This window comes from Pholis gunnellus, assembly GCF_910591455.1.
Source record: "Pholis gunnellus genome assembly, chromosome: 24".
Classification (NCBI taxonomy): Eukaryota; Metazoa; Chordata; class Actinopteri; order Perciformes; family Pholidae; genus Pholis; species Pholis gunnellus.
In genome coordinates, this window is record NC_136551.1 from 1,920,981 (window position 1) to 2,186,154 (window position 265,174).

The following is a 265,174-nucleotide window of genomic DNA, read 5'->3' on the forward strand; positions in this document are numbered from 1 at the left end:
GGATTATGTCTGTGAGTATTTCCCCAAATATGATTTATTCGACTACATTATTAGATCTATTTAATTTGTCCTCCACTGATGTGCATTTTAAAAAATATGGGCAAAATTGACTGAGCACAGACCGAAATTACCAGACATCAGCCCCTTTTTATATGCCATGCTCTCTTCATTCCTACATTTCCCATAATGCAACTGTCTTTTTGCGCTTCACCCTTCTCTTCCCGCGCCTTTGAAGCTCCATGACCCCGGTTAGTCATGCAACCTTTCAGTTATACATATGTATATATATATTATACAGCAATGGAAGAAGTATTCCTATATGTTACACAAGTAAAAGTAGCAATACACTATGTAGAGGTACTATGTAGTATTGTTGTCGAGAAATATTGTATTAAACTTCTCTTTTGATGCAAACATTTCAGTCTGTCTCGCTTAAATATTAGTGCTTCTTTTATTCTGAAAAGGCCTAGCAGGAAGCAGTATCTCAGTCTGCAGCTGTTACAGGCTCCTCCCCTTCCTGTTCCGCCTCCTCCCTCTGCAGTAGCTATAAAGCAGTGTGCGTCACACAGAGATAGGACTTCACTCACAGAGATCTCATTATAGGTGACCTGTGAGAGCCTGCAAGTTTGATTTTTTCTTCTTCCTGAAAGGACAATCAGAACAGCACAATGGTGAGTATTATTATTACTATTATTATGGAAAGCAACACATGCAGTGTTCTATCGGATTCATGTCGCAGGAAACATGTAATCGTAGTTTTCCTGTTGCATCTGCGTACTTTCCCTCCAAAAACTTCCCTCAAGCTTCAGCTTTTGTAGTTTTGTTCCTACTCTAGAGGCCTCAGGCTTCTAACGCCACATTTTGGTATTTATACAGCACATAAAAACCGATTATAAGTGTTAAATGTTGAAAAAAAAACCATAAAGCGAACGAGTGGAAACTGGCTACCATGCATGGTGACGGTTAACCGTTTCCATATGTGTGTCTGTCTGTCAGTAGGGCGTGCTGTGGGAGTGCTGATGTGGCTTCTAGAGGCCGCTTGTGTATTTAACATTTCTATTTCTGCCGTTCTGCGCCATCGTGCTGATAAGCTGCTGCTGCATTCCTGCAGCGGCAGCGCTGAAAGCGGCATAGTAGTCAACTGAGGCCTATTTTTCCATGTTAAACATGAGGTCAGACACGCGATGATTAAACCCCCGTAGCCACGGATCAACATTTTTAAGAGCTTACATTAATTCTTCAGACGCCGACCTTCCCCTTTTCACATTTGTTGCGTCGTCAGAGCAAACGGGGAGTGTGTCGCAACGGGTGCAGGCCTTTTGAAAAGACGACAGAGGAGCCGAGGACCAGAAGAGTCTGGTTTTTGGTCCGCGGACACTTCCTGTTGGGCCATTTGTGATTTACCATGAGAGGAGACGTGGAGAGCCACCCTGCGTTAAGAGTTGCTGTTCCTCTTATATATTTTGACTTCTTGTGTCCAGGATTTATTTTCACAACGTCACATGTATATTCAGGCCTCCAGGGTGTATAAAAACACACAATAGAGCTCTGAAACGTCCCTACAGTTCATTTACAGTTGGGGAAACTACACAAGAAAACTAAAACACAAAGCTCCTCTGTGTGGGCAGTCTCATGTTTAGGCTGTGACGTACTTTCAGGACAAGATACAGGAAGTAGATAAGTCACTCTCTCTGCCGCCATTGCCAGGAAGTGTAGCTTGCACAGTAGCATGCACCAGTGTGGCATGTTGCAACAGCACCACGCCCACAACGGCTCGCATCCTGTTTGCAGCTCCTCTGAGTCAACAAGGAAACGCAGAATAGAGGCATTCTGCATCATTTTTTATCCTGCAGTCGCAGCACATGCGTCAGGTCGGTGGGGCAGCTGTCTGCGTGGAGCTGCACCCAAAATAGATGGCTGCCATAGTTGGCAGCTCCCATGAGGCCCCATCACATGTTCCAGGGGGGAGGGGGAGGACAAGGGAGCTGAATTCAAAACAAAGGGCCACAAGGAAACAAAAAAAGGTCACCATTTAGGCTGAAGGGTGACGTACGCTATTGGTGGCAGAAGCCTGGCGGCTATTAACAACAATTTCCACTATAAAATACTGCAGAGTCATTTAGAAAACTATATAAACGTTTAAAATAATATCTCTAATGATGCAGAACGCCAATAAATAGCCTTTTAGATGATGGGATTGTGTCTTGAGCGACCTTCTTCCGCGTGGTGAGGCTTGACCTGTTTGCGTCGTCAGCAGGCAGCCATTGCTCCACCTTCCACACACATCGTTTACGAGTCACTAGAAATACTTCAGGAGGGTGTGGAGGCACTTAGTCCTCCGCAAGTACTCTGACAGGAACATGCTAATGACCCAGACGTGTTTATTTAGATCGGTGACGCCTGATCGGATGAGTCATCACACTCGCGAATGTTATGAAAATGTAACATGTTTTTACAAAAATCTCTCCTCCACAGCGCGAATGTATCTCTATCCACGTCGGCCAGGCTGGTGTCCAGATGGGCAACACCTGCTGGGAGCTGTACTGTCTGGAGCACGGCATCCAGCCCGACGGCCAAATGCCCAGCGAGAAGCCTAAAGGAGGCTACGATGATTCCTTCACCACCTTCTTCAGCGAGACCGGCAACGGGAAGTACGTCCCCAGAGCCATCTTTGTGGACCTGGAGCCCACGGTGATCGGTGAGGATCGTCTTTTTAGATTTAAGGAGTTGGCGAGAACGAAGCTATAAAGATAAAACTAGCTGATCATTAATAAAACTAGCTGATCATTAATAAATCCAAGTGATTGTCATTCATATGAATTGATATTTCAACCAAAGTTCATTTCAAACAATTTAAGTTTGCAAGTCGGCAGACTAGTTTTATTTTGGCCACGCCCTCTTCAGTTTGAATCAGCCAATCGGCTCTCGAAGGCTCACTTTTCACCAAAGGTTTGAGAACTGCTCAACGTGGTCTTATTTTTAAATCCAGTGTTTGAATATGTTGCTGTGACGCCGTTAACATGGCCCTCTTCTCTCCCTCCAGATGAGGTTCGTACCGGAACGTACCGACAGCTCTTCCACCCTGAGCAGCTGATCTCAGGGAAGGAGGACGCCGCCAACAACTACGCCCGCGGTCACTACACTGTCGGAAAGGAGCACATCGACAACGTACTGGACAGGATCCGCAAACTGGTACGACAGAATCTTTAAGTCATTACAGAGGGGAGGATGTCTCTCAGCAGTGTAGTCTTTGATTTTCGTCATATAACTCGTGTTTTAAAAACCGTTCTCTCTCTCGTCCAGTCGGACCAGTGCACGGGACTACAAGGGTTCCTCATCTTCCACTCCTTCGGAGGAGGAACCGGCTCTGGCTTCACCTCCCTCCTGATGGAGCGCCTCTCAGTAGACTTTGGCAAGAAGTCCAAGCTTGAGTTTGCCATCTACCCGGCGCCCCAGGTGTCCACAGCTGTGGTGGAGCCCTACAACTCCATCCTGACCACCCACACCACCCTGGAGCACTCTGACTGCGCCTTCATGGTGGACAACGAGGCCATCTACGACATCTGTCGCAGGAACCTGGACATCGAGCGCCCGTCCTACACCAACCTGAACAGGCTCATCAGCCAGATCGTCTCCTCCATCACCGCCTCCCTGCGCTTCGACGGCGCCCTGAACGTGGACCTGACGGAGTTCCAGACCAATCTGGTGCCCTACCCTCGTATCCACTTCCCTCTGGCCACCTACGCCCCAGTTATCTCAGCAGAGAGGGCCTATCACGAGCAAATCACAGTGGCCGAAATCACCAACGCCTGCTTCGAGCCAGCCAATCAGATGGTGAAGTGTGACCCTCGCCACGGCAAATACATGGCCTGCTGTCTTCTGTACCGTGGAGACGTGGTGCCCAAAGACGTCAACTCTGCCATTAGCAACATCAAAACGAAGCGCAGCATCCAGTTTGTGGACTGGTGCCCCACCGGCTTCAAGGTCGGCATCAACTACCAGCCTCCCACCGTGGTTCCTGGAGGAGACCTGGCCAAGGTGCAGAGGGCCGTGTGCATGCTGAGCAACACCACCGCCATCGCCGAGGCCTGGGCTCGCCTGGACCACAAGTTCGACCTGATGTATGCCAAGAGGGCCTTCGTCCACTGGTACGTAGGAGAGGGGATGGAGGAGGGGGAGTTCTCAGAGGCCAGAGAGGACATGGCCGCCCTGGAGAAGGATTACGAGGAGGTGGGCATGGACTCATTTGAAGAAGATGAAGAAGGGGAGGAGTATTAAACACAGATGTATATCATTTATAAGTAGAGCCGTTTTAAAGAAAGGGTAAAGTTCTCGCTCAAACAGTTTATGATTTTAAATCTCCTCCAGAAGCATGCTGAGTGTCACTGTTCAATGACCTGTATGTAGACATCTAATAAACACTAATGTTACTGCTGAGCAGCGATTTGTCTGAGCTCTCAATCCCATGGTGTTTGGTTTAAACTGACTCTCCAGTGGGAGAGAATGTGCCTTTACATCCTTTTCTAAATAAAGCTGTTAAGACCAACTTCTCATGACTCCCAAGATGCACATCTGTATTGATTTATTTTAATCCATATTTTATTCATCACCCTGTTGATTTTGATGTCATTTTGTTCAATAAAACATTTACAATGATATAGTGTGGGCTGAAACCAGCTCAAATGATTTAACCTCAATCAACTAACACACCTACAGTTAAATCAGCATTTTAACAATGTTGGTGGACTTCATGACTGAAGTCTTGGACAGATGTTTCAAATTGAGTTCAACGGGCCGTCATTAACGATGGAAATATAAATGTTTAAGGTCAATAAAAACCTCCACGTCCAAGATGTTCACATCCCTCCTTGTTTTCTGTCTACACAATAAATAAAGCAATTAAATCAAGATATCTAGATGCACAAACTCAATCATGACCTGATATTTTCACTGGTTTCTGTCAGACAAATTTCAGGATGGAACATATTTCTCAAACGGTAAGTGTGCCCTTCATTCATAACTACCGTCCAGTGAAAACCATGAATGCTGAATGTCTGAACTAAAGGATGAAGTGTTCCTTTGAGAAAATCCTCCTTCGGCTAAATAAACTCTTGATTCAGCTGGAAAAAGCCTCACAAAGCAGTTTTTCTTTTGACTGCACAAAGACTACTTTAACTCTTACTGGTGTGCTTTAACTTAAGGAACGCGTTGAATGCAGGACTTCACCTCCTGCTGGAGTATTTTCAGTGTGCTTAGTGCTTCTTGGGTGAGCTGCGGGTGTTTCACCACCAGATGGCAGTGTAGCTTCACTGAGACAAAGCTCCAGAGCTGAGGAAACAAGTGAGGAATCTCAAGGCCACCAGTTTAGCACTGAGGTAGATCACATGCACAATATTTAGAAACACTCACTCATGCACTAAATTGACAACCCTGGCTAAATCAATGATCTTATTTATGTATTTTCTGTGTACTTACAGTTAAATAATAGTCTGTAGTGCTGACTAATTACTGTGAAAGCTCATTTAAATCTAATGCAGATTTCTCTTTTGCTACAGTAGAAAACATTCTCTCTATAGATTGTCTGTGCCGGTACACCAGACTCTTATTTCCTTGCTCAGATCTTAACTCATCGTTTCTGAAGTTTTGCTTTTGGACTTTTTTCCTTCCTTTCCTCAGAGGATGAGGCCTTCATATTGGCTCTGTAATTGCTTTGATGTAATTAAGGCTGAATCTGAGCAGAGACTAAGCAGCGTGGGCAGGGGATATAGAAAGGTCAAGGAGGACAGAGGGAAAGAGAAATGGTTTTTGTTTCCCATTTCATGACATTTTCTTCAGTGTATGGGTTTAAAAAGAATGAATGTGAGGAGCTTTCAGACTGCGTGCTGCCACACAAACACAGCCACGGCTACTCATTGTGACAAAAGGAAATGAAAAGGTGCTGATATCATCGTGTGACCATGACCAGGGTCAGGACGGATGGTGTACAGCTGTACTTGTCATGGAGTATTTTTAGATTGAGGTATTACTACTTATACTACAGTAAAGGATCGGAGTACTTCCTCCACCTCTGCAAGACACAAATTAAAACTCAAAACACGTCTCATTCATTGTTCTTTAATATTAAAAACAGCAACAAAAAAATACAATAAGCTTTTTTTCTATTCAACCCTCGCCAACAATGGACCCAGAAAAAATAAATAAATAAAAGTCAAAGTCACAGTACAAACCCAGATAGAAACAATGACTTCACACTGTTTCCTTAAATTGGACTCTATGGCGTCAAATGTTACAAAGCACAGACAGCAGGTGGGTTTCTTCACCGTGAAGCGAACACACAGACACGGATGTTGGCTCAACAGCACCGAGGACATTCATCACTGCGATTAATGGCCGACAGTTATTCTCTGTACATAATCACAGTGACGACCGCACGCTTGTTATGCAACACTTATGATGCCTTAAGCAGCTGGAAATGCATTAGAGAAATAACACTTTATATAGTTCATCCAGAACACATTTTAATTAATAAATTAAGACAAGTTTCAAATCAATTTCACAAAAACAAATATTATTTTGTAAGCTAGGGATTTAAAAAGGAATATTAAGCAGTTTAAAACCATTTTGGCGACCAGTAGAAAGTATAGAATAAAAAAAGAGCAAATAGGACCCTGCAACTACTAAAAAATGAACTGGCATTTGCACGAGACACGGCTACATTACAGCCGAAATTCAATGCAAACTCTTTGTGATAAGGTTACACAGTATATCATGTAAAAAGTGCAATAAACTGTGTGAGCATTCATCATCTCACGAAGCTACTGCAGACAGAAAGTGGCTTTTTTTTGCTGTGGGACAACATTTCACTTATCGCCCCTTTAAGCTAAATCTTTAAAAAAAAAGAAAAGTAAACTAATAGAATAAATAAAAATAACAAATCTCATGTAATAAATAGGTACATCTGTTTAGCGCTATTGCGGTCTAATTAAAAGCTTAATTACTCTGTAACCAGATTTGTAAAACAGCTCAGCTGCCAACACATAAATATACTTTACTGACAAACTGGTTAGAGACTCTCTCGTGGTTTCTGCTTTTCAGTTGATAACAAATGTTTCCCTGTGAAAGTTAATCACCTTCAGATAAGAAGTCTCTTTCTCTCTCAGGAAGCTTTGGAGGATCAATGATCGGTTCAATTAACATGAAAACTGAAAATGCTTAATGTTTAGAGAAAGAGCTTGGTACATAATAGATATAAAAACCTTTACTAGGAAACAGAAGAAAATACTGGAGAGAAGGAGAATTATAAAATATACATGTTGGAGGGTTTTGTCCAATCTAAAACTTTGAATTTAGCTTATTTAGGAAGGACTATACTTGTTAAAACCTGCTGTTATCCCACCTTTACATGGCAATAAGATAGCATATAATAAGGACAGAATTTGTGCTAATTTCAGAAGAGTTATGCTTCAGAGAGTGTGTTGGCTTCAAAAGGACACGTTTTAACACCGCCTCCACCAAACATCCCACACATTTCAAAACAGAAATGTAACATGTTCTCTGCTCCATCAGTGAAAGAGATGCAATATTTCAGGTACTGACCTCTATTTATATCATGATACTTGCTGACTGCAGGCGCTTTATTCTACAGAGGCGATAGAAAGTATGTCTGATATGTTGAGGAGAAGCTTGTTTTGTCCATCACACGTTGTGCTACAAGTATAAAACACACACGCTCAAGTCTACCAGGGGCACATACACTCATAAAACACACAAGGTCCAGCAATAATAACCACGTCGCCTCTCACTTGTCGTCGCTTTTGTGTTGGTCGAGTAATGACATGTCCATCAGACATCCTCTAAAATAACCAAGTAGGGACTGAGTCAGCTGAATCCGGCTACGCGTTGACAGGAAGTGTCCCTCGTCCGGGTAGATCTGTCCCAAAGATATGAAAACAAACAAAGTCACCCAAAACTCATAGAGCGCACGTTAAAAGGGATGTGTTCTACATATATGATGAGTATTGAAACAGTGTTACAGACATTACTGGACCCAAGCTGTTGTGTACTCTTTTAGTACTGACCTGCATGGTATAGTTGGCTCCAATCTTTATCAAGTGTTTGATGAGCTCTGCCGAGTGCTGAAAGTGAACGTTTGCTGTGGACAAAAACAAACAACACATGCAAATAAGTGTCAACGGGGTTAATTTACTGGATACAAAAGCTCTGGCTCTCATCCATCCAGTTTCAAAGCGCTGCATCATGTAGAGAGGCTCATTTCAAAGAGGAAACAACCTCCAGTGTACCTTTAACAACACACAGTACAGTCAATGAGAGAAGGAAGATGTCCGTACCGTCCGCTGTGCCGTGAGCCAGAAACAGAGTTCCTCCCTGCAGACCTTTCATGTTGGTCAGGACTTTGGATGCCTGGAAGACAAATTCTTTATCAATACATTGCATTTCATAATGTCATCGTATGTTAACGTCTCACCGGGATGGTTTTACATTTCGGGAAATATTCTCTTTCTTGCAAAGAGTTAAATAAGATTGATACCACTCAGAAAGTCTCTTGTTGTTAGAGCCAGGCTAGCGGTTTCCATTCTTTATGCTAAGCTAACTGGCTGGATCCTCATATTTATTGCGCAAACACGAGCGCTTCCTAAAATGTTAAACTGGTAATCGGCAAAGTAACTACAGCTGTGAAATGTAGTGGAGTAGAAGTATAAAGCAGCATAAAATGGAAACGCTCAAAGTACTTCCTGTTGTGATAATGAACAACAGAAGATTGGCCTTTGAAAGGTCATGGAGGGATGTCTTGGCCTTTCTGGTGGAGCAGTCTGACTAGTAATTGTACATTCCATGCACACATTTGCAGAGAAACTGGTCGGTCTTGTATTATTATTTTTTCCCTCTGCAACAAGAAGCCAGATTGAATTTTATTGCTCAGGGGAGTGTGGACGGTAGCTGTTATATTAGAGGATATCTCGACCTCATCATTCACTTTCTTTCCCCTGGTGGGATTCAAATGAGGGAGATTCTCTGCCGCCATTCAGCGGCTGCACATCCACAAGCGGACATTTAATAACCCGTCTGCGTCTCTTTCAGTCTCAGAGGATGAGTGACGATGTCCCGCTGATTATTGTCTGATCAGATCGTGCCACATTTCTTCCTCTTTGGAAGATTTAAAAGCAGACCACCCCCCCCTGCTGAGAGAGTCACAAAAATAGCCGCCCCAGTTATAACGCAACCCACTTACTGACTGCAACCTTCACGTAGAGGACAATTGTGTGATTTCTTTTTAGCCAACACCTCTGGCATTTTTCTGTTTTTCACATTTGTGTGTTTTTCCCGTCGGTGTTGCAAAAGGACATGATTTGAACCCTGAGATGCTCGTGGCCACATGTTCTTTATTCTTTAACGGTCTTGTTTGTGAAGTGAACCAAAGCAGAGTGTGTTTTCATTTAGAGAGCTGTGGGACCTTTGCCTCGCCATTAAAAAAAAAAAAAAGAAAAAAAAGAGAGATTTGGTGGAATAAAAGTAAGGAATTTGAAATTGTATTTGGAATAAAGTGTATTTTAGTTGTAACATTGTTAGTAACCTTTCACTTGTGGCTCCATTAAAGTTTAGAAGTGAAATTGATTTATAACTAATTTCTCTAAAGCAGTGGTACAAATAAACCTGAGGGGTCTCAAGAAGATTTACAGCTTAAAAGGAGACAAATCAGACTTTTAAAAAAAATGACTTTTTGCTTATTTCCTGCATAAACAACTGTATTTTACATGCATGGTGGCGACAGTGAGAGAACAAATGATGTCATAATGCTAAATTCACAGTCATCATTCAACCATTATTACTAGCTAAGCCAGTGCACTGTGTCAGATGAATTGATTTGATTAAGTTAAATTAGTCAGTAAAGGTGATTAAGTTTAAACGTGACGTAGAGGACCGAGAGCCGAGGATCGTGGAGGAGATCCGTTTATAATGTTTTTATGTTTTTGGTGCAACAGAGCAGACAAGTCCACGTCAGATTTTATTTACAAACCAATATATTTGGTTGATTTTTCAGTTGTGTTGGTTTGCTGATGTGTCAGATTAGAGGATTTATTGCTGCCTCAGCAACCTCTTTTTTCAAATTTATGCGTCTGGCTGCAGGAAAAGATAAGATTTTTAACAAAAAATTAAAAAAAACAAGCCCAGCAACAGATGCATGATGGGTAAAAGCAGCTCACTTGGTAGGAGTTCTCCTCAGTTGAAGGTGATCCGAGGTATCGCTCCGAAAAAGCAGACGCTGGAAAACAAAAGGTTGCAGTGTGTTGTTTTTAGAAAGATGTGAACTTTACGGAAGAAAAACAAATATTGGAGCTGTGGTTAATCTCATCACTGCTTCAATAAAACAGAACCGGTCTTTAAAAGAGACGTTACATGACAGAAGGTGTGCGTTTGGAGCATCCAGGATGCAGCCTCTGTTAGAAACAGTCTATGAAACTATAATCACATACAGCAGTATCTCCCTTCAGCTGTACAGTACCTCTAATACTCGGTCCAATGAAGAAAGCTTTTCATCCTAAAAACTCAATAAGCCTGAATTCCCAAGAGCAGAACCTAAGGATAATTAAAGTCACATTACCCAGACAATACACCACGTAGGATAAAGACGTCAGCGCTGCTGCAGCAGAAGAAATTCATAACTCCACGTCCCTGCAGTGTGTATCAAAGAAGAAGAGATATGAGATTTAAATTTGCTCACCGTAAATGGACCAGTCGGTGACGGGAGCCTGAGCTGCTGCACATCCGATCAGCTTCTCAGTCGACTTCAGCATCGTCAGTGTGAGGAAGCCGCCGTAGTCCTGTTCAAGAACGGAAAACAAGCTCTTTTTGACACCTGGATGCATTTAAAAAACTGAATACTGCACACATTTATGTTCATGTCTTTACTCAACTATTTGACCTACTCAGGCCTCTGCATATCATCCAAGTAAAACAACCCTCGCAAGTAAATATTCCTTCATTTCTAGCCCCCCAGATGATTGGGAGCCGCTCTTCTAAGAGATTTAAAGACGACACCGACAATATTTCTTATGCAGGCGTGTTCAGTTTCCAGGTTCCTGCATATTCGTCTCACAGTGAGTTTAATTATTTAACAAATTGAATATGGACCTTTATCAGCACATCAAGCATTTCTAGAAATTGGTTTTAGCACCTCCTGTCTCAGCTGAACGCACTTATTTTATTAAGAAGAGGTGGCAGTTTCCTGTGTTATATAGAGGCAAGAAACCTGAATATATTAAGCTGGAAATGTGGACTGGAGGATTGTAGTGTCGCTATCATCCATTATTGAAGATTAAATAAAAATAATTTAACAGATTATATAAGGATTCTGGATATTCTTAGATTTCTGCACGTTTCATGTTCGTTTCATGAACGAGGATACTAGTGATGATGTGAAATATCTGCATTAATGTACACATGTTTTACCATTAGTAATCTTTCATTTCAAGCTCATGACTGGCCTCATAACTTATCCTTTTAATAACGTTTTCAAACAGTTAGAGACAGATTCATCCCTCGGGGAGAAAATAGACGAACCTCTCCGTAAACTCCCACACGAGCGCGATCGATGAACGGCAGCTTCGTCAGGTATCTGAGGCACACAGAGGAAAACGTTTTGACTTAACAAGTGGACTCAGAAGTTTGTTTCAATGCGCAGAAGTCCAACAGCAAGGAGGCCACGGGTACATGTGAGAGAGAGTTGCTGGGAAAAGCAATGAGAAAACCAGGAAGAGAGCTTCAACTACTGTGTTTTATATTTGAAAGACAGCACGTTGTGCGTGTGTTTTGCAGCTGAATTCATACCGTCATGATGTGGAAGACTATACAATGAGCTTTAAGGTCACCGTGACGCTGATAATCTGAAGGCCTCTCATCTGTACAGACTAAATTCATTTTCAATACTCACTTCAATTTGAACCTGAATCAAAGACTTCTTTGTTGTGTGTTAAAATCTTAATGTGTGACAACTAGAGGAAGTAATACAATATAATAGCAGTGAAGCGAGTCAGATTCTTTTGCTTTTCAAAGTAGTTTTGCTGTGAAAACTTCTTAACATCCAGAGGAAACTATTTGGTCTCGCTACAGAACGTGAAAATATTCATTTTACTGACAAGAATAAAAAAAATTAGCAAATTCACATCATACGTCCTGTAATGATTAAACAAATATCAAAGATGACGCAGTTTTCTGTCACATATAGGAGTGTGCTTTAGATAAAAGGCAGAAGTGTCTTTTGTTTTTTCTTTTGGCACAATCAGGATCTTAAAAGTTAAAAGCATGAATTCAATTGAAGGAAACAGCAAACCTACAATTATTCAAAAATCATGCCAAGCGCTCCGGGTTTTAAAGTTGTTTTTATCCTTTCATGATTAGTCGCTCAGGCACAGGATGTTGCATTATTTAAAACCCTCCATAAAATCCTAAATATTAGAAAAGCACCTTAACATAGTGCAACACAAGGTAACGTGATGCATCCAGACTGGACAGAATGTGTTACTTACTCAAGAGCTGCCATCTGGTCCTCTGCGTCCACCGAGCCGAGCCTCCGATGGACCTGCTGTAAAACCCTGAGGAGTGACAAAGAAGAGGATCAGAGATATACACTACTGGTGCATGTTGGGTAATCCACGAGGACGTTCAGTACCTTTGACCACTGAAGCCTGACCCTCTGCCGTCCAGTTGCGCTACGATGACCTGCTCTGACCCCACCAGCACCGTGTCCCAGTCCAGCCTGAACTCCTCCGTCACCGCCTGCTCGCCCGGAGAACTAACGCTGTGAGGATGGACACAATAATGAACACGTTGTTTTATTGACATTTACAAAAACAGACTTGTTTGAATCGTTTTTTATGACGTAGTTACAACGAGCTCCACCTCGAGCAGCTACACCGTTAAAATGGATGCATCAGTGTTAATCTAATAATGTAATGTGCATTTTACTGATAGTGCTTCTGTACTAAAGTAGGATTTAAATGCATTTTTTGAGTATTTTTACCTCGTTTTATTGGTACTTTTACTTAAGTGAAGGATCGTAGTACTTGATCCACCAACAACTTTGAGACTGATATTTATTGAACCTACTCTGCATCCAAAAAGGATTATAGGACATTAAAATTGTGGCTACATTTACATTTCCTCATCATTATGTTTATTTATAACGGCTGCTGATGTGTAAATTGTGTTTTAACTGTACAGCCTGCAGGTGAGGAGACGAGAAGCGTCCTCTGAAGCTCACAGTGCGGCAGTAAATGTAAATGGTGAAAAGATGTAAATGTTATAAAGTGTTATGGCTCACACAATAAGGAGAAGGCCGTAGAGGTAGGACTCAGAGAAGCCGGCGGGATAGATGAGCTTCAGAGGCAGCTCTGTGAGGACGACACGGAGACATTAGCTGAAGGACAGACAGAAGACAGAAGACAGATGCAAACACACTCATCCATTAGTGCAGATCATTTTCTACCAAAGTCCTCATTAGTGATCATCCGGATTTCAGTCTGAATCCTCTTTTTAGTCTCCAGAGCCGACCGCAGAGGGAGGTTGTTCTCCAAGATGAAATACGCTGTGAAAATAAATGTAAAAATATATTCATCTGCTAAAGTAAATGAAACTAAAATGCATCAGCATGTATAGTTTATGTGAAGTAGCACTTTTCTAAAATATAGAAGAAGCCTAAAACCCTCTCATATATTCATGTTTGCTCTTGTTATAGAAGCAATAAATAAAGACAATACAGACAACAGTTCACATGAAATATTCAGCGCTTCATCCAGAGGCTGCAGCAGTAGAAGAGCACGACTCCATCTTTATTTTATCACCACTAATCCACACAGAAGGCAGGTTTTCTCTCCACACGAATGTGGAGATGAATATTGAAGAATATTTCAAATGTGATACAAAAAATCATTTAAATGGACAAATTGCCGGAGCAGTTTGGCAGGGAGTCCAATCCAACAGCTGCTGATGTTTTCATAAACATAACGTGATGATGCTTAATTGCTACAAACTAGTTTCCATTTCAGAGAAAAAGCACATCTGCCCGCCCAAACAAAGATCGCATAAACACAAACCGATTTCATTTTAAAAAGGAGAATAAAAACAACTTACAGTCCACGTCGTCCAGACTTAGAAGCAGCACAGCGGGAACTCCAGGACCTGCGATGAAAGGAATCAAATATTTATTGTTGTTAGGAGATGCTGATAAATCTACTTCCTGTTTTGGACATTTGCTATCTAAATCTACATTTCGGACTTGTTTGGGCATTTTTCTAAACGTTCATGCTATTACATTCAATTCTTTGACTCTGTCTGACCTTTGCAGTGCAGGACGGCGTGCTGTGCTTCGGGGTTGACGTCAGCGTCAAAGAACGAACAGTCCTCCTTCAGTCCACAGGTGAGGCAGCGTCGTGGAAACAGGCCGAGGGTGGACACACTGTCAGAGCACAGAGACAACAATGTGCATCACATTCAACAGAGGAAAAGTCATCGAGAAACGATGAACAAAAGGTATGTTACCTGTATACATGTCTTTGTTGTGCAGCGTCCTCCGTGCTCAGAAAGTATCTGTGTGGACGGAAAGCAGAGCAGCTAAAGTAGGACGAGGTCAGAGATCCACTTCACATGATGAGCCTCCACGAGTCACTGTGTATCGTGGCTGACCAACCAGAAACAGACTTATACAGTCATGAGCCCTGCGGCTCCTAAAGTCCGCTTTAAAACATGTTCTCCCTCTGCAGAATCCAGCTCATTTTGCAGTAGTGGTAGTATTTTACTGGGGGAGAAACTGCACAAAGACTCAGCTAGAGAATCACAAACAATAGTTTCTTGCTTTTATCAGGATGAAAATTAAGCTTCTCGCTAAAGTGTTCTCTTCTTTCATCAGTGGGGACACACTATTATTCCCCACAGAAGACAATATTGAATTATTTCCCGAGAGCACCGAGCCTGCAGATCAACAATCGGTTCATATGGGCAGTCAAAAGATGAAACTCAGGGCCAAATAGAAGCAAATAATAATTGAAAGGGACCCAGATTAATGTACAGCAACAACATTTAGACCGCTGGACAACATTTTAGAGAATTATTTCAGAGTAAATCAAACTGAAACTGTTAAAATTCAGGCAGAGGAAGGTGTTTTGTCTGTATTTGATGTGAGAATTAAAACTTACATGATCTGGTTGTTTTCATCGTAAGCTAAGATCTTTGTCACCTCCCAGTCTCCTGACGTCAAGTGTCGAACTTCGTCCTGGTCACTTCGTAACTGAAATCGGAAACAGGAGGAAATACACCAGCCATCCTTTGGAAGATTTTAACATGCAGAACGGGACTTCTATTTTCTGCCGTTACCTTTTTGGAGAACATGGTGATGTGGTGGAAGTCTCCCTGACCTCCTTGTTTCACGGGCAGAGAAAGAAAAAACCTGCTCCTGTCCTTGGAGAACAGCGGCTCCTGTCTCTGCAGAGACAAACAGAGGTGACACTTTACGCACGAATGCTTCCCGCTGTACTCGTCCTTCTACAATGGCACACATATTGCTGTGAGGATAATACAGTACATTAAATCGGCACCTTATTGTTGTGAGATATGAGAAATGAGGTTTACCTGCATGGAGAGCCACGTCGCTGAAGAGTCCCCATGTCTCTGAATTAAACAGAAGAAAATGAAATTCACTTTGATTATATGACGGATATGATCGTGAGAAGTTGTTATTGTTGTCGTCAGCGACACCCACCTGCAGGCAGACTCCGATGGTGGTGTCACACACCGTCAGCAGTGATGCATTCTGGGGCCGGTTGATCCACCGCACTGCCAGGTGAGTATTACTGATCCACTTCACCATGGTGACGTAGAAATCCCTGCACAGGAGACAAAGAGAGGACAGTCATTCTGTGTGTGTGTGTGTGCGTGTGCGTGTGCGTGTGCGTGTGCGTGTGTGCGTGCGCGCGTGCGTGCGTGCGTGTGTGTCACCTGAGCCTGAGCTGATCAGGAGGCTGCAGTTCTTGAGTGTGTGTCGCTCCGAACAGGTTGACCACCGACAACTTGACGGAAGGGTTTTTCTGACCGGCCTGAAGGTGTCAAACAAAGGCGGACGAGTTATTATTACATATGTGGAGATCAAGAAAGAAGCAGCTCAAATGTTGCAGCAGATGTTATTTTTTAATAAAATCTTAAATCTACTGAGCACAGTAAAAGGGTCACAGAGCATATATTAGTTTTTTTCTTATTAATTAAAGCAGAGGCACTTCATTTGACACGTAAAATGTAATTACATTTCTAAATGTATTCCTTATTTTGCTTTGAACTTTCCGGAGAAATAGTCATTTGGTACAATTTATCAGGATAAAATGTTTCTCTTTGAAAGTAAAAAAATCTATTTATACCGAAATAAATTGGAAGTAAATCAATTGAACACTGTCTCCCTTTTAACAAATTGATTTTTCTAGGGAATGTTTTAAGAAAAAGGAAATTATTCAGAAACTACTACTTTATTTCCCACAATCCCCTGCAGCAGACTGACCATAGGATATGGGTACTGTAGTCCTCTGGGGTAGGCGTTACCGGTGAACTGGGGCAGGACCATGTTGGGAACCAGGGAGTCGTTGATGGTGAGGAACGCCAGTCGCTCTCCGTCAGGCGACCACCAGTGAGCCAAGTGAGAACGCAGAATCTCCTCTGAAAGTACAGCAACAATCAACATTTGTTTGTCTGACTCTATAGAGCTCAGAGGCACTATAATGGATTTATATATTTTTATTTTGTTATTACAGATGTGCTGGTTTTCTGCACCTGTAGTTCTGTTTGATAGTTTTATTTTGCTTTTTTTGTAGGATGTTATAGGAAACTGGTCAAATGCTTCTTCGTAGGACACAAAACAATGCTTCAAACAGATCATTTGAAGGGAAAAAACATCTGGTTGCTCATTTTATTGATGAACTAGAGTTCTAAACACTTATTCAGCTCTTTCCTTCATCAGTCTAAAGTAAATGCAAATCAAAAACGAAAAAGCACAAACGCAGCAGACAACGTTCCCCAGTCTGTTTGTGCAGAGACCATCAGCACATTACTGAGTTTGTTTGCACAGCGACTTAATGCATCGCAGAGCCTTGTTGCTGATTTGCCCAGTTTTGTCTCGTCTGCATTTCGTTTAAAGCAAAAGACAAATCTGTCAAACATTTTACACAGAGGAGGCACAGTGTCTCAAAAGTACATCCTCAACCTCTAAATCACACAAAGCCTGACCTGGAGTACAATAATGTTTCATGTGAAGTATTCAGTCGGTTAAATTGTACTTAAGTACAAAAAGCGGCAGTAAGAAATATTGGATTTACATTCCCAGTAGTTTAAATGTAAATATATCAGGGTTAAACTGGAAAACGGTAAATCCATTTATGCTTAAAATCAATAAGGTTTTCAGGTATTGAGTCAAATAATGTGCCTGGAAACCCCCAATTCTTAGTTGTTAAACCCCCAAATACAGATACACACACGCACACACACCTTCGTACAACCAGTCAGCCAGTCCGTTGAAGACGACTCCCTCCATCCCAGAGGAGGTGATCCTCAGAGAGTTACTCTTCACATCTGACTGGTAGTAGATGTTATTCTCAAAGATGTAGACCTAAAGAGAAAGAGGAGATAATGAAAGTAATTACTTTTTGATTTCCTCTTCTTTTCATATTAAAGCTGCTGCTTTTATCTCACCGCGCAGCAAAACGTGTGTGTTTGTTCTTTCTCCTCCATCAGTGTTTGAATATTTGCATTTGCAAGTACAAACAGGATCAGCTTGCAGGTTCACCAATATCCTGAGGAGTTATTTATTTTCCCCAGCTCTGCTCTGAATATGCATTAGTCACTCAGCGGCCATTTGGAGTTGGAAAACTTTACCTGGAGCAACTCCGCTCTGCCGCACTGCTGCATCACACAAAGGCTGGTGGCATCAAATAAAACATTTAGTTTAAAAGGTATCCTGGACTAGCAGAAAGAAAAGTGCAACACCGACTTACAGGAAGAGACTTAATCAGAAACAGACAGCCTCTACAGCTGCAGCCCAAACATAGAAATACAAACAGTCTGTTGGGCTTAACTGCTAATGAAGCACAGAAATTACAAAGCTCTATTTTATGAAAAACAGCTCATTTAAAAACTGAAAAAAGGATGCAATCTTTTGAGATTTACTATAGGTTCATTAATGCTCTAGAAGTAATGGAATGTTATTGAAAACAAAACCTCTTGGTAAGATTTAGGCAAAAAAGTATTTGATTAAGTTTAAGAAAAGATCATGTTTGGGTTTAAATAAGTTAAAGAAAGATGAAGCAATAGAAAGAATGGATCACATTTAAAACGTACCAGCTGTTGTCCTTGTCTTCCCCAAGCTGCATGTTGGAGCACCGCGTTGTGAACCTCCGGAGGGTTTAGCTCCCAGACCTCCCTGTTACACACACACACACACACACACACACACACACACACACACACATAAAAATACAGTAACAGCCACCATCTGTTTCTGAATCAGGTAGAGAAAACTATCTGCTCACCTGGTGTAGATGTTGTAAACGATGTACGACGCCGTGTACGAATATCTGTACATCTGCAACGACAGTTCAGCTCATCACGTAACGCAAACAATCATCGGTCATGACTCACATCTCAAGTCAAGAAAACAACGAGAAATATAACTGAAGACATCGACAAGAGGAAACAAAGTCACTGGAGCAGCTAAGAACTAACAAAAGTAGGAAAATAAGAAAGACACAGAACATTCTTTGTGTTATTTATTATAAAACATGACTTTATTCATACATAACTGGACATTTTCACATATTTATATGGTCTAATTGCTGTGGCACAATACATTTTAATCACATTTGTGTTTGTCTGTAGTGTCGAGTCATTTCTTCAGTTATAACAATGTCGTAGTGAACTTCCATAAGGTTGCATGAGACAGAATAAATTAAAGAAACATAAATGAATGCAGCAGAGGTCACGATATCCTCCTCTGGCCTACACTTCCCACAATGCAACTCGATAAGTTCCAGTTTGTAACGCAGAATTTCGATTATGCGTTTTTGAGTACCTTCATGTACTATTGTTCCCTTCTCTTTATTGATCGGTATAAACTCTTCATGCACGTTTCTTCATAACAGCTTGCAGAAACGCACAATGCCTCGTGGTTAACGTTGTGGATCCATTAGTTAGGATTAGTCAACAAAACCTCTTGGTTCAGATAGAAACAAAGATCAGAACGTAACAACGTTACGATGTAACTAACAGACCTTAGTGGACTTTCTCGCTTGTTAGACTACGACACTTACTCTGATCAAATGCAAACACGTTGACATTCAACAGATCTGTGATTCCTTGCAAATTGTCTGTTGCATACTAAAGAAGATCCAACTGGTCTGCAGTGTGCTGTCCGTTCTTGCATGAAGTTGTGAGAAAGAGGGTTTATTCCTCAAACGGATAATGACTCTAAGCCGGCACTGAAGCGGACACAAACATCCAGTGTTGCTTTTTCATTTCCCCAGAAGAAGCTTTGAGATTGAAAAAGATGTAACTATTTTGTTCCTGCTCTGTTTGAAAGCTGCAAACACAGAATGCAATATTCAGACTGCATTACATCAAATGAAAACATGTGTTGTGAATTTTTTTTGAACACATTTCCACAATTTAACTTGAGGAAGTCCACTCTGATTTTAAATCAGGTTTTTGGGGCCCATAAATCCCAAAAAGTCTTTTCTTTCAACTACTCTTCGTCACAGCCGAGTTCCCTTCACCCATAATAGAGCACGGAATTAAGAAATTCAATTGCGAGCCGCTGAAAATCTCAGCAGGTTGTGTTAATCGTACCTCGAGGGGATTTCACGTTGCCCTGGCAACTAATAAAACTGGAATGCAATCAATTAAGCCGCGCAGGAGAGGAGTGAGATGTGCAGACAATAAGGCAGGAGAAACCGATGTGTCTATGAATAGAGAAGACGTGGTGTTGATATTACAGAGAATACTGAAGGACACAGACGTGCTCCTCTGCTTTCTAAACCTCAGCCTGGATACATCTGTTTGCAAACAAATCTAAAAATCAATGAAAGAGACCTCGACTGTGAGGAGAGAAGAAAGCCTCTCTGTGGATGACTGAGTGTTAACACACAGAAACATGAGAATGCACAAAACCACACACGCGTAAGGCATAACAAAACAGAAGCACAACTCATGAACCCACACCAGCTTCTCCCGACCGATGGAGCGCGCTCGGTCCAGCCTCCGAATCCGAATTCTCCAACAGCATCAGAGATAATCTTTTTTAATTCAAGTCAATTCCAATTTTAAGAAACAGAGCAGCAAAGTGCTCTTCAGACAACAAAAGAGCATAAATAAGCTTGAGTGGGCGGGTTAGTTTGTGCATGCTAAGTGAGTGACAGCTCCCCTGGGTATTGTATAGAAGTATTATGTAAATTACAGCCTGCCAGGAAATAAAGAAAAAGCGAAAAGGACACAACTCCAATCACAGCGTGTCTGGTCACTAATCAAAACACAACAAAGCTTTTGTGATTTTTAACAGAGATTGTTGTTTGCATGATATATTTTGAATTATTAACTCGTTTTGCAGCAGGAAGCCGAGGCTTCTCTTTCGCATCGTCAACAAAACTAAAGCGCCACGATCCGCTCATAAAGATTTCATCTCAAAAGAAAAGGTCAAATACCTTTTGGAGTGTTGCATTTGGATCAATATGTGTTGTGTGTTTATTAAGTGGATGTCAGATTTTTGTATTTTCTAATACTTTTATTCATTTTGATGCTTTACTGACTTGCATAACCTTTTTGCTGAGGTTGTAAAGATGTTAAGGATATAAAGCATATGAAGATACTCTAAGAAATGACATCACAATGAGCCAAACTAAAATGTGGCGACTCTACTGCAGAGTTCGTGCAAAGTTGTTGATTTTGATTCAAGGACGCATTTCAATTTGAAACTCACCCGTTTGACATCGTAAGCGAAGAGCGCATACTTGAGATCTGCAGAGAGCGAGTACTTCACCACCTTGAAGGCCACCTAACAAAGAAGAGACAGATTTAGCTGAACCACTGAGGACTTTAAACTTCTCTTTTTAGATTTTTTAACCCCTTGATGACGTTTGTTGATGAAGTTACACAAACAAAAATTATATAATGCGTGAAAAACATGAATGTTTGTTACCAAATTTCATCGCAATCCATCCAATAGTTCTAAATATCAAATCTAAAATATCAACCAGCTGGTGGCGCTAGAGGAAAGGTCAACATGAAGATTCAAACTATAGAAATGTTTGCTTCTAGCAAACAAATGAATCAAATACTTTCTGAATAGAAAAGAAGAAAACATGAACTGATTCATACGATTGCTCTTTTTGTTTAAAGGCCATAAAACCACGAGGGAGCCACAGCAGGTTTTGACATTTCTGGAGACGACGAGGTGGACAGATATTTTATGGACAACGTTCATACAAATATTAGTTCTTGCAAAATCATAAATAGTGCAATAATACTTTTTAAAAAGTTCTTGATTCAGCTGAGTTCTAGTCCTGGATCTCACTGATGAAAGCTGTGCAGCCCGGCGGTCCTGTGCTCAGCTGGGGGCGTTTGAAATGTTTTTGGGGGGTCAAATCAGTGACTTCCTCACTACGAGGCCACCTCTGCTTTTTGATGTTGTTGCAAAGTTTGACAAGCTCACCGGAGGACCAAAAATCCTCATCAAATCCCCTTATGCAACCAAAATAGTTCTGCTGAATTCCTGCAAAAGGAAAACAGCCAAACCCTTGTGTTTATGAAAGAAGATGCTTTAAAACGCTAAAAATGTGTTTTTAACAAACAGTCCTGTGGATTGCACTAAAATGAAAAGAACTGAAAACATAAATCGGATTACAAATACTGACATATTGGTTCACATCAAGGTGATCTAAAAGAAAATGTGATCACTTCTCTGACTGTTCAGTGATTTGATTGCATAACAAACAGGAATAATATTTCAAACTGAGCCGCTCTCTTCCTGGTGATTGAGGTAAATTGAGGCGAGGCGAGCACATGTAGCGACCTTAAAGCCAGAGCTCTCAGCAGGATATCATCATACTGTGAGTCTGCCGGCAGAGAGAGACACGTTGCCTCTCTTTACTGTGGATCCAATCACGCCAACACAAGAACAGGATCTCTGTTTTTAAAGTTCAGAGGCCCATTCTCACATAAATGAGTAATAAAGAATATAAGATATCTTTAGGAGCATGTGCGGTACATTTTAGTACAGGTATTACTTCTTTTTATTAAGTGTTTTATATACTGTAATGGACGTTAAAGCCTGTGTGAACTCTATTTCACACCTGACTGCAAGAGAAAAAGTTGAACTTAAAGTTGAAACGACAGTAACCAAACTTTTCACTTTGTCCTATGAAATAAGAAAAATAAGTTAAAACCACAGAGACTGTTTAAAATATGGAAGTAGTCTCCATAACTCTAAAGATGGTGAAAGAGGCGGATCGTTGGTGGAGCTGACGACACCCACCTGTCAGTCAAAGTGACCGCGCCCTTAAATATAATAATATTCTGAAAAACAGAAATAACAGAAAAGCTTTAAAAAGGAGTACAAAAACATACAAACGTGCTGTTGGTCAGAATGACCTCCGTCTCGTTGGAGGCGAAGTTGAACTTGATGACATGACCGTCTCGGTTCCTGTACACCACCTCTGAATCTGAGCGAGCAAACAGAATCATTTAGAAGATAAACACAGTTTAAACAAGTTACTGCATGTGTAAATAAAGCATTTAGAACCTAAATATGATGCCGTGTGAGATTGCAGTCGAGCTGCGACAGGTGGAACCAGTTGTGCTCGTTAGGACTTGAGCTCGTTAGGCACACTTGTGTGTTTCTCAGTTTTTACGGACTTAGACATGCACATTTAAAATGAGATCAATCAGCAGGTGAGGCATATGATAATGAATGTTATTTATTTGGGTATTATGCTTTTTTGTCTGAACAGGAAGCAGCTGCGGCTTCTACAGAAGAACTCTCCTCTGTGATTTCCATTACACAGGGGAGTCTGTCGTTTCATCGGACATCGCTCTGAACTCCACCGTTTTGGGAATTCAAAGCAACACAGAAATGTAACCACACACACACACACACACACACTCTTGGTGTCCTGGATTTCTCTTATACGTACTAGGTCATAGTTACACCTTCCAGACAGACCTGCTGTCACATTAATGCAACAACAAACATCTGTCAAAAACACACACATAAAATATATGGTGCATCTCCTTTACCTCCAAGCTCTTTCTGTAAGTATGTAATGTGTTCCTTAAAATATCTTGAATCCCGTTCCTAAGCTCCTCATCAAACTGAACCAGAAGCAGCTGTGCCTCCTCCCTCTCCCCCTGGTGAACTCCTGAAACTCATTTGGAGTGAATCTGTGGCTGATTGCAGAAGAGGAAATCACTCACTGCTGCAGCAGAAACAGGCAGCTTTCAGCCTGAAATGTGCATCAAAAAAGAAGTGTAAAAAAAGTAAATATGCATGAAATTATTAATTTGTTCAATTTTCTTTGAATAAACATCCAGTAGCATCACTCTCAACACTGGAAAATAAACTAAAACGTGGTTTTAGAAAGAGTTGTGATGTTCAGTCATAGAAACGCTGCTCGAGTTACTTTGCATCTCGTCTCCACGTATCTTACACATCATCACAATGAATGCATTATTCATGTGTTACTTGTATGGGTCACTAAAGGTGTAACCTATTGTTTGTGCAAACCTCATCAGCAATCACGGATGACAAGCCAAGCAGCGTGAAGCACTCATCCATGCCCCGCTCTGATTGGACACACACACACACACACACACACACACACACACGCTGTATTTCTCTCTTGTGTAAGTACCTGCATGTTTTCTTCATCTGATATAAAGAAGCTCTGCTTACGTTAACGGTACATTAGGAATACAGAATGGCTCCATGAATAATTCACTGTACAACCTTGACCCTGTGAATACGCAGCATATAGGGACGTTGAAAGAGAACTAAGCAATGAAACCATCTCCACTGAAATATGTTTGTGGGGTTGAAAAGTCAGAGTAGCATCAATAATGCTGAAGATCATAAATAATAAAGCAGTATAAAATACTGATGGTACTGCTTCATGCTTCTGCACTGCCCTACACCGAAGCATGCAGAGTGTTGATGTTGGTCTTCATAGTTTAATTCAGCATAATGTGTATATTTCAATCTCGCCTTTAAGAAACATAAAAGCTTTAGATTAAGAAAAATATAAATAACATAAATATTAAGTTTTTCAAAAAGCTACTGTCGTTATCCAAACATATGAAGCGAACCAGAGGACATACTGTTGAGAGGCTCTTCTTCTCTGGAAAAGAGATTTGTTGTTGATTTATTGTGTTATCTAAACGGGTTTGGATGAGAAATCATCTTCATGATGTTCAACGCCTGTTTCAGCTTCAATCTTACGTCGAAATTATTTCTTATAGTGTTTAGCTTTTCTAAGTGTTTTGGAACTCAAGCTTCTGTAAGTGTCTCTTGAGCTTTTAAATTAGAGCCGGGCAGCTTTTGAAGCCGGAGTCGGATGTTAAGAGGAGAGAAGAGGAAATGAGTTGGAGGTTGTCAGGGGAGATTTCCATCACAGACATGTTTGAGTTACATCCACGACACCTCAGAAGAGGCCCAGCAGTAAATTCAGGCCCAGACCACGTTTCGTCTACTCGGGGCTCTCGGCTCTAATCTCCCGCCCTACGTTAGATTTACACCTCGCAACATGTCAGCCGGTAATTTCCCAACTTCATCATCAATCTCAATAAAACAGGTAACAATGGGACAGCTGACCCTGTTGGGTTGAAAAATTCATTATTGTGCTAGAAAACAACTTACTTCTTTTTCTCCCAGGTGATGTAAGCCTTCAGCTATCAGCTCGCTAACAATATATAGTCTATCGTTCATTTCATTACTGATCCATCGATCTGATCTGATTGTCTCAAAAGCATCTGATTTGCACACAAAACATAGAACCCAAACAAAGAGCTCAAAGACGAACGAAGCCTCATCAAACTGTGAGAAACTGCAGAGTTGGGTGATGACTCGTGATCTGAAATCCTGTTGAGATCAAATGTGTGTCCCCGCTTTTAGGAATAAAAATAAGGTCCTCACAAGCACACTTACAGTATACGTGTGTGTGTGTGTGTGTGTGTGAGAGATAGGGGCCGTCCCAACCAGAGCACATAATGAGAAGCCACAGGCCACAGGACTAGTCATTAGTATTATCTCCCGGTGGAAGCGAAGGACACAGCAGGAGGTGGATCTCTGTTTCATATCCAGAGCAGGAAGACCATCTCTCACTGTCCCACTCCACCGCTGTCCCTCCGTCCCTCCTTGCACGTCTCCAGAAATGTGTTGTGGATATATATTCAGTCATCTTCTCCCCTGAATTAACCATTAAAGCTATAACGTGGGTGTCATGTTCAGCCCCTCCAGCTACAGCTGCAATTTTCCTTCTCATTCTGCCTGAATCTTTTTTCTTTTCTTTTCCGAGCTCGAATGCAAACACAATCTGTCGCCGCTGTCAAGCCGCCAGTTAAATGACATTTGAGATTCTACCACATTTGGACGCGCATATGAGCGAGAACACCGAGGAGGAACGACGCTTCCGTGCACGGTGACAGAATAAAGTCCTCAGTAACAGATCAAGGCTTGAGCTGCAACACCTCCATCTTATTTAACGTGTGAAGAAAATGTAATGAGGTGTTGGCGATGTGGCCTGGAGGAAGATTGGGGGAGAAGAAAGGTCAGTGGACTCAAGTGGAAGCAACATTTCTCCCGCTGTGAGGGGGGAAAACATCGGCAGAGCTGTGAATTTATTGTTAACGTTACATTACAATTATTTGACACTTTTGCTTCAAGTGCAAATGTCCGACATCTTTTATTTTTGCTGGAGCTACCTCGAGCTCTGAAGCACAACATTTGCTTGTGGATGCGCTAATACTGAAATCTGACATTTCAACATTATTCTAACAGCACTTTAGTTAAAGTCAGAGAAAATATTGTGGTTTTGGTTTAATATTAATACAATAAACACTTCCTGTCTCATGCTTCAAGTTACTTTTGACTTGCCTGATATTAAATCACAACCACAATCTTCCCCTGACCTCAACAGAGTGTGTTAAATGCCTGAATATAAAATGTACAAACAAGCACAAGCAAGAGCAGAGATGTAACTATACTACGTCTACTATTTGAATGCAGTATTCTAACTCCTCTGGCTTCCAGTAAAACGTAGACATGATTAAAATATTTTATTGAGTACTTGTTCATGCTTGCTGGTTTGCCTCTGCAGGAGCTGAAGACTCAGGAATAATTTACCAGAAAAGATCAGATTATCCAGCTCATTCTCATTCAACTCTCTTTTATGAATGTATCTTCACTGGCCTGCTTTTATTATTCTAATGGCTGAGGCTTAGTATTACATTTAATCTAGGCCTAGCAATAAGCACAGGATCAAGTTTAAAGCTCGGGTCTTCTTCCTGTGCCCGTTGCACACCAATAAACACTGTGTTGCTATTATTATTATTATTTTTATGGTTTATTTAATATGGTGTATCCCAGGGTGGGAGGATGTACGACCCTGAGTCACTGCAGGCTGTTGATGCTACTGTCTACTGTGAAGCCATCTGTGTTTAAAAATACAGGTCAGCGGGAGTTTATGTGTTTATGCGAACAAGTGCAGCGATAAATAACAGAGAGAGATTAAAAAATTAAACTGAATTCAACATCCTCGGAGCTAAAAGAAGCTCTTAACTGCTCACTTAATATTTTATTTTGTGTACGGGACACTATAACAAAACATCTAATAAACTGTATTAATTAAATATTTATATTCTATCTACATTTTTTTGATCTTACAGGAAGTACAACTGAAACATTGCAATAATAAATTAAATGTACTTATTATGAATTGCAAACTCAATCCCTCAGTATTTCTAAAAACCTGCATGTGACCTCTGATGCATAATGGATTCTTAAAAGTGTCCCAGCTCGACTTATGATGAGCTTCTTTTGGACGAGGACAAAGCGAGTGTTTTACCTTCTATATGAGATCTTTTTATAGACTATGGTCTTGGTGAATAAATGGTTGTAATTTACAGTATATGGAGTCTGACTGTCTGTCTGTAACAAACCTCAGAGGAGAGATTTTCATTTTCTGCTCATTTCCCACAGGGCTCTAAACTCTACTTGTTTTTCCTGACCTGGTAGGAGAACCGTGGCCTTCCAGGGGTTTGATGAATTTATCTGGACAATATTTGGCTTTTTATTAAACTAATATGTTAGTCGAAAGTCAGCGCTGTCTAGCGCTGAAAAGAAGATTTAGTGGAATTAGTTTAACCTGTGTAATCATAAAGAGTAAAAAGTGTTAAAACCCCACTGACTTCAAACCGTCCAACCTGACACTGTTTTACATTGATATAACCAGCTGTTCCCTCCAACACCTGACAAAACTGAACAGATATTTCATTTTGAGAAGATAAAAATACCAAACCGTGTCTCTCAGACGTGACCTCTTTACTTTATTCTCAATGTAAGTGTTTTGTTCTCTGTTACATCACCATCACTCTTTCCTCACAATGTGATGCTGCCTTCACCTCTTGATTCTCATGAGCGCCATCACCTCCATGTCTCTGACTCTGTGCAGACATGCAACACAACACAGCAGAGGAGTTTCTGCACGACGTGACACCGCTGGATTTATCTGGCACGTTAAAGCCTTAATTTACAACTTATCTTCACTTGTACATCATCATCAGTTCTATAATCTGAAGCTACACTATACCCATTTGAGAGAAGAATGAAAACATTCACATTCATGAGACAATTTGTCTAATTTCAAATGAGATTTTAGAGGAAATGGTGCATTGTTACAAAATAATTTCACAACAGGCTTATAGCAGACCACCTCAATTTAAGCTGGGGGCATGGCCAAGCACAGGATACGGGTTAGGTTTGGGTGGGGACGTGGCACGGGCACAAGGGGAACATTTATCTAAAAGAGATCTATGAGTGTTCTTTGATTGCTAAAAATCCCCCCATAATAAACAATCTTCTAAAAGGAATACAAGTTTAAAATAGGATAGTGCATTGTTACAAAATCATTTCACGAACCAGGACATTCTGATCGGAATGAAAGCCCTTCAAAATCTCATGAATGAGCTAACTTCAAATCACATTCTAATTATAAATGAAAAGTTGATTTCACGAGCAACAAAATGCACTGCTGCTTAATTTACGCAGCCCAAAATCACCCAGAATGCACTGCAGCTAAAACACAATCCGTGGATTTGGTTACTCCTCTTGTTTTCTTGCTATCTTCGCAGTACTCACCACTGATCCACTTGGCCTCTGGGTCGTGGACGCTGAACTCTGGTTTGTACAGATCCGCCACAGTCAGCCTGGACTGGCCGCTGCTGGGGAGCTCCGCTGGGAGAAAACACAAAGTTAAATCCAGTCTAACAGCTTCATTCCTGAAGAAACAATTAGCTCACATACACCTGACGGCATACCAGGTGTGAGGACGACCACCGACATGGTGATGAGCGAGCAGACCACCACGATCACCAGCAGAGAGATGGCGATGCCCTTCCAGTTCCTCTGTGGGGGGCTGACGTCCACAAACTCCTGCAGACACACGAAAAAACAAAGTTAGCATTGGTGCATGCTGCTGATTGGACCTTGTATCATGTAGCCTACAACTGCAAGTTATAAAATACACACATGGGCAATATGTGGACACCCAGACATTGTACTCATGTGTGAATGCTGTCATCTTAAAACAAAGGGCATTCATCTTCCACTCTTCTAGTTTTCAGGCTTTCCACCAGATGTACTAATTAGCAAATGTTAGCATGCTTAAAACAGGACATATATATATGCTAAACATCAGCATGTTAGCATTGCCAATAATTACCTCAAAAAGATAAATCCAAGGAGACATTTGCATGTGTCATTTTGTTATAAATGCATAACTTTTTTTAATTTAATTTATTTGTTGACAGATTACTGTAATCCTGTATTAAGCTCCTATCTGAACCAAAGACACTTGGGATGTTTTAATCTGTAACTTCTTAAATGATGACATCTCTGACCCGGCTGTCGAGAAGCTACTGGGTTACATCATTTCTCTGCACTCATCTTTTCACTCGCTTCAGGCTAGAATGAGGAAAGTTACCTGTAGACTTTAAAAAGAGAGAAATGACGCAAGGAGGGTTTTTAGTTCAACCCCGGATTTGGCGTGAAGCCGGGCGTGGACGAGCTTTCCAGCAGCGACACTGCAGGCAACTGTAATAGGTAGCTGTCATACGGTGTTTAATTCACCATTCTTCAGAGCTTGAGAAAAGACACAGTGGTACATCAAAGAAGACAGTGTGAAGCCTCTTCCTCACATCAAACGTGTCAAATTTAATGTTGACTCTTTTCCAGAAGCCCTGCCTGTTTCCTCCGTAGAACTTCCATGTAGACAAGTGAGCAAGAAACACGTGTTGCTTTCAAGGTATGGGATTTGTTTTTGGAGGAAAAATGTTTGAGATGAGATGGTTTTCACAAAATCTTGGCCGTTAGAAAATAGCTGGATAAAAAAGTCACTGTAATTAAAATCCTATATTATGCAATTGTACAAAACGTAATAACTAAATATTTTGCACGAACCTGACAGCACTCATTTGAGTGTAAGTGTGCCAAATAAGATGTCAGATAATGGTTCAAACTGCGTACTGTAAGTAGGTTTTAGGAAGAAATTTCTTCTGAAGAACGGTTGGTGAATGAGGCCCAAAGTCTGCACACTAAATATGAAGTCATCCAGCAGCTGGTTAGGTTAGCTTAGCTTAGCACAAAGACTGGAAACAGGGGGAAACTGCTAGCCTGGCTCTTAAATTAAAGCTCACTGTTATGCCCTTTGTTTAATCTGCACAAAAACTGCAGTAACTGTAATATGAATAAGTCTTTTGAAACCACCCGAATTCTTTTGGCTATTGAAGAACATCATATATACAGTAGAGTACACTATACTATTCCTACTAATACTACTATATAGTACTGACTTCAGTGACACTGAAGGATTATAATCATCAAGATAAAAGGCACAAATGTGTTCAGAACAATCTGTATAAAATGTTCTGTTGGGTGAGGAGGAAACTGTTTAATTAATGAAGCAAGAGAAACTGATTCACTCACACACACACACACACACACACACACACACACACACACACACACACACACACACACACACACAGAGCCAGCATGCAGAGAATTAGCTCCGAGATGTTGAACTAATAATCAGAGAGCAGTCGATGGCCCAGTGGTGTGCAAAGAAGGTTCTACCCACTGCTGATTGTGTGTCTGTGTGTGTGTGCGCACGTGTGTGTGCGTGTGTGTGTGCGAGTGTGTGTGCGAGTGTGTGTGCGTGTGTGTGTGTGTGTGTGTGCGTGTGTGTGCCTAACAACAAGCTTTAGCAGACACAGTTCACTGTGATCAGACTCACTTCAATGGAATGTAAAGCAAGCAAGGAAATCAAGTACGTGTGTCGGTGTTTGTGTTTACAAGTGTGTGTGTGTGTGTGTGTGTGTGTGTGTATTGAGTTAAAGGGATAAAGACACAATGGACAGAAATGGATGAAACAGGTTTTTACCTGAACAAACACATAAATACAGCATATCTAGGACTAAAAATGACTTGGACATGCTGTTTGAATTTAGATGTCAACATCTCCAAACCTGCTTTTACTGAGCAAACCCTCGTTAGAAAATTATACTCACAATCACTATTTAACCAGTTTTTATTAAACAATAGCTCAGACTTTGACAAATGGGATAAAACAAACACAACAAACAATGGATTCAAAAAGCTGCTGAACTTAAATGCAGACATTGAAACTGGACACTGTCCGTTTGTCTGCCAAAATAAAAGTCAAATACAAAGTGTTTACGTACTGTAATGTCTTAACTGTAGAAGACTTGATTCTGGTATCTTGCACTGTAACTTTTATTCCCCTGCTTTATTACATTTTAGATTATTTCAATACTGTTTTATTTATTTGTGTCTGTTATTTGGCTTGTGCTTCTTCAATCTCTCGTCTTAATCCATTTTATGTAACACAACTGCTTGGTTGCTCATTTGAAAGAACTCCAACACTACTTGTTAAAGACTCTCATTCATTTGAAAATAGTATTTCCTCGCAAATATTTTTGCAAGACTTCCTCAACCTAGAAACAAAACAATAATACAAATGGACATGTCTTTGGCTCTCCCCATCAATATAATAAACTATTTAATAGTCAAACTATATAAAAATCTTATTCCATAACAGTATCTGTTTTGTGTGCTGTAAACACTTTCCTGTAAGCCTCATATTGTCTGTGCATTAATTGCATTAATACATCTACACCTTAAATCAATCAATGTTTACATGATGACGCACAACACATGAGAGAGAAAAATCCTTAATGGCCTTACTGTACTTTATTGCATTTTTGCAGGATATTTCAATAATCCTCCCGTAATATCGCAATCATTCTAAGCGCGCAGCAGCACCATAGAAGCGCATCTAGTGACCACCGTTTCCCCGTGATGTCCTTCATAGGATGACTGTCCACACAGAGGTTTGGCGCCTCACAGATGAATGAAAATGAGTGCATCTCTCCGTTTGTCTGTGGGTACCTCATCCTGCTGCGCCTCTTTGGGCTTCTTCTTGGTCGGATCTTTGGACGCCGTCATTGTACCGAAGCCACGGTGCTTCTGCTTCAGCCTCAATCCAGCGGCTCTCCCGGTAATAACATCCGAACCTGTCGGCGCGTCAATTTAGCGGCACGAGAGGCAAGCTGGACCGAAGGACGACAAGGAGGACTTCCGGGTGTGACTTTCAAAATAATCACAGAGTTTCGCTTTCTGGTGACAGACAGTTGTTTTTATAAGGAGAATACACATTTATTATATTAGAAGAATAGTACCAGACCTCTTTTATATTCAGTCTTTAGTAGTTAAAATTCAATTTTGATATAATGTTTTTGTCATATGCTTTTATTTTGGTAATGTATGCAAACATCCGTTGTTACAGTCTAGATATCTTCGAGAATGTCTATTTATTTTGTGCTGTACAAATCTATCTATCTATCCATACATAATATTATATATATATATATATATATATATATATATATATATATATATATATAATAAACAGTGTATTCGTTTTAGCTACCTGTTTCAATACAATTAGTTCTGATGTGTCCTAAATAATAATAAAGTTATTTCTAATGCATGATCTGACTTTATAGCTATGTAAGTTTGGGCTGTAGCAATGTCCGCGGTGCAGAAACCTAGAATATGTTTCTGTGGTGAAAAATGCTAAAAAATCGAATCTGTCAGTTAACATTTATTGGTAAATAAGATAAGTAAGAAACAGTGGTGGAAGTACTACTGTCGTTAAGTAAAAGTATAGCGATAGCTCAGTGTAGAAACAACAAGTCCTGCATTAAATATCTTATGTAAAGATACAAAAGTATTGGCATCAAACTATACTTTGAATCTGCAAAGTAACTAGTAACTAAAGGTATTCAATTAATATAGTGGAGTAAAAAGTACAATATTCCTCAAAACTGTAGTTGAGTACATGTTTTTCCCCCCACTGGTAATGAAGACAAATTGCAAAAGGTAACCAACCATATTCAGAGACGGACTAATTGATTAAAGCTGCAACAGGAGCTAAAAGCATTTAAAAAGTAATTATCTTAGTAATTAATTAAACTAAAATTCACGTCTGTGGTTTAATGAATCTGTTTCACCTACACATGATGTTGCACAAGTCTTCATTTAATTAAAATGACTAAATCATCCCATCACATGTATTTCTATCTATAGTTTTCCTGTGAGTCAGTATTTGTATAGCAGTGTAATATTCCCATAGGGACTCGGTCTTGCACTTTGTGGTATTTTTACCCCTGATGATGTCACTCTACTACTCCTACAGTATCACTTCAGGGACTAGTAACAGGATTATAGCTGTGCGCGTCATTGGAGAATGAACCGAGGCGTCATGTGAAATCTCCTCAGAGGGGAAACGAAGCGAGACAATCGAGCAGATCAGTAACCAGCTGGCCTTCCCTGCTGCTGAGTGACTGAATGCAAACTGATAGGTGTCACACAGAAAGCCCAAAAGACACAAACTCCAGCCAACACACACTATCCAAAAATATCGAGGATACCAGGAGCTGGGGAAATAAATAAAGATGGATGACACTAGACGAACCAGCCTGCAGATATTAGTCTCTTTGTGTGCATTGTCTCTATACTTCTGAGGACCCAATGCTGCCACAAGGGACATAAAAATAGTTGCAAAAGTAAAGTGACTCCTACTGCAGGCTCATGGGATTATATCATCCTTCTCAAGCCGAACGCACACATTTTGAAGGCTTGAAGGGTTGAGGAGGGCTACTAGTGATGTGCAGTAATGTGAGTGTGTGTAGCTCGGTGGAAACTGAAATAGCGAGTGTTTATGCTCGAGTGAAAACTGGAGCAAAGTGGCAGCAGATCAAAAATTCTGGAGGAAAGCAGAGAAATAACGAGCGTATTAAAGGATTGGAGGGAGAATGGAGGGAGGTTGAGGATGATGGACGCCGTGGAGGAGGGAGGTAGTAGGAAAAGAGAGGGAGGATAGCATCCTTAAAGCTTGTGCATGGACTCTCTTCTTTTCTTCATTAAATATTGAACAAGGGGAATCAGAGAGCACATAGAAATGATCTCTCTCTCTCCGACCTCTGCTGGTGTTTGGGAAGTTCACTAACGTCCCCGAGGCGGAAATCTTCAGACAACAACCTAATGTGTGCATTTGTTCTAATTCTAGCATTTGTGCATGTTTGCTCTGCACATATAGTTTTGTGCACCAGCCTTCATGCCTTTTTCTGTCAGAGTTTAAACTTGTGCACACACACATACTCATGTTGATTCATGAGTGTGCGTTTGCTTTGTAACAGCTATTAATATGGAGGCTGCCGAACCAAATGATTTAATTGATTTGATTTATTGGAGAAGTTTAGAACATATTGAACATTTAAATCACACTTTTATCTGTTTGGTACTTTTACAGTTTTCTTTATCATCTTTTTCTTGTAAAATATTAGTAGAAGGAAATCAAACACAACACCCTGAGGATGTTATCTTTCCTCGGCTGTGTCAAGACCCTCTAACACCAGTTTTAATGAACCTTATTTTTATTTTTTGCCAGCAATGTGCAGCCTGCACAAGAGGCAGCAAGCAGGCATGCACTTTGTTTTTATGCGTCACACGCCAAAACAGTTGAGAGTCCTCTTCCTCAGGTCTCCAAACCACTTCCGCTGCCTAATCAGGGACTAACTTACACCTGGGACTCCAGGTGAATGTAATTAACCCGCTGTCTGGATGGAAACCTGCAGGGCTCTGAGTCTGCAACCACTGACGTTTGGTTTAATAGTGTGTTTTAGATAAGGAAAGCTCCTAAGTGGGTTAATTGACCCAGAAGGATCTGGGGTGAAGTCCTGATAAGAGCCGGTTAAAGTCTGGAAATACTGAGGAAAGTGCTTCACGGCATTGTTGCTTAATTACGCAGCCTGATGCTACTTAGTTGAATGTGATTGTCTTCTTAAGATTTCTTCAGACCGATGCTGCATTCATGCAGTGAAAACCACAATTATTCTGACTTTATTCCAAAACAGTAAGCTTTGTAATAAAAGCATTGTTTCTCCATTGGCTAATCTGTGCACCATGCAATCTCATGGAAGCACATTCAACACTCAGTGAACACACACAACAGGCTGACACACTTTAAATCCCAGAGGATGTGTTTCTGTTTCTCTGAGCCTCGACTCTCCCAGGAGGCAGCAGACACTCCTGGGACTTTATGATAAAACACACGCGCGTCACTCTTCTCCGTTGATTCTCCAGCTATGGAAGGAAACTTTAGGATGTTTTTTTGTTTAAAATATTCTGCCACTGCTGAAGGCCCCACATGCCAAAACACTCACTCAACACCTTCCTTAAGAAGCACAGTGTTGTGGTTTCTATAAATATAAGCGTACTGACACCTCACCTCTGGGTACCTGAGCTCTGGGTCCATTATGCAGACGTCTCTCCAGTCAAAGCAACGAAATGTGAAGCATCACACTCAGGCCGCAGCGAGACGCTCAGCCTCAAAAGGGGCAATGTTGTCCAAAAACAATAGGAAATGCATTCCTCCTGCAAAACTACAACAAGCCAGTAAAAGATAGCCTCCCCTCCTGCTCTTGCCAGCAGCTCTTTTCTGTCTGACTTTTCTCTTCAGAGTAAACAGACGACTGACACACATGCACACACTCACAAAACCCCTCTGTTCTGATTTTACCACTTAAAAAATGGTGTCATTAATATAAGTAAAAAAATCAGCCAACCCAGTTTCACTTGGCGTCGTTACTCTGATAATCTAATTCTGGGTCAGGGGGAATTTGAGGCTCATTGAACTGAATTCATCCGTTTTCTGTGTTGAAAGGACAATCGGGTTAAAGTGGGTTTAAAAAAGGATTAGAATTTTTATAAATCTAATAATATTTTAGTGAATGTGTTTGCCAAAAAAAACCCAGTTGTATAATCACCTCTTTGTTGTATGGAATCGGTAAAAAACAGCCAACAACAAAAGAAAATGTCAAATTCCTTTGAGGATAACTCCGTTAGATTTCAGGTCCAATTAAGGTTTGAGGGTGCGGATTAAAAATGACTTTCTCACAGTAAGAGCTCATCACATTCATTCTTTTCTTACCTCACATATTACCACCTGGAGGCAAGCCATGGATCACAGAGTTCATTACTGATTAAGAGGAAAGATTTTATTAGTCAGAGGCTTTATGAAGCTGCTCAGCCCTCCCTTATCTCTGTCTCAGTGCTTTTTATTCAGCTCCATACTGGACCGACTGTGACTGGCAACCATTAACTGAACATCTGCTTGTTCATTTTCTGCCTTCACATCTTTACTGACGAATACTGACTGTGAAGAAAAACCCAGAAACAGTCATTTGAAGTGTTTTTTTGGGTGTAAATCTGATTATCGTACCATCTTTGTTGTTGTTATACTGGCGAAGTGATTCATTGTCTGAAGCATGTCGTGAGTTTAGGGTCAAGTTTTTATGGTTCAGTCCAAGTTCTTCTCTCGGTAGATAACAAAAGCAACCCTGACCTTGAACACTACTTATCTGAGACCTGATCTTTTTTTAAATGTCAGAGTGTCGCAGCTGTTTCTGAATACAGAGAAACACAGAAGTTGTCTTCTTGTGCCGTGATGTGACAGCCTCTGGGCTGCTGCCTTCACAGCAGTGACCTTGGTTTGGGAAATTGTATTTCAAAGCAGTCTAACCTGAGATGATTCTTGTTGCTTTGAGATAAAAACACATCAAAAGTAAGAACCAGCTGATGCATTTAAAAAGCCTAAATGCTGCACACAGTAATATTAATCGTATATATACAACAGTACAACACTCACAGGGACCATTCTTCTGCAGAATGAGTACTTTTACCTTTGATTAATGGACGTTTTTAATAATGTAATACTTGATGCAGGACTTTTACTTGTAGTGGTGTATTTTCACAGTGTGGTACTATACTTTTACTGAAGTAAAGCATCTGAATACTTCTTCCAACACTGTCATGTGCAAGTCAGGAACTTGGCAGCAAGACTTCTCTTCTCGCACACAGCCTGGCTTTCACACCATAACAGTGTAGGATGTGCAAAATGCAACCAGCTCAAGTCTGCATTTAGGATTCCTACAACAAATCTTTTAAAGTGGCAAGACTCATTGAAGTATTCAATATATGGAATATCATCATATTATTTAGGCTTTAGTGAGTGCTAAGGGGTTAAATTAGCAGATGATGCAGATGCTTGCTGAAAGGCTAACATGCTAATAGTCCTTTACTGCATGTCCGTCTCCACAGTAACAGATGACAGTGATGACACAGGGCTGATAATAATATTCAGTGAATTTTTGACTGCGATCAGGAACTGAACGGGCTGTTATGAAGACAATCTGTTCAGTTTCACGGGTTTTAGGGTCGAGAGTTCAGTTGTTGCTTTGAAATAAAAACACAAAAGATAAGAACCAGCGGATGCATTTAAAATACTGAATAAAGGATTTAATGCAGTTGGTCTAAAATAATATGTGTGTTTTGGTTTTTATGTGAATGGTTGCTTTATTTCAGTAGTAAGTACATTTACTCAAGTAATGTATTCAATTACAGTTTAAGGTACTCGTATTTATATTTTATAATACTTTCGACCTCTACTCCATCACATCCTTTCTACCTGACTAACGTTTCCCAGGACTTGGATTATAAAAACATTGATCACTGATCGTTCAGGAGGTTCTCACTCCATTCATCATGATGAACAGATGTAGTTACTTTACAGATTTGAAGAGCACACATTCCTCCTTTCATAAGCCTTGACAGTAGTGCGTACTACAGCCTTTTGCAAGACCGCTCTCTAGTGACAAAAAAAGATATTGCATATATATATATATATATATATATATATATATATATATATATATATATATATATATATATATATATATATATATATTTGCGGTATTACAAACTGTGGTGACATTCACGGATAAAACATGTCGTTTTTCCCCCATGTATACCAGATTTTCCTGTGTCAGATCTGTAAATAGCATGCATTAAATCAGCCCTAATGTCTCTTTAAATTCAAGATCAGACTTAAGATGTCAACAGATCACCAGGACGTAAACACTATAGCTCTAAGGATGAAAGAAGAAGTGTCTGGTCATTTAACAATGATGCTGGAAACTCTGGAAACTCTGTTTTCTGCAAGAATTGAAACACGTGATGAGTTATCGATACACAAATGGTCATTTTGTGGGTGAAGTATTCAGTGAAGCACTGTTTCAGAGTAAAAGGGTGTTAACAATGCATATCTACTGCCTCCATTTGAATGTCAATCAGTTTATATTTCTTGTTTCTACTTTGGCGATGACTATGTTTAGATTTCACGCCTCCAGAGCACCTTTTGGTTTGTGTTGCGATCGAGATGATTGACGTGCTGTAAATGCTGTTTTGGGGCTGTTCTATGGAGGGTCACTAGCTCGGCTCGCTCTTCAACCCCAGCAGGCCCCCGTGTGGGCGGACAGCCCAACACAACCCAAACGGACACTTTTATATTGCTTTTAAATGCTTTTCACTTCACTTTCTTTTACTTTATTCCTCATCAGTGATGTTTCCAAGGTTTTACGTGTCTTGAAGCATGTCTGGAGGGGATATGTAATGTTAAAAAATGTGTTTTACACCTTGCAAGAATACCAAATGTGGGGAAATCCAGGCCTCATCAGACTGAATTCGTGGTGGTGATTAAATGTCTCAGACCATAGGCTGATCCTGAATACTTGAAATGGTCTGAAAGGGGTCATGTTAGCAGATTGAGCCATGGAAATACTGAAGATAAAATATGAAGATGTCCTCATTAGCAGCAGCAGCCTTGTGGTGGGTAAATTGTCCAATACAGCTAATGTATCTCAAGAGGCAGCAGCTTATTTATGAAGCAGCTGAAACCAGACGGTAGTTTACTGAGCTGTGATTTATGACACAATTAAAACCACCCAGGCTAAATAATGCACATGAAAAGCATCAAAGCATCCCTGTTCATTTTACAGCATCTATTGCTGTTTTTGATGCCCTTTCAGTTCTTCAAAAGGCAATGAATGAAATCAAAAAGTGCAACAAAGTGTAATGTTTTTTCTTTGCATAAATTAACCTCCTTCCTGCCAGATTATTTCCATGCTGAGGCACAGGATTGTACAGGATCACACTTTGGCTCTTCATCTTTCTGTCTCGCAGCTTTGCAGGAACTGTGAGCAATAACGAAGCTCTTGAACGTCTGAGCCTTCGTTCTGCTCGCAGCTGTCACTGCGTCTCTGCATTTTACTGTTAATATCGTCCACAAAACCAGAGCTCACCAATACATGACTGCACTTTGATCTGGTTGATGTATAGAAGATCCACTTTGACTGAGTGGCTTTATTTTTTGGCGAATAAAGACAGAAATCAATGTTTTGTATTAGAAAACATTCATGTTGTTCTTAATTGTTATGTCATCGGTCAGCTTTCCAGTGGGATAACCAACAACAGATCAATATATTACTGTGAGATTATCTCTGCCAGGCTTAAACCTGGAGATTAGGTCTGACTTCTTGTGGTTTCAGTGATTCAAACTTTTGAAAAACACATTTTATTGACTGTTTAATAGTGTCATCGACTCCTCTTAACCGGCCTGTCGAGGCCTCAAGTGATCAACAACTGCTTCAGTCTGGAGAAGGAGAAGTGAGGTTTAAGAAGTACGAGTTTTAGATACATTTTGATCAAATCTGTCCTTCCTGTCAGCTGTTTTATGAAAGCATCTGCATGTATAATAAAGCCTTGTATGATAAAGGCAATCAAACTTGACATAACTTTCATCTAAAACATATACAGCTTTTGAAGAAGGTTATATTACAATTTGAAATATGATGTATAATCATAGCTTGGTCAAAAACTATTATTATAAAGAGTGTGACAAAGGAAGCGCAACATGAACAAATGCATCTTACCTTGGAATCCTTGATTGGCTGACAATCGATCTGATGAGAGACGGACGCAGTTTGGTTCATCTTTGTGTCTCAGTTTCTCTGAAATCCTCCTTTAATCTGATCAAATAAAATCCCTAAAGCTGCGTAAAGTTGTCCTCCGACTGACCAAAGCAGAAAGTGATGCTGATGATGCTGAAGGCTGCAGAGCTGCTCTTCCTCGTTGTTATTGAAGCTTCGAGAAGATACATTTAAATCATCTTGTTTTCCTTCCTTTGTCTCTCTCTCTCTGGCAATAAATGCTCACTCCTCTTCCCTCTCTTCTTCTTCTTCTTCTTCTTCTTCTTCTTCTTCTTCCCCACTAAAGCGATAGTGTGCTGCTTCATATGCAGCTGACAGACTGTTCATAAACCAGGATGTTTGCCAGTGCCTCCCACATACCAAGACGTTTCTTCATCAGCATGCAAATGCGCTCGAGGCAAAGATATTTGCAGGCGTTTGGTTTGAGCCTTTTTGCATCTGAAGCTGACGTTCTTGTTGAAAAGCGTCTCACAGAAGAAGGTTTAGTGTTCGGATGAAAAGACGTTTTGACAGGATGTTCACACTGATGTTGAGCTCAAACTGAAGGAACCTGCTGCTGTTTGTTTCATTAAAAAAAGCATCAAGTGCAGAATTCACTGTCAGAGAGTAGATGTAGAACAGGAGACAGATGTTAGATATACAGAATACATTGTTGAAGTATTTAGTGCACAGTGGTGGGAGAAGTACTCAGATCTTTCACTTATAAAGTAGCAATACAACAGTGTACAAATACTTTACTTTTATGTTGTTTTTAGCCATCCTGACCAGGACCCCCTTGTAAGAATCTTATTGGGATTATCCGGGATAAATAAAGGTTAAACGTGTATTCAAAATGTTTCTTATGTAAGAGTACAGAAGTAGTGGCATCACAACATACGTAGAGTACCAGAATGAATTGCTAATTAGGCATAACGGTCTATTTCAGAATAATATTTATTATATTGTCGGATTATAATTGATGCATGAATGTATATTTCACTTTAATGTTGCAGCTGGTAAAAGTGGAGCTCATTTTAATTACTTTATGTACTGCTAGCTTGTGAATTTACCCCCAGGGATCAATAAAGTCTCATCTCAACCTCTAATAATGCATCATAATTTATCTGTGGACTATATTTTGCATTATTAATCTAAATCTGCAAGTTAAATAAACGCAGTGGAGACATATAAAGCAGCAGAAAATGGAAATATTTAACGACGATTTAACAATGTTCACATGACTTAACACAACTTAATTCGTAATGCCATCATTGATTGAGTAAGAATAAATGTGTTGTGACTGTGCTTCATGCGCACATCCATATGTGTGCATGCATGTTAAGTCTTCAGCCCTCTTCCCAGAATCAGAGTTATCTGTTACAGTAAAATGTTGTCTCCATTAAAAATGTATGGCGGTGATTTATATTTGATGAGCTGGCTATATTTCCCATGCCACTAATCATATTTATTGTGCAGTATGATTGCTTTTATTCAGCACTTTCGACATTAGAGACTCTTTCTATTGGATTTTATTTATTGATTTGTATCGAGCTGATTGATTGGTCATTTTGTATTTCTCTCAAACTGTCTCTGCTCTGAGCTCTGGTTTTAAGGGAATTGTGTTGCTAGGCAACAGGTCGGTTCCATGTTTACTTCCTGTCAAGCTGACGTCATTCACGAACACTGCGACAGGAAGTGAACTGGGACACTTGTCCCAAACTTGTGTGTTTGCTCTCATGTAAAGTTGTGTTCCTGCTTTAAGAAGTGATTATTCAATGTGTCTATTATAAGTCGTGTGTTTACTGTACTTCATCTTTTTTTAATTTGTTATGTGTGGAACAAGCGACTTCTTCAAATAAAGGCATTCATTATGATTCTCTGATCTTTACATCAGGAGTTATTAATTAGAGTTAATGTATAAAAACTGGCAGGAAATGAGCCCAAAGTTGCTGATACAGCATTTACAGTAATTTAATTCCTTCTTGGAATGAGTCTGATGAATGACTGGCCTTTACATTTCTAAGTACTACTTCTGTGTTAAGAGCTCATTTATTCATCCTTTAAAACTGCAGAACTTTACATGAAACTCTGCATGATTCGTTCCTCTCAAATAGAAGGAGAAATGTAAAAGAGTGGATATTTAGTTGAAACATTGTTAAGATGAACCTTGAGAAATCTGACTGTGGAAAAATGAACAGATGGAAGGAAAATGTCTGTACACAGGAAATAGAAATAAACACTCGCCTCCCGTTTATCTGACATATTTATCTACATAAGTTCCACTAATCAGGATATTTCAGATTTGTGCATTTATCACGAGTTATTTTTTTCATACTGTGGTGATTTTCAGTAAATAATGAAATGCAACTAATCACAGTGGAACGTCTTTGATCAGAGCGACTGTGCAGGAAGCAGAGTGAGTGAGAGTAACGAGGCTACAGGCCACTGGGGAGAGTTTACACTTAAATGAATGTACTTTTGTTCCTTGTTAGCTAATGTACACACTTTACACAATCAATGACAAGACATATATAATGTTTTAATTTCCTGCAATCATGAGTACACTGTAAAAATGTCTTTATCAAGACATTTCTTAACTCAAAGTTAATATTTTCAAATTTGTTTTATTTTCGTGCAGCACCCTGCCGTATTTTTTTTATTGTTCAAGATACAGAGACTAATATTCATAAACAGGTTTGTCACACAGCACTGTATGCAGAATAATTCATTTGACATCTTTCGCTCTCTGTGCCTGATATAAAGATTTAAAGATGTAAACTTTGAAAGATGATGCTGGGTGTGGACGGCCGTCAGAGAGTCGGACGGAACAATAAAAGAAGACATTAAAGCAAACGAGGGGAGAGAGTGCTCTGTGTCTCTCCTGAGTTTCAAATGTACTGGTTCAATAGAATACAATACTGAAATATAACTCCACGTCCATATGCATCAGGTTCTCACTGGATCCATATCCTGAAGGAGATCTCTGTTGTTTAATGTAACACTGAAGGTTAAGCAAATACAACACAATGATAAGATACGTAGAGTACTAAAAGTACTAAAAGAGCACTCACATGCAGAATAATTTCATAATAATATATATTATATCACTGCAGTAATTACTGCAGCTTAAGCATGAATAACACATCATCATGTATTAGTTGATTTAGGAGGTAGAAATAATGTCACTGCTTGAGGTAAACAACAGAAAAGATGATGCTTTGTTACTAACTAATAAAATGCAACGTAAACAGAAATACTACTCAAAAATATTTATTTTTCAAAATATATACAAAAATAATTTGACCTTTGTGTTTTTAGTTTTTATCTCAACTATTAAGAATAGTTCGTGCTCCTCTTTGGAAAAGTCCGTCACGATCTCCCTGAGCCTCGAGGCCCCTGTGACGAGTCCCTAAGTAGTGTCTCGTTTTCTCTGGGCTCCGGGTTCTCAGGTTCCCAGTCACGTGGTGGAGGTAGCAGCGGTGGTCGCACTGCTTCTCCGGCACGTTCAGAGTCAACGAGGTCTTCCTCTCTGTCTATCCGATCCGAAAGATGCCTCTTAGGTGCAGGAACTGGTGCCTTCCTGCCTCTGAAGATTGAACCCTCCAGACTTCCAGGACCCCTCATGTCCAAAGCATCCACAGGAGGTGGTGAGTGTGGCTGGGAGGAAGCGGCTGGCTGCTCCCCTGCATTTCCAGTCTCGTTGATGGTGTTCAACCTCCTCATGGGGACGAGAGAGTGGGATGAGGAGCGCGGCGTCAGGGCTGAGAGATGGTCCATGTCTTCACTTCCACCTAACACAAATATGTTATCTACTGTTTCACTTAGTTTTCTTTTGAACCAGGTCATTTAAACAAGTCCTCACCATGATTTCGTCTTCTAAGAGGGAAGGCGGTCTCCAGATTGCCACCAGGTTGGAGAGAGTAGTACTTCTGAGACCTGGGGAGGTTTTGTGAAGGCTGGAAGCGGAGGAAAAGTGAAGGTCAGGCAGGTGGGGGTGAAAGTAATGTATACTTAATGTTCTCTAAAACAGAAACCCACCAGCTCACGGAAACTTTCAGCACGGAGGCTGCGTCTGATGCTCGCGTGGCGGCGGATCAGAATCTCCCTGGTTCGGCTCTCGTCGGGCAGATTGTATTTGTTGGTGTAAGACATCGTCTGGAAATCATAACATTCTTATTAAAAACACATCAATGAGCGGGACCGGTAAATGGTTATGGTTAAATGGTATTAAGTCGTATTAAAAAGCACACAGAGGTAATATAATTCACCACATTCCCTCTTCAGAAAGGTTTCTCTGCAGGTGTTTGTTACCTGTCGGATCTTGTACATGTTCTTTGCCAGGATGTTGTGCATTTTCCTCACGTCAGCAGCCAGGAACTTCTTCTTGGGTCGAGACGCGTCATTCCTCTCGTCCCTGACAGGAGGAGGTGAGAGCAGCAGACAGATGTAAATGTGAATGTTCTGTTATTGCTATCGACATAAAGATGAGAGAAACAGCATCATCAGCTGGAGACACATTAGATGCAGTTTCATGCATTTAGCTGATGCACTCGTGCAGTTAAGGGGCAGATACAGTTTCAGAGTCACTACATCACTTTTATAATGCAATAATAAGTACAACTTTTGGGTTGCCAGGTTGTGAGGTTGGTCTCACAGATAGACATGAAGTATTGTTTAGTAATAAGGACATGTTGATGAACATACTGCAGAGAAACGATAGACGGCGCCGCGCTGAGGTCTCCCAGAGGCGAGTCCAGTAACCCGATGGCGTTCTGCAGCTCCAGTTTCTTGTACAGAGACAAGATGCTGGACTCGGCCTTGTTGTCTCGGATCAGGATGCGCCTCAAAACACGATCGTTGAACTTCTTGAACCTGACGGAAAGACAAACCAATAGAGACTCATTGTCAACTGATCTAGATGAATGTTAGTTAGTCTAAATCTGCAGGAAATTGCACAATTCAATACGTGGTGTCAATTGAAAGAACATTGATAGACAGGTCCTACTTGTCTTTCCAGTAATAGTGGCTCCATTGTCCACACAAGTCCTCAATACCACTGAGGACATGCTCCATCATCTGCACAAAACATCAACAATGAGTATCATTCACAAATGAACTATTTGACAAAACTAAAAAGAAGAAAGAAGAAGGAAGATACTTGCCCTGGTGTGAACCTCCATGTTGATGGTGTTTGTGTCTTTGTTGGTTTTCCTGATGTTCATATATTCTACTATCGGACGGATGCTGATGCCCTGAAAAGACCAATTATTAAAAATGAGCTCAACTGTCCAAGTTATCAAAGGCCAAAGCTGAATAAATGTCCCTTTCACATTATTAAATGCACACATACAGGGGAAATGTATTTAATCATATATGTTGAGCGCATTTTAAATCTGCTAGAATAATATTATAAAGCAGCCGAAGGTCTCACCTGTATGAAAACGGTAAATATAATAACGGCGACTGAAGCCGTGACAAACAGGTTCTTCCTGTTGATGGTATCGGGTAAGGTGAAGACCAGGGCGAAGCAGATTGCCCCTCGCAGGCCCCCGTAGGCGAGGCCAAACTGGTCCTTGAAGTTGAGCGGGATGGTACGGAACGGATTGATGATCTGGGTCAGGACCAGGATGCCTGCAAGACATTTGGATTAAAGAACGGGACCACTTAAGGGGAAGGGACAGACAACTCTTTGACATTTAAATTAAGACTCCCACCAATCCCTCTCCAGATGAAGGTAAACAGCAGCGTAAACAGGATGTAGGCCCAGTTCCACTCGTGCTCGGTGGTTATGGTAACGACGCCCAGGAAGAAGAAGATGAGGGTTTCGGAGATGGTGGCCAGCATCTTGACAACATGGCGGATTGTGGTGCAGGATCTCTGGGAAACGTTCTCCTCCACATAGTGCTTCATGGTGATGGCACATGTTATAAGGCTGCGGGAAGGAAAATATATGATAAGCAGATATATTAAATGTCATTAACGTATTTGTCAGCAATAATGACGTTTATGATGACATATCTTATGTAACTGCTATCTATTTATACACTGGCCTCCATGTATTAGTGCCCACTGGACAAGTTATATTTGTTGACAAATGAATTGAAACTGCCCTACTTCTTGCTCTAAATAAGCCAAATTGAGCGAGCAGCTTTTAAACCTTCACGAAAGTGAGTCACACATTTGTCACATGACGCCACCTGACTTTGAATTTGCATCACAATCAGAGGGTTTGGAGAAGTGGAGGAGCCGGTTTGTTCAAGTTGCACAAACACCAGCCGTGAGTCAAACAGGATGGAAAAGATTTATATCCTAGTAGAGTGTTGGCCACATTATCAACCGTTTTCTTGGCTTGAAGAGAATCTGATCTTTCAATAAAAGTTATCTGGTCTGAATATTTCTACCACCACCTCTTGTGTAGACGTGTGTTGGGCCGACACTTACGCCATCACGCTGGAGATGGCAAAACACTCGGCCACCAGGTACGCCAGGTAGCTGTACATGAAGACGAAGAGGGGCTCGATCTGACGGACATTGTGGGTGAAACGCGTGGTGAACGCCGCCACGAATCCAAACAGGAGGCCAAAGAGGACGCCTCCGGCCGCCACCACGAAGAACCGGGCCGTTCCCAGAATCACGTCAGTGGATTCAACGACGGGCATGGCGGCCAGAAAGGTGAACATGTTGTAAAGTACCTGGAGGGACACACACAGATAAAGAAATGAGTAGAACCTACCAGGTTTAGATCAGGGTTCCTGCTGTTCACACACACTTGTTGTCAAACAGGCTCAACCACTCATGAATCTGAACCAGTTAAACTAATGTTGAAACTGTCTTCATGCTTGTATATGCCAACATAAGTGTTGTCAATGGACTGGAAACACTGACACTTTTAATCCACACTTCTCTTTTGGAGACATGATGCAACTGAAGACAATCAGTGCCAGCAGACGTTAAAGGCAACTTGGCTCCCAAATCTGTGCACACAAAACTCTGAGAGAAAGACTATATGTACCTGTGTCATGGTATTAGAATATCCACAACACCCATCTTATTAGTGTTCTATTTGTATCCTGTACTCACCACAGTGACAGCGTCGTTGAAGAGTCCCTCTCCAAATATGATTATGTATGTCTGCTCATTGACTCCGATGTCGTCAAACACATTCAGAGCAGCCACGGGGTCCACGGTCGAGATGATGGAGGCAAACAGCAAGTTCTCCTGCAGTGAAGAAGAGTGAAAAACAAAAGGAGAAGAAGACTTCATCCGTCACTTCACATTTACAGTGCATGCACCATCATTTTCTGAGACATTAAGGAAGCTTTTGATCACATGACATGGCCTTAATGAGCAGATGAGTTCAAATAAAAGCTAAACGACATATATAAATATCGCACACACTGCATTAAATACAGACAAACTTGCTCGTCACCTTTGACCTTTCCTGTGGATTTAACTGACCTGCAGGTTGATATCTTGAACTCCAAACACCTCAAACTGGCAGATGGCAAAGAGGGAAATCCCGATGCCGACACTGTTCCACACGGTTCCCACCACGGCGTACCACAGCACCGTGCCGGCGTTTTCAAAGAACGGCCTCGTGGGCATGAAGTAGCCGTTGTCGAGTACGATGAGCGGGAGCATGTAGAGGAAGAAGACGTTAGAGTTGAGGACAGCGGGGGGCTCCTCTTTGACCGAGTGCATGATGGCGCCCACGATGAGGCCGATGGAAATCAGGAGGCAGGACTCTGGGATCCAGATGGTGATTTTATTGTAAATGTGGAAACCTGCAGAGAAGACAATGAGAAGATTGGACTCATGTTCTGGACTTTTAAGGCTGCTGTGATGCAAAGCAACATCTGCTGTACTCAGACACCTTAGTGTAGAAATACTGTATTCAAAGTACAAATGTATTAGGATCAAAGTATACTTAAAGTACCAAAAGTGAAAGTATATAATCATGATCAGGATCAATAAAGTTTTATCTTCATCAATAATGTTACATCATAATTCATTAGTTGATTGTATATTGTATTATTGATCAGAATCTACAGAGTAAATCTATAGAAAATGTAAATAAATATTGTATAAGTACTTCAAAAATGTACTTAAGTACAGTATTTTAATTGTTCCTTTCTACCAGAAAGTCATACAAACCAAAGTGATTCATCCACACTTACCAATTTTGGCAAAAGAGGCCAGCAGTACCCACAGTGTAAACTCAAAGGGGAGCTGGATCCGAGGGTAGTCCATGGTGAACATCGGGAGGTGGGCCCTCTCCTCATCGGGGAAGGCCTGGGGCTCATCGAAATCGTTGTGGAAAGGTTCGACACCCGGGAAGTCTGTCTGTGCTGAGGGTTTTGATTCCTGGAGCTCACATTTTCCTCCAAAGCAGCAGAGCACGAGGAGTAGAAGCATGTAGAACGCTCCTCTCTCGGTCCCGGCTTCAAACAAAACAGAGGCCCCCATTTCCACTGGTCAACACAGATCTTAAGTAGTTCCAGTGTGTCTTACAGATGTCCCATGACATTAAAAATAAGTCTATCGTGCAGTTTCAGTAGGCTGTTGCCATGAAAAAAACTCCTTTACTGCAGTCCATGCCCAGAGCAGTTAAATAGCAAAGTCTCAATTGAAAAAGGAGACATGTTGAAGTATTATTTAGATGAAACGAAAGTCCTTCTTGAAGTAATCTGAACGTGATCCTGTTTGAGGTGCAACTCTATTCTGGTTTCAACTGTTGCAGAACCTGCTTGATATTCCACTGAATGTGCCCTTCCTTGTGGGTGTAACCCAACAGGCCTACATGTCCCCAGTGACACAATTAGAAAACAGCTGGGCAATACTGCTGATATTACAAAAATCCAAATATTTTAATTTACAGTGAATCAGTGTTTAAATGAACCATAACGAACATGGACACAGCAGGTTTATGCGCCAGTATTGAAACGTGTAATAGCACATTAATTCCACATGATGGCGATAGAAGTCAACTCTACTTTGCAACAGTTATGGACATCAAATTATTTATATCATTATATCAAATTCACTATCATCTTTACTGTATCATCTTTCAACAGTAGTTGAGTAAACCGTTTTCTGTATTTATTTGTCTTTTGTTTTGAAAAAAATATCTACGTGCGTGCGAGCCTGCGTGATGACGTCACCGACGCGACGTGCAGGGGGGGCGTCACCAACGCGACTGCGACTGCATCCAGAAAGGAGAGAGCAGTGCGGAAATTTCCCCACCACGCACAACCGGACCGGTACGTAGCGGCTTATTACGGTTCATTTGTAACTCAGAATACGTTGCATGATGTTGGCTTTGTTCGTGTTCATACGTGTTCAGTAAGTTTGGCAACGGAAGCTTTAGCTAGGTATTGTTGCTACGCATGTTGGTAAACAACAGATATTGTTCTCGTATTGTTTGGCATGTAACTTAAACATCGGAAATGTTGAGAACAGCAGACAAACAGGGCAGGACACCTAAACAGGTCTGAGTACGTGTTGTAATTAGGGTTAAGTGCCACTTAATGTGCAGAATGTGCTCTGGCATGACATATTTGACCGTTATTGTGTAATTATAAGTGCTTCCTTTAGGGTTAGGCTATTATTACGCAACTTGACGTTGTAGGAAAGGTCTGCATTTCACCCCAAATGTGTGCATTTATTGCCATGTCATGATTGGACGTCCTTATTTCAGGATATGGCAGGGATGTGGCTGCTCGTAGCCTGTAAGCCTACAAATCATCACACACACACACACACACACTGGATGCTGACTGTGGGTGCACACACACACACACACACACACACACACGTGCTGAGTCTGTTTGCATGTTTGTCCACACATTTCACTGCAGTCTCTGCAGAGTGGTTTTGAGTTTCGCTGTGCAAGAGTTAAGGTCATCTGGACATCGATCTCCACGAGCTGATGATGCTCTTTGAAGAGGAGAGGGAGCTTCAGGGGAGAGTTTCGTGAAGCTTTTCCTCAAAGAATGTCATCGTTTGAGAGTTAAATGTAACCTTTGGCAGCCCTATTTCCCTGCCTTTGTTCAGAGAGTAGAGCTGCCTCAGGTGTCATCACATGACTTGATTTAAAGTCATATGTTTGGGGATTATACGTACTTATGGTGCCTATATGCTCTCTCTTTCCTTTCTCTCAATACAACATGGCAGTCTCTCTATATGATCCACTGAATCACTGTGTTTTCTGCAGTCAGTTTGCATCTTTGCTTTGCACCATCCAACTGAACCTTTTCTGCGTCTGTTTTGTAGTCCCTGTAGTTCTGGAAAACCCCACTGTTGGCATCTCCACATAAATCCTTCTCTTCGTCACGCAGAACCAGGAAATGTTTACTTTTTGTTTCATCTCTACTGACTTCTGTTAATTGGCTTGATTGAGCAGGTTTCAGGTGGGAGGTGAAGCATATTTGATCGTTTATCACCAGTCGGACCGGTATTGATGAAGTGTGAGTTGATTTGAAATCACATAGTTAGTCTCCATCATATCTTCCATTGTGTGCGTTTGTGGTGACTCATCAAACCCACTCGGCTCAAGAGACGCCTGTTGATTCACCCTCATCTGTGTCTCCCTCTGTATTTGCCTTTTCTTGCGCTCGTCACACACATATGCAGACATTTTTCAGCGAGCGTGCGTCAGCCGTTGGTCTCGTTTCCCGTCTGGTTTGAAAAGATGGAGGCAGAGAAAGCACATAACTGACACCTGAGCCGGTTCAGGTGGAAGACACTGATGAGCCCATCAGTCTCATCCTCCATGTTTGAGCAGGAAGCAGCAAAACATCTGTCAAAATGTAGATACGAAGTCAGAAACACATGAAAATAAAGTTATTAATCACAGTATACACAAGGAGGACAACAGATTGTTCCATCACCACAAATACAACAACAAAAATCAAAGTATTTTTGTCATTTGTTCCAAAAGAAATGTCCTAAATTGCGAGAAATACATAAATGTGCAAGACTCAAATTAGGAAGACATTTTTTCATGCAATTTGGCAACTTTATGCTTAATTATTTAAACATAAGATGGATGCAATGTGGATGTCTCCAAAAGCGTACAGTGGAGATGGTTTAGCCATCAGTTCACAGATAGACACACTGCTCTGCTGATGCTCACATGCAATAGTCACATTAATTATTGATGAGCTTTGGGGGAAAATAGAGCGGCATCAAAAGGGTGTGTGTGTGTGTGTGTGTGTTGCAAAGATAGGACCACCAAATGGATGGCACAGCAAGAACTTGTCCATTAAGTATCTGTTAAATACCAAGAAGGTGGCATCAAATGTCACGTCAGGTTTGTAATCTTGTTTACTGATTTGATGATTACATAACTCCTGATTTACATCAATGTTTTTCCAGTTTTAGAGTTGCCTATAAGATCTGGAATGTCTTCTTGTATTTTACGCGAACTTGGTACCAAAACTCAGGTGTTATTTTGTCAACCAGCAAATACACTCAGCTGCCAGTTTATTGGGCACAGCTGGCTCAAACTAGTGCCGTCCAATATGACAGTCCTGCAATAAATCCTCCCTCCATGAAGGTTATAATGTTCAGTGTTTGGTGAATCCCTGGTAGAAGAGATGATCGCTGCAGATCAGGCAGAGAAAGAGTTAATTGCCTCGAATGTTTGTGAAGCAGCGAGAGAGAGAGAGTAAAGAGTGAGGGAGAGCGAGAGATGGAAAGCCGGAGGAAGAGGAGAGAGAGACGGCTGGCTGCAGTCTCTGCCTCGTGACGCCGTCTGCAGCGTCGGTTTGTTTACATCCATCGGCAGCAGACGTCCTCGGGTATGTGTGTGTAAACTCAAGCTGCCATCTGGTTAAGGCACAGTTGACCACCACCAGGATTTGAACTGTGACTCTGGTTTCATGTCTTGAGAATGACTTATGAGCTGTGTGTGGGCATTTGGGAGAAAATGCACAATCATGCTGGATGCTAATGGGTTGTCTTTTAACCAATTGCAGAATTTCTTGCTGAGATGAATTGCAAAGCGGTGCGGTGCTAGTTTGACCAACAAGTCGCTGCTGCTGCTGTGTTATTTCAGTAACTTGCACCTTGTTTGACTACAGCGTGTCAGCGCAGTGCACAGGAAGGTGTGCTGTGGTTTCTACTTTCTGATGAAAAGGCTGCCTGGTAAATATATGAGCGTGTGCCCGTTTGTGTGACACATTACGCTTTGTTTCTTTGTTTTTTCCTGTGACGTTAAACAGATGCTCTTATGATGGCATCTCATGCAAACCAGAGACATGAAGCAGACCTGTTTGAATGCTTTCATTCTAAGAAGCTTCATTTTTGTAAAAGCATTTACAGTCCAGAATGAGACAGGCAGCCTCTTCTGAATTATGTGATGCATTAATGACGTTTTACAAGAAGCATTTCAAACTTTCTACCATTCTACCTGTCTTTTCTAAAGAAACTCTGTGACTTAATTGCGGTGACTCATTGGTTGGAGTCACCCCATTTTGTTTATTCTGTGTTTGTCTCCTCATGATGATTCATTAGCTGATCCGTCCTCAGACCAGACGAGGTCACTCACAACAAACTAAATCTGGCATATTGTCGAGCCATAAAATCTTATTTTAACAAAGAGAAAATACCGATTCTAGTTGGGTTTAATAGTTTCACTTTTCACTTGTTTGACTCAAGTAACACCTTGAAATACAGCAAATATCACTTTGTTCCAGAGCAGAGTGAAATGTTTCAATTGTTTGCGATGATTATTGATTACAGGCATTCGTGTTCCTTTAGGATCAATTTTTAAATCCTCTGACTTTTCATCTTGAGGTAAAAATTTTGTGTAAAGACCAAATACCTGCAAATTGAATGACATTCGCTGGGCAACAATCAATATCATTGATTACTTCCCTCGTGTTGTGGGAAGTGGTGCTTGCAGTTTTCTCTCAGAGCGAGTCGAAGAGAGACTCTTAACTGGACCCTGAATGTCAGCTCACTTCTGCTTTCGCCGCGTCTCTTTGAACAGATTCAGACAGTTTATCTTCTGATCAGTTTTGTTTCCAGGTATGGTCAGTGGCAGGAATCCCCCAGCAGCAGCAGTGAGTTACAGTTCTGTGTTTAGTGGCTTTTCATGGCATTTAAAGCTGCCAGTACTGTCGCGAATCCAACAATTGGTTGAAATAATGTATTCCTCTTCAGTTTCACTTTCACTCTTTACATGAGGTTGATAATAGTGCTGCTAGTATCAAGTAAATGTCTAATGATGCTAAATACTCTAAACAATATGATCTATATTGCAAACAAGTCAAATTATCCAAAGAAGGTTGGAAGTGGTTTGGACCTGCGTACGGTTGCGGCTGAGTTTCTCCTCATCTTTGAGGTTTAGACTTTGAGAGCGGTCCTCACGTCTTTACACGACTGTTTGGAAGTTAAGACTGGGTGTTAGGCTTAAAGTTTAAGTCCGATTAAAAGATTTTAAACCTGTATGTACTGTCCAGAGATATACAATATGTGTAGCTCAAAGTAGACAGACGGTACAGATATTTCTGAATGTGTCGATGCAGCAGCCATATATAATAATGCAGCCAGGTGTTTGTGCAACAGTCTAAAAACAGACTGAAGGTTACTGCTGTCGGCAGGCCGACTCGCTCAAGACACTTCCTGAAACAACAGAAGGAAGTGAGAAGAGCAAGAAGCAGTTTCACACACACTGAGTGAAGCTTTTACTCTCCTTTTGTACTAGACTCTTCACTGAAGTAAGAACATTTAATACTATGGCAGTGTGACTTTATTGCAGGGTGTGATTAGCGGTAAGAACGTTTTCATTCACTTAAGCTGGTCAGAAAGAGACACTGATAACTTAATCAAACTCATTTATTAGAGTGAATGCTAACAATGTAAACTGGGGAGATTTAAGAGCTATATACATTTATCTTGCTTGGTGTAAATGTATCTGAGAAAGATGTAGTTAAGATATGAGCTACATTGATATTACAATAACTGAATTAATTCAAAATATTGATTTATTGCAGCTCTACAGTGTATTTAAAGTCCAAGAAGTTAGATAGTTGGTGATGTGGCTGAAAGTGAGGGGGTGAAACTGTGTGTGTGTGTGTGTGTGTGTGTGTGTGTGTGTGTGTGTGTGTGTGTGTGTGTGTGTGTGTGTGTGTGTGTGTGTGTGTGTGTGTGTGTGTGTGTGTGTGTGTGTGTGTGTGTGTGTCGGAGGCTGTGGGCGATGCTAATTTTCATGTGAAAGGGCTTCAGCTGCTGCGTCCCTCTAAAGAAATTATTCATGCTTTATTCTAATGCCGATCCCACAGGGTACACACACACACACAGGGACAGACAACACCTCTGTTATTGGCTCTATAGAGACCCACGGGGTCGAATCTGTTTCTGAAAGAACCACGCCTCCGTCTTTATTTTTAGTTGTGTTACTGTGGTAGAAAGTAAGCGATAATGGTCAACCAACAAATGTCCCACTTCTATTCATTCAACGATAAAATGATGTGGACAAACAGACAAAAACAAGCATGTAATGCATTTTAGAAAGCGTGATTAACTTTTGGTTCAAATCTCAACCTTCTTGTATGGATTGTGGCAGAAACACACAAGATGTACTTTCAGAAGTAAAACCTGCCGTTTCGTGTTTCTTTTCAGATTGTGAACTTCTGCTAGCCGGTCCTCACTGAACCTGGATCAGCTCACTTCCTCTTCTCCTTCATCCAATAGACTGTGAGTAGATAAAGAAAATGATCATTGAGCCCAACTAACAAAAAAACTGCTTAATATAATATTTAAAAATAGTGAGAAATGCCCATCACAGTTTCCCAAATTATTCTCCTCATCTCCTTCTCAACTTGTTTTGTTTTGGGGTTTTCCTTTTGTTGCATATTGCATGAAAAGCCTCAAGGAAGAACCACATTTAGAAGAAGTCCTGAGAGGAGATGCGACCCGAGACACACACACACACACACACACACACACACACACACGTGTGGTGTGATGCCTTCTCTTGAAGGAGAAGCTGTAAAAGGTGGTTTCACCATGTATGGTCAACCAGTCTCTCACTCTCACGCACCTCCTTCACCCAGTCCGTCTTGAATCTAAGACAGAAGCTTCAAACACACCCACATACATCACAAGATACACTTCAGGTCATTTCCATCACAAACTACGACATCCTTTCACTGCTTACATGTAATGGCCTTACATGCAGGGTCTTGTCTGTGCTATTAATGGCTCACCTTCGTAAAGCTTGTCTTGTCTTCTAGATTCTCTAAACTTTAGAATGCTAAATATGTAAAACAAGAAGATTTCTAATGCAATTATCCAGATTAGGGTACTTCAGGTCCTTTTGGTGACTGAATTCTTTATATTTTAGAGTGTTTTTTGTCGTGGAATTTTAGGATAAAACTTGTCAAATTCACCTTTTTAAGCCCTCCATAAGTGCTGTTGTTAATGGATCTTTAAGCCTGTTTATTCTCCTAATAATAAGCCAGAATCCACTTTGTGAATCCTGGATTTGGGTTTTATGTGTCAGGAGCTCTGGACCAGATTCACTGTGACCTACACAATGTGTGTGTGTGTGCGCCCCAATTCATGTGACTCACAGACCTACACACACACATTCACTGACATGCCAGGCTAAATTTGGAGCTCCCTTATATGGCGGCTTTTCCCCCTCAGTGAGGTTTCTGTGCTGCTCAGTTTAACTTCCTCGCGTTTGCTGCTCGTGCTATTTTATTTTCTGGCACCACTGGACTGTTATGGAGACAGAGTAAATACCCCAGGCCTGCCAAATGACTGAATTCATTTGAGGTGTTACGTCTGTCATCTGTTGCCGGTCAGGATAGAAACATGATGGTGTTATTGTGATTTCTCAGGGTTAGCAGGAAAAATATGTTTTATCGATTTCAGAATAATACATGATGCGCAAATAAGTCAAATTCCTCCTTTATTGCACCGACAACATTAAATAGTCAGGACGTCGGCGTGATGCGCAGAAACCCACCTTTGATAAGGAAACTTGGAAGCAAGAGCTCGTCTTAAGCCCCTCTTAAACCGAGGTGTTTTTTTGGCTTTGCTAGTGGAAAATGTAGCTCCAGTTGGCTGAGACGCTGGAAAGTTCTTTCTAGGTTCGGGAACAAAGACCAGAGACGCATCCAGTCTGCTCATTTTTGAGGTAGACACACAGGTACAAAACAACTCCTGTAAGTACTCGAAAGGGAGAAGAACTGTGGGTTTGAACCTGTCTTAGGTTTTAGTAGCTGTCTCTGCCTGCTGCAGGTCTTTGCATTAGGAATCCTATTTTAGCAGGAGCTTATATATCAACATTAGAGGAACCAGAGCCACGAATGCCATAAATGTGCACGTGTTTACCTCTAGTTCCATTCCTGCTGTAGCTCTCTTTGCCTCTCTGCTCATCAGCACAACACTCAGGCAGCTCAGCTAAAAGGCCCCACAGGCTGATGACTGAGTGTCTCACGTTGTTACATGAATATTGAATAACCGCACTAACGACTCCCTCCCGCCTGCTCAAGACATTCTTTGTGCTGTCTTGCAGTCTTTTCGTTGTTTCCATACCTGAGTCACGTGCAGAGAGAAGACTTAACTTAATCTTTCGCCGTTCGTTTGTTTGCTGCTGTAGTGGGAATGAGATGTTTGGGTATGACAGAAAGTTGTGTGATCCGTGTTTGCAGAGGTTTGAGCTGTGTTGAAACAGTGCAAAGTGTTTGTGTGATGCATGAAACACAATCCAGGAAGTCCAGTTGGGGTGACACATTAACGTGTTTTTAAGGCTTTGCACCCGTCTGCACAACACTTTGTAATACAATCTCTCTCTATCCCTCTTTAAATATATAAACATGTCAATGATGAAACGTAGTGAAGGAGTCTACCACTTAACATATGTATTGAAAATAAAGGCAGAGACAAACAAATTAAGTGTAATTCTCATGTTAATCCGGTAGATTCTCCTCCATCCAGAAAGGACTTCAGGTTTGCATCGACAGATGTAGGGCAGATGTAAGTGGTGTGGACCACATATCAGGAAGCAGGCCACCAACTATTAACCCAGAACCACAATTCAGATAAGATCACTCTGTTTGTAAAAGATACATCATTTAGAGTCAAAACAGGAATACAAGAATCAGGAAGTAAGCTGCGGTTCAATACAAATGACCGAGTAACTATGACCTAAACCTGAATTATTGATACACATTTATCTCTAGTAAATCTACCAGAATAGACTCCAGCATATTGTCGAACTAGACCACAGCCAGCTCCTGTCCCTTGCGTTTGCTGCCTTGCTGCAAATGGGCTAATTGCTCTTCACCAAAATGGGACAGAGGGAGCGATAGAGTGAAGAGTGGAAGAAGAGCTTCTCCACCGGCTAAAGAAGACTTCAGGGGAAAAGATTCCTAAAGATTCAGGTGGCCGGGCAACAATTAGGGGATAGATTTGGGGGAGCAACACCTAAAACAAGGAGGAGGATGTAGAGGAGAGAGAAAGACAAAGAAAACGAGGAGGAAGAAATACAATAAAATGTGGAGGACCGAAAGACAAACCTTCAGTCTCTTAGCAACATCGTCATATGGTGAGAATAAATAGGCACATAAAATGCTAATTTATAAGTTTCTATGTGGGATGACGCACACTGATGCAAATCTGCACACTGCTGAAGCAAGCAACTGTTTTCCAGTTCCACAGATACACACTTTACATCTATGTATGTATGTGTATATATATATATATAAACCATAGATATGTGTTTGCACCTCTGGACAATGGATTTTAAAACTTTATTTTGACGTTTATGTTCTCCAAAACATTCATTCTAATTGTTGTAAAATGTCTTTCATTTGAGATGCGACAGTAAGATGGTACTTTATTATTCTAGCAAAGCAATAGTTTAACAGAACTTTAAATATAAGATGTAAAATAAGGAATCAAGTGGTCGGAATATGAAGAAAATGCTGCAGACTGTGTAGGAGGTGAATGTGAATACAGATTATTTGACTTTGTGCGTTGCAGTTGAAGCTTAGTTTTATACCCGGTCTCACTTTCTGATCTTTGTTCCTTATTTCTCTTTTACTCATACTTTCATTTTCACACATTCACATGCCACATGAATTCATAAGAATTAATACATGCAAGTTTTTGTGTTTTTTGCCTTTTTCAGCCGCGACATTTCCTCTTTTTTTTTTGTAGCACTTGGTGAACATCGTCCGTTTTGTGTCACAAATTGCCATACACGAGGCTTTCCACCTCTTTGACTACTATAACTAGCACTACTGCTTACTGATACTGGATTTTTCACACCAATATTGACTACTGTACACAAATATGCTGCCAGTAAAGCTTCCTTTGTGCATTCATGCAACAGATATTTGCAATATCTGAAATTTTGGGCTCTTGAATGAACACAGAAGATGAAAAGGAATCCTAGAAAATTGGTTTCCTCCTCACTAAAAGCTTGTAGCTCCACGTTTGTACTGTTTAGCTTCACTTGATGCATTTCAGAACAATTAGTGGATAAAGCAACGTTTGCACATTTTCAGGTGCAGATGAAGATCGTTTTACTTCACTTCGTTTTAATCCAACCTGTCATTTGTCATCCAGAGAGGACGAACGACTTTCTGGAGCAGCCGTGGATCTACGCAGAAAGAGGGTCACCTCACATGGGAGTGTGTGACCACGTGTGTGAGGGTGTGTGTTCAGGCCTCCTGCCGTCGCCCGCTCGTCCCGGACAGGCATGGCGGGGGTCCGAGAGCGCGGCGAGCGCGGCTCCCGCATACAGAGGCCGTGGTCGGTGTACCGGGCCAGCACATTCGAGCTGTCCAGCGAGATGATCGGCTTGGCTCTCGCAGGTGAGGAGCATCTTATTCTTTATGTAAATGAGATGTTTCCCATGTGAATACCATTTTAGAAGCTTTGAGCACCAAGTAATTCTGATACAACTGCCTTGTGGTATTTTGAAATGTGAATGTTGGATTTTATTTGTAGTTATTTGTGTGTATCAGAAGCTCCGTGTGCAGGGCGTTTTGTCCACCACAGCACGCTGCAGTTGTTTTCTTTTGCATCTCATGTTGTTGTGACTTGTTGGTTGCTTTCCAGGAAACAGTCAGGACCCAGACGAGCCTGTGCTTGAGTTCAGTGTGGGTGAGTAACACAGTTTAGTCTTTTAGCTAATGAGAGACTCATTGATTATTGTTATTATCACCAGTTCATCATTTATTGTCTTTGAAATACTGCACATATAATCTTCCGAAAGCATTGGGTATCTGTCATCCCTCTTGGCTCATTTCGTGTTTCTCATCCAGCCTGCACAGACCTGCTGACTCCTGCTCTGGATCGAAAACCCAACAGCTTTGTAGCAGTGAGCTGCACGACACCACCGCAGGCCTTCTGGACCAAACACGCCCAGACCGAAGTCATCGAGGTCAGACTCTCTAGACTCCTAACCCTTAAAGTCACAGCGTTATGGCAGTTAGAGACCCCTCAGCCATCATGTGGCACATATACGATTATTTATCGCGTAATCTGCTGATTGCTTTAGTAATGAACCGATGAATTGTTTGCTTGAAGTAATGCTGGTGTGACCGGTTTGTCCACAGGGCACCAGTAACCCCATCTTCCTCAGCAGCATCGCCTTCTTCCAGGAGTCCAACATCAACCAGCAGACGCAGGTGAAGGTGGCCGTCTACGACGTCAAGGACCGCTCGCAGGGCACGGTACGATTCAGAGGGACGGCTCTTTATTCAGACGGCTTTTAGCTTTTATGTTTAATTATTTCACTCTGAGTTAAGGTGAAACGGTTTGCTTAAGTCTGACTTTTTGTGACGCGAAACACACGTGAATCAAGATTCTGCAGCTCAGCACAGATAAGCACTGACTCGTCTGTGCATCTGTTCTCTGGAGTTCACACCTGATAAGAAGAGATAAGGAAATAGCTGAACGTGAACTAATCGATATTCTCTTTCTGTCTCGTTTTAGATGTATTTGTTGGGCTCGGCACTTTTTCCTGTTAAAGAGTTGTTGCAAGAGAGGAGCCACAGATTACAGCTCGAACTGAGGTAACACACACACTCTCTTCCAGCTTCTTTCTGCTGTATTTTTAAAAGAAAAGGCTTTTTTATTATTTTTAGGTATTGACACATAAAAACTGCTGTAACCCATGTCTTTTAGCTACTTAAAAACTTGGTAAATCATTCTGTTATATTCAGTTTTGTGTAAAACAAGTGTAGGTTGTATCTCTCGTGTATATATTCATATGAAGGAAATCAAGTAAATGTGGCTCAATGGACAGATCAGCAGAGAACCAGCGGGTGGGGAACATCACCATCACTGCCTGGCAGATGGAGGAGAGAGCGGATCAGAGGATGTCGGTCGGCCGCCTGCCAGACAGCATCAACGGACGGGTAAATTTCATTTCTGTATTTAGTTATTTCGCATTTGACAGCCGTCATCTCCTCACTGATAAATGTGTTTCATGTGCGTCTCTGAGACTTCCTGTTTATAATACGTGTGTACGGCTTTATAATCCAACAATAAGTCACTTAACCCTCTTTGTGTCATCATGAACATGTCACACAGCCTCACGTGGCAGCAGAATGACTTATGTTAGTGGATTGGGTTTGTGTAGGAGCACTGTAGAGGTGAGTGTAGGCCTAAATGATTGAACAGGCAGATGGAGGCGGTTTGATGACTGTGTGTGTGTGTGTGTGTGTGTGTGTGTGTGTGTGTGTGTGTGTGTGTGTGTGTGTGTGTGTGTGTGTGTGTGTGTGTGTGTGTGTGTGTGTGTGTGTGTCCTGCAGACGGTGCTGCCTGTTGACGAGAGCCTCACCGAGTCCATGGGAGTCCGGATAAAGTACGCCTCGCTATGCAAAGACACCCTGCTGCGCTCAGGTAGGACAGCTCTTTATTTTCAGATGCATCCATATTGACTTTATGAGTTAATAGCACTTAAGAAATGAGAAATAAAGTGTTTGCAATGTGGTGAGTTTAGTTGTTTATGTTTAGCTAAACATACATAGTTTGTATGTTGCGTTCACATGCCTGAGAGAGCATCCTTGTTCTGTGTATAGATAATATTACAGATGTGATTTTTTACCTTTCTTTCCATCTTCTACCTCTTAAAACCTGCATGGCACCATGTTTACCAATACATCAGACCATAAATCTTATTATCTGGTAGAAATATATTGATCGTCACCAGTGAGTGGGAGGGATCTGATTACCTCTGATCCAAAAATAACACAAATGTTTGAAGCGTATCATTACATTTCTACAACGTTACAATATGCTTTTCACGAGTGTTTCTTTCTTTAGGTGTTCTTTTCATGTAATCATTGTTTCACTCTGTATAGTAAAGTATGTTTAAGTAACTATAACTTACTATACTGGTTACCAAAAACCAACTAAAGTGAATTCAAGCCTAATCCAGGCTAATTACATTGTCTGTGTCGTCAGTGTTCGGAGGCACGATGTCCAGGATGTACCGCTTCCCCACGACTGATGGGAACCACCTACGCGTGCTGGAGCAAATGGCGGAGAGCGTCCTCTCACTAAACATCCCCAGACAGTTCGTCAAACTGCTGCTGGAGGAGGACGCAGCCAGGTACAAACATCTAAAGATGTTTAGAAGCGTGAGTTCTGTTGCATTAACAACATGTGATCTTTAGTCCCCTCTGTGATGCTTAACTCCCATTTCCTCCTAACTACTCTCCAGGGTGTGTGAGCTGGAGGAGCTGGGAGAGTTATCCCCCTGCTGGGAGAATCTCAGGCGACAGATTGTCTCGCAGTACCAGACCATAATACTCGCATACCAGGAAACGCTGTCAGACCTCACTGACTACAGAGGTTAGAGGCTTCTCTGTCGTCTCTTGTTGCGTGAAAAGATAAAAAACATTATTTTTAAAACAAGCTGCAACAATGTTTCCTGTTCCGTTTGTCACATGTGATTATTTCCCCCCCCCCCGCTCCTCCTCCTGTCTTCACGTCAGGTCCATCGTTCAAAGCCAGTAACCTGAAGGCAGAGAGGAAGCTTGAGTTCATGCCAACCAACCTACACGTGCAGAGGATGAGGGCTCAGGACCAGCTGGGCTTCGGTGAGACACGAGAACATGGGCGAACCGATACAAACGTACCGCTTGTCTTCTTATTCACACACGTGGTTTCCTCCTCTCCCCCTCCAGAACACACGTACGACGTGATAACAATCGGAGCTCCGGCGGCTCACTGCCAGGGTTTTAAAAACAGCGGTTTGAGGAAACTTATTCAGAAGTTTGAGGAGGCAAAGAAACAGTAAGTTCAGAGGAGACAGACTTGGAAAACAGATCAACGATGATGATTTAAGAGGAAACAAAATGCATTTGCATGTTTTTTCCCCCTCAACCACAGTGATATCTGCTGTTTTTGTTGATTTATTCATTCTTTTACTTCTGTTGTTTCAAATTGTTTAAACATTTGATCCATATGAAAGATGTATCTCTTTTGATTTGGCTGCGCCGGAGTCATTTTTACATAAATGATGAATGCATTGTTTCTTCAACTATTGCATTAACTCAGTTCTATGGCTTCCTCTTAATTTTATTTTTGTTACTTTTTATCGATCAGCGTTTATGAGGAGGAATGGTGAGTTGCTGCACTGCTTTGCTTGTCTTCATTTGTTTCCGACACTGTTTGTCTCTCACTGCCTTGTACCACCACATCAAAATACTTTCACTGTTTCTCTGAGCCGTACGACAATGTTTAGTGATTTTCAAGCATTTTGGATGAACCTGTGAAGTCGGTTTAAGGCGACTGAATGCGCTTCTGTTAACCGCAAACAAATAATGACACATGACGCATTTGGCATTAACAGTGTTGTGTTTGGAAGTAACTAAAATATATGTCGCACACACAGATATCTAATAACACGGAACACAAAGTGTGTTGAAATACCGCTCATTTTGTAAATTCAGTCAAATCTGTCGTCTTGCAAAAACAAATATCTCCACTTGGAAAACGCGTAAAGATGACATTAAGAACGTTTAAGATCTATTTGAATTTGTAAAGTGAGCGGTATCACTCGTAGTCCTGTTTATTACAGTTTGTTGTTGTGTCTGTGTTTACCTGTAGCATTCTGCGGAGCCACTGAATAGGACCGTTGTTAGGAACAGGCATGTGCATGCAAATGCTATGACGTAGACGTAAAAAGCTTTCTACGGTTTGAGGATATAAGAGAGTGTCCTGCTGAAACCCCGTGTCTCTGCTTTCTGCAGCAGCGCCCTCTCCAGCTCACAGTCCATCGTCTACATACCTCAGGACATCGTCCGAGCCAAAGAGATCATCGCCCACATCAACACGCTGAAGACTCAAGTCAGCTACTACGCAGAAAGGCTTTCCCGAGCCGCCAAGGACCGGTCTGCCAGCGGACTAGAGAGGACGCTCGCTATTCTGGCTGATAAGGTTTTACACCATATATCATTCATAACACTTAAGTTTGGAAGTTTTCCGTGTTATTTTGGCCTGGTGAGATGTACCGGATATCTCCTCTCCCCCTCAGACTCGTCAGTTGGTGACGGTATGCGACTGTAAGCTGCTGGCTTCAGCCATTCAGGCCCTGAACGCAGCACGGCCCGAGTACATCGCCTCCAAAGCGTCTCCCTCCGCCGACTCTGAACAAGTAGTCCTGCGCAACGACCAGGACACGCTGCTCGCCAAGTGGAGCGGTTCCAACAGCCGTACCTCGCTGCACGCGGACTGGCATGAAGAGGAGTGGGTGAGTTAGTTCGTGAGGAATAACCTCAGAATGTCCCCAGACAGCCTGAGGCAAGAGTTTGTGGTTATGTAATGGAGTCGGAGCTCTGCAAAGTTGTGGGGTGCTCTCTGCTTTGCATACTGATGTGATTCAGCTCATCTCTTATGCATCTTCTCTCCCCTCTGGCTCAGGTCTTTTCCCTGCTGTAATTACTCTCATTAGGCCTTTTAGCTTTGAAACATAGATTCACATCGCCTGGTGTCTTATGTCCTTTCAGGAGAAGGTTTGGGTGAATGTGGATAAGTCTCTGGAGTGCATCATCCAGCGTGTGGGCAAGCTGCTTCAGAAGGAGAGGAGGCCCAGCGTCAGCAGTCAGGACAGTACCCCATCTGACCTGCAGGGCGGCGTCTGTAAGAAAGGTAACACACACAACTATAGTGCATGAAATATAATAAATTCTACGTTTAAGAGTATGAATTAACAACGCTGTGTGTGGCTGTGAAAAGATGAAGGAAAAAGACGAGCTTTCTGGATCAACCCAGAAAGTACATCACAGGAATCTCCATCATCATCATCATCATCACCTCCACGATCATCATCACCACCACCACCATCCTCTTCCTCTCTGCCTGCCCTTTCCTCTGCACAGGAATTCTGTAGGTTTACTTGATTCTCATTTTTGTTCTGCTTCTACTTCATGCTTTTAGGTCAGCTTCTGATAATTGTCTTTACTTAAAGGAAAGCTGGTATTTTTCAATTACTCCCCTTTATTGTCTAATGTAAAGCATTTTGTTTAGTGTGCTATCTTTGTTGTTGTGTTTTGGGTCTGTCAACAATGTTCAGAAGAAGGCGGTTGTATTTGATATTTTGTGCTGACTCTGCATGTTGTACTGGACCAGGGTCACGTCGATCCAAACTTTGACTTCAAAATGCTGCAATCAGCTGGCAGTGTGGTGAGGAATAAGCAGGAAAAAAGGACTACTACTACGCACCTTATATTTCAATCACAAGAGCTAAAACAACGCGCTTTATACTCTAAGCTGAATGTTTTTTGGATCGACCTTTGACCCTGGTTTTGTAGTGTTTTCTGTGTGTGTCTCTGCTGCCTTGTGTGGCTTACAGCGCCCGCTAATCATGCACGTTGCACCTCCATCCCCTCTTCCAGATGGAAGCCCCGGTGCTGAGGAGGCGTACCCAGGTAAGAGCTGCTATCCCTCCCATGCTCCAGGACTCTGGTTCAACAGCAGATATTTGAATATCAAGTGAGATTTGGCCACAAAATAAGTCAGTTTTCTTCAACTTGCACATTAAATATAAAAAATATACCTGATTCACATTTTTCGTGTGATTACTGGATAAGTCACTCCTTTATTTTTATGCACATTTTCTGTAATAAAGAGTAACTTAACACACTGTTCTAGCGTGAACAAAACATCACAATATTGGACCAAGAACTGTGATTTTCAGTGGGAAATGGCAATGAACTCGGACTTTAGAGCGTAATAAAGTGTCTGACATATTTAAGTAACTACTAAATGTTTAATTTCTTATTTTTTTTAAATGGTTTATTAGAAGTTGTCGTATTCATGGAAAATGTCCAGTTGGGAAATGTAGGGCATCGTTTATATTTTATTATTTGAATTTAATTCTTGTAAAGAAACTTCAAAATGTCCTGGAGCTTTACCCAGTGGAGTATGATCTCCATCAGCGCTTCTGCTTCTCCTCTTGCTTCTCTGTTCCATCTGTTTTCTGTTTCTGTCTTGACAACTCTTAAAGAAATGATCTAACTTATGAATTCACTTTATGTGGCATTATTCATACTAAAACTCATCGTGCGTTTGGTGTTTAGTCTGACCTCTGTATTGTCCCACCTCTTCTATGTCTGCATGTGTGTTTCCAGGCGAGTGGAGCGAGGCCTTGTTTCCTCTCCTCACCACGCTCACGGAGTGCGTCGCCATGATGAGCGACAAGGCCAAGAAGTCCATGGTGTTCCTGCTGATGCAGGACAGCGCCCCGACGATAGCCATGGACCTGTCGCTGCAGTACCGCCGCGACGTCGTCTTCTGCCAGACGGTCAGAACAAACACGCAGAGTGACGGCATATTTCCTCAGACATGCACGCGCACAGTTCACCTCATCCTCGAATGACTCACAGCGAGGGAATCGATAGAGAGTTCATAAATCTGTAAATATCACAAAACCGGAGGGTGAAAGTCAGACGGAAGAAAGGATTTCTTTCACCTGCAGACCCCTGCACGCCTACTCTCCAGACGTTTAGTTCTTTGGGCCAAAGTTAAAATAAGCATGTGTGCACAGAGGAAGTCCAGGTAGTGCATTCTTGTCTTTGCTCGGTTACAACAACAGTTATATTTACACAGCAGGTTTATTGTCGGTATTTTACAACAGCATTGAGTTTAAACCACATAGTTACAGGTCAAATATACAGTGAAGGTTAAAAAGGATAAGGTAGAGCGTACAAACATTGCAATCAACTAAAAAACAACAAGATTAAACAAATAAATGTAATTAAAAGAGCTGCTGAAGTGATTTAAAAAGTAATTCGAAATTGCAGTCCCAAAATCAAAATGGCTTTTTAATTGAATTTCAGTTTCAAATTTCATCCCCGGGGATTAGCTTCCTCTTCTTCAATGTGCAATAATCAAAGTGCAATACCACACTGAGTATGAAGCAGCCAAAACATCTGAGCATTTCACTCAACAACAACACATAACCAGACAATTCTGACTCCCCGTGCTTCTCTCAGCCCGTTATATAAAACACGTGCGTTTACAGATGAAACCTTCACACATGAATGCACAGAAACCAACAACATGCATCCACTCACATCGTCTCAGAAGCAGCCGAGCTTCACCGTGTCTAAATATAAAACCGTGTGATTTCAATAGACGATGACAAAACGTATCGGATAATTTTACTGAAAATCATTTGCATCAAATGAAGAAAAACATAACTTCAAAAATGATTAAAATAAAAGATTTAAGGATGCATGAATCAGCTGTGATTGACACCTCAACACAAACAGACTATAAACAGCTACAGATGATTAAAAGCAGCATGCCTTGTTATATGAACTGATGTTATTGTGTGTGTGTGTGTGTGTGTGTGTGTGTTGCAGCTCACCGCTCTCATCTGCGGCTTCATTATCAAACTGAGGAACTGTCTGCGTGATAACGGATTCCTCCGACAGCTGTACACCATCGGCCTGCTGGCTGAGTTTGAGTCCCTGCTCAGCACCTACGGTACGAACACACACACACATGGACACAGTTCTTTCACTGTTGAACCCCCAACAGCTAGAGATTAATCAGATTCTCTGTGTTAACCACGTGTGTGCGCTCAGGAGAGGAGCTGGCCATGTTGGAGGACATGAGTGTCGGCATCATGGATCTACGCAACGTCACCTTTAAGGTAGGAAGACGTTTAATTTATGGGGATCCTGCAGCTGCAGAAATACAGTAAAAAGCTTTTAATTGTGGTTTTATTGCTGTTATTTAGTTTATTGTTATTTTTGATTCTGCGTAATTTCACTGGCATGAAAACTTGAGACATTACCTCAAAAAACGTATGTCTGCACATTCATACACTTTCAGGTGACCCAGGCCACTGGCAGCTCCGCCCCCGACATGTTGCCGATCATCACGGGGAACCGGGACGGCTTCAACGTCCGCATCCCGCTCCCGGGAACCATGTTCGACGTTTTGCCGCGGGAGATCCAGAGCGGCATGCTGCTGAGGGTGCAGCCGGTGCACTTCAACGTCGGCATCAACGAGCAGCAGACGCTGGCTGAGAAGTGAGTGAGTTGGAGAGGAAATGAAGAAATGAAGCTTTCGCCAGATGTTGTGCGGTAACGGCTGAAATCACGCTGCTCTACAACGATGTAAGAAAAACTGTGTTTCTCTGTGTTCAGGTTTGGAGACACATCGCTGCAGGAGGTCATCAACTTGGAGAGTCTCTCCAGGCTAAATTCATACTATGAACAGTTCAAAGAAGTCCTGCCTGAGGACTGTAAGTAAAAATAATTACAGTACAACTTTAGTTAGATATCTTCAGTGGTAGAAGTACCTGTATATAAGTACATTTTTGTTTTCTCTGCTCTTTGTTCTTCCCGTTTCGTTATCCAAACATTTTTTCCCTTCACCTACATTCCCCATCTTCCCCTCCTGAACCCCCTCAGGCCTCCCGAGGTCTCGTTCTCAGACTTGTCTCCCTGAGCTGCTGAGGTTTCTGGGGCAGAACGTCCACGCCAGGAAAAACAAGAACGTGGACATCCTCTGGCAGGCAGCCGAGGTGAATCCAGTGTTACTTTACCTATAATAAATCTGTTTGTAGAGGAACTGATTTTAAAGTTAGATATTGAGCAATACAATCTCATATTATTTTAAGGTAATTTACCGATGACTTAAACGTTTCTTCTCTCTCCGTCTCAGATCTGCCGCCGGCTGAACGGGGTTCGTTTCACCAGCTGCAAAAGCGCCAAAGACCGCACGGCCATGTCGGTGACCCTGGAGCAGTGCCTGATCCTGCAGCACGAGCACGGCATGGCGCCGCAGGTCTTCACGCAGGCCCTCGACTGTATGCGCAGGTAGGACGCCCTCACAGTGCCTGAAAGAGAAGCACGCACACCTGAAAATCAAACCTGGGCAAAACACTTCCCTTCCTGTCAGCAAGGGTTCCAAAAAGGGGGTAATAATCGTTCAATGTGTCCGCTGAACACAGATCCAAATCTTTAAAAGCAGTCAAGGGACACAAGTGGATGGAAAAGAATGTTTTGCCCATGTGCGACTTATAACCACTGCCTGCTTCCTCTGTGAAACGAACTGATCTGGAGTTGCCGGTTCATCTCAAAAGGGGATACTTGAATATTTTGATATTCAGTTGGTTGCTTACTTCACCAGACTCTTGTCAAAAAGGTGTCAATTCTGTGACAAGCGTCTAGAGAAGAGAGGTACCCCAAACTGATATTGAAGAGAGAGGATCCTCTTTTGATGGTGTGTTTTGAGTGCTTGTTGGTCTGTTTGTACGTCTTCTTGTCTACGAGTCTGTTCTGTCTGCCCATCTTTGTCTTGTCTTGTCTTGTCTGTCCTTTCTGTAAAGCTGCTTATAGTCTGAGTTACTAACAGGCTTTCTTTTACTGTATTTGTTATGGGAGCACTTGACCCGCCATCTTCGCCACCTTTTCTTTCCCTTCGTCCCTCCTTCTTTTTTCCTTTCCTTCATTCATTTTCAAATTTTGTCTGACGGCACGTGTTAAGAAGGTCTAAAGAAAGATGTAGTTTTCCTCTAAACTGCAGCCAAGTCGGAGAGTTTTAGTCAAATGCTTTGTGGTTTTTCCGCATGGGAGGTTTGGCTTGCAGCATGGCGAACACAAACATGCAAAAACAGACTCCTCCATCAGTCAGAATTAAAATAGGTAACGGTACAGTTTTGGTTTCAGTTATCCAAGTGTTTAAATATACAAAAGCTTCAATTGAATTCCCTTTATGTTGCGACTGACTGACGAAAGGAAACTAACTGAATGCCAGCATCTGAAAACAACACATTTCCAGAAAGCGTCTCATTTAAAATGCTTTCCTAAACATATTTAACACAGTTTGTTGTCTGGAAAAAGACACCTACTCACAGAAATAACCAATATGAAAAGATCTAGTAGACAGTGACAGAAGAATTAAGGTGTACAGGGATTTATATTCCCAAACAGAGCTTTATTGATATTGATCCACAGTGTTACAGCAAATGTGATTTGTTTTGTTCCAGAGGACAGAAAAGGTCTGATTGCTCTCAGACACAACGTGAAAGAACATAAGTTTAAACCCAAGTGTTTGTATCTTTGTGTCAAAAAACTTTTGTGTGTTCAAAGTGGAGTTTTTATGTGACTTTGTTATATTTTGTTGTTAAGCCCATGTAAAAAAAAAAAAACAGATGTAATCACAGCGTTGTACTTGTGCTCAATAAAGTTGCACCGCCGCACAGATACTCGCATGATACCACATCTCTTCCCCTTTTCCTCTCCTCACGTCTCTCTCTTATTCCTGCCTCTCTGCCTCATCAGCCGACGAGCATGAAAACAGCTTTTTGATCATTGGAGCTTAAATTATTGTTCGGAATGGTTTTGAGCTGTGATGCACGTTGGATAAAGCTTAGAGATATTGTACCCTTTTCCTCCATCACACCATTTTTGCACCCGCACTGCACGTTAGCTTCGTTAGCATGTTCCAGTGAAATCGTCCTTTTAATGGCATGCAGGCACGTTGTGTGTAACGCTCCTGATTCAGAGTGCAGATGACTTCAAAAAGTCCCCAAATCTCTTGAATTTAAAGGGTGTTTTTGCTCGTGTTGGTTTTCATTTGTCACAAGTGAGACCAAGACATGTTTCCTCCCTCCTTCCTCGTCCCATGTCTTAGAATATATAAACATGGTGAGCCATTGCTGGTTTTTTTTCTTATCTTCTCTCCTTTTCTGAAAGACGTAGAAACATCGTTCTTAATTTTCTCTATTTTCTCTCTCTCTCTTTTTTTTCCCCCCTCTTCCTCTGTTTTCCCGCGTGTTTGACTTTGTCATGATTTGGCTCATTTTTGCGGGATTCTTTTCTTCTGGTTGAATCATTTCCATTTGTTGTGACCTCCATACGATTTGTATTGTTATGTCACACCACGGGAACCGCTGTCTGTCGTCGTGGCTGTGGCTTCTTTGTGACTTCTCGCCGGTGTCACCCGTTACTTTGCCTGTAAACACATGCCATCTGTTTATTTTGGCTTTGTTGCCACATGCTTTCCTTCCTCTCCTTCTCTTGTTCCTTCTTGCAATCTTTTATTTCCTTTCCTATTTTCTATCCATCTCTTTTTACCCTTATGCTTTTTCCTCATCTGTTCCTCCTCTCTCTTCTTTTCTCCCTCAACCTCTCCTCCACCACCTTCTCCTTCCTCCAACCTTTTTTGCTGCTCCACACCTCCTCTTCCTCCTACCTTCACGTGACTCGGCAGAATTGGGACGAGGGAGGGGGTGATCCAGAAGAACCTGAGCGGCTTGCTGCCGGTGCGTGACTTCCGGCTGGACCCCAGCCTCCTGTACTCGCTGCCCCTGCTGGCCCTCAGCCCGAACCTCCTGGTGGTGTGGATCTTCCTCAGCGTGGCCTATTTCCTCGCCAAACTCCGCTGCAGCTGAACGGCCACGAGCTGCTCTCTCTGCTAGGAGCGACTGGCTGAAAACATAGTCCGACGTTCATGGGGAGGGGTGGGAAAACTCCTCACTGACTCCTGAGAGTGTTTCTGGAACTGTGAGCGTGTATTCATGCACACTGATACTGTACAGCATGTACATACTGTCCCACCCTGACTCGGGGCTTTACACAATGACGCCCCATTTATCAACAGCAAAACCCCGCCTCTTATTTTGGTTTATGGGCATTTCCTGTTTGTTGTTCTTCCTTTGTCGAGCGCAAAGATCTGCATGTTTGGCCTGGAAAGATATCAACACAGATATTCTGATTTGCTTTCTGAGACTCTCGATGTGCACACTGAGCCTGCTAAGTCTGAACACACAGGTTATGTTCGTGTGATCCATGTTAGTGGTTTCAGGACGATGGAAAATACCGAAATCTGTTCCTCTTCTGCTCACATTTACATTCTTTCTGTTCCTGTAGTCAGTCAACAGGCATAACATAGTTTTACTGAAATGCTGTTAAATCTAAATATTAGGATCACAAAGTGGTCTGACAGAATATAGCTTAATGATAGCGCCTGTGTGTTGCCATTTGCTATATGTCCATTTGAAATGAGTGACCAGAGGTTAGAGGTGATTAGATGTTTGAAGTCTTAATTTTACAGTCACACAAACCGCAGCCTCGATTGAGCATCGCCCCAGACTGCGTCATCATTTTCCAAAAGCTGCATTTTCCCTGTTTTTACCCACTCTTGAGACCATTTCGGTCCATATGTGGCTGAGAAAAGCTGCTTGATATTTATGCTGCGTTTTCCCAGACGGTTCTATAACGTAAAGGTGGCGTTTCCAGAGTCACGGCACGGTTCTTAAAAAGTTAGACAAAACTAATTGAGCCGGCTCAGTGTGATCACAGTCAGAGTCATCGCTATAAAACAGCTGCATCTGTTGAACACAAAACAAAATGTCCAGAAATTGAACAGGTACAATTGGTTTATATTTAAGATGTGTGTGGTGGATGGCGCCCTCTAGTGGACGGGTTTATGAACCGTGTGACTGTCAGTGACTGCTCTGCCTTATTCTTCATTCGCTGACAACAAAATACAAAAAACACAAAGTGACAGTTTGCAGATTTCTGAAACCTTGTTGTGATTATGTATAAAAAAAATATGCAGGTTAAATAATATATATCTTGCTTTCAGGAAATAGTTATTCATGATGGTAGCTATTATAATGGAAATCTATTTATCTTCGTTTGTGCAATTTGTTTGGCTTGTTTGATTTATCATTGTCTTCCATGTGCTTTTGCACCTTTTATATAAGCTGTGGAGGAAAAAAGCTTTTATTTTGTGCCAAAATTAAGTATTCTGACAGATACGTTTAAATATATATATATATATATATATATATATATTTGTATGTATTTGCAGGCAGTATTTGCTGATTTTATTCCTTTAGGTCTTCCTGCTTCCTTTAGACAGAAGGAGGTATTTTGCCTCTTCAGCTTGTGCACTTTGCAGCAGATCTGGGTCCGTTACGACTCTGTTTACATGCAGCTTAATATATCCATTTTGACTCAAACGTTACCGTTCATTGGGTTTAAAAAAAGGAATCAATCTACACAGTTAATTGTGTGTTTACTCATATTTCAGAATAGCAGATAAACGGAGCACTGAAGTGTAGTATTAATAGTTTACTCCAAGATAAATGAACTAAACACATGTCAACACATTAACTCGTGAAACGTTTGGTGCACAAACTGTATTTCCTTTCCTCGTGCAGAAAAAAAAGCCTCTTCACCGAAACCCCTCTATTTAATTGGCTCAAATGTTTTAAATACTTTGCATACCTTGTGCATCAGTCTTATGACAGCATGCATGACCCTTTTCCCAAAGATGAGGAGCGGTGTGATTGAAGTATTTTCCTGTGTAGCAAGTTTGTAGCAGAAACAAATCCGCCCTTCCTGTGTCGGCTAACCCACCGAGGAAGGACCTCTTGCACTCTTTAGACAGTATCCATAGACCTGTAGTGAGAGTCGGTGTGCTAGCTGTGGGTTCAGTTCATCTCTAAAAGCACAGACGTGGTTCACGTAGTCTGTGCTTTTATGCTTTCCACTCCCTGAGTTGAGTGTTTTGCTGTCACCTGCCTTAAAGGCCAGCGACGGCTCTTTTTTCAACCCACCAATGCAGCAAAGATCAGCTCTGTCTTGCACGTTTGTGTTTTTAAGAATGCAGTTTCTGATTGGCTGATGTTGGAACGTGTGATTGTAGGATATTCAGGGGAAATGTGCTTGATTATGGAGAGTAGTGCTGTTGGTTCTACACCCTTCAGAGCATGTACGTTCAGATGTTAACTCAAACTGGTACAGATTGCAGCTATAACAGTTAGTATTAGCTTTAAAGAACCCAGTTTTGTCGAGTGATGGAACCGATTTTATTTGTAGTTGAGCTGTGAGATAAACGAACGAGGAATGTATCGTTGTGCCAAATGCTTTATGAGGTTTTTAACCGATTAATTCAGGTTTGTCGAAAGTCATTAATATATTATTATACAGTCAGAAAAGTCTCATTTCCCAACTGCTCCAATACCAGCACCACCCGTGTTTGACCTGATATTGACATATTAAACTACAGAACTGGTTCGGTTGTGACTACAGAAGCCAAGAGTTTCTTTTCACATTGAAAACCTGCTTTGTAAAAAATCGATATCTTCGCCTGTGAAGCTAAACTAAAGCGCCGGCCTCCTCTCCGGAGTTCCGAGGCTCCGTCTCATTAACATCGACCCAGTGAGGAAATGGATCAGACCATAAATAGCCTCCTTTGGGAGCGTTGCCTCCTCTCGTGACCCCTAACAACTCAAATACTACAGTACACTGATCCATGAGGTCTGACGGTAATGACTCGTTTCTTTCCACACTGCTGCTGAGAAGTGAGGGATTAAACATCTCTCCGTATTCTCAAAGCAGTTTGCAGTGCTCGTAGTTATCGCTCTGTAGAAACACACATTTGTCGTAAATTCTCGCTTCGTGTATCTTAAGCGCTTAAACCTAAAAGGAACATTTCCTAAAATGTTAAAACAACTTCTTTAACTTATAATTCATTATCTTTTTCTTGCAGGAAATGTTTAATTTCGTCGCTCCAGTTTAGAACTACCTCTGTGAGACAGAAGTTATGCGTTAAGAGTTTATTTAAAAGAAGTATATATTAATATAGAAATACATCTAATATACAAATGTGTAATTACATAATCACTGAGCAGCAGGGATGTGAAAGAATGGGAACTATTTTATGTAAAATATACGAAACTAGTAATATTTTCACTGATCATTAATTCCCCATACTTACATGTGTAATTACACTAAAGTGCTTCCTTAGAATATTAATTAAGATTATTATTATTGTATCATTGACCTGAAAGAGAAACATCTTTTTCTGTTCTTTGTTTTATTCTTAAGAATGTATCAGAGAATATATTTGTACATAAGTTGTATTTATGTATTGCCAAAACGTTTGCTATATATTGTCTTAAATTATTCCAAAGCAGATTATATATAAATAATCTATATAATGTTGTTATTATGCTTGTGCCATAACCGTCACTTTATACCACAGTTCAGTACGTCTTGTTTAAAATGCAGATTTATTTGTTTTTGTTTATTCTGACTATTGATTTAAATACTTCTCATGCTAAACTGTTGACATAATTACAATTTGCACTTTGCTCTGAGTCCTCCTGTTTACATTATAAATGATATTGTATGAACAGTTAATTTATAATGGTCACATTTAAACTAATGCTGTTATTTCCTTCAGTGCAATGTGAAAATGTAAATCTTTATTTAAAAGAACAGCATTTATTCAGTCTGTCAGATTTGATTTTGAACAGAAAGTGTGGAGGAGAGGTTGTACGGGAATATTTTTAAAGGTGTTTTAATTCTAAAATCAGATCTTTTTGGTGTCAAAAGTAATCAGTTTGATCCCGGGTGAATCAGAAAATGATGTTCGCTTTTCCTCTGAGACTCTGCAGCCGTTACGTGTCCAAACGCTTCAGCCTCGCTGCGTCCCATGTTGCTCTAAATGTACAACAAACCCAATAAAAAGCCTCCAGTCAGCGTGTCCCTGAACGCCACAGCCCTGCAGTAATAAACGTCCTGTGCCTCCTCCTGCAGAACAGAACTGGTGATGTGTTGTGGTCTTTGAGGTTGACTTGTTTTTCCATCCTTTGCCTCTCTTAACTGACTTTAACTCTGCTTTCTTTCCGCTTTTCTTCCATGTTTGTCGATGTGTGTGTGTGAACGGTGCTGCATGTTGTAGTTTTTCCTCATTCACTTTGAAATAGTTTATATAATGAGTCTTCACAAAACAGACTTTATGCATTACATAATCTACTCATTTGTTGAGACTCGACTCCCAGCAGAGTAAGTATCATTTAAGACATTTTAAAACAACATTTCTGCACCGCTCACAGCGCCCATCATCTCCATTACTTTGCCCTCATTCGTGCCCCGTTCTGTCTCCTCAGCGAGGGTTGCAGACGAGAAAACACCGTGAAGAACGTCGGCTGCCGAAAGTACGCGTTTAACTCGCTGCAACTCAAGGCCTTCCCCAAACACTACCGACCACCCGACGGCACGTACGGGAAAGTCGAATCCTGATTGGACCGCTGGGAGCTCTGCGTGGCTATCGGACCGTATGGCTGCTGTGTTTTGGGAAGGCCGAGATCGGACTGGGTGCCATCAAGACGCGTCACCTGGTTTGTGTTTCAGAGGGTTCAGATTTATTTGAAGGTAAACTCGGTGATTCACTAAAAGACAGTTGCACCTTCCTGAAAGAAAAACAGCAGATTCATACCACCTTAGTATAAACTGTTTTTTTATATTGGTTTATTCCATAATATATAACACGGTCATTATAAGAATGTTTATCTCTTGGGTTTTTATTTCTTATTATAAAAACGTCCAAGAACAACACTGCCTCACTCCTCAACAAGCACTGATACAATCAATATCACGCAATCAAGAGATAAATCATTAAGACCACCTGTTTAAATCCAATTATATATAAACAAAACAGACAATTATCTGTTGTCAACCCACAGTATCTGGACTCTTAGGGTGAAATATTTAGGCTATGATTTTTACATTGAGGGGGGGGGACTCTTAGAAATCAAAGGATTGTGTTTTATTATTGTCAACAAATCTCAGCCCCGAGCCCAAGATGGTCATCTTTAAAAACGTATAACAGACGTGTACATTTATTAAAAAAGACAATTTAAGTCAAACAAGAGGGAATAGTTAGTTTGTTGGGGACTATTTTCAGCGGCGGATTAATCCACATTTGGTGCTCTAGTGAGTATTTGTATGTGGGATTGAGTCTCAATAAACTGCAGTGATGGAGGAAGGTGTTTTTAAAGGAGCTTCATGCTCAGAGGAAGACGAGTTATCAGGCTTTGGTTGCATCATTTCATTGTTCCTTTAGGTTTCTTTTACACAGGATTTGTTGACTACAACAAAAATGTAGAATATTGACGTCATTATACTTTTAGGAGTTGTCCCTTCACAGACTGAAATGTTGACAGGTTTCCTGCTCTTTACATTTCCTTTTACACAGCTTGGAAATGTAGCACCGTGAAGTTTCCGTGAGCAAAACATTGAATAGAAAAGAGAAGGAACGTTGTCCGTTGTGAGCAATAAAACATTACAGCTTGTTTAAGGACAATGAGGAAGTGTTACTTGGTATAATGTGAAGAAAACTGAACTGAAACTCACAAAAATGTCAAACTATTCTTTAAAAGTCGGCAAGAGTGTCGAGGACAAGCTCCCAAATGTGAAAAAATAGGATAAATTCAACTTAATTAATCTCATTTGGAGAAATTCAATGATGCATACATCTATAAATATGGAGGGGCTGCACCTCTTCATTCCACGTGTTGTTTCTATGCAATTTGCTTTTGCTGCTTATGATTAAAATCACTTGGCATTTTCATTATTTTTTTAATTTTAAAGAAGCACATGGCATTAACTAAAATATAAAATAAGTTCCACAGCATGAACACAATCTGAAGCAGCTGCAGCGAGTTAAGAAATACAGTTTTCTTCTTGAGTGTTGTGGACAAAGGGCGACATTTTGTTTGCATTTTATCACCTCATTGCCTTCGTTGTGTATTTAACTGCCACTTTTACTTGCAATGCCCAACTGTACCACACGGTGGAGCCACTGCTCCTAGACCCTCTTACATTCAGTCTATGGTCAAACCACGTCACAGCTTATCCTTAATGCATCTTATGATCTTACTTTCACATGAGCCACACTTTCAGACTCACTCCTACTGCAGAAATACATGTTTGTGTTGTGTTCATCAATCGAAGAAGTACTTTTTGTTCTGTCAACATGCTGTGTAGATCATTTGGCATTTTACTTGAGATTACAATACTTTCTGTCAATCTGAGAACATCTGTGAAGGTTTGAATGTTGCTATATATTATAACTTGTCAATATCTGATGCTGAAATAAATATTAAATTGATTTGTTTTGTTTTTTTAAATGTGATAATTACATTTATTTTTGCAGTTTTTCATCTGGTCTTTGCAGTGAAGAGCATGCCTTCACCAAGGACCTGCATGTAGACGTGTCAGAGTAGTTTAAGTTACAACCATTTCCTCATTTCCAACTCATGAAGTGAGGTCTTCTCTGACAGAGGTAAGCTGTAACAGTGCGCATCAATAGTGTTCAATGCAGCTACAACCTAAAGTCTCCAAGGTCTCTGAAACTGAAAACATACAGGAGACTCCGAGAAGGCGATGCCACAAGTCCAAAGAACTCAAGATGAGCCGCTGAGGCAGTTTGCTACCACACCGCACGTGTTCTCAGCAAAGTCATATGAGTACATGTGATAATAATCATAGAATGAGGATAATAAAACACAGCCAAACCGTTTCAAAGACGTGGTTAACGAAAAGCAACACGGTTGGCTTAAAAAACGCTACAAAAGACGTCAATTCGTGCACTGTGGTTGTAATGGCTGTGAATGAGTCGTGGAAAACACCAGAGGGGAGAGCCTCAGCAGGCTTCATGAGGTTGGTGTTAAAGTGTGATGCCATGATAATGTGGGAGGCCAGGCAACAGGAAGTCTGGCATTAGGACCCAAAGAGGCTATAAAATGGGGCGAGAAGCTCACCTGGGCCTTTTCCTGAGGCCAGCCTTTGTCTGGTGTCTGATTTTGTTTTAATAAATATGTTTAAAAGCATGATTTTACTAGTGAAAGTATCGAACCACAATATATTCATTTTAGTTGATCGTATTAAATGTGAGACGATTGTTAAAAATGGGTTATTTGTTAGATTCTTCATTGTTTGGTGAGGAACTCTTCTAACTCTTAAGAGCGACGGGTTGGCACAATAACAACCCCAATGGCAGACCGGTAATGGGAGCCGCTCTCAACTCAACACCTGCAGCTGTAAATGTTGTCCGCGGAATGGAAGTGGATGGACCCGGAGCCTGATGCCTCCCAACCGCAGGCAGCCTCTCTGAACACCACACGGAGTCAGTGAGCAGCTGATTTCTGGTGAAGAGGACGGAGAACATCACCTGATTGTCTGCTCACCACTGATGCCGCTGCGGACGCTTTTATTCATCTGCAAGACGAAGGCGACCGCTGATGCGTGACCACAGAGATATTGAGTTGAGAGGAAGTTCTATTCAACGAACAGCTATTTGTGTTTGTTGGGTTCCGGTAGATTTGCTTCAGGCGCCGGTTGACGGTGACACTATGCATGATGTGTGTTGGGAGTTTCCCTGTGAGCCAATGTTACGAAAGAGTGAAGAAGAATAGAAGCGTAATATCAGAGGCAAGGACTGTTAATCTTGCCGAAAAATATGTTTCTATTTACTTGCAGCATTAAGGGACTTCAAAAGTGCATTCAAAGTAGTACAAAAGCATAAATATATACTTAAATATACGTTAGAAAATAACTAATTATGCGGAAAGGCCCATTTCAGATTCAATGAATTCTAATTAGTGATGCATGTGTACACATTGCTTTAATGTTGCAGCTGGTAAAGGTGATGAAATTGTAATTACTTTATATACTGCTAGATCTTAACGTATATTTATACGTCATCATTTATTGGTTGATCTATATTTTGCAAATCTGCAAAGTACTTTTAGCTAACAAATGCATGTAGTAGAGTAAAAGTACAATATTTACCTCCAACATGAAGTGAAGTATAAAGTAGCGTAAAGTGGAAATACTCAAGTAAAATACCTGAAAACTGTACTTAAAGCTATACGAGAACATTTCAATATGTATTGATTTAGTTGTTCCCTGTTGACATGTAACTACTGACGGGCAACAAAGACTTGTTTCAACACGTGACTTACCAGAACAATCCCCACTGTATGTAGTGTGAATATTAGCCTATGTTTCTCCCCTCGGATACATTCAGACATGTTTTGGAAGTCATAAAGCACTCTTCAGTTGTGCAGCATAATCCTCGGGGAAATAGTTCCAAAACATTGTGTGTGTCATCAATACTTGGGAAAGTCTCGGCCTTTCTAATTGATTAGTTATCAGGATAAAGGTCAGGACATTTCCAGCGATAGAGGTGTCTTTCACATGAAAAGCTGAACAAATTGTTTGGCTCTCACCAAAACAAACCGCCCTCACAATGAACTGCTAGTGTGTGGTGATTGGGAATATATTGTGCAACAGGCAGCTTCCATCAGACACTCTTCAGACACGGTGGTTCACAGACGCTTCATCAACATGTATGCAACTATCTTGATCGGCCAAATCGCCGGCATAGCCACCATCTCCACCATGCTCCTCTTTGCCCTTGCCAAGCTGTTTTCCCGCCGCCGAAGAAGCGGCCACGTGCAGGACGGCGACGGCTACGCTGTGCTGATAACCGGCTGCGACAGCGGCTTCGGACACCAGCTGGCTCAACGTTTGGACCACAAAGGGTTTGTGGTCTTCGCTGGGTGTTTGGCTCCAGAAGGAGCCGGAGCCCAACTTCTGGCCAGACAGAGCTCCAGTAATCTGAAAATCCTCAAACTGGACGTCACCAGTGATGAAGAGGTGCAGCAGGCGAAGAAGATGGTCCAGGAGAACCTGCCAGAGAAAGGTGAGAGTACAAATGTACAAATGAATATGAAAAATAGAAGTCCTAACTTTCTAGACATAAAAGTAAGAAACTCAAAATGTAGACATGACTACTCATGCTTTAGTTACATAACTTACTATCTCATCATTTAATATTCCTCAGCTTTTTATCTTTATTACATCGCATCAGATAATCTTTTACTAATTTACAGTTGGGTTTTCATGCATAATCTCTAGAGGTTTGTTTTCATGTCACTATGTCCTGCAGCGTCTTGAGACAAGATGATATCTGATTAAAATTGCATGATATCATTGTGGTTGACTTGTTGACATAAGTCCCCATTAATGCATTAACACAGCAAATAATTGCAGAATATACATCAATTGTGAGGACTAACTTGTATACTTTGTCAGGGTTGTGGGCCGTTGTGAACAACGCTGGCATCACGGACTGGGCCGAGATCGAGTGGAGCTCCATCGCAGATTTCCACAACGTGGTGGACATCAACCTGTTTGGCTCCATCAGAACCTCTTTTGCATTTCTACCTTTGATTCGTGCCACCAAAGGTTAGCTCAGAAATGTGGTTACATTTCCCAGTATCCTCACATTCTTATTGTGTGTTTAAAGTAAAAAAAACTATGTTTTCATGTTTCAGGTCGGATGGTTTACATGTCGAGCATCTTTGCCTTCTTCAACTGCCTGAACATGGGAGCTTACAGCGTGTCAAAGAGAGGACTGGAGGCCTTTGCAGACTGCCTCCGGGTTGAAATGGCCAGTTTTGGTGTGAAGGTACAGTAATGTGCCGTAATGTTGGCGTAACATTTAGGGGAAGTCTGCGGTGGACAGAATATGACGCATGTGGGAGGTTTGCAGGCTGTTTCATTATCATTCAGTACAAAACCACCATTAGTGAAAGAAATCAGTGTTTTCATTACACTGTGCAAAGTTGACTGAATGAATGAACACACTTTATCTTTTTAGATCTTTTCAGGCACAGAATGCAGCACAAAGTGCTTTTCTATTCAGCAACAAAAACAAGTTTATAAATCATGCACATACGCAGAGGAAGGGAGAAAATGAATGTTTCTATTATCTAAATATTACAAGAAATCATAAAAGGTTAAAAACAGACTGCTGCTAGTTATATAATATAAAAAACATTTTGAGTATTAAAAATGTCCCCTGAGTCAGCAAGTCTAATATTTAAACTGTTCCATATCTTTTTGGTGGTTTAACATTTAGAGCAGCTGTCGAGGATCTTTTTATAATCTTCCACGTGTATTTTCCCAAATAATAAATATAAAGTATCTGGCCATTTGTGTGATGCACTTCACATTAAATATATTATTTTCGCGCCACAACTCGTGGATCTGCTCTCTTCTCATCCGTCTGCCATTTTTCCTTCAGCTCAATGCATAATGGCCCTACACTTCCTGTCGATGACTTTGAGTCCACTATATACAGTTTAATAATTCTCAATATACGTACAATGCAGCAGCACTGCAAAATGGCGAACTCCATTATAGCCTTAGCTTTTTCAAGGCTCTTTTTTGTAACCAGTAGTAGCATGAAACCCTGGTGGAATTAGCCAGCTAGCTCGTACAGTTTTGAGAATATACAGACTAACTCTCTCTATTCATCCATCAGGTCAGCATCGTCCAGCCGGGTAATTTCGGCCAAGCCACCAGCATCGTGAAGATGAAGACGGGTCTGGATATTTGGGAGAAATTAGACGACGAACGTAAGCAAATCTTCAACCGACAGTACATCGATCTGGCCAACGAGTACTTCATGACAACGTGCAGAAGCGGGTTCAAGAACGGCGACATAGTCATCGACGCGATGCTGCACGCCATCACGTCCGCTCGGCCTAAATACAGATACCTGCTGGCCTCGGCGATGGATACCTTTTTCTTCAAGCTCTTCCCGTTTCTCCCCACCGTCCTCACCGACGCTGTGTTCTCATGGAGCTCCATGTATGCCAAGAGAGAAGAAATGCTTTACGCTAAATAGGTAGCGGAGGAATCTGCACGTCTCTGTTAGTGTTTTCTGTCCTTTTATTGCACATTTGTTGTAAGAAAATATGATTATCATAAGTGTTAATATTGCATGAGTCTTGTTCTTTCTACACTGTTTCTCTATTGTAATACAATTTGACTTTTGTCATGATTCATCTTTTGTGTTTATTTCTTATAATTTAGTCACTTATTTAATTTCATTCAAGGATGAATATGAAACAATAGATCCGCTTTTATTTGCTGGTATTTATATGCGTATTCATTTTACAACTTTAGAAAGCAGCTTTTGTTTCATCCATCCCCAAACGTATGGCAACACGTGACTGAACATGTCCCAGGTGCTTAGTGTTGCTCAGCTGCTTCCTGTTGCGTTGAATGTTCAAACATTTAAAAACAACAACCACGCAAATTGGAAGCCAAGAAAAGAAAATCAATTTCAACCATTGCACAAATATTGGGAGCAGAAAATGCAACAATTTGGAGAGTCTTTAAAAAGAAAGAAACCACTGTACTACAACAAGGAGGCCTTGTGTACAGAAATACAGAAGTGAGCTGGAAAAGATCTGTGACAAAGGTTTATGATTGACATCATCATCAATGTCATCATGGATATAAACACTCGATGCACATACAAATAAGACAATCAAGAATAATCCCTACCCACTTAGACTACCCTCCAAAATAATAAGATTAGAACAGTTTGTTTAAAAAAACATTAAACAAAAAGGATAACTGAAAGATCAATAAGTGGGTAGTGAGCACAGTTTGGTGTAGACTTAACAAAATGCCTTTTAGTTTTATAAAACTGGAAATGTATTAACAGGAACCCGAGCTGTTCAACACTGTTCAACGTCCCTATTCCCATGAAATCAGGATTTTGTAAACAGATATTTCTTTTGTAACTAACGTTACTTTCGTTAACTAATTAGTTAATGAATTCGGCCCGTAGTGCAAATTCAAAGCTGTTTTTGTTTTGTTTCAGTTACAAATGAGCTACGACTGCATTTGATTGTGCACCCCTGTGTTAATGACACGTCTGTGCACTAGCTCTCAATGTGTTAGCATGCTAACGCTCTAAACTTCCACCCACTGAGAACAATCAGTGCATTTGTTGTCACAAGTTTTTGATGCTAGTTTGTTTCCAAAGTGTGTGTGATGTGACACGATGAGCAAACACTCACATGATTGATAATGTTGGCCCAAAAAAACAGATGACAGCATGCTGCACACTTTTATTTATTTTCTCTTTCTGCTACTGCGACGCAGGAGAAGTCATCAATAAGTGTAAAGAGAAACTCTGTCGTGCATTCTGGTAGAATCTCTTTTATGTGTTTGGTCCTTTCGGAGAAATTGTGATTAAAGTATTATATACAGCAGCATGTCCAATTTTACATTCATGAGATTCTTCTAACAAGCACTAGACCACACATTAGACTGCTCTGTTTGATTCATTGTAAGGCCAGTGGGTTCATCAGTCACATGTCGGCCTTTTAACACTGAGAGCATGAAGGAAATATTTCTACAAACCTATTATTCTTTTGAAATTCGTTGCTGTGGAGGCCTCTCGCTTTTCTAGATAAAACGCCTGATTATTAATATTCATTGGAAAACACTGGATAAACATCATCTTGTGACTCAGATTTGTGTCTTTGGTTCTTTATTTGTCTACTTTTGGTCTTGAAACATAAAATACCATTTTTCTTAGGCTAGTTAGCAACTTAGCATCAAAACAAAACGAGTGAAAGATATTCCACACATGCAGTGTTGTGCATGTTTTAAGTTTGTTATTGTATTGTTTTGAATTGAGGCCTGTAAAGGAAAGTGCTGTTGAGCTGAATACATCATGTGGATGCTAATGGAGGAGACACAAGAGAAGACAAAGTTTCTTAAGATTGACAGCTTCTTGTGTTCAAGTGTCCTCATTCAGTCAGCAGCTGAAAATGCTTCAGAATTTAGATTTTTCTCCATAAATGTTTTGTTTTCTCGTCGGCGTGAAAATCGTCCGACCTTGCTGTAGTAACACAAGGATCAGTTACATCTGATACGTCTTCCTTTTCAGTCTTCTACACACCTTTTGACAGTTTTCACCTCACTTTTTTCTTCAGTTAATATCGGCCGATTGACTTTGGCGTCATCTTTTTAGCTAAAACTATATTCTGCTGAAATCAAAAGACATACGCAGTATAAAAAAAGAACATAAAAGATTTTTTAATCCACTTGTTTGAAAGAAGTTACATTATTTATTTTTATTTTGTGCTAGAGCTGAAACAACAATTTTGATAATCGCTTAATCGTTTGAGTTCTAGAACATCCCAGAGAGCCACGGAGGCAGGAAGAGTCCGACGGTCCCCAGCAGACACACCATAATGAACATCCAGAGGAAGATCCGGTCCACAACCATGGCGACATACTTCCAGTCCTCCTTCACCTGTAGAGACAGAAAAGAGAGAAAGAAGATTAGACAGGAGTTGAAATAAATCACTTCCTGTCACCACGTCAGCACTCACTGAGAAGTCTGCTTCCTCGGCTCTGAGATGCTCTGCGATGTAGGCGACCCCCTCCAGGGCCGATACCACCGCAGGAGACAGAGCGGAGGCCATAGGGCCCTGGATCGAACCATGCTCCACAGGAGGGGTGTCCCAGTCCAAGCTGAGTGGGGAGAGTCTCTGTGGGAGGAGGATGTAACCCAGAGATGGAGGGAGAGCGGGAGACAGGGGAGAAATCCTCGGCCGGCCAGCAACCTTCACCCCAAACCTCCTCAGATTGTCTGCGTCTGTGTAACCGTGGACATCGCAGTAGTGCGTTTCATCTCTGGCGTCCAAGTAGCCGACGTTGTCGTCCTCCTGGTAATCATAAAGATCGATGTCAGACTCCTGAGTGACCCAGGTGGATGAGCTGTGGGCGGGGCCTGGAGTCCGGAGGGGGAGGGGTTTATCAGTCAGGTGGTGCCGCCTGAGGCAACAAAGCAAACAGCAGGCAGACACAGTTAGAGTCTAGCTGGTGAACATATAGAGCATTTAGCAGCTAAAGAGACAGATGTTTTCGTGGAGTCGGTGGAGACCAGAAACAGAGCTAACAGAGAGAGAATATTTGACCTAAATTCATCAGTTGGACACAAACAAGACTCCTAATGAAGCATAATGTTGCTCTGCTGGATGTGTAAACAAGCATTCACCATATCAACTTAAAGGGTCCTGATGTGTCAGTGTTCACAGCTTGCTTCTGCTGTCCCCAAGAGGCCAAAACCGTTAATGCAGTTTTAGGGTTTAATTTTGGATTACTGCCGTCGCCATCTTGTTTTTTTTTTGCAGCCAATGAACACGGAGTGACGTAGAGACTCTGTCAATCACTGTGTAGCCCCGCCCTAAAGCATACCCTGCTTTATGGTCTGTTTGACTCTAAATGGACCATCATTTACTAAATGAACATCATGCTGTGTTGAAGAAGACTTGAAACTAGAGATTGAGACCATAAACTCATGTTTACAATGTTTACTGAGGTAATAAATCAAGAGAGAAGTAGAGTCATTTTCTCATAGACTTCTATACAACCAGAGGAGTCGCCCCCTGCTGGCCAGGAGAGAGAATCGGCTTCACTCTGCAGAGGCCGAGGCCTTCTCTGTTTGCTCACCTTGCAGGCCTGACCCCGTGTTCTGGACGCTTCATGCACAGCCAGCGAGGCACCGCCGACAGGAAAAGCCCGTGAACCCATCGAGGCATGGTGTGAGTCTCTGACGAGCGGTGGTGCACGTTCAGCACGAACACGGTGATGACGATGGACAGCGTGACGAAGATCATAGTGAAGAGCAGATACTCCCCGATCAGCGGTATGACCAGCGACGTGGACGGGATGATCTCCGTGATGAGCAGCAGGAAGACGGTGAGCGACAGCAGCACGGAGATGCACAGCGTGATCTTCTCGCCGCAGTCCGACGGGAGGTAGAAGACCAGGACGGTGAGGAAGGAGATGAGGAGGCAGGGGATGATGAGGTTGATGGTGTAGAACAGCGGGAGGCGGCGGATGACGAAGTAGTAGGTGATGTCGGGGTAGATCTCGTGGCAGCAGTCGTATTTCTTGGTGTTGTAGGTTCCCACGGCGTTGACGATCGCCCACTCTCCGCTCTCCCAGTAATCCTAGAAGTTAGATTGTTTTTAGCGGCTCTAGGGATGAAAATATTCGATGGATTGCCAAAAGATATTGTTCAGACATTCATGGTCCACAGAGGATGAACCCAACCTGATAATGGCGCTGGCTGAACATGAATGTTTGTACAAATTTCCTGGAAATCATCACCGTCACAATATTTGTCAAGACACATCACTCAAAAGCACAGATGTGAGCCTCGTAGAGGCGCTAGAGAAAAAGCCAAACAATCACAAAAGTCAGTAGGATTCATCCTCTTTAAACCATGAATATCTGCAACAAATTTCATGACAATCCATTCAATTGATGTGAAGAGATGACAAAGTGGTGACTGATGTTTACAATAGGAATGTAAAACACAGATAAGAAAACCTGAGAAATCGCTCCAGGAAAAAATGATTCATGCGTTTTGTTTTCTCCAGAAGTTAATTCTGCAATGCAACACGCTGAAAACTATTTTGTTAATTAAAAAGTAAGCAGCCAGAACATTTAGCTGGCATCCGTCTGCAAAACAAAATGTTGGTAAGGAGCATGTGTGGACCGAAGATAAGAGGAAGTAAAGAGGCAGAGCTGGCGCCAATTGTGTCTAAATGGCACAAACTCAAAATGAAAAGAACCTTCAGGTCCACCGTGTTCTCAAAGGGCGCCAGGTCGATCTTGGCGCGGTCGTACGTCCAGGAGCCGAACTTCATCTTGCAGCTCTGCTGGTCAAAAGGGAAGAAGGTGACGTCGATGGAGCAGGAGGACTTGTAGATGGCCGGGGGAACCCAGCGGACACGACCGGTGTGGAAGAGATGGGCCTTGGTCATGTGGGTGACGGCGAACTCTCCGTCTGCACTGGAAAAAGAAGAGGATGAGGGGAGGAAGCATAGCATTTGAGACACGAAAAACAAGCAAGAAGGTATTGAAAATTGACACCAATACCAAGACAGCAAATGATGATGATTTTTCTGTCGTTTTTTTCTTCAGCAAGGCTCCAAAGTTTCCGTCTTATTGCGTTTCAAACTCCAAATCTGAATAAACAAACCTCGAGCGATGCCCCTTTTACACAAAACTTTTTAAATAATTGATCAACTGAATGTTAACCACGCTGCATTCATGATGCAAGCTCATTTGCACAAATGCTGAAGTGGCAGAAAGTTTCCTCTCCATCCAAACAAATTTAAGGTTTAATACTTCCTCGGGGCCCCGAGGGGAGGAAGCCAGACTTTGACTAAAACTGTGTGACGCAAGATCGCTGCACAGACGCAATTAAATTAGGGTCATTTATTCAACAGGATGATTTGCATTTATCACCAATTGGTGTGCAGGAAAATGCAATCGAGCTGTTTGTCTCCATATAAGTGACCTTCCCTCACTCACACGCTCTTCAGTGGGCGAGGACATTGTTATGGATCAAGTGGGTAATTGATCACTACAGATAATTTCCAGTTCCACCAACAGAAATTCAAAGTCGTGCCTGTTTAAGTGTGTCCTTGGCTCTCTGTGCTTGTGACACAGCCTTCTTTGTATTCAGAAAAAAAATGCATGGGGCAAGAAACAAGACTTTCTTAGAATAAACTGTGCCCTTCACTTGTAAACTTTTTTTAAGTAGTTAACTACTAAACAAAACTTCTTCAACAAACGTCCTTTGAAACTTGTGTTTTTGTCCTTTAACCGTATGAGATACTCTTGTTCTCAGTCCATCTTTCTACTAGATTTGTGAAACTGCAGCTGTTAGCTGCTGAATGTTTTTTACTTGTTGTACAGCACAATGTCCGGCACCCAGATGAGCTCAGAGGGGACTCTGATGGACGTCACATTGTCGAAGTCGGACGGACTCCACTGCAGCTTATAGTCAGTCCATTCCTGCCAAAACCAACATGGTTTTTAAGACAATAAGCAGTTTTTAGTTTCATAGTTTTCATACAGGAAAGGCCGAATCAAAGAGATGAATATTGGTGCAACGTATTGAATCACAGGTCAGCTTCTTCCATACCTGTTTCAGCCACACGTTGGTCGTCATCATCTGATTTTTCTCGTCCTGTTTTGGAGCCAAACATTGACAAAAACAACTGGTTTAGAAGGAATTCTTCTTATTATTAGACTCTTATATGTGAGAATGATTGTTTGTAAACAGCAAAATATTTAGAAAGCAGCAATAAGTGTGATATATCTTTATATTTTTGAAGCGGTGGTCAGTTTGTTTGGGTGTTCCCACCACGTCTATCAGCTGCGCGATCGAGAGGCCGAACTTGACGATGACCACGTCGGTGATGTTTCGAGCCGGACGCGTCCACTTGCTGTAGCTGCCAAACAGGCTCCTGAAGAGCTCGTCCTCAGTGTGGACGCGGGTCCAGTCTTCAGCCAGCGCTGACGGACAGAGACGGAGACGAGAGGCATCACTTATCTGTCCCTGGTTATACTTCAATGTTTAGATTACCATCTAAACTCCTCGTGAGATTCATAATAATGTTGTGTGTGAATGAAAAACAAGATGGCCACTAAAATCCAACAACAGGAGCAAGACACACAGACTTTGTAGTTGTTTAGCCTCTTTTTTGGTGTTGTTTTGTGCCTCTTTGTGGTTGTTTTGTGTCTCTTCCTGGTTGGTACGTACCTCATTGGGTGACATTTTGCAGGTGAAGGGCTGCAGTTTAGTTAGCTGAGCTTCATATTCACCATACAGACATAAGGGTGCGATGGATATTCTCATCTACTTTATTTAATCATCTAAACATTGTAAATAATAAGATCTAATGATCTATTGAGCGAATGATTTAGTGAAGCTTTTAGTTACAACTTGTAAACACAAAGAGAGTTAGTTATTAAAGAGTTTATGAGAGTTTTTAACAATGCAATAAATCCAGACGGTTCTTGGCTCAACTGAAACTTGATTCATTAGACTCATGATTTCATTATTGCAATAAACCTCTTTAATTCTCAGTGTTCGACCTTTTGTGTCAGAGGACATTTGATTTGTCTTCCAGGTTAAATGAACAGTGGTAAGAAATGTACACATCTTCTTCTTTTCCTGTTCACTTCACGAGCCGCTCTTCTTCCCTCTGTCTTCTCTGAACACACAGCTTTGAACTCTCTGGCAAGCAACCTGGCATCACCGACAAGCAATTTAGGATTATCCAGAGCAGGAAACAGCCAGCCAGGAGCACAAACTGTGCAAGCGTGTGTAATGCCAGTTTCTGTGATTATATTGTCTATTTATAACCAACCAAATGATGTTTCAGGTGAGGCTCTGCCAGTGGAGCAGCAACATCTCGTTGCATTACGCTGCAGTTTTAGTTTTTCTGCAGATTGAATTTAAAACAGATTATTCTGATCAATTCTCAGGTGCAGAACAATTCTAAACGTTTGAAAGGAAACTGTGGCAAATAGTTTGAAAAGGTTTTTTATAATCTTCATCATCACGTCAACATCAAGGATCATATCTTGTTTATTATTCAGTTGAACTAAAAAGAATGCGTTGTAAAAAATATTGTTTTAATGTAATTTAAAATGGTTGTAGAGAGTTTTAGAAGGATGAAATTCATAGTAAAATATTTCTTAAATATGGAATACGGAATTTTTGATTTTCGGTAATTTGCTCAGTTTAATAGGTGTTCAAAATAAGTGAAATATACTACTTGTAAAATGATTAATACCTACTGCAAAATAACTAAATCATGGTATGTCTGTAATGTCGAATCTGTGTTGTTATTGTTTTAATGCTTTTATTTTGTGTCATGCTTTTATGCAGAACATCTTATTTTAATTGTGTACTGATTCATTTTTTTACATTTTATATATTTTTTTGTCTTTGTATGTAAAGGTTCCATGTTGAATTAAAGAAAATAGTATTTTGTTTGATTATGTTTAGTACTGGGACATTTTGATGGACACTATTGGACTGATGATGCCTTTAGGTCCTGTATATATCAAATAAAATAGCAAAATCATCCTTATAAGTCCTGATAGAAATATTATACGAACATTGTTCAACATATTTCTAGTTAGTCCTCCAATGGTGGGTTTTATAATAGTACTGCAAACATATGACAGTAAGATTGTTGAAGGAATTTGAAAATTACGCACAGACGTGTCTTTGTGACACAACAGGAGGTTGAATACACAAATATTATAAAGTCCCCAAAAGTATAGGCTAAAGTCGTGATAGGACATCAGCAGTGTTTTACTTTTAACAACATTTGAATGTTACTTTAGTAGCCTGTAGGTTAAATACCAGCATGATTGAAATCACACCATTAAGCTGCGGTTTCTACGTCACACTCACCGGAGTGGATGCAGATCCAGCAGCAGCAAAGCGCTGAAATCAGCGTGAAATCTCTCCTCGGCTCCATTTCAATCAGCAGAAATACATCACAGATTATGTAAAAAATGAAGTTCAGGTTGCCTTTGTTTTCCCATCGTTCGTCTCCATAAACCAGTCTGTGGATGGATCACACCCTCCCTGCATACATTGTGAGTACCTGTCGTCAGTCTCCTGTGATATTCTACCGTAAAGGGGCTGGACTCAGTCTTTCACAGTGTAATGGAGGCGTTATCATTTGTTATGCCTTTACATAAAACAATTTCATTACCAAGATTACTGGAATATTGCACTCAAGTAAAAGTAGTTATTTTAAAAATATTTTAATCAAGTAAAAGTGTAAAAATGTACTAATATAAAACTAAAAAGTAGACAGTTAAGGTGTATAATAAGTAAAACAACCTAAATTGCACATTAATGGAGGTTATTATCTAATCGATCAATTAGTTCAATTTATTTAGAAAGATAGGAGCATGTAAAAAAGAACTTCTGCCTTCTTTTTATTTTTTTATTTTTATTTACATGGACATTGATTTATTTAGAATTTTCCGTATACGTTAACTGTTAATTTTATTGGTTATTCATGTTTTTTTAAATATTATTTGTTATATTTAATCTATTAATCTAATTTGAACTATATGCAGGATGTGCTGCAAGGCTTTCGCCACCAGGTGTCGCTGTTGAGTCGAATCCGTTTTGAAGCAGCAGTACAAGAAGAAGAAGAAGTCCACTCTGTGTCAACATAAGAGATGAACAACAACAACCAACGTTTAGCCGCTAAACTACTGAACGGACGTTTGTCTTTCTTGCCTGTCTGAGTGAACACATCAGCCGGTAAGAAAGAGTGTGTTTTTATTCATTAAGAAAATATAAAAAGAGACACCTGTGGTTTGAGCTAGTTAGCTTATTAGCTAATGCTAGCTAGCCAGATTAACGTTTACCTACTAGCTAATAACAGCTAGCTAGCTTAGCAATAGATGGAAACACCTGCCAGCTTTTGCAGGTAATTAATGGTGTTTTTTGGAGTAAATGTTGCATGTTAGAAATATATTTATTACACATGAAAATGAAACCATAACTGCTTTCATTTTGACATGACTTCATAGTTGTATGGGTTTTCCCCCTATAATCCAGTCATGTTTGCATTGACAGCAACATATCTTTTTATATATATATATTTATAACTATAAAACTAGCAGGATTGTTAGCTCTCAGCTAATGAAGTGTGTTTTGTTTGACAGCAGCAGAGATGGAGACATAAACCCCACTGATGGAGAGGAAGAGGTAACCAAAGTCCTCATAAAGAGGATTATTTTTGCTTAACTGTTGCTTTCACATGGCTGTGATCGCCATGTGACAAAACCGCCTACGGATAGAGTTCACTTCTGCTCCCCCCCCCCCCCCCCCCCCCCCCCCCACACACACACACACACACACACACACACACACACACACACACAAAACAGCTGCAGGAGGGAGGATGAAGTGTTTGTTTGTACTGTCTCTCATGTTCCTTGTCTGCTTTGTTAGATGAAGAACATTATGTTCCTATGATGCTTGTAATTCCTCGAGAAATGTGTGGTTCATTATACAGTTCATTTTGCTTTCTGATCGATTGCTCTCTCAGCTCTGGGGATGATGGTGGTGGAGAGCGAGGCCTGCTCCACACCTGGAAGGGCTACTCCTACAGCGTCACCCCAGAGAAGCTGCTCCTCCGCGGGCCGGTCCTTCAGGTGGCCCTGGGCACACGGCATGGTGTTCTGCTGGTGGAAGGTAACGTCATTGTTTTTTGGCTTATTTTTGGTGTATTTGTATGAGAGTGAACAGGAAATGAGGGATGGTTTGTGATTTTTTTCATAATAGATGTTCCACAACTGAGAAAATTATCCTTAAAACTGCAAAGTTCCTCTTTGATCTTTGTGCTGTTGTTGCTCCCAATTCAGGAGGGCAGGTGTACAGTTTTGGAGAGTTGCCGTGGAAGCAGAGTCATGTGCCCGAGCCGGCGAAACCCACCCTGGAGAGCGCGCTCAGCGGCCAGCGGGTGGTCGCTGTTGCAGCTGGAAGCTTCCACAGTGGGGCCGTGACAGAGGATGGAGGCGTCCACATGTGGGGGGACAACGCCTCGGGCCAGTGCGGCTTGTCGGGCCTCAGCACCGTCCCCAACCCGACTCCGGTCGCTCTGGTGGACACTGACACAACCCCCCCGCAGACTGTCCCGGTGCTGGAGCTGGCCTGTGGGGAGCAGCACACTCTGGCGCTGTCGGCCCAGCGGGAGGTGTGGGCGTGGGGCAGCGGTTGTCAGCTGGGCCTCAACGTCGCCGTCTTCCCTGTCTGGAAACCACAAAAGGTGGAGCACTTGGCGGGCAGGTATGTATTACAGGTGGCCTGCGGGGCCTCTCACAGCCTGGCTCTGGTGCGCTGCTTGGGCCCCCAGGACATTCACCGGCCCCCGGTTGACAAATGCAGACAGTGTAACCAGCTGCTGTTCACCATGACGGACAAAGAGGACCATGTCATCATCTCTGACGCTCACTACTGCCCCCTCAGTGTGGAGCTGACTGAGGATGAGGTCAGGCTGCAGGCACCTGCTCTGACACAAGGCCTCAAAATGTCTCCGTCTGAGCCGGTCCTCCCCTCCCATACCTCCACCTCAAACTCCCCACCACCTACTAGAGGTGTTGACCCCACTCAGGACTCAGAGAAAGAATCAGCCTTGGCCAACGGAGCGCTGACGGCCTGGGACTCTGGGCCCCCGGATCAGTCTGGAGGCGGTGTTGTTTTGGGGGTCAAGAGTTCCCCGTATCCAGATGAGCAGGCTGTCAAAGACTATCTAAAGAAACTGTCAGAGGCTGAGCAGATGGCTAAAGCGACTGCTGGAGGAACGCACACTCTGCTGGTGAGTCGGACTGTATCATAAAATACCATTAGGATCACCCTAACGTTACATTTCGCACTGGCCTCAGCTTCCATTAACATTTCTTGTATTACAACATAAACACAACGTCTGCAGATGATAGTGTATTGAGACTTTACACCTGCTTGTGTTTTAGACAACATTTAGGACTCCAGGCTCCTCTGCCACTCTCATTTAAACATTTTACTTTTTATGATTTGTTTCTCTTCCAGCCCTCAGCAGGAGGGCTGTCCTCCTCCACGCTCAACAGCCTGGTGGCCTCCTGCGCCTCTGCAGTGGGCGAACGGGTCGCCTCCACCTACGAGGCCTTGTCCCTCAAAAAGATGATGAACTACCTGCCCTCAGGAGTGGCGAGGGCCGGCGTGCCGGCGGTGCTGACGAGTGTCGTTGGCGACAACACAACAGAGCGCGTTCGCCTGGAAGACTCCATGCAGGCGAAGAAGAGCTCCAGCACAGGGGACATCCGCGAGGAGGAGGCGGAGGGTCTGCGGCGCCGCCTCTCGCTACCAGGACTCCTCTCTCAGGGTAGATACGCTGTTCACGTCTTATCCACCTCCTATACCCTGCTGCGTAAGTACTTCTTACGCATGTGCAGGTTGATGTGCGTGTGTGTGGTTGTGTGCACGGCGAAGGCTGGTCCTCGTGTCACACCTTGAGTCTTTTATATTCTCTGTATGTCACCTACATCTAGCTGGATAAAGGAAGTGACAAGAAGTCTGTAGTGAGACCTTCTCAGTAGAATTTGAAGGCCTTCACTTGTTATTTTTATTAATGCTGCACGTTTTAACTTAATAAACCAGAGAAAATGCTATTTTTAAAATGCTCCCAAAGGAAATCACCGTGTCCTCAAAGTTGCTCCACGATCAACTGAGTCTAAATTAGTATGAAGCAAAAACACTGTCGTGACTCCTCTGTAGCTCTGTGTTTGTTCTACCTGCTGCCTGTTTGTTTGCTGTGTGTTTGACGTGACCCGCCTGATCGTCTCTGCTGTTTCTGCGAGCGGCCATCTTTTTGTTTTGATCACACACATCGATTTCTTCTGCTGAACTTTGCACCTGCGATACAGAAATATGTCCCCATACACATTGTGTGTGTGTTTGTGTGTGTGTGTGTGTGTGTGTAGTGATAGCCCTGAAGCCCATTTTAAATATCTTGTGGAGGAATAAAAGAAAACATTAAGGAGCACATTTTTTGTGTCTTTTCACCCAAAGTGTCCCCGCGGCTGCTGAGGAAAGCCTGCCGTCCGAGGATGCGTGCAGTGGCCCTCACTCCTCTGGGAGAGCCGGTCCCAGAGGCCCAGGAGGTGTTTCCCACCCTGCAGACGGAGGTGTGGAGTTGGGGCCACGGCGACCATGGACAGCTGGGACACGGAGACAGTCTGGCCAGGTTGGAGGACGTCTCTTTGGCCAGAAAGAATAATAAGCTTGAAACAACAACACAATGAAAAGATATGATGAGAAAGGAAAGAGCTCGTCTATCAGGCTAAACACTTTTTAATACTTAATTTCCAGAAAAGAATTGTCTTATATGAACAGTAATTGTCCTAAAACATGTGTTTTGTGTCTTACATCCTCTTTTTTCTTTCTTCTACGAGACCAAACTTAATACGAAAGCACTCAAATGTGATGATAACACTGGTGTGCTGACGGTAGTGTGACGTGTCTGTCTGCAGAGTACAGCCGCTGTGCATCAAGAGTCTGAACAGTAAGGAGGTGGTGCGTGTGGCGGCCGGCGCTCATCATTCCCTCGCTCTGACTGCTCAGTCTCAGGTGAGTCGGTGCTGCTTTTGACCCGAAAACATTTGACAAGAAACAGTTTTTCATTTACTTTTCTATCCACGTGTGTATTTTCCCAATCCTCCAGGTGTTTTCTTGGGGAAGTAACAGCTTTGGTCAGCTTGGACACATGGAGTCACCCAGCACTGTCCCCCGCCTCGCAAAGGTGAGGAAACCACCACGATGCAAACACACGCAGATACAGAAAGCCTTGAGGCTCACGTTCCCTCTCTGCTTCCTCTCCCAGCTGTCGGAGGGGATCCGGGTCTGGGACATGAGCGCTGGAGAGAGACACACCCTCCTGCTCGCAGACGGAGACTGCTTCCGGCCCATCATTTATTACAGCGGGCAGCAGGTCAAAGAGGAGGCGGAGGAGAGCCCCGCCAAGGAGCTGGGTCAACAGGAAGAAGAGGAGGAAGAGGAGCAGCAAGCGGGGAGCTACACCCAGCAGCCTGTACTGCTTCCCTTCTGCATGGACGTAAGCACACAGTAACCGCAAGCTGTCATGAATTGACTTTATACCCAGCTTTAAGCCACATTTCTATTTTAACTGGATGAAGCGAACGTCTGGATCTTAAGTTATCAGACAGATCGGTTAGAATCCTAATATGAATGCATAACAAATACAGAGTCTGTGTCTTCTCACCTCTCTGTCCTCCAGCTTGGTTATGTGAGCAACGTGTTTGCGGGCGGCCAGCGCTGCGTGGCTCTCTCCGACATGAACGTGATGGGCTTCATCGCCAGCCTCCACGAGCTGGCCTCAGCCGAGAGGAAGTTCTACTGCAAGCTGTGCAACATCAAGACACAGATAATACGCCCCCTGCTGGAGATGGGTAAGATTACCTTCAAGGGAAATCATCTTCTTTCGTGTTTGCCTCGACTGAAATGTTTCTGTTTGGTCGCCGTCCTTCTCCAGAGTCTCTGAGTTCGGCCCTCGGCCAGACGGCCACCGGGCTCCTGCACACTTTGATCGGCCGATTTAGCCTCTTGTGTCATCTGACGGGGCAGCACGCCGCCAGCCTCACCGCCAACCTGCGCCGCGTCCGAGACGTCAACAGTCTGCTCGTCCTGGACCACGCCAGCATCTTCCTCGACTCTTACACCGAGTATGTGATCACTATTCTGATCATTGCAGCGCTTGTAGGTCCTAAAACAATGGATTTCTGACGCTTGTCTTTCTCAACAAAGGTACTGCAGCGCTGTGGGCAACTTCCAGGTGATGGGAGGATTCCAGACGCTGACCAAACCCTCACTGTGAGCACACACGTCTTCATCCTAAAACCCAGCTTTGATAAGATGCTGCGACACAATAATACAACCATAAACACAAATAACACATCACTCTAAATGCTGACAAAACGATTTCCTTTTGAAGCGATTTCTTTGGGAAGAGTCCCGAGCTGCTCAAGAAGCTGTCGGAGTGCAGCGAGGAGAACCCCACCGTGGCCGACCTGCTGGTGGCGCTCTTCTACCTCCCGACCCGCCACCTTCACGAATACGGCCGGCTGCTGCTCAAACTGGTCACCTGCTTTGAAGTGGTGTGTGTGAAACGAGATATTTATTTACTGTTATTGACCACTTAAATGATTCTGGTCTAACCTGTTGGTGAACACAGATTATTAACAAGTATTGGTGTATTTTATCTTCAGTGTTATATTGTTTTTCTTATTGCTTTTGCTGTAATTTCTTGTTTATCTTGAGATGTAATATTAACTTTGTTTTTATGGTAACATTGATTTTTATAGAAATAATTTTCAGGAAGAATTTGCAATCACGTCCTCTTTTAGGGTACTCGTAAAATACATATAATATATAGTATAAATATAATTAGAGCAATATTTTATGTATATTTCTATTGGTGGAATCTACTGATTCTGACTATTATTTTTTATTTTTCACGTTGAATGTGTGTCTGCATGTTGTCAGTGCTCTGATGACTACCAGAAGCTGCAGGACTGCTGCTCCAAGTTCGAGGCTTTGGCTCTCCAGCTGAAGAGAAATAGGAAGGACGCCGACTACACCGTTCATTTCTGGAAGAGCTTCCCCGGCAAAATGACGGTAAACTCGCCGTGTGTATGTGTGTGTTTGTTTGTTTTCATCACCACAACAAGCGTGTCCTTCCCATGGAGTCCTCGAGGTGTCACATGATGTCACGTATGGCTGAATGGTGTCATTGTGTGCCGCCAGGACTCTCTGCGGAAGCCTCGCCGCCGGCTGATCTGTGAGAGCAGCAACAAGGCGCTGACGCTGCAGAACGCCGGGAGGTTCTCCGTCAACTGGTTCATTGTTTTCAACGACGCTTTGGTTCACGCACAGGTCAGCTCCACACACACACACACACACACACACACACACCTTTCATCTCGGTCCATATTTCAGACACTTTAACTTGGTGTGTTTCAAGCGTCTGTATGTGCTTGCCTCCGTGCTGTCAGGGCGTGGCGCCTTGTAAAAATCTTGTAAGTATGCAGCCACAAAAGCAACTGTCAGCACAGCTACATGTCTCCTCTGTCCCCACTTTCCTTATCGTGTGTGTGTGTGTGTGTGTGTGTGTGTGTGTGTGTGTGTGTGTGTGTGTGTGTGTGTGTGTGTGTGTGTGTGTGTGTGTGTGTGTGTGTGTGTGTGTGTGTGTGTGTGTGTGTGTGTGTGTGTGTGTGAAGGGCTTAGGGCTCTGTGTCAAATACAACACAATAAAACTAGTGAAGTCGTACCTGGGTTAGAATGAAGTTGTGTCATCTTCTCTTGTGATGAAGTACCTGGAAAAGATATTTCCAGGTACTTCATCACATTCATTATGAAATAATAATGTAATCAGAGTTTGAAGGACAGGTTCAAATTTACACCTGATTCCTGCATTTGCACAGAAGTAATTTTGAATCTACGACATAAACATGTGCGGTGATACTCAGCCCTATCCCCACCGTCGCCCTCTGCCTGCTCTCCACCTGAGGGAGACTCTGCATGGACGGATGAACGGACTGTAACCAAGGCTCAATACGTTTTAATGCATTCTGGTGCACTGCAACCAGCTCTGAATACACCTGTAAAGATATAATCAAGGAGTATTTGTTTCCTGTTGACGCCTTGGTTCTTACTGTTAACCGATTTGAAAGGTACCAACAGTTTCTGGTTCACTTCTCCAAAGCAGCTTCCTTTCCCGTCTCCTTGTTTGTCTCCTTTTCCTCTCAGTTGTTCGCTTTAAATTTGCGTTTCTGTCCATCGCCCTCATCTCCCCCTGTCTGCACCAGTCCTGTGGTAGTCCTGCACATTCCTACATGTCTGTAATTGTGAACATTAAATGCTGTGAAGGTAAAAACAGAACTCCAAGAAAGAAGTGACAGTAACTGGCAGCAGTAGACTGTGATTGTCTTGTGCCTCCCTTCATATAAAGATTATTCAGGAAATCAGCTCTAATAAACAATATACAAACAAAACTTGAGCAGGGAGAGGTTTGTAATTTGCCCTCTTCGTGTGTGAGTCTCATGTATACGGCATTAAATCTTTCCAAAAGAATGTTCCTCTTGTTTATAGAAGGCTGTAGTTATCCAGTTACTGTCCCTCCATGTGGTCAGACATGTTCATACACTCACCGTTCCCTTTCTTCTCCCCTCGTCCCTCCTTCTCTTCCATTCTCCACGCGTCCAGTTCTCCACCCATCACGTCTTCCCCTTGGCCACGCTTTGGGTGGAGCCCATCCCAGAGGAGAACACTGGCCTGTAAGTCTGCGTAATCACATGTGTAATACTGGAAAAATATTCATTTGTGGATTTCTATAAACCTTTAGAAATGCACATCTTCTCAGTCTTTTACATATTGCAATAATTCTGACTTAATCTTGACATATCTTTTAATACTTGCACTCAGATATCCCTGTCTCAGTATATGACACACTGACACATACTGTATCTTATGTTCTGTATGTATATGACATTATGTGATAACTGTGTGTGTGAACCACTGGTTGTTTCCAGTACAAAACGCTGTGTGTGTGTGTGTGTGTGTGTGTGTGTGTGTGTGTGTTTGCAGACATGGATTGAAGGCGATCACACCAGAGGAGACGTTCACCCTGCTGGCCTCCTCTCCCATGGAGAAGGTTCATCTTTTAATGCGACTGATTGACAAAATGCTCACTTAAAAAACAAACTCAAATGACCCGGACGACTGCGTGTCATCCTTAATAAGTGTGCTTGTATCTGTCCCTATAGACCAAGTGGCTTCGCTCCATCAACCAGGCGGTGGACCAGGCCCTGAGCGCGGCGGCGCAGGACAGCGCGTCAGTCGGCTCGGGTCAAAAGCTGGAGCCTCCCATCTCCAGGACGGCCTCGTACACCTTTTATAAGGACGGGCGGCTGAAAGAGGCGAAGTACGACGGACGCTGGCTCGCCGGGAAGCCCAACGGCAGGTTGGACACACACGCTTCCTGTCTGCAGTTTGGTAGAACGTTGAAATACTGTTGTGTAGTAATGATTGATTGTTTTTCAGAGGCGTGTTGAAATGGCCTGATGGGAGAATATACACGGGGGCGTTCAAGAACGGGCTGGAAGACGGGTGAGCGCTCGTATTGAGTGTACGTGAGCCTCATCGTGAGTCAGGTGATCTGTTTCTTCATGCTTCGTCATGTGTTTCTGTAGCTTTGGGGAATTCTTGGCTCCCAATAAGACGCTCAACAAGAACGATCAGTACCTCGGTCACTGGAAAGACGGCAAGATGCACGGCCTCGGGACATACAGGTGTGTATGAGAATACCGAGGCAGGAACTCTATTGTCCATCAGTCTCTGCGGAGGGTCGTGTTTGTTGAGGTTGTTCAGCAGTACACCACGCTGTCGCTAGGAGGGGGTTTGAACTTCCTCCCGTCTGTCTGCAGGTACGCCAGCGGCGAGGTTTACGACGGATCCTTCCAGGACAGCATGCGACACGGCCACGGCATGCTACGCAGCGGCAAGCTCAACACCTCCTCCCCCAGTGTCTTCATCGGCCAGTGGCTGCAGGACAAGAAGACCGGCTACGGAGTCTTCGATGATATCACAAAGTACGCTCATTACCGAAAAATCATTCGCAACAACAAACACAGTCAGGTTAACAGAGAGGCTGCAGCACACACAGCATTTCTTATGCACAATGAAATTAAAATCAATGTTTTCTTTCTGCACAGAGGGGAGAAGTACATGGGCATGTGGCAGGATCACCTGCGGCAGGGCACCGGCGTCGTCGTCACTCAGTTTGGCCTTTATTATGAAGGAGCCTTCAAAGACAATAAGATGATGGTGAGCACTTCTCTCTTTGATTTTAGTCAAAAATCCTTCTAAATCACTATAAATGTTGCTCCTGTATGTAAAGGAGCTGTTTTATTCTTTATATTTACTCTTTCTGGGCCTGTTCAACGTTAGAAAAGCTTCACTTCCCAGCTCCTAAAACACTGGAGTGCCATTTAAGATACATGTGTCCGAGAGGAAATGAGAGAAATCGGGAGAAAACAAGGAAATGAAGGGAGATTATTGTCTTTTAGGGAACTGGGATCCTCCTGTCAGAGGACGACACCACGTACGAGGGGGAATTCTCTGACGACTGGACCCTCAATGGCAAGGTGACGAACGAAACATATTCAAGTATTATCATCAAGACGTTCGTCAGTGTATCTTAATGTACTGATTGCTCTCCCCTCAGGGAACGCTCACAATGGCAAACGGCGACTACCTGGAGGGCTCCTTCAATGGCGAATGGGGCTCGGGCCTCAAAGTGACGGGGTCCTACTTCAAACCACACCTGTTCGACGCCGACAAGGACAAGACCAGCGCTGTGTAAGCTCACAGGGCGTCTGAAATGAACAGAAAAATTTTTTTATTAGAGTAAATTGACCGTTCCTTGTCGTATACTTGTGTGTGCTGTGGCAGGAAGCTGGGGCGTCTGTGTGTGTGCGCGGAGGACAAGTGGCAGGCGGTGTTCGAGGAGTGTTGGAGTCAGCTGGGCTGCGAGGCGGCGGGTCGAGGAGAGAACCGGAAGGCCTGGGAGAACATCGCCGTGGCCCTCACCGCCAGCCGACAACACATCCAGGACAGGTACACACACACACACACACACACACTTAGCAAGTAATACAATGAGCAAGGTACAGCTAACGCTAAGGGATGATGTAAGTGTTTGTTTCTGTCTGTCCAAGTCCGGAGATGTTGTCTCGAAGTCACAGCAGAACCCTGGAGAGTCTGGAGGTCATCCCGCAGCACGTAGGACCGATCACGATGGAGAGATATCACAGCATCCGCCTCTACCTCCTCAAGGTAAGCCCAGCGACCACGCCGACCACGCCTCACCTCCAACAACAGACTCACGGAGCGCAGTGCGAACTTAAAGTTGTAATTTTGAAATATCTCTGGGAGGCTGACAGTACAAGTATTGTATCTTGTTTTTAGACCAAAACGGTGATTGAACATTTACATTTCATAATGTAATTTTCGTCATTTTAAACTGAAAGTAGCAAGTTCTGGGTTTTTAAGTTTCTTTGACTTGTATTCCCAGGAGCTTCTTTTCCAGGAACTAGAAGGTCCTTTCAGGCTGCTGTGGTCTGTTTTCACCACTGCCAACACCAATTCAAAATGAAATTACTCCGCTAACGGATGTTTTACAAGTTGTGTTTTGTGCATGACTACTGCCGCCAACATTTCCCAAAACTGACCACATATTGGGAAGATAAATGGTTACTTTCTTTCCTGAAATTGTATTAAACTGAATGAAGTCACCCTGTGAAATCAGACACTTTTTCTGAGAAAGCAGCAAGTTGTTTTGGCTTGTGTTACGTGTCTTGTAACGTTACGTGTCTTGTAAACGTAACAGCTTGTAAGAATAATCTTTCTCTACTTCCTCCAGGCGTGTGACACCCCGCTCCACCCGCTGGGCCGGCTGCTGGAAACCCTGGTGGCGGTCTACAGGATGACCTACGTGGGCGTCGGAGCCAATCGTCGGCTGCTGCCTCAGGCTGTCAACGAGATCAAGTCTTACCTCAACCGCATCTTCCAGATTGTCCGGTAACGCGCAGCACTGCTCATAGCTTCATTTAGAATTAGACGGGGATAGATATTTGTTTTATTTATGCGTGTTCTTGAACGCTCTGCAGGTTTCTGTTCCCAGACCTGCCAGAAGAGGGCGGCCTAATTCCCGAGCCGACCACCAGCCTCCAGGACAAGAAGGAGCCGGGCTCCACCGATGCCCCACTAGAGTCACCAAAACCTGGGTAAAGACCAGGCCATGTCCCCTTCCTGAGGCCTTGGCGGCTCACAGATGGATCACATTAAATCCTCTTATGTGTCTCCTCAGTCGTGTGGTGAGCAGCTCGGCTCTGCTGCTTCCCGTCCTGCTTCCTCGTCTCTACCCGCCGCTCTTCACCCTCTACGCGCTGGACAAGGAGAGAGAGGACGACGTCTACTGGGACTGTGTCCTCCGCCTCAACAAGCAGCCCGACCTGGCGTTGCTCGCCTTCCTGGGTGTTCAGCAGTACGTCGCACACTGGCCACTGCAATAGAGGGTCTTCATTTAATGATTTCCGTGTCAATCCTAAACAATTACTTCCTCTCCTCAGGAAGTTTTGGCCCGTTTCCTTTCCCGTCTCCGTGCCTGCACTCGGGGAGAAGCAGCAGGTATTTTGACTTTAAGTACAAGAAAACACAAATGCTGCAATTTTATTTAGAGTCACACAGTTGATTGATTCATGATCGTTCACTAAACATCTTAGTTTGTCGGCTTATCAGACGCCAAATCGCTTGACAGCGGTTTATGATACTACGTGATCGATTTAATCCAGAATATAATCTGCAGAATAAACCATAATGAAAGTAATTGTTGTCTGAACTCCACCTAATGCATCACGTTTGAACTCTTAGCTTATACAGTATTTCTTAGTCACACACGTGTAGTTCAGTACGTGACAGTTTAGCACCATGAGTGTAACGATGTAAACCTGGTTCTGGTCTCCAGGTCCTCTCGAGCACCAAGGACGCCTGCTTCGCCTCTGCAGTGGAGACCCTACAACAGATCAGGTACGGCTCCACTCAACAACTTTAAAACCCATCTCAAGTGCTTTTTGTGTGCTTCTAATCTTAGAAAAGCTGCACTTCGTTTCCTGAATAGCTCTGTCGTCTGTTTGCAGCACAACATTCACACCGTCGGACAAGCTGCAGGTGATCCAGCTCACTTTTGAGGAGATCACGCAGGAGGTCCAGTCGCTGCTGAAGCAGGACTTCCTGTGGTCCATGGACGACCTTTTCCCCGTCTTCCTCTACGTGGTGCTGCGCTCACGGTCAGCCACAAACCAAATGAAATACATCTTGTTTGAACTCGGCCAAGTTGATTGTCTCTTGTTGAGCCCTACATAATATTCAGTGTTGTTCAAAAACAGCAGTTTCAGAATCTCTAAATTGTATGAAACATACAAATATTTTGTTCTCAGAATCAGGAACTTGGGGTCAGAGGTGAGCCTGATTGAAGACCTGATGGACCCCTGCGTGCAGCACGGAGAACATGGAATCATGTTCACCACTCTAAAGGTATCACGCACACATCTCTCACATTTATAAAGGCATTAAACCCACTATGCACTGGTCTTTATGTGCTTTTATTTGTGTCTTTTCCACCTCCAGGCTTGTTACTACCAGATCCAGCATGAGAAGATCACTTAAAGATGAGCGTGGCGTTACTTCCTGCCGTCCCAGCCTACCACCGCAGCCAATCAGAGGGCCGGGATCAGCCAGGCTTCAGGATGACTGATGCGAGCAGCGGCCAATGGGAAGCAGAGGATCATTTGTTGACAGCGCCATCTGCTGCGGGACCTCCTCCTCCTCCACACTCTTTCCCCTTTAATGACCTCTACCAGCCTCTTATCCACTGATGATGAAGGTACACATGTGAATACTGTCCGTGTCTTACTGCCAGAGATGAGCCACTTCATACCGTCCAGTTTAAACTGTCCACAGCGGAAAGACTGACTTCTTGTGGGAAATCCTAATGTATGTTACCTGGGACAAAATTCAAGGTTCATACAAGTGTTTTTTAGTTTTTTTTTAGTGCCAATGGGAGTAGTTTGTTCTCTGGTTTCTCTGCTCCCAGTCAGCATACTGTGAGATACCAAACCTCTTTTCTTCCTGCAGAAGAATCTGTTTTTCTGCACGGAAAACAACCTTTTTTTGGCGAGAAAGCGTTCCTTTTTATCCTGCAGTGTTTCGGACCTCACACCTACATGAAGAAACGGACATAACAAGGAAATAATCTCATGGAAGCACGTCACTTTACTAGAACGACCAACTTTTTATTATTTAGCGTCCCTGTCATCTGAGACAGTAGTATATTTATTTGTAGTTTACCAAGAGAAAAGACTTCAAGGATGAGCACTGACTCCTTGGTTTAACAAATTCACATCGGGTTCATTTTCCCACCTCACAGCTGCTTTTCTTTGGGAACTCTTGGGGCTAGTTCACAGCGATGTTTGATACTGTGTTAGAAATGTAAACTGACTTATATTCTCCTGTTAACACCAGCTGGCAGCAGAATAAAGTCGAGCCCAGTTAGTGGCTAAATCAGCCGGCTGTAACTTCTAAGCACATACGGACTCTTAAAGTTTACATTTAGTTGAACAGAAACTACGACGAAGGTAAATCATGAGGCCTTAATGCAAAAGCAGGCTGAGGAAAAGCTGAAGTGAGAGGAAAGAAAAGAAAAGACAATCTGACAGACATCTGTAACACATACTGACACAGGTCTGCAAAATCTGAAAAAATAGTCAAAAACCAAATCTAAATGTTTTGTTCTTTCTAAACATCGACTGTTCAGTAACATTCATGCATCTCCAAAGTTGGTCATCTGGGATTTTTTTAAGATAAACTGAAAAAGTAATTGTTATTTTTTATAAAATGCAAAATGATTCTCTTCAAGTGAAATAAACCGTTGACAGTAAATGCAACACCAGACGGCTGATTTGGAGATGCATGTTTGTTGTCATCAGAATACATTTGTCTTTTTTTTAACAGTGGGTTCCCCCTTCAGAGATGATCTTTCTATTCTTTGTATTAATTGTATTGTTGTGAATAACAGTGTTCATTGCATGCAGGCAGGGAGAGAAGTCGGCGCGTTCTTCATGAAACTAACCACCATATGAAGGTCTTACTACACCTGTAAAGTAATCACTGTGAAACGTTCCTGCTGCAGGCGTTGTTTTCAGCAGAGAGCCGGGCCGTCGGTTTAATGTAAACTCTGTTTTCATAGATGTGACTTTCAAAGCTGATTCTCTGCGCCATCTGTTAATGCTTACTGTTCTTTTTTAAAACCACTAGCTGTCAGACATCGTCGCTTATTTGTGATTTGCGTCCCACATGCCAGTTTCTAAAGGGCTTAAGAGAGGATTCAGAGGATGACCGAGCCTTTTTTCTCTTTTTTTTAATAACACAGCTTTTGTTTTCTCCGATGGTTTAACAATAGAACAGCCAGTGGATCAGAAGCCTCTTTTAGGTGAGGCTGCTGTTTTTTCCCTGCAGGATTTTGGGAAACCTAGCATCATAAAATGATTGTCAAACGGTTACACATAATTGGAAATGTTGGGTAAAGGTCAGGCGCAGTATTAATACAAACGACTATCATTGGAGCTGTTGTGAAATGCTGTGAAAGTCAACAGATGTTATGTGAGTGTACGAGCCTCTCTCACTTTCATGACTTTAAGAATGATTGTGATGACGCTCCTCAGTCCCTGGTTATGAGCTCTTGTTACTGCTGCCTGACACTCCAGGTATTACATTCTTATGTTTCCTGCTGTTCTTTGAAATAATGGTTGTTTGACTTCCTGTTCAGTGTGTTCTGTTACCATCTCACTAAAGCTCCTTTCAGGTTGCTGCTGCCGCTTAAAACTAAAAGGAAAAGTAGGATTTTCAACCAAAAACTGACTTGCAAACCAAACGGAACAGTAAATGTATTGTAACGGTTGTTCCGTAACTGACTGACTCACTTACATGAAGTGGTATTTTAATTCCAAACTGAAGATAATATTCATAAGCTCATGTTGGGCTCATGAAAACGCCCAACATACTACATACCATTGTGTTAAAATGAGTTTATTTGGTGTTTGTTAGTTCACATTTTGTGTTTCAGCTGGCTGACATGAGTCCCACCTGTGTGTCTTTTACATGATGTCAAATGTATTGTACCTTTAAATAATTGCAGACGGCAATAAACTCATTTGATGGACGTTGCTAACTAATCTGCTCCGACAGTTTGATGTGATTCTTACAGAAATGAACTGGAACGAGGAGTTGCTGCTTCGCTCTGTTTTATATGCTTGTGAACTGAATATATTTGTGTTTTTGGAGTATTTTCTTACATTTCATAGATTAAACGATCAAAAAGAGCCACAGCAGCTAAAACCAGACCAGGTCTTAACGCTACAGGAAGAGTTTCTTGTCTTTGCTTTCTCACATTTCATCACCTGATTCACACGTTTACCCACTTTAGAAGACAACGGTCATCAGAATGAACTGAATACATCAATAAGTGTCGAGGTGGATTTTTTGGTTGTAAATGTTTTGCAGGTCATGAGGAGCTCTGGCCTTTAAATCCTCTCAGCGTTGCTCTTTTTTGAGACTTGGGGTGAGAAGTTATTATTTTCATCAAGTGCAAAGAGATAATCTTAGTGTTTTTGGGTACAATAGGGCATCTTGGGACTTTTCAGATGGTGGGAGGGAATATTTAGTTGTAATCCTTTTGGGAATACGACTACAATCAGGAGATTACCCACATTCCTGTCAGATTTTGGGGTTTGAGGAAGGAGACCAAAAGATGTTTTATCTGATGTCCACTCCATTAACTCCAGCTGTTAAGGCCGCATATCCTTTAATTACTGGAGTCTTAATACAACTTTTACATGACACATCTCCCTAACGTTGTCCCTTTCCAAGAACTTAAAGCATTGCTCTAAACTGTGAATAGTCTTCATCACCTTCTTTGTCAGAGTCGCCTCCTCGCCACACAGCTCCTCCTGCGTGCCGCTGAAAGCTAAGAAGATTTGGCAGCAAGCAGCCAGCCGGTGAGGGAGGAACTGGCTTCCGGTGGCCAGAGGCGGGCGGCTCACTTGCCTGGGATTAAGTGGGATCGGGAGAGATTACAGCCCTCTCTCTCTCGCTCTCTCTCTCTCTCTTTCTCCCCCCCCCCATCGTTCCCTGCAGCTCGATGAAAGTGCAGTGCTCCGGCTAGTCTCCGGGGAATATTATCCCACCGTATATACACTTTCCTGCAAGTGTTGGTGCTAAAACCTGCAGGAGCCGGAGGATAAACGCTGGTGGCATCCTTAAGGATTCAGACATAACGGTAAGATGCTGTTATTGAAGAGCGGAGGGCTTGAAGGAAGGCCACAGGGATCATCCTCTCCTACTTTAGCTAACCTCTTGAGGACCTCCTCCTGTTTTAGTTCTTATAACAGTTTTCGCTTCAACACATCACATGTCTTTCTAATATGGTTGCGATGGTTTATTTAATTAAGGATATAGAGGTTTTATTAACAGTTTATTACCCGGTTTTCTCCGTCAGTGTCCTTGTTATTGGCCTAATGTTGCTTGGAATTACTTTGCAGCTGAGTTTTTTTCCAAAAGAAATAACAGATTGTACTTGATACTGGTCCTTGCTGTCCTCTGATGGTTCACCAGCCGGAGATTAGGGTCTGCACATCTCTGTGTTGACATTGCAGTTGCTCTTCCAAGCTGCCGTAAAGTGTGCCATTAACCCCTGACCCCCATTCACGCTAACCACCTCCCTACCTGATCCGACTGTCTCTCTGCATGTCGGTTGGTTTTTATACACATAAATATAAAACATCCTGAATTATTAGCTCATCTTACAGCCCTATCTATAAGAGGTTTTAATTATTGAGTTGTATATTGTCCGAACACTCAAAACTAACGTTTTCTTCAATTAAATTGGTATTAGTCGTTATCACAAAAGTACTGATTTGTCTCAAATAATGCAGATACAACGTGTAGTTTACTTTGTGTATTTGATAGGAACTTTAGAGGCAACAGGTATAAATACGTAATTTGTTGTCATCATTGATTAATCTGCTGATTATTATTTTGATTTATCTTGTAGTTTATGTCTTCAAATGTCTTGTTTTGTTCAAATCCAGAACCCAAAGGTTCTGGACGGTAAATCCTCCCGTTTTAGACGCTGAAATAAGAAAATATTGGCTTTTTTATTCCACTATTTCTGCTTGAAATATAACTGAAGCAATTAATCGATCATCAAAAAAAGATGCCAATTAATGTCTGTTGAATGACTCGGCATTTAATCTACTGACAGCTCTTGTTTATATGCTATCAAACATTGTATTATATCAAATATCAGCTGAGCTTTAAGGGTTTAGAATGAAGAATCACCACTCGTCTGATCCGAAAATACAAATAACTGACCCTGTTTGTTGCGTTTCCTCCACTTTTCCAGGTGTTTTCTGGTCCTCGTGAGCAGTCGGCGGCTGGTTGGGGTGAAAGGTCGGGGGTCCAGTGACCATGAGGCAGGCCGTGGAGGCTCAGGTGTTGAACCCCCACTGTGAACTCGGAGAACACGGTCAGTAGGCGACTTCACTGGTTTACTACGTTAAGATACCTCTTCAGCTTTCTGGTCACTCTCTGAATGATCCACTGGTGTGTCGCAGGCCTCCGTCAGATCCTGACCGATGTGATCCAGGAGGTGAGGCGCTCTGTGAATCAGGACATCGACGGAGCAGAGATCCTCCACAGTCTGCTGAACGCCTCCTGGCTGCAGTCGCTGCTCAAGGTCTGAAAACACACTTAGTACTAACATCAGTAGTATTCTCGCGATTCTTCTACTATTCTTGATGGCAGAAGACTGAGAGAAATGTAAGAGCTCACTTCTTAAATCCTGATTTTGTAGTTAAAGTTCTAAACATTCTTTTCAGGTTTATGAGTGTCTTCAAAGGTACCTGAGAGATTCTCCTGCACCAGCTCTGGACTACGCTTCAGGACTTTCACTTCAGGTTACATTTCAGATTGTGTTTTATTGATAATTTGTTGCTCATATTCACTGATTTCTGAAATGGTGGACATGTGGTTTGTTGTAGTTGCTGATCGACATCAGAGCGTTGCCGGGCTGCTCTGAAGACGCCAAAGAGCTCTACAGCCTCCTGAGACGCCCGCACCTGCAGGTAAAACCTATTTATAGCAACAGAACTTCCTGTGTCGTGTACGGACAAGCTTTCAAACAGGATATTTTATTATCCACCAGTGCAGCAGATTTTGATCTTCATGTTTTGCAGGCTCTCCTCTCAGCTCATGACACGGTGGCCCAGAAGGACTATGAGCCGGTGCTGCCGCCGATGCCAGACGACCTGCCGGACGACGAGGAGGCCACCAGGATCGTCTGCCTGGTCAAGAACAAACAGCAGCTGGTGAGCTTCAAGGCTCCTCATTGCTCTACTGAAATTGTTGAACTATAATAACGTACATCTTTCATCCGTCTTTGCAAAAACAAGGCCTCAGACCATGAAGTCATGTAAATGGTACAAAGACTCTTCGGCATCTATATTTTATCCCATGGCCTTCCTCAACAAAAACAGGCCTCGGTGCTGCAGAATTGTGTGTTATAATGACAGGTGTTGCTGTTATGACATTCACGAAGGGAGGATTTATCGCAGGACTGTTGCATTACACTGCTTTAGTTTAAGCTACGTGTACCTAATAAACGTGTAATCTTCAACCAGCCATGTCATCACAAACCTGACACATCAGAACATGTTTTCTGTGGTTTGTAGAATGTGGGTTTAAGAGGCGTCCTGATGAAGTCTAGTTTGGAAACGGGTCCTTGTATAGAGCTGGATGCAACTGACCCTTTAGGCTGCTCATGAGAACTGTTTCCTTTACTGACGTGTTTGTATCATGTGTAGAATAACCATGCATACATTTCAGCAGATTAACTGGACCACAATAGAGTCCAAGCAGATGCTCGTGGGTATGTTTTTTTAACATAGGCTAAATATAAATCAACCGGCTCCAACAGAGACCAGATGTTTGAATTTTATAATCTCTCATTTTGGTTGAGAGATTGTCTGTTGATGCTACAGATCTCCGATCAGCAGAAAACACTGAAAAAGAAGGATTTTTGATAAAAACAAAATAGTTTGGAAGCACCTGTGTCTCATTTATAATCAAAGTACTTATATGTGAGTGCTCTGTATGTTATGTGGGTCTTTATGTAAGAGAAGGTATTGATGTCGTGGTGAGAAGGACAAGAGATGATCAATGAAGCTTCAGTCCTAGAGGGAGTTCTCAATCTCTACTTGAATGTTTCCCTCTGCCTTTGAGTGACTCTGTTGTCTCACAGCTCTGCGACCACCAGAGACTCAGGCTGCTCAGTTCATCCTCCCCTGGTGCGAAAAGCTCCAGAGGGGGGATCCACAGTCACTGCGACACCCTGAGGAGTCTGACCGACAGGAGGCTTCACCGAGGCCACAGTCCTGCTGCTGGGAGCCTGGATTCCTTGTGGTGTAGCGTTCGCCGAGGCAGCTACCCGCCAAGTGAGCCTCTGTGTCACGCAGCAGCAGCAGCGCGGCCATACCCTCCACCTCGCTGTAAGCCGAGGAGTAACTGTCAGACGTGCTGTCGCAAGCCGATGAGCCGGTGTAGGGTTTGTTACTCCGACCTGCTCTGGGATCAAAGCCTGAACCGCTCGGCTCCGTCGGTCTACAGCTCGGTTCTGATCGGTAAGAAAAGTCCCGTCATCCGTCTTCCTCCATCATTCATCTCAGCTCCTCGTGGGTTTCCATGGATTAATAATGTCTGGTTTTTTTCATTGGAGACAACATCATCGAAGAGCTAGACAGTGGAGATGAAGATGAAGCAGGAGAGTCCAGCAACGCCCCATCCCCGCGTCCCACAGCCCGGCGGTGGACTATGTCTCCCCCGTGCCTCACCGTACCCTACTACTCCAACGACTACCTCCAGCCAGGCCTTCGCCCCAGGCTTCGAAGCCAAAGCCCTCGCATCCACACCGCTCCCCCGAGCCCCATGCGCCCTCGCCGCGTGGTGGATTTGCCCCCGGTGCCCCCCGTGGAGCTCGCCAAGCAGGAGAGTCTGGACGAGCTGAGGACGACGGTGCAGCTGGCCGCCTCTTCCATGGAGAGCAGCACCAAAGACATCAAGCTCCTCGGGGAGAAGATGGCGGCCGCGACCGTGCGCATGTCTGAGACGGTCCAGGACAACTCCCAGGCCTTGGCCCTCCTCTCTCAGGTGGTGGACCGGCTGCAGACGCTCCTCGTCGCCTCCAAGACTGAGATCAACACCCCGAAACCTGCTGAGCAAGACGGCACACCCAAGAAAACGCCAACGCGTCCATCCTTGATGCACCAGACTGGATGTTCCTTCCCCTCACTTCAATCCTCCTCCTCCAGCTCCCTCAGCAGCTCCCTGGACGCTACCTCCACCTCTCAGGGGACCAGCTGTCTGTCTGTGTCCTGCCGTGGCTCACCCCAAAGTACCCCGAAAACCAAGAACGCCCCGTCGACGCATAGGCAGCATGCCGAGCTTCAAGCGTCCAAGCGCCTTCTGACCAACGGCCTGCTGGATGAGCCCAAGGAGACCTCCCACACTGCGAAAGGAGCGCGCTCAAACCAGCGGAAGAAGAGGAGGAAGAAGGCGACATGAGAGACGCCGAAGAGTGTCCAAAGAGTGGACTTCTTGGGTCCTTTCAAGCCGTCTCCACAGAGTGGCTGACCTGCAAACGCACACGGTGGTAGCTGACATTTATTACGTATTTTCTGTTGCATTTCTCAACGTTTTCTTCCGTCGTGTCGTGGACCATTTCATCCCGGAGCCCTCATTTCAGGATCTTCATCAGCATTCGCTTGTGTCAGTGTTCCTTTGTCATGAATTAAACCTTCCATTCTCCTCTTTCAGTCCTTACATCCTGCCGTGACTCCATCGGTTTTACTTCTCTTCACCTGTGTGTCCTCATCTCCACTTTACAGCAGCTTTATTCATTCTCTGATTTCATCTTTTCTGTTCCAGGGAGCGACTATAAAGAGAAACGAGATCACAGGGCAGATTTTTATCGCTCGGGTGATTCATGGAGGGCTGGCTGATCGTAGTGGTGAGTCTTTTGTCTCGAGGATAATATAGCTTTGTGTAGTTAACTAGAAGAAGAAAGTATTGTATTTTATTATGATATGGCAAAGTAGAAACTGGGAGTTTGAGTTTAGCTCAATCAAGAATGAATTCAATTTAAACAATAAAAGAGTCTGTTTAAAGTTAACTAATGTGAAGTTGACAGCGTTCCTTTAATTACATTTGTATTCATGTCTGTGTGCGTGTGTGTGTGTGTGTGTGTGTGTGTGTGTGTGTGTGTGTGTGTAGGTCTGCTCCATGCAGGGGACAGGATCATAGAGGTGAATGGTTTCCCTGTGGATGGGTTGGAACCTGAGCAGGTCATCCAAGTTGTGGTACGTCATTTTTCGCGGCTACTAAAATAATTAAAGAAGGAAAAAGAGCTATTTAGTCTAGTTATTCTTCTATTTTAATTATGTGATATTGCTAGTTAATCAACAGTCACTTACAACAATCATAGACTCATTTATTTAGAATTAAAAGTCATCACAGCCTCTTAATCGTTTTGATAAATGTGTTAATGCAGATGGTATAACCTTTTGAGTTTCCATCTTTGTTTCTTTGCAACCAATCAGCAAGCGAGGTCGCAGGGCACCATCATGTTCAAGGTCATTCCCATCACAGAAAGGCCGGTCCACAACCAGACGATGGTAAGTCCTCCTCGATACATACATTAAACCTCCTCCACCTGCGTCGTGTTAACTGAACGTCTCCGGTGTTAGCTCTACGTGAGGACCATGGTCGACTACAGCCCCCAGCAGGACACGGCCATCCCCTGCGCCGACGCCGGCATGAGCTTCAGAAAAGGTGACGTCCTGGAGATCGTGGACCAGACGGACGCCCTCTGGTGGCAGGCCAAGAAACTGCCCAGCAACACGGCCTGCGCCGGCCTCATCCCCTCCTCCAACCTGCTGAAACGGTCAGGAGGGTTCACTGCTTCTGCCAAGAGGCTTCTCTTATTTACTGGGATGTAGCTTTTAGAGGAACATTTTCTGACATGTTATAGACGTAATAGACTCGTTCCGCAGCAGCATTGTGACTTCAAAGCTGTTGTTTGTGATGTGGCGTCATTTACACTGTAATCTGTTGTAACAGGAAGCAGAGGGAGGTCTGGTGGTCTCAGCCTTATCATCCACATGCCTGCTCACAGACCTGTAAGTTCACCCACATTTTCTTTAACTCAGAAGTCGAAGCAGCTTCAGAATCACAGCCGCTCCACAACCTGGTTTCACATTTGGGTTTTGTTGTTTCCCCCCCACTCTTACTGAAGTGAGCACTGTAGAGGAAGGTAAGGAGATTACACCTCATTCAGCTCTAAAACTACATGATTTATATGTAGTATTACAGATGTAATTCTCCCTTTTTCACCCACAGAGGAAGACATGATGACCTTTGATGAGAAATGTGTCGAAGCAGGTAAAGCTCCGTATAATCTGTCGCACACAAACTCGCTGCATGTCTTTGCTGCTTTGTGATTAATTTCCTCTCCGTGTGTTGTTTCCCTTCTGTCAGACGAGGATGCATTTGAATCTGGTAGGTGAGTCTTTGTTGACTTCGTGTGGTTTGTGTTCTGTGTCACTCCGTCTCCCGACCTTCATCTGAAACTTTTGTTGTTATTTCTTTTCCAAACTCTCCGGCTGTCTGACGGGGGAATGTCAGAGGAGCTCAGAGAAGGTGAGACGTTTGTCGTTGTATCTGCCTGAGAAGAGTCAACTCACTAAAATGCACAAGTGCTTTCAAACCTGGTCCATTGCATTATGGGAGTTGTAGGATAGACTGTTTAAACTGTTAATTCTTCCTGTTAAAAGACGGTTCAGAAGCTGCTGCAGGTTTTCCTGTAATCAAGAATATGTTCTAGTATCTTATTCATCAATCTGCTCTCACATGTTCCTCTCCGCTTCTCTTCAACCAGAGGAGGACGACTTCTGCAGCAACGTTGAAGGGATCTACTTAGGTAAGTCTCTGCAACAAGGCGACTCTTACCTGCTCTGATATCTGTTATCTGTTATGTACACACATCATGGGTAATTGAGTTTTCTGTCAGTGGGCTTCAGGCGCAGCACCCGTCTGTGTCGGCGGCGGTCTCACAGCACCACCCAGCCGTCCTGCCACACCCGCTGCCCCAGCAGCTGCTCCAACACCCTCAACAGCCCCTACGAGGACGTGGTGCGCTACCAGCGCCACCCGCAGGACGCACACCGCCTCATCGCCCTCTTAGGTACAGTTGTTACGGCCTCATAGTGGACTATCCAACCAGTCTGATAGTTTGACATGACTTGTCTTTCTTACCAAACGTGTTTATATATAAAAAAAAAACAATTTCATTTCTCATCTCAGGTCCGTCCGGTGTGGGTGTGAATGAACTTCGGAGGCGCTTGATTGAAATGAACCCCAACATCTTTCAGGGAGCCGTGCCTCGTACGTACAAATCATTTTCATCCTCCAAATCTAGAATCGACTAAATGATTAAGTGATTGTCCGTCTCAAGCAGTCACATATGTTCCTTCACCAGACACTTCAAGAGCACCCAAAGGATACGAGGAGTCAGGCAGAGAATATTACTTCACCAGCAGAGAAACCTTTGACAACATGATGTACAACAACAGGTACCGCTGCCTCTGCTGCGAGCCATGAATAATGAATGTAGTGGAGACACTGACACACTAAACACAATGTGTTCATGCTCTTTTACTAAATATAACAACGTATTTATGAGCTGTTTTGTTCTTATTCATTCTGTCTGCAACACTACACTTCAACACAATGATGGAAGCTTTAAATAAAGGTCATCATTTCAAAATAAGAGTCATGGAGGTATAGCTCAACTCTGCTGATGCATAAAACGCTCTCACTATATTTATTTAATGTATTCAGGAATGAATGTTTCAGCACCAAGTACTAGTAACTCCTTTGTGTTTGAGTAAAAAGAATGATGTTCTTCAGGTTTCTGGAGTACGGGGAGTACAAAGGGAATCTGTACGGCACCAGCATAGAGTCTGTGAGGCACGTTTTAAACAGCGGGAAGATCTGCATCATGGACATCGATCCAAATGTAAGAGGAGCAGAGACGTCATCGTCCTCTTCAAAACACCACCAACTCGTAGTTTTTGTGCTACTAATCGCTTTAATAAAATGCTGTACACAAAAGCTTTAATTTGAAATGTTTCTTCTCTTCATTTAGGCCATTCAGGCAGTGAGGACCCACGAGCTGAAGGCTTACATCGTCTACGTGAAGCCGCCGTCACAGGAGCGCCTCAAGGAGACGAGACAGGACTCGTACATCACCACCAACTACTACATCAACCGACCTTTCAAAGTAAACTCCCCCAGGCCAGATTATATGATATTCTTCTGTTATAAGTCCGTCTGTTAAGACAAGCTTGACAACGAAAATATTTATTTTAGTTTTGTTACTTATTTGCATATTATGATAAAACATTCAAATCAAAGTTACCGGAGAGGAGACAGAAACTGTTCTAATGGCCTCAAATAAAAAATTTTTAACAGCGTGAATCAAACTTTATTGAATTTTAAAAACAGATAATAGATAACAAGTGTGTTTAAATCAATATAAAACAGATCAAATGAAAGGAAAAATGAATGGGATAAATAAATGATAACATAACACAACCTATTAGAAATGATCACTTTCTTTTCTTCCAACAGGAGGAAGACTTCCAGGAGATGGAAGAAGCCGCTCGGAAGATCGAGTCTCACTTCTCGCAGTTCTTTGATCACGTGATCGTCAACGACGAGCTGCAGGACTCCTGCGTCCAGCTGCTGACCGTGATGAGGAAGGCGCAGGACGAGCCTCAGTGGGTCCCTGCCAGCTGGATACGACCCACAACCACGTAAGAGAGGACGAAGGTGGAGGCGAAGAGGACGAGAGAAATGTAACCCCATATTATCATGGCAGCAATTTTCATTTTACAGATTTCTCACTGTGAAGTGTCAACATGTAAATCAGTGTTCATGGTTTAGGGGGTAGTGCATGAAGGAAATCTAAATATGTCGATCTTGTTGTGACTTGACCTGATTACTGGATAAATATGGAGCTGGAGCTCGAAGGAATACCTGGAATTGTTTACGTTTATTATATATTGTTATTATTATTATAGGCAGATCATTCTTCTTCTCCCTTCTCTTTTACACAGGCCTGCAATAAAGAACATGATATGTTTCCAATTGATGTTTACATGCTAGAAAGCAAAGTGGTTTCTTGTTATGTTTTGTTTTTCATGCTGAATTTGTGTTATTATTTTGTGGTTTGCTACAGCCTAAAATATTTCATTGCATGCCAAAAAAAAAAAAGATTTACTAACTATTAACAAAAACAAATGTTTGGCACAAAAATTACACTTTGTGTCCTTATTACATGAAAAAAAAGTGATGATATGCAAAAGTGCAAGCTAAGCGTTGATAATGTAATATTTGTACCTGTTTGTTACATTAATAAACCGCTTCTGATAGTTATTTATTCATTAATTTACGAAATGTATTCATGTTTGTATGGGAGCTTTTATTTTGAAGATACAGGAAGTCTTGTGTCCTACGCTTAAATGCATCCGGGTAAAACCTGTCTGCTCACAAAGCGTAAACAAAGTATGTAATCTACACTTTGTGTTCTTATTTCCTTAGAAAATGTGATAAAATTGCAAGCAAAGGATAGATAATTTAATATTGGTGCCTGTTTGTTACATTAATACACCACTTCCGATAGTTCATTATTCATTAACTCACGGAGTTTAATTATCTGTTTGGTTGCTTTGAATAGGAGCTTTTATTTTGAAGATACAGGAAGTCTTGTGTCCTTCGCTTAAATGCACCCGGGTAAAACTCTTCCGCTCGCAGAGCATAAACACACCAAATGATTATAATAACTGAGTTTACTCGTTTTTAACGGCTGTAGCCGTTTAAATGTACTTATCAACTAAAGATTATTTAACTGGGTGAATATTTAAAGGCACTTTTGTTGGAGAGATTGAACAGTATGGATACGGGAGGCTCAACGGTAACGTTAACTTATGTTCATATATAACGGTAACTTTGATTTTACATTAATATTAATATCAATTCATGTTTTTCCTTTATAGAAAATGCGACCCAGGGAGCTCCCGCCGCTTCCACAGGTGAGTCATTTAACTCAGGTGTTATTAGCCTTACAGTGTATGATGCTCAATGTTATACTAATGGTAGTTTTACTTAAAAGTTGGAATAAACTGAAGAATATAGTTTTTCCGTTGATTAAACGACTCACTTCATCACGAATTTGATTTCAGATTCACTATTCTCTGTTTTACAGTCAGACAAAACAAGCTATTTCTCTATTTTTATATTTTAAAACTTGATTGAGAAAGTTGGCAACAGATAATCTGATCATTCAACACATATTTAGGGCTAGACCTCTGTGATATCTGATTAAAATCATGTCCCAACTAAAGTAATCAAAACCTGAAATGTAGTTTAAAAAGGTCCTGAGGAGTTGTGTGAGTGCATGTAGGGAGAATAGAGCACAGTGAACACTGTTGGTGTTTATAACGAGCATTGTCAGGAGGATGAACCCAGACAGACGTCTTTAATTCCAGCCACACAAGAGTCAGAAAAGGTTTGCGTCGTCTGACCTCTGCCCTGAGTAATCCTCCGTCCTGGCGGATGAATGATCACAGATTTAGCTGAGGATTTAAGGGGATGTTACGTGGAGCTGCTCGCCACTCTTTACTTGATTCTTGGGTGGAATGGCCAGAAAGATGACGGTAAGGTCTTGTTTTATCTGACTGGACGCTGAACAGCTCACACCATGTTTGTGTACGTTTTAATCTCTTCCTTTGGGGTCCCTGTGTCTGAGGTCAGGTCATTTTGTTAATGTGTTTATAAAATGTTCTTGTATACTTCTGTTCCAGACGTCTCTGACCTCAGATAGTTATTAGTTAAACCTTTCATCCATTTTCTGCTGCTTGATCCAGGTCATGGTTAATGATCTATTAATGATATTATATAAGTCTAAGTCCTATCATGCTTCTCTTTTTGTCTCTCAGCGAGGACGAGCGCTTCCCACAATGCCGAGGTCGGTCAAACTGTTTTTCTGCTTCGATATCACGTCTTAATCTACAGAATTTACGCTGAACAGTTAAACCAAACTACTTTTTCTCTCTTTGTCTCTCTTGTGTGGAAACATGAAGTCAAGACACAGCTGGTGAGACGAATACATCTCGTGTTTTTACTGAAGCTCTTGATTCAATGTAACTTTATTTATTCATCACCTTGAACAGGAGAAGTACCAGCACTAAAACAAAAGAAGAAGAGGGTGAGAAAGGAGACGAATGGAGTCGATGATTTGAGCGGTGCGTAACTCCTAAATGCATCAGTGCAGCATCTTAAGTGGTTGTGTTTGTCCGACACAAAGCTTAAACCTTTCACTTCCCTGGATTTAAAGGGCTAGTGCAGCCCAACATGAAGGATCACACGGTCCATATAATTTGGTTTCCATTGAGAAAAACCTTCAATCTCTTCATAGCATCACGTTAAGAACATGTACTGCTGCAGGGGACTCATTTCAGTTGTACTAAAGTTCCTTCGTTCCTTCTGCTGTTTCCTGTGTAGATCATGGGATGGAGATGGGAGGCCTGGGCAGCCGGAGGGAATCTGAGATTGGAGAGCAACTTACCAATGAACCCACAACGGACGCACCGCCTCAGAGGAGGAGGAAGAAAAAGAAAGCAGCCACTATTGGTGAAGAAAAAAGTCTCCTTAAAACAGCCATTATGGTCCGATCTGTGCTTTGGTAACTAGTGTTTAACTACGATCAGCACAGAGGTTCAACGTGACGTTTACAGATGTGTGAATTCATGGTTTCAGATCTGGACGATGACCAGGCCGACCTGGTGAACGGAGATACAGCGGATCAGACCACTGATGGAGAAGAAGTGGTCAAAAAAAACAAAAAGAGAAGGTAAGAAAAAAACAATCATGATATGTTTTATAAAACCTCAGAAGAACTTATACTGGCATGTGTACTGCAAATGGTGCGTGTTTCTCTTTGACCTTTATTCTTGTACTTTCAGGAAGTCAAAAGTTGTTGAATCGCAGCTTCCCAATGAGTTGGACGTAGAAGAGGACGACATCATCACCGACACCCCTCCTCCGATCCCCCAGCATTCCCTGTTCTCGGCCCCGCCGGGTCAGAGCCAGCCGGTGGGGAAAGTCTTTGTCGAGAGGACCAGTGAGTGACGACAAGAGAAGATGTGGTCGAGCCCGTTGAAAAGATAAAGCGGTAACTCTCGTGTGTGTTCACGTGCAGAGCGTTTCCAGGCTGCTGAGCGCTCAGACTGGAGGAAGACCAGCAACCAGATGGAGAACATGACGGACTTCCAGCACATTGAGCCGCTCTGGACCACCAGAGACGTGTCTCTCAGAGTGCACGGAGGCTTCAGGTGAAGGAGAGGTGTCTCGTACAGTGCCAGGTGTGTCTGATTGTTTGGTCCCCGCTCCCTAAATGTCTGCTCTCCTTTGTATGTGGTGCAGGGTGTTCGGTCTGTATTGCCACGGCTTCCTGGCGGGCTACGCCTTGTGGAACATCGTGGTGGTGTACATGTTAGCCGGGCAGCACCTCACCGCTCTGTCCAACCTGCTGGAGCAGTACCACAGCCTGGCTTACCCCGCCCAGTCCCTGCTCTACATGCTGCTCGCCATCAGCACGGTGGCCGCCTTCGACAGGTGAAGCTCCCCGAGCCAGCCGATTGGTTAACCCACGATCAAAAATATACATCAAGTATTTAAAGAACTTCCACTGTATTTGCCAACATGCTGATAACATGTCACCGTAGACACTTTGCTGCCTTAACTGTGTAGTTAAGTTGAGGCAACACAAATTTAGACTAGACATGCATTAACAACCGACTCCAAGTCTAAATGACTTGCACGTGGAATTGATTCCAGTGAAGCTGCTGAGTAAAATGTATTTGTGTGTAAAAGTATGAACAGAAGCTGAAAAAGATGAACTTTTGTATATTTTCAGAGTGAACCTGGCCAAAAGCTCCATGGCTCTCCATGAGTTCATCACACTGAACCCCGTCGCTCTCGCCTCATTCTGTGAGTGCACACTATTTATTACCACCACGGTACACTTAAACAAGGTGTTTGGTGTCACTTCACACGCTTTGTTTGTCTTCCGTTCAGTGTATTTCTCAGCGTTGGTCCTCTCTCTGAGCCAGCAGATGACCAGCGATCGAATCAACCTGTATCCAGCCCTCAACACCACATTATGGTGAGCTCGCTGGACTCGTTTGATGTCTCTATCTTACGTTGAATATGATACGTGACCCTCTCCCTTTTCTCCTCCAGGCCACCGGGGTTGGAGCACCAGATTCTGCACCCATGGGTGACCGTCAACCTGGTGGTGGCTCTGCTGGTGGGGCTGGCCTGGATCTTCATCGCCACCCGACCAGAAACAGACTACACTCACGGTGAGAAGAGTCTGTGTTGAATACTGCAAATCCAGCTTAAAACATGTTTTAAAGCAAGAACCATGATTTCATTATTGTGTCCTTCCTCTTCAGAGTATCTGGAAACCATGAAGACTGAAGCTCAAAAGCCAGAGGACCAATCAGAGATGACCGCCTGAGGAAAATCTCTCCATCTGCTCTGACACATACTGTACAGCTTTGATGTCATTTTGCACATATTTTTGCACTGTATTTTTGGCAGTGAACTCTGAATGTATTGTAGATTACTTTTGTATTTTTGAAACGTGGTATGTGCTCATCTCTTTATAAATATTTATCCAACAAATCCAACAACACCTCTTTATTACATACTAAAGGAATGATGTGCTTATGCACAATTTTAATTTATAAGGTGAATGTGTTCTTATCATACTTAATAGTATACTTATATCTCCTATGTATTACTCCCATACAGCTTAATTAGATACAATAATTATATGCATAATTGTAGATACGTTTTTATTGTTTTAATATCATTGATTTTTGTTGACAAACCTTTTGAGACTCGATCTCACCCATCGATTCCTTCTGAGTTCAACTAGTTTGCTCTGCCTGCGATCCAGACCTTGCAGTCGAACACAGAGTGGCAATCCTGCTCGCACAGTTTCTGTTGACGTGGTAAAGGAGTCTTGTTATACAGATATTCACGAGCAGAAGTTTGCAAAGTCGTGCCAAATAAAAGCGAGAAGTCATGCTGGACTTTGCCATCTTTGCCGTCACGTTTGTCATCATATTGGTGGGCGCTGTGTTGTACTTGTACCCGGTAAGTCTCTGCAGAAGTTAGTGCTAAGTTAGCATTTGGTACGCCAATACCCTCACAAAAGACTGTTTATTTATCAAAACTTTTCTCATCATTTGCATGCCGAGTTTACCCCCAAACCTTAAGAATGTGTCAGATGACAATGTTGGTGTCATGCAATGTGTGTGTGTGTGTGTGTGACCCTGTAAGTGAGGAAGTATTGAATTAATATATTTCAATGTGATTCTACTGAGTGGAACACGAACCAACCTAAGACGGGAGATGTGCGTGCATGCCTGTGTAGGAAGTACACTACATTGTCTTATCCATATCGTGAAATTAATTAATTAATTAATCATTGTTTTCAGTCATCCAGAAGGGCCTCTGGCATCCCAGGTCTCAATCCTACAGATGAGAAGTAAGTTGTCATCTTCACCTCTGACTTTCTATTCAGTAACAAGAGATTATAAAGTCAATTATATTAAAACAAATGAAATGGTAGGATGACTGTCCTTCAACATAAAGCATGTTTAATTGATTGTAATTTGTAACAGTTTCCCAGATATGTGCAGTTGACACATAGAGGGCAGCATGCAGCACATCATTGGCGATGACATAATACTCAAATCATTGCTCTCTCAGGGATGGGAACCTGCAGGACATCGTGAACAGAGGCAGTCTGCACGAGTTCCTCGTAAGTCTGCATCAGCAGTTTGGGTCCGTGGCGTCGTTCTGGTTCGGCGGACGGCCGGTGGTCAGCCTGGGCTCTGTGCACCAGCTACAGCAACACATCAACCCCAACCACACCAGTACGTGCACCAGCGTCTACCATGCTGCTTTGATTCTACTGGTGCCAAACTGAATGGTGGCATGTCTGTGTAGTAGACAGAAATAAACACGTTTTCTCTTCTTAGCTGACTCCTTTGAGACGATGCTGAAGTCTTTGCTAGGCTACCAGTCTGGAATGGGAGGCGGGGCCACTGAGACGATAATGAGGAAAAAGGTGTACGAGAATGCCATCAACAGCACGCTGAAGAGCAACTTCCCTGTTGTGCTCAAGGTTTGTATCTCTCATGAAAACATTCGTCACACTACTCACTGAAATGAAGCATTCAGACGTATTTCCTCCTCCTCCTCCTCATACGTAGCTGGTGGAGGAGCTGGTGGGGAAGTGGAAGTCATTCCCGGAGTCTCAGCACACCCCGCTGTGTGCCCACCTGCTGGGTCTGGCCATGAAGACCGTCACCCAGCTGGCTCTGGGCGAGAGCTTCGGAGACGACTCTAAGGTCCTTTCCTTCCGCAAGAACCACGACGCGGTGAGAGAACACCCCCTACCTTCAGGACGACACCCACAGTGACAGTGGAGTGTACTTCTTACACAAACCTCAATTAGTTTTGTGCATCCTGGTCTTTTTCTCTCCCCCTGTGGGTGTCAAATGTGGGCTCTTCTTACATATTTGTTGAGTTTAGAAATACTCTGGCTTAATAATCTGGCCTGCTTACGTTCTGCTCGGGTCACTTGATTTTGTTTTTCCTGTTCTTCCAACTCACCAGATCTGGTCAGAAATTGGAAAAGGCTACTTGGACGGCTCCCTGGAGAAGAGCTCCAGCAGAAAAGGACATTATGAGAAGGGTGAGGGAGGTTTGCATCATGAGCTGACGTAATATAGGTTGAGTTGTTGAACTACCTTCTGTCATTTTTTGAGTCTAGTGTCTCTGGTTCTGGTCTTGGATCTCCTGCACCTGCTGTGTGTTAACATGTGAGAGCAGCGTTGGGCTTCATTGTGGTTTCAGCTGTGGAGAAACAGGAGGAAGAGTTTGCAGAGGCTCAGACGTGATCTCTTTGTGTTTGTGGAGCAGCATGACAGATGGAGACTCTTTCAGTATCATCTCCTTGTACAGTGAACACTGTTTAGCTGGACTTTTATTGATTTATCTGCCAAGGACAATTGTTGCGTGCTGGAGTTCACTCTGGAAGCTGCCTGAAGGGCTGGAAAGCGAGATGCATGCTTGAAATGCTGTCTTTTTAACTTGAGTGTCAGTCAGCTGTGTGTTCATGCCAAAAATGTGAAAAAGTAACTGATTGACTGTTTTCTTTTGTTCAGCTCTGTCGGAGATGGAGTCCATGCTGCTGTCAGTGGCGAAGGAGAGGAAAGCCCAGAGGAAGCAGACGGCGTTTGTCGACGCTCTGCTTCAGTCCAGCCTCACAGAACGACAGGTGAATACTGATGCAGTCACCAAGTTCAAACGCCAACTGAAAGATTGCCTCGGTTCCCAAAAAAAAAGCAGTAAAATGATTTGTTTTCTGTTTGTTTGAGATCATGGAGGACTGCATGGTTTTCACTCTGGCCGGCTGCGTCATCGCTGCCAACTGTAAGTGACAACAATCAAACCACCATGTCCATAAATACGTTGTGTGTCTGAGAACAAGAAATCAAACCCCAAAATTCTCCTTTGTTCATGAATCCCTGAGGCTTGAATGTTAAATGTCGTGTTTCGGCAGTGTGTATCTGGGCACTTCACTTCCTGTCCACCTCAGAGGAAGTTCAGGACAAACTGTACAAAGAGCTGGAGGAGGTTTTGGGTTCAGACCCAGTTTCCTTGGACAAAATCCCTCAGCTCAGGTAAGAACTTTGGACCAGGTGTTACGTCTAATACATGAAATGTAAAATCTCGGTGTCTGTGTTGGATAACCTTCACATTTCTGCCTTGGAAAGATACTGCCAGCAGGTCCTCAACGAGACGGTGAGGACCGCCAAGCTGACCCCCGTCGCGGCTCGGCTTCAGGGAGTGGAGGGCAAAGTGGATCAACACGTCATCCCCAAAGAGGTATCTGGTTTCCTGCTGTCTGTGGCTCTCTGTCTGTAAATGTCTCTGCAGCTCATCTCCAGAGAAGCCTTGAGAAGAGTAAAGTTTTCTTTCTTTACATATTTCAGACTTTGGTCATCTACGCTTTGGGAGTGGTTCTGCAGGATTCTGACACCTGGAGCGCCCCATACAGGTCCACTTCGCACCCACACTTTTTTGAGTCCATCTTTCAGGTTTAAAATATTGATTCGTCCGATTTCTGATAAGCGGATTCCTGTGACATCCCTCAGGTTTGACCCAGATCGATTTGAGGAGGAATCAGTCGGGAGGAGCTTCTGTCTGCTCGGGTTCTCAGGGAATCAAACCTGCCCAGAGCTCAGGTAGAGACTGACAAACATCTGTATCCCTCTGAGCGTAGACTGAGCTAATGATGAGAGCATTGACAGTGAAAAGAAGTGATACCGAAGCTTCAAGCTTTCTTGGAGCTGTAAAAAGAAGCTAATTTGACTTTGAAGGTTCTGTTTTAGGGTCAGGAGTCGGATCAAAGGATCAGGATTATCTCTCTGTGTTTGGATGTCCTGAGTACTTCAATGATATTTTAACAATCGATGATATTTGGTCTCTCTCACAGGTTCGCTTACACGGTCGCTACTGTGCTGCTCAGCACGTTGGTGCGCCAGCTGAAGCTTCACCCGTTGAAGGGACAGGTCATGGAGGTCCGATCTGAGCTGGTGTCCACACCGAAGGACGAAACCTGGATCACCGTCGGCAGAAGAAGCTAATCTTTAAAGAAAACCTGCAGGGAGAAGAGCTGATGAGTTTCTAGAGAACAATTTATCTTAATCAAAGGAACTACCAGCAAAGTATTTCTTGACTGCCAGAGAATTTAGTTCTCTCAGTAACTCTTTAACATTATGGTAGATGACACTTTCTGGAATTAAACTGTTAATTTACTTTATTCTTAGATGCTTTTTCCTAACTTGGTAGATTGTTTTTTATGCACACAGTACTCCAGTTGTCTTTTTGGTGTGTTTTTCGTACAATAATCTGAGGCCTTAAGCACGTTGTTTGTTCAACACTTGTTAAAATCTGTTAACGTCGGGGAAACATTGTGGTTTAATACGATGTAGAGGAAAAACAACTTGTGCTGCCAAATGTTTTTCTATAATTCCTGATTCGTACCTTGAGTCAAAATCCCCAATAACAAGGGCTTGTTTGTCCGTTTATATGGCCCATGTGGCATTTAGACATTTCATTCCTTTTTACACACTGTCACATCTCACATATTATTAAATATGTTTGAGGATTTATTGAGTTTTTGTGTCATACCTTTCATTTTATGTGCCCTAACCAGCAAGTTTCCGACATCAAATAAAGAAGTTTTAATTTGTGTCAGCGGGGAATAGGAGCGCCACTCCTCATGAATCCGGTTTCAGCCTGCAGAGGGACATTTTTAATTGACTTAATTATTACAGACGCCCTTTTATCAGCTAGTACGTGTGCTTTTGAAGGGCCCTTGGGCAAGACTTTGTTTCCTCACATGAGCCACGCCTGCTGCTCTGTAACTGAGTCTGTGGAGAGGGATAAAAGAAGGGAGATAAACTGTTTTATTACAAGTATTGTAATCCCTGAGAAAGCATAATGAAAACTGATAAAAAGTGACTGCATTAAATCTTTTTTGCAAACCACATATTCACAAAATCAAGAGTCCTCTCTAAAGCATTTCTGTTTTAAAGAGTATTAATTTCTCCACTAGTTGCTGGAGGGACTCCTGCAGTACCGCTTCCGGCCGCGGTGGCGCAAGAGAGGCGCTCCCCACACACACACACAACGCTCCGCTAAAGATGTGAAAATGGCGGAGCTACAAATGCTTCTGGAAGAGGAGATTCCAGCTGGACGAACCGCACTACTAGACAGTTTTACTAATTTGGAAAGAGTCGCGGAATACTGCGAAAGCAACTATGTCCAGGTAGGCTGAAGAAAAGACGGTGTTAGTCGTGTTTTTTTTCCTCACGGTTGTCACGGTTGAACCGATGCTAGGCTAGCTGTAGCTAACGCTGCCGATGTGATGCAGCCGTGTTAGCTAAGCTAGCTAGCCTAGCATCGGCTAAAGCAAAAACAACCCCCTGTCAAGGCATTTAAATAAATAATTCGCCTTTTTGCTGCCACCTTAATGTCAAGAGGCTTTATATGAAGCACCGAGACTTGCTTTTAACGTTACAGCTCCATAAAACACGTGATTTATGGCTTTTTAACCCATTAAAAACGCCTCATTTAAAGCCTGCATTGCTATGATTCCTCAGCTTCATTCATACATTGCTCTTCAGGTTGGAAAAGCCAGTGTGATGTTGCGTTTTCTGTGCAAGATGTGATGCATTTGCGTGTGTTTTGAGTGTAATCAATCCCATTCAGAGGCTTTTGGCTTTGTAGTATTCTGCAGGTGGGAGCAATTTTGCAGCAGGAGCTTCGTCTCATCCCATCACTTCTCAGGCCTGTTACCACAGGGGATGAAATTTGGGAGCACAGTGTTGGCAGGGAGAGGTTTTGACAAGGTGTGATACTGAAGTGGGACATGTTGAACAGGTCTGACAGGTTGGATGTTTGCAGCTAGCATTAGTCATGTTGGATTGTCACGTTGGACGACAGTTTTTCTGCAGATCTTTGACTTTTCCAGGTGTTTTTCACATGTTACAGGTGTGCAAACTCAAATTCCACCTTTTCATTGTCACAGTGAAGTATTCGTCTGATGCTTAGTGCTTTCCAGGAGTTATATTTTGTTCCCAGAGCTGCTTTCATTAACCACCTGAGGAAGGATGGCTTGTTTCATTCAGATGTGAGGTGTGTTTGCAGAGTGTTTGTGAGAAAAGGTGCCAGATTCAGAGCCTTTATAGACTATTTACAACCACTCTGAGTAAGAAATATGTGGATGGATTTCTCCCCAAGATTTAATGTATTTTGGATTACAGAAAAAAAAAAATTCTGCTCATAAATACACAACATATTTCTCTCAAATCATTTGATTTCTCCTCATTTTAAACATCAGATATGAAGGTAAATACTTCCACGTAGTATTTTCTTACCGTGATATATGATATGATCATCTTTATAATAGGGATGCACCGATATGATCCGCTAGATCAATATACCACTACTGACCTTATTAAGAGGGTCAGCCACATGTGATCAATATTAAATACTGTTCATCAATGAGCTGTAATTCAGGTCACATAAATACGAAGTACATCATCAACCAGGCTCTTTACCCACTAACCTCACTCACATGTACAATATCTCTGTGGTCAGTAGCTTGCTGGTCCATGCATCCATTCTCTCCTTCCCAAATTGTGTCACCAGTCTATTAGCGAGTGTGCCCGGTACATCAACAATGTCTCTTTTCTGCGCCGCAGGCAGCAGCTGCAGCTTCACTCCTGACTTTTGCCACATAACCTGTTTGTCTTCGTGATCTAGATGTGCTGCACCCTCCACACTCCTTTAAAGGATGCTGTGTGTGTGTGTGTGTGTGTGTGTGTGTGTGTGTGTGTGTGTGTGTGTGTGTGTGTGTGTGTGTGTGTGGTGATTTGTCGGATTGGATTGTGTTTCACATAAAAGAGAATAGACATGTCACCACTGATGTTTCAACTAGCGAGGACGACCCTTTGCTTTATTGCGCTGCCTCTCATTATGTTTTATCTTTATTCAGGTTCATAAGTATTTAATGTCACTACAGCCCAAAATAAATCAGATTATTGTGACTTAGTTTGTCTTCTAAAGACACAGAAGATATTCTTCCCATTTCCTGATTTTCCTTTGACGTGTCAATATCGTGGGGTGCAAAGAAATAGGAATATAGGAGGCAGATTTTTCGTAGTTCAGCTGTGATTCTGAATTTAAAAGAGTAGAATAGAATCAATCAACAACTCGATATCCAATCACAAACCAAAGATTGCTGTGGCCTAGAGTTTAAATCAATCTGCTGCTGTGATGCAGTTGTATGGCTCGTTTCCACCGGTCCGGAACCAGAAGATTATCAAATCAACTGTATCTTAAGACGAGCTTAAAGACCAGCCCCAAGATCGTCAGTTACCTATCGCATCAAATGCATAAATACTGCAAATCCTCACATTTCAGAAGTGTGAACAAGCTATTTAATTGGATTTTTGCCATGCATTTATCATAAATAGATGCACTATACTTAAATGATTAAGTTCTTGTGTATTCTGTATCTCCGCCTTGCAAGCTGCGATACATTGAGTGTCAGTAAAGAACCGTTTCCCTGCAGAAACAACATAAGCACATCCATCTGCCTCTTGATGCCCCCGTCGATGCCCACGCTGCCTCAGAAGTCTGCTTCCACACTGGCTGCAGCTCCAGTAAAGTTTCTTGTCACTTAAAATGTTACTTCTTGGCACTGAAACCTTTTGATGCAGCAGTTTCCCTCATTCCTGCTGCCACAAAATGCATTCAGGGTCCGTTTTAATTGTTTAGATGCATAACTTTCTGCTCCAAGGATCCAAGAGCTTGTGGTCAAATGTTGCAGGTTTAATCGCTAAATGTATCTTTTCTTTTATTCAGTCTCCAGACAAGGAGAGAGCGCTGGAGGAGACAAAGAACTACACTACCCAGTCTCTGGCCAGCGTAGCCTACCTGATCAACACGCTGGCCAACAATGTCCTCCAGATGCTCGACATCCAGGCCTCGCAGCTCCGTCGCATGGAGTCCTCCATCAACCACATCTCACAGGTTGGTAACTGATGCACATAAACTACAGACAAAGGCTTTATTTAAACAAACCATTCGTGTTAGTGGCAAAAAAAATAAGATTATACCCCGTCCTCTTGTTCTCAGACGGTGGACATCCACAAAGAGAAGGTGGCCCGGCGGGAGATCGGCATCCTCACCACCAACAAGAACACGTCCCGCACACACAAGATCATCGCCCCGGCCAATCCAGAGAGGCCCGTGCGCTACATCCGCAAGCCCATCGACTACAGCATGCTAGACGACATGGGCCACGGAGTCAAGGTGGTGCTTTTGCTCTTTTCCGTCTTGGTTTGACTCATCTGTGTGGATGAACCACTGCTGCTGCTGCTGGGAATGGAAAAAGTCCCGATTTAAGCTTTTAGTGATGGTACTTAAAGTGAAACGCACTTCAAGCCAGTTCATGAAGTTAATTTGATGAGTCTCAGTCTTTGGAAAGGAGAGTTTTAAGTTCTAGAGATGGTGGTTTGTTTGTTCTAACTTTTCTGTGTGAAGTACTGAGACGTTTTACCTTCTCAGGCTTTCAAAAAGACTTCATATTATTGTTTGAAAACGGTTTGATTTTCCCCTTCAAACTATTTTATGTGTTGGTTCCAGAGTGATTGATGTGGGTTATTCACTGCAGAGAGTCTGATGGTACAGACTTTTAGCGGTCAAACAATCACTATTGACTTTCAGTGACGAGTAATGTAAGAAGAAAATCAATAACTTGTCACCCAGGACATAAATATAACTCTATATCCCTCGTTGTAAACCTGCTAACAGCTTCCTCTACAATGATTGTTTTTTTAGGTTTTTGGGAACCTAGCTTCCCACAGCTTTCCTGAACAAAGAGAAGCTTGTTTTCCAGAAACTCAAATCCGTAGTTTCAACCTTCCAAACGTTTCAAAGAAGGAATTCCTCAGATTTGAACACTGAGCTATTGTTGCCTGAATCTACCCAAGCGTGGCTTTCTGTGCCTCGTGCATGAATAGTTGTTTTCTCTCTTCCTTCACTCACTAATCCTCTGATTTCTTCTTCTTCTCTTTCTGCTTGCCTAATTCTGTCTTTAAAATCAACCGCAGTGGTTGCAAAGGTTTAAGGTAAGACTTTCAAAGTAAGAGCCTCAAACAAAAAGAGGGTGTTTTGTGTTTGAACTGATTAGTTTGTCATTTGTTTTTCTTGTTGAGAGATTGATCCCACTCTCATTTCTGTCAATATGACACTGGAGAGATTTAGCTTAGCTTAGCATAACGACTGGAAACGGAGGGAAACAGCTAGCCTGGGTCTGTTCAAAGGTTACAAAAATGCATCTTATTAAGACGTTTGTTTTGTGGATTAAACAAAGATATAACGTGTGATTTAGTGAGTTATAGAGGTGCTCGTGTTTGGATTTATGTTCCCTTTTGACAGAGCCAGGCTAGCTGTTAGCTCCATCTTGATCAGACGGCTGTGAGAGTGGTATCGACATGAAAGTGAATAAATATATTTCTCAAAAGTGTCAAACAGTTCCAGACCGGCCGATGTTGTGAAGGATTTCATGGTTCCTGTCTCTGAAGTCCTTTGGGTTAACTGACACATTTCCACCCCCATGTTCTCCTCCTGTAGGCCAGCGCTCAGAACATGAAGGCCGAAGGAGGAGGAGGAGGAGGAGGAGGAGGTGCACTCCCTCGCACAAACCCCCCCACACAGAAGCCCCCCAGCCCGCCCATGTCAGGGAAAGGGACCCTTGGGTATGTAGCGGTGCCGCGTGTCCAGATGGAGTTGTTTGTCCGTCAGAGGACTGTAGCTGGAAACCGCGAGCCCTCCAGATGGGCCTGGTTGCTCCCAGTTTCATCACCTCCTCTTTTACCTCCTTGTTTAATTACCGTCCTTTGGGTGCTTTAACATCCACTTCAGCGCCCGTTCTCAGCGCAGCGCTGTTCTTTATTTAATTCCTTTATCCGTGCTGCTGAGAGGGTCGACGGTGTCCCCTTTTTAAAAAGCTTCTCTCCAAACTGCAATCTGACTCTTATAGTTTCTTGCACACACAGAATATATTCAGACATTTTCACCTCAGACTTTGCTTTTTAAAGGCTTGACAGCATTTACAAATCTTTCCTCTCAATGCATCAAATGCTTGCCACAGAAAACGCATGGTTATGATTTGTAGACGCAGGAAGGAGAGAGCTGATGTTTCAATACAAAAAACAAATAATGCTTGTAGATATATTTTAGTTTTTTTCATGAGAAAAGAAGCTGGATGTTAAGTCTTTAAACACAGGCACTCATACGGGAAAACAACATGTTCTTTAATCAAACCGTTTGTCATTTAAATGTGTTTTATTGCACACAAGGACACAGCCGTTCAGCGTTAAAATGCAACCAGTGCATCAAGAGCACTGGTTGCATTTGAATGAACCTTCTTTGAATTCTTGAATAGAAAGGAACGGATTTTAGATGAGATTTTAGCAGCTTTAGATGACAACATTCACAATTTCTGTTTGTGTCCACCTGACTTGCATGTCTTAGGACTGTGGGAGGAAACCAGAGCGATATGCAAAGTCCACTCAGAGAGAACCACACGGCCACCGCGCTGCTTCAGGCTGGAAACACTGAAGTAAAGGGTGCGGGAAACACGAAACCGTCTGATAAAATACAAAGAAGGCTTGTGATTAGTTCTGAAGTGAGGCTTGGGTTTTAGCGGACCGTTGAATCTGTGTCTGCAACCTTCTATTGGCATTTGTGTGATGTCGGGGGGGACACGAGGGGCGTGGCCAGAAAGGTCACCGTCTCTTCACGGCAGGCTTCATCAAGGTGGGAAATAACCCGCAGCTATCACGATGTAACGCTTCACTGTCTTAGTAGAGTCCGACAGACAAACTAATAGCATTCAGGGTAGAATGAAAGGCACAAAAGGTTTGTATTGTGTGTCAGAGCTCATGATCCTGAAGATGGAGATGTTTTCCATGTGACTGCTGAAGGTCTCTCTTGTTCCACAGTTATCTTCTTGTCACTCTTGGGACCTTCTTCGGCGGCAAAGTGCCGTTTGTGTTTCTGTGTGTCCGTCTCTTGAGTTTGTGAGTGTGTCCACACCTTCATGTTGGCCTTCAAAGGTGTGTGTGTGTGTGTGTGTGTGTGTGTGTCCGTCCTTTAAAGAGGCATGCCGATCAACCTCAGCTCCAACCCTCCATGAAGCCCGGTGGCTCCGAGCAGACATCTTACTTTTGATTTGTCTTCTGTCATTCAACTTCCTTTATTTATTTGTTTTTCATAATTTACTTTAAACTGAGTACATCATCAATGCGGCGCTGCTGTCGGGTTATAAAACACTTTCTATGTTTTCCATTAGCAGGTTAAGACCATTAAATTACATTTATACTTATCTACACACATCTAAGTTTACAGAACTGATTTAATCTACCGGTCAACATCTACCAGAAATCTTGGTAATTTGAACCCTTACATCTTCTGGAAGTGTGTTTAGTAGCCGACAGCAGCGACAGTATGTCGTCCTCACTCCGCCTGTGGATCCACCAGCCCCCCCCCCCCCCCAATGTTCCCCACCTGTCATACCCCATTTTTTTAAGTTTGCACTTGTTTGTTTCTTGCTCTCCTCCCCCACTTCTCTATGGGTGCCCCTCCTGTCCTCCTGACCCTCTCGCAGGCGCCACTCCCCCTATAGGACGCTTGAGCCGGTGCGTCCACCCGTTGTCCCTAATGACTACGTCTCGAGCCCGACGCGCAACATGGCGCACCCCCAGCAGAGCCCTTCACGCACTGCATCCGTTAATCAGAGGAGCCGCACGTACAGGTACCCCCTTCCCAGCATGCCTCTCTACACTTAAAGCTCCTCCCCCTTTCTTCTTCTCCTCTCCTACAACTAAAATGCGAGCCAGCTCCTGTGAACATGCCTTTGCCCTTCTTATCTGAAATGGAAATCACTTTTACTCCTTTTTTAATTCTTCCACCTAAAGTTTGGCCAACATTCACCTCTTTAATCAAAGTTCCTTTTATTTTGAAATCCCCCGCCTGTGTGCTCTCCTCGCTGCTCCGATAGGGACGAAGAAAAGAGGGCGAGGTAGAGATTTAAAGCTGTATGAGCTCGGCTAGACGCGGGTTCCTTTGGTAAAGTCGTTACAGAGGCAGCGTCGCCGCCACAGTCCTGTCGGCTCAACTCCCGAGACTCTTTCATCCAAAACCCGGGAGGTATTCATAGATGTCTCCGTCTGCCGTGAGGGAAGTAAAAGCTAAAAAAAAAAACACATTCAAGTTTCGTCATTGCGCTCCATCTGTTGGCCAAATGAAAAAATGTTTTCCCTGACTCTCCTCTCGGCGCCAGGCTTTCTCTGCACCGCTCCATCATCTTCTTCATCTCTCTTCTGTCGTACAACACGTCCGCCTCATGTGTCCCGGTCTTTGTCTTTGTCTTTGTCTTGTGTCGCTACTGCGTCACCCGTGTCATGTGTCCTTGGTGAGGCTCCCAGCTGCTTTTTTAAAATTATTTTCTTTTTTTATCACTGTGACATTTCAAAGGCATAGCGGCTCACACTAACACATCAATGCTCTTGAGGGTGCCATGTTAATAATGTGAGATATTGGGTAAGAAAACACTTGAACTGGATTGTTCCAGGCTCCAGGATTAGAAAGCTGAACGAGGAGTTTTACACCAAGATGAGAGATCCACTGATTTTGTGTAGATTTCCACTGAGCTGCATTTAAAGTAAATTATCTGTGTTTTAGCCACAGAGGCCCAGGAACTATGTCAGGAACTCAGGAACTTTACTTGTGGGACTAAAGGCTCCATATTTCCTGGAACTATGTGGTCGAAAAAGGGGCCATATGTGAAGATTTGAGTTTTTCACAATAAAAGCTTGACAAAGAATTAGGCGAGCACAATGTGGCCACAGAGGTGCACGGTGGGTTTGTGGTCTGACGTGTTTGCTGCCCTACTCACCACCAGCAGTGGCAGCAGCGGAGGCAGCCACCCGAGCAGCAGCCGCAGCAGCAGCCGAGAGAACAGCGGCAGCGGCAGCGTGGGCGTGCCCATCGCGGTGCCCACCCCGGCCCCGCCCAACGCCTTCCCAGGTAACGCCTGCTTCCTGTTTCTTCTCCCAGCAGATGACTGCAGGATCTGTGTGTGTGTGTGTGTGCGAGTGTGTGTGTGTGGGACTAACTATCTTGACTAATATTGTTCAGTATCCAGGATTCCTGCATGCTCTAGTGTGACATTGAATGTAGGAACCCTGGATCTACTGGAATCCTTTACTCCCTTCTCACTCTGATCTTGTCTTGACCTCCCTCACCTGTCTTTTCTCTCCCTCCTTTTTACCTCTTCAATCCCCCTCGGTTCAGTCCCCGTCCCATCCAACCCAGCTAAACCTCCCCCCAACACGGCCACCACTCCTGGACCCCCCACCACGGCCCTAGACGGCCCCCCACAGGCCCCAAACCCCCCTGTAGAGAACCCGCCTGTACCCCCGCCCCCTCCCCAGCTCCCTGCCTCTGCGGCCCCCACTGGCACGGTCCCCGTTGCTTTCGGCAACCCTGCACAAGGTGAGTGTAACCCGGTGGGAGAAGCTTGCACACCCTCCATCCCGCCCCACCTGACCTCACCACCATGCATCCTCGTGCTTGCAAGGCCCAGATGTGTCCTCACCCTGGGTAGGGATGGAAGAAGGTTTCTCTTGGGAAGAACGGTCTGAAATTGAGTTAAAAGTTTATTTATAATTAACAAATCTTAGTCAGGTAATTTCCTTCTAATCTCAGTTTAAAGGTTCTTTCACGCCTCATCTGTTCGGTTTGTTCCGGCTGGTCTAAAAGCTATTAAAGGAGCTCTGATGCAGACTGAGAAGAGGGTTCACGGTCTGCTTTCAGGCACAAAGCCTGATAAACATCAGAGGGGATTGAGGAGATTGAGCTTTAAGATACGTGCACACCTCATACTTTTATTTTGAAAATCCAATCTTGAGTACAGAGAGGAAGGTAAACAAGATAATGTCTCTTATCTGCATTGCAAAGGAAGGCTTTCCATTTAAAGTCTGACTTTGTCACTTACCCGACCTTTTCCCCAAACGATGAAGAGCTCAAACAGAGCTTTAAAGGTCAACGGAGAGCGTTGCTCTTCAGAACATCTATCACACGTCTGGATATTCTGACGGGTGTGCAACTACCTCAGGCTTTTCTTTTTTATTCCACCGCTGCTCTTCATCCCTCACAGCATCTCATCCACTGCGTGTGCGTGTGTCTGTGTGATGATGATGATGTATAATGCATGAGCTGTGTGTTGAAATGCTTTACAGTGAATTGTTCATTTATGTGTATTCTGCTCTTTGTTGTTGTGTGGCTGTATATGGTAATTAGCAGTTAATATGCAGTGAATTTAGAAAATATAAAGTTGATTTTGTGATAGTTTATGCAAATAATTCCCACTGAGCTAAACTCTAAACTATTCTGAACCGAGCCTGTGTCGACTCTCTGCTGCCCTCTGCAGGTACTGCTCAGTTCTACAGCATGAACCGCCCGGCGCAGCCGCCCCAAAACTCGCAGGTCGGAGGCTCGCTGCCGTACCGCCGACCCGCGTCCGTCACCGGGCAGCCCAACATGGCCCAGAGCCAGCTCAACGGGGGGCCGCACTTCGCCCAGAGCCAAGGTACAACTTACGATCATTATGTTCACGTTTATTGTCGTATAATTGTCGTATTAACTCCAGTTCGTACAGAAGATGCTGTGAGTGAGTCCAGCTTCTCTCCCAGCCTTTAGACTTCAGGAGCAGATCACCGGAGCCTGACTCCCTCCTCCTGTTTCTGCATCTTTTATGAAAATATTTCTGTCATTTCTCATCAGCTTCACTTCCTTCACTCGACGTCAGCGTCTCTCTCTGTCGTCGCTGCGATCTCTCGTCTCTCCAGCTGTCTGTCTGTCACGTCTATGAGTGTTTATTACTGTAACATAACATCTATTAGAACTGTAATTTAGGGCTGCAGCTAATCTCTGTTAGCTGGTTTAACATCGGTTCATAAATTGACATTTTTAAATGTCTTGTTTTGTCTGACTAGGGGTTTAAAACAAAGCTAGAACCAATTTATTTTTGGATCATTTTTAACGTAAGTTTTATAGTTCTCTTAAATACTAAGTTTGAAGACATGGTAGATAAACGTATAGTAAATATATAATAGTTTCTTTACCGTTGACGGCTAAGAGAGAAAAGTACGTTTTAGTCCAGATTAATTTAGACTGATTATCAATTAATTGTTTTTTTGACTTTTCTCTCTTTTTATATCATTTGAAATTAACGATATTTTTAAGACGCTACCGTTTGTTTTGGGACAATCTTTAGTTTTTCACGTTTATTCCTATTTTTATGATCCTGTCCTTGATAATTATAGATTTCTTTACTAAACAGATTGTTCACATACCGTAATGTCATTTTTATTCCTGTTCTTTAACTCTCTCCTGTTCTTCTCTTGGTTATTCTAATGTCCTCTTCCTCCTCGTCTTCCTCCATCTCTGTGTAATGATGCTGTTTAGTGATAGCAGGCCCGCTCGCGCCCCCTCCCCCCTCAATGCAGATCACCCCTCAGCTGCCTCTGATGGGCTTTGTGGCCCGGGTTCAGGAGACTAGTAAGTGGCCTTTAGCCCCTCGCTGCCTCTCCTGCATGACTGCCGTTCATTTCAAGTCCTCCCCAACAGCCAGTCAGTGATGAACCTCCAACAGCAGCTGTCAGAGATCTGCTGCCACCACCTTAAGCTTTATGAATTATAAATACATAAATCCCATTTTCTTACTTTTTGCCCTTTTTAATCTGCCAATTCTTACAGTTTTCATATTTGCGTGTATGTCGTAACAAATCAAGGTAGGTCTTCTAAAACGTCTGGTCCCTTTGGCAGCAGATGTTGGTGGTTGATCACGTGTTAACACTTTAATAATATGTGTGAACAAATAGAGCAAATCATATGAAGCATGTTTGCTCATGAGCATGATCCTCAGCTCCCTGATTTCCTTTTTAATGCACGTTGAATCACGTTTGTGCACATGTTAGTTGCTGTCGTGTCACAGTGAGGATGTGAATGTCTACATGCACCCAGCACGGACTCTTTGTTCCTCTCTCCGGTGCGTGATGATGTCGTCTTCGCGCTCCTTTCTTTGCTTCTGATTTGTTCTGTTTCTTTTTTCTTTCCGCCTGCCTGGAAAAACTATTTCTAGTCTCAGACGTGCCGCCTCCGCCTCCGCCCAGCGACGAGCCGGTGTTTGAGGAACCTACACCTCCTCCGCCGCCGGAGGACTACGAGGACGAGGAGGAGGAGGATGAGGAGGAGTCGGCGGTGGTGGAGTACAGTGACCCCTACGCCGAGGAGGACCCGCCCTGGGCTCCACAGACCTACCTGGAGAAAGGTCTGCCTTCACTGGAACGGATGTCTGAGCTGCACCGGTCCCTCGATCACTTTATACATTCAACATGTTTGGAATCGCTGAGATCTCCTCTAGAATTTAATCTAAAGTTCTGTGAAACCTGCATTTAGCTCACATTTGATCTGATTTATTTCTTCTTCTTCGCTCCGTTATGTTCCCGCAGTGGTGGCCATCTACGACTACGCTCGGGACAAGGAGGACGAGCTGTCGTTCCAGGAGGGCGCCATCATCTACGTGATCAAGAAGAACGACGACGGCTGGTACGAGGGCGTGATGAACGAGACCACGGGCCTCTTCCCCGGCAACTACGTCGAGTCTATCATGCACTACGCCGACTGAACAATCCCCCCTCTGAGCGGACGAGGAAGAGGAGCGGGAGGAGCGTTTGATGGGGAGGGGGAAGGGGAGCCAAGGGTTAACGGTCAAAGACTTTGATCAGACAGAGCATGATCACCTCCGGGCGAAGAGAGAACAGAGAGACGGGGAAAGAAGAAGAAGAAGAAGCAGTTTTTAACGAAGCTGCAACATGACAAACTGATGCCCGGTCACTCTCTCGACAGGCGCCATTGTAAAACAACCACTACTCTCGGTATATTCTCCCCTCTGATATTTCTTTCTTTGTTTCTTTATTTGACTGAGGAGGACTGGACGGTGATGGATTTATTGTATTTTGAGAGTTTTGTGTTACATTATGAGGCCACTACATTGATTTTTTGCTTCATTTTTCTTTGTTTTACCAATTTGCCCTTATTTTAAAGACTATTTATTTGGATTTCGTAGTGGGATAAACGGTGAGCAGGTGGACTGCTGAGAGGATTTAGTCGGGGTTTCCACGTCGCAGCCTTCGGAGAAAGGGCTGCAGGAGAATGCCTTCATGTGTCCATTTTCTCCTTAACACTCCAGAGACAGCTACTCCTCCATCTATATATATATATATAAAGTATAATGCAACAATATCCTCGGTGGGAGATAAACTGTAGTTTCCGTACTTGACAAAGTATTTGTTTCGGTACCTCAGCAGAGAGCGTGCCAAAGCTGATAAGCACATCAAATGTCTTAAGGTGACACGCAGCGCTAGAGAAGACGAGTGCTTTAAACCCAAGTCTGCTTCATTTTTAACTGAGTTTAACAATCTGAAATCTAGTCTGAGGTTTGACTTCGTCAAGTCTCCACGTGCTTCACTTTGAACACGAGAGGAAAGAGATCCTCAGTTGCACAATGACCTGGGTGTTGAAGTCTTACTGTGCAGCTCTCATGAACACCAGAAGTTTATTAGCTCCACTGAGGCTAATCGTTTGCATTTGAAACGAAGACTTTTATTTAATCTTTGGCGTTTACCAAGAGGTCCAGAATCCGGTTTTGCTTGCAGCGCGGCAGACTGCATGTTTCGACAAGGAGGAAAAAAAACCAACCGTTTATTTTCTGCTCTACTGATGATTAATGTCTTAATATTTTTAGATATGGTGTGGTTTGGTTTTTGATATTCACCCACGACGACCGCGATGCGTTTAGGTCATTTCTAAGATGCTTGTGCCATATTGAAGTGCGTGTTGCTGTTCAGAGGTTATCACTTCATTTGCAATAAATCGGCCGGAGTGGGGTGAACTCCACACCTCCACTCTTCAGTTAAATCAAAAGCACATACATTTGTCGTAAAAAGGTGTAGAAGAAGAAATAATATAAATGTGAGATGTATTATGTCCTCAAAACAGGACTTATTGAATATGAAAAGATGCCAGCTGTTGTGTTGAAATGGTTTTAACCGTGGGTCACAGGCCCCCCCGACACTCTAACGCCGTCGGTGTAGGCGTCGTTCGTCCTCCGTTGCGTCTCCAATGCGCTTGGCTGTTGGGTGTTTTGCGAGGGCTCAGTGCTTGTACTTATGTCAGAATCTTTATTTTCTATTAAAAAAAAGAAAAAAGAAAAGAAATAATACCAAGTGGGTCTGTATGTGAGTCTTGCATGCCATTGTTCTTATCTGTACTGGTGTCGAGATCACCCATTCTTAAAAAGACAAGCAGCTCTGGCCAGGTACCACCAGCCTCATCCAAAGAGACTGAGGTCCAGGAGTGACCTGTGGGAGGGGAGGGGAGAGAGGGGGGGAGGTAATGACGGCTCCCCCCGGACATTAGCCGTCATTACGTCAGTGGTAAAAAAAAAAATGTGTTTTTTAAGCTGCTAGTGAATCCTGCGGACAAAGACCTCCAGCAGCCCCGAGGTGACGACACTAAAAAAAAGAAATCCAACGAGGCCGCCGGTCTGCAGGATTCACAGCTCCCTGGAGTCACAGACGTCCCTCGGGATGTCGAGTTTAACAGTCCATAATGCCATTGTGTTGCACAGTTAAAGTTGAATTGCAGAAGTATCATATTTGTAAAATCATGAGAACAAAGACAATAAAATTATTAAGATTTATTGGTGCTTGGTTCTTGTTTTTCTATGTTCTAGTTTGTTGGACGGCAGCTCTCTGGGGTACATTAGCCCATAAGAATAGAATCTGTGCACCTGGAAATGCTCACATTAATATGATTTAATATGCAAATGATGCTCCTTCTGAGACGAAGAAGTTGTTGAAGTTGCAACAAATTAACAGGAAAATACAGATTACTTTAATAGACAACGCTCCAAAAGAGTGTTTCATTAAATGGGTTGTAGAGGCCTAAAGAGATCAAACTCTTGACTAGTTCTCTATTTTAAAACGATTAAAGAAAAGTCAAAATATGCTGTATGCAAAATACACATAAGTACAGCATAGTACAGTAACACTAATGCATGACTAACTGTGTTTTTTTGGCTATTGAGTAATGATGGAATTTTCTTTTAAGAAAGGAAAAAGGAGTTCCTTATCTCCTAAAAGTCTTTTAAAGTTCAGACTAATGCTGATGAAAGTTTTTAACTTTATATATATTTTTTTATTAGTGTTCATCAAATAAAATAACATAGTATAATATACATGTAATATAACGACAGGCCTGCTTATAAAGAGTACTTTTACTAAATATACTTTCTTTCTATACTATAAGAACAATATGCTGATATTAATGGATTAAATATGAAATGAACACGTCATCTTGGGTTTTTGTTTTTTTAGCAAACCGCCCAGTTTTGGAGAAAGTAGGTGACGCTGTGGTCCTCACACCAGACTCTGCAGTTGTTCCCAGCGGTGCTTCCATCAAAAGCATCACGTGGAACCATGGAGCAGACGCCGCTGTGGACCAGTCCCACTACCGACACTTTAAAGGTACATTCACTCAGGGCAGGGCAGAAAATGAACGTTAACACTGGTTTCCTTAATATACAAATTCAGTAGATTTAAGGTGGTATGGTTGAATGTTTCTTAATTTTCAGATAAGACTCCTTACTGAACTTCCATGTAACAGTTTGCACAGACACACCCTCACAAATGTCATACTTAGAAACAAATGACACTGGACTTTGTATTGAGCTTGTCCACCAGAGGGCATCACAACACTAACAGTTAAAGCAGCAGCGTTTTAACGTGGCTTTACTTTGTCCATCAGCAGCACTCTCAAAAGTGTGAAAAGTAAAAACTAGATGAGCTTCACCTGTTAATATCAGCTCACGAGTGTATTATAAATATCACCACGTTAACACTTTTGCTGCTCACTGAAAGAACTCTGGGTCAGATTTCGAGGCGGCTCACATGTCGCCCCAGCTCGGTTTATAACGTGACAAGAGTGAAACCACACCTGATGGACAGGTGCTCCATTGTCACAGCGTCACTCAATACACTATCATATAACAGCATGGCTCGTCTCTGACGCCTCTTCTCACTCACAGTAGTAAGATAGTATCTGTTCACAGTGGTACACTCTGAAATCTCCCATGTCTGTTCTCACGTCTTTAAACTTAGTTTAAAGATTAGGCCTGAACCATTGCCTCTTCCTCAGGTGTCTTGAAGTGAGCCCTCTGAGTCCAGATCTAGTTAAAATGTAGATAAATATGTGTTTGCAATCCTGGTGTAAAGCAAAGTGTTGTATCCAGAGTGGTTTATTCACAGCTTCAACATGATGGATCAGGATGTTTGTGACCTGGTGGAATATTTGACTTCACCTGTTAAAGAGACACAGAGCACATTATTCTTCTTCTCAACAGCTCTCGTATTGTGTCCCGCTCAGACAGAAATGACAGTGTTGCACTCATTTACAACATAAGTGCTACCTTTAGAGATGACTCTTCCTGAGCGTTGACAGCTGAGAGCAAAGAGGGAAGACGGATGGAATTTAAATTTGAAGCATGCGAGTGTGTGGACACATGCCCCCCGAGAACACAGCCGATGGCGATTTATCTTTGCGTGTGCTCACAGGATTAACTCTGAGATGGGCAGCCGGGGACCCGGACCACCACAGGGAGAGATGTGTCAGAGGGATTTTCCTATTCAGTCGTATGGTTCAGGAGTTGGGGAGGACATGTTCTGACAAACCCTGTTAAGCTTTCCTTCTGCCTGCTGAGCTGTGGAAAAAAAACGCCAACGCAGCTTCTTGCCTGTTTTTGTCGGGGAATCCTCATGAATAAAACTCAAACGTGTGCTTGATTTCATGCAGAAATGTGCAGCTTTCTCTATAAAAAGGTGGATTTGCGTGTGTTCTGTGTGGAGATTTGGTGTTGGAGCATCTGTCATCATGAGAAGCCTTTCTCTCTTAAGGAATGCAGTGTTCAGTCCGGACCACAGACAGGTGCCACACTGAAGGCCAACATGTCTGAACACATGGAAAACTTACATCAGCCCGAGTCTATGATGCAGATTCTCTCCCTGCCGCTGTTATAAAGGCTGGTTGGACTTCTCATGTGGTAAAGCTTCTGTTCTAGATCACTTTTGAGGATCTCAGGAGTGGATTTACTGATAGAAAGCCCACAAACTCAGTAGCCTTGGCTGGTTTTGTCCACTGACAATTGCAATAAAGTTTATTCAAACTATGGGTCTTAATCCACACAGTGTCTGCCCAGTTTTATTTAAGTAAGATTATTGATACCAAGCAGCAAAACTTACATTTTATTAAAGTCTAAATGTAGAATAACAAGTACAAAGCAGTAGAAAAGGCTGAATCTGTCCTATAGAAGACAGATATAACGTTGCATAACATGGAAGTAACATACTGTACCTCATAACTGTATTAAGCATTGAGTAAATGCACTTTTTGGATTCCTCTATCACACTGCATGTGCACATTACGATCAATATGATACACCATTATAAATAAAATTACTCTGCGGGATTTGTTTTAAAAGAAAAAAGTCTTGATGTGATTGTAAAACAACTGGAAGTGTTAAACATCTGTACCTACAGGAGGTAAGTTCAGCTTTCAGAGTCTCCGTTCATTTAAACACAGTCTTAATTCTCTGGCTTTATTTGTCTGAATAATGTCCCATGTCTCCCTCTCTACTGCGCATGCGTTTCCGAGGTCACAGCTCACACAGGTGTTTGGTGTTAGGCTAATTACACCTGGTGGGTCATTGGAGGGGTTAAAACACACCTAAATGTATTAAAGCACCATTTTTTCAGCTCAAGCGAGCAGACTAAACTTTTCTATCTGTGTCAGCTGCCACTCTACTGCTCACTGATTGGACACAGTGAGTTCAACAGCTCTGTGGAGCCTGAGGGGAAGTTTAGTGGAAATTCATAAAGTCATTTGAAATGTGACGCCTCGAGGCTCAACTGTGAGTTAATTGATGGCAGTCCTGCGAGAATATAGGTTTCAAGATAAAAGCATTTCCTTTATCATTGGGATGAATAAAACCAATTTAATTAGTGCTGACATAGGAATATATACACTTACTATATATTTTCATCGTTTGTAGCATTCAAAACAGGCACAATAGTCATTTTTAATCAAATTAAATGAACTTTAAATAGTCTAATACAACCCCCCAAATAATACATTATATTATACTAATAAAGCAAGAATCCATATAGACTATTTATTTGCCATTTATTACCATTTCGACCTTGTTGCTGCGGAAACTGTTCCCCAGTAGAACCTTTACTTTGAAAAGAACACGCAGGAAGTTCCCTCCAGTTTGGCACCGAGCTCATCCGTACGCTGCTGCGCTTCTGCGCGTAAAGGTGCACTCAGCCTCCAGGTAGACAGGAGGTCGGTGAGAGTTCCCCTCGCAGTGATTTATTTTTCCTCACTAGCTGCAGAAAGTGTCCGCTGGAGATGAGCGCAACTCCGAGCCTCTGAAAGGATTAAAATTGTTTTTCTATTTGTCAAAATCATAAATTACAAACACCTGAAGGATGCGTCGATGCGGCAGGTGGTCGTTATTGACCCTGCGGACCTGCATCCTCCTGCTGGTGGCGGCCCCACAGATGACGTCTCAGCGCAGAGGTGAGTGGAAGCTGCATTATTCTGTTATTCTGGTATTACTGTGCACGTTTGTAAACATCTATTAACTGTGTGTTTTAAAGAAAATGTTGCTGCAAAACGTAAAGCTTCTGCAGGAAGAGTGTAGAAAAGTGGCAGAGAATACAAACTGCTGTCAAACAGCTGCACGTTCGGTATCTTTTTAAGCAGCTTCTGGTTTTAAATTGGCTCTACAGCGCATCTTATCTCAGACAACCCTCATACTGTTCTTATTTCATTTAAATTCATGACATTATCATTCACTTCTGCTGAGTTTCTCTGCATAATGAGTCTGTGTCTGTGCTGACACGTGATCTCAGAGCTTTTCTTCACGCTGGAATGAGGCTGTGGTCGATGTGAATGTCTGGACTTGTCAATAGAGAGTTATGAAGCTCAAAGCATCTCCTACTGTACCTCCCTGTCTGTAGCTGCGTGTGTGCATTTATTGTGTGTACACACATTATGAGACGATGGGCCGCTGGACACAGACCCACCCCCCACATCTCAGCAAGTCTGTCCGATTGAAAGAGACACAATACGAGTACAAGCTTTGTGTCTCTTTGTGGTTGTTTTGTGTCTCTTTGTGGTTATTTTACATTTCTTTGTGTCTGTTTTTGCATCTCATTCTGGTCCTTTTACACCTTGTGGTATTGTGTCTCTTGCTGGGTGTGTTTTTATTGACTTTTCACTTGAACAGAGCATCTGGTCCAGGAACCCCCTGACCCCTCGAGGCCCTGCGGTTGGACCGTTCAGATATCCATCCCTGATATTGTGCTTGTGTGCGTGCTGGTGTTTTATTACAAACGTATTTTACAGATCGTTACTTCTTTAGGATTAATATGTAGGTGTAGAGTATAGAATTAAAGATCAGTGCTGGGAGGAATGCTAGTGCTTTTCAGTGTGTGTGTGTGTGTGTGTGTGTGTGTGTGTGTGTGTGTGTGTGTGTGTGTGTGTGTGTGTGTGTGTGTGTGTGTGTGTGTGTGTGTGTGTGTGTGTGTGTGTGTGTGTGTGGTGGTATTTTGCGGTTTGTTCAGATTTCCCCTTCTTCAGGGCTCTTTGTCGGTAAGCATTTCATCCTCATCGCCAAATGTTACCTGGCTGTGGTTTCCCTCCTCTGTGGGCTGCACACACACACACACACACACTCGACACAAAACACACAAACATTGTGCTGACATTCAAGCCCACACATTCATGTAGAGACACATGCAGAAACCCTCCGACAGACTTCACACAAGAATTCAGGCCGGTGCATTGTCTGTAAGGAGTTGATGTAAAACTCTGCTCTCAGTGATGAAACTAATTCTGTTGCTGTTGTTGCACTTTTCTTATTTCTGAATGAGATGACACAAAGATGTTTGCAGAGCAGATGAAGAAACGTATCCGTCAGATTTTAGTGTCAGTTTGTGAGAATTGAAGTGGTTTTGCTCTGAGAGAAGTTTATCTTATTCCAGTTTGTCCGTTTTGTCAGTTTACACCAACAGCAGCGCTCCAGAAGCCCATTTTACAAGAGCTTTGCACATTTGACATTGTTTCTAAAATTGAGCTAAAGCAATCGTTACGTCATATAAAAGCAGCTGGTTTGAAAGGTCTTCTGGGAAATGTAGGAAGTCAATAACAGTAGAAAAGGATGAGTTGGATTGTGGGGAAGTGACTCCACCTAATAAGGAAAACTCCTGTCACACATTGAGCATCATTAACTGATGATTGACTGTCTTAACGGTGTTGGAAGCAAATCATGAGAGTTTACAACAACGTCTTTGTTTCTCTACGTTTAACGCTTCTCAGATGTACTGTGTTTATGCAACATGTAAGCACTTACCTAAAGCACGCTGTGACACCAGCAGCAGACGTCTGCCCTGGGTGGTCCGTGATATACGACGCTGTATTTGATCAAAGCAGACAACAAATGGTAATGAAAGTCATGTCAACTGAATAGCTGCGTGGTGTGTTCTCAGGACGTAAAGGGAACATAACACATGAGATAATTACATCAGGAGGAAAATGTGCAGTTAAAGACAACGCGTACAAGTAGCATTTTACATTATTAGTATTATTATTGTTTATAATTTAAATAGTCAAATATTTTCCTCTGAAGTCTAATAGAGTAGCAAAATACAAAGTACTTCAAAATTGGACTAAATCAGGTGATTCCTGAAAGAGCCAAATATGAGAACGAGGAGGTTGAGTAAACGGCAGCTTCTCTTTATTTGTCCACGCAGCCTCGAGCACATTGCTTCACCGCGGTTAACTCCCATTTTTATGCGTAATTACAGCTTTTCTCCTGTGTGCGTCTCAAATTCAGCCAGACAAATGAAACATCAAAGCCCTTTTAAAACAGTATGTAAATAATGATACCGTCACTATACAGGACTCTAAAAGCCCCATAAAGGCAGCTGTGGGTGTTTTCTATACCTGCTGCCAGCGGAGGTGTATGATCTCATGCTGAGGGGCGAGAGGATGTTTTTCTTTCCATCTTCCATCTCTCTATCTGCCATCGGAACCGTCGGGTCAGACGCTGCTCTCCGTCACTGGGGAATGCTTTGTTTTCCCAGCTGCAGAGCTGGTGGCTTTGAGGTGGAGATGATGGGGATAATGGTGGCGGTGGTTTGCTTCTCCCACCTGCTCCTGCTCTTTAAGATCTAATCAGCCGGTTACCCACAAACAGCGTGTAAAGATTAAGGTTCATTTCAGCCTAATTTCTAAATGCAGGAGCAAGAATCCGGCTTCTGGTTGGAGCTTTGGATTTGTGTGTCCTGAAACCAAACAAAGCAGCAGAGGTGCCCTTAAGCAAGATATTTAGTTTAACGTCAGCTAAAATCCCTGAAACAAACTGCAAGATTGTTGTTTTCCCTGATTCCAGTGAGTCTTGTGGTGGTGAGACAAAGGCCGGGCGTGTCTGAGCAGCACGCGTTGTTTCTCATGGCTTCATGTTTGTTTTACGGTCTTATTTCTAATCCCAACCGATTGCTGCTTTCAAGAAACTTAAAACAAATCCCTTCTTGCATAAGAGAGGTTTCTGAGTAGAGAAAACTGAGAATATTTGTAATATATAATTATTTAAATCCAGAGTGAAGCAAATCAAACCATCGATGGATTGTTTCAGCTCCAGTGGGTTTAATGGTCTTAATGAGCTTTAAAGAGCAACATTTGTTGCTGCAGGTTCCTGTTGACGTGGGAAACACAGTGAAGTCGCTTCACAGATCTTTTTCTACTCATAAAAGTTTTCCAACTATAAAACATGATGAAAGATATATGTAACTTGTGTGATATAACGGCACAGGGCTGTGCCGGCGTAATAACTGAGTGTTAGCAAGGAGATCAACTTCAGCCTGAAGCCAGTTTCATATAAAAGGGTTTTGCACTTGAACACAAGCCATGATACCTCTCACTGCACCCAACCCTCACGAACAGAAGCGTTTTGTTCACAGCAGACATTAATCGGCAGCTTTATTTACCGGCTCACTTCTTTCTAGTTCACATAAAAAAGGTTTACTGGCTGTGAAGCTGCTCTACAGTGAAACCTTTCTCTGTCGCTTCGCACAAAACTTCAGGCTGAACTGCCCTCGACCCCCGAAACAGAGCCGACTCATCCGTTGTCATCTTTTCCATGTACAGTACATCACGTCAGTTTATTAATCGGTTCCACCGCGGAGAACCAAACCCACTCTGTGTGCTCGTATCACCCAGAGGGGCGACTGGCCAGCTGCCAAGACCCAAGAACCTCTTTAAGAGTGATTCACACAAGAAGCTCGCTGGAGTCTTACAGACATGCAGAGATTAATGAGTTCTTCTTGTTTTTATGGCCTTGTGTTCCAGTTCCAGAGATATAAAGGAAGGTGATGACAGTGTTACTGTTAAAAGCTGCATGAAGAGAGGCTGGTCAGTAGACATGTGGGGGAAATGACCTGAGTCTGGGCGTTCTGCTGTCCAGTGTTTAACACGCATACTCTATTTACTGCAACTTGTTTCTACACTATACTTTAATGGATGCATTTTTGGGCACGGGCCCAAAGGGTCTCCATGGCTTTCACTTACAAAATGTAATTCAAAGAGACGCGTAGTAACCAGGAAGAGACTCAAAATGACCACAAGGAAACGCAAAACAACAAAAACGGGCAAAACAACCACAAAGAGACTTTAGAAGAACGGCAAAAACACACAAAAAGACACAAAACAACCCAAAAAAAGCTGTGTGTCTTGCTCCTATGTGGGAGAGGTGGTGGGACTTTTAGCATGTCAGTGACCGGGGGTCATTTTCTCATAATCCAGCCATGTATACTTTTACTATCTAATACAGGCAAAATGCCCCAAAATAGTCTTAAAAGAAAGGAATAAAAACGCCTGTCTCAAGCTTACAGATGCTAAGAATGCTAAGAATCCTTCAGCTGTGACAGTTTAAAGTCATGCATCACACTCGATAGGATCTTTCCATCGTCTGCATTGTATTTGAATAGCGTCACAATGCCACGGAGGAATGTGGGAGTTCAAAATGCAGTTTGAAGCAGATTTAATTTCTGTGTTGACGTCATATTTTGAATAAAAGTTGAGCGGGTAGTTTTCTGAAGAAGAGCGTCTGTGTTTTTATGGCTCACCGTGAGCATCAGCGGGGTTATGAGCACTACTTGCCCTCGAGTACAGTATCTGAGCTGCAGGAATTTGAACTCACCTGCAGCACTGAGGCCTCAAGTTACGAGGGCCCTGAATGTCACATCTCTTCAGGCTCATGCTGCAAAAATGTACCTCTGACAGCTGAGCAACCTTAATTTACGTCAACACAGAACTAAAAGGACCTTTTTTTATCACGTTAAACGCTCCATAATTGCTTTTAATTGTCTGCTGTCGATCACTCTGGTGTTCATCTCCTCTCTGGAACAAAACATCAGATTTTTTTTCCACCACACTCACCTCCCATTATTCTTCCTATACAACAAACGTCCTCATTCAACAGACTGAGATTCTCACACAAGGAGTCGACTGTCTCGTCTTGGAGCTCCCGTGTTGCTTAATGAATCGTGCATTGAGGCGCGATAAGGGCGACCGTCTCACACCCTCTCGTCTGAAAATGCCCTGCTTTTGTCTGTGCCAAAAACCCACTTCGACATACCGCAGGGTGTACGAGGGGGGGGGGGGGGGGGGGGGGTGTGTGTCATGGGTGTTGATTTCTGCTGTGCTTCTGCCCAGATGCCCCACGGGGGACTTGTTTGCTTCTCTGGTTTGAAGAATCTGAGTTGTTTGATAACTGTAAAGCACAGAGAGAAATCAGTGAGGAGTGTCGGTGACTTACTGCCACGATGAAGAAGTTTCTATGTTTGTTCACGTGATATTTAAACCAAGTTACACAAATATTGGTACAGATTTGGTGCAAAGAGACTCGTTTGTCTCAGTGGAACTCCAGACTTTATACAACAGGTGGCAGCATTTCCTCTTTATTTCTTTGGCATTTACACTTCATACAAAACCTCTTATTTCCACTGTGCAGGAAACAAGAAATACAGTAGTTTTGGAGTTTACAAAGTTCTCTTAGGAAAGTAATTATGTGTATAACCTCCATAGAAAGAGCATCAACACATTAACCAAAACATGTACAAAGGTAAAGGGTTTTGTCTATTTTTGGGGGCTTTTAAAAGTAGCATTTTACATTCAATTGTGGTTTATTTTTGAATGAACCTCACCTGTGCAGTCAGGATTGGATTAAGGCTGATGATTTTCAGATTTTAGTGCTTTTCACAGAAAAATGGCCAGAAATATATAAAAAGATCAGATTAGTTTAAGCAGATTTTCAACCACATTCTGTCAGTCTAAGATTGTGTCTGTAAGCATCTTCCAGCTGCAAAAAAACACAGTTTTATCATAGTTTACAGTTTAATAAGTAATCAGAGCAGGTCAGAAAGTGCTTCTGGTGAAAGAGATCAAAGAGTTACTGGTTGGAAAATGCTTTCAATTATTAATTAGAGCATAAACACAATGACCAAAACTGGAGTTTCTGCAAACGGTGATACTAAAACCGTCAGCCCTCCTATATAACCTTATGTAAGAAGGAAACACAATGATTGACCTGTGTGCTGCTGCCACCTGCTGGTCCATGGAAGTCCTCAATTTGTTAATATCTATAGTTTTGCATTTGTTTCAGGATTCATACACTGTTTCATGAGCTCAATATTTAACTTTCAAAGTTCCAGAAAGCATGAGCTAATTCTTGAGAATGTGTGCGATCCTCACCAGTGTTTTCTGGTTAACATGCATCCGAGCGTGAGAACTGTGTGGCAGAAACATGATACACCATTTAATAACACGGTGAGACGAAGACAAACACCAGCAGAAACATGTTCTGCCATCGTCGTGCATCCTTCTGTTTATTAGATAAAGGGGATGAGAAGCAGAGTGAGAGAGGCTTCATGACTCAACTAAGAGGTTCAATGAGGCAAAGGTTGATGATGAACGCCTCTAAAAGTATGTTAACCTTTAAGTTGGTGGTCTGTGCGATATCTGCGTGTGTGCAACAAGTCGTAAAGACAGAAATGCAACCAATCACTGTGTGATTACATCGTGGAGACAGACTATGAACTCTATGCAACGCCTCCTCACAGTGTCGGACAAATTAATCCCCAAACATGGAGATTTTTAATCAATTAAAACACACCCGCCTCAACCGGAGCCCATTAAACTGAATGCAGAGGGATTCTTTTTGCAGGTCTAAGACCGTTAAACACTCACTCATGAGTCCTAGAACAGTCTTACAGCACCGGGGGGAATCTGGTTGCCATGAAGATTCGCTGAGGTTTGGGATATTTAGGCACTCTGGTAATTTAGCACAGCTGCAATTTATACACCCCCTCATTCTTTAACCTCCTCTCTCTGAGACAAATGTCTTTCAGTGCTCTATGACAAAGTAGCCGTTCTATCTAAACTGCATGGCTACAAGTATGTGGACGCTTATGCATTCATATCGAATCGGCATGTTCAGATGATGCACTTTTTCTAGGGGGTTGCTGCAAGGCATTCTGGGAAGTTTGAGGACTCACTAACTGAGGCGGGCAAACAGAGGATTGATGGGGAAAATGCAGTAAATGTCACAAACTGATGCTATATAACCGTTTAAGGAGTGGACAGAAGCGTCCCACTGGAGCTGTAATGTGCAGCTGCAGCAGTGGACCGTATTGTGTATATAGCTGCATGCATATTTATGTGTGAGTGCGTGTAATACTCCTAATGGAAAGCACCAGGTGCCTTCATAAACTGACATTCACTAACCGGCTGAAGCCGTGGTGTTTACTTACCCTACCAGTGGCCCTGTGCAGGTCAGAGCAGCTGACAGCTGATAGCGGTGAAAAGTGTTGCACACACAGAGGGAGGGATAGCGTGCGCGTGGGAGAGTCCGGAGGGCATTTATGGCGATTTATTGACTGGTTTGTTGAACATGAACATATCACGGTAATGTGATTTAAAGTCCATACATCTACAGCAAGCAAGGTTTAACTTGTTTGTTCTCTCTCCGGTTACAAGAACAATGCTTTTTCATGTGAGAAATATAATAATAAATAAAGGTAATATCATAATTTCTCATGCTTGTGATGCTTTTTACTCTCCTGCTGTGGTGAAGAAAATAAATAAATCTCATGGCACAATCAACAAAAAAAGGAAAACAAGGTAGACGGGAAGTCTGGTTTCTCCCCAAACACACTCTCTGTAATTCCTTTTGGTAATTACTGCAAGACTGAGACATGTGAGCCTTTCTGTTGAGCGTGTTCTATGCTTGCTGCTGCACAGTTTTCATTTGTCTCTCTCGTGCTGTGAGAACGCAGTGAAGGCTCATTGTTTTCACATGTTTCCCCTTTTAACTTAATAATGCCCACATTTTTTAAAAGTAGAGCAGAAAATGATTATAACTGGATTTTGTGCCCTTGCATGCTGTTCATTTACTTTTCCAGTGCTGATCTGCCCCAGATAATAATAATAAGATAATTAACTTAACTCTGCATTAAGTACAGTGTGACGCTTCCTTTTTAAAAGGTTTAACGAGTCAAGATTCACTTGATCAACCTGTTAAGAGGCGGTGAAGGAAAGCTGATCCCCTCATTATTTAGCATTTAGGCTTCAGGGACAGCTGGCTTTCACACACTCCCCCAAAGCATCCAATCTGAAACTTTGCTCCTCTTTTTCCTGCTCAGTGTCCAGCAGATTAGCACATATGCTGACAGCACTACAGCCGCGATGTATGAATGCACAAATTATCAAGATGCAACAGTTTCCAAAGCCTCCACATGTCATCCAGCGTGGGCGTGGGAGGTCTGAGGGCTGGAATGTGTAACAGCTGGATGTCCTAGCTTGGCAGATGAGGCGGGTAGCTGGATGATGGGGGCACACAGGGCTGTGTGGAGGAGGAGGAGGCCTGGGAGAAAAAGGGTGTGTAGGTGGGGGGGGGGGGGGGGGATCCCTCCGTCCCGTATCGCCCATCTGTGAGAACCTGGAAGTGCTGCATTTTCCGAGGATTTTCTCCGATGAGGCAATGGAGCCGGTCCCCCGGGAGAGGAGCTTAAGACATCGATCCAATCGGATACGCCCTCACTTTCTCAGCTGCCGTCTTTCATTCACGCCTCGCTCTCCTGCTGCTCTGCTCTCTTTCCACCCAGCGATATCAGAATACACCAGAGTGTTTAGTTCTGTCACACACAATATCACTTGTGCCTGTTTTGGTTCCCCCCCTCCAAGCCCGTAAATCACACAGACGTGCCCGTATTGTGTTACTTAACACCACGTTTGTTCCCAAAATCATTTCTCTTCTCAACTTCAGCTCTCTGTGTTATCTTAAGCTGTCAGCGGCAGTGTGCATTATTCAACTTTTTACTTGTGTGCCACGTGCACTTGATAACCCCCGTCTCGGGTGAATTTTAGTGTGAAGTATTCCACAAGGGACATGCAAAGACGAGAGAGAATCCAGATAATACTCATAATCGTGAGTATTTCCTCCCCTGATGCTCTGAACTTGATGCCCGTGTCTATACGCTTGGCACAATGTGAACTAAACCTGTCCATTATGGCTTATGTACTTATTTAAAAACTCCATATTTCCCTGAGGTTATTTCCGTGCAGGAACGGGTGTATCGTTGTGGAAACACGAAATGCTTGCATGCTTTTTCTCTGTGCTGCAGAGAAGGTCTTAGGGGACCCACTCATCAACTCGCACAGAGGAGGAGTTTTAGTGAGTTTGGGCAACTTTTGAGTAACCAATGACATCCATCAGCGGTGAAGCAAGCCTGCCTCCACACTTTGGGTCTCCCCCTGCCCATGTAAGTGCTTTCTCATGAGGTTTGCATTTAGTGGGAGGGTCTCTGAGAGTGAGCAGAGTTTTTATGTCTTGGTTTTCATTCAGTGGATGCTAAGTGGCCTCTTAAACTGCTTGGATTTAACTGTTGACCGGCTGGCTAGCAGGTGGCGCTTGAGGAAACAGTGAGACGACTGTGTGGACTGGAGTGCTGCTGCACGCTGAGACACTTGGAGGACTTCTGCAGGAGCCAGCAGCATGTTGAGGATCCAGACGTTGTTGCCTCTCCTGGTTCTCTGTGCTGGGAGCTTGGATGCCTGGTTGTGGTACCCAGCTCGAGAGGACACCACCCAGGTTCCAGTGCTGACAACGCCAGCCGGAACGACGGGTGCCAACACGACAGCCAATGGCACGCTGACGAAGGAAGAAGAGGAGGATGACAACTTATCTGGGGTTGGGGAAGAAATTATCAACGTGGCGACAGGAATCCGTAAGTTTGTGGAGGCGTGGGACGCGACCCCGACCCCGACCGCCAGGACTACTAACAGAGGCCTGACCGAGAAGGTGGAGAGCCCTAGCCCTAACACCACGGGTAATGCAAACCGGTTCAGAGAGGAGAGGGTGGGAAAGGGGTCGGGGATCGGGGTAGAGGATGGGCCAGGATCTGACCTTAGGTCAGATGTAGAAGGTGATAAAGTCCCGGCTCTTAATTTAACCAGGATTATAGTTGACCTAACCCCCGCTGATAGTCGCATCAATGCTTCTGACCAGTCTTGTCTCCCGGTGCCCTCTGATTGGCCCATTTGCTCCGGCAAACGCCCCAAATTTTTCACGCTGCCCAACTTTTTCAACCACACATCTGTGGAGGAGGTGGGCGCGGTCCTACAGGAGTGGGCGTGGCTCACGAGGGCGCGGTGTCACCACGGCGCAGAGTGGTTCCTCTGCCTCCTGCTGGCGCCCAGGTGCCCGGCGCCCCTTTACCTGCCCTGTCGCAGCTTTTGCCAGGTGCTGCAGGACAGCTGCTGGGCGTCTCTGGAGAACGGGCGTCTCCCGGTGGAGTGCCACCTGCTGCCCGAGAGAGCGTGCGCGTCAGTTAGTAACCTAAAAGGTAACCCCGGCGGGTTAGAATGTATCCTGTCTGGTGATACATTTTGAATCCGATGTCACGTCACTTTTTGTCGATGTTTGAGCGTTTCAGTCTCTGTGTGTGTTTGTTTTGGTAACACACGTGTCCAAGCACATGTTGGCTCTCGTGATTCACTTCAAACATGATTTTGCATGTTTTTAATGCAATCACAAATACTTTACATCACAGCTGACCATTTTTCAAACCACGTTTAGTGTTAAAAATGCAAATTTTTAAGCAACCTTTTGCACATTTATTCAACCCGCAGGGACTTGAGTTAGGAGCTCTCGGAAAGGACAAAACCTTTATTATCTGTATATTTAATTCACACATTCTTCTTCCAGGTCCGAACCTGGCACCTACATTACCCTCACTGGGAGATTCAGGTGTGTTATGCTAGTAGCAGCTAATGTAGCCCGGAGCCTTATGCAGAGATGAGCAGCAGGCTGCAGAGGTCCGATAGGCTCCCATCTTTTTAACACCACCCTCCCAGATGTTTATTGTTATTATCTAAATTGCTGTCCCAACCAACTCTGTCTGGTTGAGTTCCCTTTTAAGCCATCCATCACAGTAAACATCATGTCTGCTTCCATTGTTGTCAAAGTTACATTTTTACTGCATTTGTAGGTGCAGATTGATTTGACATGTTTACGGGGATGAATGCTCCAACTCAGGCATGTTTCAAGTCACTGCACGTTGAATCTCCAACACGTGCAGTAAAACTAAATGATGCCTGGAAGGTGGAAAATGGTTGCCAAATATAAAGTATAGATAATCTGCAATGAATGCGTTAAAACATGCAAAACCAGCAGTCGATGTTCACACTGTTGCTCTCCAGAGGATGCCGTCTAGCACATCACTGTCCCAGGCTGCATGCCACCTTCATGTGATTGTCTTGTCAACTGCACAGTGCAGAAGTGCAGCTGCAAAAACACAGTTTTTTTGTGTCAGCAATGGACAGCAACGGTACAGGTTCTTTGTAGCCTTGTATTTAAGTTATATTGAAGACCAAACTGGCTCAAATGCAACTTATTATATGATTATGTCCACTCAGGCTGCATAAATCCACTTAAAATGACTTTCTGCATTGAGTCCAAGGTTCCCCAGTTCATTTACATTAAGATAAACCTAGAAAATACATAAACAGAAGCCTTTCCCCTTAAACCCTTAAGACAGGAAATGCTCCAGAGGCCCGTGTCCAGTCTTTCGGTGGCGTCATAAATTGTGCTGCATAGACTTCATGAACTTTAAAAAACATCTTTATCATGTGTATTCCCACAGGAACATTTAATGTAAATATTCTGGGTTTAAGTGGCAGATAGTTTTGTAATTTTCCACAAGTAGGGTTCTTGTTTGGATAACCTTTAAACTCAGACATAAACCATCCTGTTTAACACAGATACGTGTGTTAAGTCTTTTACTCCTGCATCTACAGTCCTTTACGTGGTGGAGAATTTAGTTATTCTCTGAATTACAATCATCAAATGTAGTGAAAGTGGCTTCTTCAATGGACACTTTTGACATCATGCAGTACAGGATACGAGACATCAATGTTCTTCTCGTTATGCTGTTTTTATTGGGTGTGAAATTCCAAACACCTGCATGGCTACCTCATTGACTGTAACAGTAGTGACTTCTCTCACTTGGTTTAAGGACATTATGTTTTATCAGGGAATACAAGACAGATGTATTCGTCTTTATGCTCTATTCTCTTGGTTTGTGGTTTCCTACAAGCAGCAGTCTGGTCGAACAATAATCATTCCATTGCTCCCGTCACATCCTACTCCTGCATGCCAGGCACCCATTTCTGTCCCGGGTTATCTACTTCATCATATTTATGATCAGCTGGACGAGGAGTTCTGAGTGGATTTAGGGGCGAATGCTGTCGCGTCTTCTCGAGTCACAGAGAGGGAAACAATTGGGCCATCTGTGGTGCGGAGGATGGCATTTATGATGGCGGCTCTGGGTGGGATAACGGTCTGCACCCAGAAGAAAGAGTGTGACGATTGTGTGCTCGGTTTGGGAGAAAGGGCAACGGCGTCGCGGTAAGTAACAAGAGGGCCTTGTGACTGGGATGAGACTCGGTGGCGTCTCTGCCAGAGGTCAGAGGGCACGGCCAGTCGCCTACCCTCTCAAACCAGTAACATCTGATGGCTGGTAATTAAGTGTTCGCTCGAGCATTGGAAGATGAGCAGAGACAGAGTGGGACAAAGTGGGCCAGAGACTGTTATGCGAGCGGGAATTACCCGCTTTCAGAAAAGTGGTTCACAGTCAGTTCTTCAAAAATACTTCAATCGTTGTGCCTGCAGTCCTTCCTGTTTGCCTGAAATTTGCAGTTTTCCAGTTAGTGGAGAGCTGGTTGTTGCTCCTGCGGCCACAGCAACAAATGTGGAAAACATGGGGGGCGTTAAAAAAAGTGTTCCGGAAAAACTAATTTTAACTACAAAAGAAAGTCTATTAGTCTATTAGTCATGGGGAGTCAGCTTGTGAGACTGTTGTATATTGTCTGTGGCTGCAAAACAGAAGTTTAGGCTTCGAGACTAAAATCCTTTTAAGACTCAAAACAGCGGCATGAGCTTCAGATAGAGTTTTACATGTTTTCATTCGTTATGCTAAGCTAACTAGCTGCTGGTTCTAGCTTCATATTTAGTGTGCAGGCATGATGACAGTGGTATAATTCTCGGCACTATGGAGTTGCTTTCAGGGCTCGGCTGCAGGCATCTTCATGGACTGGTCCCATGTTTGGGGGGAAAAAATAAATACATCATTAAAAAGGAAATAAAAGTAAAATATGCACATTTCTCCCCACTGCCTAAATAATATTTAAATTGGACTGCAGCCAAGAAACCAGACTTTTTCAAATCTTAAGTAAAGCTAGATCTGAACTCCTCACTGATCCCCATCAGTCGGCTTTAATTCGCTCTCAGCTCTGTGTGTTCAAACATGGATTAAGGTCCTCCTGGGGAGGGAAGCTGTAGATGTCACAGCTGCGTCGCCTCCGTTTGAAGTGTCAACTGATGCCACTCTGCTTCACATGTGTGAAGTCCAGTTGGTTCGGTCCCAGGAGGGGAGACCTGCAGCTGGCGGTGTTAATGGTGGAATCCACTGGTTTCACTGTTTCACCGCATGTCTGTTGTCTGAAAGAGACACTGAGGCTTTCAGATCGAGAAGCACTGAACTGAATAAATATCTCAGATTCCTCGTAGTGTAATTCAATTATCTTTTTAGTGCAGTGCTTACTTTTCCAAATAAGGACTGCAGCTTTCAGACGGAGGTAGAGGTAAAACACTCATAATTTGATAATGGAGTAATGTTCTTTAACCTTTTGCGCGCAATGTTTTTGTGTAATTATAGACGAGGAATGAGACGGTTTTCATTTTGTACATTCGGTCATTTTAGGTTGCAATGTGCCTTGAAGTCCTCCTCTAAAAATACCAATACTGCAGCAGTGATATATAGCAATCCAGCACTGTTTCTGTTGTTCTTCAGCAAGTTATCTGCCACGTGCTTTGTATTGTGAGATGGTGCTCTCAGCTTTGTTTTGTTGCTGTCTGGATATAATTATATTCCTCTGCTTGATGTTTCTGCAAGTATTTCATCAAGTTTGTGATGTAGAAGATTCAAACGTTCTTTCTGTCCACTGAAACGCTCCTGCACAGTGTGAAGTACTGGCGTGGCATCGCACGGTGTGGTCATACAAGGATTTATTTGCAACCCTGTCTCCGAAAAAATGACTTTTATTTGCAACAGCAACATTGCTTTTGTTGCCTGAACCTTGCCTGAACCTTGGGCCGGGCCACACGGTAAAGCTTGCTGTGAATTAAATACTTTTTGCACAAATCAGATTCAGACAGTAGTTTGATTTCACTGAGTTTGATCAGATTTTCTGATACATTTAAGTTAGTTTGGGATAATTAAAAGAGACTCCAGTGGATACAAAGTCCGGTCTACTGCAGATTAAAAGATTATTATTTGAGCCTCTTCTCTTTGTTTCTTGGCCTCCAGGGAAGCTGTTCCTCTTCCCCCTGAGGAGGCACTTTACACTCCTAAACCTCTGGAGGAGTCCATCAGTGCCTCGATGACATTTCAGCCTGTTTTCACTGACATGTTGTGTGCAGGCTTTTGGGACGGATTCGGTCTGTGCTTCCTCGTCCCTCATGGTCCACTTTCCCATGGACATCTGACACGCATTTCCTCTACATCTGTCTGTCTGAGCCTCTCTTCACTGGCAGCATCTTTTCTTTCTTCACACGGTAAAACAGGCATAGAATTTCTCTGGGGTTACATGTTGTAAAAAAACCAGACATGGCATTTAAGTAACAGAATACATGAGGTCATGTTTTATGCATGTTGTTCCTCCACACAAAGGGCCCTGTTAGCATGAAGAAGCTAGCAGACAGAAGCAGGGTTAACGGATTCAGAGGCAACGCTCACACGTCATGCTAGCTTCCAGCTGTGCTCTTTTGAGAATTGACAGATTAAGAAACAGCTGATCACTGACTTGAAGGTTAATGGTATTTAACACACGCATCACTCCAATATGTTCTGTGGCATTAACTGCTGAACTAAATAGAATATTATTTAGGGGTCTAAATGGTTGGAATACTCCAGAAATGAACCAGAGAAATAGCCTGAAAAGCATAAATCGTGCTTTGTTGGTCATATTGCTTTCGTTGCATTTTGGTTCCCAGGAAAGATGTAAATACATTCAGAGCCTGAGACTGCGATTGCAACTCTGATAAGGAAATTAGAAAAGTGTGTAGCTGGCATGACGGAATAGTTTGCAGACATTGTTCTGGTTCATGGGAGCTGTGACTGGCCTGTTTAGTGGGAGAGCTGTGGTCGGACTGGACAGCTTCCAGATGTGAGAGTGTATGAAGTGTGAAGTGAAACAGGATCTTAAGTTACAATGCTGCTGCAGAAGAGGAAGTTTCCTTCTTGAGATAAAAAAAATAAGTACTCTACATAATCTGACCAGCTGATTTTATGCAACAGCTGCAGCAGCTGTGTCACTGAGATGGACCAATAGCAGGTGCCCTCACACCACTCGGCGTGTCCTCCAATCGGATGAAATCCCACAGAATCCAGGCTTAGCTGTAGTCTGCTGCGCTGTTCGACACCACATAACACCGTTATTCATGCAACTGGTGTTTGTGAGAACAAGTGTTCAGGGTTTTAAGTGGGCGAGTGCAGATGTGCAGTTGGTCATGAGATGTGGAGTGTTGGTCAAAATAATGTGACTTCACTCTCAGCAAGTTTAAAGGTGTGCAAAGACAGAAAACACTTTATCCTGTCGACACCAATTATAAACGTTTAAAGCAAATGTAAGAGTGAAAAATGTCTTTCAATCCTGAAATGAATGTCTCACTTTAAGGCTGAAACAGGAAATGAAGCTGCAACAGTCTTTCAAAATCAATGAATTTAAGTTAAGCTTCTAATTCTCTTTTTCTGCCATGTTTAGCCACAAAATCTGTGTTTCATGCATGACTGAAAGTGTCCCCCGACATTATGATTTTCTCATTTTGCAGGCAGCTGGTCTTTGTCAGAGTGACAGCTTCCTCTACGTTCTTTGACTGAACACTAAACTTAGCTGCATGTAATACTTTCACATCATTATTAAACCTTGGGAAACCCCCACGACCTCTGACCCCCCGTGACCCCTTAATGCACACATTGTACTTTTTTGGTCGTCTCCTCTCATGAATCTGTGATGACAGGCCGCCCTCAAGAGAAGTGTCCGCCGTCCAAGATGCTTTCTCCCCTGTGACGCTGTTTTATGAGAATACAAGCTGTTGGTCTCTTGGGCTGCTTGAATCTATGGGAACTGAAACATCAGCAGTTTTTTTTCCCATTAATTCTCACTGTGGCATAAAAGTAGAACGTTCAATCCAGCATTAGTTAAACCATCTAGTCAGTCAACCCAGTGCACAGCGACCGCTGGTCTGTGGTTTGCAGTTTGACCTAAAGGTTGATGGGTTTGTTGCTCCAGAGGCGCTCGTCATGTCTCAGTGGAGTCGGTGACTCATTTAAAGCCGTTTCCTAACTTGTTGCACTTCCTGCAGTGAAAGTTTTAACACATCCTAACCTGTATTGGGTCAAAAAGATCCCTAAAGCAGAAGAAACGTCTTTAAAAGACGTATTATTTCTCCTGGAATTCTACAATGTCTTATGAAGTAACGACAAAACACGTCTTGTATTGAAAGTAGTTTTTCGTTGGCTGGTGATTTTGTTCATTCTGCATCTGAAGGCAGTTCTCGTCTAACGTTTTTAAAAGTATGTCTTTCGACTTCTTAATTTCCTGTCTCTTTGTTTCCTGCAGAGGAGAGCGGCGTCTCTTTGCTCCAGCTACTCGGAGACCCTCCACCAGATGAGATCACCAAGACATACGGGCCGAGGGGGGAGACCGCCTACGTCTTCACCGCTGCGGCGGTGTCGGGCCAGCCGGCTCTGGCCCACGTCCCCAACCCTTTCCACCGCCACTTCTCCCTCCTCTTCCACATCAAGCCCTCCACTCCCGCCGCCTCCGTACTCTTCTCCATCACCGACGGGCCACAGAAGCTCATGTACATCGGCGTCAAGCTCAGTGCGGTGCAGTCCGGCCGTCAGAGGGTGCAGTTCTTCTACACCGAGCCCGACTCCGAGGCTTCGTACGAGGCAGCCAGCTTTGACGTGCCGAGCCTGGTGGACACCTGGAGCCGCTTCTCGCTGTCTGTCTTTGAGGAGCAGGTGACCTTCTACCAGGGCTGCGACTCTGAGCCGCAGGTGATGAAGTTTGAGCGTTCGCCGGATCCCATGGAGCTCGACGCCGGGGCGGGGATCTTTGTGGGTCAGGCAGGAGGAGCCGACAATGACAAGTTCCAGGTAATATATTGAACCCCAAATAAAGGTACAAACAAGAGGATGTGTGTCACACATTTATGGTATGAGCTGATGAGGTTACACCCGTTGGGTCTTCCAAATTTGGACAAAAGACAGCTGCACAATCATCAAACTTAAAATAAAGAATAGGAACATATTCAACTCTGAAAACAAGGAAAGAAGATGCACAACATTAGAGTACATTATATAGATGAAGCAACACATATTTGTAACAAAATGATCACTTTTACAGACTATAAAATCTTTTTGGAGGAGTAGTCTCATCTTCTGACCATAAACTCCAGGGTACCAGCAGAGGAAATGCTCAAGTGCTGAAGAGATGTTTGCTCATCACATTCATGACAGAAATGAATGAAAATCCAGCCATGAATCCTCCAAATGTCACCCACGGGAGCCGGAGAAGTAATTCACTGTGTGCTAAAAGAGCAGGTGTGTGAGGGTGTTTGTATGTGGAAGTGTGACCTCTTCGTCGGGTCAGATCCCTCTTTAATTTCTCCCTGTGGCTCCTCAGAGCAGGTCTGGGGCACACCAGGCAACAGGCAGACGTAACCCTGCTCGTTCTTGTAAATCTGTTACTTGACCCCTCTCACCTTTTTGGCCTCTGACCTCTCAGCTTGCACCCAGTCAGTGACCCAGGTGACGGTCACATGGCCTTTGAAGTGGAGAGGAAATTGATATGTCCAAACTGCATCTTTGCAGCAACCTTTGCATCTCTGGGCCAAAATCAATGCAAAAAAAAATACATTTTCAGAACACAAACCGGTCTCTAAGGCAGGATGTTGTCACGCATCATAAAATCAACCTTGACTCCAAAAGTCTGCGCCGTGTTAAAGAGCCAGAATAAGATCTCTAACGGATTTAAAATCATTCAAGGACCGTGTTAAAAGCAGCTGACACATTATTCTGCTCTGAGTCATTTCTCTTTGGAGGTTTCAGAGGAAGCTAATGTCATGACTGATCACAAACAATGAGTCATAAATAAATAAGACTGTGTGTGTGTGTGTGTGTGTGTGTGTGTGTGTGTGTGTGTGTGTGTGTGTGTGTGTGTGTGTGTGTGTGTGTGTGTGTGTGTGTGTGTGTGTGTGTGTGTGTGTGTGTGTGTGTGTGTGTGTGTGTTCAGGGGGAGATTGCAGATCTGAAAGTGGTGGGAAACCATCGGGCCGCTGAGCGTATGTGTGACGATGAGGACGACTCTGACGCTGTGAGTATTTAGTTTTAAAAACATATTTCATTCTAAGTGTCTGAATACTTGTGTGTGTAACATCTTTTCTCTCCCGGTCTCGTAGGCCTCTGGAGACTTTGGCAGCGGTGAAGGCGACAGGAGACAGACGGGACACTCGGTGAAGGTTTGTCTTTTCACTTCTTTCATTATTTAAAATGAAAGTGCATGAATGAATATAGAAGTTAGCATGTTACAGCAGCACAGTGGAAAGCTGAATTATCTTTGTTTGAATGTAATTAACTGGTTGATGTGCTGTATTGTGTTTCCAGACCACACCTCCTTCCTTGCGGCCGGTACCTGAACCCCCTCTGATATCCTCAGATAGAACCAGACTCAAAGAAACAGGTAAAAGCTCTTCATCGCCGTCAGTGGAATCGCTTACGACTGCAAATCTTCAGTGTGTGGCTGCCAAGTCGGCCATCACACTGCGGAAAAATGTGTAATGGAAGTTTTTAATCATACAGCAGCCGCTGCCAACAAAACACCTTGTAGACTCACTGTGCTTTTATCCATAAATACGTGCAGAAGGGTGCTTGTCTGGACCTGAAGGTGAGGGGAGTTCTGCTGCAGGGTTTCAACGTGCTGGTGACATGTGAAACTCCTCAGCTCCCTCATGTGGATAGTTACAGAAGTTTTGGTTTTACAATGTCACTTAAGTGCTGAAGAAGCTGCTTTTAAGGAGAAAAGGAAATTCACTTTTGGTTTTAAAATCTGCTTCAGAAACCCGCATACGCAGATTAACACATCCTACAAGTTTCTTTGTCCTTCACCTCGCTCAAAAACCGCAGACAGACTTTAACGAGGCAACGCATTCTCCGCTCTACAAGCCATCACTTGCAGGCCCCGTGCAGCCGGTAAAGTTGTGTTTGTGTTGACTTTAGATGTCAGGCTTCAGCGGCCGGTGGCGGACAACAGCCTGCCCGGATCACCGGGCCCGAGAGGTGGGTCGCTGGGGGGGCAGATTAGGATTATGTCCTGATCAGCATGTGGCCATCCTATCGTAGCATAGAATGAGCAGTGTGTCTCCAGCTGCTGGGCTTTCTCGTGTGTTTGGAGCTGCGAGCATGTTGGTGGAGGTTGACGTGTGGTTTCTTTCCAATCTGTGGCTGATTCAACATGTTCTGCAGTCAGAGTCTACAGTTTGTTCTGCTGAGGCCCTGTGTCAAAGTCTACTTTTAAGACCCTGGTTATTTCAGATATTGTGCTTACATGCTTATTCCTAAATGAATATGTGAGTTTAGACAAATTATCACACCAAACATGCCGCTGCTCACAAAGCATCGGATATTGGATCCAACGAAGCATTAACATATATGTAAAGGAAGTATTACAGATTAGCACTAGCTATAAATAATTCATAGAATAAATCATCATTATTCTAGCTTCAATCAGGTAATTAACCCACAACCTTTGCATTAAATTATCTTTATGAAGCATCGGAATCTACAAGAATACATAATAGATATTTACCAAATTTAATAAAATGTACTTTTAAATCACAAGGTTGTTTTTTGGTTCTGTTTGGAGGAAAACGGACATTAATACAAAACAAATAGTAAATATAGATGTGCAAATGTTCTTGGTATTAATAGAATGAGTTGTGCAGTAGCGCCCTCTGGCGTCACAGCTTCCACTGAGCTCAATGTGTCCACTAGGTGGCGCCAGACTACCGAGAGAAAACCCGTCAATTGTCACAAACACAATGCAAACACATCTGTTCCTTCACGTTAACACTGTCTTTCATTACACACTTGTTTTTTGCATTGTAATAATTGATATTTGACTCTTTATGCTTTCGCGTGACTATGTACTTGTACATTTTGGTGGTGGTTGTGATGATTAAAAATGATCCTTAATATTAGAGACATATCCCGATACAGTACACATGCAGTATATTTCATATTTACATTTTATTTTTGTTTAACTAACTTGATTACTTACAAAGAGCTCAATGAACATGCCAATCATGGCGATCTTGAATAGTTATTTTTACATTTTTCTTTCTCCATGTTATACTTGCTTTGAGGACACACGGTAGTACATGTGACCGTAGTCAAGTTGTCATCCACAAAGTTCCAGTAAAAACATCCAGTAATTCATAATGCTTTCAGCAACATGTGGCGTCCGTCTGTGTGTTTGCGTTTGTTTGGAGCGTTCTCTCTGCACGATGTGTTGAAGTTCTTCCTGACTTTCCTAATGTGACGCGTCCTTCAGGTCCCGGCGGTGCAAAAGGTGAGAAAGGAGACAGAGGAGATAAAGGGTTATCGGGGGACACGGGCCTCCCGGGGCGGAAGGGAGAGTCGGGCTCCAGCTCCGGCTCCTCCGGTTCCTCCTCTCAGGGTGGAGAAGGAGGCCAGAAGGTAGAAACATCACTCTGTGTGCATGAAATGTGAAATCGGCTGCAAATCACACACGCAACTTCATATTTGTCTGTTTTTCTTTATTTCAGGGAGAAAAGGGGGCAAAGGTACGTTAACGTTGTTCACACTGAGGGACGCAACATCTTCATTAGCGAACATGTTTCGCTGAAAACCCTGTTTTCCTTCCTCTCCAGGGTAATTCAGGCTTCGGATACTCCGGCAATAAAGGAGATCCTGGGGCTCAGGGGCCCGCCGGGCTCCCTGGTCCTCCCGGACCTGCAGCTGAGGTGGTTCGACTTGGGGACGGCTCTGTTGTGCAGCAGGTGTCTGGACCCTCCGGACCTCCTGGACCACCGGGGTCAGACGGGGCTGCAGGAGATGATGGAGAACCTGTTAGTACAGAAAGGCTTGTTTTTCACAAATGTAATGATTTACTGTATTAATGTCACTCACTGACTGTTGGTTCTCTTTTAGGGTGATCCAGGAGAAGATGGGAAAGCTGTAAGCGTCTTTGTTTTTGTTGCACAGATTTAGGACTGATGGACTTCTCTAGATAATTAAAACATTAGTGTAACTCTGTTGCTCCTGTTCCCAGGGTCCCGCTGGGCCACAAGGTTTACCAGGAAGTCCCGGAACATCTGGTGCTAACGGCCAGAAGGTTGTAGTGGAATAAGATGGATGCATTGTGTTCATCCTTGCACAGTTATTATACGACAGAAAAAAGGTTTATTTAGCGTTATAATGTGTGATATTTCCAGGGTGAGCTTGGAGAGGGTCAACCAGGACCCAGAGGCCCCCCCGGTCTACCAGGACCTCCTGGACATGGGACCGGTGACCGCCCAGTACGTCCACACTTCAAACCCTCTATTCATTCACTTTTATAGTTTCTAGACTTTTCACTGTATTTTATTTTGTGTTGATAGACGTTTTTCGACATGGAGGGCTCAGGATTCCCAGACTCTGACAAAATCCGGGTGTGTTGACGACCGTTCAAACTAAACACGATTTGTTTTTTTGCACAACATATTGACTGTTTGATTTGTTATCAGGGTGCCCTAGGTCCTCCGGGCCCCCCGGGGCCTCCTGGCCCTCCTGGGGTTTCAGTGGCTCTGGGAGCCAACGGTCCAGTCGCTTTCGGACCCCCTGGACCACCTGGACAGGATGGAGTCCCTGGTCTACCAGTGAGTTTGCTGATTTTTCAGACATGTCAAACTGCTTTAATATATCACTTTTGGGTTTTGTGATAATAATAACTAATAATAATAATAATAATGATTGTGTGCTTTTACAGGGTCCTCCTGGTCCTCCTGGTAGAATAGGTCAAGCGGGATCCGGAGGAGAGAAGGTGACAAAAGCACCGATTGATGTCAACTGCTGAATATTAGTTGTTTTTTTCATTTTGTTTTTCATCACAAACATCTTTCCCCTCCAGGGTCACGGCGGTGAGCTCGGTCTTCCGGGAGCATCTGGAGAAAAGGTGAGTTTAGACGTCAAAGTTAAATCTTAATGTTTGTTCTTGAACTCAAAATCAAAATGCAGAATGTGTGGCGGGCGCATCCAGATAGATTCTGTCCTCCGTGTTTGTTGCCTTCCTCGCAGGACTCCAACTTTTTCACCGGCCTGTTTTCCTACTTTGCTCCATCCGCTACGGTGTGTAATGGGTCGCAGGTACTGGGGGGGTCTCTGCTTTGGTGGTTTCCTTCCTCTCAAGCTTTTATCAGCTTCCATTTCACCTCTTAACATACGTTGCTGTGAGTCTCTGTCCTTCTGAAGCTTCCTCAACCTAACTAGTATGAAGTGTTACCTTCCCTCTCCTGAGTGTGATATCTGGTCTGTTTTTTGTTGAGACTGTCTCTGCACACGTCTCTTGCATGTCCTCTTTTACCTCACCTACATTAAAAGTCTCTTAAACTGCTGATAACAGGAGTCAAACTGTCCTTCCTCACCTCAGGGTGCTCAGGGTGACCTCGGACTGCCAGGTACTTCTGGGCAGTCCGGGCTGGCAGGGCTTCCAGGTCCCATGGGACCAGTTGGACCTGCAGGACCCCCTGGCCCACCAGGACCACCGAGCCGCTTTGGTCATGTGAGTAGAGGTGTTACATACCGTTTTATGAGTACTGTGTCATTCTTTTTATTTACATTTGAGCCATCAAACTTATATTTAAGGGCATTTCTACATCCGTATTTGGTGAACTTGCGCCCGGCTTCACAATGGTTGAGATTTATTAAACAGAATGTGCTCATGTGATGCATTCTCCTGCACAGTTTTAGTCGTGAATCCACACAGCGAATATTTAACGGCTCTTGTCATAATGAATCCATACAAACGTATAGAAAGTAAGCCAGTACGAGAAAGGAAATATCGGATAGAAACCCTCTCCTCTCTCCTTACAGGGTAACCAGGATGGATACGAGACAAACAATGGCTTTCCCGGACTCGATGGCCCACCTGGACCTCAGGTACCCGATCACCTAAACGTTAAAGCGTCTCTTTGCAGACGACGCCCTGCCTCATGTTTCTGTGTTCTGTCTTCCAGGGTCCATCTGGTATCGCAGGTCTACCTGTAAGTACTGCAGAGTCTCTGAATTACAGCAATTATACAGCACAAATCTAGCTGCTGCTGTTGTTGTTAATGGAGGGATGTTCTTGGTGTGAGTAATGTGTCATCATGATTTACAGGGTAGGCCAGGGTTGCCAGGTAATCATGGAGAGAAAGGATCAGATGGAGCAAGAGGAGCTCCTGGGATTCCAGGTCTCGACGGGTTCACAGGACAGCCGGTATGAGGCCAGATGAATTCTGGGAGTTGTTGTTTTTGTGACCAGTGTAACATATTAGACATGATTGCACATATTCTGGTTTTACATGTTGCTTGTTTTCATGGAATTAACATTTTTAGGGTGCAAAGGGAGACAGTGGACAGAGAGGAGAGCCGGTGAGTCGTGTGCAAAATATTTCAAACATGTAGATTGTTTGTATGCTAATATATTTGTTTAGCTGTCATCTTTTGGTCTGCATGCAATGAATATACATATAACCAATGGTGGAATGTCACCAAGTGCTTTACGTAGGTACAAACTTAAGGTACTTCTACTACACTACATCTCTACATCTCTTTTTCATCTTCTCACTATATGTCGATGTCAATATGCTCTTCTTACGGATGATTTTTTGTTTTTGTGGCAGGGTCTGCCTGGGAAAGGTGGGGGGCTTCCTGGACCTCCAGGGCCTCCCGGTACTCCAGGACAAGTCACCTACCAGACAAGCGATGTGAGTCGGAGGTCCATGACGTATGAAGAATGAACTTAACCCCCACATGAAAGCCTGCCATCACTTAATGTTTGAGTTACTCATCTTCACTAACAGTCACTGCCTGCATAGCTGTTTGTTCACCTCCACACTAACTGACCTAACTTTGTCTTGCTGTAGTATAATGACGTTTATTGGAGCGAAGGGTTGCAGGTGAGTTGTTCCCTAACTGACTCACCAGAAAGCTAAACCAAACTAAAGTTGCTTTAACACGTTTGCACATTATTTCTTCTCTTTCTTCATGTCTTATCACTCTCTTTTCTTCAGGGAGGGGATGGTGTTCCTGGTCGAGCAGGATTCCCAGTAAGTATCGTTATCAATATCACACAGATCGGAAAATCAATGACGAAAGGGACGGAAGTCAGTTTATTATGTGTTTTTATTCAGGGACCCTCGGGACCAAAAGGAGACAAGGGAGACTCAGGTCCTCCAGGATATGCACCTAAAGTAAGATAATCTATATTTCATTTATATACGGTCCTCTTTTCAGGAAAGATCTATCTCGTTAAGTTGCAGCGGTGGTTTGAGTTAAACATGTTGTTTTGTTCAGGGGGCGAAAGGAGAACCTGGTCTCATCCTGGGGCCTGATGGGAGACCTCAGTACATCGGGGGTCTGTCAGGACGGCCGGTAAAAACCTTTTTATGAATGACCGGCTATCGAGCCACGAGGATGCATTCACCACATGTCTGCACAATGTTACATCTAGCTTTCTTTCTGTCCTGCTTGTTCTCTTTGAGATCCAGGAATTTAAGCATCTAATTAAGTGATTAATTGCCTGAAATGCCCGTTTTTACAGTGTGTTTACGTATTCATTTACAGGGCGATGAAGGACCCCCTGGCCCAGAGGGACCTACAGTGCGAGCCATATCTTTATTTACCACATTTTGATCGTTTTGCTGATATGACATACAATAACTAACAGCATTGAGTATAATAAACCGGTTCTTTTCTTCTTCTCCAGGGTCCTTCTGGTCCTTCAGGACAGAAGGGAGAGATTGGGATACCAGGTAGACCTGTAAGTAGATTTCCTGCTACATTTTCAAATCAAGTTTAAAAACAGAACAAGCAAGTCCACAGAGTCAGACATGTTTAATTTATACACATAGGGGCTTTAATCTTGTTCATATTTGATGTCAAAATGTGATTTTATATCGTAGGGTCGACCGGGGCTGAACGGCGTCAGAGGAGAGAAGGGAGACTCGAGCACTGGATACGGATCTGGTTACTCTGTGAGTATCACAGATTTGTCTCATTTAAAAGTCCACTGAGCTTGAATTTCAGTCTCATTCGCTTTTGAGCTTTTATCTTCAGGCCATCAGCACACAGTAATCAATATGTTGTTGTGTCCCAGGGTCCTCCAGGTCCACCGGGCCCCCCTGGACCTCCAGGACCTGCTTTTAGCACAGACAGCATCTCAGTGAGGATTTATTTTATTTATTGGTTTGTCTTATTTATGTCCAGTAAATTAAAAACTAAATGCTGATATATTAAAAGTAATACGAAACTTTACGTTACTTAAATAAGATTAGATACTTAAATGTTGCTACTTATGATTATGAACAATCATCTTTGTTTTTATTTTAGGCATTTGAGGATCATTCCAGGCATCACCCAGGTAAACTCACTTCATAAAGGAATAGTGTCTGTCTGTTCAATATAAAGCTACAACCGCTTAGCTTAGCTTAGCATAAAGACTGGAAACAGCTAGCCTGTTAATACTTTGTTGCTGTTCCTCTTGTTTTGTAGCTTTTAAAGGAGAGAAAGGTGATCGAGGACCACCGGGGACACTTGGAATTACAGGTAGCGCCTCTTCGTCTGTGCAAAAATGTGTGCAGGAAAAACTGAAAATGTTTTTAGACAAATTCAAAGCGAAGCATTTTGTTTCTGATCCAGGTGCCGGATCAACCGTTGACATTTACACTTTAAGGGTAAGAGTCCACTCTGACGTCTATGGTTAAATTATTAGCCTTAGTATGATTTTTATTGATAAGTCTTGGATGTTTATGTGTACAGAATGAGTTGAAAGGTGACCCAGGCTTACCGGGCTACAAAGGAGAGAAAGGAGAACCGGCCGGAGGATATTACGACCCCCGCTACGGAGGGAGCGGAGTCGGCGTCCCAGGAGTACCTGGACCTCCTGTAAGATCCCTCTGTCAAAAACATAAAGCTGTCTGCTCAAATAAGTCAAAATCTAAAACACTTTTCTGTCCTTCCACATCAGGGCCCAAGAGGCGAATCCATCATTGGTCCGCCTGGCCCTCAGGGGCCACTTGGTCAACCAGGAAGAGGCTACGATGGGCAACCTGGACCACCAGGGCCGCCCGGACCTCCGGGAGCATCCTTACCTGGAGCACACAGGGGCACACAGAGTGAGTCCTAATCATAAAGTCACTCAGATAGTCACCATTAAAGGCCTTTACACACTGGGGGCGTTTGTTTCGTGCACACGTCGACGGCATAGTTGTAAATGTATCGACCAATCACATGTGTGCAACGGACATATTCAAACAACATGGAGGCTCCAGAGACTTTACTTATTTCAACCTTGACAAACTTCTGTTCTTACCTTTCACAATAAAAGCGCTCGACATATATGCTGCGAAACTGAAATTCACTCTGAACATTTTGCTAAACCCAATAAAATATCTTCCAGTAGCTTTAGGCTGTACAACAGCTTGCCTCAGACAGACTGCTGCTCCTGATAGTTGGTCCTCTCACTACATGAATCTATTCAAACCATTAATTGAAAGAGTGTCACAACTATTGCAAAAGGTCATTTATTAAGGCCTTCAGTCTGATTTCCGTCCTCTTTTTGAATGACAGCCATCAATATTCCTGGACCTCCGGGACCGCCTGGAGTGCCTGGACAACCTGGATACTCATCAGGGGTGAGAGAACTAGTTTTCTGCTTTATTTCCGTATTATCTAACAATATATCATGAAATACAAATGCCACTGTCATCATAGCTGTAGGAGAAAAGCTCGGTTCACTTTTAAGAGTTTGTTTTGCGTTTGTAGGTGACGGTGTTGAGGTCTTATGAGACCATGACAGCCACCGCTAGAAGACAGCCTGAGGGCTCTCTGGTCTACGTCATAGAACAAACAGATCTCTACTTACGGGTCCGAGATGGAGTTCGTCAAGTCCAGGTAATAAAATACCTTTTTAAACCAGCAGGAGAGACATAAAAGTACTTCCCATGTATATTTATGGAGTTGTCTTGTTTATTGTTTCAGCTCGGGAGCTACATTGCTTTGCCCAGTGAGGACGTGAGTGTCTTTTTTTCCTTTTTTCTCTTCTTCAGAACATATAATGTGTCGTGTTTTAATACATATGATGCTCTTTATCTTCAGGGTAATGAGGTATCAGCCGTGCAGCCCCCACCAGTCGTCCCCTATTACCCAGACCACCACTCCAACACCGACAACGTTGCACACGACTCCCAAAGGCCACCTGAGAGTCCGGTCCACGGCGACTCTGGGCAGCAGTCGCACCCAGACCAGCATCACCCGGACCAGCATCACCCGGACCAGCATCACCCGGACCAGCATCACCCGGACCCGCATCACCCAGACCAGCATCACCCGGACCAGCATCACCCGGACCAGCATCACCCAGACCCGCATCACCCGGACCAGCATCACCCTGACCCCAGATACCCGTCAAACCCTGACCCCAGATACCCGTCAAACCCTGACCCCAGATACCCGACCCACTCTGATCCCCAACACCAACCTGACACACGATATCAGCCGGATCCGCGGTTCCCACCTCCAACAGATCCGAGGTTTCCAAGTTACTCCGACCGGATAAATCAACCAGACGGTAGGTTTTCTGTGAATACGGCCCAGGAACGTCCCGCCTACCCGGACACTCGTTACCCAGTCACTCCCCAGCGAAGACCACCACCTCCTGTGCACGAGACTCCGGTCCACCGTCATACCTCAGGTCCAGGGGTGAGAGATGCCACTTTAAAAGCTGCTCTAGGTTTTACTGTAAAATAGAATATTACAATTGATTATATTGGTGTTCCCACAGCTCCACCTCATCGCCCTGAACAGCCCTCAGACCGGCTCCATGCGGAGCATCCGCGGTGCAGACTACATGTGCTTCACTCAGGCTCAGGCCGCCGGGATGAAGGGGACTTTCCGGGCCTTCCTGTCCGCCAAACTCCAGGATCTGCACAGCATCGTCCGCATGGCCGACAGGGACCGTATGCCAATAGTGAACCTGAAGGTGTTTATGCGACCATTTAAAGGAATAGTTCAAAGTGTATATGAAGCTACAACCAGCAGTTGGTTAGCTTAGCTTAGCACAAAATACTGTAAACAGGGGGAAACAGCTAGCCTGGGTCTGTCCAAAGGACACAAAATCTGCCTACAAGGTCTTTGTACTAATTGTCTCCTCTTTGTCAGGACGAGGTTCTGTTTGACAACTGGGACGCCGTCTTCAATGACGGCAGATTAAAGGACAACGTGCCGATCTACTCCTTTGATGGCAAAGATGTTCTTAATGACAGCACATGGTGAGCCAAATGACCTATGAATGTATGACACAATTGCAAGAAAAGTCCCTCAAACTTTTCTAACTTCATGCTACTTTTTCTCTATTAATGCCAGGCCAGAGAAGATGCTGTGGCACGGGTCAACCGGCGCCGGGTTGGGCCACGTCGACAGCTTGTGCGAGATGTGGCGCGTGGGCAACCGGGCGGTAACCGGCATGGCGTCGTCGCTGCAGAGCGGCAGTCTGCTCCAGCAGAGCACCAGCAGCTGCTCCAGCGCCTACGTCGTGCTGTGCATCGAGAACAGCTACGACAGCCACGCCAAGAGATAGACGCACACACACACACACACACACACGACACTGGACGAAGTCATGCTTTTGTCCACACATACTTTTCTATCTTTTGTAAATAAGTATTTTCTTCTCATGAATAAATAGTTTGTGTGTTAGCCCCTCGTATACGGTGCGATACAGGATCATCCCGCTTATTGAACCTAAGTTAAGCTCAGGTGACACCCAGTAACGCTCCGGCAGCCATATTTGTTGTCTGTGAATGTTTCATTTATTTGCTGTTTGTGACTTGTCAGCTAGCAGTCGCTATAACGTTGATATGAATATTAAAATTGGCGTGCTTAGTGCTAGCTAGTAAGGTGTTGAGATTTAGAAACAATGTCCTGATTACTCTGGGTAAGTAACACAACACACTGACTGATTTCATCGGGACTATTTTCTTTGTAGAAAGTAGTTCCAAAGACTGTTTACAGCATGGTGAATGGATTTACAAAGTAACAGGTCACAGGTGCTGGATTCCCCCAGTTTGGGCCTCTCGTTTATGACCATTACATTGACGTCACAGAGCCAACGTGCATGTGCTTTCCCCCCAAAACATCTGAAAAACAGTTCAATTTAAAGTACAATAGACATTAGTCTTTATTATTTTTCCTTTTTATGATCAGGATGAAATTAAACAAAGATGGTAGCTGGAAATGACACGTGTTCTGCCCAATGTCTACGGCAAAATAATCAATTTACATATTCAAACAAAAGTCTTTCAGAATATTTGGAAATATTCTTTCAAAACTGTGTCGTGAAACAACTTTCCCGTTTTTTCAAAGGTTGCAGAGTATTTGATTTTTTTAGAAAATGGTGTGAGAGGTACAAGTCGGGGCTAATCTAGAAAGACATGTTGCTGTTATATCATATTTCAATCCTGTGTTCTCTATCTTATTGTGAATATCTCCATCAAGATTTGTCACAAACAGCAAACCCTCTCATTCGTGTCCATATGTCCAGAAAGTAAATTTATCTCAGAGAGGGATATACCACTGTGATCCTACGTAGAAGTTAGTCTGAACTACCACAAAGAACGTCCCACATTTACAACTCTAGTACCTTTTTATATACAGTATTTGTCGGTGCTGGAGTTGAAAATGGAGCGATTGAAATACTCCGTTGAGTATCGGTGCAGTCGTCAACACATTTCAGCGTCCAAGAGCAACATAAACACTAGTTATTGTCTATGAAATGTATGTTTTTTTTAACTTTTCAACACTGATATCTGTAACCCATAACACTTGAGTAATCGCCTTTTTGTATTTTTGCAACTGTCTTACTTGGGAAGATGTTTTCAAATCTTATTTTTCAGCAGTAAGAAATGGATATTTATTTTTTATAAACCGTGCTCGTACCGTTTCTAGTATAATGTGATGCGAATGCTTTCACAAAGAATAACATTTCCAAATATAGCCAGCAGATGTGCAAACCCTACACAAACATGTGTAACGCTTATTGACAACATTTTCCTCTGATACAAAGTTTGTGCACATAGTCAGCAGACAAATGTATGCACAGATATCTGGATAGGATTCAGCCATAAATGTTTGTCTATGCACTGTTGCTTTTTATTTGTTCTGCAGTAAATGCACTGCAGCTAGCTTACCAACACTGTGGTGAAACATCAGACGTCCTCATTCATAGGTTTCAAAGTGGAGAATACAGTGACCTTGTCATGTGCCATAACCAATGCAGTAAGATTTGTATTCTTTTGTTTTCCTTGTGTGAGCAACATTGTGAATTCTCATTGAATAAACCTGTGTGGAAACTGAGTGTTTGTTCTTAGCATTTAGCTATTCGTCCACACATTCTGCAGCAGCTCTACCCGGGTGACAAACTGAACGAAAGACGCACTATATCTGAACACCATATGTGAATATGAATTAACCTTTTGTATTCACACAGAAATAAAAAGCATCTCCCTCTACGAAATAAACAAGATGTGTGTGAGTTGACATGGATGTTAATTCAGCAGGTAAGCGTCTTCCAAGGGTCGAGGTAGAATTGTGGCGTATTGTTCCTTTCCCTTCAGTCTAACGCTTTGTTTGTGTGAAGGTGATGGCTCTAAACAATGACTCCTCTTGAGGAACGTGACCGCTCCACTAAAGCTCAGAGGTGACACAAGGATCCGGTTCATGACTTTCATCATTTTGCCTTCGTTATTACAGTAAAAACCATTTTAAAAACGAGTTTGCTGCACCCACCCACCCACCCAAGATATCTCCGATGTTTGTCTTGATGCGCCAAACTTTGACTTAAACTGTATATTTATGGTTAAAAAGTAATTAGAAAATTGAAATTGCAGCCAAACATGTTCATACACACACACAACAAAGCATTGAGCGGACAGTGATCACATGTAGTCAGTAACATTTTAATACTTTTAAGTTAACATTGGTAACAGTGACGTTTTTTTTGCATTGATTGCTGTTCTCTTATTGCATTCTTATTGCATTTATTACTATTAACTGCTTTATGTAAACCCCTCATGAACATCAAAGCTTTGCTCATGATTCCAGCATACTATAAATATGAGTGTATATTTCAAAGTAGCATGCAAAGCAAAAGTGTATAAAATTCAAATACATTAGGAAAAACAATATGACAAATAAACAAATAAAATAGTGCAATAAAGATTTTTCTGATTTGTCTTTCTATGTCATCTCTCCAACGCCATCTGCGGGAGACGCTCGCAGCATCCTGCAGACAGGAGGAAGAGGAGGATGAGGAGCAGCAGTGAGCGCGCCGGCTCCACTCAGCGGTTTGTAATTTAGTCCAATCACAAGCGAGCAGAACTGACTGACGGCCACAAAGTCGCAGCAGAGGATGTTGACACCGCCCGCCTCTCGCCCCGGCCGCTGCTCGCCCGCCCAGAGAAGCAGCAGAGACAGAGCCCTCATCGTCATCTTCCTCATGCCCTGGAGGGGATGGAGGAGCACGTAAGGAGCGTCTTCTGTCAGGTTCAGACCGCTGACGTAGAAACCAGCTGGAAAACAAACAAGTAAAGCATCATGCGTTGCTGTACATCTTGGACGACATTAAAGTACCATCAATGTTAATAATCCAGTAAAATGGGCCATGTATGATGACTACTTTTACTTTTGATATTTGAAGTATAGCTTTTATTTTGATAGGTGATTGAATATTTCCTCCACCACTGCGTACCTGGTCTTCCTCTGTGCTTCTGGTCCTCCAGGTAGGCGATCACCTTCTTAGGATCTGGGCTGTCTGCATACCTGGAGTCAGTTTAACGTTTGAATGAGTTATTTGATTTACATCTCACAGTGAAGAGAAGTCCACAGCAAAACGTGGTCAAATCTGCAGCCAGCATTCTGTAGCAGAACTATTAGAGACACAACTTTAAAGCATCCCTGTTGTGTATTTACCAGTAAGGTATTTCAGTCCACAGCTCAGGATGCTGCAGCACCATCTGCTGGTTCCCATAGGAAACAATGACCTGCTGACGTCTAGACCAACAGGAGCGCAGAGTGGGAATGTCCTGCACACAAACACATGCACACAGTATGTTTTTACAATCTGTAAAACTGAAACCTAAATATATTCAGTTCACAATGATATGAAACAGCAAACCCTCACATTTATGAAGCTGGAAGCAGCAAATGTTTCATGTTGGCCTAATAAATAACCTTTTAATGATTATTTTTATCATTAAAATGATTCTCTGACTCACTAGCGGCTCAGCTATACCTGTGAAGGGCAGAGTTTCTTTCCGAACAGCGTGATGATGTACTCCGTGAGGTGGAAGTGATCTTCATCGGTTAGCAATTCAAAATGCGAGCAGGAAATGATTACGATCTCTTTTGGATGAGCGTCCAACCAGGTAGCCAGTTCGTCCAGGGCCTCCTGCAGAAACACAAACACACACACTTTGTGTTGAACTCCTTCCCAGTAACGTCTGGATTGTGTGTCAAACTGTAGACGGAGTGTCTGTGTGTGTATACCTTCACAGTCATCAGTGTGTAGATGCCGTGGGCGAAGAACAGTGTGTTGCCACCGGCTGGCTTCCTGGCGATCCGCAGGTCCAAGAAACGAACACCAAGTTCACACTGATCACTGAGGACGGATTGCTACACACACACACACACACACACACACACACACACACACACACACACACACACACACACACACACACACACACACACACACACACACACACACACACACACACACACACACACACCACACACGCCATAATATTAAAATGCAGTTTACATGTTATTACAAGTAGTGATCAAATAATATCATGCATAGTAATTCCTGCTGCTAAATGAGTACATTTAAGAGTACTTTGATTAAAGCGATGTACTTCTACTGCAGTAAGATTGTGGAATGAGGAATTTTAGTAGTAGCCAAGTATGTTTTCGATGTAACATGCTATATTGTCTGCTCACAGTCTGTGCTTTGTGAAGGCGCATCTCTATTTGCTATATCAGTGACTTTGAGCATCAACTTGGAAATGTTTGACACCAATTGAACGCACCACCAGAGGCCAGATTGACCCACTTCAAACCCTCTTAAAGACGGGCTGTAGTCGCCTAGATTGGGGCTTAATTATATTACAGTACAGTATGTGTGCTCCTCTACCTGTGTGGTGGCCCAGCGGGAGACACAGGGTCGAGTCCAGCAGGGAAACAGCCTGTCGATCGCTCTGAGGAGACAGGGCTGTGATCGCAGGACGGGGGACGAGACATCCAGGCAGAAAGACATGCTGTCATGGCTCCCTGTGGTGAGAAAACATATGCCCAAAAGTATGTCCATATAGTTTTGGTCGTTAGTGTACATACAGAAGATCGTCAACATATCCCCGGTGGTTCTGTTTTACCGGGTATAGCCAGGTTCCACAGCGGAACGTCCAGCAGCTCCTCGGGCAGACGGGACATCCAGTCCGGGTTCCGCTTTTCGTCTTCCATGTTCTTCACCGGAAATATTTAGCCGTTTTATTCCTTCTCTATTCAGCTAAATATTTACTGTTTCCATCGCGAAAGTCTAGCCTCTCTTCCTTTGTTTTGTAATACAAACCCCCGTTTGTTTACAAGCTTTTCCAGATGTCAGAAAAAAACAGCTGTTAAGCTAGCACATCCTGCGACAACCTTCAAAATAAAACCGGAAATGGACCGCAGCGGAAGTTCGTTTTCGAAAAAATAAAACAATACTAAATATTTGTGTGCTTATTTTGCCAAGCTAAACTACAATTTAAATTCTAAATTATATTTAGGCTTGGACCCAAACTTCACATTATGGGACCTTTAACTTAAATACAGAAGTCTATTGAAATATGTACAGCTGGTAACATTGATTTCAAATAAGTAGTTGTTATTTAGCACCACAATCTGGCGAGCAATGCAACGGATGAAGATGTTTTTTAAATCTTTCCTTTTTCCATTACATCTTTAATTCAACAGGGAGCACACTAGCTCTGCCTCCTTCTAAATACAGCCCATTTAAGGCTGTCAAATAAAAGCAGAGCTACATTTTCTGCCATTACAGCTTTAAATTGCTGTTATTTACTTATACATGACATTACAGATGACCTATATAGATTTGTTTATCAGTTTACTGTAAAAAAAAAAATCAAGTAGATAATGGAAGAATTGCAAATAGGAACATTTGATGAACTGCTTTCCTTGTAAAAGCATTTATCTCGTTACCTAATCCTGACTATGTCCTGACTTTTCCTTTTCACAATCCTGTATTTCAATTCAGCAGTGTTTTTCTTCAGGCTGTGGTACATTGGGGTCTTTTGGCAAATAGCTTAATGAGATGTTTACATGATCATTACATGTCAGTGCTTTCTGAGTAAGAGCTCGTGTTTCTTTTACTTCATTTGTAAGTGGCCCTTTTTCCAGTGCACAGGGGTACAAACAAACAGAAAATGTAATTCTACAAGAACTATTTAAATGTCAACTGCAGCACATACCGACACTCATTGGAGTCACACATGGACAGATTATTCCAGTATCATTCACTGCACAAATTAGGCTGAGGACTAACACGTGGCTGCAGTTTAGCTCTGACATGACCCGCTGTTTCTTTGAACCATTAAAAGAAACAAAGATGGCATGTACATTTAGAAACTATTGTATAATGGGGATTTTTTGTTTTATATCATTTATTCTTCATCTCATTAGAGGTTATATTTTGAAAGTTGCAAAAATAGAAACAAGCAAAGCAATCGCAGCACCGCAGTTAATACTTCAGGGACAGAGTGTTAAAATGATTCATCGTTGTATTAAATGTCATCAAATCAAGAGATCAAGGTCCCTTTTTATATGAAATGCTTATTTGATTTGAGCTTATTAATCTCAATGGCTGTTATGATCTCAACTGTCAAAATGAACATAAATCCAGATCAACGGAAACAATTTGGTTTTCTTCTCTTCGACTGCTTGAGTCACGAGAAAGTTTATTCTGATGCTGACATAAGTTCTGTTTTCCTGCCGCTTTAACATAATATGTAATACATTTTGGCTTTAATATATAGCCGTCTAAATATACTCTGACCTGCCCACTCTGGTCACGCCACGACCTCAGCTTCCTGCCCCAGTGTGTGTCAAATAGCCCTAATTTTAAAAGGCAGATGCACGACAGCGCTCAGAAGACACCTCTGGGCTCAGTCTGCACGCCGGCTCTTCCTCTGACAGGTAAGACTTCTTTCTTCACCTTCTTGTCTCGTCTTTGACCCAATGTTTCGTCCCTCTCTGTCTTCCTGCTTTTCTCTGTTAGTTTCTTTTTTATCAGGTATTAGGATTTCAGCTTAAAAACTACATCTTAAAATGAGATCAAGTTGTTTCAGTTGGAGCGATACACATTAGAAATAGAGGGATAAGGCTTCTAGATGGATGACAGGAGAAGCAAGTTAAGCAAAGTATTACAGGAGGTTTATGTTCAGGATCATTAAGAGGTGTATTAAGGTTTCTAGAAGTAATGAGGATTCAGAAACGGATGTATTGTGTTTGTAGAAGAGGTATTTTCAGGGGAGTATATGAGGGGTTTTAGGGTTTTTCATTCAAATAAAATACACATATGTACTGAGCATAGTCCAGGTTTTGTGGAAGCTTATTTGGAGGTCTTTCAAAAAGAGGATGAAGAGTCATTCCTTAATAATATAGTATATTTGTCAAGGATTAAAAAGTGTTATAGTGGCCTTAGAAATATTAGATTGAATAACAATTCAGATGAAAGTCTTTTGAAAACTATCAATGAATAAAATCACTTCAACGACTTCATGACAAATGTAAAAAAGTCAGACTGCTCTTCATCTAATCAATCATCCAATCAATAGCAATTTTGACTTATTAAATTACTTACATTCTGGGGAAAGGACACAGAACTGTGCCAGAGCTCTACCGTCGCTATCCTGAAATCAAATTCCTGTTTGTTGCCTGTGAGTTTGCTTCAGGCAGCCAATCAGTGACAAGACATTGATAATAATAACTAGGAGACATGTATTGATGATATCAAATATGCACTCAACTGACCTAAAGGAGCACGATCATTCCCTTTGAACACCTTCCTGTTGGATTTCCTCCAAGAATTGACTTTCAGAGGCTGTATAAGATTTTATGCAACAATCGTTCTTAGAAAAATCTGCTTCCTCTTAAATATTTATTAAACCCCTAATGATGCTATTTGCCGATTAACGGCTCTCAAAATCATCTTCCAGCTGAATAACGGTTGTAAAAGTCTACAGTAGATGATGATGCAAGCGTTTCTTTCATTTCTTCTTCTTGCATGTTGTGTTTCTTTGAGTTTTTTCTGCTGCTCCTTTACTTTGTCATTGTTTTTCCCCTTTTACCTTTTCCCCTCATTGCTTTGCCCCTCTTCCATCTAACCCTCCTTGTTTTTCTCTTACTCATGATTTCAACTCATTCAATTTTCTCCGGGGAATTTAGAGGACGCCAAGCAAATTAAGACCTCTTAAGGTTTGTATTTAGTCTGTTTTGGAGCAAGTAAACCAAATTTAAAAGTCGCATTATGTCCATCAATGAAGTGGAAGGCATTTGCTCTCCAGTGTGTGTACAATTGGGGGACTGTTTGTCATCAATTAAGTTTATTTTTACCTGGTTTGAGAGGTCATGAAGGCCTGATGTTTAATTTATCGGATTATTTGTCAGCTCATTTAGAGAAATCCAATCCAAGCTTTAAAGTTTAGTTGGTTTATCTTGGCTGCAATTGCATCACATTGAGGACTGCTCTGAAGAGTCTTTGTATTGTATCTTCCAGGACAGAAGACTCAGAGAGGAGATTCAGTCACAATGGCCGAGCGCTACGACTGTACAGAGTGTACAAAGTCTCTTTACGGGCAGAAGTACATCCTGAAGGACGACGAGCCGTTCTGTGTGAAGTGCTTCGAGGATCTTTTCTCCTCCACCTGTGAAGTCTGCCAGAAGCTCATCAGCTGCACCAGCAAGGTGAAATCATTCTGTACAGTCACGCTTTAACTTTCCTCACCCATATCTTACCATTCGTGGCACCCAACGGCAAACGTACATCGCATATCAACCAGCATGAAGGCTTGAACACACTGCTCCTCAGTTTGCATAACTGTCCCTGTTTGGGTCTCGTGTCTCGGTGAAGTTTTACTGATGTTTTAACTTAACAGCTGTTGAAATGTTTCCATCGAGTAGAAAAAGAAGCAAATGCAGAAACACAACAGTCTCCTTCTGGTTTCTAACTAAACCAAACGCTCTCTCCTTTTCGTCGACTCTGCAGGATCTGTCATACAAGGACCGCCACTGGCACAGCGACTGCTTCCTCTGCTTCAAGTGCGACCGATCTCTGGTGGATCGGCCTTTTGCCACCAAGGATGACATGCCGCTGTGCATCGAGTGCTACAGCAGCGAGTACTCTTCCAAGTGCCACACGTGCCTGAAGACTATCATGCCAGGTGGGGAGGCCTTTCGGATTTTCTCTCAGGGTTCTTTGGTAGCCTTTGAATTTGACTGTGCACTCACTTTACAGAGCTCACGCGGCATCAGCAAATTGCCATTAGCTGTAATTGGTTGAGGCTGATCCGAATGCAAGTAGAAGGTCCTACTGTACCTTGTCCTTCTCCCTCCCTCCCTCCCTCCCACCAGGCTCCAAAAAGATGGAGCATAAGGGCAACAGTTGGCATGAGAATTGCTTCACCTGCAACCATTGCCAGCAGCCCATCGGCAGCAGGAGCTTCATCCAGAAGGACGCCAACAACTACTGCCTGCCCTGCTATGAGACGCAGTTTGCCATGCAGTGCATCCACTGCAAGAAGGTAAAACTACACACTGTGAGCCACTTCCACTTCCACTGTATTTCTGTTTTGTAGTCGTCTCTTGCTGCTATAAATTTGTATTTTTACCTTAACAGTAGCTCATACATGAATAGTTTTGTTCAAATGCAACGGATTGTATTGTTGCTTAATGCTCCTGAGGTTGTGGAAAGGTCTCTAATAAGCAATTCTTTCATCCGGCACATCATAACTAAATCAATATTCTGTCTAAGTATACTTTAATCAATAGGTATTCACACTACATGACACAAATCTTTCAGCCCGTCACCACTGGAGGAGTGAACTACCGGGACCAGCCGTGGCACAAGGAGTGCTTCGTTTGCATCGGCTGCAAGCAGCAGCTGGCCGGCCAGAGGTTCACCTCTCGGGACGACTTCGCCTACTGCCTCGACTGCTTCTGCAACCTGTTTGCCAAGAAATGTGTCTCCTGCACCACCCCGATCAGTGGTAAAGTGTGACCCTGCACTTGTGTCAGGAGTGTTTAATGACAAATGCAGGAACATTCTCTCTCATCACTTAATTTAAAGTGAAATCACAACATTTCACTCGCCCTTTTGTTACCAGCCTGTACTGATAAAACCACGGTAAAATCTCATTACATGAGCATTCCCACGTGAACTAGACAGAAGTAACCACAGCCTCTGTGTATCCAATCACCATCAATTACAGGATTATTACATTACAGAGATCCTGGGACTGTTGGTTGGTCACTCATGGCTCCTCTTTGTTGCTTTTCTCTCAGGTCTCGGAGGCAGCAAGTACATCTCGTTTGAGCAGCGGCAGTGGCACAACGACTGCTTCAACTGCAAAAAGTGCTGCGTGTCTCTGGTGGGTCGAGGTTTCCTGACGTGCAAAGAGGACATCCTCTGCCCCGACTGCGTCAAAGACTTCTGAGTGATCGCCGAGCCCAAGCTCCAATCAGAGAGCATTGGCAGTGTTCTCCCGACCTATCATTTATTGATTTCTCACACATTAACCTGAGGTTTTTACTGCATGTGCTGACGACACTGTGTTTGATATAAATGAGTCTTCAAACATTCCCGTTTGAAAAGCAATGTCAACAATCCTAAAAATTTTTGAAAATAACACTTTTGATAGCTATATAAGAGCATATTTAGAGCATGTTAAGTGATTGTTCTTCACAGAGTTAATATAATACTACTATATAATGCTACTAATACTGTTTATTTTAATTGCATACATTCTGTTTAATGGAATTACATCTATCAAGCTTAATAAAGATTCTTTGGATTTGATGAATGCTTATTGGTCAGTAATGCAGCTAGTTATGGAAACGATATTATAACAATATGAGACAGTCCAGTTAATAAAAACAACCAAACACATATATCACAATACGGAATACCACTTTATTAACAATCTTGTTTTTAGAATTGTGCATCAACAAAAGTAAACTAATGAATAGCCCTTAAAGTGTAGTTTAAGGCTTAATAAATGGGGAATAAATTACTAACTGATCAATTATAGATGTGACAATAATACAGTTATAAATATTGTATTTTATTACACATGCATTTTATTTTTTAAGAGGGAAGTTAGTGCTAATAAGCTAATAAACCTGTTAAAATGTTAACACGTAGTTTTTGGTCCAGATTATCCTCTGAAAGGACAAAGATCGTCTCTGTATTAGTAACAACATGAATATCAAGAAGGGCTCTCACTCTGTCCTATTTTGAAGATCCGGTTTGCTGTAAAATCCTCGTGTGGGTGACAAACAATAACTTCACAGCCTACAAAATCACGTCAGCCTTTTGTTGAATATACACGATCTTTGTTTAGCGTACCGGAAGTCGGCAGCAGGTGCCACCGGAAGTGTGTGTGGTCCAGCCTTTTACCGACAGAAAGGGAGGGAGCTAACGGCGTTTAATTGCAACAAGCAAAGCAAAAAAAGAAAAACAGCATACAATGTAAGTAGTGTGTCTGATTTTCTGCCTGTTTTAACGTTAGTTGCATACGTAAAAACTAGCATTGTTGCATAGATAAGTAAGGTTAGCGGTGGGAAGCCACTGCGGCAACTAGCTAGGCGGCTAACTAAATTAGCATGGCTTTGTTAGCTAACGTGCTAAATTAAACTATTCCATTCATAAAAAAGATGCGTGTTGTACGTCCCTAAATATTGTATGTTTTTATATACAGACAATACACTGTCTGTATGGTCAAACGAAACATTTACGCCCGCTTTGCATGTGTGCATCCTCTGCAAAGTGGACTCACTTTTGAATTAAATTAATTTTTTTATTGATATATACTCAAGTGTAATTGGCGGTAGGTGTAATTATTGTAATATACATTGTTTCACATGCAAAAATAAGGGTTATTTCTCCTTAATAATTTTAACGTCATTGCATTTATGTCGATGGAGAAGCGCAGACGGGCCGCTCTGGTAACGTTCAGGGAAGCAGAAGGCCAGGCTGCATTAGAAAAATCGATGATTTAAGATGGTTTTGCTATTAGTTAACGGTACAAACTTCTTTTTTTTAACGACTTGCTGTATTTTTGTTATGTTTTGTCTTTTGGTAAATTCGGCCCACATACTTTTGGAAATTAAATAATATAAAAAAAAGAAAATCTCCATTTCTCCTAATGGGTTTAGGCCACTGTCCCTGTCCGTCCATCTTGGTGGAAGATGAGTAAGGAAAAAATGGACAAGACATCTGTTGTGTGGTAGAAATAGTTTGTGCAACAAGTAGTGCTTTTTGAGTTCAGATTAAAAAAAAGAAATCAGTCACTAATTTAGGTCTTAAGTCATATTTTATATGTTTGCTAACTAATGAGTTTGCCTTGAATTTATGTTGTGTTTTCATTAACAGACGATAAAGAATCCGATTGTGAAATGTCTACAGCTGAAATGAGTTCTGCAGCACCCAACCATCGAAGGACCAAGCCCGGTGGTAAGACATGCAAAGTGTTTCCTGGCTCCATCACCTTTAGCGGTAAAACATTCAACAATTCCTAAGCGCAATGTAACTGAAACACAGTACGTGTGTTTCCCTAAAACATGCAGTACATCATGGCTGCTTTGCATTAATTAGTAGGAGCGGGTGGAGCCTAATTCTCAGGTGGTTGCAGGTATGAAGAGCGTGGTTGTGACCAGCGGTGGTGCGACTGGACCGACCTCCCAGATCCCGGGTCTGTCCCAGATTGCCGACGAAACCTCTCCGGTGGAGAGGAACAGCGGGAGGCGGGTTGGGATCTTTGAGTCAGACTCAGAGTATGTCAAGCTCGCAAAGGGAGGTGGACACAAAGGTAAAGGTTTGACTTTAAAATGTGTCATTTGTAATAAGGCTGTTCACATCCTCACGACTGGAACGCTAACGACATTTATTTGATGGATGTCGACGGATGTCGAAATGCAAATCCTGAAACGGCAGCATAAAAGAAAACATCTTCTGCCTAAAACACTGAAACTGGCTTTGTAGTAGAGTAATCGTAAAGGCTATGAGCTGACTAGACTGGGTTAGGGTTCATAATGGCCGGCAGTGTTTCATTTCCAGCATTGTGTCGTCTCCCCCTCCCCCACCTGCAGGGCTGCTGAGTCATGCTGCTGATGCCGATGGCCAAACCTTGAAGGCCTACAATCCGCCCAACTGGTATGGAGACGATGAGTCAAAGGGGTGAGAGCAAACGCAAATGAGCGAAGAGATGATGGGTTTGTGTGCGTTTCCCAACACACACTTTTTTTTTAAAAACCTGGAGCCTAAAAACAATATTGTTTATGGTAAATATGAAAGCAAAACTCTTTCTCTGGGTTTGACTTGAATCAAAGAGAATCAGATGAAGTGTTTTTATCATCCGACTGGGTTTCTAAATGCTTCTCGGTCCTCCGTATGAAGCGCTCACCAAACGTTCGGGCCACAGCCAACATGTCCCAGAATGTTATCACATCGTATGTCACCGTGGTTTTGTGCTTTACAGCGGAAGCAAACCAACGTCTCCCGACAGCGTGATGAAGGCTGCTCGCCTTCTGGCTGCACCGTTTGGGACTGATAACAGTTCGTCCTGGGAAAGAGATGATATAATTTCCCCTGATAAAGAGAAGGTGAATGGACCAGACTAGTCACCCCCAAACATTTGTCTTCCATCCTTTTTTTTTTTTATTTAATTTATTTTACATTTTTTTACCACCACCTTTCCCCCTTTTTTCACCTAATTTTGCTCCCATCGTCGCATTCGGTTCAAATTCATTTGGGTTTCATTTCCTGCCCGTGCTTTGGCTGTGTGGTAGCTTTGTGGAAATATTTCTAAAAGTTTTCAGGTAAGTACAGAGCGATGTATTGAAAGGATAAAACACACATCAAGTATATTTTAAGCAATGTTCTTGTTCTTTTGTCAAAGTAACTGAAAACGTTTCTTTGTAGTGTTATCAAGGTTTCAGCTAGAGAACAACAGCCTTGTTTCTTTTAACATATACAATATATATATATATATATCCCACATATTTATGTTCATATTGTAGTAAATGCTTGAACCATTTGGTAGTTTTACACAAGGTACGTGTCAGATTGAAATAAGTTTAACTTGTAGGAGAATGGCTTGAGCGAAGTGTATATGAAATATTATTTGCCGTTTTTTGTTCATGCTAGTTCCCTTGATCCTTTTCCATCGCATGATAAATTGCATCCTCCATCACTCCATCCTTCGCTCTGTCACCACCATGTGTTCAACTTGCTCGTCGGCTTGTATATTCATGTATTAGTCTAATAAAGTGGCTGCTACATTCAGCTTGTAACTGTCATTAAGTGCTTCACAAATAACCATAAATCTGGGTAACTTTTCCATCCCACAGATGTCTCCTGATGGATTTGCCAATGAGATGGAAGGTCTGTCCATGACCAACAAATACAAGAGAACGTGAGTATGAATCTTTATTGGGAGACTCCAGTTTATTTTTCTCAGCATCGTGGACGTTCTAATGACGTCTCTCCTTCGTCTTCAGGTGTCATGAGAAGAAGGCTGTCCCGGTCAGCATGTCCAGGCTGCTGAGTCATGGCTATGTTGCGGACAAGAAGAAGTCTTCTAATGACGACGATGATACTTCAAGTACGATATTGTTTTCTTTTTGGGTTTATGAAGTAAGAGCGAGCGTTTCCAGTCTGTTAGCCTCAGAAGCTGGCGTTAGCCTCGGATGCCGGCGTTAGCCAGCCTCGGATGCTAATGTTTGCTTTGTTCTCCAGGTGTGACCTCAGAACAGACCAGCACCATCATGACGGAGGACGTGGAAGACCTGGAGTAGTGCGCTCAGGTTCTGGTTTTGAGGGAAAGGGGGTTCGTTCTAACACTTGTTCATGGTTCCTACAAATCTACGAACACACTACTCCGACGCCCCCTCGGATTCACTTGCATTTATTGTACATCCACTGACTGTTAGGTTTTGTACTCATGTTTATGCAAAGGTACTGTCCTCTATTTATTTGCTTTCATTTGTAAAAAGAGTTCACGCAGATTTTGTTGAGTGTTGTTGCTCGCAGTGTTTTTTTAATTTCTGTATTGACGTTCCTCGATTTGAAAGACGAGTTGTGCGAAGGGCGGGAAACTAACTGATTTTGGGTCCAAAGAAGCTGGTCGAGTGAGAAATCAGTTTGATTTTGAACCCAGAGTGGAGCTAGAGCTTAAAGTCACCTGTTTTTGACTGGTGTCTGGTGTTAGTTTCCCTCCCTGGTTGTATGAAGATCGAGTTAGTGAATTTAAAGTGTTTGTGCTCATGAAATGTGGTGCCAGTGACGTGAAATATTATTTGTTTGGATCAAGGGCTCCTGCTCTCTGAAGGGATGTTGGAAACGATCATTGGTTGAGACGGCTTCCCTGCAGCTGTGACCACATGCCAAAATGCATTCTGATGGTTTGTGTGGTTAAACTGGGCCAAAGATGATTTCTTTAGGTTGCTGCTCTGCAAAAGGTTGCCCTCCTCCACTGCTCCCCCACAAATCTGTTGTTTTTGAGATCTAACATCGAGAAACATGCGTCGTTTGATTGTGCAAGCTGCATTTTTATGCTGCTTTTCGTCCAATGGTCAGAAGAAAATTACCTCATGTTTAAGGAAATCTAAAGTTAGTTTCCAGAAGTTTGGATACTATCCGGTGCTGCAAGTTCAATTTCTTCATTATTAGGAAGCTCAACAGTAAATAAATAACACTGCCATGTGTTGTATGTCAGAAACTTGCTAATGATAGAACTAAATGAGGTCTATTCTCTGTGTTGAAGCCCTCCAGTGTTTATGTTCTTGCTTTCCCATTCAGCCTTATAAACCCAACACTCATGCAACAACAGATAAAGTATTCTGGGAGATATCGGGGCCACCTTCAGCAGACGGCCGAGCTGAAAGTCAAGTCCAGCGTAATTCCCTGTGAAGATTTAAGGCACACGAGTTTTACAAAGTGAGTTCTCAATATGCCAACCAAGCAGTTTGTCCCTGCTAATGCAGTGCGTTTTACTTTGTAGACATCAGTAGGAGAAGTTAGTGTTAGTGCACAGCCTGATCACAACAAACCCTCCATCTCATCACCAGTTTGTCCGTTTGATGACTTCAAACCTGGAAAAGCATTTGCTGCAGGTCGATAGATATTCTCTCTCCTGTCGTCTGTCAATCAGAGACTTCTGCCGTATTGATTCGTTCAAATCTTTACATTTTACTCTAACATAACCTACATTTATTATGAAAGTTCATTTTATTTGTAGCAAACACTGTCAGTGTTGCTCTTCGTTACATAATGTGCATAATATTGATTTTACCGTCAACTTAATTAAGCTTAATTGGTAATCGGTGAATACATCCATCTATTTTCTGCCACGTATCAGCGTCCAGTTTGCATTCATTTAATTGCTTTATGTCTCTATGAATTATTGTTATACTCTGCTGGAAAGTACTGGAAAAATATGATTGGACAGATTTCAAGGCCACGTGGACCCTACTGGTTTCCTCCGTACTTTGACACCTGATCCAGTATGAAACCGGTTTTAAATTCCACTCATGTGGCATCAATAAGGTCTTAAAACGCCTTAGATTTGACTGGTTGAACTCTGCAGAAACACTGTCGACAGAGCTTTTGAAGCACTTTCACACCCGTTTGTTTTGCAAAGTTGCTTTATTTGCCTTAAGTTAAGTGTCGGAGTCTTTTGTTTAGGTGCAGACTGACGATAGGAAAGCTTCATGGACGGAGGAGACGGGAAGTATCTCCACCTCTTCGTCCTCTGCTTGAAGTAGTTTGACTGTCAGGATACCTCGGAATTGAATTTGCTTTTATTTGATAGACGGTTCAGCTTTGTGTCATTTAACAGTGTACTTATTTTTTAATAGCCGTGACCGTGAACCTAGCGGTGACAGTAAAATCCTAATCCTACAGGGACATTTGGCAGGCGGGGAAAAATCTCTTTAAAAATGAAAAGGATAGGAATAATTTATTTGGGTGTTAACAGCAAGATTTAAGCTCCGAGGTTGCCCTCGTAAATCCAACACATTCATCACCTGCGTCTCTAACGTGATGCAGCAGTAGCAGACTGTCATTTGAAACCAACTTGCTGGAAAAACTCTGACAAGAGGCGTGTCATGTTCAACACTACTGTCCCGTTTAGGGCCGTCACCGCAATGATGCATCATCGATCTGTATGTGGTACTAAACTAGACACGCTGGATTTTATTTAGCAGTAGAAGGAATCGCAAATGTATCATGTTTCTGATATTGTTTGCTTTGAAGAACAGGTTTGTTTTTCATGAATTGTTTGCTGTCTAAATCGTTCATTTTTAAATGCAAATGTACCAGAAGAGACTGAAGACGGCAGCTTTTAAACAGAAGATCCCTCAAGTGTTTGAAGACACAACTCAATGTAAGACCCTGCTAATCTTGATGACTGCACACACTCTTAATTATCATTTCAATAAATGGGCATGTGCATGTACTTGTCTACTGTTTTTCTTTAACCAGCTGTCACATTTCAGGAAGACGGGAGTCCACCTGTACTCAAGAATTCATTTATTAGATTTTCGAGGTGGAAGATCGCTGTGACCTCACTGAACACATTTTAATTGTCTCACACAGATAAACAAATGTATTGTCTATTTGATTTTGGGCTATAACCTGGAGGGACAACATATGCAAATTAGCTTAGCAACCTCTGTTCTCTTATGTGCTGTTCTCCTACAATAAAATTATATTCAGTTTGGCTGAAAATGACGTTAAAACATCTAATATCTTGACTTAAAACCAAAAACATGATAGTTTTAATAATACACTTTATCTAATATCAGCTTTTATATACATAAAGCAAATCAAAGTACTTTACAAACCAAAGAATGCAAAAATAGGAAGGATGCAAAATACAATGTAGCATGTTAATTTGTCTTTTATGTTCTGTGCTTCCATGCATTGGATTGCATCATTTCCACTGACGTACTTCATACATACTTGTACTCTTTAATTATCCTTTGTGAGTCCCATAAGGACCAGTCAGGCCTACAGCACTTGCGTAAAGGAGAGAACACACGCGCACATGCATGCACGCACATGCACGCACGGTGTCCGCTGCAGGCTGCATCCCTCCGCTCTCCAGCAGCGCTGTTTGCACAAAGCTGCCGCGCTGCATAGCTCACTTTTTGCAACACGGGGCTTTCTGCAGCCGCAAACAGCAGCAGCCACGCGTGGAACGGCGCATCGGCTCCCGGATCGATTCCCGTATCGGAAACCGATCCACAGCCGCATGGTGACGTCACGCCGCTGATCGGTAATAGTTGCTGGGCGGGTTGGTGGGCGGGTGACTGGGTGCCGCGCGGACGTCAGGGGCAGACGGGTGCATTGGAACCTCACACCGGATAAAAGGAAAGAAGAAGAAAAACAATACACTATATTGCACGAGGAGTGTGTGGACGCGCACGGGACTGTTTTGTTTTTGTTTATTTTGTCGTGACGGCGCGTGGGAAATGTAGTAGCTGTCACGGCCGCCTGCAGGAGGAGGATGGATGCGTAACAGGACGGATTGAGCCAGCTGTGGCCTGCTTCTAACAGCAACATCTGGCCGGTGAGTCGCACTGACAGCCGCAGCCGCTTGCCAGGCGGGCGGGCAGCTCTGCTTGTGTGAAGCCAGGCACGGAGAGGGAGCCTCGGCTTCAGTGCAGGCGCGTTCCCCGCTCTCCGGTCCGGTGAGTCGGTGTGACCTCGTCCTTGGCCCACCGGATGGCGGTTGAGTGATTGATGTGCACGTTTGACAGAGAGGCTGCGTGTAGCATGTGATTAAAAAAAGGCTCATCGAGGATCGCTCTCATGGAGGAGCAAAAAAATATCATGAACGTGACATGCTGTTAAATGCCTTCTGTGCAGCTTGCATGCTCACCTGCACATGCAATGCATAACCTTTTAAGGTGACACTGCTTTGAGGGGAAATATACAATAACATGCGTCAGTGAGGGTTAAATCCCCACTGGAGATTAGAATAAGGGAAAGCATTATGATATTATTATGATGAATCCCGACAGGAATTGATACTATCGCTGCATAAAAAGCAACCACACTGTTAGTTCCCATTGGTGTGTTGTAGGGAATATTATGGTTATACCATGAGGTCACCATAAATTCACTGTGAGTCCCTGCAGGATTATTATAGCAGGTGAAACACAATGATCCCTGTAAACCTGCATGTTGACCCGCTCAGTGGCCCCCGGGGTTCATGACAGGGATTTTCTGTTGACTGTGTATCCTCCTTGTCCACATCCTAACCGGCTTGTAGTCCTTCTGCAGGGTCAGAGAGGGCGCCTCAGCAGCCAGCCGGCTCTGGACTATCGCGGGGAGGTGGAGGAGATGGAGGAGGGGGAAGGGCCCATGGCGGTCAGAGAGGGGCCGAGCGGTCACGGCCTCCCGCTGAATGCCAGCAGCACCACCACCAACCTCCTGGCTTCTGTCAAAGAGCAGGTAGGAGGCAGAAGATGCTGCAGTCACACCCTTGTTGTGTGTGCTTTATTCTCTCACCTCTACTAACAAATTCATTCACTTGTGATTTAGTTTTGTGGCTGATAGCCCTCCTTCTTTTTGTCTGGAGCTCATATCTGGACTCATGATCTTATCTACTCCAGCATGTAACCCATGTGCCCTGTTTTTGTTGGACTAATTGTCCGGAGACCTCACTGCACACACATACTTGTTTGATTTAAGGAACATGTGTTAAATAACTGCACATAATTAATAGTTACAGTATTTAAAATAGTATTAAAAAATAGCTGCTGTTTGTATCTCCAAATAGTCTACAGTCATGGACAGATTATAAGACAACGGGACCCTGAATACAGCCATGTAAAAGGCCCCCAACCCACCTATGTAACAGCAGGACACATGATGAAAGAGACACAAAACGCGGCCACGTTGATTGTGGTCATTTTATGTCTCTTTGCAGTTGCGTTTGCAGTCACTTGCGTCTCTTTTGCCTCTTTGTGGTCATTTTGCATCTCACTATGGTTGCTCTGCTTCTCCTTTCGGGCCGTTTTGTATATCTTTGTGGTCATTTAGCATCTATTTATAGTCACTTCATGCAGAGGCTCTGGTGCATGGACCCTTGGCCTGGACCCAGTAGGCCTGTGTCTAGTGATCCATCCATGATACTGTCACCTTGTTCTGATTCTAGTAGGGGGGAGCACCACCCGTCTGGCCCCGCCCCTGCTCACGGGATAAATGAAGTCTGTGATTCACTCGAATTTACTGAGCAAATCCTGAGGATTATCTCCAGATGAGACTACATTATAATAGGTCTCCATGCTATGCTGAGCCTCCCGAATTTGCACCCCAAATTCTATTAAAACTCTCAATAATAATTTCCCAGGACTCCCATAATTCGGCACCCCAAAAAGAATGAAAGAAGTGTGAGGAAATACAAAACAATATAATAACATTCAATGTTAATATTCATCCTGTGAGAGTGTGTTTTGTACCCGTTCCCTTTCACACATTTCAGTTACAGTTTTGTCTGCTGCTTCTCCAGCATTTCAACTTGTCGTTCGTCGCTATCGCTGCTCGGGCAACGTGCGAGTTTCACCAGTAGTCTCTGGTGAAATGATGTGAAATGTAATTAATGTCTCACTGACATATTTTCAGGGCTGAATGTTGATACGAAGTGACAGTCAGTTCTGTTTCTCCTGCCATTAACTTTTTGACGCCCTTTGAAAAACATCAGAAGCGTGTTACATGTACAGAGACATGCTGCAGCTGCAGTGTGAGCACAGCCGCCGTCTCTCTCCGTCTCCTTTCCCCGCTGTTATTTTTATGCTGCTTCTGTTCCGTCAACATGGGAGCATGTCTGTTCTCCTGCTCTTAATTATGTCTGGACGGTGGCCATGTTGACTCTGAATCAGACTCGCTGCTATTTAAAGGCTGATGATGTCCAAGAAAAGAGAATCTGCTCTTACTTTTAATCTGCAATCTCTTCGGAGCTATCAGGGAAAAAAACGCCATCCTCAGATTGCTCTAAGTCTCAACTGATGTGGAGTTAAGGCTGTTTGGCTTCCTTCATGTTGCTTTGGTTTTCCTTGAGCACAGCAGGAGCTGCTTCGTCACCCCTTGATCATACTTAATGCCTCAAAAGCTCTGCCTGCTGCTGGAAACTCACTCATTTCACACATGAGGATCACTTCCCTGCACATGCATTGCCTTGCAGTGATGGAGATGCATGTGTTGCTCTCTCTGATGCCTTAATGATGAGAACATTCTTTCATTGGTAGTATTCATAGAGAAGCTTAATTCATCACCAGATACAAGCGCTGATTTCTCTAATCAGACGGTGCATGTTGATAACAGGACGGCGAGAAATGGATGAACAGCTGACAACGTACGGCATGATTGCAATTCTTTGCTTCCAAGCTGCGAACAGAAAATATAATCAAGCAGCTTTACCTTTCCTCTGTGCTGCTCAAGCGTCGAATCTTCCGCCTGCAGTTCCGCCACAGAAATGTCAAATTAGACATGCTAAATGGAGCACATCACTTTTGGCCTGCCATTGTGCTCGGGCCCTGACGCTTTGCCGCTTTGCTCTCATTCAGCCCATTAAAAGTGGGAGAGTGATAGACGCGAGCAGGGAAATACCAGAGCCGGAGATATGTGGCGACTTGGAAACCTAAAACCTACGCAGTGACAGTGTTCAGTTTAATTGTGTCACGTCTTGAGGAAACACTGTGAGATTGATTAGATGTAGAAGCAACAGCTCGCAGCAAAGACGCTCCAAAATTAAAGATGAGACGTCTGTCGCTGCTATTTGCTTCGTTCTGTGAAATCAAGAGGGAAACATGTCTCTGATTTCACAATATGGTGTTCTACCATGCCAAAGTACTGTGATAACAGTTTGGGCTTGTTTGGGTTGACATTGAAATCAACCTCTAACTGCATATCAGCATACTTGCTGGGTAGCTTTGTACATTTGTTTTTTGTACGGATTAAATAAACGACATATAACGTGTTAGTTAGTGAGCTTTAGAGGAGGCAGATTTAGTCATCGTTGTGCTAAGCTAACCAGCTGCTGGATGTAGCTTCATATTTAACTGAAAGACATTCAACTTCATATTCCACGCCAACCGCCTGACAGCGGAAAACCCTTTTTTCAATATTTCTTTAAGCAAATTAACAAATATTACAACTGTAAATATTCTAGATGTCTTGTTCCTAGTTTTATACATTTTTCTCTGTAATTCAGTTTAGATATATTTAATAACATTGGAAGTTTTGGTTACTTGACTACAATTCTAAATAAAGCTCAATGCTTGGCTGCACAGCGTGAACTTGCACCGAGGGCCCAAACTCTGGGTGGTCAATGAACAACAATAACATCACTTAAAGAAAAACCAAAGCGAGTTAATCTTTCATTATTTCTAAAGTATATCGAACGTGTCTGCTAAGATGGTATCAGATAATTATCCTCGGACTTGTTTGTCTCCCGTGGCCGACAGCAGCAGACTGGTGTGAGAGCAGGGTCCCTCTAGATGTGACGCATGGTGCTGCTGAAAAAGAATATGCATGCTCAGCAAAACCCCTCCCAGGATGGAGGGAGGGGGAGCTCAATAAAACAACAACAACTGGGCCAAGTCAGCGCTCTCCACACTTGGATTGATTTCGGCTATTAGGGCCAGAAACACCACATGCGTCGGACTAGTAAATCTACCGAATGTCGATGCGGATGATTGATGGAGCTGTGTGGTCGCATGTCCTGTCAGAGGTTCGCCTCTGCAGGGTCACAGTCTGAATCGGAGGGTTAAACCCACTCTGTCAATCCAGTTATGTCACCGCTGCCCGTCCCCGACGATATCTGAGGCACAAAACTGTTGCTGTTTGACATCTGTCCGGATTTGAATGCATGCTCGGAAAAGAGAGAGAGAGAGAGCTCATGATGGTCTGTTGTTGCAGCCTGCCTTGTTGACTCAAGATCACGGACGCTCAAGGTTGCGTGTCATGTTAGCAGCGAAGTCACCGTGGTGGAACAGCACGCTGATTTCTCTTGTGGAAATCAAAGAGGAAAATCCACCCTCTGATAGTTTCAGATCGCATTAACAGAGTTATTTACTCTCTTAGTGAACCAAGTTTGCCTCCACCTGCCTCATCTATTTAGTGACTTCCACCGGCTCCCAGAATGCCTTTTGACAGCCCTCAGAGAACGAGCACTACTTGTTGCTTTCCATTAAAAGTGGGCGTTTAGGGCGCGTAAAGAGACATAGAGTGTTTTAATCCATCTATAGGTTACATGAGCAGGAGAAGAGAGCAAGAGAGATGGCAAAACCAAAGCAGGAAGCATGCTAATCAGGTCTATTGTGGGAGTAGTACTGTAACTGGTATCTCTGCTTTTCCTCTGATGCTTTCTCTCTGTATGATTGTTGAGTGCCTCTGGAAAGAACTAGTAAACCTACGTAATTAATGTTGTGGCTGCAAAGTATTTCTGCTTTGTCAGACGTGTCTCATTGACAGATATTCGGAAACTCCTTGCAGCGTTATCGACCTTGAAAATGTTAAGCTGCCTTTTTTAACAAAGTCTTAAAGTGGGAGTTCACGCTATAAGATGGCGATTTAAAGAGCAGAAATATGTCGCAGCGGCTGAACTAGGCCGAACATTTCACGGATATCACAGATGCAGCCTGGATAAACCAAACTGCCGGCTATGATTAGACACGGCAGGAAGAAATGAGACGCAGAGGTCTGTGGTTGGTGTCGCTTGATAAGAGAGAAACAGTTGGTGACGGCGCACATAAGCCGTGGCGAATCGTCCGGTAGCCCCCCAGCTGGTACCGAGACACGCGTGGCTTTGCATCGACCTGGCAGGGCTGGGCGTGTTTCCAGACATCACGAGGTGACGGGCGCGGGGCCCCCGATGTGGCTCCGCTTGTCCCCCGAGGCGTGCCGTGAACGTGGCGAGGCTGAAACAAGGAGGGCTGTGTGTTCCCGTCCCGTCTCCGGGCTGCTCTGAAGAGATGTGAGGAGATGTCCAGGCGGAGTGAGGCAGAGTCAGCAGTGATGCTGTGACAGCATGCAGCCCCGTGTTGTGTAAAGGGCTCACTGTTGTGTCCTTTAAAGTACTGAATGTGTCAAACTGCATCCAATCAACAGGCGACCTCTTCCTTTTCCCACGTGAAATGCATCCCCAACTTCTCCTTTTTTTATTTAATGCAAGTTAAAGGTATAACATCTATCACACTGAACAATGAAAACATGATTTTGTTTTGTTCTGCATGATCTCAATGGCTTTCTTGTTTCAATACTTTTTATGTATGACTCACCTTAATGCATCATGAAACCAGTAAACCCTGAGAAATGTATTTATTTTAACTACTACTTAGAAATGTATTGGGGGAAATCCTTTACATGGCTTGTAAAATAATTAAATCAGCATTTTGCAATATTTTGGAGCAGTCGCCTCTGAGCTGTGTCAGCCCTGAAAGCGGACAAACACTTCTCCAATTAACTTGGAATAATCGCTGCAGATAAATCAACACTCATTAACACTGCAAAACTAGCTGCGTGTAGCCAATTTCCTGCACGGGGATCATTAAAGTTTCATGCAGTCTGAGCTAAAGTAGTAACGTACGGACGGCCCTCTGTCTGTATATGTGCGGTACACGTGTTTTCAGTGTCAGGTTATGTCTGAAAAAATGAGCTCATGTGAGTACATTCTGATTCCAGACTCTAAAATCAGGCCAGCTTACTTTGTTTTTGCCGTCAGCTTTGTTCGCATGCCAACATTCTATAGTGGCTGAGACGCGAGCAAATAACCCAACATGATGGAACCATTAACTAAATCACTGCACAGCGTCTGACTAAAGAGGCTGCCTGGGCTCTGCGCATCACATGGCCAGAGCTTGACCCAAATACAAAAGAGCTTTTATCAAGAGACCCCGACAGATAAAAAGCTGCACGTCTTTTGTACTTTTTAAAGGATTATCAATTGAAGGGCTTTTCGCCCTACTGTACTAGCACAAAATGAGGGATAGATTGTAACATTGAAACACTGCAACACATTTATTTAGTCAGAGATGACACATAGATAAACAAGCATTCACATCATATATTCCACGGAACTCTCAGCAGAACCCTCAGAATGGAACTGTGATGAAGCTGATACGCTCTTCTGGTACAGTGCTGGTGCTCTGAAGTATTTACCTTCACCTAAACAGTAAAGAAAACATTCATGGACACAAACCCTTTCTCTACAGTTAATGAATGTGCTCGCACCAAAGGCCAATAAAAGTCTACCCTCTAGTGTCTACAGCTATTTTTGCCACCTTACCTTTATTTAACATATATAGTTCCTCAGTGCTTCTGAGATCAAACATAAAATAACACTTCACTACTTAACTGTATATAAAGTAGTTAAAACTAGCTCCACCTGTAAAATGGTGATCTGACATTGATGCATCAGCAATAAAATGTAATAATGTTAAATATAATGACATTGCATAATTTACTTTTGATGCTAATACAACAAACGGATGTCACTAATGTACTTTTACTTACGTAGGACTGTGATTTGAGGACTTTTACTTGTAATGGAGTATTTCTACATTGTGGTGTTGGTACTTTTACTTAAGTAAAGGATCTGAATACTTGTCTCCACCTCTGCTAAAATGCAATGGCCTTTGGTCCAAACTATCCAAACTACAGGTGTGAATGTGACCTTTAAAACTAAAATCTATAGACAAACTGTGTCACAGTAAACACATCGACCTCATCGGACCTTTCACATTGACTGAGTACATTCCCTTTATTACTACACAGCAAGGTTTCCTGGGTAGCAGTGTGTTTTCCAGCCGGGTGGTTTTATATTTAGACGTTATTTGCAGACAGCTAATTCTCCAGCGGACCTCCATGATGACACCAGCTGTGGTTCCTAGAAGATTTATGAAGCAGCTGGGAAGGCTGCGTGTTATGTAACAGAATACAAATGAGGCAGTGCCGAAACTACCGGATACCAGACCACAGTCGGCAAACATCTGCTCTACTTGTATTACCCTTGAGCAAGGCATTGGATCCCTCCCAGCTCGTGGGACTTTTTTATAAGTAGGACATGTTAGTGTTGTGGTGTTTGGGTTGTCAAAATTGCCCAAAAGTGAATTCTAATGGCCACATTTCATGCATATTTTGAGATGTATATTACATTGTTTCTGTGCCTAATCACATTTTGGAAATAAACAAAACACAAATACCGGTTAAAATTATATTCTTAATGCTTTGGGTTTTTGGGAGAAAACGAGAAGACGTTTGGCCCATGTGTCAGTGATTCACTTAAATCACGACGCATTTGATTCACATTAGCATTCAGTACACACACACACACACACACACACTCATCCATCACTTGTTTAGAAGGTGGCACAGCCTGAAGAGTGAGATCAGAAACAGAGAAACAAGCAGGAACAAGAGTCGAGAGTTTAAAATCAAATTATCTTCAAAAATCAGGTGAATCATGGAGGACGGAAGGAAAAATGTGTCTTTGATTTGAACTGCCATCAAAAGTTGGAAAACTTTCAATATGTAATGGCAGAGAGCATTTCTTTATGTTTATTGGTTTGTTTCCCCTCAGTCTTCCTCTAAAAATACAGAACTGACACAATAATAGATGTAAGCTAAGAGTTGTCTTCCTGGAGGATCACAACGAGTAAAACTTCTGTTTCTTCCCTCTGCCGTAAATTGTGGCCTTAAAATCTACATTCCATCATTCTCTGCTCGATGCTCTGTGCTTTGTGCTCAAATTCTGAAATGCATGTTATTAAATTACCTGAACTGAAGGCCATTAAAAAGGTCCTGGACATCGTTTTAGTGTTTCTCTCAGCGAGCTCACAGTCAGTGAGAAGTACAGAATAGGTTTTACGTGTAATTCTAACTGGCTTCAAATAGTTGTTAAAAAGGAGGCTTCAATTTCTGCCTCGGTGGACGTCGAGTTATAATAATCACCGCCGTAAACGTCTTCCCGCAGGAGCTTCAGTTTGAGCGGCTGACTCGGGAGCTGGAGGAGGAGCGGCAGATCGTCGCGAGCCAGCTGGAGAGGTGCATGCTGGGAGCCGAGTCGCCAGCGGGAGACAGTAGCAGGTAAGCATGACGCGTGCATATGCCCTGCAACAACACATGAACAAATGATAGCAAAAAATAAAAAGATTTCTTTGTCATCTTATTTATTTTAAGTGTTTTGCACCAAGTTGCTGCAATAAAAACCTCATCTCAGTTCATAGAAATCAGATCTCAGACTGAAATCGATCCCTTTTGTCCTTTGAGCACTTATTCACAATGTAATCTTCTGACTTAGTCCCACTGGCCCTTCTCTGTGAAACTAAACTGCACTTAAGATGCAGTTAACTTTCTCAACGTCGTCTCAAAATACATCAGAATCATTCGTTTCTGTTTTATGGATTACAGTTGGCTGTAAATCATGCATGATGTTCAGATAGTCCACAGTCACATTGTGTTCTCACAACTTGCATACATCAACCTTCTGATGCACAAAACACTGTATGCATGAAGAAGGACTTCAGTTTTGACCCTCTGTTTGTTTAAGACATGTTTAATAACCAATATCACAATAACCTTTGATTGTGGTCATCATTTTAACAGATAACAGTATTCTTCTGCTGAGGTAAAACTGGTATCTTGCTCCTGTTATCAGCAGAAATGACATTCTTCCACCTGCAGGTGTATTCTCAGCCCAGATAACAGTGCATACTGTGCACTGTGAATATATATATATATATATCTTTCTTCTTCTTCCTGGACTGATTGAATGTAAAGTGTTCGGCCATGATTCTGATTTGATTTTGGTCTCTCTGTGCTTTCTCCTCTCCTCTATTTCCTCCACTTCTCTTCTGCTGAAGCTCATCTGAGAAGTCATTTGCATGGAGGTCTGCAGGTACACATTCCTCCCTTTTAACCTTTAAGGTTTTTTATTTTTTTGAAAGCTACTTTGAAGAAGATAAGGTTACAGAAAGATGACAGCTTCCGAGTTACAAACCACAAGGGATAATTTAAAGTGTTACTATCTTATACTGCAAGCAAAAGCTCCCTAGAGCTTAAAATCAGATCAAATCTAATCATTTAGGCTCTAAAGAAAGCACTTTTCCAGGTTTAGGAAGACAATGCAGCCTCCAAAGGGCTGGAAATTGCCAGAGTGCAGCGCCGGCCGGTGAAGCAAAACAAAACAATGTTTCCGCCAGAATATATGGGCTTTGAAATGGACCCATTTACTATTCTGTCACCGATCCCTCCACTCAGTTTCCTGGGTCATTCTTCACTGTCGGCTTTCCAATAAAACAAAAGCGCTGTTATATAAAATGCTGTGTTTTTGTGGCAAAGAATCGATTCATTTAATTTAAAGTTCTGTACGCTTTTAACTCGACGGTTGATGCCCCTGCAGGTGGAGAGTCGCAGGGCGGAGCCTTGGAGGCGTCTGGACGTCACCTGGAGGCGGAGGAGGGACTCTTCATGCCCGAACCGGACCGAGCATCCCTGCATGACAGTGAGGGTCTGTTACATGTACAAACCACATGGTCTGAACAAAAACCTGAAGTTCATGAAAGCACAAGTCTGGTTGCCACCCACTTCAACTTTGTCATTTTATGATGCAAAGTAGGAGAAACCTGTACCTCGGCAACAAATCCCACAGATCCCTCTTGTAATTACCACTCCGGTAGGAGTCTGACGTGCTTGTTTTTCTTGGCAGTTACTCAGATTTAGATACGAATGTAAGTAAAGTTGTGGTGGCGTTTTCAGATAAAAGCGTCGATTCAGATCAGTTTAAATCAGCCGAAACATGGAAGTCTGTCTCCACTCCGCTGTGTGAGTTTTATGCTTTACTTTTAAGAGTCCTGTCAGGAAAGCCTCACATATATTCATACCTGGGAGCTCTGCAGTACAACCACAGCCTGTCGCTGTTGGACATTAGGCATCTTCACTGGAGCGGATGACACCTCGGTCCATCAGGCTTCCTCCGAGCTCGTGTTAAGACAGGGAGGCTCACACAGCTGCAGTCGGTGCAGCTGTGAGTTCTTATGTGTGCCGTTTTATCTGTTTTTTTAAACAGATGACACAAATGGAAGCAACTGACTTTTTTAAATATTACTATCAAAACTTTGCATGCATCCAAAAGAAGCCTGAAGCAAACCCGGAGAGATCTTTACAAAAGATTGTTCAACTTCTTCTTACAATAGATTACAACATCACCAGCAAACGCTTGGCTTCTGAGTAGCTGTTGTAAATGTTAAAAACACATTTGCCTTTTGGTCTTTTTTTATCTTCCATGCCGTTGGAGTGGTCTGATGAAAATATCCCTCGCATGCTTCCTCTTCCTCTTCCTCATCCTACAGGAGAAAGTAGGCCAGCGTTATTGGAGCTATACGCAGATTGTTCCGGGAGCAGCATAAAGGCTTAATGCGGATCTCCATGTGCATATGTATTCATATGCATAATGCCTTTTAACAAGTTAATATGCAAATCTTTAAGCCAACAACGCCGACTGCTTTACCATTTCACAAGAAGCACCGACTGGTAATAATGAAGACGCAGCGTTTCCTCCTCGCCCTCCCGTCTTCGGTGTTTCCTCACCTTCTCTTCCCTCGTTCCTCTCAGGCTCAGGAGGCCACTCGGCCCACATGACCTCGTATTCAGACAGCGGCTACCAGGACAGCAGCGTTAGTTATTACAGCAACCAGAACGTGGTGCGTTCGGAGCCCCGAGCCTCGATATCGAGAAGCCCGAGAGCTGAGGGTCAAGCCTCCGGACAGGTAGGAGCTCATCTTTTTTTTTTCCGGCTTAAGAGTTGAATTTAAAAGATTATTCTTGACCTTCGACAGCACTTGAGCAAAAGCTTTAATCACAAAGTTGATTTAGTAGCTTTCAACTGAATAAATGAATGAATTCACTTCTGACTTTTGAGCTAACGTGGATGAGAAATCCTTTGACATGAAGCTCCGGCACAGCCGCTTAATTGAACCTTCTCACATGTTTCAGACTGGTGTCACCTGAGATATTTGGTTGTTTTTCTGCTGTGAATAATACTCTTCATCCCCAGAGTAATGGCAGCTGGTAGGGGCTCAATAATCACTGTCATGACTGATGAAGAGCTTCAGCTAAACCCTTCAAATCAACTCAAACTATACCTTCAAATAGTCTCCAACAGAATCATACTATCCTTTCATTGTGGCTGATAATGATATGCTATTTGCATGCCAGCATGAAGCAGGAATGACAGATAATAGTGAGGTGGTTTGAATTTTCTCCTGATTTATTCCAAACCCAGCAGCCTCTCTGGATGGGCTTACATGTCTCGGCTCTTAATTTTCCTCCGAGGCGCTGGAGGCTGATGGATTAAGGCGACACAGATCGGCATCCAGTTGGCTGAGTCTGTAATTGAGCGACATTTTACATTTGGTAATAAGGAGGAGAAAAAAGTAAATATTTGCCAACATAAATATGAAAAATTCGATCAAATCTTCCCTTAAACGTAATGTATTTAAGCTCAGCCTTCACACTAATGAATTCATTCACATTCACTTACTTAGACAAATGAAAAAGATGTAAAGCACCAAGTGTCACATTACCGGTAACTGACAAGTACATTGACAGTGCTGTGTGCACAGTCCAATTTTTCAGAAAACCGAAACGTTGAAGTGATTTATTGTCAACATTAATTGTTGACATTTTTGTTTTTTGGGGCCTGGAGAGAAGAAGGCCAAGAATCAAGTCAATCTTAATTAGAAATGAGTAAAATGTCATTAAATGTCATTTGATAATGAAGTTGGAGGGTTGTTCTGTAACTCCTCTGGTAAAACTTTGCAAGAGTGCTGCACACTACCACAAAACATCAATATGCAGGATGCAAAAAGCAGCTCTTTATATCTTTTCTGGTACAAAATAAGTACAAGAACTCCTAAAAAGCACTTTTTATCAATGAAATTTTTCTTATTTTTCTCGATGATTCTATATGCTATAGTAAATAATACCTCTTAGATTCCTTTTAACATTGATTTTCTATTATGTGTACTGCACAGTCATAACAGCAGGCCTCAAAGCATTTCACCTGACATTAAATGCACTTATGTATAATTTAATGGTATTTACTCAAAGATAATGACCTTAAATAAACAGATGCTTCCTTCTCACACAGTATAGTTTGTATAATTTGTCTCCCATCTTCCTCTCAGGTGTCGGGCAGGGTGTTGCGGAGGATGGCCTCCCTCCCCTCCAGGAGCCAGTCTCCCGGCGGTGGCACCGTCGGCACCGTCTCGCCCTCCCGGATCTCCCTGCGAACATCCCAGGGCAGCACCTACGATTCCCCCATCCTGTCGGAGCCCAAACCTCTAGCCGCCGTGTTCCCCGGCACCTCCATGCCGCCCTCCTGCCCTTCGCCAAACTCCCCGACTGCCGGCACACAGGGTGGCCTGGTGCTCGGAGGAGGGCTTGGCGGGCGTCTGGGCTCCACCCTGTCTCTGGTGGAGGGGAGGTGTTTGACGGGGTCACCGCTGCGTTCGGGCATGACGGCGGTGCCGCAGCACTACGGCTCCACGCTGCCCAGGCAGAGCCAGCCGCTGGCCTACGGCGCGGATCCATACGGGCTGTACCAGAGGAGCGCACTGCCCCGACCCGACAGCCTCATAGGTCAGTCCGACATCCACGTGCTCTCACATTATCTACGACTAGTGACCCGACACATTGAACATCTCACGACCACACAGATGCGTCCTGTGACCCGCTGAAGGGGTGCCGACCCTCAGGTTGGGAATCGCTGCAGTTTGTAACAAAAAGCTTATATTAGATTTATTTCAAGAGCGCAAATTCTGCTTTTCCAAAGCTCATTTAATACTGCAATAATTCATGATTAGGTTATGATAAAACCCAAGAAGAAATCTTTTTAAAGCCGGAAATCATGAAGCCTTTTTTATTTCAGTTCGGTTATTGTTCCTTGCAGCAAGTCGTTAAATTCAATGACATGATAAAACATTAGAATATATGTGCATTAATATCTACATTCAAAGCTCCGGGATCTTTACATCCTTTGTCCTAGACAGTGAATGACTAATGAATGCGTGTCTAGTGAGAGGTGCAGTCCTTCTTACTGGCCTCTCTTCAGCGCTCCATCTTCTATATCAGTGCAGTTAGAGAGGTCACTCTGAGCTCCGGAGGGGTCGGTTAAACCCAGCCAGGTTGTAATCTGGGCCGGAAAATCTCCCAAAATCAGATTTACTGCAGAGCTTCGCCGCTGCAGTCGAAGACGGTTTGAATGTGTGTTTTTCAGCAAACCGTCCTCTTGTAAATAAAAGCCACGCTCCACGGCCTCAACACCATTCCTCCTGTTTATTTAATAACCTTTCCTTTGTCCAGGGAAAGTTGACTGAGCAGCGCTGATTTAATATTGTAGCACACAAAACTTGCTATGCAGAGTTCCCTGTATCTCTGTGAAGCAGTGAGAATCATTAAATAAAGCTGCTTGTCGAACAAAATAACTTCCAGGCGAACTGCAAGCTCGGCAGAGGATTTTATCTCTAACCAGGCTTAGGAAGCTCATTTCATGCAGTTTTTAGTCAAATCATCTTTCAGCACTGGCAGATAACGCTGCTGTGTTTGAGAACATTTCATTTGATGCATGAAAAATAAGGAATGTAATCTTTAAAGGGGAGGAGGATTTCCCTTTTACCAGGTAGATGCTCTGAACTACTCTCGTTGGGTGATTGATGTGCTGCAGTCTGAAGGGAAACGAGACAAAGATCACAATGCAGAGGAAAACATCTGTATAAATGAGCACAATTCAGTGGATCACAGTGGCTTGTTGTGCAGTGCTTCCTCTCGTCTAGAATTTCTCTCTCATGCACCGTTGAGCAAGTGAAATGTGGGAGAACAAACCGTGTTAGTATCTATTGGTCTTCATATGAAGCAGTCGATGAGGAGGCAGCAGGTCATTGAAGTCCAGTTAGACAATACGAGTTTCCTCTCGAATCATGAACCACTTTACCTCATCTGTAAATGTATATGATCCCAATATTATATATTAATACCTCAAAGTATACAGCAGATATTCATGTGATAGGGCGGTTAATGTTCATGAAAGTCTTGTAATACTTGGACATGTAATATAATATTGTGACTTTCTGATAATTACGCTAAAATACCTCATAATTACAAGACCTTATTACTACAAGAAAAGTCCTCATAATTATGTTAAGACCTCATAATTATGTGAAGACCTCCTAATTACATTTCAACCTTAATTATGAGAAAATAATTCATAATTACAGGAACACATGTTGTAATTATGAGAAAAGAGAATAGGCGTGAATATTTGCTGATTGTTCTGTAGTTTCCGACAGTAAATTAAATTTTTAATATTGTTATTTGTCGCGCTAGCCCTCAGAGAAGCTATTACTTAGGTTAAATACTTTTAGAATAGTGAGTAAAATATTTATTTGAAAACGTCTGTTTGTCAGTCAAGCTTTTGCAGATGTTTCCTGACAAGTCGTGCTGCGTTTTCGTTTTTTTTTTATTTCTTCGGTGTGAGTTATTGGTCAGAATAAACATATGCAGCATGGATCTGAGGCAGAGTCGGGTCCTGATTTACTGCAGCTGTGTGAATCCTGAGACTCCAGGTGAGTTGAGTTCACCTAACGAGCTGCCGGGAGCTCAGCGCTCTCTGCAGCACTTCACCGACACAACTTCTACTTTCATACTCAGCTTCAGCCAATGCAGGTACGGGGAGTTTGCAAGTCTTGTGTTGTTATCGATGAATCTGTCAGTTCATAATTTGATGAATCAATGAATCGTCAGGTAGACCTAAAGATGTTCAACGTAAGGTGAGACGAAACGGAGAAAAGCAGGAAGTGTTTCGCCTTTTTGCTCGATGATAAATGTAGTTGTTGCTGGGTCTAAATAAAAATATATAGAATATGAATTATTAATATATTGATATAAATAATAAACCAGTAACAAAATATCACCGTTACACGCACAACCCATTAGAATAACATTAAACCAAACAAATGGAACAATTAACAGTAACATTCAATTAATAATACTCTGTTTGCACACTGCAAAACAAGTTAAAGATGACTTATTTATCTTTAAATAACCACTTTAGTTCTTTCTTAAGATCTATAAATATGTTTTTTATTGTAATGAAAATAATGTTTGTGACATTTACTCATTATTTAGAGTTGTTTATTCTAACAAAGCAGTGAGAATGCTGAGCTTGCTATGCTTAATGATGTCACAGTATGATGATGATGATGATGATGATGATGATGATGATGATGATGATGATGATGAGGAGCTGATTGACTTTCTCTGATTGGTTAAGGCAGCTGAGCTGAGGAGGGATTATTTCTGTGCTGTTCACTAAGTCTGGTGTTCAGACGTCTGTTTGAGGAGCACATTTCAAACCCAAACTGTAGCTTTGAACCAGATGCATTAAACATTGTAAAAAGACCTTTCTTCTGCGAAATGAGATCAGAAACATAAAAAAAATCCATCGCAGCTCCTCCTCTCTCATTAACTGGCCTTTGAAAACTTTCTCCGCACACTTTGCAGTGTAGCAGTTGGAGGATTTACTGTGTTAAAAGTGCTGCTGATGCTGATGCTGCAACACAGATTTATTCCTCCGTCCTGCCCGCTGTCACTTTCCTAAGCCGCTCCCACTGACCCATATAGGGGTGTTTCTATCACAAAGCCCTCGTGGAGCATCAGCGTGTGATTATCAGCTGACAGCACTGGAAGGCTTTTATTCTGCTGCTGTCGTTCTCACAGGATGCTCGTCCATGTGCGCATCAGCGTGTGCGTGGACGTCGGCATATGCACCTTTTGTGTTGTGCTGTTGTGTTTGTGCATGTGTTGGAAAGGAAATGGATTTATTGTGTGTGGGAGGCCGAGTCAGTGAACTAAATAAAATGCCTCTGATTCTCTAGCTGGGTGATTTTCATCCTGCAGTGCTGCTAAGTGGCCTAATACTTCTCCTAAATCCTTATTCCCAGTTATCCTGCAGATCCAACATAATCCCAGATTACACGAGCGAGATAAGCAATAGATGGATATACGAGATTAGGTTATTACTGATCAGTGGCACTCGTAGCTTCGGTAGTGAAACCTGGTGAGCAGCCAGGCGGAAGCTGCGAGATGATCTTTTTTGTGTGGACTTGGTTAAAAAAATTGCATTACAGTGGAAAGATCGATGTAATAGTGCAATGATATGTGGAGGGGCTGCAGAGTAGCTGATTTGACAAAAATTATGATTTGCTATTTAGTTAAAAGTCGTAATAAATGGTTTAAACGTCTTAATTTTGCAACTCCAAGAATGCAAACTTGACCAAAACAGCCTCAATGCAACTGTAAAGATATCCGCTTTCATACAGTTTATAGTGAAGAACATCCAGTTAAAAATCACTCAAGACTCCTCAAAGCATGAGCGAGCTTTAAGCATCCTCTAACCTGGAGGTCACAGTTTCTGTCGGTGTCCTTCGCTGCTGAAGGGCCCTTTAGAAAAAGAAATAAACTGAGTTCCAGATTCAACAAGGCCGTGTCACAATAAGTGCACCTTTTTTGTGATAGATTTTTGCGATAAAAGACCATCTCATGGAAAGAGCGCTGCAGAAGCAAATAGCTCCTTCATCACCAGCTCCAAGTGCAAATTGTGTGCTTCTTCTTGTTGTACTGATCTACCCCCCCCCCCCTCGTGCCCTAAAGCCTCGTTATAATTGGAGCGCTCTTTGAACTGATCTGCTGTGAGATTGGAGGATGGAGAAACCCTCTGCTGCTTGTTTGACTTGCTGATGTCGACGCCTGCAGCTGACTCTGAGTCTTTATTATGCGTTTTATAAGCACAACAACACTCGGGATGAGTCTGCATTATGAAATCCACTGTTTCGGTACACTTTTGATTTGCGTGGCCTCACCTACAGATGACTAGTGTGAGATGAACATATGAGTTATGTATGAGCAGGACGACAGACGGAGGCTTTATTTGGCTCTGAGATATTACGCAGCTCATTTTGCACACAAACAAACATTTTACAATTCAAATTTCTCTTCTTCTTTTCCTTCTTCTCCTGATTCTCCTTTCTTCTTCTTCACAAAATTCTAAGATATTCTTTGTTGTTTAATTTGACCATATGTGTGTGTTTCTCTCCTGATTAGTTCTGTGTTTGTCCACATGGGACATTTTGTGAATTTTACTGAAGCCACCATTTGGCATTGATGTGTTGATGTTTATCAATGCTGCTTATATGAAATATGTTTACGTTTTCTTCAAGACTTGCTTAGAAAAAGCCTTGTTTTATTTTAATGAACATTATTACTACAATAACCACAAACAATCTACAAACATCTAATTAAGATGTAAGCACCTTCCTCGAAATGTCAGAAAAGCCAGATTGTCATCAATAGTTTCCAAATAATAATAGTTTTTTAAATAAAGTAAACGTGCCCATGTTTTTACTCGTGCACCTGCAGGGCTTCACAGCTCGTACGCCGGTCACTCGGGGCAGATAGACCCGGAGCTGAGGGCAGCGTTGTCTCCGGACTGCCACATGACGCCCGTTTTCGATGAGCGCTCCTTCCACAGCCCGCTGTACCACAGCCCCACCCACGACCCCCAGGGCTCCCTCTACAGGACTACCCCAGGTACTGCAGCAAGTCACTTATAAACTCGATCATTCTGCTTATTAGACTCTTTTTAAACATACGAATGGCTGCTGCAAACTGATAACATTGAAATATTCGTATGTAAACTGTAAAAACAGAATTCATTCCAAATAACTCTCATTAAATTACACATCAGCGTCCCCCTCAGGTGCCCCGGTCCCCGGGTTGAGCAGCCGGACTCGGTTTCACATCTGCTTAGAAGATTATTTCTCTAAAGATCTGTGGAGGAAATCAGGGTTTGCAGGCACAGGAACCGTTGTTGTTATCGCTCCCCGAGGTCAGAACTTAATTAGGCTGAAACCTTTCATGTACTCTGCTGCTTCCTAATTGAAGCCGTTGCAGAATGATTTAAAGCTGAAAGCTCTGCGGAGTTTCATCGTGGAGCATCTAAGGAGCCATTTTAGTTTCGTTTAGATTCAAACAAGTTTGGCCTGTGAGACAGCCTGCTGCTTTAAATGCTTGTTTTAAGCACTTACGTAACACGATAATATTATCTCTTTTCTGTGACCGTGGATGTATTTTTGGCCTTCAATCTTGATAAAAACCAAGCCTTTTGTCCAAACCCTGCTCTGTTTGAGTCGCCTCGTTTCCTTCCCTCAGGTATGGGGACCCTCCCTCGGACCACCAGCCAATGCGGCACGCTGCCGTACCAAAGAAGCAGCTACGGGCTGAGCACCGCAGCCCTGTACGTCGACTCCTACAGGGTCTCCGGCGAGCCCATTTTCTCCCACCGGCACTCTGGACTGGTGGATCGGGTGGTCACGCGCACGCCGTCCATCGAGAGCATCCACAAGGACCCCAGGTGCTCGCACACAAACACGCATTCAGACGTGTGTAAAGATACAGTATGCATGTCGAAATTCTACAAGTTATTTGACAAATTTGCTACTGAAATCTATACAGAGCAACCTTTTGCATGAATGCATTATCATCCTTTACAGTCATGTCTGCAAATATCACAGGAGACCAGGGTTTTTACTTATTCATTGATTAAATATATCCTAAATTAGCTAGCTTGTGAATGAAGCCCGCTCTTTGTTTCCCCTCAGGGAGTTTGCTTGGCGTGACCCAGAGCTGCCGGAGGTCATCCACATGCTGCAGCATCACTTCCCCTCCGTCCAGGCCAACGCCGCCGCCTACCTGCAGCACCTGTGTTACGGAGACAACAGGGTCAAGGTGGAGGTAAGGAGACCGGGATGAAGGGCTTCACTCCCTTCACAATGACCTCAGTGGTTATTTACATTGCCTCAGATATCTCCTATTGTATCCCCGTCTCTTAAGAGTTTATTCTCAGCTTACAGGGTTTGAAATCTGACTTGTTTTTGCTGCCAACCTCTGAGCCAAAGCGCCATCTGCTCCAATGAAACTTTAAGTAACGCTGGTGCCAAATGTGCCGCCGCTCGCTCTTCTCTGTGCTCTGCTTCCCGTGCAATAAATAACTCCGTCACGAAGGCGGAGCTTTCGAAGGAGAGCCACTTTAGTGCCGTTTGGTTTGTTTGGTGATGAGCTTTTAATTAGCCTTTGGAGCGGCCCGGAAACGCGCCTGCTCATTTTTGCCAGAAGCAAATGTTTCCAGTGACGGTTTGAACGCAGAATCAGAGAGAAACGCGGAGCGTCTGCTGCTCTCCTGGGACGGGTTTATTTCGAGATGACACAGGAAAGTTTTGAACATCCCACAATGATGCTTCAGACAAAAATATTTCAGAGAATCAGTGCTGCATGAAATGAGTGCAGCGTTTTTCTTTTAAAAGTTATTTGCATTGATTGAATTCCTTCATTCCTACATCACTGCAGCACGGTGAGAAGATAAACATAAAATCATTTTCTCTTTCTAGTTTGTGTTTTAACTTCATGTTTCTCATCCCTCGCTCTGATTGGTCCCTGGTCTGCAGGTTTGTCACCTGGGAGGGATCCAGCACCTGGTGGACCTGCTGGATCACAAGCTGACGGAGGTTCAGAAGAGCGCCTGTGGGGCCCTGAGGAACCTGGTGTACGGGAAGGCCACCGACAACAACAAGGTGGCGCTGAGGAACTGCGGCGGCGTGCCGGCTCTGCTGCGCCTCCTCAGGAAAACAACCGACAACGAAGTTCGGGAGCTGGTCACTGGTACGACTCGTCAGCTTTAATTAAAGGAACTCTGTGGAGTTCCAAAAGGTGCTGTGTCATAGCACAAACACTTACAAAGGTTTTTTAAATGATTTTGAATTGTTTACATACCTTCTTCTTCACTTCTTTTGTTGATGCATTGCTGCGTTTCTTGATGAAAACCAAATGAGGACTCTCTCTAAAAACTAAAAGATTACACAGTTTAACTAAAATCCTCCATGGAGGCCAGGAAATACCCTTTATTAGGAGATTGTTATAACTTAGATTATAAAATGTTTTTAACAGGCTGCACATCTGAGAAAGCCTGCATCAAAGTATACAGTTCTAGGACAAACCTACAATTGGCCATCAGCAAACCTCCCACCATGGTTTTATTTTAAATCCTAAAATAATAACCCAAAATCCAGCAGGTCAGACACCGAATGGGAGCGTCTATCTGTCGACTGAATTCAGTTGAAAGCAGCATCCACATTGACAAAAACATTCAAATCCCGCTCTGATTGGCGTGGGCGTCCGCCTGCTTGTGAGGGCTGTTGGCTACTCGGCTCGCTGGCTGAGCGTCGGTCTGTGTCGCCGTCTGACTGGCTGGCAGTGTATTAATCTGTGTATCGGCTGTTCTGTGGGAGGTGAGAGCGGCAGCGGCTTAAACACTCAGAGCTCGGTGTTGACAGAACAGATCTCGGCACAGTCCTCGGGACAGATGCTAAGATAATGTGCTTTGGAAACAGGATGCTGCTGACAGTTCGGCGGCCCCCTTTCACACACACATACTGTTTAATACCAGGAGGAGGGAAGCTGTTAGACGCCTCACATTCTAGGGAAAGACACGGAGGAGAGTCTTCACTTTGATATAAAGCTTTGGGAAAGTTTCTATTTTTACAGCTCAGGGCAGGTTTTCGACTATTAAAGCAGTACTTTAGTTTTCCCAAGTCACCTAATGTTAAGAAACATATCTGCAAAACACTTTGTGTTTACCTGAAAAGAACACAAATCATCCCTTGGCCAGTGAACGTTTTTCCCACTTCACTTCAGATGTCCCATACTCACTGCTCCTCTCTTCTACATCAACTCGTTGTGATTTTAAGTCGTGACATTCATGTTTTTTGACATTTTTTGTATCTTGCAGCTTGCAGGGGAGAGCGAGGCTCTCAATATTCACCAGACTACTGTGTGAAATCAACTATTTTTAGACGGCAATATGCCAAAACGGCAAATTCAAAAGAAATCTTTATTGGCACCCTGCACCCACAGGCGTCCTGTGGAACCTCTCCTCGTGTGACGCGGTGAAGATGACCATCATCCGTGACGCCCTGTCCACGCTCACCAACACGGTGGTCATCCCCCACTCGGGCTGGAGCGTCTCCCACCGCGACGAACACAAAGTCAAGTTCCAGTCCTCTCTGCTGCTGCGCAACACCACCGGCTGTCTGAGGTGAGGAACGAATCAAGCGCACCCACTGCTGATTGTGTGTAATAGATTTATTGTTTTGTTTGTTCCTACGATGATAAAATGATCCCCGCTTTGATGATGTGATCATAATCTTTGCTGATGATGTTCATGGATATTCATCACCACCGTGTTTTTACATTTACACACTTCTTCACAGTTAAAACTGCCCTAAAAACCTCACAGAGCCATTCTAATGTCTTAATGACAATAGATTTAACAAAGGCCTCCAAAGCCTTTTGAGTCACCAGGCGTGCCGTTCGCTCATTAAATCGATTCTCGAGGTGAAATGCAAGGATGACTTTTGGATTTATTGGTCGTCTGCACTTCGTTTTAATGATTCTGTAAAACCGCAACACATAATCAGAGTCACATAATGGTCAGTGAGAGCCTCTATAATGCACTCTTTAATGCAGGCGTATAGTTTTAAGTATGCATTCAAACCAACTGGCCTGTGTTATATCTGTGTTTTAAACGTCAAAGTCTAGATAAAGGTTTATGTCAATCAATGGCACACCAATAAATGCAGAAGAATAGTGTAACGTACGACTGACGGGACAAAAGAGGAACTTAAAGTCACTAAGCTTTAGCTCATTCAAAAGAATTTGAAGATTAGAAATAGAAGTTCACTGCAGCTCAAGATAATAATTAAGGTTTTCACGTTTTGCCTTCTGAAGTTGTGGAAACGATTGAGCTACACAACCATGTTGTCAGATAAATGCTCACCTGTTGTAAACACGGTGTGACTCTCTCGGCCCCTCGTGACCTGAAGGCTGCCTCAGTGTGTTTGTGTTGGCAGAAGAGTCTCCACACCTGAAACGGGATTTAATTTTAATGAGCGCACGGAGCAAAAGCCGACCTACGACTGCTGTTTCAAAAGATTACAATGAAGCGTTGAAGTGAAATGAGTTAAACCTGCTGAGCGGGGACTTCCCATGCTGCTAACTGCCTGATTGGACGTGTACCGTCATTCTTTAGTGTCAGGATCCAAGTCCAGGTGTGTTTCCTAACTTGCAAGAAGAACACAATAACTTTAAGCTACTCAAACAAAATGAATTGTACTGGCTTCATGAATCATCTTTGATCGTGAGTGTACACAAACTGGTGATTATTTATTCCCTCTAATATCTTTAAGTGCTGCAGGGAAACTACGTCTCCGTCCACAAGAAGCCTCCAGCATCACTCTGCATTGGGGCTGTAGATTGATGGTATAGAAATGCATTGTGGGAGTTATGTGCTGCTGTGCAGTCTTCTCATGTCAGCTCTCCCGTTAGTGGCAGCTGAAGGTTCCTATTGGAGGATCAGCCCCCTCCTTTACTTGTATCCGGGCAGGATTTGAGCCACCCTGTGGGGGATTCCACACACTGCACTTCATTCTGAATTAATGTGTCGGTGTGTGTGTGTGTGTGTGTGTGTGAGAGGAACCTGAGCTCAGCAGGGGAGGAGGCGAGGAGTCAGCTGCGCTGCTGTGAAGGTCTGGTGGACTCGCTGCTTCACGTCCTCAAAGCCTGCGTCAACACCTCCGACTACGACAGCAAGGTGCTGCAAACACACACACACACACACACACTTTTTTTTCTTTTTGTCACAATTTATTCCTTGGAAACTAAATATAACAAGAATCATACATCATAAGAGGAGACACGACATGTGAATAGGGTAAAAAGAAATGCAACCAATAGATATCATCATGAAACTTCCCCAGTTGATTACTTACATTAAGACAATTATCTTTTGTACAACAAGTTTACTAAAATGTTTTTGATTTTAGAATACATTTAGAGACGGAAATAGACACAGTAGTAAAATATTGGTCTCTTGCATTACATGCTCTGTGAGATATTTAGACTTGTGTGTGTGTCAGATCGTGGAGAACAGCGTCTGCACCCTGAGGAACCTCTCGTACCGGCTGGAGGTGGAGATGCCCTCCTCTCGTCTGCTCGGCAACCAGGAGCTGGACACCCTGCTGGGCTTCTCCTCCCAGGCCAAGGAGCTGGACTACCTCTGCTGGGGCAAGAGGAGGCGTGGCAGGAAGAGGGGCGGCTGGTCCGACGACAAGGTACACGGAGGTGTGGGGGGTTTCCCTCAGAGGTGTGGAGGTCCTGCAAGAATCTGCTCCGTTTGAATTGTTTTTAGTCTGATTGGAAAGTTGATTTGTGTGTTTGGTGCAGTGGGACGGCGTCGGGCCGATCCCAGGTTTCTCCCAGCCTCTGAGGGGGGCGGAGCTGCTGTGGCACCCGATAGTGGTGAAGCCGTACCTCAACCTGCTGGCCGAGAGCTCCAACCCTGCCACGCTTGAGGGCGCCGCCGGCTCGCTGCAAAACCTCTCTGCTGGAAACTGGAAGGTAGAAGTCCTCTTTATGATAGCAACACCGCGATATTTAAAGTTAGCTGATTCAAGCAATAACACTGCGTGTGTGTGTGTGTGTCCAGTTCTCAGCCTACATCCGAGCAGCGGTGCGTAAAGAGAAAGGTCTGCCCATCCTGGTGGAGCTGCTGAGGATGGACAACGACCGGGTCGTCTGCTCCGTCGCCACCGCCCTCCGCAACATGGCGCTGGACAGCCGCAACAAGGAGCTGATAGGTGCAAAAACACAGTTTGATCCCAGAAACATCAAACAGCTTGTTCAAACTAAGTTTCTCCATGTTACAGATAGAAAGACAGAAAGTCTGTTCATTCCAGTCGGACTGATTTAGAAAGTGTGATAACACATCGCCCCCTAATGGAGAACAGATGTGTTTAAGGTGAAACAATCCAACTGCCGACGGCAAACATCTGGAGTTACCCACTTGAAGTGAGAGACGGGGCCTTTAATAAAGAGTCCACACCAGTCAGTGTGGGTTAACTGCCAAAACTTTGCCTTATTAAGAGCATCTTCTAGGAGGAAGAGGAGACTCTCCCTCACTGGGAGCATCCTGCCGGTGTAGAAGATAACACCAATTAAAACAACAGCGTCATAATGTTTCAGTCTAAATGAAGTCCACATTCTGTGTCCCCTCGTTCAGGAAAGTACGCCATGCGGGATCTGGTGAACCGGCTGCCCGGCGGCACTCCTCCGGTGCTGTCGGACGAAACGGTGGCGTCGGTCTGCTGCACGCTGCACGAGGTCACCAGCCGCAACATGGAGAACGCCAAAGCTTTGGCCGACAGCGGAGGCATCGAGAAGCTGGTGGACATCAGTAAAGGACGAGGGAAAGGGTACGAAACAGCAGAGACACTGTCTGCACAATAAACAAACAAATCATTATATTTCCATGCATACCATAACTAAGAACAATAAACAAAAGGCACATACATTATTAATGCATCCGCTTCTGAAAGAAAGCATCATTTGTCATACTGCAGCATACTGCCATCACTATTTTGCGATGTGTGACAGTAACTGATGTTGCAGGTACCAGGTGAAGGTTGTGAAGGCAGCAGCTCAGGTGTTGAACACGCTGTGGCAGTACAGAGAGCTGAGGAACCTCTACAAACAGGACGGCTGGAACTACACTCACTTCGTGACTCCCGTCTCCACTCTGGAGCGAGACCGCTACCTTTCGCAGCCGACGCTGCCCACCAGCCCGCTGCAGATGTCCCCCGTCATCCAATCAGGTGAGCGAGGTCTCAAAGAGATTCCGGGAAAATCCTGGAGGAGTATACATCTAAAAACAAACAACTGTCTTTGTTTCCTCAGGTGGTAGTGCAACATCCTCGCCGGCGATGCTCGGGATAAGAAGACACAGTTCAAACTACCAGAGAGCGCAGTCATCTATGCAACTCGACACGTATTATGGAGACAACAGTTTACACAAACGGCAGTACACAGGTCCGTATAAAACCGTCAAAGCTGCTGCAGACTAACACCACATTGTAACTGCTGCACCTGTGTTTAGGCTCATGCTTTTTGAATTTTTCACTTCAGGGTCTGAGAAGAAAACTCCGTATTTCATTGGGACATATTCTTCCCAGTCGGGAGAGGATTTGAGAAGGTCCCAGGTAATGCGTTTGTAAAATTCAGCCGCACTGCTGCACACTCTGCAGTGTTTTACCTTTTTATTGATGCCGGTGTGACCAGACATTTGGCTCATTATAATGCATCCATCGCTCCTCTCCCAGCACACAGAGCCATTTTACGACGAACCCGACAGGAAGAACTACAACAGCTACAGAATGTACCTGTCGTCCCCACAAGGCTACGGGGAGGAGCAGTACGAGGACGAGCCGGTCCACCTGACCCCGTCCTCCCCCGACGGCTACGCCAGCCAGTCGCTCCAGTTCAAAGCCAACACCAACTACGTGGACTTCTACTCCACCACACGGAGGCCTTCAAACAGGGCGAACAAGTTCACCGGCTCCCCCGACTCCTGGGTGTAAAAACAATGTCGACACCGCGTATGTTGAGCTTCTGTTTCTGTGTGGGTGTGTGTGTGTGTGTGTGTGTGGGGGGGGGTGCACATTGGGTGGGTGCGCTGTGTGGCTGTGTGAGAGCGTGAGGATGCATGTGAATGTGTGCGCTGTGTTGAAACTGTACTGAAGGAGCAGGGCTTGGTTTGTTTTCGTGCAGCTTCTGATCAAGTCTCACCATGTGCACGATAATGCAGATAAATATGAATAAATAAAAATGGTCTGTTTCAGATCACAAAGCCCTGTTATGCATCAAGACACAGTGTGCAACATGGGCATCTCATAGGAGTCCTCTAACTTGTCAAAATGAAGTCCTGGCTTGGCTATTGTTTAATTACATCATGGTGTTGTGTCCCTTTCTTGATTTAATTGCAACTAACTGCAGAATTAGCGTCACCTAACTCCTGATATTCCCTTAACAGTTGAGACTGGAAATACAGATTCATTTGTATTTGTCTTAAAAATTGTCAGTACGACAGTGGTGTCGATCCCTGACCCACATGATCTGAAGGAGAGGGTGGATGATAATAATGATAATAAACTTTAATTATATAGCACCTTTCAAAACAAAGATACAAAAATCTAATTTGGAAGAGTTTAAAGGTTATTCAACATTGAGTAAAGGAGCTACAAATATATAACATAATTGAAATAATAAATATACTAAAAGTGAAATTAATGCATTTGTATGAAATTAAGTTAAAGAAGTAACTTTAAAGTGAAATTTAGCCCACAAACCCTATTACTTAGCATGTAACTGCAGTTTAGCGCTTAGAACACGTTTCTATTCAGATTCTTCACGATAGAAAATAGGAAATCTCCAAACATAAAGATTTATCTGCATTACTGTGGACATGGACTACTTTTCCGCGGGCTTAGTCAAAAGGTGCTCTTTGAGAAAAACCTGGTTCTGACCTTGTTGTTCACAGTGTTTGTGACGGTCAGCTGATTTCATTTTTCTCTACAGTAAAAATGTGCAGTTTGTTTGTTAGCCAGCAACATCCTGAATGTGAGAGAAATAGGAACTTATTGAAGCTGATTGATCCTGTAAAAAAAGAAAAGAAACACCCGGCAGAAATACTATTAATAGGGATAAATAAAAGCAGCACTATTTGAGTTTCCTGCTGCGATAAATAAAGCGGACACGCCAACCAGATCATGCTCTAAAAATACTATATTATTTGACCCTCCAGAGGGTTGTAGAAACTCACCGATGAGCGTCGTCACTATACCTTTAAAGACTCAGAGAACCGGGGTTACATCTGTAACCGCCTGTTGGCCAAAAGTGCAGTAATATCAAGTATGTGAATTATGTGGAGAAAAAAAATCTATTTGTACAGATGCAATGGTTTAACCGTCCTGTTACATTGTTGTATTCAATATGTGGAACTTTATGTGATCGTGTGAAGAAGATTTTTCTATTATTTATTATTTGTATTAATTTACTTGTGACCTGACCAAAATACATCTGTCTGTTCTGTCCAAAACTGATGATGATAATGTGCAATGTTACAGAGGGAAATATATGTATAGGGATTAAAGATTATATCATGACAAAATACCTGAAAGACCATCTTTTTTTGACAAAAAAAACAAGATAAATGAAAGTGAAATAGATTTATATTCGCTTTAATAGCATCAGATGTAGGTATATTCAGAGATATGATGCCACAGCCAAAACAAACAACTGAAAAAGCGTTTTGCAAACAAAATGTACATCATTATGAGGTGGTGTATACAAATGGCCTCAGTCCGTCCTCCCTGAGCATGCCTTTAACACAAGCTCCATGCAGTTACATTAATGTATCACCATGTACAGGGTGACTGCAGCTCTCTCAACAGCCACAAACGATTAAACATCAAATAAAGACGCTGATATTCTCTGGCAACCTGACGCTCCGTTGCCTGGAAAGTTGCCCTTTTGTATCATCGCTCTCAGCAACTAAGAATATCATCTTGAGATAATATTGTGCATTCAAAAAACATGCTAAACTGGCAGCAGGAAGACGAAGCGGCACAGACATCTGATACGTCTTTTGATTAAAAGGGTGTCGTCGATTACAATCTTTTGCTTTCAATTTAGGAAGTGGAAGTTATTCTGCAAAACCTGGCAAGTATGTTTTTACCTGTGAAAATAATATAGAAGTTCAGGTGTATCTAAAGGCACAAGGTGTGGCAGAGTGAAAAACAGACGTTTCTAGGATTGGTCGAGGGGGAAATTCATCGATCTGTCGTTGTCTCTTTTGCTTTATCTCTGATTGGCTGATCAGGAGCTTTGCAGAGTGAGTGCAAAACTATACAAGACCATGCCCGCTGTACTCTTCTATGATTACATAACTAACCTGACTGTTGTACTGTTGTGAGTCCCGGGAACGCCTGATTGGCTGGTCAGTGTCCCTGCAGGACTTACAGAAACAGTCAATCACAACAACTAAGAAACAATTGTCAGTCATGAATTCTGGAGGCCTAGAGTCATTAAACAGTTTAATTAGGATTGCTTCATACTTAAATATATATCTCAGCAGGGGACATACCTTATTTTTTAAGCTTTGTAGTGTTTGATTTTTGATTGTCACCTATTGGGAGACAAAAGAAGTAACTGGGAAAATGTAAAAAACAAAAGACAAACACTCCAACAAGACATCAGCATGGGTATTAGTGGGGAAACGCTTTAACACACAATTTAACAAGCTGTGTCGGTATGTTGTCGCAAAGAGTGTTTTTGTCTGCACAAAGTGGCTAAATTATAACTTCATCCAGGTGAGAAACTCAAAGGCTTTAGCTGCAACGGCGCTAACCGTTAGCCCCAAAAACATGTGATTCTTAAAGGAACACTTGGACTTTTTGGGACATATTTGCTTTTTTGCAGCGAGTTAGACGAGAGGACTGATAATCTTCTCATCTTCTCGACAAGATGTTACTAAACGCTCCCAAAATATCAAACTATTCTTTTAAATGAAGGAATGCTGGTTGAAGATGAATTAGTCACAGTCAGAATAATGCAACAAGTCAGCTGGTACACTTCTCCTTTCTGTCTCGATCGGGCCTCACTTATAGATTGTACGCTTGAAGTTAAGCAACAGAATTTATAAATATAAATACAAATGAAAATCAGGAGAATCACAGAAAATTGGTTTGGATCTTCTTTTTTTTTCCTGAAAGCATAATTTGGGACATTTTCTAAACGAGGCCTCTGATATCTACATTCAGCAAATTAAATATGTTTACACCTCATATCAGTATATACACGTGTGGATGTTGCTTCGCTGAGCGGTGACGGTCTGTGGTGATGGCCTCCCATTGGTGCTCCAACAGGAGGGGCGGGGCTTGTGGCTCCAGGTGTGGCGATGGGCATGCTTCAGTTCAGTCTGCAGGAAGAAGCAAAGCTTTAGTTTTAATGAGATTGTGGAACATTTTATGTCCAGTTTCTTGTTTTTAAATCCAAATTTTCAATCTGTCTCCTGGTTATATTTATTATAATGTTTTACTCACAGGGTGAACTTGCTGCGGTGGTTTTAGTTGTGGGCGTAGACGCCACCGGCTCTGATGGAGCTGCTGATGGGGGATGACAGCGGATGATGGCCTGGTCGGATGGGCTTTGCTGAGGCACAAACAAGAAAAGAAAGTGTCTATTCAGTAACATGTTTCATTTTCCCTTCTGTCAAAGTCTTGAATCTTGGCTGTCAGCTCACCGATCTGTGCAGAGAACCCCCTCCTGGCCATGTTCTTGGCCCGGACGGCCTCTTTGATGCGGTCCACTTCCTGCTGGTAGCGCTTGCGGTCCCTCATGGCGTTCTCTTTGGCCTCCTTCAGGGCGTTCTCCAGGGCTTTGACGCGCTCGGCCGTGGCCCTCAGACGCTTCTCCAGCTTGGGCAGCTCGCAGCGAAGGTCTGCGTTGTCTCGAACCAGCTGAGGGCGGCGGTGGAAAGTACAATGTACTTTAGTATTTCCATTAAACTACTTTATACATCATTGAATGCAGAACCTTTACTTTTTTTTACTTGCTAATGTCTTTTTGCATTATTGTATTAAGTAAAAGATCTGAATACTTCCACCACTGGCGGAGGGAAGACAGAAATACTGTCTATCATGGAACATGATCGCTCCACGTTTCTATCTATTCTTCAGTTGGATTATATTACCTGCTTGTGGACCTTGGTGAGCTGTTCCAAGTTGTTCTCCAGGAAGGAGATCTTCTGTTTCTGGGCCACATTTCCAAGTCCCTCCTCACAGTCCAGCTCTGCACTCTTGGGGAGAAAAACAAAACCCCCACAAAGATTTATGTTAAACTGGCAGATGAATGACACCAAATAACCAGAGGAGGGAAGGTTATGTACCTTCTTAACCCGCGTGGTGAGATCCTGAACGAAGAGTTTGCGCAGGTTGTGCAGAGTCTGCAGCTCCTTGGCCTGAAAGAACAAAAACAAAACAATTTATACCCAGCAATGTATATCCCCAACTTGGTGCCACTTGCCCATCTAACTAACTAACTTTAGATCTAACATCTGGAGTGACTATCGGAGCTGGAGATCGGACTGCCTTTCACTTTAAAATGTCACAGCAAGGATTGAACCTATATACCTATTGATCTGACACATGCTACTGTGTGGTAGAAACATTAGTCCAATGTCTATAATATGACTTTATTTTTACATTTTTCGACATGCTATACTATGACTTTATTATAACATTTTTCGACATGCTATACTATGACTTTATTTATTTATTTTTCAACATGCTATACTATGACTTTATTTTTTTATTTTTCAACATGCTATACTATGACTTTATTTTTACATTTTTCAACATGCTATACTATGACTTTATTTTTTTATTTTTCAACAAGCTATACTATGACTTTATTTATTTATTTTTCAACATGCTATACTATGACTTTATTTTTCAACATGCTATACTATAACTTTATTATAACATTTTTCGACATGCTATACTATGACTTTATTTTTCAACATGCTATACTATGACTTTATTATAACATTTTTCGACATGCTATACTATGACTTTATTTATTTATTTTTCAACATGCTATACTATGACTTTATTTTTACATTTTTCGACATGCTATACTATGACTTTATTTTTTTATTTTTCAACATGCTATACTATGACTTTACTTATTTATTTTTCAACATGCTATACTATGACTTTATTTTTTTTATTTTTCAACGTGCTATACTATGACTTTATTTTTACATTTTTCAACATGCTATACTATGACTTTATTTTTTTATTTTTCAACATGCTATACTATGACTTTATTTTTCAACATGCTATACTATGACTTTATTTTTACATTTTTCAACATGCTATACTATGACTTTATTTTTTTATTTTTCAACATGCTATACTATGACTTTATTTTTTTTATTTTTCAACGTGCTATACTATGACTTTATTTTTTTATTTTTCAACATGCTATACTATGACTTTATTTTTTTTATTTTTCAACGTGCTATACTATGACTTTATTTTTTTATTTTTCAACATGCTATACTATGACTTTATTTTTTTATTTTTCAACATGCTATACTATGACTTTATTTTTCAACATGCTATACTATGACTTTATTATAACATTTTTCAACATGCTATACTATGACTTTATTTTTTTTATTTTTCAACGTGCTATACTATGACTTTATTTATTTATTTTTCAACATGCTATACTATGACTTTATTTTTACATTTTTCGACATGCTATACTATGACTTTATTTTTACATTTTTCAACATGCTATACTATGACTTTATTTTTACATTTTTCGACATGCTATACTATGACTTTATTATAACATTTTTCAACATGCTATACTATGACTTTATTTATTTATTTTTCAACATCCTATACTATGACTTTATTTTTAAATTTTTCAACATGCTATACTATGACTTTATTTATTTATTTTTCGACATGCTATACTATGACTTTATTTATTTATTTTTCAACATGCTATACTATGACTTTATTTTTACATTTTTCGACATGCTATACTATGACTTTATTTTTTTATTTTTCAACATGCTATACTATGACTTTATTTTTACATTTTTCAACATGCTATACTATGACTTTATTTTAAGATTTTTCAAAATGCTATACTATGACTTTATTATAACATTTTTCGACATGCTATAATATGACTTTATTTTAAGATTTTTCAACATGCTATACTATGACTTTATTATAAAATTTTTCGACATGCTATACTATGACTTTATTTATTTATTTTTCAACGTGCTATACTATGACTTTATTTTTTTATTTTTCAACATGCTATACTATGACTTTATTTTTTTTATTTTTCAACGTGCTATACTATGACTTTATTTTTACATTTTTCAACATGCTATACTATGACTTTATTTTTACATTTTTCGACATGCTATACTATGACTTTATTTTTTTTATTTTTCAACGTGCTATACTATGACTTTATTTTTTTATTTTTCAACATGCTATACTATGACTTTATTTTTTTTATTTTTCAACGTGCTATACTATGACTTTATTTTTTTATTTTTCAACATGCTATACTATGACTTTATTTTTTTATTTTTCAACATGCTATACTATGACTTTATTTTTCAACATGCTATACTATGACTTTATTATAACATTTTTCAACATGCTATACTATGACTTTATTTTTTTTATTTTTCAACGTGCTATACTATGACTTTATTTATTTATTTTTCAACATGCTATACTATGACTTTATTTTTACATTTTTCGACATGCTATACTATGACTTTATTTTTACATTTTTCAACATGCTATACTATGACTTTATTTTTACATTTTTCGACATGCTATACTATGACTTTATTATAACATTTTTCAACATGCTATACTATGACTTTATTTATTTATTTTTCAACATCCTATACTATGACTTTATTTTTAAATTTTTCAACATGCTATACTATGACTTTATTTATTTATTTTTCGACATGCTATACTATGACTTTATTTATTTATTTTTCAACATGCTATACTATGACTTTATTTTTACATTTTTCGACATGCTATACTATGACTTTATTTTTTTATTTTTCAACATGCTATACTATGACTTTATTTTTACATTTTTCAACATGCTATACTATGACTTTATTTTAAGATTTTTCAAAATGCTATACTATGACTTTATTATAACATTTTTCGACATGCTATAATATGACTTTATTTTAAGATTTTTCAACATGCTATACTATGACTTTATTATAAAATTTTTCGACATGCTATACTATGACTTTATTTATTTATTTTTCAACGTGCTATACTATGACTTTATTTTTTTATTTTTCAACATGCTATACTATGACTTTATTTTTTTTATTTTTCAACGTGCTATACTATGACTTTATTTTTACATTTTTCGACATGCTATACTATGACTTTATTTATTTATTTTTCGACATGCTATACTATGACTTTATTTTTACATTTTTCAACATGCTATACTATGACTTTATTTTTTTATTTTTAAACATGCTATACTATGACTTTATTTTTTTTATTTTTCAACGTGCTATACTATGACTTTATTTTTACATTTTTCGACATGCTATACTATGACTTTATTTATTTATTTTTCAACGTGCTATACTATGACTTTATTTTTTTATTTTTCAACGTGCTATACTATGACTTTATTTTTTTATTTTTCAACATGCTATACTATGACTTTATTTTTACATTTTTCGACATGCTATACTATGACTTTATTTATTTATTTTTCGACATGCTATACTATGACTTTATTTTTACATTTTTCAACATGCTATACTATGACTTTATTTTTACATTTTTCAACATGCTATACTATGACTTTATTTTTACATTTTTCAACATGTTATACTATGACTTTATTTTAAGATTTTTCAACATGCTATACTATGACTTTATTATAAAATTTTTCGACATGCTATACTATGACTTTATTTTAAGATTTTTCGACATGCTATACTATGACTTTATTTTAAGATTTTTCAAAATGCTATACTATGACTTTATTTTTTTATTTTTCAACATGCTATACTATGACTTTATTTTTACATTTTTCAACATGCTATACTATGACTTTATTTTTACATTTTTCAACATGCTATACTATGACTTTATTTATTTATTTTTCAACATGCTATACTATGACTTTATTTTTACATTTTTCAACATGCTATACTATGACTTTATTTATTTATTTTTCAACATGCTATACTATGACTTTATTTTAAGATTTTTCAACATGCTATACTATGACTTTATTCACTTTTTTCAACAATAGCTCAGCTTGATGACAGAAGGGCCGCAACCCGAGAGACTGCGGGTTTGACCCTTATAAGGTGCGACGGTTTTTGAGGGCCGACGCGCAATCGCAGAGTCAAGTAAAACAAAAAAACATCCAAGGGTGTGGCGTCGGATAGCTCAGGTTGATGACCGAAAGGCCGCAACCCGAGAAACTGCGGGTTCGATCCTTATAAGGTGCGACGGTTTTTGAGGGCTGACGCGCAATCGCAGAGTCAAGTACGACAAAAAAACATCCAAGGGTGTGGTGTCGGATAGCTCAGCTTGATGACCAAAGGGCTGCAACCCGAGAGACTGTGGGTTTGACCCTTATAAGGTGCGACGGTTTTTGAGGGCTGACGCGCAATCGCAGAGTCAAGTACAACAAAAAAACATCCAAGGGTGTGGCGTCGAATAGCTCAGCTTGATGACTGAAGGGCCGCAACCCGAGAGACTGAGGGTTCGATCCTTATAAGGTGCGACGGTTTTTGAGGGCTGACGCGCAATCGCAGAGTCAAGTACGACAAAAAAACAACCAAGGGTGTGGCGTTGAATAGCTCAGCTTGATGACCGAAGGGCCGCAACCCGAGAGACTGAGGGTTCGATCCTTATAAGGTGCGACGATTTTTGAGGCCTGATGCCCAATCGCAGATTTAAATACGCGAAGAGAAGCGTTCCAGATGCGAAAAGGGACTGGTAGCGCAGTAATAACTGCCATGGTTTGCTCCTTCAACCAGGCATGGTGTGCAGTGGGTTCAAATCCCGCGGTTGCCAGTGTAGATAACGTCGCAGTGGGGTTCTCCCCTCTGGAGATTTCGGAGAGATGTAGCCAAGGGGTTATGGAGAAATATATATATATATATATATGAAGATTTTTGTTGTTTTGTTTTGATGTTGCCAGGGTAGGACTGTCAGGGAGGCGCTGCTGAACCTTACGCCTCTCCCAAAACTAACCTACTCACAAACAAGAAAAAAAAATCTTCATATATTTCATAACCCCCTGGCTACATCTCGCCGAAATCACCAGTGGGGAGAACCGCACTGCGACGTTATCTACACTGGCAACCGCGGGATTTGAACCCACTGCACACCATGCCTGGTTGAAGGAGCAAACCATGGCAGTTATTACTGCGCTACCAGTCCCTTTTCGCATCTGGAACGCTTCTCTTCGCGTATTTAAATCTGCGATTGGGCATCAGGCCTCAAAAATCGTCGCACCTTATAAGGATCGAACCCTCAGTCTCTCAGGTTGCAGCCCTTCGGTCATCAAGCTGAGCTATTCGACGCCACACCCTTAGATGTTTTTTTGTTTTACTTGACTCTGCGATTGCGCGTCGGCCCTCAAAAACCGTCGCACCTTATAAGGATCGAACCCGCAGTTTCTCGGGTTGCTGCTCTTCGGTCATCAAGCTGAGCTATCCGACGTCACACACTTCATTTGTTGTTTGTCATACTTGACTCTGCAATTGCGCATCAGGCCTCAAAAACCGTCGCACCTTATAAGGATCGAACCCTCAGTCTCTCGGGTTGCGGCCCTTCGGTCATCAAGCTGAGCTATTCGACGCCACACCCTTGGTTGTTTTTTTGTCGTACTTGACTCTGCGATTGCGCGTCAGCCCTCAAAAACCATCGCACCTTATAAGGATCGAACCCGCAGTCTCTCGGGTTGCGGCCCTTCGGTCATCAAGCTGAGCTATTCAACGGCACACACTACATTTGTTGTTTGTCGTACTTGACTCTGCGATTGCGCATCAGGCCTCAAAAACCATCGCACCTTATAAGGATCGAACCCGCAGTCTCTCAGGTTGCGGCCCTTCGGTCATCAAGCTGAGCTATTCGACGCCACACACTTCATTTGTTGTTTGTCGTACTTGACTCTGCGATTGCGCGTCAGCCCTCAAAAATCGTCGCACCTTATAAGGATCGAACCCTCAGTCTCTCGGGTTGCGGCCCTTCGGTCATCAACCTGAGCTATCCGACGCCACACCCTTGGATGTTTTTTTGTTTTACTTGACTCTGCGATTGCGCGTCGGCCCTCAAAAACCATCGCACCTTATAAGTATCGAAACCTCAGTCTCTCGGGTTGCGGCCCTTCGGTCATCAAGCTGAGCTATTCGACGCCACACCCTTGGATGTTTTTTTATTTTACTTGACTCTGCGATTGCGCATCAGGCCTCAAAAACCGTCGCACCTTATAAGGGTCAAACCCGCAGTCTCTCGGGTTGCGGCCCTTCGGTCATCAAGCTGAGCTATTCAACGCCACACCCTTGGACGTTTTTTTGTCGTACTTGACTCTGCGATTGCGCATCAGGCCTCAAAAACGATCGCACCTTATAAGGATCGAACCGTCGGTCTCTCGGGTTGCGGCCCTTCGGTCATCAACCTGAGCTATTCGACGTCACACTCTTGGATGTTTTTTTGTCATACTTGACTCTGCGATTGCACATCAGGCCTCAAAAACCATCACACCTCATCAGGATCGAACCCGCAGTCTCTCGGGTTGCAGCCCTTCGGCCATCAACCTGAGCTATTCAACGTCACACACTTCAATCATTGTTTGTCGTACTTGACTCTGCGATTGCACATCAAGCCTTAAAACTCACTGCACCTTATAAGGATCGAACCCACAGTCTCCTGGCTCCTAACCACTCTTCTATCACCCTAACCCATTTGCCCTGACACCAGCCACAGGTCGCTCTTTGGATGTTGGAACTCTAAACTCACCGCACCTCAGAAGAATCAACCTTCATTTTCAGACATTGGACTAATGTTTCTACCACACAGTAGCATGTGTCAGATCAACAGGTATATAGGTTCAATCCTTGCTGTGACATTTTAAAGTGCAAGGCTCTGCCAAACAGTAGACTATCCTTTCTGATCAAATAACAGAGAGACAGACCTGAGGTACAGAGCTTGTTGACGTCCAACATGACTTTCTTCGACATATGCCTTTTTCAATATTGGGCGACTGAGGCTCAGACTGTGGCTCAACCTGCCAATCTTGTGGTTAAAGGCTCCAACAGCGGGTTGAATAGTTCGATGTACTATGACTGTTTTTTCGATGTATTATTACGTAGTTCCAAGCCTATTTATTAAGTATACAAAGTAGTTTAAATCTGTTCCAGCTTTACCAGCTGCAACAGTAAAGTGATGAAAACATTAATGCATCAATATTTATAATACAATGATGAAGGCCTACCTTTAATATGCATACGCTTTATGGCACACTACCCAGTACGGCCTGCAGGTGCCACAAAACTGTGGAATACAACAACTACTGTACAAAATGTAAACCTTCATAGAGCTTAACTTACCACAGTCTCCTCCAGGCCCTTCAAGTCCTCTCTGGCCAGCTCGCTCTGTTCATTCAGCACTCTGGACACAAAACAGAGACATTAACACCAGCATTTACAAATCAACTTGTACTACATCCGACGCTAATTAACAACGGTGCAGTTAGATGCCTACATGAGTTTCTGTAGCTTTGCATCCTTCTCCTGCTCTTCAGCCTTCAGTTTGTCGTAGTCTGACATAAGTCTCTCCTGCTCCAATAACAGACCCTGGTTTAGACTGTGAGAGAAAGAGCAATAAATCGAGAATCACTGAAGAGAAATCAAGCTCAAGCTAAACCCTGAACCCTGTGCATAAGATGCCATTCATAGAAATACTTCTTCATTCATTCATTTTCATGCAAGATAGATCAAAACCCATGCTGGGTCTAGGGGTCCAAATTGGTACGCAGCATGGATAGCAGCACAAGCATCGCACATTATTCTACAATAATAATACAATAAATACAACCGGAGGTCACCAGTGCTGGTGTGTCCTTACTCTGTGAGTTCGTCCTGCATCCTCTGCTTGTCTTCGATCTCGTCCCGGAGGCGGCTGAGCTGCTTCTGGTGAGCCTCCCTGTGGTTCTCCAGCTGCTCCTCCAGCGTTCTCTGGAGGACGGACGGAGACGGAAATACACATTCGAGATTTAGCATTCAAATAAAAAAAAAAAATGTAAATATTATTTGACTGTTTTTCAGCTGTGCTTTCAGGTCACCTTGATGTCATCGTCTCCATCCGGTCTGCTGATGTCCTCCTTCTCCTTCTCCTCCCCTAACACCTCGTGTCTTTTCTCTGAGACCCAACAAAGAAGATGAAGTGATTCAATCTATCGGTGAGTAAATAACTGGGTTAACAGCGAGAACGGGAAATAGAGACAACGCAGTTTGGTGTGCTGACCCTGCAGTTTGGTGAGCTCCTCGGTCAGAGCGTCCTGACTCTCCTCCAGCTGCCTCTTCTTCTGCTCCATGTTCTGCATGTAGTCAGTCAGAGACTTGATCTTGGCCTGGTGCTGCACACAAGGGGGACAGCACAGACACCATGGACGTTTGAGCAAAAACAGAGCAAGAGAAACGTTCAGTCATTCATTCAAAGTGCCTTTCAGCAGGGAAACAGTGGCAGAGAAGTCTCCTTTTCAGGAGCTGCATCTCTCTGCACAATACAAGGTGATGGGTACCTGGGAGATGAGAAGCTGACAGGACGCCAGCTCCTTCTCATTTGCCTGGATCTTGCGGTGGCCATCGGCCTGAGCGCTCTCCAGCTGCTTGCTGCGGTTCACCAGAGACTTGACCTCGGACTTCATCTTGCTGATGTAGAGGCGAGCCACGGTGAACTCCTCCTCCACCACCGAGCCGTTCCCCTTCGTCTCTGAGGACTGAGCGAGGGGAGGGGGGGGGGACGGGAGGTTAGTGCGTGAGTGCGAGAGAGGATGCGTGAGCGCTTCGTTTGTGTGCGTGTCCGTTCTCACCGCGGCGATCTTCACGTCGCTGGTGCCGATGATGGCGCCGATGTCGCTGAGGTCACGCAGCAGCAGGTTGAGGACCTCGGCGGCTCTCTTCCTCTGCAGGCCGCTCAGCTCCTGCAGCTGACTCAGCTCCCTCTGCACCGCCAACAGCAACGCCTGTCCACAACACACACACACACACACACACACACACGTAAAACACTATTATGCTTCAGTGGCATGCATTTGTTGTCTGTTAGAAAGTAATATAAGATAAAGAAACATTATACACATGTTTGTATGTATTTTTTTCCACTCACCGTCTTGTGCTGCAGCTCCTCGATCAGCTGCACGTTGGTCTGATCCCTCTCCTCCACCTCTTGGCTCTTCTGGTCGTAGTTGACGGCCAGCTCCTCCAGGGCCTGCAGCACCTCCTTCACCTCCTCCTTGGCCAGCTCGTTCTCCGTCTGCAGCCGACACAGCTCCACCTGGATCTTCTCGTAGTCGCGCCTCGTCGATGCCAGCAGCTGGACATACACACGTTTATACCGACATAAACTAACGTGCATATGTAGTTTATAAAACAGAAAATGAAAGTTTCACGGGCTGGGAGATAAACCTCTTCCTGGTCCATCATCTGCTCCTTGAGTTTCTCCGCCAGCTGACTGTGTTGGTTGATCTCATCGTCCTGTAGAAATAATCAGAGGATATTAAGTCAGTAATTAAAGGTCAAGTATTAACAGTGCAGATGTATCATTATATACTGCAAGTTTTTTGTTCTTCTTTCAATGAATCTGTTGTTTTCATGATTACTGTACAAATGTCTTTTTACAATCCTAACTATCCTAACATCAGTGTCACCTTGTCATCCAGCTGTTTGTACAGGTTGCTGATGTCCTCCTCGTATTTGCTCCGCTCGTCACCAGAAACAGAGACGCCGCCTACAGGCGGCAGCAGGTTGTCGATGACGGGAGTGTTGTCGCACGGCTCGACGCTCTTCTGATCTTTAGAGCTCAGCTGCTCCTCCTCAGGGACGTCCTCCCCTGTAACGCGGACTCATCGGTTAGATAGATTCGTATTGTGTTATGTACGCTTGATTTCAAGGGGTGTAGAGTAAAAGCCATGTCACAACACATTGTGTAGCAATACACATATGGCAGTAAAATCATATTTATCTCTGGTTATGTTGACCTCGGCACGCAAAGACTTTTACTGTAATTATTCTTAATTGTGACAAAAGTCATCAGCAAATGAGAAGATGGAGAAAAGAGCTGCTCCGTTTAAAAGGCTCGGCATGGAGCCAGCGGCTGAGTCATGGCAGAAACACTGCATCAGCATAATGTGTGTGTGTTTTACTGTGTGTGTGTGTGTGTGTGTGTTTCGCTACATTTCTGTGTACGGAGCGTAGGCTTTAGAGGCTGCAGCTGATTTGTTGCTACGGAGGGGGAGTGTTATCAGCATGGGAATTAAAAGAATTAAAAAAAGCAATGGCCAGAGAGAGAGAGAGAGGGGGGGGGGGGGGGGGGAATCGAGGGAGAGTGGAGGGGAGAGAGAGAGACGATAAAGCAAAGAGGAGAAGGGAGAGCAGTTACCATGCAACAGAGATGATGAAAAAAAGGGCGAGGATGATGTTAAGGAGTCACTGCAGTCTCAGAAGAGAGGAGGACAGAAACAAAGAAAACAGACAGTATCATAGTGTGTTTATGTACCTACTGTTACATGACGTCTGCAGGATGTTGATAGTGTGGATTAGTGGCCATGCAGACAAAGAGTCATTTCACCTCACAAAACATGGGAGTTGGTGGTCTGAGAGGCTGCTGCCTCGATTGGCTTCGTTTGTTTGTGTTATTGTGTGACTTTGGTGTTTTCCTCTGTGTCTTTGTATCTCACCGTTCCTCCAGCGGTTCAGTTCAGCCTCCAGCCTCTGGATGATGGTTTTCAGGCTCTTGTTCTTGTCCTTCTGCTTCTCATACTTCTTCTTCCACTCTTCAGCCGTCAGCTCCAGGTTCACAGACACCGTGTTCTTGATGGTCTTGGCCCTAAAGTTAGGTTTGTTTGGAAGTTAACAGATATATGTTGAACAGTTTTTTTCATTTAATGCGCTTGATTAGACTCAGTGTAGCTGTTCCCTCACTCTACTGTCTGCTTTGTGGCACCGGTTAGTGTGGGACAATAGTAACTCTATATGTCTTTTTAGTCACATTGTTACGCTGCTCTCATGGATGCTCACTAAAGTGTTGTTGACCAGGTAATAAACAGGGTCTACAGACCAGAAACAAAGCACTATTGTGGATTACAAAGGTGTGGAGAGTTCCATCAGAGGATCTATACATAGAAACAAACCCGGATGCACAGTGGGAAACTAAAAGCCATCTGGTTGCTTGTTTTCAACACTGACGTCAGCCACAGCCCTAATGAGTCACGAGGTTGTTTTTTCCATATGCCACCCGTCACACACACACTAAAAAGATCAAGTGTAGGTACCTCTGTCCAAACATGAGTGTGGACTTGGTCTCGGACTCGTTGTAGACGGACGGCGAGCAGCAGATGATGATGGTGGTGCGACAGTTTCCCCCCAGAGAGTCCTGCAGGATCCGAGTCATCTTACTGTCTCTGTACGGCACGTGGGATTTCTGAAAAGTAAACGCACTTAATTCACATTCTTCAACTACGTGGAGGTGGAGCTAACCGCGGCTGACCTACCGTTCCCTCGGCCAGAGCTGAAATGACGTTTCCCAGCGCCGACAGAGATTTGTTGATGTTCTTCGCCTCATCCAACACGGCTCCCTCTGCTCCCGTCTTACTGACCTGTATCAAACAGATTAGATGTCACATCCACTTTACGTGAACTTTCATCTGCCTGATCTCACTCCCGGGGTTACCTTCTCGCTGCCCGCCAGGTCGACCAGGTAGAGCTTCCCCGACAGCTTCTTCTCCGTCTCCATGTTTTCCTGCTTGATGTTGATGAGGAAGATGCTGTGGCTGCGAGAGCTGTGCTCATTCATGTCTAGAAAAAAGAATCACAGTCAGTCTTATTCACTCCACAACCAGTTTCTCCTCCAGTGTGAAGGTCCCACACCTACTTGTGTACATTAAATATGAAAGATGAGTCGAAACATTGGGAGAAAGATGTCTTTGGTTGATATTTACATACACATTTAAAGATACATACTAGTCACTGCCACATGCCGATTGTTTTTGCCCTCATCGATGACGTCCATGACCTCCTCTGGACTGGACACAAAACGCTCAGTACAACCCTGACAGAGAAAGAGAAACATTCACAGTTCACCGTGTATTTAGATGTTTAACTGGAATCAGGGCACTTAAAGTGAGACCATGTCATTTGATTGGATGTGAAACGTGAAGGCCAGTTTACCAACCTTCACATAGGGAACTCTGTTTTTGTCTTCGTGCACGGCGAGGTTCGTCTTCGACACTTCAAACGGAACAAAGAAAGACTAAATAAAACAAGGTAATCATGCAAAATCCTCCAATCCTCAGTTCAATTCGCCTTAAATGTGACACACTTGAGATGCACAGTGTTACTCACCATCCAGCAGGTCTCTGATCTTATCCATGTAGATTTCAAAGTAGGAAACCTGCACAGAAGAACTCCAAACTTATAATGTCTACTCGTCGAGTCTTTGTACTAATGTCGGTTTCTCCTCATGTAGGTAATTAGATATTTAAGAATGAAGAGTTATATATATATATATATACATATACTGTAAATGTTTCTTGTTATTTTTCACCTTGATGTGGAACTCGAGGTTCTCGTCCATGGAGTAGATGTGGTCAAAGATGTCGTGGGAGATGCGAGGGATGATTCCCATCAGCTGGTGGTCGTGCAGTTTTCCCTGAACACAGCAATGAATATTCATGTTATTAATGCTACTATGTGGAAGCATTCAAATACACCAGGACGACGCTCCGTGGGATGTGACGCTGCAGCTATAAGAAAATACACATCGTCAGGAAAAACGTCCGTTAAACTTTGAAGCTAGCTTTTAATCGGATCATCGGGGTTTGAGATGGAATAAAAAGTTCATTTAAAGACAGTGAAGCAGATGTTTTTCATCACGGACTCACAGATTAGAGTATTACTGCTGTCTTGGTGGATTAGTCTACTAGCTGAAGTAATTTGCACTCAAAATGAATGATGCAGGACGATGATCCACTTTGAGTTCAACCTGTGCAAAGAATTCTACTTTTTCCACTTTAAATCTGTACATTTCACACAGTGAGTTTGGACATCAATGCCTCGCTGAAAAGCTTTGAAGGTTTGCAGGAACTGAAACTTCTATCAGGCTTTTGATTCCTCATCTTTCAGCCATCGTAGGCGAGTGGATTTAGGGTTTGTGCAAAGTCTGTTACACAATGCCGGCTGCGCTCTAATCCTCTGATTGGAGAGGAAAAAATAAAGGTCACTACCGGTCTTTATTCAGTGGCTCTGACTCTGGGGTTTATCCTCTGGTTGACTGATTGTCCATGAAGAAGTGGAGGAACGGCTGACATGACAGTCAGACCTGTGTGTCATGTTTGAGGGTCTCACCTCCATGGTGTGTGTCTTCCCGGAGGACGTCTGTCCGTAGGCGAAGATGGTCCCGTTGTAACCGCCCAGCACATCTGGAGCAACACGAAGACACAGGCATGAAAAACAGCTGTCCATTGTGACTACAATACCATGTGTGTATGATAATAAAACGTACTAATGCTGCTGTTGTTACTACTATAACTGCTTGCTTCATATACAACATCAAGAGCAGCAGATAGTGACATTAAATCCAAATAAGAAGGTAGAATGAGGGTAAAAAGACTTCACTTTACTATTATGTAAAATATGGAATCAGAGATGAGGGGCAGATTGCATTAGAGTTACATAAGAACAACGTGTCACGGTACCTTTGACTATCTGTTTGGCACATTGGTCGTACACTTGCCCCTGTGAGGTGTTGGGAGGCAGCACTCGGTCGAACACGTAGGGTTTACTCTGTTTCAAACCAACACGGGACACATTAATGACACAAATATACTGCAATGCATCAAACAAGACATTTCATCTTCAGTTGTTTGAGCTCTTATCTAAAAAACAATGCCTGTCATGACATCATGATTCCATAAAACAACACAAGAAAACAAGTGAAATGATTATGTTTTTTATAGGTTTTGACTTAAGTGACAGAAGATTAAAGTCAGTTTAAGGGCTCAATAATATATGACTGGCTAAAATGCAGATTTTTGTGGTTGATTTTGGATTTTTATTTGACATAAATTAACATTTTTAGAGAGAGTTTCTTTGTCATTTTTATCATGATTTATTAAAAGCCTGCACCACTGCATGCTTGAGAGTAAATGAGACCATTTCATGAGTAGAAACCACTGACACACTGCAGCTGCAGCTACATGCTGCGTGTTTCTCTGCTGGTGTAAAAGTGTAAATGCTCCAGCAGCTCCCCGTCTGTCTGTCCATCATTCCTGCTGCCCTCGTACAACTACTGTCTCTGTCTCTCAGGGGGTTTAAAAGCCTCGTCGCTGTGATAACGCCGCTCTCAGCACTTGAGAGGCGGCAGAAGCAGCACTCTCGCTCTCTCTGAGCCCCAGAGATGAAGCAGAGAAAACACTGACGCCCACAGTACCAGCGTGTCGGGAATGTGTTTCTGCAGCTTGACTGACGGCACGAGGCGGTGACAGCGGTGTTTCTGGAAGATGTTGCAACAGAATGAATAATGCAGGATGCTGATGGTGAGCAGCTCTGCATGAACACACTGTGGCTGGGTTCACTTCCTGTCTGTCTCTCTGTCTGTCTCTCTCTCTCTGTCTGTCTCTCTCTCTCTCTGTATGTCTCTCTCTGTCTGTCTGTCTCTCTATCTGTCTCTCTCTCTGTCTGTCTGTCTGCTTGCATACAAACGCTGCACTGCAATGTCATTTTTACAGATCACCTTGACATATTTTAGTTGCTCATTCCCGTTTTTTAGACATAACTATTATGTAGTGTTCAAGGACGGCTGGGAAAATACATCATCACGTGTTTTTGGTCAGGGATGACTTTCACAAAATTAAAATTTCTCATAAACAATCTAGTTTAAGTTCTGTCACATATTGTGAGGATGTCTGTGTTAGCTCCACCCACCTGGGCTTCCAGGGAGTAGAAAACAAACATTAGACCAGATGCTCTGAAATAAACCTCAGGCTCAAAAGTAGCCGGTCACTGTGGAGAAACAAGGCACTGAAGCAGCCTTCCCTGAGTTCCACATGTAAAATGGTGAGTCAGTGTGACCTCTGACCTCCAAATGATCACTTCCTTTAATTGTAAATCAATATTCCTCTGCAGCAAATCTGTCCGGGTCAATTTTAAAATAAGCTGAAGCCAAAAAAAGGCCTTACAAGATTATTGTTCTTCTAATTTTTGTGTTAATGTTTGATTTTAAAGCTGTATTCTCGTCGCTTTCTCCACACCTGAGAGGAAACACATCACAGCTGAGCTTAGTCCTGATTGGCTCACTATGATCTGAAATAAACTGCCTTTTTTTAATCCTTTGTGATCCGTTTATCCCTGCTGGTGTTTTTTGGTATTCTAGACTGGTCTGTTTCGAACTCTAAATATTTAATATACATTTAAATGTCAGAATTTGAAGATATGACATCATTCTCAATTTTATTTGTTTATGTTATTGCCTGCACTGGTATATTATTACAATATTTTACAATGTAGATGCCCAATGACATTGTTTTGCATGAATATATTAATGAAATATTTAATTATAATGATTAGTACTGCCTGTCGTAGTAAACATTTAGACATGTATCCCTGCAGAGTAGAACTTACTGATCATACACTGAATACCCTCTGACACATAGGCCTGTCATCAACATCTCTGTGATATAGTGGTAGATGATTATTACACCGCTATAACATCTCCTGCAGGGCTTATTGCGCATTTGGCTTCCCCGGCCTGCCTGCAGAGCTCCAGGTGACTTTGCTCCTCTGAAACACTGCAGTGTTTGTATTTCCAGCTGCACACACACACACACACACACACCACATCAACATCACAGCAAACAGTGAGCGGACAGACTTGCCGTTATGACCACCGTGTCGTCCTCTTTGAATTTGGGGATGTATTTGTCTCCTCTGTTTATTTCGGCCTCGTTCAGGGGCCTGAAGCGGCACATCACCCTCACCCCGCACTCCGCCGCATCCATCATGGCTGCTGCTGGCACTGTTTACACCGCCCCTCCAAATAATGCGGGTGCAAACAAATAAACAAACGGGCTGGGAAACAGCAGTCTATTTTGTTGGTAGGGTGGTGCCCAAACTGAGGCTCAGGGACCACCAGCTGGGGAGCTCAGAATTCACTAAAACAGAGAATCACATAATTATTGTCAAATACCGAATTTCCCAGAGGGGGGTGGGGGCAAAAACGTCTGGCTTCTTGGTTTCCTCACCGCGAGAAAGTTTAGGAATCTTCCGGTTTATCCGATGCGCAACGCGTCCTTCATCCAAGCCGAATACGTCCGGGTATCCTCGGCTGCGCCATGGCCGAACCGGATCAACCGCAGCACCGCGTCCCGCTGAGGAGCTCAGACACCGGCGAGCAGGCCTCCTTCTGCAGCGGCGACACCGAGAAAATCGCGCAGAGAGCGGACTGATGTGCGTCTTAACGTCGGGGTCGCTGCACGGTTTGCAGAGGGAGAGCCGGGGAGGATGCGCAGAGACAGCCGCAGAGTCCTGACTTGCAATAAACGCGCGCTCCAGGCACGCTGCCGCGGCGCGCTCCCGCACCTGCATCAGCACCATTGAGTTGATAGTGTGCACGCGCACAAAAGAAGCTCATTTATGAATTAATCTCTAAATATGTAAATGTATAACCTTTTTTAAGCTACATTTCCTTCTCACATTTCATATTTTGCAGATTCTGATTATTAGAGCAATACTTATATCTTCATTCTTATGACTACAGTTATATATTGACAGACTATTTACTGATATGCAGACCTACATATGTTATACAGATGTTTTATTCTCGTTATCTTGGTTCTGTACTCTTACCTGCACATCTCCTGTGTTCATTCTCATTGCTGTTGCTGTTATGACACCTGAATCTCTCTCCGGAGATCAATGGAGGTTTATCTGATCAAAATAGAGCAAATAAAGATATAAATGATGTATTAATATAAAAATGTCAAGCTGCAACATGAAAGTGATGCTTATTGTATATTTGTTTATTAAATAATATCTATTAGTGTTTATATGTGACATTTCCAGCCATCATCTCATCTTTTTATTCTTTTATTCTGTTTGCTGCTGAATTAAATCCTCCTATCTGCCCGCTAGAGGGCAGTGTGCAACAAGAAACACACCGGCTTGAAAATAACCCTTGTCATCTCCACGCTGTGAAGTTATTCCACTTTTTATTCTACAAACCAGCTGTTTAAACTGAGAAAAAGATTACCGGAGGAACCATAATCAAAACAAGAAACGGGGAACAAATACACGTTACACACCAGATTATTCAAGTAAGAGTGACCATGTTTTTAATATCTTAAACATCTGTGCAACATTGTTCAAAATGTTACATCACTGCATGACCTGTAATGTTTCACAATATTTACAAAAAAATGCTGCTTACATCAAACCATTAAAAAAAGTCCAAACAATCTCAAAATAATGGACTCTGACAAACTATCCCTAGCCCACATTAATGCAAAAAGAGAAATCAACAAGAGCAATCAAGTGCACATCATACTTCACGCAAGTCTATTTTTTGTAAAGTATATATTAGTGAGAAAATATATACTTAATTACAAGTTGACCAAATAAAATACTGACAATGAAAAGGCTGGAAGAGGGAAATGAGATTCAAAGAGCAGGAAAATAAAAATCACACTCACACCTCAGCACACAATCACAGGCGGGAGGAGGAAGAAAAGAAACTGCACAGACCATCTCAAACACAAAGATGCGTTGAACTCTTGACCACAAATAACATGAAACTGATAGAGCAGATCCATAACACATGGGTTCCCAACACGAGACCGGGTTCCTGCATGTCATTGCACAAAAAACAAGGAAGGGGCGCAGAATGAACTTTACCGAAAGAGCTCGTGTGTTTCTCCACACCGAACGTCACATTTTGAAAACGGCCGAAAGATTTCCTCGTCACAGATTACAGTGAAATCTCTGAGGTTCTTAAATGTGTGCACACTGAAAAATAAGGGACATTTAGAAAAGCACGGGTATTATTAGACACAGATATCCTGCGTTGCCATAAAATCTTGAATTGTTTCCTCGATCATGTTGGACAGAAAGATGCCTCCACATGTTTAAATACTGATATTTTCTGACCTCACTAGGCTTGGTTCACCTTTCATTCTTCAGTGTGCACACAAAACATGATCAGTCTCATTAGAAAATACAGTACAACTTAAGTTTAAGGTTGTTAAAAGTGTGCACAAAATGAGAAATGTTTAAATTGTTACTTGGCTGTAATTCATAGTTTGACTTTGAGGCTCCCCGTTTAGAACATTGGGTATAAAACTTAAGCACATTTGTGGGATTCATCGCCACAAATGAAACGTTTTCTGGGGATATAAAAACCACAAGATATGTTTCAACAGTAGTGTGTTCATGTTTTACTGGGTGAGAAAGAAAAGAATCTCTTCAGGATGTAGTGTACTATTTGGTTTTAAGGTTTGTAATAGTTGGGTTCTTTGCAGCAACTTCAAGTAATGTTAGTTTTCTTCGTTAGATCAAATTAAAAGCAACGGGAGTAACAGCTGTGCGCGTGTACATGTTAAACGGTAAAGCTACAAATAAATTACTACTTCACGGCTCTTCGGTGAGACTTTTGGAGCATGCATGTTGAGGGTGAGCACTAAAGAGAAGGTTTCAAACAATCAGAGATGCCGCGTTTCTAAGCCGTTGATCTTTGCCATCGATTGGTATATTGCACTTGATATTTCTGTAGTGATTTCAGGTCGTTTTGATCTGGAGGAGCAGCTGTGTGTGTGTGTGTGTGTGTGTATGTGTGTGTGTGTGTGTGTGTGTGTGTGTCCAGAGTTCCCAATGATGTGCATCACTGTGGCTTTTAAGACTGACCCCGTGATGGTTTTGCTTTGCTAGTTTAAAAACTGCATTTACTGCCAACATTAACGGCGTCTGCCTTTTCAGATGTGCATATTCATAAATAGTATGGTGTCGGAGGCAGACGTAACATTTTCTTCCTTTAACTAAGAAATCCACACGATGCGTAACAGAAACAAACAATCAGAAGCGTGTTATCTGTAACGCTCACTTCTTAAATTAAAGGGAACGGGACCTTTGTAATGGACTCTGAATACATGATCTATTCACTGGTAAAAAACAAAACATACATATACACATATAAGGCTTGAGTTCTCAACTCTTGGTAGTATTATTGCCATCTAGCATATTTGTAAAGCTTAAAATAAATATGGAGTACTGTACATGAATAATTTACATCAAGAAGCAAAAGAAAAGATAAACACAAGGCCTCTAAATGAGAGAAATGCTTTCACTGCTCTTTAAAGCCAGTTAGTGTTCCTTTTGATGATCTAGACTGGAGGTCGGTTACTCTACCTAAAGCTATCGTTGTGGGGAAAAAACGACTACAGTCATGGGAAAAAAAAATAATAAATCACTGTACAAACGAGCACGCGAACATAATCACAACAACCAAATGACATAATTCATCAATGCAGCCTGTGATTTCTTGATTGTAGCTGAAGGAAAAATCCACCCAAAAACACTCATGGTTGTGTCCTTGTGCTGCATTCAGGGACCTTGTTTTAACACAGTTCAATAGGAAATCTCCATATTTAAGAGGCTGAGAAACGTATTTTATGCCACATTTGCATGTAAACAATTAACAGATCATCTAAATAATTGCCTATTATTTTTCTGTCAATCGACTAGTCAATAAAAGGACAAATACTATCAAAAAGTACCCTTAAATTTATCTTCTTAAATACATGACAAACGGTTATCTAGATATCTGCAGCTGTAGCATCAGGCGAACCTGAGCCTTCGTTGGGTTTTTGCAAAACTCCAGAAATGCAATTTGAGGGTGGATCTTTCCTTCTTAAAAACGTCTGGAAACCAACGACACCAGTGGTCGGTAAACCCAAAGAAATCTTCAGCCAACCAGATTGTGTTTTTAAGCACAACACTGGATCTCCAAATGTGATGTTCCCGTCGAGGCGGCTGGAGGAGCAGACGTCCATTTACCAACATTCGTCCGGCCGCTCGTCGTTCCCCGACCTGCTTCAGGGGAACATTGAACACTTTCTGCTGGTAAAGTTCATTCTGTTTTTATCTTTTTTTTTTTACCCCCCCTACCAATACAAATGAACACTGATGTGAAGTGACTTTCATAATGGAGGACTCATATACTCATGCCTGTTCCACTGCTGTTCCCTTACAAAAAAAAACAAAACAAACAGCACGTCGTACAGTTCATCATATAAAAGCTTTAGGCTGTATTCTTATTTATCCTACGCATGCGGCCGTATGCAACCGCACTTCTGAATAGAAACCAAGACATTGGTACACTTCTGCTTTGTTTCTGTACAATAAAAGATAAAATGTGCATTAGGTATGCTTGTACATGACATTGTACAATATTTACATACAATTCGTAATAGCATGAAATTTCAGGATTATCTATATACATATTGAAAATGTATCAGAAATATTTGGACTGTCTATTTTTCTTAAATATGTATGGTAATGCTTGTAGCTTTTTTTTTTGTTTGTTTTACTATCTTATACTAGAAAAAAATAGTTAATTCAGTGAGCTGTAGACAAATCGCAACCAATGTTTTTCTTTATGTTTCCGTGTTTTCTCTCTACAGTTAGAACTGCATCGGTGAATATCCAGCACCTTCTGTGGTCATTAAGTCAAGTTGATATCACGGATGTACCACTGAAAGTCCATGTGTAGCACCTGTTAGAGAGCTCAGATCGCATCAAGGCTGAACGGACCAAGTCTCCGGAGGCTTGGAGGACGTTCTTGGGCCGACACATTCACTGTTATCTGGATATCTTCCTCCTCTTAGGCTTGGGGAGCTTCACCTGACGATCCCTCGATGGCATCTGACGGACAGAAACATTACGGTGATGAAAAACACGAGGAGAAAAATGACTTCTTCGTCTCTCCGGGAGATCGAGAAAGGTGCAAACACTCACTGTGCCCGACATCTTATCCAGCTCACTCATGGCCTCGTGGATAGCAGCTTCCAAGTGATTATTCAGTTTCCCCGGCCTGTTGAACATTGATATTTTACATTATTTACAGTTAAGCTAATGCAGTCAGACAGGGTTTTTCGCTTGCTGCAGGGCCCACACGCAACGACTAGGTGTCAGTGACTGTAACCTTTAACGACAGACAAAGCACGAATCTAATCTTTGAGAAACACGTCTTCTGACGGTTCTGTTTTAATACCGTACTACTATACTCTCACTGACTGCCCTGTAAAAGAAAGGAACTATGTTGTTTTTGTCCTCTAAATGTATCATCAGTTGGTGAGGAGGCTGACAAACGGCTTTGGTCGATGGTCACCTAGGTCGGAGTAAAGGCGCCAAAGCAGTTTGACGTGCGTCGTAACGCTTTGGTGCATGTTCGGCCTCTTAAAAACAAAAAGGCGTCAGACGCCTTTAAAGTCAATTCAGCATGTTAACACCTCATTCAGATCTAAGTAGCAGTCCGGTATGTAACCATTTACTGAAGCAACAATACGGTGGGCAGGTTTACTTACTTCAGGCCTCTTTTGGCGGCTCGGTCAAGTGCCTCCAAGTCGTGCGTCAGTGTTTTTAGCTTCTCTGGCTCTACCTGGATGGAGACCAAACACCAAAACAATGACGGTGAATTCGATTATAGGGCTTGGAGCATTTTGGAATCCATCTGCCCTTGACTTTCTGGCAAGCATCTACCTTACACTGGAGAATAATTTGCGGCAGCCAAACTTTGAATATGGGGACTACGGCTGGTTTGTTTAGCCACTGAAATCAGCCTTCACTCTGCATTTAGTCTGAAAAATTCAAGTTGGCTTGTAAAATACTGACAGGTGTTCACAGGCGGGTTTCTCACCTTGGCCTGCTCCCTCAGCTGCATAGCAGCACTGTGCACTTGTTCGTCCCCGGCCAGCTTGGCAGGCCAAGGTGGGAAGCCCTTCAGCTGGCCCCAGACCAGCTCTCCCATGTTGAAGGTCCTGGACCGGTAGTGAAGCAGCTCTGAAGAGGGAGAGTCCGGTTGCCGCAGGTCCTCCTCGCTGCTTAGGCTCTTAGTGTCCGAGGGGCTGGGCGCCATACCGTTGAAGTGGCCGTTGTAGTGGCTGTAGTCTTTGGCTGTGGCCAGAGGTCCCTCCAGGCTCGTGGAGGAGCTGGGCGACTGGTCGTCCCCCGTCAGCTCCTGCCGCGGGGGGCCCAGCACATCTCCGTAACCCCGGGTGTTGAAGTGGGAAGCGGCGCCGTTGATGTGGACGCAGCGCTCCACCGTCTGCTCCAGACGCTCCTTGTAGTTAGCAGGCGTCCGGTGGCAGTTGTTGAAGCGGTAGCCATCATCGAGAAAGGCCTTATCGTGGGCCATGACCAGGCCGTGGTCGTTGGACCCCTCAGTGGGGCAGGGCGGGGCGGGGGCCAAGCTGGCGGGTCGCTCCATGCAGGGACTACTCCTCACTTGGGTCGAGCACTCCAGAAACTCCTCACCACCCCAGGCGCTGTTGTTGCTGTGAGCGTCGAAGCCTCCCCCGTGCTGCGTCTCCCCGTCCCACTGGCCCCTGGGAGTCCCACGGCCAGGAGAACGGAAATAGTCGTTGGCTTCGGGGCCGTCTGGAGTGATCTTCCCTGGATCCATGTTCTTCTGACCTCGTCCCGGCCTCACCTGCCTCGGTCTGGCTTGCTGCGGTAACACCTCTCCTTCCTGGTGCCTGTGCAGGACTGTGCTAACTGCTTGGGGGAGGTTGACCGGCTCCCCTATAGAGGCAGTGAAGGCACTCATGGCGCTGAGGGCAGGCACCGGACTCGATTGCGTGGTCCCGCTCACTGTGGTGGTTATAGTTACATGCATGCCCTTGCTGGCGGCGTCCACCACGGCTCTGTAGATGGCGTCCACCGACTCCGGGCCTCCACCCGGGCCCCTGTCACCGCCGGGCGCCCCCGCTGGAAGCCCTTCGCCTTGGGGCTGTTGTTCTTCCCTGAACTGTGGGTGAGACAACATCCCCGTCTGTGGACACAACAGCAAGGTCACAACACGATGAAATTATGTGAATTTGAAACGCTGCAGACAATTAAAGTAGAATTCATCATCCCCACCTGGTAGTTCTGGTAGAGGCAGGCCATGGAGCCGGCATTGCCGTTGTTTCTGTCTGAGTAGGGCGGGTTGTCAGAGAAGTGCTGCTGTCCCTGGTAGGCTGGGTGGGAGGCCACCCCCTGCTGCATGCCCTGGTGGACCTGCTGCTGGTACATCTGACCTACACCGGAGTTGACGTGTGGCTGCAGGCCGCCCATACCACAGCCAAGGGATGAGGGGTTTCCTGCAAAACCATTGGGACAATGAAAGTCAAAATTGTCGTGGGACGCACAAAGACAGACGCTGACGGGGATGATCAGTCGCCCAGCTCCTCCACTAGCAATCTCTTCAGTATTTAAACCAAATAGAACAGCAACGTCACTGTTTACGATCCCTTTTTGCAAGATAATTATGCTACAAATCCAGTATTTCCTGACACACATTATGCACAACTTGAGCAGACTTTATTAGCATTAACAATTGCATTTAGGCTTTTGCAAACAATATACTGTATAAAAATACAAGCAGATCTATTTGAGTGGGCGGCCAAAATAATGGCACATGAACGGCAAAGCTGGGCAAGGGTAGAGACTTTCAGAATAAAAGAAAAAGTTGCACATTAACAATCTGTTGCTCCCCAAAAACTAACAGATGGACCCGCTGCGTGGTCCAGACAGACCAGTTAGCAAAGCGTCCAAGGACAGAACATGAACAAAAAAAACATACATCAAGGCCACAGATGTATCAATGAATGAGAGAGCCCGGCAGCAACGTCACGCAGACAAAAGCAGAAGCAAACACAGAACCTCCGAGGCCCAACGCCGTGTTTTGTGGGTGCGAGGATGAGACCGGAGCAGCTGGTGACGCTACGTAGCTGAAGGGCAGCTGTGTGTGTTCTCCATTTTTCTTTCTTTCCTCTCTAACGCCGAGAGCCACGACCCCCTCCCCCCCCTTAACTCCCCACATCCTCCGCTACCGCTATGATATAGTGACGGCTGTTGCCGGGGGAGGTTTCCATGGGAACCGAGTGATGATTGGTGGTGCTGTCCACTGCCAGGAAGCTCGTTGGGGGAGTTTGGGTGGATGGGTGGATGAGGGGGTCGGGTGGTGTGATTTTACTCTTCTGGGGGATGGTCAGCTGGGTGGCAGGAGGTCTTTGGGGGGTTTACAATGAACTTTGGAGTATTTGTTGATGGGGGGGGGGGGCGTTCAAGGCTCGCTAGCTGTCCAGAAACAGATGGTTAGAGGCTAATGCTAAAAAAGCCACCGACTAGACCACTTTCAAAGAGCTCTCAGTGCTCTTTAAGACCCCAAACATGTCGTCCAAATTAGCCTGAAGTATGAGGAACTACTCAGAGGCATAAGATCTGCTCTTTGGTGACAGAATATTCTTTTATCCCGAGAGCCTGTGAGTGCTTATGTGCTAGTCAGGGGAGGTGAGTCATTTCACTGTATCTGTGACATTATCAATGCTTTCTTTTTCATGATAAAACCACAAAACACTGATGAGTTTTGGACCATTAGAGGCAAGAGTTTTTGTCATCACGACACGTTTTGGCAAGTTAAAAAGTAGCCAATATTAGCAACCAGTGCTACTAGCATCACAGCGCGTAATCCAATGTGTATTGCACAGCAGTAATAAGCAATATGACAATGTGATTACCATAATATAATGCTTGTTCATAGACTGACAGAGCCGGGCGCAATTTGAGCCGAGGCCGGCAACATTAAGGAGATCAGATTTCAGGAGAGGTGGGAGGGAAGATGCGCACAACACACACTGCGTTTGTTTGCATGATGAGAGATGGCAAAGATAGTCTCTGAAACTGCACCAATATGGCACCATTTTGGATTTGAGGCCGTAAAAAGGTTGTTGTGAGATATAAAAACGTCAGAGGAGTCCAGCTGATTGTGGCGCAGCTTCTTCTCATCATTTCGTGATTACTGGTCGTTAGCTCAGAGGTGCATTACCGCCACTAAGTGAACTGGAGTCTCAGCTGCTGACTCAAGTGCGACCACTAGTGGTAAATATCTGTACAGCGGTCTCGCTGGACGTTTGGCTAAATTCGGCTTCCCCCTACTAGGAGCCCTGCAGAGTATTGTTTCGATGACAGGATCCCCTGATTGTTTGCATCACCTGTTCTACGATTATGACACAAGGATGAGCACATTTTGTATTGTTGTGACGATGTGTGTTATTAGATTTACATTACATCCCTACATCCTGTCATGCTCTACCTCCTGACTTACACTTTCGTCGACTTGACTTGCAGAATAACGAGATACCTGGTGATTAGATCAGGTGGGCCGCAGCAGACCTTGGTGGTATCTCCATTATAAACCATACGAGGACACACAGACGCACCATGAATACATAAAACTCATAGTCCGGTCCCACAGCAGGCAGGACGGGGGGAAAAAAAACAACAAGATCTCGGTCTTTTCAGCGCTTTCACAACAAACGCTCACATGAATGAGAGTACACACACACACACACACACACACATAAAAAGCATACAGTCACACACAAATAAACAGAAGCACACGCACTGTAATACACAAGTAGTCATAGGCATGCACACACAATCACTCAAACACACACACACACACTAAACCCTCATCAAAGGCTTCACTCTGGTCCCTATTCAGGGTCTATAGTTACTATAGCGACCAGCTAGCTCTTTTTCCGAGCGCCCTATCTGGGCCGCTTCCCTTAAAGCGTGATCCAGATCCCATTTCCATCTTCTTACACCATTGACTGATGCTAGCATAGAAATAAAACAAAGAGAAACACTGGCGGACTGACAATTAGCCGAGCTTTCCAAAGATGAGGGGCCTGCTCATTAGCTCAGAGATACTGGAGGAGCCCGACTGTCTCGGCTTGGGGCCTATCGCCTAAATCCTTTGGTTTTTGTTCACTCATAAGCACAGAAACCTTCTTCATCCAACCACTAGCTTATCGTGAGGAAGAGCGGGGGATACAGAGTCACTACCTGCACCGGATATCAACCGTCCTCCAGCCAAACGACGGTCGCTGTGGACGCTTAGAGCACGTTATGTCATTTTTAAATGTCACCAAACTATTATTTTTAGGGTTCTTAAAAATGGAAAACTAGTGGGATGATTAAAGTAGCTTCAGAGCATTTAAATCTACCAGTTGGGCCAGCAGAGCTCAAAGGATCATTCATATAATATTAGAGTTCAGGATTATCATCATTTACGATCTAAGAAGTCTTTCAGCATCTTATTTCTTTCTGTGCTTATCAACTGTGCTCACATAATAAAAATAACTAATTATTTTAGCAATGAATGAAATGCAAATGTCAGAAATTCATCCTGTTTCAAAAAGAGACAATACAAAATAACATATTTGCTTCATTGAGTAATTTAAGTGAGTATAAAAGCCTTATTTAGCAGCAAATGTCTTGTGGGTAAAGACTTATAAAGAAATATAAAAAGTCTCACCCGAATCAGGGATGGTCTGTGTACAGCCTCCATCAGCACCTCCATGTGGCATCACCACCATGGCAGTCCGCCCCATCCCGTGAAGGAGGTTCTGCTGTGAGGGATGAGGGCCGGGATGGGACAGCGGTGGGGGGTTAGCGTGGGGGCGTCCCAGCGGCATGCCATCGGGGCCCACTGGTCCACCTCCTGGCACCATAGGGCCACAGTTACTCATGGAAGAGGCCTGCAACTGGGCTATCATGTCAGGGAACTGGCCTGGACGAGAGCCCAGATGGCCCCCAGAGGTGTCCATGTTCTGGCAGTGCTGCATGGCATCCCCTGGACCCCGAAGCCTCTGCTGAGCTAGGAGGTTCTGCTGAGGGCCAGCAGGGACCATACCAGTGCTGTCGTTGTAGTGCAGCTGTGCAGATCCTTGAGGCCCCGGGCCAGGGCTAAGACCTGGACGATGGTTGTGGGAGCTCTGGCAGCTCAAGGACTGGAGAAGCTGGGCCATGGAGGTGTTTGGAGGAAGGTTTCCAAGTCGGCCCACTTTTCGAAGCTGCTCAGTGGCACTGGGCCCCGCCATGTGGGGTCCTCCCATGCCTCGTTTGTTAAGCATGTTGTAGACCATGTTGTTACTGCTGTCATGGTTTACAGCAGCGCTGCCCGATGACTGCTTGCGTTTGCGCATGGGGTCCCTCTGCTGGGCCATGAGCTTGTCTCTAAGAGCCGCCCGACCACTCTGGCCCTCAGGAGTGTTGAGCAGCATGGTGGAGTTTGGCGGGAGCATTGAGTTTAAAGTGCTGTGTCCCTCCATGCCTCGAGGGCCGCTCATAGAGCCAGGGTGTCCACTACCTACTCCATTACCTCCACCACCAGCCCCCATGCCTGCCATACCACCACCAACACCGCCGACGCCGGCGCCCATGCCAGCAGGGCTGAGTTTGTTTTGATTTGCTAGCTGTGCTTTGGCTGCGGCTGACAAGAGACTGCTGGCCGGGAAGGAAGCGGCATTCTGTTGGTTGAGAATCTGGTTGAGGGGCATACCCAGGAGTCCTGGGTGGCCCTTCTGGGAAGCGCTAGGGGTTGCCAGGGAAGAAGACGACGAGGAAGAGGTGGGCGAGTACATGGGGTTGCTGTGCTGCTGGGCGCCAATCGAGTTTCCCATGCCGGGCAGCATCTGGGAGTCTTTGTACTGGTGGTGCGGGTCAGTTTTGTTGGTGGAGGGGCTGGAGGGCATGGAAGGCCTGGGAGATCCCATGGCCGACCTGGGGGAACGAGGAGGAACCTTCATGCCACATGGGGCCTGGTGCCCCGAGGGCATTGCAAAGTTCCCATGGTCAGAGGAGGTGGAGGATGACCGTGAGCGATGAGGAGAGGCCTCCATTCGGCCAAGGATAGGCCCTGCCATGTGAACAGGCGAAGTGACAGGGGAGGGGGACATGGAGGAAGCCGGACCACCCTGTTGAGTCCTTTGAACATGGCCGCCATGCCCCACAGGCTTCACTGTGGGTAAAGGTAAGTTGCTTGGCAAGGGAACGATGGAGGGAGGGGGTATGTTTACATTCATCATTTGTACCTGAGAGTGGATATTGGGCTGGAAGTTGGAGGGGTTTGGGGCGTGGCGGGGGATGGGGTCCAGGATGCCTAATGGGTCTTTTTCGGAGGTCAACTGCCTTTTCTGAAGAGCACAGGATGGTGGTATGGATGTAGGAGGTGGTACGGGATGCACAGGGGGCTGTGTTTTATGGTGAAATGCTGCACGGGACATATCAATACCAGGGGGGAAGCTCCCCCGAGGCATGTTCATGACAGGGCTTTTGGCAGTGGCCGTGGGGGAGAGGGGCGTGCTAGTCCTCCCTGTCATGGCGCAAGATAGCTGGCCCGCAGGGGAGCCATGGAGCATTAAACTGTGTGGGGAAAGAGGCGTCCTAGTGTTCCCATGGATGGAGGCTGAGCCAGGACTACCAGCTCCTGGAAACCCACAAAGATTGGTCCTTGGAAAGCCATCGGGGCTGCCCAGAGTGTCTGCACTGGGAGACTGTGAGCCATCTCCATACAGCTTAACACTGGAGGGAGGTGGGCTCAGCATGCCTCCATACCCAACCCGATAAGGGGATCTGGGGCCTGGCTCCCCACTGCTCAACCTCTGCGGCCTGGGGTATCCAGAGTAGAGCTCGGGCTGCTGGGCTCCACCCATCTCCTGGGGTGGATACAGCCTCTGCTGCTGCTGTCCAGCTGCCATCATCATCTTGAAAGGATTCTTGCAGTCTGGGCCAACAGAGTTGGGCAGGCCATCGTGTGGTTTAGTCCTTATTACTCGTTGAGACGTGGAGTGTGCAACGACCACGGATGATGTACCTTGAGGCCAAACAAAGTACATTTGAGTTAGATCAATACCATCGCCTTGGACAAAAGCAGGGCAGGAAAGTCATTGGCATCTGCAGGTCACAAAGGCTGGTGAACCATTAAAATGACAAACTAGTTAATATCAGTATTCATTTGTCAAAATATAACTGGATTTACTCGTACCTCCCCCTGGACTGGTGAGCGTCAGAGGTGGGTGCGTCCCCATGCTCCTGTGCAGCGTGGCCACCGCCAGAAGCTTCCTCTTGTGAATGCAGAGTTTGGTGACGTCTTCATCGGCTCTCACATCCTCCGCTGTCCTCTGCTTCACAGCTGCCCCTGGGTCGAAGTTGAACACCTGAGGAAAAAGATCGGTGGGTTGAACAGATATCAGTTCACAGATACCAATGTGAATGCATCTTTCACTTTTGGTCATGCTCCTACAGGTCTCGCCATAACTTTAGGGTTCATTGATGAGGGGAAACCCTTTAAATATGAACTCCTGTGGACATTTTTAAATGAGATTTCTACTTGGTAGTGGAAGGAGGAGCAAGAGACAAGACAGGAGAAGGTTAAAGTGATTACGCTCCAATTTTGTGTAGAAGTTCAAAATTCATACAGACAGATGGATACAGTTGGATTAAAGCCAGAGAGAGAAGGTGGTTCTGTGGTATTGTGTGACTTTGGTGAATCCAAACTAACCAAAGGTCGCACTATAACACTACCAAACCATGACCAGAAACTCCCGTGTTCTGCAAGGTAAAATGACTGTTTTTGTCAAAGGAATCTGGTATCTTTGGTAATTTACTATGGACCTCATACAACCTCATTTCCAAACTATTTCTGAATCAAACACTTAGTTTCTTCTTTTTCTGTCGACAGAAGACAGTTAAAGTGAAAAGAGGGATAGTGAAAAATGTTTTATGTTCGGGGGGGGTTAGCATCTGCTATATTAAAACATGAATAATAGAGCAGAGAAGCCAACATCAGCCTGATAATGGCCTGATCTCACAGACATGGTGTTGTGACAAATTTAGCTTCAACAAGGATAATCATTTGGATTATCCCATGTAATGTGACGCCTCACGACACCCAGACATCTGCAGTACGGACCTTCCCATAGATCAGTGGAGTCGGTCGGCTTGAATTTATTTCATGCATGCTGCGCATATGGAATGGGAGTGGAGAAATGGATTATGCTGCCGGAGTGGTTCGAGAGCTTTCTCTGGACATTTTTACACTCTTTTCCGCCGTGAAAACTATGCTGGAATTCATTGTAACCGACATTAATCCAAGCCGACCACAGCCACCGAGCTCCGTGAAGGACAAAACTACAAACTTTTTTTTTTTACAGCCACCTGTCAAGCTGACAGGGGGGACCTTTTGATACTCAAAAGACAATTTCAACAAAAATAAAAGCATCACTTTAACAACAGTCTGTCAGAAGTTGTTTTCACCTTGGTTTGACTAGTGTGACACCATTTCCTCCTCACAGACGTGTTTACCTCGTCCTCATTCCTCCCTCTATTCCTGTCCTCCTGCCTAGCTGCCGTAACGAATGTCAAATAAGTAACGTGTCCTATCTTGAGGCGGGAACACGTCCAGAGTTGACCGCCTGCTTTGAATTAAACTATCATGTAGTCTGAAGAGGCATTTAGCTCACATTTATTCTCAGTGATTTGCAGCCAAACCTGTAATAAGTGGAAACTAACTAACACAACAGCTGCTCCACAAGAAATTACCAAAAGCAACAAACAGTTCTTGCAGAATAACTTAATTATTTTTGTAGATTGAAATTTAAGCGATTAGTTAAAACTCCTGCACAACCCAGCAAGCAATGGTCTCACTGACTTTTACTTCTCCAAGAGTAAAAATAAGGAAATGCACCAACAAAACAAAATAAATCTTCCCCTTACAAACGTGTCTCACTTGTCTCCAAACAGCAGGGACGGGATCAGACATGATTCCCCAAACTAAACCCAAATCCTGTTTGACGTCATCTGCGATCCGAGGCTTGAAATTAAGTGTGGTTCACATCTTTTTACCTGTAGTTTTTAGACAACATCATATTAATAATCTTAATTAGAATATCTTCTGGAGTCCATTCATAAGGCAGCTGTAAAATCACCGCCTGATCGCTGTGTTTTAAATGAATCAGGACAAAAATAATTACCTTGTGGAGGATGAGTGGGCACTCCAGGCCGCATTTGCAGGTTCCATCTGTCAGCAGGTAGGTCTTCACCTGCTCCAAGCTGGACAGCACCGAGCCACTGGGACTGCACACAGAAAGCACCAATGTTAGTCCGAGGACAGACGTCAGCTGGAGTGGCTCCAGAGCACAAACACTCCTTCTGCCACACTAAATGTTGCATTGTTTAAAAAGGATTTTTTATAAGGGCTTAGTTCTCCCACCACAATTTTATTCCTGACTCAGAAGATGAAAAGGAACCGCTGCACACATTGAAATGCTCCACTGACAGACGTACAAACGATTTTTTTTAGGTGGGTTAGCAGCTCCTTGAGGCAGGTTTTGCTGCAGGTTTAACAGCCTTGCAACCAAGAAATCAAACACTCAAATCCTCCCACACCACAGAGGAATTCTTCCATCCATATGAACTAAAAACAATAATTGAAAACATTTTCAGTGGGGAGGAGGAGCCTGGTCAAATATCATACCACTACCTGATACATGCATGCAAATGTATTCCTTTTATTTGGGGAATTTGGAGACACTTTCTCAATGTTCTCAACAATAATATTCCCCTTATGCTATTACAGTGTTTCTTTTTTTTTTATCCATTTCACAACTATAAAACCAGGAACATTGAAGGACTCAAAGTAAACATCAGGAATGTGAACAGGAAGTCACAGATGCAGTAAATCCAGAAGAAATGAGGAGTTTTGTCCCCAAAAAACCTTGGAGAAAATCTGACAAATGGATCCAGAAACATTCTAAATTTGCCACCAATGAAAGAAGAACACTTTGTGCTTTTGGCTGATCCCATCAAACAACTAAAAGTTAACAAAACAACCAATGACTAACTCATCAGTCACAGCTGCTGTGAAAATATCTACTGTGCGGATCTACATTTGCACATCCCCCGAAGCAAACGCACACTTTAAATGTAAAAGAACATGAGCATGTGTGCGGTGACAGTATCAGGCCACGGTCACAGAAGCACACAGGATTCTTTCCAACACCCAAAATAAACCTGACACCAGCCAACTGCTTTAGTTCATTGTGGCTGGTAAATACCCGTGCTGGTGTTCATATGCCGGGAAGGACACCAACTTCCAGTCCACATAACACGGATCCAACCCATTAGTCAAAGCCCCTGTTGCACAAGTGGATTTAATAAGCGATTGATGGGTTTCTTGAAGGAGGCGTAGTGAAATTTGCTTGTAACAATTTACCAGAATTTGGTGTTTCCCGTCCAAGCAAACAACAATTTACTTGAGTCAAGGGATTGCTTATTGCAATGTGACCGGCAGCCTCCCAAAGAACACTATGTTCAAGAGATTCTTACAGCAACTAGATGCCAAACAGGCTGCAGCTTTACCAGAGTGAGTTATGGGAATAACTATGACTCCATACAGCAAGAAACACGATCAAAAAGTCACCCTGTTGCCTCCTGCAGCAGCAAAACCTGATGGTTATTATTGGTTTTACATAAATTATGTGATTTCTACAAATCACCTACTTTTGGCCACTTTACAGACAAAACAATTAGTTGATAAACCTGACTGTAATTTTGGTAATATCTTTTAAGACATTTATTGTGCATAATGTGGAACAATATATGGATCCAGCTTCGAATTTTCAACCATTTTTGGGACAAAATTACCAATTTAAAGAAGTCAAAACGATTAAGGTAAATGAAACACGTTTTACTGGTTTGGCCATTTTATGTCAAAAGCCTTGCAGCCTCACGTAGTACTCACAATTGTTCAAAACATGATGTGTTAATGTGATGTTTTCTTTGTGTTGTTTGATTGTAAGTAAAATCATTTTGGTTGTTGGTGAGCCAAGAGATCTGAAGACATCACCTTATGCTCAGGAAACAATTACTGGAGACAATAAGAGGGAGATTAATTGATGTAGAAATCTAAAATGTGATCTAAAGAAGCCGATTTACGAGCTCTAGTTCTTACCTTATGTATACGACCCCGCCGCCGTGATCCGGCTTGCGCTGCCAGCCGATGGGCACCTGGACAGGGACGGTCTGCCTCTCATCTCCCACCTCACAGTCCTTTCCGCCATTCATTGCTCCGCTCGTTTTACGCTCGACGCCTCAGAGGTATATATATCAGACATCAACCGGTGTCTTCGCAATGCACCTCATGTTCGTCTTCCAAAGCCGTGGTGGTGGAGGAGATGGCGGGAAGGTTGCACGGAGACGGATAGAGCTGCAGGATTATGCTTCAACGTAGGGCTTTGCTCTCAGGTAGAGCTGGTGGGTGGTCGGGTAGGGTGAGGCGAGCTCACAGCAGACCCTACCCTCTCAGCTGCTTCATGGCTACACAGCTAAATGGTGCGTGGACTTCCATTACTGCATCTTGTCTTTCAGAGCCATCCGACTCGGGAAGATGCTGGCTGAAGAAGTGGGGATCGGGAGTGGCTTTGCTTTCACAGGAAAGTCGCCCAGGATACAGTCCCTCAGTCGGACAAACAGAGTGTGTTTAACATATCGGCTCCCAAACGCAGTTGGGTAGTGGTATTCCCATGGTTCCTGTGAAGGCAGAGCAGAAGAGGAATGCACATGAATTAATGGTCAATGCGAACCATTTGCATTGCATGAGTAAATTCATAATTTAACCTGCTCTGGGAATGGAAGAGATAAATGATCTAAAAAACCCTTCAAGTTCTGACAGTCTTTTTATTCAACCAATTACTTCCATTGTCCAATAAAAAAGGCAAAATGCTAAATAATTGTTGGAAAATATCTGAACTCGGTATGTTGGCGATGGTGCTCCGTGCAAAGCCTCCTCTCAGCCGCCGGTGCTGCTGACTCATAACTGCCCCGTGAGCTGCTGAGACCGAACCCAGTGACACCACCACAGAGGAAGAGAGCGAGGTGAGGAGGGTAGTGCTGCCCGTGGTCACAGCAGCTAAACGTATGCTGTTTATCTGGAAATACGCAGCACCTCATCGTCTCAGTAGAGGTGCGTAGTGCTCCTATCAGAGACCACCACATCGTTAAAATCTCATCTCCCATGGCTCCATGTTTGCAGAGGTAACAGAGAAAACATCATTTATATTGTTGTGTTCATATTGGGGGAAAAAAACTAATTATTTTTCCAACAAGTGCTTGGTGCAGAGTTGCTGTTTGAGGACGTCTCTGGCTGCGACATGTTTAACCTCCATTTATCAGGTTCTGATTTGGTATTTGGGCTTTTTTGTTTGCTCGAATTGGAGACAGACGGGGGAAGCGGTGCAAAGACAGAAGAGTAATGTCCACAAAAGCCCTGGACCCGATTCAAACCGAAGACATTTTGATTAAAAATGACATCGGTGCCACAGCCCAATGTTTTCATCTTAACCTTTTGGCAAAGCAACACTATTTAAATCTGTCACCTCGCTAATGTGAAAGCACAAAATTAAATCTCAGCTCTCACCATTTTACGGTCCATCTCTCCCCACCATTTCCTGACTCTCAAGAACTACCATGTCCACATTACATATGGTATCTACTAATCTGTAACCTTTTACTGCAGGTGGATCTCTTTAAAGATTATGTTTTCGGCCTTTACACGTGTATTGTTCACAGCAACAAGAGAGAGACAGACAGACAGAGAGGTGGGTCGAACTCAGGACACAAAAGCCTGACAGAAATGCAGCTTGAATTCCATTATTACTGCCCTGAAAAAATAATACGGAGGATTCTTTAGCTGTAACCAGCAGCTAAAAAATGTCCCCACCCTTTTGGCAGCCTTATTTTTCGCCCTATAAGGCGGAAATTTGGCGTGGAGGTCACATATTAGTTGGGTTGTGTGTGTATGAATGCTTGAACGCGTGGTTGCATGCATGTACATCGTTGCAGCTATCGTGAATTTGTGCTGGTTATAGTCGGCTTTTGCACGATTGCTTAGGAGCCTCAGCACATCGCTGTTGCAGCTAGGCCGTCGTTGAGTTACGCATCCTTTAAGGTGGGGACACTAGATCTGCTATTTTGAATCTACGGCCAAATCTGTAGACTTGTTTGGCAGATTAGGACAAACAGAAGCCAATATATTGCATCCTAATCTGGATACAAGACATCAAATGTAATGCACATTGTGTAGAAACTGGTGAATGTTTTTAATGGTGACTAGTTGCAGTAGAGCCTGCATTATGAAGCTTCATTAACTGATGGTCTTTACCTGTATAATGTACTGCATGGTACTAAACACTTCACACGGAGCTCTCCACTGCAGCTTTTCAAATGACACAGTGCAGAAACCATACATTTAAACTTCAGAGGCTTCATAATGAAGCTGTGATACGTAGAACGGTACGTGGGTTTAAGGACAAGGAGAGAAACACAAAGCCTCACGTCACTGCAGAGTCACTGCAGAGTCACTGCGATTATAGAAAGGATGGGAATAATAGTGCGAGTGTCAAGCATTATGTGGCACTTGGGAAGGTAAAACGCACCTATTTGAAGACGTGAAAGTGAGGGGAAAGCAGTCAACAATCTTACGTTTTTCCTATTTTCTACCTCAACATAACATTGAGGAAAAGACGCAGTATTATTGGAAGCATGTTTAGAGGAAAAATAAGTTTTGGCACAGAACTGCCTTTCATATGATGTGAATTCTTCACAACTTGGACTCAATCCAGCTGAAAACTTAATACAAGCAGTATGGAAAAAAGATGAATGCAGAAGAAAAGACACAAACACAGTGACCGGAGACGTACGGCAATGCAATCTCAGGAAGAAAAAAATGTTTCAGATAAGAAATCGCATCAAAATGACAGCGTGGAGCTGCAGCCAAAGGTTCTTGACTAACTGAATTTGCAGTCCATTAAGGACGGCAGCTTAAGTAAATTAAAACGTTCTCTCTCAATGTCCACATTTTAAAGAATATGATCAGACAAAGTGGCTTGTGTGCATCTCATTACATGGTCAAGAGGTAGACTTCTTTTCCCTCGTGTCCTTATTGTGGTATGTGTTATTTACAGTGAAATGAATGCATCCTATGTGATCAAGAGGAGCTTGATGTCAGGAATTTACTTTGCCTGTGACGATGGTTCTTCCAAAACCACAATCCCGTCTAAGAACAAGCTCTTTAAATAATGACTGTAGGAGAACACGACAAACCTTGACCAGCATTTGAATTGTAGGATTTTAGTAACACTTAGTCTGCCAAATGAATAAAGCTATTTAGAAACAACAACAGTGAGCGGACGGTCTTTTTCACACCTGTAAAATCAAGGGAACATAATCTCAGTTTAGCACAACCGTAACAGGTTGACCCTGAATCTGATTTAATGTCTGGTCAACTTGACACACTATGCATGTTATGCAGACATTGCAGGGAATTTATGATCACATTTCTGCTCATATTTGATTATTATCTGTTGGACTGATGAATAAAATATATGGTTGGGCCACACGGGTAAATGAAGAGGATTGCAGTGGTATTATACGTCACCTTGAACATAGACAGTGTGTTTATCATGCAGTATGCTCTTTATTAGGTTGACATGGGAGCACGATGCCTGGCCACCTCTGAGCATGAACTCTTGAGCATTTATGTCTGCATTTAGAGCTGACCACTTGATCGGACCTCCAAATATGCATTTAATGCCAACAGGGTCTGTGATATGTTGTCAAATAAAGCAAGAGCAGGGAACAGGTAGCAATGCAAGTTCCCTGCACAGATCATGTACTGTTTATAGAGTTTAATCCTGGGCATGATACTAAAAAAAGAAGCAGGATAAACTGCATGTCCTCTCACTGAAGAACAACACATCTACCATGGTCTTTCAGACTAGATTAAACCCATTAATTCTCAACCTAGCATTAAATCTTGCTGTAACCCCATGGAGTTGGCTAAGGCTAGCCATAGCTGTAAATTAGCCATATTGTCCTGCAGCAGCCTTCAAAGTTGACAGCTATACATAAGTAGCTGTAATATGTAATATATATAAATAACTTTTTCCTCCAAAACTGGAGAACGTGACAACCGCTTGTGTACATTACCAAAGCAACCACAGTTGTCTGAACCTTAGCTAATAGCCAATTAGCTTGGTGAACATTAGCTAGACTGCCAATATGTTGCCTTTATTAAACGCTTCAGCGACAACCGTGTGCAAGTTAAATGTTGTTTACTGTATCACATGACAAAACGTGCAGCTGAAACTCCATCGTGTGTGAAGTGCGCGTGTCAACAAGCGGAATCAGTGCTGTCTGACTGTGCTTTTTGATGCATTGGATACAGCATCTGAACTAGCTCAGCTGGCTAGCTACCGTTAGCTAGCTAGCTAGCCAGCTAGCTTGTTGTAACGTAAAATGAATTAGAGGGCGAGCTAATAACGCTAATAACGTTTTAGCATTTAAATTGGCGAAACCGGAAGCGGTGTCGCACACATTGCGGACCGACCAACCCGGATTCCGACTTCAAATTGTCGAAGTAAAAAAAAAAAAGCAAGCTAGGCCCGCGTTAAGGTTTCCGAGCCAGCCAAGGCCAGGGCACTAGGCCGAGTTAGCACGGGTTAGCTTAGCATAGCTAGCTGATATAGCCGTGCAAAACCCGTTGCGTTTGCAGAGAGAGAGAGAGAGAGAGAGCGAAGAAGAAGAAGAGAGACGCTTTTCAGGCATTAACGTCTAAATCAAGCCTTAAACAGTCCGTTCTTACACGTGCATCACGGAGAACGCACACCGGTACTGAAACAGTGAAATGTGTAAATATAAATTAAAATAAGAATAAGAAGCCTACCCATTAGTTCTCTGCCTCTGCTGGTTCTCCTACACTGGGATATTGGAAATGATGGAGAGCCCCACTGCGCATGCGCGGCAGGATCAACCAGCAGATGGGAGAGAGGTGATGCACGTTACCCTCCGGGGCTCAGATGCATGAGCTCTCTGTGGCAAAAACAAAAAAATTGGGGATAAAATTATGAAATTAATGAGGCACAACTGAATGTGTGGGTGGGATGACTCACAGAGTTTTCAGTAAAGGCTCCTACAGTGGGTTGTGGGGGCCTCCAGGCAGCAAAATAAAGAATAGTTCATGTTGTTTAATATAAAAGAATGACCTCTCATATCATGAGGTTGCACCCATATATATATATATATATATATATATATATATATATATATATATATGCAAATGCTTGAATTTCGTCTGAAGGTCCAACCCGAGGAGACGTTAAATTAATTCAGTGTGTGGCTGCTGTAAAAGGACCGCTTCATGTATTTTTAAGGGCAAACACAGGGCTGAATGTGAAAGCAGAGAGTCGTATTTTAGGATAATGTGACAGGCTAAATATGAGCGGAGACTGGGAGACGATGTGTGAGATATCTTGTGCTTTATTGGGCTTTTTTTTCATCAGTCAACCAAAAGCCACAGGAAACGTTTAAAGTGCTAAGCAATCATTGTGAGTGAGTGAAAGATGTTATGCATACAGATGAACACAATCTAAATCAGAGCCGTGGTGACAGTTAAGATAAATAAATCCTAATTACATTTAATTTACCATGTTGGGGCAATCAGTGTCAACTTCCTGAAATGCTTAAAGATATTAAACATTTGTTTATGTGATTAAAGCATATATATATATATATATACAGTATATATATATAATAATTATATAAATATATATATCATTATTATTATACATAATAATAAATAATAATATATATTATATATATATATATATATATATATATATATATATATATATATATATATATATATATATATATATATATATATAATGTGTAATCTTCATTTACAGTCAGGGGTATACATGTGTATCTTAAACACACTTAAATTGAAAGATATTACTATTTCTTTATATTGATATTAATAGTAAAGGTAGTAATACATGTATGTATATATATATGGTGACAGTGCATTTCTATTCTATTCCATTCTATTCTGACCCTCAGCCAATCAGAGCCGGAGAATCCGTCAAAGCCGGAAGTCGTCATAGCTGGCAAAGCGGTATTCCCGCGAAGATTGAGACCACGCTGGAGGAGAACTTCTGTGTTTACCAGGTATGTCTCTCTTTGTTATGTGATGTGTGTACATTATCAGACAGTGTGACGTTAACGTAAAGTAAATAATCAAAGTAGCTCACATCCGCGTGGAGGGGAAGTGGTGCCAAACTATATTCGACAATTACGACACATCTTTGCTTTCCGGCAAATTTTAACAGACTAACGTTAACACGCTTTGCAGCACATTTTGGGAAACATTATGTATTTGACATGTTTTGCAGATTAGAGTCACATCATCATGAGTAAGAGGAAGATAACAAAGACTCATTTGCCAGTGGGAGAATGCATCTCACAGGTGTGTATCAGCGCACTTATTCTCCTCTTAACCTGCTCATGGATGATGTGTCGCTGTAATGTCTTTATTGGTTTCCAGGTTCAGGAGACGTTAAGGGAGCGGCTTTGTCATCAGCAGCTCCCTGACAGGCCGGAGGGAGTGGAAGCGCAGCACAAGTAGGTGGAAAATACACTTTTAAGCTTTTCTCCTTTTAGGAGGGATATTCCCAGCTGACTTGAACACAACACATGTGCCCCAGATGTTGCTCTCTAGAGCAGGTAGTGGGAATCCACCTCCACCACTGAGCCTTTCATCATTTACACTCATCAGGAAAAAAGAGACTACAAGTTTCCCTTAGGACGCATTATATTCAACTGGAGGAGCATTGTGGGTATTGTAGTGAAAGCTGTGTATTTTCAGACACCTCCTGGAGCTGCTGAAGCGGACCGCCGTCCACGGGGAGAGCAACTCCGTGCTAATCGTCGGCCCCAGAGGAGCAGGAAAAACTATGGTGAGCCTCTGCAGCTGGATCACACAATGAGCTTATGGGTAAAGGTTGTGTTGTCTGATTGTGTCTGTGGTTTGTGTCTGCAGCTGCTGAAGTGTGTCCTGCGAGACCTGCTGGAGGAAAAAGAAGCACAGAAAAGCCTGCTACAGGTTCACCTCAACGGTACGAGAGCTGACTCTCCATTACACCTGAATTAAAGGATCTAAATATGAAGACATTTTGTGGGATTTCTCATTTTATGGCGATAGAAAGCATATCCAGAGATAAACCTTTTACTTTATTATTATTTTGTCAAAATGTCCAGATAATAAGATCCATTTCTTGCCGGTTTGCTTCAGGTCTCCTGCAGACGGACGACAGAATAGCGCTGAAAGAAATAACGCGGCAGCTCCACCTGGAGAATGTTGTCGGAGACAAAGTGTTTGTGAGTTAAAGAGTTCTCACAGTTTTGTCAGTAATGACGCGAGAAAACCGCTTTAAAAACCTGCTTCTGTTGTGTTTCAGGGAAGTTTTGCAGAGAATCTGTGTTTCTTGTTGGAGGCGTTGAAGAAAGGTCAGAACACGTAGCGTCTAGATTTAAGAGTGAGGCTACGGCTGCTTTCTGGGTTTCACACGTTACTCTTTCTCCCGTCCAGGCGATCGCAGCAGCAGCCGCCCGGTGCTGTTCGTTCTGGATGAGTTCGACCTGTTCGCTCACCACAAGAACCAGACTCTGCTCTACAACCTGCTGGACGTCTCCCAGTCCGCCCAGGCTCCCATCGCTGTGGTCGGCATCACCTGCAGACTGGTGAGCCTCCCTCAGTCGCCCAGACCTATTTGGGGATAATACCGATGGTGTTGACGGTGTAACTTTTCATCCAGGACGTTCTGGAGCTGCTGGAGAAGCGCGTGAAGTCTCGGTTTTCCCACCGTCAGATCCACCTGCTGAGCAACCCGACGTTCACTGAGTACCTGGGCCGGGTCCGGACCCAGCTCAGCCTGCCGGACGACTTCCCGGACGACAAGTTCGCTCTGGACTGGAACGCCAGCATAGAGGTGAACCGAGGGGGCGTTAAACATCTGGAATTAGACACGAGTACATTTAAATTAAACCGTCTCACCTGTGTTTCTCTCTTCAGACTCTGTGTGAAGACAAATCAGTGGAGAATGTTTTACAGAGACACTTCAACTCCAGCAAGGACTTCCGCTCAATGCACATGCTGCTGGTACAACACCCCTTTATTTCAATTGTAACAAACCACATCTGTCACTTGGTTTGAGACCTCGCTACCCTAACTCTCTATCTCCAGATGTTGTGTCTGAGTCGAGTGTCTGTTGCCAAACCTGCCATCAAACCTGCAGACCTGCTGGAGGCCAGCAGACTGTGTTTTGCCGACGCCAACGCGAATATGCTCCACGGTAAAAAACGACGACGGCCTCTCTCTCTCTCTCTCTTCAGACTCTCTAAAGAGTTCACAGCGGTTATATTTGTGTTTTCTTTTCTCTCTCCGTAGGTCTGTCCATCCTGGAGCTGTGCCTCATCATCGCCATGAAACACCTGAACGACGTCTACGAAGGAGAGCCGTTCAATCTGCAAATGGTTCACAACGGTACGACCGGGTGGAGGCATGGAAAAACAGACTTATAAGGACTTAGACAAACAAAAGAAGCCACTTTATGTGGGTGCAAAAGCTCTTACATGTCAGCCAGAATGTTATTCAGCTTTGTCTTCATGTTCTGTTTCTTAGAGTTTAAGAAGTTCCTGCAGAGGAAGTCGAACTCCATGTATAACTTTGAGCAGCCGGTCATCTTGAAGGTGCGTGTGAAGCCTTTTAAAGAGTCCTGTGATGTGCTTCACAGGCTCCCTATGTGTATATTTTAATATAAAGATGGTCGACTCTGACTTACTGACACCAACACTTCGTCCTCAGGCCTTCGAGCACCTGCAGCAGCTGGAGCTGATCCGGCCGGTCGACAGCTCCTCGGCCAAAACCCAGAGGGAGTACCAGCTGATGAGACTCATGCTGGACCACAGTCAGATCATGGAGGCCCTGCAGAAGTACCCACAATGCCCCACGGACGTCAAGCAGTGGGCCATGTCGGCGTTCGGCTAGGACCCTGCATACACATTTGGACTTTATGTAGACGTTTGCTGGCTGTGTCAACACAGACGAAAGAAGCTTCTGAGGCTACTGAGCTGGACGACCAAAATTAAACCAGGCAGAAAACATGGCTGCCAGTATGTGAAACCGACACCAGTCGTCAGGATTATTTTACATGTACTCTGAATACCAAGTGAGTTCTGGAGCAGAGTTTGGACAACTAGTTACTGTAAATAATCACAAAATATAAAGTTTTGCATCACTGTTATTTAGGATATGATGAAATAAAATATATATTATTAAAACAAGACACCTGTCGTCTGATTTTGACCGTCTTTTAGCCCAAATTCCTTCAATTTATTTTAAAAGTGTGGAAAGAAATGTGATGCTGGTGTGAGCGCCTCACCTGCTGAATGCTGCCACCTCGTGGTGGAGTTCTGCACTCACCATCCACAATGTTTACGTCGTAGACAGAACTCACTGCACATACATGCAGTTAACACGTCTATTAATAACACTGTGTACCGGAACATTTAGAGGACTTGCTGCCTCAGTCCTGCAACAATAAATAGTTTTTAACTTCCATTTGCTTTGTGACAGTAATAATAATTTAATTCTCTATCGTATTAAATGCATTTTGGTTTTGTAGCTGGCTTAACTTAATATCCGTTTGGCAGCATGTTAGCTGAACACACACGTTATAAAAGCAATAGATCGTATATCAGAAGTTTCAATTACCGACAAACCTGTTGACTAAAGGCTTTCTAACTTCTACCTGCAGAAGTAATGATGTCAGTGAAAAGAAGAACGTCAGCACTCACAATCTAAAAACACATTTATTTACATCACGTGGATCACTTCAGCTGATAAAAACACGGCCCAGAGTCACAGCGCTGATCGGGGATCTGGTTGGGCTCCTCTGTGATAATGCTTCCAGGGTTTCTCAAGCTTCTTCTCTGCTGTAATACTTTACGAAGAGGAATCTCCTCCGATCCTCCACTTGTCCCTTCACTGGGAGGCCTCAAGAACTACTGCACGTTCTCCAGTGTGAAATTCCAGACACAAGTTTTCACATCTTTTAGTCAGCAAGTCACATGTATCAGGAGTATAGAAAACAAAAAAAAAGATCAGATTTATCGGTTACCAGAAACCCTGTGAGCGTCGTTACCATTACAGGCTGCGATGGCAGATCCTGGATCAGCGCTGCACCTCCAGAGCCTTGAGAAATGTGGGGTCGAAAAACGCCTGTAGTGTTTTTGGGTTGTTTTTGTGGAAATCTCCGGCCCGGCCACCGGACTCATCCCGCTGCCGCGAGGCCATTGGAGTTCAATGTTTCCTCTAAAATTCTTACCAAACAGTGAGAGGAGGAGGAGGAGATCCAGATGCTGGAATGAAGCATCTGTAGTGGGCGATTGCTTTGTCACGTGGAGTATTGCAACTGATGTTTAAGAGCTTTGGGGATTCTTCAAATTGCAACGGTCAGGGGGACTCGAGTAGGTGCCTTGAGGAGCGGCCATGTTGGATATTTTTGTAACTTAAGTGCCTACTTGGATGCTTTACAAAGTACTCCAATGAGCCTCCAGCTTTGAGCTGACACAAAGCTCAACTTAAAAGTCATGAGCCGGACCGAGCCGAGGCAAAACGCAAAGAAAAGTAGAAATGAATGTAGAGGAAACACTGAAGTTCAACACGCACTTATAAAGATTCAGCTCAGAGTATATAGTTGATACAGGTATTTATGTTCTCATGTCTGTACAGATCCTAGACTGCTTAAAATAGTGGGGCAACAAGACACAAATGTTTCACTGGTAGTTAATATGCACAGCAATGTGAGGCGCCGGGCGAGAGGAGGTCGAGATAGAAACACGTAAAGCTGCATGCTGAGGAAACCCATTCATACACCGGGAAGTGGCCCCATGTCTGGGTCAGATCTGCGAAGGTAGTCCAGACCCGAGGGGAAGCAAAGAAGATCTGGACGCAGGTTCAGATGA

At 43.1% G+C, this 265,174-nt stretch overlaps 19 protein-coding genes across 37 annotated transcripts; 13 read left to right on the top strand and 6 right to left on the bottom strand.

The window, feature by feature from the left end:
* The first annotated feature begins 540 nt into the window (after nucleotides 1–540).
* LOC306715371 (tubulin alpha-1C chain-like) lies at nucleotides 541–4,551 on the top strand. The gene is made up of 4 exons (XM_079185716.1): nucleotides 541–671; nucleotides 2,476–2,698; nucleotides 3,044–3,192; nucleotides 3,304–4,551. Exons 1-4 carry the CDS (start codon nucleotides 669–671, stop codon nucleotides 4,276–4,278), a joined length of 1,350 nt encoding a protein of 449 aa, XP_079041842.1. The 5' UTR covers nucleotides 541–668; the 3' UTR covers nucleotides 4,279–4,551.
* Nucleotides 4,552–7,798: 3,247 nt separating this feature from the next.
* On the bottom strand, nucleotides 7,799–39,856 carry LOC306715268 (inactive dipeptidyl peptidase 10-like; the record flags this gene model as incomplete). The annotated part of the gene is made up of 27 exons (XM_079185583.1): nucleotides 39,718–39,856; nucleotides 28,624–28,738; nucleotides 28,445–28,540; nucleotides 22,663–22,757; nucleotides 21,017–21,091; nucleotides 18,579–18,631; nucleotides 18,388–18,469; nucleotides 17,539–17,659; nucleotides 16,559–16,713; nucleotides 16,009–16,106; nucleotides 15,773–15,896; nucleotides 15,643–15,681; nucleotides 15,388–15,495; nucleotides 15,210–15,301; nucleotides 14,557–14,604; nucleotides 14,355–14,473; nucleotides 14,149–14,196; nucleotides 13,505–13,603; nucleotides 13,340–13,409; nucleotides 12,689–12,817; nucleotides 12,546–12,611; nucleotides 11,581–11,635; nucleotides 10,742–10,841; nucleotides 10,224–10,282; nucleotides 8,349–8,421; nucleotides 8,079–8,152; nucleotides 7,799–7,930 (listed from the first exon to the last, which is right to left on the bottom strand). Exons 1-27 carry the CDS (start codon nucleotides 39,775–39,777, stop codon nucleotides 7,799–7,801), a joined length of 2,385 nt encoding a protein of 794 aa, XP_079041709.1. The 5' UTR covers nucleotides 39,778–39,856.
* Nucleotides 39,857–42,305: 2,449 nt separating this feature from the next.
* LOC306715126 (sodium/hydrogen exchanger 2-like) lies at nucleotides 42,306–48,462 on the bottom strand. Its single transcript, XM_079185370.1, has 13 exons — nucleotides 47,931–48,462; nucleotides 47,212–47,537; nucleotides 46,834–46,971; nucleotides 46,195–46,445; nucleotides 45,468–45,685; nucleotides 45,185–45,384; nucleotides 44,916–45,005; nucleotides 44,759–44,829; nucleotides 44,458–44,625; nucleotides 44,065–44,167; nucleotides 43,792–43,908; nucleotides 43,616–43,709; nucleotides 42,306–43,544 (listed from the first exon to the last, which is right to left on the bottom strand). The coding sequence occupies exons 1-13, from the start codon at nucleotides 48,217–48,219 to the stop codon at nucleotides 43,123–43,125; spliced, it is 2,487 nt and encodes an 828-aa protein (XP_079041496.1). The 5' UTR covers nucleotides 48,220–48,462; the 3' UTR covers nucleotides 42,306–43,122.
* Nucleotides 48,463–48,944: 482 nt separating this feature from the next.
* On the top strand, nucleotides 48,945–77,142 carry LOC306715503 (inositol polyphosphate-4-phosphatase type I A-like). Of its 3 annotated transcripts, none has more exons than XM_079185898.1 (26): nucleotides 48,945–49,013; nucleotides 54,382–54,456; nucleotides 58,345–58,592; nucleotides 58,840–58,884; nucleotides 59,046–59,164; nucleotides 59,340–59,456; nucleotides 59,719–59,798; nucleotides 60,032–60,143; nucleotides 60,540–60,630; nucleotides 61,195–61,342; nucleotides 61,454–61,584; nucleotides 61,728–61,832; nucleotides 61,920–62,028; nucleotides 62,988–63,174; nucleotides 63,272–63,487; nucleotides 63,744–63,885; nucleotides 63,973–64,122; nucleotides 64,632–64,664; nucleotides 65,367–65,539; nucleotides 66,603–66,726; nucleotides 66,828–66,895; nucleotides 67,078–67,277; nucleotides 67,395–67,492; nucleotides 67,662–67,774; nucleotides 67,915–68,069; nucleotides 75,164–77,142. In XM_079185898.1, exons 3-26 carry the CDS (start codon nucleotides 58,478–58,480, stop codon nucleotides 75,294–75,296), a joined length of 2,964 nt encoding a protein of 987 aa, XP_079042024.1. In that variant the 5' UTR covers nucleotides 48,945–49,013; nucleotides 54,382–54,456; nucleotides 58,345–58,477; the 3' UTR covers nucleotides 75,297–77,142. The 3 variants fall into 3 exon arrangements, with proteins under 3 accessions (XP_079042024.1, XP_079042022.1, XP_079042023.1); XM_079185896.1 differs by lacking the exon at nucleotides 75,164–77,142 and adding an exon at nucleotides 70,468–70,690; XM_079185897.1 differs by lacking the exons at nucleotides 64,632–64,664; nucleotides 75,164–77,142 and adding an exon at nucleotides 70,468–70,690.
* A 2,264-nt stretch (nucleotides 77,143–79,406) lies between these two features.
* Nucleotides 79,407–81,756, top strand: LOC306715270 (retinol dehydrogenase 7; the record flags this gene model as incomplete). Its single annotated transcript, XM_079185585.1, has 4 exons — nucleotides 79,407–79,764; nucleotides 80,157–80,309; nucleotides 80,399–80,532; nucleotides 81,391–81,756. The coding sequence occupies 4 exons, from the start codon at nucleotides 79,407–79,409 to the stop codon at nucleotides 81,754–81,756; spliced, it is 1,011 nt and encodes a 336-aa protein (XP_079041711.1).
* A 2,307-nt stretch (nucleotides 81,757–84,063) lies between these two features.
* Nucleotides 84,064–88,245, bottom strand: LOC306715271 (neuronal acetylcholine receptor subunit alpha-2-like; the record flags this gene model as incomplete). The annotated part of the gene is made up of 7 exons (XM_079185586.1): nucleotides 88,105–88,245; nucleotides 87,883–87,927; nucleotides 87,643–87,752; nucleotides 86,522–86,741; nucleotides 85,392–85,894; nucleotides 84,269–84,713; nucleotides 84,064–84,189 (listed from the first exon to the last, which is right to left on the bottom strand). The coding sequence occupies exons 2-7, from the start codon at nucleotides 87,910–87,912 to the stop codon at nucleotides 84,064–84,066; spliced, it is 1,434 nt and encodes a 477-aa protein (XP_079041712.1). The 5' UTR covers nucleotides 87,913–87,927; nucleotides 88,105–88,245.
* Nucleotides 88,246–90,926: 2,681 nt separating this feature from the next.
* als2b (alsin Rho guanine nucleotide exchange factor ALS2 b) lies at nucleotides 90,927–106,121 on the top strand. Its single transcript, XM_079185920.1, has 34 exons — nucleotides 90,927–91,041; nucleotides 91,449–91,491; nucleotides 91,835–91,980; nucleotides 92,151–93,103; nucleotides 93,334–93,691; nucleotides 94,333–94,507; nucleotides 94,794–94,890; nucleotides 94,985–95,062; nucleotides 95,144–95,374; nucleotides 95,558–95,729; nucleotides 95,813–96,002; nucleotides 96,085–96,150; nucleotides 96,272–96,434; nucleotides 96,823–96,954; nucleotides 97,084–97,212; nucleotides 98,542–98,612; nucleotides 98,923–98,989; nucleotides 99,102–99,298; nucleotides 99,379–99,444; nucleotides 99,528–99,626; nucleotides 99,762–99,926; nucleotides 100,050–100,161; nucleotides 100,404–100,481; nucleotides 100,562–100,695; nucleotides 100,789–100,953; nucleotides 101,055–101,172; nucleotides 101,759–101,916; nucleotides 102,006–102,122; nucleotides 102,206–102,382; nucleotides 102,468–102,525; nucleotides 102,863–102,924; nucleotides 103,035–103,184; nucleotides 103,335–103,431; nucleotides 103,525–106,121. The coding sequence occupies exons 2-34, from the start codon at nucleotides 91,478–91,480 to the stop codon at nucleotides 103,561–103,563; spliced, it is 5,034 nt and encodes a 1,677-aa protein (XP_079042046.1). The 5' UTR covers nucleotides 90,927–91,041; nucleotides 91,449–91,477; the 3' UTR covers nucleotides 103,564–106,121.
* Nucleotides 106,122–108,420: 2,299 nt separating this feature from the next.
* On the top strand, nucleotides 108,421–115,884 carry LOC306715272 (MAGUK p55 subfamily member 4-like; the record flags this gene model as incomplete). The annotated part of the gene is made up of 20 exons (XM_079185587.1): nucleotides 108,421–108,478; nucleotides 108,567–108,688; nucleotides 108,831–108,908; nucleotides 108,993–109,076; nucleotides 109,188–109,319; nucleotides 111,934–112,015; nucleotides 112,279–112,364; nucleotides 112,605–112,679; nucleotides 112,752–112,948; nucleotides 113,125–113,183; nucleotides 113,300–113,317; nucleotides 113,404–113,445; nucleotides 113,542–113,562; nucleotides 113,942–113,983; nucleotides 114,074–114,247; nucleotides 114,367–114,447; nucleotides 114,542–114,635; nucleotides 114,973–115,081; nucleotides 115,211–115,345; nucleotides 115,696–115,884. The coding sequence occupies 20 exons, from the start codon at nucleotides 108,421–108,423 to the stop codon at nucleotides 115,882–115,884; spliced, it is 1,878 nt and encodes a 625-aa protein (XP_079041713.1).
* A 989-nt stretch (nucleotides 115,885–116,873) lies between these two features.
* Nucleotides 116,874–121,039, top strand: LOC306715143 (transmembrane protein 237A-like). 3 transcript variants are annotated; one of them, XM_079185407.1, is made up of 14 exons: nucleotides 116,874–117,040; nucleotides 117,123–117,158; nucleotides 118,065–118,093; nucleotides 118,209–118,222; nucleotides 118,299–118,370; nucleotides 118,630–118,758; nucleotides 118,885–118,978; nucleotides 119,091–119,248; nucleotides 119,327–119,459; nucleotides 119,551–119,742; nucleotides 120,044–120,117; nucleotides 120,205–120,292; nucleotides 120,370–120,491; nucleotides 120,585–121,039. In XM_079185407.1, the coding sequence occupies exons 1-14, from the start codon at nucleotides 117,020–117,022 to the stop codon at nucleotides 120,647–120,649; spliced, it is 1,227 nt and encodes a 408-aa protein (XP_079041533.1). In that variant the 5' UTR covers nucleotides 116,874–117,019; the 3' UTR covers nucleotides 120,650–121,039. The 3 variants fall into 3 exon arrangements, with proteins under 3 accessions (XP_079041533.1, XP_079041532.1, XP_079041531.1); XM_079185406.1 differs by lacking the exons at nucleotides 116,874–117,040; nucleotides 117,123–117,158 and having other exon boundaries at nucleotides 117,193–118,093; XM_079185405.1 differs by lacking the exons at nucleotides 116,874–117,040; nucleotides 117,123–117,158 and having other exon boundaries at nucleotides 117,193–118,093; nucleotides 120,044–120,292.
* Nucleotides 121,040–121,123: 84 nt separating this feature from the next.
* On the top strand, nucleotides 121,124–125,351 carry cyp20a1 (cytochrome P450, family 20, subfamily A, polypeptide 1). Its single transcript, XM_079185990.1, has 13 exons — nucleotides 121,124–121,293; nucleotides 121,638–121,687; nucleotides 121,912–122,078; nucleotides 122,184–122,329; nucleotides 122,418–122,585; nucleotides 122,824–122,902; nucleotides 123,375–123,487; nucleotides 123,588–123,642; nucleotides 123,773–123,893; nucleotides 123,987–124,098; nucleotides 124,206–124,270; nucleotides 124,368–124,457; nucleotides 124,709–125,351. The coding sequence occupies exons 1-13, from the start codon at nucleotides 121,222–121,224 to the stop codon at nucleotides 124,857–124,859; spliced, it is 1,389 nt and encodes a 462-aa protein (XP_079042116.1). The 5' UTR covers nucleotides 121,124–121,221; the 3' UTR covers nucleotides 124,860–125,351.
* A 560-nt stretch (nucleotides 125,352–125,911) lies between these two features.
* Nucleotides 125,912–139,605, top strand: abi2b (abl-interactor 2b). 6 transcript variants are annotated; one of them, XM_079185960.1, is made up of 11 exons: nucleotides 125,912–126,046; nucleotides 128,650–128,817; nucleotides 128,923–129,099; nucleotides 130,423–130,547; nucleotides 132,461–132,607; nucleotides 133,757–133,881; nucleotides 134,149–134,349; nucleotides 135,287–135,445; nucleotides 136,324–136,416; nucleotides 137,000–137,188; nucleotides 137,370–139,605. In XM_079185960.1, the coding sequence occupies exons 1-11, from the start codon at nucleotides 125,930–125,932 to the stop codon at nucleotides 137,543–137,545; spliced, it is 1,677 nt and encodes a 558-aa protein (XP_079042086.1). In that variant the 5' UTR covers nucleotides 125,912–125,929; the 3' UTR covers nucleotides 137,546–139,605. The 6 variants fall into 6 exon arrangements, with proteins under 6 accessions (XP_079042086.1, XP_079042081.1, XP_079042082.1 ...); XM_079185955.1 differs by lacking the exon at nucleotides 134,149–134,349; XM_079185956.1 differs by lacking the exon at nucleotides 134,149–134,349 and having other exon boundaries at nucleotides 133,760–133,881.
* A 3,714-nt stretch (nucleotides 139,606–143,319) lies between these two features.
* LOC306715453 (uncharacterized protein) lies at nucleotides 143,320–174,338 on the top strand. 8 transcript variants are annotated; one of them, XM_079185835.1, is made up of 43 exons: nucleotides 143,320–143,556; nucleotides 160,282–160,823; nucleotides 161,962–162,042; nucleotides 162,128–162,187; nucleotides 162,333–162,408; nucleotides 162,945–163,004; nucleotides 164,278–164,423; nucleotides 164,513–164,530; nucleotides 164,618–164,815; nucleotides 164,898–164,924; nucleotides 165,019–165,081; nucleotides 165,182–165,265; nucleotides 165,347–165,397; nucleotides 165,473–165,604; nucleotides 165,715–165,768; nucleotides 165,856–165,900; nucleotides 166,023–166,073; nucleotides 166,375–166,506; nucleotides 166,818–166,883; nucleotides 166,961–166,987; nucleotides 167,104–167,202; nucleotides 167,322–167,357; nucleotides 167,609–167,692; nucleotides 167,852–167,884; nucleotides 167,999–168,034; nucleotides 168,119–168,178; nucleotides 168,282–168,359; nucleotides 168,552–168,587; nucleotides 168,694–168,747; nucleotides 168,890–168,961; nucleotides 169,084–169,149; nucleotides 169,317–169,347; nucleotides 169,479–169,532; nucleotides 169,626–169,660; nucleotides 169,746–169,871; nucleotides 169,954–170,101; nucleotides 170,556–170,620; nucleotides 170,751–170,879; nucleotides 170,967–170,999; nucleotides 171,084–171,686; nucleotides 171,769–171,966; nucleotides 172,146–172,255; nucleotides 172,350–174,338. In XM_079185835.1, the coding sequence occupies exons 1-43, from the start codon at nucleotides 143,466–143,468 to the stop codon at nucleotides 172,561–172,563; spliced, it is 4,404 nt and encodes a 1,467-aa protein (XP_079041961.1). In that variant the 5' UTR covers nucleotides 143,320–143,465; the 3' UTR covers nucleotides 172,564–174,338. The 8 variants fall into 8 exon arrangements, with proteins under 8 accessions (XP_079041961.1, XP_079041955.1, XP_079041960.1 ...); XM_079185829.1 differs by lacking the exon at nucleotides 143,320–143,556 and adding an exon at nucleotides 152,910–153,428; XM_079185834.1 differs by lacking the exon at nucleotides 143,320–143,556 and adding an exon at nucleotides 152,910–153,326.
* A 587-nt stretch (nucleotides 174,339–174,925) lies between these two features.
* On the bottom strand, nucleotides 174,926–177,668 carry LOC306715454 (PI-PLC X domain-containing protein 1). The gene is made up of 7 exons (XM_079185837.1): nucleotides 177,413–177,668; nucleotides 177,175–177,311; nucleotides 176,529–176,654; nucleotides 176,275–176,430; nucleotides 175,953–176,065; nucleotides 175,732–175,802; nucleotides 174,926–175,552 (listed from the first exon to the last, which is right to left on the bottom strand). The coding sequence occupies exons 1-7, from the start codon at nucleotides 177,498–177,500 to the stop codon at nucleotides 175,221–175,223; spliced, it is 1,023 nt and encodes a 340-aa protein (XP_079041963.1). The 5' UTR covers nucleotides 177,501–177,668; the 3' UTR covers nucleotides 174,926–175,220.
* Nucleotides 177,669–179,167: 1,499 nt separating this feature from the next.
* LOC306715095 (four and a half LIM domains protein 2-like) lies at nucleotides 179,168–182,749 on the top strand (the record flags this gene model as incomplete). The annotated part of the gene is made up of 6 exons (XM_079185328.1): nucleotides 179,168–179,231; nucleotides 180,814–181,001; nucleotides 181,303–181,477; nucleotides 181,668–181,837; nucleotides 182,116–182,302; nucleotides 182,598–182,749. 6 exons carry the CDS (start codon nucleotides 179,168–179,170, stop codon nucleotides 182,747–182,749), a joined length of 936 nt encoding a protein of 311 aa, XP_079041454.1.
* A 933-nt stretch (nucleotides 182,750–183,682) lies between these two features.
* On the top strand, nucleotides 183,683–189,769 carry cUnh7orf57 (chromosome Un C7orf57 homolog). Of its 2 annotated transcripts, none has more exons than XM_079185771.1 (8): nucleotides 183,683–183,783; nucleotides 184,687–184,809; nucleotides 184,946–185,122; nucleotides 185,403–185,490; nucleotides 185,792–185,915; nucleotides 186,663–186,727; nucleotides 186,813–186,916; nucleotides 187,051–189,769. In XM_079185771.1, exons 2-8 carry the CDS (start codon nucleotides 184,710–184,712, stop codon nucleotides 187,107–187,109), a joined length of 717 nt encoding a protein of 238 aa, XP_079041897.1. In that variant the 5' UTR covers nucleotides 183,683–183,783; nucleotides 184,687–184,709; the 3' UTR covers nucleotides 187,110–189,769. The 2 variants fall into 2 exon arrangements, with proteins under 2 accessions (XP_079041897.1, XP_079041898.1); XM_079185772.1 differs by having other exon boundaries at nucleotides 184,687–184,767.
* A 1,057-nt stretch (nucleotides 189,770–190,826) lies between these two features.
* LOC306715636 (plakophilin-4-like) lies at nucleotides 190,827–216,899 on the top strand (the record flags this gene model as incomplete). Its single annotated transcript, XM_079186072.1, is given in 22 exon segments — nucleotides 190,827–190,844; nucleotides 190,848–190,885; nucleotides 191,625–191,772; nucleotides 199,295–199,407; nucleotides 200,184–200,218; nucleotides 200,723–200,830; nucleotides 201,934–202,088; nucleotides 203,508–203,961; nucleotides 208,795–208,965; nucleotides 209,587–209,788; nucleotides 210,036–210,168; nucleotides 210,879–211,092; nucleotides 212,344–212,524; nucleotides 213,961–214,078; nucleotides 214,404–214,598; nucleotides 214,711–214,890; nucleotides 214,973–215,123; nucleotides 215,546–215,738; nucleotides 215,935–216,137; nucleotides 216,220–216,351; nucleotides 216,448–216,521; nucleotides 216,642–216,899. Coding segments are annotated over 22 exon segments (3,474 nt in total).
* Nucleotides 216,900–220,444: 3,545 nt separating this feature from the next.
* Nucleotides 220,445–237,219, bottom strand: LOC306715273 (kinesin heavy chain-like; the record flags this gene model as incomplete). The annotated part of the gene is made up of 25 exons (XM_079185588.1): nucleotides 220,445–220,530; nucleotides 220,622–220,838; nucleotides 221,072–221,176; nucleotides 221,267–221,338; nucleotides 228,551–228,611; nucleotides 228,705–228,806; nucleotides 229,068–229,177; nucleotides 229,285–229,361; nucleotides 229,449–229,578; nucleotides 229,744–229,941; nucleotides 230,035–230,187; nucleotides 230,331–230,537; nucleotides 230,630–230,698; nucleotides 230,872–231,053; nucleotides 231,901–232,049; nucleotides 232,495–232,643; nucleotides 232,714–232,818; nucleotides 232,893–233,017; nucleotides 233,183–233,270; nucleotides 233,394–233,449; nucleotides 233,564–233,612; nucleotides 233,766–233,870; nucleotides 234,566–234,639; nucleotides 234,916–235,003; nucleotides 237,094–237,219. The coding sequence occupies 25 exons, from the start codon at nucleotides 237,217–237,219 to the stop codon at nucleotides 220,445–220,447; spliced, it is 2,883 nt and encodes a 960-aa protein (XP_079041714.1).
* A 1,309-nt stretch (nucleotides 237,220–238,528) lies between these two features.
* Nucleotides 238,529–259,085, bottom strand: mbd5 (methyl-CpG binding domain protein 5). Its single transcript, XM_079185766.1, has 10 exons — nucleotides 259,035–259,085; nucleotides 254,265–254,842; nucleotides 252,286–252,388; nucleotides 250,299–250,470; nucleotides 247,788–250,127; nucleotides 244,346–244,566; nucleotides 243,123–244,256; nucleotides 242,791–242,864; nucleotides 242,222–242,297; nucleotides 238,529–242,128 (listed from the first exon to the last, which is right to left on the bottom strand). Exons 2-10 carry the CDS (start codon nucleotides 254,375–254,377, stop codon nucleotides 242,066–242,068), a joined length of 4,296 nt encoding a protein of 1,431 aa, XP_079041892.1. The 5' UTR covers nucleotides 254,378–254,842; nucleotides 259,035–259,085; the 3' UTR covers nucleotides 238,529–242,065.
* Nucleotides 259,086–260,278: 1,193 nt separating this feature from the next.
* orc4 (origin recognition complex, subunit 4) lies at nucleotides 260,279–263,238 on the top strand. Of its 2 annotated transcripts, XM_079185460.1 has the most exons (14): nucleotides 260,279–260,317; nucleotides 260,542–260,615; nucleotides 260,694–260,770; nucleotides 261,015–261,105; nucleotides 261,189–261,264; nucleotides 261,441–261,526; nucleotides 261,607–261,655; nucleotides 261,738–261,889; nucleotides 261,964–262,137; nucleotides 262,221–262,307; nucleotides 262,392–262,500; nucleotides 262,596–262,691; nucleotides 262,830–262,897; nucleotides 263,013–263,238. In XM_079185460.1, exons 2-14 carry the CDS (start codon nucleotides 260,559–260,561, stop codon nucleotides 263,193–263,195), a joined length of 1,305 nt encoding a protein of 434 aa, XP_079041586.1. In that variant the 5' UTR covers nucleotides 260,279–260,317; nucleotides 260,542–260,558; the 3' UTR covers nucleotides 263,196–263,238. The 2 variants fall into 2 exon arrangements, with proteins under 2 accessions (XP_079041586.1, XP_079041585.1); XM_079185459.1 differs by lacking the exon at nucleotides 260,279–260,317 and having other exon boundaries at nucleotides 260,454–260,770.
* The last annotated feature ends 1,936 nt before the right edge of the window (nucleotides 263,239–265,174 follow it).

Bases quoted from the DNA above. Each gene is read 5' to 3' on its own strand.
- LOC306715371 (XM_079185716.1), top strand. The intron at 2,699-3,043 runs GTGAGGATCGTC...CTCTCCCTCCAG, and splicing joins CCTGGAGCCCACGGTGATCG to ATGAGGTTCGTACCGGAACG. The intron at 3,193-3,303 runs GTACGACAGAAT...TCTCTCGTCCAG, and splicing joins TGGACAGGATCCGCAAACTG to TCGGACCAGTGCACGGGACT.
- LOC306715126 (XM_079185370.1), bottom strand. From the start codon at position 48,219: ATGGGGGCCTCTGTTTTGTTTGAAGCCGGGACCGAGAGAGGAGCGTTC. The intron at 43,710-43,791 runs GTGGGTTTCTGT...CTCCGCTTCCAG, and splicing joins CTGAAAGTTTCCGTGAGCTG to CCTTCACAAAACCTCCCCAG. The intron at 43,545-43,615 runs GTGAGGACTTGT...TATTTGTGTTAG, and splicing joins TCTTAGAAGACGAAATCATG to GTGGAAGTGAAGACATGGAC.
- LOC306715503 (XM_079185896.1), top strand. From the start codon at position 58,478: ATGGCGGGGGTCCGAGAGCGCGGCGAGCGCGGCTCCCGCATACAGAGG. The intron at 61,585-61,727 runs GTTAGAGGCTTC...TCTTCACGTCAG, and splicing joins AGACCTCACTGACTACAGAG to GTCCATCGTTCAAAGCCAGT. The intron at 67,775-67,914 runs GTGAATCCAGTG...TCTCCGTCTCAG, and splicing joins TCCTCTGGCAGGCAGCCGAG to ATCTGCCGCCGGCTGAACGG.
- als2b (XM_079185920.1), top strand. The intron at 102,123-102,205 runs GTAAAGACCAGG...GTGTCTCCTCAG, and splicing joins CTAGAGTCACCAAAACCTGG to TCGTGTGGTGAGCAGCTCGG. The intron at 102,383-102,467 runs GTACGTCGCACA...TCCTCTCCTCAG, and splicing joins GCCTTCCTGGGTGTTCAGCA to GAAGTTTTGGCCCGTTTCCT.
- LOC306715143 (XM_079185405.1), top strand. From the start codon at position 117,996: ATGGTTAATGATCTATTAATGATATTATATAAGTCTAAGTCCTATCAT. The intron at 118,759-118,884 runs GTGAAGAAAAAA...TCATGGTTTCAG, and splicing joins AAAGAAAGCAGCCACTATTG to ATCTGGACGATGACCAGGCC. The intron at 119,460-119,550 runs GTGAAGGAGAGG...TATGTGGTGCAG, and splicing joins AGAGTGCACGGAGGCTTCAG to GGTGTTCGGTCTGTATTGCC.
- cyp20a1 (XM_079185990.1), top strand. From the start codon at position 121,222: ATGCTGGACTTTGCCATCTTTGCCGTCACGTTTGTCATCATATTGGTG. The intron at 121,294-121,637 runs GTAAGTCTCTGC...CATTGTTTTCAG, and splicing joins CTGTGTTGTACTTGTACCCG to TCATCCAGAAGGGCCTCTGG. The intron at 124,099-124,205 runs GTATCTGGTTTC...TACATATTTCAG, and splicing joins AACACGTCATCCCCAAAGAG to ACTTTGGTCATCTACGCTTT.
- abi2b (XM_079185960.1), top strand. From the start codon at position 125,930: ATGGCGGAGCTACAAATGCTTCTGGAAGAGGAGATTCCAGCTGGACGA. The intron at 128,818-128,922 runs GTTGGTAACTGA...TCTTGTTCTCAG, and splicing joins CCATCAACCACATCTCACAG to ACGGTGGACATCCACAAAGA. The intron at 137,189-137,369 runs GTCTGCCTTCAC...ATGTTCCCGCAG, and splicing joins ACAGACCTACCTGGAGAAAG to TGGTGGCCATCTACGACTAC.
- LOC306715453 (XM_079185830.1), top strand. From the start codon at position 153,095: ATGTTGAGGATCCAGACGTTGTTGCCTCTCCTGGTTCTCTGTGCTGGG. The intron at 167,203-167,321 runs GTATGAGGCCAG...TAACATTTTTAG, and splicing joins ACGGGTTCACAGGACAGCCG to GGTGCAAAGGGAGACAGTGG. The intron at 169,872-169,953 runs GTAAGATCCCTC...CTTCCACATCAG, and splicing joins CAGGAGTACCTGGACCTCCT to GGCCCAAGAGGCGAATCCAT.
- LOC306715454 (XM_079185837.1), bottom strand. From the start codon at position 177,500: ATGGAAGACGAAAAGCGGAACCCGGACTGGATGTCCCGTCTGCCCGAG. The intron at 176,431-176,528 runs GTATACACACAC...GTGTTTCTGCAG, and splicing joins ACACACTGATGACTGTGAAG to GAGGCCCTGGACGAACTGGC. The intron at 176,066-176,274 runs GTATAGCTGAGC...GTTTGTGTGCAG, and splicing joins AGAAACTCTGCCCTTCACAG to GACATTCCCACTCTGCGCTC.
- cUnh7orf57 (XM_079185771.1), top strand. From the start codon at position 184,710: ATGTCTACAGCTGAAATGAGTTCTGCAGCACCCAACCATCGAAGGACC. The intron at 185,916-186,662 runs GTGAATGGACCA...TCCATCCCACAG, and splicing joins TTTCCCCTGATAAAGAGAAG to ATGTCTCCTGATGGATTTGC. The intron at 186,917-187,050 runs GTACGATATTGT...TTTGTTCTCCAG, and splicing joins TGACGACGATGATACTTCAA to GTGTGACCTCAGAACAGACC.
- mbd5 (XM_079185766.1), bottom strand. From the start codon at position 254,377: ATGAATGGCGGAAAGGACTGTGAGGTGGGAGATGAGAGGCAGACCGTC. The intron at 250,128-250,298 runs GTACGAGTAAAT...TTTGGCCTCAAG, and splicing joins GCTCACCAGTCCAGGGGGAG to GTACATCATCCGTGGTCGTT. The intron at 242,129-242,221 runs GTGAGTGTTTGC...TCTGTCCGTCAG, and splicing joins TGGATAAGATGTCGGGCACA to ATGCCATCGAGGGATCGTCA.
- orc4 (XM_079185459.1), top strand. From the start codon at position 260,559: ATGAGTAAGAGGAAGATAACAAAGACTCATTTGCCAGTGGGAGAATGC. The intron at 261,106-261,188 runs GTGAGCCTCTGC...TTGTGTCTGCAG, and splicing joins GAGGAGCAGGAAAAACTATG to CTGCTGAAGTGTGTCCTGCG. The intron at 262,692-262,829 runs GTACGACCGGGT...TCTGTTTCTTAG, and splicing joins TCTGCAAATGGTTCACAACG to AGTTTAAGAAGTTCCTGCAG.